We start from the raw sequence: 288358 nt of genomic DNA, 5'->3' as shown, positions 1-288358 counted from the left end.
GGTTGGTTGGTGTGAGTCACATGACAAACAGGAGAGCATGCTGTGGCAGCCCCCCCCCCCAAGTTACCTGATGGGCACAATAGTGACCAGTGGAAGGCTGGTTAAGCAGGGCAGGGACAAAGTACCCATTACATCTTTACTTTAACATCCTCTACATTTTTCGAAGGCTGCCTGAAATCTTTTGGCAGGCCGCAAGTGGCCAATGGGCCATATGTCATGCAGGCCTGCCTTAAAGCATGTCTTCCAAACTTTCTAGGATAGAATAAACTTGTGCCTCATTCCCCTAACCAAGTGATACAGAACAATGCTCTAGTTTATTTAAAGTATTTCTTTTGGAAAGACCCTTTTGAGCTAACAGTTTGGTTCTCTAAGCTTTTCTAGTTATGTGCCATGATAAGTATTTTATGTATTATTATATTGTATTATATATTATGTTATATATGAATATTTTGTATTGCAGTAATAGGGCTTGATCATACAGAGGGTACCAAAAGTAAGACTTTGAGTGTACTTTATATTAGCCTATACCATTTTTTTACTTGATAATATACTTTTGGAAGAACTTCATTATTACATGATTGTCTCTTATTCATTAATGTTAATCATCATATTATATCTTGCACAGAAAGAGGCATAAATTAATAGTTAATCTATTCTTGCAGCATAAACTTTAGTTTCTTGATATTGTTTAGAAATATGTACTTGAATTAATAGTCCTTGGTGATTAGCAGATATTTTTAATAGAGAAAATAATATAGAGCATTATAATTATAGAGCATTATAAGAACCTGTTTAATGAAGAAATAAAATAATTGAGTTAAAATATTTTCTTTTGATTTTCATTTAGTCTTATACAGATTAAGAGGTTCAAGCTACTTACCAAGCCATTTAACTATCTCTCTTTCTTTTCTTTGATATACGTACATGTGTATGCATATTACATATCTATATGTGTATATACATATATATATATATATAGAATTGTTTCCCTATGTAAATATTTTCTGACTGCCATTCCCTTCCATACAATTCTATTTATTCTTATGTATCTTTCTCCCTGACATCCTTTTTTCAGTTGCTTCCAGTTTCTTTTTTTTTTTTTAACATTCACCTATTTACTCTTTCTTCTTTCCATATAGTATTCAAATGAGATATATTTTTGGCTAAAATTTGTAGAAGCATGGCATAGTAGAAAGCCTTCTGTGGACTTCATGTCCTGCCACTGACACATACTAGCCCAGGAGTGAGTGGGGAACCTGTGGCCTCGAGGGCACATGTGGCCCTCTAAGTCCTCAAGTGCAGCCCTTTGACTGAATCCAAACTTCAAGGCCACATATGGCCCTCTAGGTCCTCAAGTGCAGCCTCAAGGCCGCAGGTTCCCTACTCCTGTGGGAACTAGCTTGTGACTTAATTTCTTAATGTCCCAGGCAGTTTTCTAAGACTACAAGTTACGCATGGTTGTTGATCAATATCAGCAGAAGCTTGCACACCTGTAATTCTCCACATTGATGAAGTCATAGGTCAATACTTAAAGCAAAACAAAATTGAAATTATGGAAGCATCTTCCAAAGCAACACATGATTTCTGTGCCAAAAAGATCCAAGAGCCCCCGAACTTTACATTGAACTTCATGACATTGAAGGTTGGGGAGGGGAGTGTTGCAAAAAGAGCCTTTCAGAATATATCAGTTGTTACTGAGTAAATATCTAGGTTTTGGAGCTATAGGTTCCATATACATGCAGCTTAAACAAATGGAAAAATTCTTCATTTGAGGCATTCTTGTGGTGTTTTGCATGCTTTCTATGAGGTCATATGTATATTTTAACTATTAAATTTGAACAAACCCAAAATAGTCAGCCAGCCATACAATGTTGTATGTACATACATTCCTCTTTAGTTCCAGATTTTCCCTGTAAACAGATTACAAATGCATCCCCAGTCTGTAGCCTAAGAACAGATGGTTTTACTCATAATTTCTACTAAGACAAAATCCAATGTCAGGTTTAATACCTGAGTGGAAGAGTTTACTTGCTACTCCTGAAGATTGCGTAGATCCCTCATGGAGTTATTCTGAACATGTAGGCTAAACTTGTAGGTGTCATCTTTGTTTAACAGGTCATGTATGTTGAAGGCACAGCAGTCGTTATGGGCTTTGAAGATCCTATGCTTCAGACAGATGACACACCAGTTAAACGCTGTCTCCAAACCAAATGGCCATATATAGAATTGCTCTGGACCACAGACCGTTCTCCCTCGCTAAACTGATTTACCCAAGTATTTATAAGGAAGATCGTACATGCAAATACTTAGAGAAGGGTTGAAAAAAATGGCAGTTAGATGTAAAATATTATACTTTGGCTAAATGAAGATATACACTGGTATCATTGATAAATTGTAAATAATTTTAAAACACTTTTTCAGTGTTTGGGATATATTTAATTTATATTTCTTTTTAAATGTCTTCTGTTAAAGTTTATCATTTGGGGCCATTGTGATATTGACAATAAAAATTAATTCTAAGCTTTAAATAGAGTATGTTTATTTGCAGGCTAGGATAATTTGCCATCTCTTACAGGCAGATTATAAATGTCCAGTACTGTAGCATCTGCATACTGGACATCAGAATTGAAAACTATATTATTACATTAAAGTACATTAAAAAGTTGAAAAACTTCACCTCTGCTTGCATTTTTAATTCATCCGAGCATGTTTTATTACTTAAATAATACTGGCTTACATCATATCATAGCTCAGCCTCAGCACTAAATTGCATACAAATTTGGGTTTTTGTTGTTTTCTTTTCTTAAATCCTTTTTCGACTAAGTAGCTTGTACAAATGTTGGTCAGATGGTACACCTCAGAAATATTCCTATGTAACATAAATCATCAGCTCTATCTTTTGACAGTTGTCTGTTGCTTTGGCTTAATTGCCTGGCATGTTGAAAGGCAGAAACTAAGGGGATGATGTATTAATTTATTCAGAGATGTATGAGAGGAATGTAAAAATAGGTTTACAAAGATTCTTTTCTATAATTGTAACTGTTCACTTTTATTGTATTGCCAAATACTCTTCTGAATTTGTCCCAACAACAATGTAAGCCAGCTTTCTTGTATATTTGTAACTGTGTTAACTGCATGAGAACATCTGTTATTACATTAGTATATTACATTATTTATTATGATCCTAGTTGATAGCTCTAAATAAACAAACTTTTTTCCTGAACTATAATCTAGAATTTCTTTTACATTAATTATCCAAAATGAATATCTCTTCCTACATTCAGATATGTTGATAATATCTGTCTAATTCAGTAGTAAATCTCATAACTCAACAAAAATGCTAAATGAACCAATTTAGGAGTTTCTAGACTACCCAGGTTCTGATCTTCCTCTAAGAAAATGCCCTTACTCTGCATAAAAGGACCCATAGCCATCAATATTTTAATTCAAGGCTAAGTAGCAATGACACAGCCGTGTTTGACCTCCCTGGTCAAGGGCCTAACAACCACAATAATAATAACAATAGCTAACATTTATATGGTGCTGTAAGGTTTGCAAAGCACTTTATAAAAGTTTCATCTGATTTTCACAACAACCTGGGAGGTAGATGCTATTGTTATCTCCATTTTACAGATGAGGAAGTTGAGGCAGACAAAAATTTTCTTGATCACACCTACTAAGTATGTAAGGCCAAATTTAAACTCTCTTCTGACTCCAGGCTCAGCATGCCACCTAGCTGGGTTCATAGGTTTACATAGCCTCATTCAAATTATCTTAATTTGCATATATGGCCTAAAGACAAAACTTATCATATGAATTGCTCAGGGCTTTGAAACGTAGTCAACCTATAAGCAGTAGTTTTTTTGTTGGGGTTTTTTTTTTCCCCATTACATTTGTTCAGTTAGGAATTATCAACATCCACTATTACCATTCCCTCTGTTATCATGTTATGCCAGGTCCCAATTACCTCTCACCTATATTGCCTCTAAACCAGTCCATTCTATATACACAATTTACCCCTCCTTATGTATAGGTCAGATCACTACAGTGCTTGAAAATCCCCAATGGCATTTCTCTATTGCCTTCAGTATAAAGTCCAAACACCTTAGCCTAGTAGTCAATTCACAGTACAATTTCAACTGACTTTCCAAGTCTACTACCATACTTCATTTAAAAAAAAAAAAAAGAAATCCTAATCCACTTGAACTAATGGTTTTCTAAAAACACTCCACACTTTCCCTTCTCCAAGATTTATGTTCACACCATTCCCTATACCTAGAATGTTCACTCTCCCCTCCCTTCTTCCCCACTTCTGCCTGTAGAAATCCTTTGCATCCTTGGAGACATATCTCTCAAAAGCCACTTCCTTCATTAACCCATCTCTAAGTTGCCCTAACAGAAATGACCTCCTTGCTCCATTTGGACACTTGTATCATCTTGTTCATACCTGTGTTTTGGGGGGGTTTTTAGTTTTCTAGATTCCAAAGGTGATAACAGTACTTGTATATAATGCCTGATTTCTTCTACTAGGTCAAAAGCCTCTTGAGGGCAGGGACTATACTTTATTTATCACTGCATTTCCCTCACTACTAAAAAAAAAAAAACAACTTAATTTTAGATGCATAAATGAATGAAACTTAAATTTGAAGTTTGGGTCCAGAGAAGGGTAAAGACTTTTGTTTGCCTTCAGAGCTATGAATAAGTCTGAAAAATAAAACCTGCATCTAGCAGATGCCTTGTCTGAGATTTTACTTGTTCGTTTCTAAGACACATTTTCATTGCAATGATTAAATAGCTGTTAACACAGAAAGAAGTGGTGCAAGTTTGTATAAACTTGGAAACATCTCCTATGCCTGAGTATAGAGCTAGCTACTAAAATTACAGCTGGAAAATGTCAAGTGTTCTAGTTTTGACTACGTTCTACCAAATATAATGGCAATATTTTGCTCTTAGAATAATTCTCTCAAGTAACCCAGTTCCAACTTGGACTTTAGTACCTGCCCGCATGGACACAGGGACTAAGAAAGGAATAACTGTGAAACTTTCAAGTATACTTATGGCAGATATACGTATTGAATATATATAAAAAGCAAGAAAGGAAAAGGAATTGAGATGAGCTGAGTTACCTTGCTCCCAATGGGAGACCTCCTTCACTCTGTATTGTCTGGTATATTTTCTCATATGTATCTTTTCTAATTTCTGTTTTGCTACCGAATTAGACAAACAGATTTCTTTGCTACTTCCTCTGTCCAATGTGGAACTGGTATTTGGTGGGAAGGGAGTCAAGCCTTGGCTGTAAAGTTTGGGGTTCTTCCCCCCAATAATGAAACAGTGGTCAGAAGTTAGCTTGAATCTGAAAACCCTAACAATATTTAAAGGAGAAGATATAATTCTTGCCTCATACTCCTGCTCTATGAGCAGAGTGGAGTGGCCAACCTTCTGTTGAACCTAACCTGCTTCCCCTCCTGGCAGGAATTAAAAGTCTCCCTTGGAGGAGGGAGTTATGGAAAAGAAATTAGAGATATCTATTCTGATTCCCTTCAAGCCACACAATTACACTCCCATGCTACATGAAGGGGATAGTCCCAAGCAATACATGGGCTCCAGCTTTAGGAGTATGGTATTAGTGAGAGCTCCCCCACTTAAAGTGTAACTGGCAAAATGAAAAGAAGCAATTTATTGCCTGCACAGAATTATGGTCTCAGAAAATAAAAAGGGATTCTTGAGGCTATGGGTCAAGTCTGACTCATACATAACAATCCTCTCTATACACGCCCAATCAGTGGTCATCTACCCTTTGCCTGAAGACTTCTACTGACAGTAAACCCATTATTTCCCAAGGAAGCCTTTTCTACATTTAGAGAGTTTTAATGGTTAGAAAGTTTTTCCTTATAATGAACCTAAATCTGCTGCCCTGCAACTTCTACCCATTTCTTCTACTTATGCCCTGGGGACCAAGCAAAATATTTTTCCCAGCAAAATATTTTTCCTTGTCCATGTGACAGTTCTTCAAATACTTTTAGACAGCTATCATGGCTTAAGGTCCTCCTTTGAAATACTGGTCTAAAAGTTCCTTGTGGATAAAGAATTTTGTAACTCCTATAGTAATTTGGATATGATAGGTGCAGAATTATATGCACTGAATTTGTAAAAAACTAGGGAAGTGATGGCTGTATTGTCCTCTGTCCTGATCAGACATGTGGAGAATTGTATTCTGTTCAGGAGGCCAAATTTTAGGAAGGACATGCTGGAAGATATCCAGATAAGGGCAGTGAGGACATTGAGGAAACTCAAGATCATGCCATACAAAGGAACTGGAAATATATAGCTTGAAGGAGAAGACTTTGGCAGGCCATTGGATTTCAGAGGAGGAACTGAGCTAGAGAAGAAAGAAGGAATTCTGAAGGTACTTTGGAAGGCTTTAGAATTGTAAATGAAGAAAGGCAGAAAATTGATTTTTGAGGATGGGAAGAAAAAACTGAGAGAACTTCAACTGAAGGAAGATAGATAAGGTTAGAAAAAGGGGGGTCTCACAAGCACGAACTAGAGGGGAAGGAGAAGAGGGGCAATTGCTAGGATAAAATGAAATGCCCAAAGAATTCAAAGAGGAGAAGGAAAGGGGAGGGGGTGGAGGAAACATTTTATAAGCACCCACTAAGTGCCATGCAGTATGTTAAGCATTTTACAAATTTTATTTGATCGTCACACCAGCCCTATGAGGTAGGTGCTATTATTGCCACTTTACAATCAAGGAAACTGAGGCACAGAAAGGTTAAGCAACTTGCACTGGGTCATACAGTGAGGAAGTGTGGGAGGTTGGATTTGAACACAAGTCTTCCTAATGTCAGACTTGGTGTTCTATCCATTACACCACCTAGCTGCCCTTGTACTAGTTGGTCAATAAACATTTGTTAAGCACCTTAGCATTATGCTAAGGATTGGAGATACATATAAAAATAAAGACAGTCCCTGCCCTCAAGAAGTTTACAATCTAATGGGGGAGATAACATATGAAAGGAAGTTAAAAGGGGGAAGGGGAAGAGAAGGTATCAGTACTGGGGTATGAGGGAGAGTTCCAAAGAAGTCCAAAAAAAGTGTAGCTGGTGAGAAAAGTGGAGGAAAACCATCATGAATTCCTCCTTAAATAGAGGCCCTGGAGTCCATGGCCCCACCCTCCTCTGGCCAGAGGCTTTAAGCTGGAGGGCAGATGTTACTTATGAGAAGGGCCAGGCAGACTCAGTATCTTGTAGGATAATAAGATTTCCCATTGATGCGTTTTCCGAGGAAGCGAGGCATGATGAAAAGTTCCCAAGTCCAAAAGCAGTATAGCTGGTGGGAAAAGTGGAGGAAAACTGAGTGCAGCCCCCTCCTCAAATAAAGGCTGTTATGAGGCCAGGGACCCCCAAGACACAAACCAAGAAGAAGAGAATAATTACCTAACATTTATACAGAGCTTGAAGTCAGGGTGGAAAAAAAAAGTGTTGAAATAAATGAGATTAATTTTTAAAATGGCTTTAAAATTATAAATGAAATGAGATCTCTATAGGAAAGAATTGGAAAAAGAAATCAAAGTTCTACAGAACTTAGAAGAATTCACAGCTTAGTAAAAAGAGGTTGCAAAACCTTACTCAAGTAACAGAATCTCTCAAAATTAGAATGAACCATAGAAGTTAATAACTATGATACAATGAATATTAAAATAAAGACTGAAGGCAGAACCAAGATGGCCGATTACAGACAGTAACGCAGCAGAATTCTTCCAACATTCCTCTCCAAACAACGTTAGCATAACTTCTCAAATCAAATTTCTGAGTGGCAGAGCCGCTAAAAGGTCGGTGTGAGATATCCCAGCCTAAAACAACTTACGAGGTCTGGAGGAGAGGTCTGGGACACCAGTGGTGCCTGCCCAGAGGGCAATGCAGCAACACCCCTGGTGGGCTATGAAGGTGGCCATAGCAGCAGCAGCAGCTTTGGGAGCTTTCAGTCCAGAGATGGTAAGAGGGCTCGACAACTGGTCAAAAAGAGATATAGAGGACACTTTGCTGGCACTGCGTGCACCTGGTACTGATTATCAACTCTGCTGCCCATATGGGCAATTCCAGGATGGAAAGCAGCGCTTCTGCTTGGTCACAAGGGATCAGGGGACCTGATCACAGTTCCAGGGCCAACAGGAGCCCTAGTGCTTGAGGCTGCAGGGGAGCAGGAGCCCTTCCTGTGTAAAAACCAGAACTCAGACAAGGAGAGCAGTGACTACACCTCTTCCTGGATCATACCACCTTAGAAGCACTAAAAACTTGCAAAGCCTCAGAGCTAGTTCTAAAAAAAAGCAGCACAAAAAAGCCTGAAGCATGAGACTTTGCCTTCCCACACACAGGTGACCAGAGCCCATTAACAGAAATTTCAAAGTCAAGAAACAGACTGGGAAAATGAGCAAACAACAAAAGAAAGAACTTGACCATAGAAAACTACTACAGTGGCAGGGAAAACCAGGACATAAATTCAAAAGAAGACAACAATGTGAAGATAGCTACAAACATAGTCTCAAAGAAAAATGCTAAATGAACCCAAGCCCAATAAGAATTCTGGAAGAGTTAGGGAGATGAGAGTGGTAGAGGAAAAACTGGGAAAAGAACTGAGAGTGATGCAAGAAAATTATAAGAAGAGAATTAACAGCTTGGCAAAAGAGACATAAAAAATACTGAGGAAAATAATACCTTAAAAAACAGCATCATTCTAATGGTAAAAGAAACACAAAAATTCACTGAAGAAAAGAACTCCTTAAAAAGCAAAATAGAACAAATGGAAAAGGAGGTACAAAAATTCACTGATGAGAAGAACTCCTTAAAAAGCAGAACTAGCCAAGTGAAAAAAAATACAGATTCTCACTGAAGAAAATAATTCCCTAAAAATTAGAATTAGGCAAGTGGAAGCTAATAAATTTGTGAAACTTCAAGAAACAATAAAGTCAAAAGAATGAAGAAATAGAAGAAAAATGTTAAATATCTCATTATAAAAACAACTGACCCGGAAAATAGATTGAAGAGAAATAATTTAAGAATTATTGGACTACCTGAAAGCTATGATTCAAAAAGGGGGGGGGGGAGATAAGACATCATATTTTAAGGAAATTATAAAGGAAAGCTGCCCTGATATCTTAGGTCTAGACAGTAAAATAAAAATGGAAAAAATCCACCAATCATCTTCTCAAAGAGACCCTAAAGTAAAAACTCCCAGGAATATTATAGTCAAATTCCAGAACTCCCAGGTCAAGGAGAAAATACTGAAAGAAGCCAGAAAGAAACAATTAAAATACTATGGATTCATAGTCAAGGTCTCACAAGATTTAGTAACTTCCAAGTTAAAAGAACAGATAGCTTGGATTATGATATTTGTAATATCATATATAGTCAAAGGAGCTAGGATTACAACAAAAAATTACCTATCCAGCAAACCTGAGTATAATCCTTGGTGAGGGTGGGGAAGTGGGAGGGAATGGATATTTAATGAAATAGAGGACTTTCAAGCATTCCTGATGAAAAGATCAGAGCTGAATAGAAAACATGGCATTCAAACACAAGACTCAAGAGAAGCATAAAAAGGTAAACATGACAGTAATCATAAGGGACTAATAAAGTTAAACTGTTTACATTCCTATATAGGAAGATGATACCTGTAACTCCTAAGAACTTTATCATCACTAGGATAGTTAGAAGGCATCTACATAGCCTTGTAGAGGCTTGAATATGAGTCAATTATGTTGGAATGATCTCAAAAAAATGAAGGGGTGAGAAAGAAGGATGTGCTGGGAGAAGGGGGAAGGGAGAGGTAGAATGGGGAAAATTTTCTTACATAAAAGAGGTATACAAGGAAGTGTTTTTATAAACGAGGGGAAAATTGCGGGTGGCAGGCAATGTTGGAATGTCACTCTTGGAACTGATTCAAAGAGGGAAGAAAATATATACATACTCAGTTGGGTATAGAAATCTATCTTACCCAATAGGGAAATAAGAGGAGAAGGGGATAAAAGATTTGGGAGGGAGGCAAAGATAATAGAATGGAAAATGGATTAAGGGAAGCAGTGGTTGAAGCAAAACATACTTTTGTGTAGAGATGGGATTAAAAAAGAAAGTTAAACAACAAAAAAAAGAGGGAAATACATAGTAATTATAACTATGAATGTGAATAGAATAAGCTCATTCATAAAAAAGAAGTGGATAGCAGAATGGATTAGAAACCAGAATCCAACAAGAGACACACTGGAAAGATAAAGACAGAGTTAAAATAAATGGCTAGCGCATAATCTATTATGTTTCAACTAAAGTAAAAAGGCAGTGGTAGCAATCATGATCTCAAACAAAGCAAAAGCAAAAACAGTCCTAATTAAAATAATCAGGGAAACTTCATTGTGCTAAAAGGTACAATAGACAGTTCTCTGATAAAGGCCTCATTTCTCAAATATATGGGGAACTGAGTCAAATTCATATAAATGAGAGCCACTCTTCAATTGATAAATCATCAAAGGATATGAATGGGCAGTTTGCAGAAGAAGAAATCAAAACTAGTTACAGTCATATGAAAAAATGCTCTAAATCAATATTGATTAGAGAAATGCAGATTAAAATAACTCTGAGGTACCTCCTCATACCCATCAGAAATGACAAATGCTGGAGGGGATGAGGAAAAACAGGCACACGATAAACTGTTGGTGTTGTTGTGAACTGATCCAACCATTTTGGAGAACAATTTGATATGCTCAAAGGGCTATAAAACTGTGCATATCTTTCTACCCAGCTATATCACTACTAGCTCTGTACCCCAAAGAGATTAAAATGAAAGAAAAAGTACAAAGAATTGAAAATTGAGTTGATACTCATCACTTGGGGAATAGCTGAACAAGTTGTGGAATATGATTGTGATCGAATACTACTATGCTATGAGGAAATGATGTTGGAGTGGTTTCAGGGAAAAACAACAAAAAACAAAAAACATGGAAGACTTATAAGAACTGATGCAAAGGAAATGAGAAGAACTAGGAATCATTGTGCACAGTAACAGCAGTATTGTAATGATGATCAACTGTGAAAGCTTTGGCTACCCTGATCAATAAAATGATTCAAGACAATTCCAAATGATGCATCATGGAAAACGTATCCACCTCCAGAGAGAGAACTGATGAACTCTGAATTTAAACTAAAGGATAATTTTCTCACTTTACTATTTTTTTTGAGATACAGCTAATATGGAAATATGTTTTGTATCATTTCATATGTATAATTAATTGATATTATTTTGCTTGCCTCCTCAGTGTGTGGGAGAAGGATGGGAGGGAAGGAAAGAATTTGGAACTCAAAATTTAAAAAGAAAAGAATATTAAATAAATAATAATTTTAAAAGGGAAAACAATGATTGTCGTTTATGTAGTTGGCTTCCAAATCTTATCCAGTGAGTAAACAATAAACTTAAAGCACTCATGATCACTACAATTGTATAAGTAGCCTTAGAAGGACTGTTCTGTTACGCCCAAAGGCCTATAAAGCTGTGCATACCCTTTGATTCAGCAATACCACTACTAGCTCTGTATCCCAAAGAGACTGAAAAAAAAAAAAAGGAAAAGAAAACCTCTTTGTACAAAAATATTTACAGCAGCTCTTTTTGTGGTGGCTAAGAATTGGAAATTAAAGAGATGCCTATCAATTGGGGAATAACTGAACAAGTTGTGGTATATGATTGTAATGTTATTATGCTGTAAGAAATGACAAGCAGGATGACTTCAGAAAAAAAATGGACTTACATGAACTGACACAAAGTGAAATGAGCAGAACTAGGAGAACATTGTACACAGTAACAGCAATATTGTACAATGAACAACTGTCAGTGACTTAGCTATTCTTAGCAATAAAATGGTCCAAGAAAATCCCAAAAGACTCATGATGAAAAGTGCTATTCACCTCCAGAGAAAGAACTGATGCCCTCTGAATATAGACTAAAGGATACTATTCTTTTCTTTCTTCCTTTCTTTTTCTTTCTTTTTTTCCTTCTCTTTTTTCTTTTTTCTTTCCTTTCAGTTTTCTTGCACAAAATGACTAATACGTAAATGTTTTGCATGTTCATACATATATAACCTACATCAGATAACTTACCATCTCGGGAAGGGGAAGGATAGAGAGGGAGGTATAGAATTTAGAACTCAAAATTTTAAAAAAAATGTTAAAAATTACTTTTACATGTAATTGGGGGAAAAAATAAAATATTATTTAAAACTTTTAAAAAGTTTTCTTGTTCTGTTATGCCTGTGGAAATAATAGCAAAAGGCCCAGGAAAGATGATAGTCTTAAATGATGCTATCATTTTATACTTGCTCATGGAGGTAATAGAGAACAAGACTGAAAAAGGTGGAACAGTAGTGAACCTCCTCCTGAAAATCTATTTGAATATCCCACAGATGATTTTCATTCAAATGCCTAAATACAAAAGCTTTGAATGTTTTTGTAATTAATTGTAAATTCTCAAGTTAGATTGAGCCTTTCACATACAGAATTGCTTTAATAACTGTAAAGAAATTTTTGAATCACATTTTTCCTGTTCGAGATCTCTTTCTTATAACCTCAAGCAACAAAAGGATTCATTTTCTGTGTCAGGGCATCAAGGATACTTTTTAAGATCCTTCCTCTAATCCACGAACGGCATTATCTCCATCACCTTCAGAATTCAGACAAGATGGAATGAATAAATGATATGTGAAAACTGAAGCTCTCAGAGCTTCCAGATGAGTCGTAGGTACATGGGTCTGATGTTCTTCATATGGCTGTGATGACTGTTAGGTAAACACCATCAGGTTTGATCCAGCTTTCATTAAGGGAGATAATTATTCAGCAGGCCATAGTAATTAGGTTTTGTCAGGTCCTGCTAAATAATTCTAAGTTTTATCACTAACAGATTTGAGTAGAATTACCTAAGAAACCAGTGCAAGGGGCATTGAATGACCTGGAACCTGGCAAGTAGATCTACTGGGAGAAATACCTGTACAAATCCATCCTAGAAACAAAGTGGAAAGTCCTGTTACTGATTGATGCCACAGTAAAAAAAAAAAAATCCAAGCTATTGATTCACAGATACATGTCTCTTGCTGCCAGTGTGCCAAGCTAGAGAATTTGTAGACAGTGGGATGTCTTTGACAAAGAATTCCAAGTAAAACACATTTCCCAGAAGCAGATGACTTCATGGAGTAGGCAGCTAAACCACCAAGTGACAAGACACTTGCTATCTAAAAGAACATTAAGATGCATTCCCTGTTCCTTTTTGTTTTACTAATCATAAAGTTATGTTTATCATCCACTGTCTCTCACAGTGTCCCAATTCTTTTGTAAAAGTACCTAGGGGGGCAGATTAGACAGAATTAGCCACTTAAATCCAGGTCCTCTTTGTTCCAGTTCCTTATAACATTACTAGGAATAATAGATCAGTAAGAGCCTTAGATCTCCCCAAAAATGCTACTCTGCTATAGATCTGTATATCCAAATAGCCACTTCTAAGTGAGGATAGTTTTGCCAAATAGTTATCCCTGTTAAAAACAACAGCTCCAGAAGCTGTGTGGATAAAAACTCCCCCCCCCCCATTGTGCCTCTCCATTCTTGCTGAGATTTGGTTTAAGCTGCCATCCTTATTCCCTCTCTGATTTATTGCAATGTGACTGATTGATATTGTTAGTCTTTAAGAGAATGTTTTGAACTATGTATTGTTATCCATATATTTTTTGTTTCACTGATGCCGTCATGGTCACCTCCTCCTCTTTCCTACACTTGAACAGGGTATGTTTCTCATTCTAATGACAAACTATGCCAGTTACTGGGCCATCTCCGGTCCTCCTGATCTACATCTGGCCACTAGACCCAGATGGCTCTGGAGGAGAAAGTGAGGCTGCTGACTTTGCACAGCCCTCCCTCGCTTAAATCCAATTCACTTGCATGTCATGGTATCACCTCCATGATGTCACAGTCTTCTCTGAACAAAGGACAAACAACAGTCCTGTGAGCTGCCCCACTGGGGATCCAACTGGAACCGGCCAGTTGAGCAATACAGCTCTTTCCCTTCCTCCTTTCTTTCTTTCCTTCCTTCCTTCCTTGCTTCTTTCCCTCCCCTCCTTCCCTCCTTCCTTCCTTCACTCCTTCCTTCCTTCCTTCCTTCCTTCCTTCCTTCCTTCCTTCCTTCCTTCCTTCCTTCCTTCCTTCCTTCCTTCCTTCCCCTTTGGAAACATCCAAAGATATCTTGGGATTTACTAGCTAGATTTCTTTCTTAAGGACCATGCCTTAAACCCAAATCACTCTGGCTCTCACCGATTGGCCAGCAATACAGGCCAAGCCCCACTTGGTCATTGTTTGGGCCCAGACTAACTCAGAGTGAATGCAAATAGGAATTGTTGCTGTTTGGAGCAGAAACCCTAAGGGCCTTCCCCTCTCTGTTCCATGTTTTTTTTCTGGACTAGGTTAAAGAGGTCCTTCTTTGCCTTATTTTTTTTTTTTACCTAACCTTAATCACTGAATGGGCATTGGCTCAGTCAAACTGAGACCTGCTAAAGACCTTAGCTTTAAAAGAATGTGTAGGGGGCAGCTAGGTGATGCAGTAGATAGAGTACCAGCCCTATCAGGAGGACCTGAGTTCAAGTGTGGCCTCAGATCAAACACCTGACACTTAACTAGCTATGTGACCTGGGCAAGTCACTTAACCCCAATTGCCTTTAAAAAAACAAAGAAAGAAAGAAAGAAAGAAAGCATATATATCCAGCCACTAGACCCAGATAGCTCCAGAGGAAAAAATGAGGCTGGTGACTTTGCACAGCCCTCCCTCACTTAAATCCAGTTCACCTGCATGTCATGGCATGACCTCCATGATGTCACAGTCCTCTTTGAGAATGAAGGACAAACAACAACATGCCAGTTGCATGACAAATATGCCCCCAGAAATCTCCTTTTTTCCCTTAGCTGATTTCCCCTTTCCCATTTTATGTAATGCTTTACTTATGTCTCCTAAGTTATTTTTTTTAAGGCAATTGGGGTTAAGTGACTTGCCCAGGGTCACACAGCTAGTACGTGTCAAGTGTTTGGTCTGAGGCTGGATTTGAACTCAGGTCCTCCTGACTTCAGGGCCAGTGCTCTATCCACTACTCCACCTAGCTGCCCCTCTCTCCTGAGTTATTACAGAATGCTGATGAATGGCTATACACCCTAAATGGGCCTGGAAAGGTAAGAAAACCAAACCTGAACCCTGCATAGCTGAAGCTGCTATCAGTAAGCAGGCTTCCTTAGCATACGAATAAATCTTTTTATTTTCAGGTTGGTTTCTTAAGTTATTTGACCACCAGTCAGCAGATCTAGCTCACGGGCAAGATTTTTTCCTGGGCTTTTCAGGCACCTACACAGACGTTACTCTCAACAGCTACTAAGGTGATTTTCCAAAATCACAAGTCTGACCAAGAATCGACCCTTTCGCCTACACACACCCAATTACCTCCCTATTACCTCCAAGATCAAACATAAAATCCCCTTTTTGGTATTTAAATTTCTTCATCACCCAACCCTCTCCAGTCTTCTTAGACTTTACTCACTTTGACCCACTCTATAATCTACATACACTTGTTTATTTGATGTTCTTCAAAGCACAAGACTCCATGTTTCATGTCCCTGCTTTTGTACTGCCCCCTTTCCTCTAACCTTTGGTTTCCTTAGCTTCTTTCAAGATTCAGTTCAAGATTCTGCAGGAGGCCTTTCCCACTTTCTTCCCCAGCTGCTAGTGCCTTACCCTTTCAAATTACCTTCTATCTGCTCTGCATATATCTTGTATGTGTATTGTTATTTTCATGTGGGTTCTCCCATTAGACTGTAACCTCCTTGAGGGCAGGAACCATGTTTTTGCCTTCCTTTGTATGTCTAGCACTTAACACCAAGCTTAACATATAATAAGCAATTAATGAACATTTGTTGACTTACTGCCTGGTATGACCATGAGGGGAGTATCAAGGTGAGAGCACCATGCCTCAACCTTGGGAGCTGCCCCAGAGCCATTGGAGGACATTTGGTACGCCTGCCCAAATCTGCAAAGAGCCAAGGTCCACAAGAATGGAAGAAAGTAGATATTGAAATGGGAATTGTAAACCTTATCACCATTATGCTGTTTCTTCAGGTTCACTACTTTGTAGCATTTATGAGACCAGATCTTCTAACATGGTCACAGAACCACAAGTTGGAAGGGATCTCCCAAGCCACCTGTACCTGAACAGGAATCTCTTCTACATTTGTGAAGATGGCTTACATCCACAGGATCAGAGGACTTTGGGCTGGAAAGGAGAGCATTTTTCATTGTGACCTACGTTAATTAGGGTGTGTGCTGACAACCCTCCCTGGATCACAGTCACTTATTAAAGCAACACACTGGCTAGATTAAGGAAGAATGGCTTGCTCCCTGTCAGTGGCAGTGATATTCTCATTCTCACTAACCCATGTTACGTATTAAATCATCTGAATAATCTCAAATACTTGGAGCAAGAAATAAAATGTGAGGGATTTCCAGCTGTTTTGTTAAGTATTGATAAATTAAAACATTTTGTCTGTAAACACACAATGAAATCTTGTTAAGAATTTAATAGAGGAAACACACTGTTCATACCTCTGTGGAGGGGAACAAAATGACTTTGCTTCTTTTCCCTCTATTTCATTTTTGTATAGAGCGGAAGATCATGACACAAAGTCAGGAGAGACTTGGACTTAGATCCTGCCTCTAACACCTGCTAGCTATGAGAGGGCATTACAGTTAACCTTCGAAGAGCCACCATTTCCTTATCTGCAGTCCAATAGTGATCTCGGGAACACAGGCATGAAATGATCAGGTCTCACACTAAGCTAACAGAACAGAGGGCCAGCAAGGAGGGGAGTGTGGACTTGAAATCAGTTAGAAGGCTGTTCAGTCATCTCAGTCGTGTCCAACTCTTCATGACCCCATTTGGAGTTTTGTTGGCAAAGATACTAGAGGAGTTTGCCCTTTCTTTCTCCAGCTTGTTTTACAGATGAGGAAACTAAGGCAAGCAGGGTTATGTGACTTGCTTAGGATCACACAGCTAGTAAATGTCTGAGCCTGGATTTGAATTCAGGTATTCCTGACTCCAGGCCCAGCGCTCTATCCACTGTGCCACCTGGCTGCCCTTAGGGAGAAGGACACATGTCCAAATCCCACTACAGATACTAGCTATTTGATCCTGGGCACCTAACCTCACTGAACTTGTTTTCTCTCCAGGAAAATGGGATCAGTAATAATATTTACCCAGTGGTGTGCTAACAAATATTTAACAAGTAGCTTTCTGGAAAAAAAAAACATGATGGCAGGTTAAACTTAGGTTTCATCTGAATGATGAACATTTTCTCCATCACTTTCTTAAGCCTAGATAATCAACAGAACAAAAATCAAATCCTGGTCTGTTGCTTTTGCCCATTTCTGAGGAGTAACGGCTCACGCTAAAAATTTAATGTTATTCGTGCAGGCTCCAGCAAATGCCTGCATTTACTCCCAAGGTTGTTGTAAAAATCAGTGAGTTAATATAAGCAGAAGCACCTCACAAACATAAAATGCCATCTAAATAAGAGTTATTTTTGAGGCAACTACACAGTGTAGTGGCTACAGGCCTAGACTTGGAGTCAGGAAGACATAAATTTGAATCCCACCTCCTACACATCCTAATTGTGAGACTCCAGGCAAGACATTTGGCTTTCTCAGCCTCAGTCTCCTCATTTACAAAATGGCAGAACAGGAGAATAGCATCTACCTTACTGAGTTGCTTTATATCAAATGAGATGCCATACATAAAATACTTCAGATCTTCAGGTTCTATATACATAATAGCTATCCATTTGGGACCATGGGAAGAATCAACAGGATGCGCAGAGGGACCAACTGGCTATGTGGGAGGAGAAGGATGAGTTAAAGATGGCTATTTAGGCTTAGAACAACCTGGGAGAAAGGATGTGGAAAGGAGAGCCAGCCTGAGAGAGAAAGGGAACTCCGTTTGGTTGTGTTCACATTAAATTTGAGATCATGGCATGACAGCAGAGATGTCTTGCAGGTAACTGGAAATATGAGTCTAGAGCTTGAGAGAAGCAGCTTGGGGGTGGTAGCACGAGGAAAGAGAAACAGCACCATTGCTAGGAGGTTTCCATTCTCTTTTGGTACAGGAGAAGAAGCCAGAAGAGGAGGGAAGCCTGAATTGACACTTTCACTAAAGCACTGGAAAAGTCTCATTTTACTTCCCACGGGTCTTGGAAGTTTCCATTCTCATTCTGCCATTTGAGCTGCCAAAACTTGATGTTTCCTATCTCTTCCTCGTCCCTCACTTCCGAAGCTTCATTTTTTAAAAATGTAATTCTTTCTAAGTCACTTATGTTTCTAAGGTATTTGGAGTAGATCATGAGCCCCTAAACCTTCAGCCAGTGTAGAGGAGGAGGGGTAGAAGGTCCTCATGTCTCACTTTGTTTGCTGTTTCTCTATGTCATTCCTAAAACACTTCTAATGCAGAAAAGCCCCTCAAGGGCTTGGCTCAGGAAAGAGTTTACCATGTTTATCAAATTCCCTGTAAACTTTTCAAATACTGTTGTGACAGTTTATAGTCAACATAGATCTGAAACACACCCACACGTACTTTTCTCAAGGATGGATCAACTTTTTAATAGTTGAAAGCAAAGAGATGTACACTCGCTCCTCAAGAAATTATAGCAAAATATTAGCATCCAATCATTTTTAACCTAAGTCCTTTTTAAAAAAAAAAAATTGAAATAGCTCCAAATCACTTTTTTTTTAAACAAAGAGAGCCAATTTAAAGGTGTCAAAAACAATTCTAACTTTCTGAAAGCATTCTTAGAACTGATAGGCAGGCTAAAGGTAATGGGAAAGATTAATGACCTTGGCTAAGTTTGAGTTCCAGCCCCACCATTTATTACAAATTACTTCACCTCTCCGGGTCTCAGTTTTCTCACTGGTTCAATGGAGATAAGAGTACTTGCATGATCTACCACATTTTTTTTTAAATAGAAAATTGCTTCATAATATATGAAGTATTATATAAACATGAACTTTTAAATTTAATAAAGCAGTAGGTAATGCCACTGTCTTAGCATTAGCTTTAAAGGGAATTCTAGGTTATATTTCAAGTAGGCAGCAATCTCAATATAAGGTACTACAAAAGTTGAACTTTTTTGGAGGCAGAGACAAGATGGCAGAGTAAAGGCAGGGCCCAGCCTAAGTTCTCTCCCAAATCCTTCCAAATACCTTTAAAAGATGACTCTAAACAAATTCTAGAGCAGTAGAACCCATACAAAGATGGAGTGAAACAAATTCCCAGCCCAAGACAACTTGGAAGGCCGGCAGGAAAGATTTGTTGCACCAGGGTGAGAGAGGAGTGCAATCCAACAAAGGCCACGCCAGCATAACCCTGGCCACAACAAACTAAGGAACAGGCCGTGGGAGTGACTGAATCAGCAGCAGCAGCAGCAGCAACTGCTTCCAGAGCTCTCAGCCCAGAGATGGTAATAGGGGTGCCACAACTGGTCAGAAGGAGATTACAGGGGCCTTTTTTGCTAGCACTTAAGGCAGGTCTCCATTGCTTTACCCATACTCATATCTGAATTGAACTCTTGGGTGACAGTCCTGGGGCAAGGAGGAGCACTAGCATAGTAGAGCTTATGGCCACAGTAAAGGGGAGACCCTCTTCACAGTTCCAGGGCAGAAAAGAGCGTTTGTGGTCACTCACAGAGCAGAGCACAGGCCAAGAGAGTAGTAAACACACTTTGGAAGAACTGAAAACTTTACAGGTCCCTAGAAGTATCTCTGAAAATAGCTATACAAAACCCCTGACGCTTGGGACAGTGTGCCCTCCATCCTGGAAGCAGAGCCCTATTTTAACAAACAGTAAAAAATCAAATAATAGGCTGGGAAAATGAGCCAATAACAGAAAAAAAACCCCTGACTACAGAAAGTTATTATGGTGACAAGGAAGATCAAACCATGCACTCAGAAGAAGACAGCAAAATCAAAACTCTTACATCCAAAGCCTCTAAGAAAAAGATGAATTGGTCTCAGGCCATGGAAGAGTTCAAAAAAGATTTTGAAAATTAAGTAAGAGAGGTAGAGGAAAAACTGGGAAGAGAAATGAGAGTGATGCAAGAAAATCATGAGGAAAAGAGTCAACAGCTTGATAAAGGACACACAAAAAATATTGAAGAAAATAACACCTTGAAAAACAGAACTAGGCCAAATGGCAAAAGAGGTCCAAAAAGCCAATGAGGAGAAGAATGTCTTAAAAAGCAGAATTGGTCAAGTGGAAAAGGAGGGCCAAAAGCTCACTGAAGAAAATAATTCCTTAAACAGTAGAACAGAGCAAATGGAAGCTAATGACTTTATGAGAAATCAAGAAGCAACAAAGCAAAACCAAAAGAATGAAAAAAATAGAAGACAATGTAAAATATCTCATTGAAAAAACAACTGACCTGGAAAATAGATCCAGGAGAAAGAATTTAAAAATTATTGTACTACATGAAAGGGCATGATCAAAAAAAGAGCCTAGACATAATCTTTGAAGAAATTATCAATGAAAATTGCCCTGATATTCTAGAGGGTAAAATAAAAATTGAAAGAATCCACCAATCGCCTCCTGAAAGAGATCCCAAAATGAAAATTCTCAGGAATGTTATAGTCAAATTCCAGAGCTCCCAGGTCAAGGATAAAATATTGCAAGCAGCCAGAAAGAAACAATTCAAGTATTGTGGAACTACGGTCAGGATAACACAAGATTTAGCAGCTTCCGCATTAAAGGATTGGAGGGCTTGGAATATATTTCAGGGGCCAAAGGAGTTAGGATTACAACCACCTACCCAGCAAAACTGAGTATAATCCTTCAGGAAGAAAAATAGACATTCTATGAGATAGAAGAATTTCAAGCATTCTTGATGAAAACACCAAAGCTAATTAGAAAATGTGACTTTCAAATGCAAGACTCAAGAGAAGCACAAAAAGGTAAACAGGAAAGAGAAATCATAAAGGACTTAATAAGGTTAAACTGTTTACATTCCTACATGGAAAGATGATATTTGTAGCTCATGAGACCTTTGTCAGCATTAGAATAGTTAGGAGTATATATACACAGAAATCATAGGTGTGAGTTGAATATGAGGTGATGAGATCTAAAAAGTAAAACTGAAGGGTAAGAGAGGAATGTACTGGGAGAAAGAGAAAGGGAGAGGTACAATGGGGTAAATTATCTCACATAAAAGAGGCCAGAAAAAGCTTTTACAGTGGAGGGGAAGAGGAGGGAGGTGAGAGGGAGTGAGTATAGAAATCCATCTTACCCTATAGGAAAGTAGGAGGGGAAGGGGATAAGAGAAGTGGTAGAGGTAATAGAAGGGAGGGCAGATTGAGGGAGACAGTAGTCAGAAGCAAAACACTTTTGAGGAGGGAGAGGGTGAAAGGAGAGAGAAAGAATAGAATAAATGGGGGTAGGGAGAACTAAGATGGAGGGAAATAAATTAGCAATAGCAACTGTGAAAAAAAAAACTTCGAAGCAAGTTTCTCTGATAAAGACCTCATTTCTCAAACATATAGAGAACTGAGACAAATTTATAAAAATAAGAGCCATTCCCCAATTGATAAGTGATCAAGAGATATGATCAGTTTTCAGACGAAGTAATCAAAGCTATCTATAGCCATATGAAAAATATTCTAATTCACTACTGATTGAGAAATACAAATTAAAACAATTCTGAGGTACTACCTCATACCTATTAGATTGTCTATTAGGACAGAAAAGGTACATAACAAATGTTGGAGGAGATGTGGGGAAAATGAGACATTAATGCACACTGGTGGAGTTGTGAACTGATTTAATCATTCTGTAAAGCAATTTGGAACTATGAACAAAGGTTTATAAAACCATGCATATCCTTTGACTTAGCAACACCACTACTAGGTCTGTATCCAAAAAAAAAAAAAAACCCAAAAAACAAAAAGGCAAGGGAGCTATATGTACAATAATATTCATACCAACTCTTTCCTGGGGGTAAAGAATTAGAAATTGAGTGGATGCCCATCAATTGGAGAATGGCTGAACAAGTTGTGGTATGTGATTATGATGGAATACTATTGTACTATAAGAAATGATGAGCAAGATGCTCTCAGAAAGACCTGGAAAGACTTGGATGTGCTGATGCAAAGTGTGTACAAAGTAATAGCAATACTGTAAGATGATCAGCTGTGAATGATTTAGCTATTCTCTCAATACAATGATCCATGACAACTCTGAAGGACTTATGATGAAAAATACTATCTATCCCCAGAGAAAGAACTGATGGTGTCTGAATACAGATTGAATGAAGCATGCTTTTTTCCTCTGTTTTTCTTGAGTTTTTTTGTCTGTGTCCTCTTTCACAACATGACTATTATGGATATGTTTTGCATGACTACATGTGTATAACCTGTATCGAACTGCTTGCCTTCTCAATGTGGGAGATTGGGGGGTGAGGAGGGAGGAAGGGAGAGAATTTGGAACTCAAATTTTGAAAACAAATGTTAAAAATTGTTTTTACATGTAACTGGGGTAAAATAAAATACTAAATAAATACAAAAAGTTAACTTTTAAGTTTACCTCTGGGAAAGTCATATTCACAATGTGTGAATAATTCACACAATGTGTGAATGTGTGTATTTAGTAAGAGGTAGGTGGGGGGAAGAGAGATCTCAAGCAAAATATTTCAATAATATTATTAGAAATAAATGAAAAGGGAAAGCTAGATACTTTATTACCATTCCAAAAGAGGAGTCCTGTCCCAGATGTTGATTAAAATCCCAGATGTTCATGCTACCCTCCTAATTATAGGTATCACTTTTCAGTTTTTATATCTGTTACTCCAGTTACTACATCATTCTATCAAAACTCTCTTCCTTAACCAGAAAACCAAAGGAATTGGACGAGACAGTGTGTTCAGCTCAGTATTCTGGTGAAGCAGTAGTATGGTGTAGTGGAGAGTACACTATGGATTTGAACTCAAAGGAACTGGGTTCAAATCACAGCTCTGCCATTTCCTCTCTTTGGAAGAATCATTTCCCTTCCCTCTGCCTCAGCTGCCTTGCCTGCACAGTGACAGCCTAGTGTTAGATAATCTCTAAATCCCCAATCGGCTCCAAATCTGATCCTCTGAACTCATTACTAGCACTAGAAACCTAGTGTAAAGTTCAAGGTGGTAAGCTACATCATCATATATTAAAAAAACCAATAAATATTATCAAATTGTGTGGTATGTATAGGGATGTTTCCAAAGTAGAGATTCTTAACTTGGGGTCCACAGATAATGAAGAGATGACAGATTTCAGAGATCCGTAAACCTGTGTGGGAAAAGAAATACATCTTTTTTTTTTCACTATTCCCTAATTGAAATTTATTATTCTGTCAACTAGGAATGTAGGCAACAAAACAGATGCTGAGAAGGGGTCCATAGGTTTGTCAGACTAGCAAAAAGGTCCCCGATGCAAAAAAGGTCAAGAACCCCTTGATTTAAAGGGAAATTGTTTCCTTTATGTCCATTCCCACTATTAGATTATTCTAATTGATCCACTAGGATGAATTAAATTCTCCATGAAAATTGCTGAATCCTTCAGTTAACAATATTAGAAAAAGGAAGAAATATTTCAGCCCTGGGATCCCTGGATAGAATCAATCATGGCATTTGCAGAAATATATCTAATTTACCCTGTTTCTTTCTTTCTTACACTTTCAGGTCTTGACAGTTTTCCTGGCTGACCTTAAACTTATAAGGTATCTAGTTGAAAGAAACAGACAGTTATGTTAATAAATAATATTTTAAGTGCCGTCAGTAAAGGTATTAAAATCAGCATGTGTTCATTCTATTTAGTATGAGAGTATATGAAATGATGCCATCAAGATAAAATACATGGCTTTCTTTTTTAAGATCAAATCCATCGATGCCTAGGGATTGTGTCATAATCATGGGAATATAATTATATGTTTTGGAGTTAGTGTTTAAATGAGAGTTGCTGATTTTTCTTTCCTTTAGCTAATTTCCTAAAAATCTTCTAGTGCTTCTAAATTTAAATACATGGTTTGAGGTTTGAGTTTTTTGGTTGGATTTGGGGACCAGAGGGATGATTTTGTGGGATTGGGGTCTGAGGGGTTTGGGCTTTTTTTTTTTTTTGGTCTTACAGTAAAAGAGGATTTCATTATTCCTTTAGTATGAAAGATCTTTGGGAATTTCTAGTTGCATGTAATACAGACCTTGGCAGAAGAGACCAAACTATGAAGCGCTTTAGTCTCATGACCAGGAAGGGCTTTAAGAGCCAATAATAGGAAGTCCCATCAGGGCTAGGACAGCTTCATATTGCCTTTCCTTATTCAGAAACAGCAAACAAACTATTAATGGCTTGACTAAATCTGTCCAGAATCTGCAGTCTTGAATCTTGCCACATGAGATTTAGAAGGTCTGGGGTGGGTGGCTTTTTTTCTCCCCAGAAAAATTTCAGAACAGGAAGGCCATGAGCCAAACTCTGATTCTTTGAGTCTCCTTCTTACCACCATTCTGAGGGAGGGAAGAGAGAAGGAGAGAGAGGGGGGGAGAGAGAAGGGGGGGAGGGGGGAGAGAGACAGAGACAGAGAGAGAGAGAGGAGAGAGAGAGAGAGAGAGAGAGAGAGAGAGAGAGAGAATGAGAATGGAGAACCATAGCGCCAAGCTCTCCTGCAGCTGTAACTTAGCACCATTTAGAAACAAAGGCACTTTGATTCCAGCTTGGTAACCTAAATTTTCAGGAGCCAACTTCACCTCCATCCAAAAGGTTAAGGAATCCTCCTTTCTGGGTTTGATACAGTTTTCAGTTTCTCATGTCTAACTGACAGGGCTTATCTGTCTCGATTATTGTCATCTCTCCAAACTGTTGGCCAGAACCAAAGACGCTAAATCTAATTACTAGGATTGTATTACAACTGTACAAAGGATCTCTGACTTCTTTGATAGACTCTCCTTTTAGTCAGTCCAGATAATCACAAAGTTGTGCCTATGTCTTGGTTATTTTAAAAGAAGGCGGGGGGGGGGACCAGAAAATCTTCCCCCTTTAAATAATTAAGGATTCATTTCCCAACCCCTCTCTCCACACGATGTACTTTCTCTCCCACGATGAATCAGCTTTTGCTTTCCACAAAAACCTAAGAAATCTACTTTTTATGTGTGAGACGTTTTGTGTGTATATTGTCCTGTGTAAGGTTCACTTTACAGTTTTCTTTTTTTAATTAGTTTTTATTGAATTCAGTGAACTGTGGTGATGCCCCTAATGAGTTGTTGCAGTTTGGAAATGTGCTCAAAAAATAACTGAACTGTGCATACCCTTCATTCACTTATCCCACTATGAGGTCCCGAAAAGATAAAAGAAAGATAAAAAAGACCCAAATCTAATAAAAACCAAGTCGAGTTGTGTATTTGCCTGGTAAAACATAAAATGGGTATCAAAACTACAGGTATCTATTGTGTCAGGCTGCCTTTCCTTAAGTATTTAATGAGATAAACCTGGAGCTTTAGAAGTTCTCCTGCATATCTAGCCCTCTTTTACTTTTTTCTTCTTTAAAATTTTTTCTATTTTTCTCATTTTTCTTTTTCCTTTTTATTTCCCCTGTTCCTATCCCTTTGCTTTTCTATGTCAACTTCTCCCTCCTACCCTTACCCACCCCCCAAAAAAAGAAAAAGAAAACTCTTGTAATAAATACAAATAGTCAAGCAAAGCAAATCCCCACATTGGTTGGATCTGAAAATGTGTCATTCTACATCTTGAATCCACCACCTTTCTGTCAAGAGGAGTATAGCAAGCTTCATCATCAGTCTTCTATAATTGTGGCCGGCCATTACCCTGATCAGAGTGACCACGTCTTTTAAAGTTGTTTTTCTTTATAAAGTTGTTGTTATTTTATAAAATGTTCTGCTCACTTCTCTCTGCAGCAGCTCATACAGTTCTTGCCATGTTTCTTTGAAACTTTCCATTTCATCATTTTTTTTTATAACACAATAGTATTCCATGATATTGACATACTATAATTTATTCATTCATTCTTCATTTGAAGGGAACCTTTCTCCCCTTTTAGTTCCATTTTTTTTTTTGCCACTACAGAAAGGAGCTGTTATAAATATTTTTGCACATATGGGTCTTTTTATCTTTCCTTTATCTTGTTGGGACCTAATAATGGGATAACTGAATGAGGGGTATGCACAGTTATTTTTTGAGCACATTTCCAAACTGCAACAACGCGTTAGGGGCATCACCACAGCTCCTCTAGGATTTGTCATTTTCCTTTTCTGTAATTTTGCTAATCTGATGGGCATAAGGTAGAGTATCAGGGTTGTTTAACTTATATTTCTCTAATGAGTGATTTAGAGGAATTTTTTTTCAGGTTTTTAATAGCTAGGATTTATTCCTTTGAAAACTCTATGTTCACATCCTTTGACATTTTGTCTATTGAGGAAAGCTCTTGTTCTTATAAATTTGAATCCATTCCTTATATATATTTTATATGAAACTTTTATCAGAGAAACTTATTGCAAAAACTTTTCTCCAGTTATTTTTCCTTTTGAATTTTAACTGCATTGGTTTCTTTTTAATTTTATATAATCATAATTGCCAATGTGATATTCTACAATCCTCTCTATCCTTTGTCTGGTCATGACCTCTTGCCCTATCCACAGAACTAAAAGATAATTTCTTCTTTGTTCCTCTAATTTGTTTATGATGTCACTCTTTATGTCTAAGACAGGAATCTACTTGGAAATTATCTGTGTGGGATCCTCGTTATACCTAGTTTTTGATAGAGTACTTTCCAGTTTTCTCAGCAGTTTTTGTTGAATAGTGAGTTTTCACCCCAGTAGTTTGGGTGTCTGAGTTTATCAAAGACTAAGCTATTGTATCTGCTTGTTTCTGTACATTTTTTCCTGTTATAGGACCTAATGCAGCTGGGGGAGGGGCGCATAAAAGGTGCCAGCCATGTGAAGTCTGAGCCTCTCAGACTTGGTAGGTGCCTAACCACACCACCAGTCACCATACCCTGATGACTGACTGACCAGACAAGTTTCCAGATGCACATGACAGGGTGTTGCATCCAGAGAAGACACTAAGTACCTCTGGGTTCTTGCAGAGTTAAGCAAATAAACTTCCTTTGTTAAATGTTCAGAGATTCAAGTCACACCTCATTTTGTCCCAACATCAAACCTGAACTAAGAGGGTGCTGACTTTACAGCCATGCCTATCACATGTACCTAATCTGTTCCACTGACTGACCATTTTATTTTTAAAATCATTGAAATGATTTTACTAAATTATTTCTATGATTAATGCTCTGAAGTATAGCATGAAATCTAGTATTACTAGGCCACTTTCTTCTCCACTACTATTCACTATTTTCCTCGAGATCATTGATCTTTCATGCTGTAGTTTTCAAAGCTACCAAAAATGAAAAAAAAATCATCTGCACAGTTCATGAGATCTGGAGACGAATGAAAAGCATTTTTAATCGTTTGCTATGTGCTGAGCACTATGCTAAGAACTGGGAATACAAATACAAAATCGAAGTAATTCTTGCCCTCAAAAAGCTTACATTCTTTTTAAAGATTTAATTTTATTGTATTTTCAGGTCTGAATTCTCTCCCTCTCACCTCTACCCCCATCACTGAGAAAGCAAGAAAAAAGCATTAAAAGCATGCAGAGTCAAGCAAAACAAATGCTCACTTTTGCCAAGTCTAAAATATATATATATATATATATATACATATATATATATGTATATATATATATATGTATATATATATATATAGCCATATTTACGTATCTATCTCTATCTCTATCTATGTATCTACCTATCTATCTATGTATCTATCTATCTATTGTCTATCCATCTATGTCTGTGTGTGTATAGGTGAGTGCATGTATATTTGCGTCTATATTTATATGCCTCAATCTGCACTGAGTCTCTTTCCTGAAGATGGGGAGCCTGCTTCATCAAGAGTCCTCCAGAATTGTGGTTGGTTATTGTGTTGAACAGAGTAAGGAGCTTGAATTTAGGTAAAGTAACAACAGCATGTATAGCAAACAGTGGCCAGAAAAAAATAGCTATGGTCTAGGAAGTCATAAAAATAGTGAGTGGAAAACAGAGTATTCCATTAAAGCATTCCATTTCCAAAGGCAAGATGGTGGTGATTTGATTGCAGCTCTCAGAAGTGGAAAGTGGAGGGGCTTGTTAGGGAGAGGTGATGGCAGGCCAGAAAATGTCTAGGGTGAAGATGAAGACACAAGATCTCAGGGTGTGCAAAGTTGAGTGCCTTATTTTCTCCCAGACATTGTCTAGTTTGAAGGGTGGTTGGGGGAAAGGAAGGCAGCTAGATGTCACAGTGGCAAGAGTGCCAGGCCTAGAGTCAGGAAGACTCATCTTCCTGAGTTCAAATCCAGCCTTAGACACTTACTAGCTGTGTGACCCTGAGCAAATCATTTAACCAATGTTTGCCTCAGTTTCCTCAACTGTAAAATGGGATAACATAGCACCCACATCACAGGGTTGTGAGGATCAAATTAAATAATATTTGTATAGCACTTGGCACAGTGCCTGCAGCACATACTAGGTACTTCACAAATGTTTGTTCTCTCCCTCCTCCTTATAAGAAATAAATATTGTTGACTATTCTTGTAGGTCTTAATGGATGCCTCCAATTCTGCTAGTGATCACAGGCTTAGAAAGCACCTGAAAAAGCCTATCCTGTTGACTAGAGATGGTGACATGTATAAGTCCTAAAATACTTGTTCCTTCCTGCCTCCCTTTTGTGTTTGAGTAATTGGGGAAAACTAGGTGTATCTACCCCCAAGAAATACACATGGTGATGATGGGTGGGCCTGGTAACACAGGAAGCGAAAAATCAAAGGAGAAGCAAGCAATGGCAACCAGAGCAGAATGGGGCTGTGGAAAGGGTTTTTTTTTTTTTCACTGCTATCATCTAGCACTATGGAAATGGCTTTCAAAGACTAGAGGACTTAGAGATTCAATTGCTTCACCTGAGAAAGGGAAGTCATTCCATTCCATTAGGAAAATCCTTATATTTGGGACTAAGTGATTAATGATTTACTTAAATGTTTGAGAGTAATGGCTGTTCATTTTAATAGTTCTATTTTGCATTCCTCCTTTATAATAATTTTCCTCTGTACTGTTATGAATCCTTGCAAGTGGAGACTTGGTGTTGATACACCATAATATACATTGCAGAGGCTTTCTCAGGGTTTCCAGATGTGATTTAAGAAGCAAGAAAGGGGGGAAAACCCCTTACCCTGATTCTATAGAAGAGGTCTATGGATAAATTTCAGGGAGTCTGTGAATTTGGATGGGGAAAAAATCACATCTTTATTTTCACTAACCACTAAGTAAAATTTAGTATTTCCTTCAGTTACAAATGTAGGCAACAAAACTTTTTTTTCTTAGAAGGGGTCCATAGACTTCACCAGACTGCTTAAGGGGTTTGATACAAAAAAGATTAAGAACCCTCAGCTTACATTGTACCTGTTTCCTTTGTGTCAAGAGAGAGTTTCATAACAAGAGTTACAGATTCTTGAAATATATTAATCTATGTACTTAAAAGGAGAGCACATGCTGCGTGTCATGTTCTTATGGTCCTAAGCAGGGTGGGTAAACTTCATTGGGGGTGGAGGGAGGGGACAGGAGGAGGCACATAGCTACAACCTTAGGCAAACAATCCTGCCAAATGTTTGCTTTGATAGCCATGCTTTGAAATGCTTTGAAAACTGAGCTCCAGGGTTAGCCATTTGTTTTTCCAGTGACTAAATTAAAATATCTCTGGAAAAGGACATGTTTGTTCTGATGGAGTATTATTTGCTTATGAGTGAAGTCCATACTTCTGAGTAGTTTCACAGCAGTAAACAGAAGTCAGACATAGCCTGTCTTGTAGATGAATTTGGCAACATAGCATTATTTCCACTCCATTCACAGCAGTTCAATTCATCTCTGCCTCCCTACTGAGACATTTTCCCCATGTAGCCAGGAAAGAGTGAGGGGCAGGAGATGGGCAAATGTGATTTCATACACTGAGTCACAGACTGTGTGGGACTCAGACCTCAGTTGTAGCCTGGAGACTCAGTGATAGAGAAATTCCCATTCTGGTTTCAACCCGAACATCAAAGAAATTCGAATGATTTGCAAAGAAATGAGTTCTATGGAAATGCTAATAGAAATCCAGAACTTTAGTTCCAGCAGTTCCATTGATACAATCCTAGAAAATTTTTATAGAAAATTTGGGACGTTTTTAGGCTCCTTCCTTATATTTACAATATATATAATCTGTCTATTCTTCTACCTCCTTTTCTATAAAGTGATGCTATTAGAATGGCATTCAGGCCTAAGTCAAGTCAACAAGCATTGTTATATACCTACTATGTGGCAGGCACTGTGCTAAGTGCTACAGATTTAAAAAAAAAAAGGCAAAAGATAGTCCCTGAGACTGCTTACAGTCTGACTTTGAGAAGCTTACAGGTAGCACCTTCCTGCCCTTGTTCCTTGCAGCCAATTACTTTACTTCTGATCTGAAGTTCAGTATTAAGGTTCTAGGACACTTGTCTACAACAAGCTAGGGCTTGATGCAACCATCAATGTCATCTACAAACAGGAACATCTGGAGAGCCTTATTATCTAGAGGGAATTTATTCCTCTTCCACTTGGAATCTGTATTGGAGAGTCTCTGTGACAAGCTTTGGCAAGCATAATTCCCTGCTTAATGCCTTGCTTGATATTACTACCAGAGGATCACAGAACAAAGTTACCTTCAGTATTGCTTCATTCAAGCAATCTTATATGGTTCTCATTATGTACAAGGGAGACATCTTGTTGTATGAGAGCTGTTAAAATAGCATTTTGCTCTACTGAATCAAATCACTTTTCTTTTTTTAGCAGTCATCCAAAAATAAGCACAGTGAGATTTTGTATTCTCTTCACCTTTCGGTCTCGTAATTGTAAAGATGCAGTCTGCTATACAATATTATTTGCAAAAGCCTGCCTGTTCCTTTTGTATATTTTCATTGAGAGTGCTCTTGTTAAATGTGTAGCTTGTTCACATACAGATTTCACAGAGATGGTCTTTGATATCTCTGACCACTGGGTTTCATTAATAATGAACTCCATGACTATATTTTCTATTACTTTGAATCATCTCTTCTTTCCAGTATCTTGAGAAATCTTGAGAAAAAAAAAAAGAGACCGTGGTACTTTCTTTCTACTTTCTTTTCTGTAGAAAAATACCCTTTTTGGAGAAATTTTGACAGTTATTTTCCATTTTTCCTCTGTCATTCCCCTTCCAAATTCATTCTTAAATGCTCTCAGGATGATCTGGCTTAGTTGAGTCTTATGCCAAGCTTTCTGTAAACTCACTTCCTTCCCCACTGCCTTACTGATGTTTTATGAAGCTGTATTTGTTACTCATAATCATCCACAATATTATTTAGGAATAATTTTATAAATGGGTTCCTCTAGCACTGCCCTTAGATGCCATAATTTCCTACCTAGCAAAAAGATCAGATGCATGCTGCCTGCAGTAGTTTCAAGGCTCTTTTGATTTATTCATAGTGATTCCTGCTTTAGGTAATTCAAATTTCACAGGAAATGGGAGTAATCTGTGTCAATATCTATTCCTTTATATATTTCCCATTTATTAGCATCAATACCTTATTTCAATAGATCAGGTTGGAGCTATTTTAACTGACCTCTATATCTTTTCTTTATCCTTTCTTTTAATTTATGTTTATTATATGAAATATATTAGTATACTTTGTTAATAAACTTTAATAAACAGTATACTTGATTAATAGATATTGATTTACTTTCTATTAACAAAATTTAAGATGATAAGTCAGTGTGAGTGAAGAGAGGCAGCATGGTATAACAGATAAAATGTCCTGAAACCAGAAAGATCTGAATTCAAATCCCACCTCTGATACAGACTGGTTGTGTGGCTCCAAGAAATTTAGAACAAGGCAGGGACCATACACGAAGAATAGCGATCTTTTGAAGGAACTGTCCAGCTACCATGTTCACCATTTTCTTCCTGGACATAGATTCCTGACTTTATGAAATTGATAGAAAACAAAACAAAACAAAACAAAAAAAGGCCCTGGGAGAGATGCCAGGGATTAAGATGATCTCCCCAACCAGATTGTACTTCCCCAGTGTTATAGAAATATTGTCTCCTCATCCTGTAATTTATCGGATTTTCTGATTAATTATGGTCTTCCTGCAAATCTTATGGTCCCCACAGATCATGAATCTAAATGTGATAGGCAACATGGGCAGTAGGTTTAGAGGCAGGAAGATACAAGTTCAAATCCTGACTCAGATATTAACCAGCTGTGTGAGCCTAGGTAAGTCACTTAACCTCTGTACCTCAGTTTCCTCATTTGTAAAGTGAGGGAGATGGATCCTATGGCCTTAAGTTTCCTTCCAGTTTTAAATCTCTGGTCCTGTCAGAAAGTGTTTAGATGTAGGTCCAAATACAAGTAAGAATACGGAGCACAGATGCATTAAGGAAGTATAGCATAGTGGGAAAAGTGCTTAATTTGGACTAAAAAGCAAGGTTGAAATCTAGATCCTGCTACTTATTATCTATATAACCACAAGTCATTCCCCCTCTGTGGGGCTCAATTTCCTCATTCAATCAATGAACATTTATTAAGCACATACTATATGCCAGGCACTATGCTAGAGATCCAAAGGAAAAAAATGAAACAACCCCTGCCCTCAAGGAATGCTGTTAAGGGAAACAACACACAAAACATGGAAATACACACATACAAAATTTACGAAAGAGAATTGGATACTTCCCCTCATCCCCAGTTGAGTCAGAGGAAAGAAGAGTAAGTGTTGAATCAGAGGGTCTTGATTGGGATCCCAATTTTGCTACTACAACCTATATGGTCTTGGGCCAGTTTACTTTCTCTCTCTGGGCCTCAGTTTCCTTATCTGTAAAATGAAGCCATTGCATCAGCTGGCCCCTGAGATCCCTTCCAGCCCCAAATCCTAGCATGTATTTTGAAATGTTAGTCATTACCGTCCTTTTCTTCAGCGTGAATATTTATGAAGGACAACATTGTGTTCTAAATTCTGTTCTGAAATGTGTGATAAGCCACATATTTGGGAACTGAGTCTTCCCTCACACCCCCAAGAGCACCAGTCCTCAGCTTGGCATGCTCTCTGTGTTTGGACTGGCCAGCTTCCAAAACAGTGCTGTTTGGGAAAAACATGAGTGTTTTTAGCAACAGAATTCAACTCATTTGTGTGCTATGGCCTGATACAGGCAGGTTGTGAGCCAATTAAGCGAGTGTATATCACAGCTGGTCCTAAATATGAACTCTGAATCCTGATCATCTTCATGTGTGAGGGCCACAGGTCATGTGGGCTACATGTGTTCTCAAAATTTCTCTCAGATCCTGAGAAGAAGCTTCATCTGGGGCCACTCTCTCCATGTGTGAAGTGTGAAACACCTGGGCTTGTACATCAATTGTGAAAATGATTAAACCTGAATAAATAATCATTGCAATGCTGCAGATAGCTAAAACACACTACACAAAACATTTTGATTTAAAATTACTCCTATATTAAATAGTCTGAAGTAGTTTGTGTTTTTTAAATTACCATCATAATTCAATTTAGCAAAGATATATTAAAGCATGTACTAAGTGAAGTCCTGGGAGAGATATTTTAGAAAAGATACAAGAAATAAAGTTTAAATAAGTGGGTCCTTGTTCACATGGAGCTTACAGTCTAGAGGGAGATAGGACATATAACCCCAAAACTACAATAGAAACAAGTCATCATAAATGTATGACAGAGTTTGTAACAGCCAGGTAGCTTTCTACTATATGAGATCTAAGAGGGAACATATAATTATCAAGGAGAGGGATCAAAGAATACTTTCAGAAAGAGGGGACATTTAGTTTGGGATTTAAAAGACAAGTGGGGAATTCACTGGGCATAAACAAGGGGGAAAGTTTTGGGGACAGAATTTTAAGGACAGGGAAAAGTATGAGCATAAAGCACTGGGGGCAATAAAGTTTGGACACATATGGTTTGACTTTAGTATACAGAGTACATGGAAAAGAGTGGTATAAGATCAGATTAGAAAGGTAGATTGGCACCATATCGGGGAGGGCCTTGAATGCTTGGCTAATGCATCTGAAACTTATTTGGCTTCCATTAGGAAGTCACTAAAAGCTTTTGAGCAGAAGAGTGACACAATCATGTCTATGCATAAAGAAGATAGGTCTGCAGTCAGTCAATAAACATTTACTAAACACCAAACATGAGCCAGGCATTGTACAAAGCACAGGGGATACAAAAAGAGGAAAAAGACAATCCCTGCCCTCAAGCTACTGACAATATAATGGGAGAGGTAAAAGACAGTTCCTCTTCTCAAGGGACTCACAGTGTAATAGTATCGTGAATGGTTTGGAGGAGGAGAGCATAGGGATGGAAGGACTTGTTGAGAGGATATGGCAGTAGTATGGGCAACAGAAAGAGGAATGAGATGACAGGAGAAATCGAGAGAAGAAGATGGATGCAAGAGATCTTTCAGAGGGAGAAGAGATGGAATCGGTTGCATATGATTGGATATGAAAGGTGAAAGAAATGTGAGATTCAAAGACAATGTCAAGATTTCAAACACAGGAGATTTGGTGAATGGTGGTGGGCCAGATGGACAGAAACAGTGAAGTTCAGAAGGAGCAGCAGATTTGGGGGAAGGGAATGAAAGAACTGGACCAGATGGCCTCTAAGAACCCTTTTGGCTCTAATAGATAGAATACCTTTGTTTGGGCCATGCTGAATTTGACATATCTGTAGGTCATTCTCTTAGTAGTTGTTAAAGAGACATACATGAGTGGTTGGACATGGACTAGAGATCTATTAGTCATCTTTAGAGAGGTGATATTTGAAGCCCCAGAATAACAAAAAATAACTTTACCAAGAAGAGGATGTAGAAGAGACTAGAAGAGGGCTGAGGACAAAACTCTGGGGAGTACTCTCCCTTAAGGAGTCAGGAAGGATACAAGGAATGAGCAAAGAGGACAGACAAGGGGATAGAGAAGAAATGTGACAAATGATTGTGAGCACTAAAGATACATTATCAGCCACCCCTAAAAACCACACCATGCCCACAGTGGAGGGAATTGGGGCACACAGATTGAGGCAAATGGTTTCTTGTCTGCTCTAATAAAGGATGCTATCAACCTCCTTGAGAGGCAACATAACAGCACAGAGTGAGCTCTGTTACACACTGGCTGTGTGACCCTAGGCAAGTCATTTAACTTGGTGCAACCTTCTAAGATTATTAGTTACAGAGGAGGTGCTAAGATGCAGTGGTGGAAGGAGGTTCTTTCATTTTTTTTTTTGGTAGGGGGAGGTGGGAGAGTTCTCTATACTAATGAAATCACAGGTCCAAATCGTTATCCCTATAAATCTCTTTGAGGGTCAAAACAAGACCTATTGGCCAAACAGGAAAGCGTTAAGGAAGTTGGAGGACCCAAGTAGTTGGATGCAGCTCTTGATCCAAGGCCAGCATTCAAATCCAGGAGGAGTGTGAGGGCTGTGAGCTTGCTCTGAACACTTTTGGAACTTTACAGCTGACAGGGTCTGGAGGGGAAGGTAGCTGGGTTTGTCAAAATCTGCAGCCCTGGCAGTGTTTTATTTTTAAGCCCGAGAAGGAAAAGATCAAGTTGGACCATCTGGTTTTGTAATGCAGTCTTAAAATAAGATGAAAACCCCGTGTTTTCCATGTTAGAAAAGAGACCAAGGGTGGGGGAATGAAGAAAAAAATAATAGATGCCTCAATTCAAAACATCTTTAAAGGAAAAGAGAAAGATTCTAGAATCCTAAAGAAGAAGAGAGCAAAATGGATGAAAATAGAGGGGAGAAAAACTATGGTGAAGCTGTCATACAGTCAAAAAATATTTTAGTACCTGGCACTGTGCTAAGTGTTGGGGGGTATGAAGAAAGGCAAAAAATAATGCCTGCCCTCAGAGAGCTTAACTTCTAATGGAGAAGACAACCATGTAAATAACTAAGTATATGCAAGATACATACAAAGTAATCTGAGAAAGGGAGACATCAGCAGCTGAAAAGCCTCTTGTGGTGCAGTGGATAGAGTGCCAAGCCTAGAGTTAGGAAGACCTGAGTTCAAATCTGAGCTCACATACTTACTAGCCGTTTGACCCTGGGCAAGTCACTTGCCTCAGTTTCCTCATCTGTAAAATGAACCAGAGAAGGAAATGGCAGACCACTCCAATATCTTCACCAAGAAAACCCCAAATGGGGTCGTGAAGAGTCAGTCATGCCTGAGCAACAACAATAACAAATCAAATGGGAATTTGAACCGAGTCTTGAGGGAAACCAGGTCTTATAAGAGGTAGGAGTAAGCAAAGGATCATGCACACCTTCTGAAAGGAAGGGGAGAAAAGGCCTTATTTACTCCTCAAGGTGGGTGTGCTCAAACTGCTGCTCTTTTCTTGCCAGACTCCTAAGGCTTCTGCCAGAAGATGACAAAAGGCTGACTTATGAGGCAGACCGTGCCTGAACGTTGCTGTGGAATCATCCTTGCTTGGCTTTCTCGTTAGGCTTTTCAGAGAGTACATAGAAACAGTCATCTGGGCACGTAGCAGAGGAAACCATTCCCTTATTTCAGGGAACTTCTTTACATTTAGCCCAGTTTTGCACACTCTTGAGTCTACAATCCTTCTTCTCCTCAGGCAACTTTCAGAAAAGCATCTTTTTAAAAAAAAATAATTCCTAATGATTAAATTCCTAATCACACCTAATCATAAAAGTGGCGCATCTTCCCATCAGAATCATAGAGATCCATGCCATTGTGAACTTTTCTTAATGACGTTTACTTGGGGAAATGCTTTGATTCACCTCTAAAAGCTAATAGCAGTGTCAGCTCACCTCTTTCCTGGAAGCTTCATCTCCAGCGGCTTTCTTGAGCATCTCCATCTGGATGTACTGTCAACACTTCAGACCAGACTCATCTTTCTCCCCAAAACCTTTCCCCCTGGGTTTCCCTAGTTCTGTTCCCATCATCCTTCTGGCACTCTGGTTAGAAATCATCTCAATTCCTTTTCCCCTCTAACCCTATACTCTCATGTCAGTTCCCAAGTCTTGCCCATTTTTCCTTTGTAATGGTTCTCAGATCTCTCCCTTTCTTCCCATTCCAACTTTGGCCACACAAGTCTAGCTACTACCTTGTCATTTCATGCCTGAACTATTATGCTAATCTCCCAGTTAGTCTTTCTTCCTCAAGTTTCTCTGACCTCTCGCAGAGCAGAGATTCAAATTCAGGTCCACTATTATTTAACTTTTAAAATATATCTTCTTGGGGCAGCTAGGTGGCGCAGTGGATAGAGCATTGGTCCTGAAGTCAGGAGGACCTGAGTTCAAATACAGCCTCAGACCAAACACTTGACACTTACTAGTGTCCCTGGTGTGTGACCCTGGGCAAGTCACTTAACCCAAATTGCCTAAAAAAAAATAAAATAAAATATATCTTCTTCTACCCAACTAGAAACACAATATCCTAGAAGGAAATGTCTTTAGATCCTCATAGAAGGTTCTCAAGAAATGTTTATTGGAGAGGGTGAAGAAGATAATGTCAGTTGGTTGCAGTATGCAGTACTAGCCTACTTACAGGTGACCCTAAAATCACATTTAGTCTCCTTTTGGTGGCTCCAAGGACAATTCAAAGTTTTCATTTTAATTTTGAAATCATTATATTCTTTGGCTATGGCAACTCATGAAAGGAAAATGTGAAATGTCTTTCAGTCCAGACTAATGATGGTGGCAGAAGAGCTTATACTATGTGACTTCCCTATTTAATAAACTCCAATGGCTCCCTATTACCTCTGGGATCAAATATAAAATCCTGTTTGGTTTTTTAGGCCATTTATAACCTGGTCCTCTAATCTTTCCAGTCTTCTTATACTTCATTCTTTTCCATGTGCTCTACAATTCAGGGACAATGGCTTCCTTTCTATTCCTCCCACAAAACACTCCATCTTCCAACTCCATCCATTTTCACTGGTGATATTCCCCATGTCCTGAATTCCCTTCTTCCTCATCTTTACTTCTGCCTCCTGGTTTTCAGGTCTCAGCTAAAATCCCACCTTTTGCAAGAAAGTTCCCATGTTTCCTTTAGTACAAATTCCTTCCTTTTGAGATCATCTCAAATTTACCCAACAAATATCTTGTTTGTACCTAGTTGTCTCATATTGTCTCCCTCATTAGATGGTAAGCTCGTTAAGGGTAGAGACTATTAATGCCTTTTTTTGGTACCACTAGTGCTTAGCAAAGTGCCTGGCTTATAGTAGACACAACCAACACCTATTGATTTGATTTTACTTGACTTGACAGTTGTCATCATCATCATTATTACTTTATACCCTTATATAATGTCCACTTCTTGGTCTTTGGACAAGGAGCTTACATGTAGACTACTAATGGTAACTTAATATTTATAGAACACCTAGAATTTTTTATTCTTAGCATCTTGGACAATCACTGAAGACAGGCAATGATTTGATCCTAGGACTGAACAGGAAGAGAACAGCAGGTTGGATTTTCTTGAGAAAATGCAAAGTTATTTTGGTGGCCTCAAGTTCCCTCTTGGAAAAAGGCCTATCTTTTAAATACTAATATTTCCCCAGAATTATATGACTATGAGTCATGGAACACCACATTCTTGGAAGAACCAAAATGGAAGACCAGATAACAATGGAGAGACAAAAGCTGGGCATGAGCAGGCTTCAATGCATTACAAAACAAGGAACTATTAACAGGAAGAGGAATAAAGGATGTCATCAAAGAAATGCATGTGTAAAAAACAAAATGGCCTAGTCACGTGGGTGAAAGCAAGTCATAATTAATGGATAGCCCACATTCTCCACTGGCATACTTGTGTCATTAAGAGAAAAAAAAGAATGCCCCCCCCAACAGGTTGTCATACTTATTGGAGTGCATTGCTGAAAGTCCCATAGAATGAGTCTGGAGTACATCAGTTGGGGCTGGCATTGTTGATGGGATCCCACATGGGATCAGAGAGCTTTGCAAGTATTTGATTATTTGATATCTAGATGTTACCCCAAGTACATAGTAAGTTATCTGAACAGACTGCTAAGAATTCTGTTATATTCTAGAGAGTATCTCTCATCATTCATTATTATGGAAATTAAGAATAAAGGTTTATAATTGCTATTAGTTTCCTAGATTGTAATCTGAAGGCAGAACTACTCAGCATTTTTTTTTTGGCTTCTGTTTTTTTCTATCAAGGAAAATGATACTCACACTGGGATGTATAGAACAAAAATGCTTAACAGGAAATTGGAGCCCTAGATAAGAGAATAAATGGTAAAAAAGCACTTAGCGGCTTTTAGTGAGTCCAAGTCCTGGATTAATTATATTCTGGGATACTAAAATAACTGGTAGATTGTTATTGGTGAGCTGGGCCAAGGGTCTTTGAAAAGTAGTCATTGCTAAGGGCCAGCATGAGTCTAATAAGAACAGGTCATTCCAGACTAACCACACCGCCAATTTTCTAGAGCACTAGAGTGTACTGGTGTATCAGTGGTATGGCTCAGACATAGTATCCTTAGACTTCAGCAAGGCATTTAACAAAGTGGCTCATGGTATTTGTGTGTGTGTGTGTGTGTGTAAAAGAGGAAGGAGGAGAAGGAGGAGTAGGGAGAGGAGGAGAATAGAGGAGGGAGAGATTGAGAGAGAGAAAACAGAAAGCGATGTGAGATGGTTTATAGTGTAAAATGGCAGATGTAGACTGGTTGAAGAACCAGATTCCAAAGAGCAGAAAACATATAAAAATCTCATATAAAAGGCTGGGCAGCTAGGTGGCGTGGTAGATAAAATCAAGGAGACTCATCTTCATGAATTCAATCTGGCCTCAGACACTTACTAGCTATGTGGCCCTGCGTAAGTCACTTTGCCCTGTTTGCCTCAGTGTCCCCATCAGTAAAATGAGCTGGAAAAGGAAATGGCAAATAACTCTATTATCTTTGCCAAGAAAACCCCAAAGGGAGCCATGAAGAGTCAGATACAATTGAAATGAATGAACAAAAATAGAAAATTCCTTAATTATAGCTGTTCAAAAGTAAATTAGCTACCTTAGAAGGCAATGAGTATCACTACAGATTTCATCTGATTTCTGGAACACTTTCTGTTAAGAATATTATAGAGGAATCCTGATCAGATGTGGATAGACTAGGGTGATAAGGGTAGAAATTCTGATTAAAATAGTCATTGGGGAGGGCAGCTAAGTTGCACAGTGGTTAGAGCACCAGCCCTGGAGTCAGGAGGACCTGGGTTCAAATCTGGCCTCAGACACTTACTAGCTAGCTGTGTGACCCTGGACAAGTCACTTAACCCCCATTGCCTCCAAAAAAAAAATAGTCAGAGAGGTCCTTTTCAGAGAAGGATACAACAACCCAGTGCTACATCTCCCTCTGGAAAAGTCCTTACTGCTGACCATTAGGAAGCCTAATCCTTTCAATTTACTTCTCTCCTTCTAGTAAGAGTTGTTTTGCCTGTTTTTTTCTTTTTATAGGAGAATGTTAACTTTCATCTGCTGGCTTTAATTTAACTTGTCATTTTTCTGTTTTTATACATATGCCTGCAGGCCTTTGGGAAATGGATACATTTTTTAATAAATCAAAATAATAAAAACCAGGAAGGTCAACCTAAGTCAAGCAGGCGCTTTGTAAGGAGTCAAAATAGAGGATGTACTTCAAACCAGTGATGACTACTAACGATGGAGAAGAGCCAGTGAATTACTACTAAGGGAACAAAAATGATCAGACTTTTAGGTATGTGACAGGAGTCCATGTTGCCTTGGGAGGCTGTCTGAAGATCAATAGCCATCCATCGCTTGGGTAAGTTATACAGCTGACCAAATATTCTGATATCAGGCATAAGGCATTTGGTTTAAAGAGTGAGTGCAGTTTAAAGGGCTGCTGAATTTCTCAACTTGGCCGGGCACCTCAAATGAATTGCCACAGGGCAAGTATCCACCAAGAATATACCAATGACTTACGTGCAAGCCAAAGACCCCTTCTTATCTTTTCAAGTCCAAAGATGATATAATGGTAATGCATCAGAAAGTCATATCACCTGAGCATCATTCCTTCTTCCCTAGGAAAGATGATATCAGTCAAGTCAATGAAGAAAGTGACAAAGAACTGATGATGGTTGATGTCACTTGTCTACATGTTTAAGAATTATCCATGTAAAAGGAAAGTGAAAGGAAGAAAGCATTTATTAGTGCCTACAGTGTGCTAGGCATTGTGCTAAGCAACTCTATGAAGTAAATGTTATTATTATTAGTAGTAGTAATAATAATAATAATAATAATAATTTAGTGCTTTCTATGTGTCAGATACCATAGTAAACACTTTACAATTATTATCTCATATCATCCTGAAAACAACCCTGGAAGGAAGTTGCTATTATTATGCCCATTTTCCAGATGAGGAAACTGAGGCAAACAGAGGATAACTGACTTGCCCAGAGTCACACAACTAATAAGTGTATGGGGTCAGATTTCAAGTCAGGTCTTCTTGACTCAAGGCCCAACACTAACCACCATACCACCTAGCATTCATGGCATTCTGGAACAAAATACTTTATTAGAGATAAGCCATAAAAAAATAATGGTCTATGTGGTCTGGTTTGATGAAAAAACTTACAGTCAATCCAACAGAAATACAATAAACTCTCTTTTTTAAAAATCCATTCATGGTTTGGTTTCCACAGTCAGCTGTTTGAGAGGCGCTATACTTGTGCTATGGGAGGACATTTACATTTTCTTTACCTTGAAATGGGACAATTAACATATGGATGATAAAACTCTTTCAGGGCAGGGGCTGTTTTACTAATCCCATGGAACCCAGCAGAGCACCTCACACAAAGTAGATATCTAGTAAAATGAAAAGGCGGCTAGATGGCATCATAGCGCATAGAGTGCCTAGAGTCAGAAGACTCATCTTTGTGAGTTCAAATCCAGCCTCATATACTTACTAGGCATGTGACCCTGGGCAAGTCACTTAATCCTGTTTCCTCATCTGTAAAAATGAGCTGGAAAAGGAAATGGCAAACCACTCCAGTACCTTTGCCAAGAAAACCCCAAATGGGGTCATGAAGAGTCAGACACAACTGAACAACGACAAAAGTGAAATGAGCTTGCTTCCCTCTGGAGTGAGGATATATTGAAGCTGTGAGATACATATCAGGAAAAGGTGTTTATTACTGAGAGTTTAGCAGGTCAGGAGAAGCTGTCCCAGGCCAGAGGCCATGATTTGACAAGAAAGTATTCCAAGACAAATGAATGTTGTGAAGGCTTGGATAAGAATAGGTGGATGGTTCCAGCCTAGGCACAACATTCTTTTACATATTGAAAGGCTAGATTTCAGAGGGCTGGGATGAGCAGCTCCAGCTAACCAAATCTGCAGTAGTTTTAGGCTGATAAATTGTTAACCTTTTGATTTGCTCCAAGAAGGGCCCCCTCCTCCACTCCCACCCCCAGGTTTACCTCTCCCTGAAATATTTCCTAGTGAATTCCCTTTAAATTATACACATAAATATCAGATTGAAAGGGGAAGTAGAAAGATAAGGAAGGGCACCAGCAGGCTGAGACACAGGCATGGTAGTGGAAGGAAATGGGGCTATACAGTATAGAAGACCTGTTGTACCTGTAGAATCAAGTTTTCCAATAAATATTATTTTAAATAAAATATTAAGTATTTTAAATAAAATATTACTTAAATTTCCTTCACCTAAGTTGAACTAAGTCAATGAAAGATTTAGATTATTCTTTAAAAGGGGAAGCTATTAACAAATGTGGTTAGAGTTAACATCGTTTTTACAGGTCAAGTAGAATTTGCTGTTAAGGTGTCAATAATTTTCCATCTTTTTTTTTTAAATCTAGCCTAAATCCTGGGTCATCACCTTTAAAAAATTATCTTTTGCAGTTAAGGAATTTTTTTTTTGATGGAATATTCCACCAAAGTTGAACATTGTTATCCCAGCTTTCCAAGCACAATCACAGCCACTAGAGGGCAGAGCTAGACACCCCAAAGTCCCCTTCCAGTGCCAATTGTTAACAAGCATTATGCCCTTACTTAAAACCCACAGATTATTTAAGACCCTGAGAATGCAGGTTTAACTCCCTAGAATGCCAAGTTCAGAATGGTCCCTAAATGTCAGTACCTCCTTTGCCAGTAACCTTCCCCCAAAGGAATTTTTCTTTTTTAGAGCGAGGGCTGAACATAACAAGCCCTCCCTAAAAAGAGAACAGATTTGAGTCTGGTTCTGACTAATGGGAACTTTCCTTTAGCTAAACCAACTGTTGGTAGTGCCTGAAAGTCTGCCAATAAAAGGCACCACTGCTGAAGCGCTTTTAACTTAAAAGTGGCTAATAAAATCATGAAGGGAAATCATAAAAGAGAATTATAAACAAAATCATCAAAAAGAAAAAAAATGAATTTACAATGATGAGAGACACCCTCCAGGGACCAGAAGGGCAAATGTACAGATGGGAGTCTGTGGTAACACAGGGGCCTTTGACTGATTGAAAAACTGTTCTCCAGAGAAGTTTAACTCATCAGTTTGAACTCATCAGTTATTACAAGGATTGCGGAGAAGGGGAGGGAGAAAAAAAAATTTGTGTTTAGTTTGAAAAGGCTGAAGTCATATCATATTACCTGGGGTTGGGACAAAAACAGGCTTTCAAACAGCCTTCCATTTTGCTGGGCGGTCCTTTTTTTTGAGGAACTCATTAGAATTTTTAAGAAGGGATTTTTCCCACCTTAGGGTAGTTTGTAAATGGTTTCAATAGCACTTTTGAAATATCGTTAATGTGACTTTCACCTTGTAATTCACAGGATCATAAATACACAACTAGAAAGGACCTTTGAGCTTACCCAAACCATCCCCCTCATTTTATAGTTGAAGAAACCAAGGTCGACAGATTAAATGACTTACCCAAGGTCACATCATTTGGAAACAACAGCCAGAATTCAAACCTAGGTCCTCTGATTCCCAAACTCCTACTGTTCTAGATTTTGAGGTCAAGTCACATTTGGTTACTTGAAGGGATGGACCGAAATATACTGCTGTTGTGCAGTCATGTTCAACTCTTCACGACCCTGTGAACCAAATTGTCCATTGGATTTTCTTAGCAAAGATAGTGGAATGGTTTGCAATTTCCTTCTCCAGGGGATTGAGACAGACAGAGGTTAAGTGACTTGCCCAGGGTCACAAAACTAGTAAGTGTCTGCTGCTGGATTTGAATTCAGGTCTTCCTGACTCCAGGCCCAATGCTCTGTCCATGGAATCACCTAGCTTCCTCTTAATACCCTGATTGAGCTATGCATTTGGTATCAGTATCATGGGATTTAGTTTGGGAAGGGACCTTAGAGATCTTCTAGCCCAGAAACTGTTAACCCTTTGCATCATGGACTCTTTTGTCAGTGTCTAGTAAAACCTGTACCCTCCTTCTAAGAATAATGTTTCTAAATGAATAAAGTAAAACATATAGGATTATGAAAGAAACTAATTATGTTGCTACAATTATCAAAATATATAGGAAAAAAATCATAGACCCCTGATCTAATCTAACCCTTGATTTTACAAATGACAAAACTGACGCCCACTGAAATGACGTGATTCCTCCCAAGGTCACATTGAAACTATGGCATAGCTGGGCACTGAATTCAGATTCTTTGACTCTGCCTCTACGCCCCACTGCTTCTATCAGTAAAGAGTTTCCTAACTGGTTAAATGTTGCTAAGCTCCTCTATTTTTAACTGCTTTGTACATGGCTGCAACCCAAAGGTGAAGTTTTTCTATTACATTATTTTACTTATTTATTTTTGGAAAGTTTAAGCCAAATCTGCTCAGTCTTTTGAGTTAGAGTTTTTTTTTCCTTTTTAGTGTGTATATTTTTACTGTGTGAGAAAGAGAGAAACAAATATACCTTTCCCAGTATCAAACACACAGTCTTTCCAAACAATCTGAAGACTTTTCTTTGTTGACAAGTAAATCAATTCTAGCTGAACTCTAATATGTTGGACTTCTTGATTGGCATGCTCTAAGCAAAGACTAGTCATGGTCTATCTGTCTATTCCATTTCCTAAGGGCTCAGAATGTCCTAGAACTCACTCACTGATTGGGTAAGCTCCAGACTATTAAAATGTTCCAAGTCACCTTACTCGGATTCAACTTTGCTTTGGAATCAGTGCTCCCTTTTTTTCTGGCCTCTATGAGAGTTTATGGCTCTCCTAGGTGTTTATGGTCTCCCAGAGAGGTCAAAGAGTGATTGTTCCTTTTATTTCCCTACCTGGGAGTACCAAGCTACCATGAAACCTCTTTTCCTAACTGGACCTGCTGGGAAAGTTCACCAAATTTTTGGACCTCCTGTTATGAATAAACTGATCAGCCAATAGACATTTATTTTTTCAGGCACTGTGCTAAGTGCTAGAGACACAAAGACAAAAATGAAAATAGTCCCTGCCCTCAAAGAGCTTAGGGTCCAGTCAGGGAAGATGACATGTGTGTGAGTACATACATACATATATACATACACACATATATACATATACACATACAAAATAGCTACACAATGATTAGTGGAGGCAGACACTAGTAGTTGGAGAGGGAAGAATCACAGGAAAGATAATGAGATTTTTTTTCTACATGTTGATTTTAAGACCCAAGGAGAGGTTTCCAGTAGATATTTGGTATAGTGGCTCCCAAAAGGCACAAAGGTAAATCCAAGGGGTGAAAAACTGATTTAATTTAACTCAATAACTCAACAATTATTTAATGAGCCCTGTGCTACTTACCGATGATTTTATAAAAGGGAAAAATACCTAATTTCAAGGAGCTTATAAACTAATAGGAGAGATAAGACTTGTAGACAAGTTAATATGATACAAGGTATACTATGTTAAGTTTGGAGGAGAGATTCAGATAAGGTCCTGGAAGAAAATGTGAAGGAGGAGATATTGTTTTGAGCTGGTGGATGGGGTAGGAGGAGGTAATATTGGAGAAGGATCAGGAAAGACTTCATGGCACCTCAGTAGGGCCAAAGGGAAGAGAAGGATTTTGATAGACATAGATGAGGAGGGAAACTCTTTTGGCCCTAAAGTGATCACATGGCTATGAGACAGTGCAGGATGAGATTGTTGGAATTGCTCCAAGTTTAGTTAATTCAGAATGTAGAATATGTGGAGGGCTGGAAAGGTATTGTGGAGCCTTAAATGTTAGACTGAAGAGTTTGCATTTCATCCTGTAGTAAGCTATGGGAGCCACTGAGGTTTTTTAGAGCGTGAGAGTGATGTGACCAAAACTGTCTACTAAGAAAATCATTTTGGTAGCTATGTGAAGAATACATTGAGACTGGAGGCAAGGCAGTCTCTAAGGTTATGGCAATGATTAAGAGACAATGAAGGGCTAGACCTGTTAGTGGCATCATCAATGAATAGGAAGGGACAGATGCAAAAGATATTGTGGCTGTGGGGAAAGAGTTGGCAATTATTTGGTTGTGAGCTATGATGGAGAAGAGAAGAACCAAAGATAATGCCAAGGTTTTGAGGTTGGGTGACTTGGAAGATGACAGAACCTTTGATGGAAATCAGAAAGTTACAAGGAAGGCCAGGGCAGGGAAGCTGATGGATTCAGTTTGTTCCCTTTTGGAACCTCTAGGTGGGGCTTTCCTGAGGGCAGCTGGAAATGAAGTCTAGCTATATAGACTCAGCATCAACTGCACAGAAATGATAACTAAAGCCACAGGAATGAACCATTTTCTCCCAAGGGAAAGAAGAGGGTCAAGTCCAAAGCCTTGGGAGACAACTACCCTTAGAAGATAAGGAGGAGGAGGATGAAGCAGTGAAAAAGCAGCAAATGGGCAGAAGTATAATCAAGAGATAACCAGTGTTTTATAAATTGATGGAGGAGAAGCAAGAAAGGGTCAGGGAGCAATAAGTTATTAAAAATGGCAGAATGTTCAAGGAGAACAAAAACTGAGGGGAAAAAAGCTGTAGGCTTTGGCAATGAAGAGTGCATTTGTAACTTGGGACAAAGCAGTTTCCATAGACTGGTAGACAAGAGAGCCAAAGGGTTGGTAAAAGAACATAGATTCTAGAGGAGGGTTGGGGAACCTGTGACATCGAGGCAAAGTGTGGCCTTCTAGGTCCTCAAGTGTGGCCCTTTGACTGAATCCAAAGGAGTCAGGGTTTGTTCTGTGAAGTTTGGATTCAGTCAAAGGGCCACACTTGAGGACATAGAGGGCCACACATAGCCTCGAGGCCACAGGTTCCCCACCCCTGCTAGAGTTTGAATGTTGCTTCTGCTGCTTTTTACATTTGGGACTGTGGCCTCAGTTTCCTCATCAGTGAAATGTGGGTTGGACCAGATAGCCTGGGAAGTTCCTTCTCAATTGCACTCTACCATCCTATGAAAGGATACTTGAGGAAGTAGAGGAGGTGAGTGCCAACTATTCTTCCTAGAACTTTACCAGTGGAGAAGGAGAGAGATAAGACTAGAGCTTGAGGAAGAAGCAAGGCAAAAGAAACCAAGAGCTGTTTGCAAGGTGGCCACCTCAGGAAATGTTACTCTTGTGTTATTATTATCAAAATGTTTGGGGTTTTTGAATTGAATGAAATGCCTCTGTAATTATTGTAAGAGCTGTGGTTTACAACTGACATTGAGAGTTCCCAGCTCACTTACTGAGTGTTCCCATCAAAGAAAAGGATAAGTACATACTAATTAAATGGAGCTGCCTAGAGTTCCTTCACAGGCCCCCAGAGAGTCACAACTAACCCCTGCAATGAAATGTGTCCAGGTGAAACAGGTAGAATGCCAGAGAGGTTCAAATCCTAGCTCTGCCACATACTATCTGTGTGATTTTGGACATGTCACTTGACCCGAGCCTCAGTTTTGTAAAATGACAGGATTGGAAAAAATGATCCCTAAAGTCCCTGCCCGGTCTAGGTCTTTACATTCCTATGATCCCAAGTCACCCAATCTTTCTGGGCCTCAGTTTCCCTGTCTATAAAATAAGAGGGCTGATCTCTGAGGTTCCTTCTAGTTCTAAGGTCCTTTGGTCTGATGTTCTTAATGTCTGGGTTGCTCTGATGCTGCAATGTGCAATGTGCAAACGCATCTAATGAGCGCACAATAAGAATCACTCTCATTGCCAAAAGTCTGTCTCTGGGTTATCAGATGCACCTGTTGTTTTGTGAAAGAAAAAGAAGACAGAGTTATTTTCTTTTACCTGGCTAGGAACCTCCCTTTCCAACCCTAAGATCTACCTGGAATAGGACTGATTTCAATTTTAGCATTCCAGAATCGGGGCCCATCAGATGAAAGATTCTCCTCCTAATTCTAGCTTTGTTATATGTAGGCTTCTAGCCAGTTGAGAGGCAGTCCAATATAAGAGGCAGAATGCTAGGTTTGCAATCAGGAGACCTGAGTTTTCTTCTTGCCTCCTCTGGTATCTATCTTTGTGTTCATGGACAAGTCCTATTCTAAGTCTCAAGGTAAATCTGTAAAATGGAGATAATGGTTGCACTACCTGCCTCATAGAATGGATTATTGGGAGAAGAATTCCTTGTAAATCTTGAAGTCTTACATACGCTTATTTGTTCAGGTTTTTCAATGTGTGTTCCATTAGGATTATTTGATTGAAGGTTGCTCTGGGAAACTCAAAACTAGTACCTATGGCAGTCTGACCTCTGGTAACAGCCACTGCATTTTTTTGAAACCCTAGACTTGGTAAAGGCTTATATGATCTGCTTTTTATTACCTAGTGAAGGACTGAACAGTTTGCAGATCATCACAGTCATCTATGACTTTTCCATGATCCTTCTGACCATTTTATTTCTATTTTAGCACCTCTACAGATGAACTTCTAAAGAGGAGGAAGGCAAAGGGCCAAAAATTTAACTTAGATCAAAACGATCAGCTCTTCTGAGAGATAACTGGGAGTAAGAATTTAAACTTCCTTTGGGAGAGTTAATTCATTTAGCATCAGCATGCAAATGACCAGCCAATCTAAAGCCAAAGTGATACAGTCATTCAGGAGTCTGACAATGTGGGTTCAAATCCTACCTCCCTGTGTGACTTTGAGCAAATCACTTCAACTCCCCGGGTCTGGGTTTCCTCATCTATGAGATGAGGGCATTGGATTAGATGACCTGAGCTCTAAATCTTCAATTCTGTGATCTGACCTCTCACCTACAGTGAGGTTGGGTTTGGTTTTTGTTGTTTTGGGTTATTTTTTTTTTATTTCAAACTGCCTACCAGATGTCCACCTGATATATCTATCATGCCAAGTTCAACATATTCAAAATTGAACTCATCATTATCCAGTCTCTCACACTTGTCTCTTTTACCAATCATTCCATTGTCATTAGTGATCTTTAATTCTCCAGATTAGAAGTCAGAGAATTATCTCTGACTCCCTGCCCTTTGGTCCTTAGATTTAACCTCTAGTCAAGACACATTTTTTCTCCTTTTGAAATATCTCTTGGGTTCATCCCTTTTTCTCCATTCCCAGGATCATTAATCTAATTCAGTCCATTATCTCACGCCTACAATATGGCAACCTCTCTGGCAGAACCCAGGAGCCTTCAATCCATTCCATGTACCATAGCCAACCCAGTTTCCTTAACACCCCACTTTTCTCATGTTTACAGCTGCTCAAGAACCTTCTAGAGCTCCCTGTTCCCTCAGGAAATCTTTGCTGATAGGAAAATAATAATCCTTTGCCAGACTTTTACAGTCCTGCACAATCTGGTCTCAGCATTTTGAGAGGGCATGATGTAGTAGAAGGCACACTGATCTTGGAAGTAGAAGATGTAGATGCCACTTACCTTCTGCCATGCTTTGTACCCATGGGCAGGACTATGAGACTCACTTTTCTCATCTGTAAAATGAGGACAAGAATATTTATGCTACCAACCCGACAAGGTTAGGGTTAGGAAAACAGTTTGCAAACCTTAAAGTACTGTATAAATGTGACCTGTTGCTGATGAAGAGAGGGAAGCAGTGCAGAGCTAGCTTAGGAGTTAGGAAGATCTCTATTCCCTGACCCACCCACCCAAATTTGTCAAATTAATTCCCACTCTTCCTCCACCAATCGTCTCCAGCCACATCCATATCCATTTTCTGGCATTTCGCTAAACAATTAGACTCAACATAGGCTCTGTCCTTTTTTACAATCTTGATCAACTCTTCCTATACCCAATCTACCTATCCAATTCCCAGAGGCCTAAAGCCCAGCAAATTTCCAACTTTCTCCATGAAGACTTCTCAGACTACTCCAGCTCTCAGCAATCTCTCCTTTCTCTGAACTTTTATCGGACCTCTCTGTCAGTAACCCCACTCTCTCTCTTAATTGGGTACTAATTATGAATAGTCTATCCTTTTTTTCTTGAAGGTAGGCATCACATACTTTTCCCCTGTCTCCCCTCACTCAAACACACAACATGCATAATGGGATCACAGATTACAGGGATCTTAAAGCCCTAGTCTAAACTATTCATTTTACAGAAGAGGAAATTGAGGCAGGATATGAAGTTACTTGACCAACGTCACAAAGGGCCTTACCCAGAACCTAAATCCCAGAGCAGGAATGGACTTCAGAGACCATCTACTCTTAGCAGTCCGTTACTTGACAAATTAAGAAACTGAGGCCTAGGGACACAGCTATTAAACATCAGAGTTGGGATTTGAAACCTGCCTCTCAGTTGCTGGTCCTTCCACTGTGGCAATTTGTCGGTCTCCTAACTCCCTGATGTAAACGTTAATCCACGATCCAGGGGGGCAATCAAAAGTACCCCACCCCCCACCCCGCTGGATTAATAGGCTGCAGAAAAGGAAAAATGGATCCTTTCACAGGGTAGGACCAGGCTTTCCAAATCCCTTGCACTTCGGGGAAACAAGCAAAATTGCTGCCGCAAGATATTTTTGGTGGAAAGTCTGAGCCGTGAACACAGCCCAGCATTAGGCAGAGGCCTCCAGCCAAGGAGATGCCCAGTAGCTCCAAACTCCCCTTGGACAGAAAGCCTTCCATGGGAGGAACACGTGGGTAACCAAAGGCTGCGGACTAGTGCCCGCCAGGTGGCATGGGGCACGGGCGGGCTCCCGCGCTGAGAGGGCAGCAGCCGCAGGCCAGGGAGCAGCGTGTCCAGAAGCCTCAGCGTTGAAGAAAAGCCATCTCGCTCCTGGGCCGGCTCATCTCCGGGCCCCCACGCGCCACGCCCACGCCCACGCCCGCGAGCTTCGTGCCGCGGAGTGCGGCCGCCAGGGGGTGACAAAGAGCACGGCGTGCTCTCCAGTCTCCGATGCCAGAACCCACTCTTCCCTCCCGATACCTTCCACCAGCCACCGCCGCTAAGAGGCAGCCGGGGGGAAGGGAAGGAAGGAGAAGGGGGGAGGAGAGAGAGGGAGGGGAGAGGAGCCCTGGACGGGATGCAGGCGCAGAACAGCCGCGCGCCTGTCACCGCTGGTCAGCCCCTGCCTGCCCAGCTCTCCTCGCCCGGCTGCCCTCCTCCGCCAGCCGGGCTTCAGCAGAGGCGCACGGGGCTGCTTGCGCCTTCCCCGCGGCACCTCGTCTCCTCCTCCTCCTTCTCCTCCTCCTGCACCCTCTCGGGGCTCGGGCAAAGTTTGCTGGAGGGCAGGACGCGGACGCGAGATGGCTCGGGGCCACCCCCGCTGCCCGGCCGCGGGGAGCCGGGAGCAGCTGCCGGCTCCCCTCTGGGGCTTCTGGGCAGCCCTGGGGATGCTCTGCTCACCCGCCTCCCAGGCGTTCAACCTGGACGTGAACAAGCTCACCGTGTACAGCGGGCCCGAGGGCAGCTACTTCGGCTATGCAGTGGACTTCCACATACCTGACCCGCGAACGTAAGTAGTCCCAGTCTCTCTCCCGGGACAGGTCTTCCAGACCCCGTCCACCGGAGATGGCCCTCCGCTTACCTCTCACCTTGAAGATGTCCACCTCTAGGAACCCCTAGTCTGAAGGAAGGCGATTGATCAGGGCCGTCACTGCCCCTATCCTTCCCTTGCCGTGCTCCGATACCCAAACTCTCTCATCTCTTCTTTTGCCGAACTGTAGGTACACCCGAAAGGAGAGAGGCAGCGCTGGTACAGCTAGCACTGGGAGAGGTCCGCGGACCCTGACTTGTCCGTCGCAGTAATGATATGACAACGCCCTGGACGAAACAAAGACAGACTAGCAAAAACTAAACAGAAACCTGTCCCATGAAAAGCTGCTTCTGCTGCCTGTTTACACATTGCTGGGAACTAGATTTAGGGAATGTTTGGGGGACCGAGAGCATGGGGCGACTCTGTGGATAAGCAGCTGCGCTTGTCCTTTGACTTTTCTCCTTCTTTCATCTCACCGTTGTGTATTTATATACAAACAGCTCCATCTGGAGGGACACCCTATACTCCCCCCCAAAAAAAAAACCCCAGTGTTTCTGATGCAGAGAGATTTCGGGCAAAGAATTGGTCGCTTAACAAGATTTACCCCCACAATAAGAACTTGTCTATCTCTAGGATCTTAGGAGTGTAGGCAAGTCATTTCTCGACATTCTTGTGCCCAAGATGTTAACTTTGGCCCAAATGTTTTGCAGAGTGAGTATCTTGGTGGGAGCTCCCAAAGCCAACACTAGTCAGCCGGATATAGTGGAGGGTGGCGCTGTCTATTACTGCCCCTGGCCGGCCACTGGAGATGTTCAATGCAAGCAGATTCCGTTTGACACTACTAGTAAGTGATTTTTTTTTAACATTAATTAACTAAACACTCATTTCAGATCACCATTTGCTACAGCCACCCCCCGAAATCAAAATCGGACTCTACTTACACTCTGGTCAACTTGTTTGATGTATTAGGATGTGCAGGTCCCAAGAGAAACCAGCTTTTCCAGGCATGCCTATCTGAGTGTGCGGCACGAGGGGTGTTTAATGGGCTCTAGAGAACTAATAATATCATGACCTTGAGGATTTGAACTTATCCAAGTAGTTGCAGTTTTCCTTAGTATCCTGGGACCAGCGAGGGCATACTCCAGAAAAAGCACAAATGTTATACAACAGCCTTGGCAGAGAACTTGGTTTATTCCTAACCGCAAATCTGGGAGCAGACGGATTCTGCAAGCCTCGAGTGTCCCAACTCCCAGGGCAAATCTTAGTTGCTACAAACTGAGTCTTTACTTCATGTTGCCATTTAATTCCTTACAGAAAGCAGGAATTTTCTTTCAAAATATTGGACATTGGATGCAAACTAGTACAGTCAGAGTGTGGATGGATTACATTCGTTTCCAAAATCCCCAGACAGCTGTTTCTTATTTAATTAAAAGGAAAATACATTTTAAACAACTCAGGCTGGTTCTGTTTTCTGTGGTGTTTTCCTCTTTATGTCCTGAGAAAATAATTTAAACCCAGTGCTTTTGAAAACATTAACACTGAATGTTTTAATTTATTCTGGCAAATCTTTATGAATACAGAAACTTTGCATCATTACACAGCACGCACCTATCTTTTTTCTCAAGCAAACGGAAATCTATCAACTATGATGGAAGCCCTGAGTTGAGAAGAGTATCATTTGAAATACCTTTCAAATCACTCACCTAATCCCTGAAATCAGCCTGTGAATTTGGTTCTATAACCGCTAACTCTTCATTGTTAAATACATGGGAAAACTGTGCAATAGTGGAGACTGCTTGCTGCCTTTAAAGTCAGAGTCCCTGGATTTGAATTCTGTCTGTTTCACTTCTTACTTGTTTGACCTTGGGCAAGTTATTCCCACTTTCTAGCCTTCTGTTTCCCTTAATGTAAAATCAAGGAGCTGGATGAAATGCCATTTGACACCCCTTGCAGCTCTAACTCCACAATCCTATGTGCATTTGCAATTTACACGTCACCCAGGTGAAATAACATGGGTAATTGATATTTTGTGCTTATAAATAATGTGTAGTTAGGACTTTAAGGAAATTAGTTATTTCTATTTTTTTCCAGGAGATAGTATCTCAAAAGATGAAATCACTCCTGTTAGAAATACCTTGAATTAGGGCCAAAAGAGAAAGTAAATGTATAAAGTATCATTTTTAAAGTTAAAATTCCCCCCCCATTAGGAAGGTGGGGGGGTAGGGTTTGGCTATGTAGATTGGGAAATGTAGGTGGTATAACTTTAAATTCTTGTCAATATGGTTTTTTAATGTCAATTCATTTAATTTGTTAAAATTGTGAATATGTTTCTTTTTAAATGCATTTATAATTTGTCCTTGACTTCTGCCCTTTCCCAATTGAAAAAACAACCCCCCAAAAAATAAAACCTTCATCATAAACATGTATAGTCTAGTAAAGCAAATTCCCCAAAATAGGCAATCTATAACTCTCTCTATTTTGAGTTAATCACATTTCTAGCAGAAAACGAACAGCTTATTTCATCTTTGTTCTTTTGGGTATCAGCTCCCTGATCAGAATTCTCAAGTCTTTCAAAGTTGTTTTTCTTTATAATGTCATTAAAAAAAATATCCTCCTAGTTCTACTGACTTTCCTCTGCATTAGTTCACAGAGGTCTTCCCAGTTTCCTCTGAAATGGTTTTATTTCATCATTTCTTATTGCACAATAATATCCCATTACATTTACATACTATAATCTGTTTATCCTTTTCCCAATAGGAAGACATTGCCTTGGTTTCCAATTTTGGGGCTACTAGGAAAAGAGTTGCTATAAATAGTTTGTGTAAATTGGTCTTTTTCCGAATTCTTTGAAAGTATTCATCTAGTAGTGTCACTTTCATTTACATATATGCACCCTCCCTACCCAACAAGCCATTCTTTATAACAAAGAATAAGAAAGAAAGAGGGGGGGGGAAAGAATTCAGCAAGGCTAACGAAGTCAGATCTGACAAGATACGGAATGTCACACACCATAGTCCCCTACTCCTTCAAAGAGAGGAGGGAGGATCATTTTCTTATTTCTTGAAGGATAAGCCTGATCATTATACTTGCCATTTACCATTAACAAAATCAGATTTGTTTGTTTGTTTTTGTCCTCTAGTTCCCATTCATTTGTTATTGTTGTGTGTCTTACTTACCAGGTTCTTTGCATCAGTTCATATGTCTTCCCAAGCTTCTCTGAATTCTTCATACTTATCATTTCTCTATAGTTATTTATCAGTGTTTTCATTGTTTTAAAAGATCTTTTGAATTATTTCTTTCAAGGCCTTCTTGTGAGCTCCTTATTTTTATCATAGGACTTCAATTGCCATTTTTGTTAAATGCTGCAGGTGTCTTCATGCCATTTGTTATAAGCTTTCACTTAAAAGATGGAAGTTGGGAAATTAAAATCTACTTACTGACTTTCATTTGTACAGGAAATGTTTCTACCACTGCAATCGTTTTAACAGGATTTTGAAAGCTTCCCCAGTTACTGACATCAGCTTTAGGAATGATCTTTCTAAATCAGCAAAGTGAAACATTTAAACGGAACAAAGTTGAAAGTCTCATCCGAAAAGCAATATAACAAAATTTATATTTTAACTAAAGCACTTTACACTTGGATCTCTTAATAGTGAAGATGCAATGATCAGTACCATCATAACTTTAGTCAAAGGAAAATAATCACATATAATTTGAGGAATGTATTTAGTTTTACTAAGAAGTAACATACATCACAGAAAATATTGAATCCAATTGTCAGCATAAAATGAGAATTAAAATGGAGAGTTACTTTTATATCCCAAGTCATACATCTGCCTTTAGCATGAACTTCTTTAGCTACAGAGACAATAAATATCTGTCACATGGAGAAGTTATAATTGAATCCATTTCTCATTAATCATTATAATAACAATCTTGCTTCAAAATGTGAACAGAGTACAGACTGAGAATGAGAAATGTGTATAATTACACATTTAACTTACGAAAGGGTTCTATTCCCAAAGTTCATTTGTGGGTTGGCTGTTTGGAACCAGAAACTCTTTTTTCCCATAGATAGATTATCATCAGTTATAGTTAGGGTCTTGGGCTATACTGCAAAAGCCTAATCAGGTCATAGTATGTAGATGAAATATGGCACATTTACAATGAAAAAAATGTTAGAAAACAATACTGTCTCAAGACTAGTTATTTGACAAAGAAACAATACAAATAAATGAGGTTTCTTGACCACTTGTCCTTGAGGAAAATGCAGTTTTAATGAGAGAAGGATGAGAAAGGAAGAGAGACCTCTATGAAGATTTAAAGAGGTATTTTGTGTACTTTCAAGGGCTTTTGTATTAATTTGTATTAATAAGGGTTATTGTATTGGCTCTTAACTATGGATAATTTAATTTCAAAATTGTGACTTTCTTTTTTTCTTGATAGATTTCATAGAGTTGTAGATTTAGAACTGGATGGGATCTTGGGGCTCATATAAGTCAGATATATGAGGAAACTGAGGCCTAGAAAAGTCAAGAGATTTTCAACATTCGCAAAAGCAATAAATGGCAGAGGTAGACTGGAAGCCACCAACTCACACTTCAACTCTAGTACCATACTCTGTTTTTATGCCTGTCATCCATGATCACATTCAGTTTTGGGTTCACGAGTGGAATGAAGATGGGGAAATAAAGAGAGCAAGAAATAAAAAGAAGAGAGTCAATTTCATAAGGACAAAGGTAGGAATTGAGGAGGGTAAAGTAGGTGTAAAAAAATTTCCTAGGATGCATCTTTATAGATTTCACAGAATATGAGATCTGGGTGGGAATTTAGAATCACCTAGTTTAATCCTTCAGAGTATAAAAGAAAAAGAAAAAACATCAATGGAAAATAGAGGTAGAGAGGAAAATGTTACTACCATCCTTCACCACTGCCCAAGAAGAAAGTGGTGGGAAAGAGAAAATTCCTTACATATGCCACCAGGGGGTACTGTTGACTAAAGACAACTTTGTTGCTTTTCAACATGGCCTCTGAGTAGGTAGGGGTGGGCCAGTGAAATACACCGGAAATTCATATCTTAGGTGTCTATGACTCAGGAGTACCTACATTGTTTGCCTAATGCATACCAGTTATCTTATTCACCTGGCCCTAGGAGATGGAACTCAAAAAAGCAGAATTGAACACAACAAGAATTTAATAAGCACATATTCTGTGCCAGGTGTTAGGGCAGCTAGGCATCATGGATGGTGAAATGACATTGTAGTTAGGAAGACCTGGGTTTAAAGTTTGCCTCTGACACATACTGACTGTGTGATCATGGGTAAACTACTCACCTCTCAGTAATCTGGGCAACTCTTAGACTTTAAGTCTTAGGTAAGTTGCTTATCTGCATTGCTGAAGGGAGTTTCCACATTAGGAAGTCTAAAATCTGATGAAATCACATCAGAATATGTCCCAGTACTGTAGATTCAAAGACAAAAATGAAACAGTCCCTGCTCTTACAGAGTTCACATGCTAATTGGAGGAGACAGCACATAAAAGCACATTCAGCTGCAGGGCAGATGGAAAGGCTCAGAAATCTGAAGGATTTGGTGGTGGGATAGATGGCAAGACCGAGGGGTCCTCAGGTCATGAAAATAGGTCAGATGACTGTGCTTGGGGATTTCAAGGCATAGAGGCTGGGCAGATGGTAAGGCATGATGGCCTTCCAAGTCATATGAAGGAATAGAGTTGGTGACTGACTTCTCATCCAAGTGGTGTGAGGAGCTAATCAGCAAGGGGCAGAGGGTGCTCCAAGGATGGCAGATGTTTCTGGTTGTCCCAGATGGATTCACACAGTAGGGACTTAATAAGTGTTTATTGATTGATTTTGTGTGTGAGAGAGAGAAAGATGAGGGCTGGATTTGCAGACTGGGAAATCATCTGTGTAGAGATGAAAATCAGACTCAGAGGATCTAATGAAGACGGAAGGAACTGAAAAAGAAGAGGTAGATGAAGCCATCACAAGGATTAAGAGTGAAACCAATTCTCAGTGGGATGTCTTAGAACAAAAGTAAATGGTGAAAATAATTTTGTTGCTGATTATGGACATTCTACAGTCAATTTTGCTAGAATGCATTTACTCCATAAAGGGAGAGCAGGGCTATCCTTGGGCAGGTGCAGTCCTAAGTGCCAGTGTTAGAAGTGTGGCATGGCCTGAACACGTCATGTAGTTGGGGGTCTTCAACTTCTCCCCACCCCTCAGGTTTTATAGGGGATCAGATTAAAATGCACTTAAGTACATCATCCTTATTGGCTGATTGTGTGTGTGTGTGTGTGTGTGTGTGTTCGTGTGTGTGTTCATCTCAAGTCTTATTTGGTACTACCTGACAGAGCTGCTCCTCTTCCTCCCCTCCTTTCTACATCCTACTTCCAATCACTGCCCAGCACAAAGCTTATTCTGAGGATCTCCAGAGAGACGGAGAGAGAGAAAGAGAAAGAGAAAGACAGAGAGTAAGTTTCTGAGAATTCACCTAGGTAAGTACAGAGAAACTCATTACCAGTAGGCTGGCCACTTGGGGATGAATTTTTTATCTAGGACAACCCATGAAATAAAGAAAAAATACATACACATAAATCCATATAATGTGGCATGCTGTTTTAAGTGATAATATACATATATGTATGTGTATGTGTATATACATTTATATGAAATATGTTAAAAAAACATACCTTTCTTGGGACTATTCAATTGAAATAATTTTTCATTCAAGACCTGTTGGGCCAGATGGCATACCAGCATCTTTGCTGATTCTTGAAAACAAACACCTTTAAAAACAGGATCACCAATTTTTCCATTGCCTTGGTTTCTGTTGGATCTGTGGCAGTAACTGACTAAAGCTGCTCAGCTTAGACACTAAGAAAAACTGGCTCATAACTCAGTTCAGTTCCTGACTCTGAAGTCTGATCCTCACTCTGTTCCAGTTTAGTTGCTTTTTCATTTTAGAAATGGCTTTCTCAAACGATCACCATTAGTTTTGCTTTCATGTTCAAGGCTGCTAGGCTTTATCCCCTGTACATCAGTGGTGTGACCTCAGTGCTCCAAGCTTGTATGTTATATCTTTTCTACTTCCCACAGGTAAAACCAAGCACAGAAGGCATGCAACATCTCAACTACTCTCCTTGAATACGTTTCAAGTCTGGAAAGAAGGGAACTTTGGGGAAGCATATGGTGCTGTGGGGGGTACAGAGGATGGTTCATTTTCCTGCCCTATTCCAGAATGCACTTCTCTCATTTTCCTTCTGCCTTTCCCCTTTTGTTTCAATCAAGCCAAATTCCCCTCCATCATTATGCCCTATTCTTGTACTCTCATCTAGGACTTCTATATTCTCTCAATACTTACTTTTTGTTAAACATCTACCAGTTCATTTCAAAATCCCCACCAAAGTTTACTTCTTCTTCTCCCTAACCACTTGAAACCAACCTGAGGTCAAAGAAGGATGGAGGCAACCAAAAGAAGGTGAAGAGAAGCAAAATCTCTCCCCTCTGGTTTCATAAGATCATATTCTTAGAGGAAGAAGAGGGGCCCATGTAGTCTAACTCATTTTACATATAAGGAAACGGAAGTCGATGGAAGGCAAATGGTGTACTCAAGGTCATGCAGGTAGCACCAAAGACCAAATTCCCACAATAATAAAAGGAAAAATGATGCTTGCCCGTCACATAAGCTTGGAGAACAAAGGTCATATCATTTATGTACTCTGAGTAAAGTATACCACATTGGAGACATTCCGTGGTGTTAAAAAATGCAAATCACAGAAACAATACTGATAAGAGAAATTCATTTCTGTCTTTTGTTGCATCCCCAGCTCTGTAATGCAGTACTTGGTATATAGTAAGTGCTCAATAAATGCTTGTAGGCTCACTAATATGAGAAATGAGTATTGGTACAATTGGGAACCACTCACAATTAAGGTCCCACATAAAAAATCAGTAGGAAGAAGTAGGGGGAACCATCAGGGTTTAAAATCCATCTAACTTAAAAAATCCTCCCCTAACCCCCATTTAGAAAAAATACTTAGAATTTGCCTGGCCTTAATTTATGGACTTTGGTTGGTTGTCTGTCTGTCTGTCTGTCTGTCTGTCTTTCTTTGGTCTTAAAATGGGAGACAGGTTGATTTTTTTCAAAGCTCTGGAAAGAGTGGAATTTTTGTTGGGATAGTGTTTTCCTTTGGAGACTAGAAGGCTTTGTTTTGAGGGGGTCTGTTTTATTTTGTGCTGGGTAAGACCACAATGAGAAGCAGCTTAAACCATCTGGTGTTGTGACTGGTACATGACTGGGGTCTGATAATGTTGGGTGTGCCCATGCTCTCTTGGGATGATGAGGGTGGGATTGGGGGGAACATAGTGGTCACAGAAGCCTTTTTTTGATTTCTTAACTCAGAAAGAAAGCAGTTTCTGTTCAGGACAATAAGAGGAAAGAAAAGAAGAAAATGTAGGTCAGAGCTTGTCTGTTGAACAATGGCAGAAATGTAAGAATTATGTTAATTGGGGCACAACTGAAGGGAAGAGAAAGATGTTTCAATCTAGAGCCCCAGTAGGAAGGAGAGGGGGAGGGAATTTTAAAGGTTCCTCAAAGTAGCATTCTTTTTGCTGCTAAGAGGTGCTTAAAAAAACAAAAGCCTATAGGAATTTACCATACCATCAAAAGAAGATTCTAGATATTCATAGGAAGTGTGAGGGCCAAGAGGTTTCCTTTTCCATATAGATTCCAGTGTTTCACCAAAATTAGCATGTGTGAATCAGAAGCAGGTCAGGATTGGCAAATTGAATAATAGACCAACAAATCATGATGTAGTGGAAAGAGAAATGGACATGGAGGCAAAGCCCATTTCATAGTATCACAATCTAAGAGGAGGAATGAATTGAAGAGGCCTTCTGGTCATTCAGCATGTAGCTATATGCTGGGCACTGTGCCAGGTGCTGGGACTACAAGTACCAAGAATTGATTTTTCTTTGTATCCTTAGTGCTTGGCACAATGCCCTGTACATAGTAGGCACTTAATAAATGCCTGTTGACTTGTTGACTTTACTTGACAGTCCTTATAAGGAACTTACGTTCTAATGAGGGAGGCAACAATTCTATATATAAATAAAGTATATGCTAGAGGTCATATAATATGATACATATATAAGATGTAATCTACTACATATAATACATGTAACATATATGTTGTGTTGTTCATATATGTTCAGCCATGTCCAACTCTTCCTTACCTCATTTGGGGTTTTCTTGGCAGAGATACTAGAGTAGTTTGCCATTTCCTTCTCCAGCTCATTTTATAGATGAGAAAACTGAGGCAACAATAGGGTTAAGTGACTTGCCCAGGGTCACACAGCTAGTAAGTGTCTGAGGCCATATTTGAACTCAAAAAAATGAGTCTTCCCTAGGTCCAATACTCTATCTACTGTGCCACCTAGCTTTTTGTATATATGTATGCGTGTGTGTGTATGTATATACACATACATATACATATATGTATGTATATATATGGGTGTGTGTATATATATATACATATACATATACGTATACGTATCCGTATGTGTATGTATATGGGTGTGTATATACATATTTGTATGTATATATACATACACACGTATGCCCATATACACACATTGACCTATAAATTCATAGACGTGTATATGTTTGTATATTATATATATGGGAGGGGAGTGTGCATGTATTGTTGTTTAGTTGTGTGCAACTCTTTGTGACCCCGTGGACCATAGCCCACCAGTATAGCCCAGGGGATTTTCTTGGCAAAGATACTGGAGTGGTTTGCCATTTCCTTCTCCAGTGGATTAAGGCAGAGGTCAAATTCATGGTCATACAACTAGTGAGTGTCTGAGGTCACATTTGAACTCGGGCCTTCTTGACTGCAGGTCCAGCACTCTATCCCCAGAGCCATCTAGCTGCCTCCAAGGTATATGGGGTATTCAAGGACGTTTCTCAGAATCCTCTGGTGTGAGGGCTTGCTGAGCCCTTTTCAGGGCTGCTTATCCACCTTTGGTGGCCCACCAGTCACTCAAACCTTACCTATGGCTCCAAGAAGCTATAGCATGTACAGCTGCCACACCCTGGTAAAACTGTCTCAGCAGAGGGGTTAAACCAAGTGGAAAGTAACCAACAGGCCTCAAACCCATTGGTGAGTTAGGGGTGAAGATTTCCTCTGGTGGAAGAGGTGGATGAGAACAATTTGTACCAACAGCCACGAAGGCAGCTGAAGCAGGTGCTGTGGAGAGCTTAGAGCTTGGTGAGACATCAAAGACACTAAGATTATCCACTGCATCCCAGGTCATTGCCAGTTGTCTTGACTTTTGTCTTGCCACTGGACTTCAATGACAAAGGTGAAGTTACTTGTCCAGGTCACATGGCTACTAAGTGTCTGAGGCTATATTTGAACTCATGTTTTCCTGACCCCAGGACCAGCTCTCTACCCATTACATAACCTAGCTGCTTCTAGTAGGGAGGGGGAGGACTGTCCAATAGAACTGGGAAGCAGGGTTGTGACTGAGATGTGTAGGGCTTTAAAAGCTAAAGAGAATACTTTATATTTGATTCCAGAGGCAAGAGAAAACTACTGGGATTTACTTATGGTCAGATCTTCACTTAAAGAAATTACTTTGGTAGTAACATGGAGGGTAGATTAGAGTGGTGAGACCCTTGAGACAGGAAGACCAGTTTGGAGGCTGTTGCATTAATCTAGGTGAGTGGTCAATAGGGACCTAATTAAGAATTTCACTCTGTGAGTGGAGGGTAAGAGTCAGATGAAAGATAGATTGTGGAGGAAGAAACAGGGAGAGTGAGGAGTCATCGATGATGCTGAGACTATGTACCCGAGACACTGGCAAGATGGCAGTGCCTGTGGCTTAGCTAGGGAAATTTAGAAGAGGTAAGGGGTTTTTTTTAGAGGGAGAGGAGCATAAGTTCAGGTTTGGTTATGTTGAACTTAAGATGTCAAACAAAACTTCAAAACTAAACCAAAATTCCCTTTGTAATACCCCTGATAAGTGGTCTTCAGTTTGGTTAGAGATACTAAGTGATAGCTAATGTGCTAGCTCCCAAGGCAACCCATTCTACTTTAGGGCCAGCTACTTGGCACAGTGGGTAGGGTGCTGGGCCTGGAGTCAAGAAGACTCATCTTCCTGAATTCAAATCAGATACCTACTAGCTGTATGACCCTAGGCAGGTCACTTAATTCTGTTTGCCTCAGTTTCCTCATCTATAAAATAAGCTAGAGAAGGAAATGGCAAACCACTCCAGCATCTTTGCCAAGAAAACCCCAAAAGGGATCACAAAGAGTCTGACACAATTGAAAATGACACTACAATTGTCAGAAAGTTTTCCTTTACATCGTATCTAAATATTAATCTTTGAAACTATCTCTGATTTCCCATAGTCCTATCCCAGGGAGGCCAATAGAACAAGTCTTGCCCATGAGTACTTTTCACATATTTTAAGACAGCTATTACATCTCCCATAATATGTCCGTCTTCCAGGCTTACCTCCAGTTTCTTTAACCTTTCTTCAAAAGACAAGATCTATGGACCCTTCAGCATCATCCTGTTTATTTCTTCTGCATACCCTCTAACTTATCAATTAATCCACAAGCATTTATTATGCACTTACTGTGTTCTAGGCGCAGTAATGTGTGTTAAGGATACAATGATTTTTTAAAAAAAAGCACCTGTCCTCAAGACATTTACATTCCATCAGGGGAAATAAAATATATTCAAATAAGTAAATGCAAAATGGATGCAGCAAATAGAAGGTAATTAGGGAGAGAGCTTGAGGTGGTGGGGTGTAAATTCAGATAGGACTGGCGTAGAAGGTGCCTCTTAAGTGGACCTTTGAAGGTCATTAGAGATTCTGAGAAACAAAAGTGAGGAGGGAGTGCATTCCAGGCATGAAGGAGAGCCCAGAGATGAGAGATGTGATGTCCTCATGCAAAAGCAACAGCAAATAGACCAATAGCTGGAGTCCAGAGTGCGTGGACAAGGATCACATACAGCAAACCGGGAAAGGTTGTTTGGAACCAAACTAAAAGACTTCAAATGCCAAAAATGGGAGTTTATGTTCTCTCCTAGAAGGTATAGGATGAATAATCATTAATAATTAATAAATGCTTATTGGATTGTAAGGAGCCACTGGGACTTTTTTAAGCAGAGAAGTGACATGGATGAACCTGTGATTTAGGAACATCTCACCAGAAGCTCTGAGGAGGACAGATTGGAGGGGCACAGATTTGAGGACTAATTAGGAAGTAATTCTAATACTTCAGGCAACAGCTGACCTGACTTTGGCTGCTAGCTTCATTAATGAAGAATAGAGGATGGGTGGGAGATGTTATAGAAATAGAATAAGCAAGACTTGGCAACCAATTGGATATAGGAACCCCAGGTTAAGAATCCCTTGCCTTAGAGGTTACCTAGTCTAACAACTGGACAGATGTGGAAATTGAAGTCCATATTAATGATAATAGCTGGTATATATAGTGCCTAGTATGTGCCAAGCATTTACAAACGTTATTTTGTTCATCTTCACAGCAGCTGTGGGAGGTGGGTGCTGTTATTATCCCGATCTTATGGTTGAGGAACCTGAAGCAGACAGCGGTTAAGTGACTTGCCCAGGGTCACATAGCTAGTGTGAACTGGATTTGAACTCAGGTTCGTCTGGACTCCCAGCCCAGCCCTCTATCTACTGAACCACCTAGGGGCCAGCGGGGGTTAAGTAGTTTGTCCAAGGCAGTGGGCAGTAGAACGTGATCATCTGACACGCTCTGCGCCCTTCGAGGTGTTTGTAACAAAGGAATGCTCCTTTGGAGACAGAGGAGACAGCGGTCACTCTAACATACACTGACTGAGGAAGCAGTTACGAGGAGGAAGTCCTTGAAACTCCAGACAGAAATGGGAAACAGACCCATCCGAGGCTGGTTGGGCAGTGTGAGCGTCAGGCGCCTGTTGCTTAATCTGCAAAATTCTTTCAAGGAGCTGAACGTCTGTGTGATGGAACAGGCTCCCAGGCACTTGGCAGAAACTTTCTGCGCCGCAGGTGCTGCGGCTTCCCGGGAGAAACGCACAAAGAAAGCTTGATGTGGTTCAGAACTCAGCTCTCGCTACTCATCTCCATGGGCAGGGATGAGATCGCTGAAACCTTACCTATTGGATGGAAAATATGAAGGTGTGGGCGCTGTGCTGGGCACTGACAAACCAACAAAAAATGAAACAGTCCCTGCGCTTGGGGGCCTCGCGGTCTGCCTCGAGCTCTATACAAGTGCACTCTGCTCTAGGTAAACCTGATGAGGGAAAGTCTGGATTTCAAAAATAGGTAAATGAGCTGGGCTGGGAGGAGTAATCCTGGTGTGGCCATTGGCTACCCATGTGATCCTTGGCAAATCACTTAACCTTCTTGGGACTCAGTTTCCTTACCTGTAAAATGACAGAACTGGACAACATAGCCTCTGAGGTGCCTTTGGGCTCTTTTCCCTATCGTCTTCCTCTCTGTCCCTATGATCTGTGACTTCAGAGGTCCCTTTCAGCTCTAAATCTGTGGTCCTACAATCCAGTCTAAAGGACAGCAGAGAGGCCAGTAATTTCTCTTAACACCTACATTTGTCCAGGGAAATTTGTAGCAGAAAAAATAAAGTTAGGTTAGCAAACCAAGAGAACGTTGTATATAGTAATAGCAATATTGTTTTAAGAACGACTTTGAGCAAATAAGTGATGTTGTCTATTATAAAAGCCTAATTAACTCCAAAGGACATATGGAGAAAGGTGCTATCTGCATCTAGAGAAAGAACTGATAAATAGAAGAATGTTTAGAATAATTTTTTATATATACTAATGGTAGCCATGGTGGGGGGTATAGTAGGGAGGAAAGAAAAAAATGAAATTTACATGATAATTTTGTTCTATATTTGAAAGGAATGGCAAGTTTTGCATAGAAAATTTGCAGTTTTGTGTACAATCATCTTTTTTATTGCACTGTTATGGAAATGCTTGTTTTATTCTATAAATTAAAAATAAAATTTAAAAAAGATATTAACAAAAGAAATATCCCTGGATTCATTTCTCAAAAAGTCATCAGGTGGCTATATGACTCCTCAGAGTTTCACATCAGATAAGCTCTTTTTAATTCTCTGATCCTCTAAAGGATTACAGAATTCACCTGTAATTTGTTGAAGTTAAAACAAGGGAGGAATTAAAAATAAGTTAGATGTAAACCTCAGAGTTTACATCGATAAGATAGCTGATCAAATACCATTAATTATGTTTGGTTGCTGGATGGCCCTATTTAATTTGTGTGTTCTTTAGAAAACTTTTATATCATATAATATGTAGGTATGAAAGGCTTTGCGGAATAGTGAATAGAGATCCCGCCTTAGGGACAGAAAGATCTGGGTTCAAATGTTGACCTCTAATTCCTTTCCAACACCAAGATTTTATGACTGTGAATTCAGTTTTGAAAATGTTGAGTATAAGGTGCCAGCAGGAATTCTAGGTGGGGATATCTGGAAGGCAAATGGAAATAGAACTCAGTGGAGGAACTTAGGGTACAGCATTATATTATTTATATAGATTTGGGAGTCATTTAGATGGAAGTGACAAATGAAGTCATGGAAGTCAATAAAATCACAAAGGGGGAGAGAGAGAAAACAGGCCAACATACAGGTTTGTGAGATACCCACTCCCAAGGATGGGAGAGATGATGGATGGGTGAAAAAGACTGAGAAGAAAAAGATCAGGAGACAAGCCTCGAAAGATAAGCATTAAGGGAGAAAAGGGGCTGTTCACGTACGTGTCAAGTGTTCTAGAATGGTCAAAGAGGCAATGGGCAGAGCATTGGACTTGGATGTTAAAATGTCACTGAGGCTCTCGTGAAGAGCAGTTTCAGCATGGTGGTGGGTGGGGAGAGGGACTAGGTTTCAGAATGCTGGAGAGTGAATAGGTACTGAGGAATTGGAGGCAGTAAGTAATGATGCCCCTTTCTACAAGTTCTTTAGTGAAAGAGAAGGGAGATAGAGAATGATAGCAGGAGAGGACAACAGGATCAAGAGAAAACCTTAATTTCTTTTGTGTTTTTTGTTTTTTAAATTTTATTTGTTTTATTTTTAATTTATGGATTGAAACAAGCATTTCCATACATAGGATAATAAAAAAGTATTAGTAATAATAATAACAATAAAAGTAGAACATAATTTTTAAAAAGATGATTGCGCATGAAACTGCAAATCTAGTGTGTACAACTTTCACAGGTAAAATCTGAGCCAAGAAAGGAACTAGTAGCTAGAGAGAGAATGAAAGTGAGAGACGGTCAATGACTGAAGCAACAGCCTGGAAGATATAGAAGGGGAGGGAATAAAGAATATAGTTGGAGGAGTTAACCTGGGTAATGATAAGGGCCACTTGATCCTCTGAGACAAGGAGGAGTTAGTGGGAAAGTAAGGACACAGAGACAGATGGCTACGGGGCGCCATAGTGCACAGAGTGCCCAGAAGACTTATCTTCCTGAGTTCAATCTGACCTCAGACACTTACTGGCTGTGTAACCCTGTACAAGTCATTTAACTCTATTTGCCTCAGTCTCTTCATCTGTAAAAATGAGCAGGAGAAAGAAATGGCAAACCTCTCCAGTATCTTTGCCAAGAAAACCCCAAATAGGGTCATAAAGAGTCAGACACAACTGAAAATGACTTGACCTACAAAGGACACAGAGAGGTTTACAGATGTGTGTGATCTCATGACCAGATGGCAACATGATGGATGGTGTCCAGTGTGTTGTAAGAAGGCAGTGAGGTATCGTGGAAAGAGGACATTGACTGCAGTTAGAGAACCTAGATTCTAATCTTAACGCTACTTTTTGACTTTGACCAAATCATGCAATCAATCTGGGCTTCAGTTTCCCTGCCTACAAGTTGCAGAGGTTAGAGTAGATGATATTTAATATCCTTTATCAATCCAAATCCTTCATTCTTGATTCCCTGAAAGAGGTGAGGTTGTCTGCTGAGAGAGAAGATTGTGTGGCTAGAGCTGTGAACTTGGGGAAGGAGGAAGATTGAAATATCCTCTGAGTGAAATGTGATAGGAAATGAATCAGAGATAAATAGATCATTGAGCAATGGCCAAGGACCCTGTTAATGTTAATTGGTAGTAGAAATTTGTAGTGGAACCAGAGAGCTTAGGCTTGTGACTTCCTTAGAAGTTGTAGCAGTTAAGGAGAAAGAGCAGAGAAGGTAAATGATGGGGAAGACCCAGGACTGGGGCTTAGCAGGGTTAGAGTGGGGGGAGGACAGAACATTATTGCTATTGCTTATGATAGGTCCAAGATGATGAAGTGTGGGAAATGAACACACATTCACAGTACCTTTGCATGAAATATGCCTACTGTAGTGGGGAAATTAATTATAAAGTGTGTTTGTATATCCTAAGGAGAGCTAAACAGCTTTGGCTAATGTTCCTAAAGAGCTGACAACTCTTAATTAGGACTCCATTTATAAATCCATCAAAAAGGATAATCATTTGTTCAATTGAGACTCTTGGCATCTCTCTTAAACTATTCTGAAAATATTTCATGTGAGACAGATCTTAATAAAGAATGCCAGACTTAAACAATTCACACATCCTTGGGAATTTCATGCACCAGATAGAGAGTGAGGAGACGTCCTTTCAAATAAACACATGGTCATAGAAAACAGTAGGAACATAAACATTACTCTAATCAATTTGCTAATGATGGTTCCCTGTTTATTGATATTAGCCCGAGTTCAGTCTTTAGCTATGATAACTGACATATGTTGGTTAAATGTATATCCATTTAGATGAATACTTCAGAAATGAATAATAATTTTTAAATAAAGAAATTGACTTCACCAAAGTGTTAATGAGGATTAATGACAAAAGGATCAATTTAACCCACCGGACAATGGCTTGCACATTCAATTATTTCCTACTCTATCTAAAGCATGGTGGATAGATCCTCATGTTTTTTCCCCCCTTGAAGTATCACTTCAAGCTGAGAGAAAGCTAGACTAAAGAATTTTCAAAAGCAGCAATTTTCCCAGGTTCCCTTGAAACTGTTACTTTGATCTTTCCATTTCTTAAAGCACAATAGCATTGCATTTTGTTCATATGCCATGATGTTTTTAGCCATTCCCCAAATGGTGGGCACCCCACTTAGTTTCCAGTTTTTCTCACATATGTTTCAAGGAATTTCTCTTCTTTTTGTGTTCAGTGGGGCTTCGGGGTGGGAAAAGGAAGGAAAAAATGCTTGTTCAGTGTTGTAGTGGATAAGAGCACTGAACCTGGAGTCAGAAAGAACAAAGTTCAAATCTGACCTCAGACACTTACTAGCTGTGTGACCCTGGGCGAATCATTTAACCCCTGTCTGCATAAAACTGAAGAAAGAAAAGGCAAACCACTCCAGCATCCTTGCCATGAAAACTCTATGGAAAGTTAGTTGGTCCACCGGGTAATGAAGTCGGATATGACCGAATGACTAAACAACTATAGCTACATCTGTCTCTCTATATAGCTATATCTATATTAAAAAGAGTAGTTTGGTTTACTGAAAACATTTCACCCTTGGATGTTGAAGAACGTCATAATTTACCCCAGGAACCAAGGTGCAATCAGAAAAATGCCCCATACAACAAAAGCCTCCCAGAATTATAAACCCACAGGTGTTGAGAGACCACACTACCCAGTACTAATAACTGGATCCAATTCCCTGGGCCCCAGGCCTTGGGTACCTTCTGCTGTTAGGGCAAGAACTAGGGATCTGGGCATTAACTCAGGCAGTTGGCAAAGGAGACAGGAGTATGTGCCAAATGGTGCTTCAAGATAAAAGACCTGTAGTTGTAGCTCCTGTAAAGAAAATCAGCTGCTGGCAAGTCCATACATCTCCCTCCCCAACCTACCCAACTGACACATGCATGGAATCTTTTGATATAGGCAAAGTCAAGAAGAAAATCAAGGAGAAAATAAATCACCAATGGGCAGTAAACAAGCCTCAATGTTGGGTCACATCTCACTGAAACCAGCTGGTGGTTTCCAGTGTTTCTAGACATGTATGTTTGCCTGCAAGCAGAAAGAAGATTATTGCACTGGGAATTAATAATCCCTGTAATAAGAAGGTGCAGCAGAAGGATTTATGAATTTCACTACCATCACTAGGGCCAAATGGGCCAATTAATGTTTTGGTTGTTCATCCTTTGTTCTTGAAGAGGACCAATGACATCACCTGTCATTGGTGATGTCTTGACTTGGGCATGAATTGGATGAGTCATCGGCCTTACCCCTTCCTCCAGAGCCTTCCAAAGTCTAGTGGCAAGACACAGGTCAAGATGACTGGTGATGGCCCAGGATGCAGTGGGTGATTGATAACCATGATGGTGTAGTTGCTGGTCTAGAGCCAGACATCCTGGAGAATAAAGTCAAGTGGGCCTTAGGAAGCATTGCTAACAGTAAGCCTAGTACAAGCCCAATTACTATTTCTATTCAGATGAGTCCCAAATCTATATACCCAACTCTAATCTTTCTTTTTAATTTAGTCCCCACACCATCAACTGCCTATTGTCTACTTTTGCTTGGATATCCTATAGATATCTCAAACTCTACATAGCTGAAACAGAACTTTCAGAAGCATTGGGTTTAAAATCAGAAGATCTGGGTCCAGATTTGAGTTCTGCTACTTACTACCTTGGTGACTTTGGGCAAGTCAGTTAACTTCCTTGGGCTTCAGCTTCCTCATGTGTAAAATGATAGGGTTGGCCTAAGAGGTGACTTCCAAGATCACTTCCAGCACTAAATCTATCATCCTGTGGCTCCCCATAACCTCTTCCCTACCTTCCAACTTTTCTGTTTCTGTTGAGGGAAACTCCGTTCTCTCTGCGCAGCTTCATAACCTCAGAACCATTCTTGACTCTTACCTATTCTTCATACTCTATAGCCAATTGATTACTAAGCCCTGCTCATTCCTACCTCTACAACATCTCTCTCATCTACCCTTTCTTCTCCATTCACAAGGTAACTAACCTAGTTCAGACTTTCATGATCTCATTCCTGGGATATTCAATTCAATAAGCATTTATATAATAACTGCTTAGCAAGGTTAAGTGCTAGGCACAGAGGATACAAAGGCAAAGATGGCAAAAACAATCTCTACCTTGAAGAAATTTACATTCTACCACTATAATTGCCTCCTAATTTGTCCCACTCCTTCCAGCTCTCCCCTCTCCAATTTTTTCTTCACACAGCTACCAAACTAATCTTCCAAAGACCCAGATTGGACCATGGCAATTTCTTGCTACAAAATTTTATTGCCAGGATAAAATACAAATTCTCCATCTTTTCATTTAAAGCCCTCAGCAATCTGGATCCAATCTTCCTTTATAGCCCTTTTCCCCCTTTCTCTTATTCCCCCTCACACATTCCTTGTTCCTGCAAACCACTCTACATGTTTCCTGAACTTGACTCTCTCTCTGGCTTCCATGCATCACTCAAGCTGTCTCCTGTGCCTGGAAATTGCTCCTCCCTCATCTCGGACTCTCAGAACTCTTATCTTACCTTAACGTTGTCACCCTGCTGCTGAAGTGGTCCCGATCCCCTCTCCTAAGTTAGGCATGTTCTCTCCTTGCTTCAATTCTGTTGTAATTACTGAGTTGTGTACACGTTGTAACTGTCGGGTAAAGTGGTAGCTCCTTGAGAGCAGGGATTGTTTTATCTTTGCATCCATAGTGCACAGCACAATGTCTTGAAGCTTCTGTTGTCTTGGTTTTTCTTGGTTGCACTTATGATTTTATTGGCATAGATAACTCCCTTGAAGGCAGATCAGCAACTTTCCTGCAACTTAAGAGTCTGAGAGGTTAAGGAAATTACCCTGGGTCACTCAGACAGGCTGTGTCAAAACCCAGGGTTTCTCAATTAATCAACAAAACATTTACTTAGCACCTACTATGTGCCAGGCACTGCTAGGAGCCAAGGATGTGAAGACAAATTTGAAACAGTCTCTGCCCTTAAGGAGTATACATACATTCTAATGTGGAATATAATATGCTGTTAAACAGACATACACAAATCAAGTGCAAGTTACTTTTGGGAAAAGAAGGAAAGAAGAAAGGAAAGAGGAAGAAACTGAGGAAGGAAAGAGGAAGGAAGGCAGGCAGGCATAAGAAAGGAAGATTTATTAAGAGCTTACCATGTGCCAAAATATCATCTCATTTAATCTTCACAGCAACCCTGGGAGGAAGGCAAAGAACTAGAGGGAATGGGACAGGTCTCATACTACCTTTAACTCTTCACATTTGTTGTTGTTCAGTTGTTTCAGTTGTGTCCCACTCTGGGTGACCCCCTTTGGGGTTTTATTGGCAGAAATACTGGAGTGGTTCATCATTTCCTTCTCTAGCTTATTTTACAGAAGAGGAAACTGAGACAAACAGAGTTAAGTGACTTCCCCAGGGTCACACAGATAGTGTCTGAGGCCAGATTTGAACTCAAGAAGATGAGTCTTCCTGACTCCAGACCCAGCACTCTATCTACTGCACCACCTGTCTGCCCCTGCTTTTCACATAATCTGTGCTTAATATAGGTTTATTGTTTTGTGGGACTTCCTACATCTCTTCCTTTTCATATGCTTCTTAGGTCATATGTTGTCCTTTGCATTGTCCTTTCCCCCATCAAGGCTTCTCTTGAATGTTAATTTTGACTTTATTTCACCCATATAAAAATGTTGTTTTTGTAGTGAGATGAGTGTACATGGTTGGGGTGAGTGAGGAAGGGAAGATTACTTTCCTCCTGCCCCCAACCAGTATGGCCTTGCCTATAGATGTCAGTCAAATACTGAATTGATTTGGTCTTTTTGTAAAGAAAAGCTTGAGCAGGATAAAGACTGGAGCATGGGATATCAGTTAGATATTAGCTATTACCTGAATCTAGGAAAGAGGTTATCAAGGTCTTCACTAGGCTAAAATCTATAGGGTTTGGTAATTACTTCAACATGGGGAGGAAGGAGAGGGCAGAGATAGTTCTAAGATTTTGAACCTAGGAGAGCAAGGATAGCAACACTATCAACACAAATAGGAAGTTAGGAGGAAGGATTCTGAGTTTAGTTGAAATTAGGCAGAGCTCAAAACATCACCAGAACAAGCAGGTAGTGATATCTAGCAGGCATTTGGAGATACACAATTGGAGTACTGGGGAGAGGTTACAGGTGGAGAGCTGACAGTAATAAGACAATGATGTTTTTACAAAGTACTTAAATAATACATGATCCTTTTTTTAGCTTCGAAATTTTGTGAGAGGCTGGAGACAATATCACCTCATTTTGCAAATGACGAAATTTAGACTGACAGGCTTTAAGTGACTTGTGTAAGGTCTCACAACTAGTAAATGGCAAAGTAGGGGCTTGAACCCAGGTCCTCTGACTCCTCATCCCATGAATCCTGACTTTGATCCTGACCAGCTGTATGGCCTGGGTCAAATTACTCTATATCTTTGAGCCTCAGTTACCACATCTGCAAAATGGATAAAATAATACTGGTGCTAGCTGTCACAGAGTTGTTGTGAGGAAAACCTTTGTCAACTTGCAATCAATGAATCAACAAACATTTCTTATGTGCCAACTCTGCACCAGGCACTGGTGCTAAGCTCTAGGGATAAAATAAAAGGCAAAGTGCAGTCCCTACTCACAAGAAGCTTATAGTCAAAATAAATCTAAATTATTAATATTACAAATCATCATAATATCTAGGGGGAAATAAATTTTATAGTACTAAAAAAGTAAAGTGTTCCTCAGCTTGGAGTTGTGAGATTTAATTTAGGGCTTCTTCTTATTCATTTATTCCAGTCTTGTCTGATTTTTCCTGATCCCATTTGGGGTTTTCTTGGCAAAGATACTGGAGTGGTTTGCCATTTCCTTCTCCAGCTCATTTTACAGATGAGAGAACCGAGGCAAACAAGGTTAAATGACTTGCCCAGGGTCACATAGCTAGTAAGTATCTGAGGCTGGATTTGACAGAAAGATGAGTCTTCCTGACTTCAGGTCCGGGGCTCTATGCCTTATGGCACACCTAGCTGCATTTAGTGTTTGTAGCTATATTGAGAAGAAGGTAGAGAAATGTACGTAAGCATCATGTACTACATGTCCCAAATATTATTTTTAATTATTGTGATACTGGCTACTGCATGGGGAGCGGTTTGAATGATGACGCAATGCCCTGGGATAAGTGAACAGGGTTGTGGCACAAAGGAAGGCAGCCATTGCCCCTTATCTGGCCCCTAGTCTGGACACTGAGAAAGGCGTTAGGATCATGCCCCCAGGCAGTGCTGGCTGAGATGTAGAACCGAAGATCATTCTGGGAGCAGTGAGGAGGAAGCTCTGCTCAGGAAAGACGTCAAGGAAGCCAACGTTGGCACAAAAGGCAAGGGTGATGATGCCCATCTGGGGCCTTAGGTGAAAGAGGTAATTTCAACACCAAAGGGAGATAGAACTGCAGCAATCCAACTAGGAAGATTTACTCCAGGGAGATCAGTTGGGAAAGGAGAAGATGGATTCAGGGTAAGAGAGGGGGAGATTTCCTAGGCACTAAGCCTCAAAATTTTTGGTTTATGCCTCCGATGGCATTCTATATCTAAGCAGGCACCAGACCCATGCTTCACTTTGGCTCCTTGCAGTCTCTCTGACAGATGCCTGGTGGCAAAGATCCCCTCCAGTAGCTCAGATCTCGCCCTTTCCTCATCTAGAACCAGACTCATCTCAGTACAGTGCAGTTGTTGATACCGGGAAGGGCGGTTCATCTGTTCCTCCATCATTTCACTCACTATTCCTCTAACTTTCAAAACCAAAACATTACTCTTCTGCCACCATTCCCCTATGGGAATTGTCTCTCCAATTGTGACGTAAGCCCCTTCAGTGCAGGGACTCAATTCACTTTTGTATCTGTTTCCCCATCCCTTAATATACTGTTTGACACATCTAAAGCACCTAGTAAATGTTTTTTATTATTCATTAATTAGGGATCACTAGAGGAGAATGAGGAAAGCAAAAGCTCCCAAACCCAGGGAGAAGCACAAGTTAGGCTCACACAAGCAATCTTTACAATTGGAGCCGCTTCTATGTTCTGTGTCCTGGGTTTTAGGGCAGCAGCTACAACGCCTCCTCATTCTCCTCTTTTTTGCCCTATTCTGGTCTCTCATCCTGACCACATCACCAGTCATCAGTCCTTAGCATGGTGCCACATCTCCTACCAAACATGAGTTTAGGAGGGAATAGGTCAGCTTTTATAACTTTCCTTAAAGAGGTATATTATCAGACTTTGTGCTCTTAGACCAGAGGCAGCATGATGCCATAGATAGTACACTGAACTTGGCATTAGGAGGGTCTGGATTCAAATCCTGCTTGGTCACTTAGTAGCTGTATGACTGAGCAAGTCGCTTAACCTTGTGTGCCTTAGTATTCTCATCTGTAAAGTGACAGGGTTGGACTCAGTAGTGTTTAAGTACCTTCCACGGCTAAGCCTGCAGGCCTCAGACCTAACCTGATTCTTGCTCAGGGTCATTCTCTCACTATTTTAGCCCCATGGGCACCATAACAATTCCCCTTTAGGTTCTTTACTAATTTATTAAGAGAACATGAGAGCAAAGGGAAAGTAATGATGTGCTTTGAGCCTTGTGACCCAAGTGTCTAATAATTATTTCAACTTCAGAGTTATAAACTGGGGCCTTAGATTTCATGGGCCACAGACAAGTGCTAGTTTCCTTTTCTTGGAGATTTATTTCTTAAGACCAGAGCATTGATTAAGTACATAGCACTCAATACTCACTGGACTCATTACTCACAGTACTCTATCAGTACTTGGATCACACCAAAAGGAAAGATTTTAATACTAGCAAAAAAGAAAAAGAAAAAAAAGCCCATGACAAGGTCTCATGAAGATGCCCGCCATTGGGTGATCTTCCCCAGTGGCAGGAAATTTCAATCAGTCATGGAAGTTTTGACATGTGGCTTTCAGGCCAGATATATAGATAGATCCATACTACTCAGACTCATTTAATTGTATTTTTGTCCAGTCTGGAGTTGCCCAGAACTTGACATAGGATCATAGATTTGGAGCTAGAAGCACTCTTAAAGGAAACCAGGTTCAACTTCTTTTTACAGATGAGGAAACTGAGGCACAGAGAAATTAAGTGACTTGTCCAAAGTTATACAACTAGTATGTGTCTGGAGGGAGGGGGAGAAATTTGAACCAAAATCTTCCTGATTCCAAGTTGTGTTCCTTATCAACTATGCCATACCCATGGGAAACAGAGATATACCTCACAAAATCTCAGATACACAGCATGCACAGCATCAAAGGGGACAGGAAGAGAAAAGCCAGATCAGCACAGATATGCCACTGCCAGTATTTCCCACCACTTACCTGATTTTACTTCCCCATCCTCCCACACAATGCACTGTTGTTCTCTCACAAGGACAGATGAACCAGGGTATACCAACAGGAAAGGCAGTAGAAAGTTAGCTTCAGTGCCTGCTTTCTTCCCTAAATTAGGTGTTGCTTGAGGCATCTCCCATGCCCAACCCCCAATAGCCAATAATGCGAGATTGGGTCCTACAGATCATTGAGTCCAGGCCCTTCCTTTTAGAGTTGAAGGTCCTGAGCCCCAGCCTAGGACAGTGACTTTCCCAAGAAGTTGTCATTGGCCCAAAGCCATACAACAATTTAGTATCAAAGCTAGAACTGGGACCCAGGCTTTCTGCCTCCTAGTGGAGGGCTTTTTCAGCTACAGTGGGCCACTTTTTGTAAAAATGGAAAGCACCATAATACCTATAAGCAGACTTTTAAGGTTATTTTTTTAAACGTATTTAGACAGTTCCCACAACATTTAAAGGTCATCTTTAAGTAATTTGCCAGAAGAGTACATTTAAACCGAGGACTTGGTATTATGGGGAAATTTGCTGATTTTTCAATGCAAGGCCCAGGGAATTATACACACTTTTCAAAAATCATTTAGTCTGCCAAATATCCCTGGTCTTGTTTACCTTTATGAACTTCACCTCTTCTCACTTCTCCATCATGAGCTATCTTCACTTCTTGGGCTGATTCTCAATTCATTGAGCTAAAAGAATAGAAGAAGCTGTCTGGAAACCATATGCTCAACGTGCTTTTTATGCTCCCATGGAAAAAAGCAAAACACAGATTCCCATGAAAATCAAACCAAAAAGAAGTAGGGTTGCCACCCAAGATTCTACCAGAGCCCAGAAATTGGAGCATCCATTGAGGACGGCTTTCTTTAAAGTCTAGCAATGAAGTCATGGTAGGTCCCCTTTCCCTGCCCCACATCAGAAGCTTCTTCAGGTTTTCATGGATAATGTGTGACAATAGAAAGAGTTCAATTGCTTAAGCTTTGCAGCTGTGGCTTAAAAATCTTAGTAGCCCCATAAGGTTAGCATCTATTTGGAATTCACCCAAATACCCCCAGAGAATGGCAGGGCAACTCCAAGTTCTGGAACAATCATGATGCTGTGTGCTTTGCCCTGAGTCAGCAGAAATGACATCTAATACAGGTGAACAACAAGAACAATTATGAATAACAATTGATTTTGCTGTTCTTGTTCAGTCATTTGAATTGTGTTCAACTTTTTGTGACCCCATTTGGAGTTTTCTTGACAAAGATACTGGGCTAGTTTGCCATTTCCTTCTCCAGCTCATTTTACAGATGAGGAAACTGAGGCAAACAGGGTTAAGGGGTTTGTCCAGGGTCACACAGCTAGGAAATGTCTGAGGCCAGATTTGAACTCCAGTCCCTGTACTTTATCCACTATGGCGCCACCAACAAAATAAAGTTTAGTCTTTTTTCTCTCAGGCAGTTTTGGAATTTGCTCTACATATGATCGGTCTAGCTTATTTTCACAATTGCTTTAAAAGTTTCTTAATACTTTTCACAGGGAGAGTATTAATATCTGGTGTCCATATATTTTTCCTGTTATCTGCATGTTTGCCTTTTCCTTTCCCAGATCAACTCCCACCAGCCTACCCCTTTCTACTGGTCCTTAACCAAAAAAATGTCATCAATCCTGTGAGAACTACTTTGAATGTAAGCTACCACTGTGGCAATGTTATTTGATTTGCATTAGAGGTTGTCCAATGGTTGACTCTGGGTTGGATTGTTTATGGTGTAAATTAATGAAAGAACATTTGAGAAAAGTTAAGTACCTTAAGGAATGGTTGCCAGATCTAGAAGATGTGTGTCAGTTCTGCTTGGTAATACATTTATTTTATCCTTATGCTCCATAGTAAGATAGAAGGTTAGGACAATGGGAATCTTGTTTGTCACTATTGTTGTTCAGTCATTTCTTTGCAGGACTTACTCAGGGTCGCACAGCTGATAAGTACCTGAGGCCAGATTTGAACCCAGGTCTTCTTGACTCCAGGCCTGGTACTCTATCCTCTGTGCCACCTGGCTGCTCATAACCTCCAGCATGTGCTACCAAATTGGAAAGGCTTTGAATATGGCCTCAGGGATAGTGCAAAGCCCAGCCTAGCTACCCTTGTGGAGAGTCATTGCTGGAAGTTTGGTGAGAAGGTGATGAATTTTTTTGTACTACAACTGATGAAGCCAAATCTAAGGATCTACTCTTTATCAGTGTGATATGTATGCATTGGTGAAGGGAGCACTTACATCACTCAAAGATCTTTTGAAGTGCTGATGTGTATAGCACTTGTTAAAACCTTCTAAAGGCAGGTCGGTGGTGCAGTGGATAGAGCACCTGGCTTGGAGTCAGGAGGACCTCAGTTCAAATCCGTCTCTGATGCTCACCAGCTGTGTGATCTTAGGCAAGTCATTTAACATCTACCTGCCTAGTTTCCTCAACTGTAAAATGAGAATAATAGTAGCACCTACCTCCCAGGGTTGTTGTGAGGATCAAAGGAGATAATATTTCTAAAGCACTTAGCATAGCACCTGGCACGTAGCAGACATTCTTATTCCAAAAATCTTCAGAACTTATGAATAAATACTATGGTTTTTTTTTTAAAAGAAACACATTTTTGTTTTGTGCTAATGAGCTGGAAAAGTATAAAAATATGGAAAAGGTAACTACTGGCTTTCTACTAATATGACAAAAATGTATGTTTTGTAAAATTTAATCTTTTAAGTTTAATCTGTTTATAGAACCTGTGAGATTAAAAAAAACATTTAAGTTAAAATCCAACAACGTGAATGTTTTTGCTTTGCCAAATAGGAGGTAAAAATTCATTTTAGGATGTATTTTTTTTTATAAAAATGAGAAACAAAAGTAAAAGAACATGAACATGAAAGGATAATCCCACAAGCAAGGTGCCATAGCACTGGAGTATTAAGAAATTCATTAGCTTTGACCAGTGAAGGAGGAGCTCAGCTTTGGTTAGAACCATGTGGGAAATCAGTTTACTTTAGGGAACTGAGGACGAAAGCAAGGGATATCTGCTTTTTATTAAAACCTGAAGTGTATTATAATTGGGCTGAGTTTCTCCCCAGATGGCCTCTCTTATGTTGACATCTGCAACATGTATATAGAGCAGTGTGAAAGGGCTGTCTCCTGTGCCAGGGTGGACACATGTAATTTAGTTAAAACCCAAGTCATTGGCTGTTCTTAGCCCTGGTTCTTCAATGATACACGCTGGAAAGGACTTCACTTGTCTGACCAAGACAGGATTGCCATGTGTTTAATCAGAAAAAGACCATCATAATAACATTTAAAAATGTTCAATCTTAGATAAATCAGAATATGTTAAGTTAAAAATTGAATGAACTAAGACTGGATGCAAATTGAGCTGTCTTTGTCTACAGTAAATGTTCACATGTTTATCACTTGAAATGAATATTGTCTTTTGGTTTCTTTGAAATTGAGTTAGAAAAATAATCTGTGGAAAGAGGTTTTCACCAAAGGATGGTCTTTCTTTTCTTTTCTTTTCTTTTCTTTTCTTTTCTTTTCTTTTCTTTCTTTTCTTTTCTTTTCTTTTCTTTTCTTTTCTTTTCTTTTCTTTTCTTTTCTTTTCTTTTTCCTTCCTTCCTTCCTTCCTTCCTTCCTTCCTTCCTTCCTTCCTTCCTTCCTTCCTTCCTCCCTCCCTCCCTCCCTCCCTCCCTCCCTTTCTCTCTCTTTCTTTCCTTTCTTCCATAACATATGCTTAGTAAAACTGAAATCCATAGTTCTGAAATTAACATTTGAGTAGTCATAGGCTTTGTCTTATTTACAAATGTATAAGAAGTCTGTTTTCTTTAGTGCATTAAAGATTGCTATGTTTCTGAAGCTAATAACCCTCTTTCTTTTATCAGACAACAGAAAAATTAGAGTTAATGGAACCAAGGAACCTATTGAGTTCAAATCGAATCAGTGGTTTGGAGCAACAATAAAAGCACATAAAGGGAAAGTAGTGGTAAGTCTTGATTCTACATTTGTTATGCTTTTTTTTATTCAGAAAATTAGCTACACATCTCTTCTCTGACATGTTTTAAAAGAAGATTTTAAGAAACAAAATCATATGCAAGTTGTATTCTAAAAAGTAAGATTCAAAAGCTTAAAGGAAAGTTTGTTGTCATTTTAGAAATGAAATTTGGTGCTTTTCTCACAAGCAAAGTAGTTTATTACTTAGAGATACAAGTCAACAAACATTTATTGAATGTTTACTATATTCCAGCCACTATTCTATAGGAAATAAAACTGCATTTCTAGGTATAACTTCATCAAATTGCTATTCCTCAACTAAAAAAATTTCAAAGTGATTAGAAAAGTAAGTAAACATTTTAGAATCAAAGATGGTCAAGATACTTAGGACTTCTGGTAAAAGGCCTATTACTCCACTGTTTGCTGTACTATTATTGAGATTCTATCAGTCTGATAGTTAAATAGTCTTATCAGAACTGGCCCATTTTGTTATAATTCAGATCTTAACAGTATTAGCAGTTGTTTTTTGTTAAGTTCAATGATCAGCACTATAGAAACCCAGTTCAGATGAATCATGCTTTCAAGACCTCTTGCCTCTCTGATATTTCATAGCTCAATGATTCCATTGCATTTTTATCCCAACTATGATGTATGTTTGATTATTTATTATTTACTGTCCATTCTTTCATAGAAATACTACTTAAAGATTTTCTGTTGAATTTTTTAAAAAGTTGGTTAGCTTTAATTTTCCTTTATGAGGATATAGAAATAACTTTGGCTTGGAGATTTATTTAAAGCTATTTCAATTATGATTTAATAGGAATAAGTGCCTAAAGGAAATGCCTTGCTTTATTTGGTCTTGTGGTTAACCCCAAAAAGGGATTTTGACATGAAACAGGTAATCTATAAACTGTTGCCCTCTCTGGTTACAAACTGAACATTTATAGTACACTCTCCCTCGTCTCACACTTGAGTTATTATAGTTCTCATATTCCAGAATCAGTACATTTCTTTCTTTCCTTTCGGGGCAGTATGACATAGTTATTTTAATTGAAAAGGTCATCCTATCTAATAATTCATTTAAAAAAATCTTACTCCCTTTACATAGCTTTTTTTTGTCTGTGTATATTGATTTTTTTAAGTGCTGAAAAAATGTCTGTAAAATTGTTAGCACTTATGAAATCTTAAATCCATATGTAATCATCTATGAAATATGCTCAGAAAACATGGAAGGAGATGCTTCAGCACAATGGGAAACAAAAAATAGCACATGTGATCCATTCTGACAAAGATAATTGTTGGTTAATCCCACATCATAGAGAAAAAGTGAAAGTGTATTTTCAAGAAAAACATGGCGTGGCTTTCTTAGTATATGAAGACTTTCCTATACAATGTTTTGAATTCAGCTCCACAAAATTTTACTAATCTAAACATTCAAAATGTTGCCTTGCACATACAAATGAGTGAGATGGATTATTGCTTGGGTACAGGGAAGCAGTTTAGTACACTGGCTAGGACACTGGTTTTAAAATCAAAGGACCTTCAGATTTGATCTGAGTTCAAATCCTGGATTCACCACTTCCCTTGGATGACCTTGGGTAAATCACCTAAGCTCCCTAGGCCTTTTTTTCATGTATAGACCTCATGAAGGGGCTGTACTAGATGGCCTCTGAGGTCTCTTCCAGCTCCAGATCAATGATCCTACTTAGTGAACCTGAAATGATATAGCAAGTGACGTTCTCTTCTAAATGGATTGGGGGGAAAAGCTGTTATAAGAGAATTTGGTCAATCATTGACATTTTTAGGGCTATTTCATAGAGTTTTAAGACCATAGGCTTGGAATTAGAGTGTGTGTTTGTGTGTGTGTGTGTGTGTGTGTGTGTGTGTGTGTGTGTGTAAAGCTGAGCCTTAGAGAGGTTCAGTAATTTGTCCAGGGTCACACAGACAGTAAGTAGCAGAGCTGAGTTTGAACCTCGGTCTTCTGAGCCCAAACCCAGGACATTTTCTGCTATGTTGTGCTGCCTCATATATCCTACATAAATCATAGAGCTATCTCGTTCAAATATCTTATTTTACAGATGAGGAAACTGAGGCCCACACAGATTAAGTGATTTGTGCAAGGTTGCATGATTGCTTGCTTGCTGTTTGTCCTTCATTCTTGAAAAGGACCATGACATCAGGAAGATGATGCCATGATGTACAAGTGAATTGGATTTAAGTGAGGGAGGGCTGTGCAAGGTCACCAGCCTCGCTCTCTCCTCTGGAGCCATCTGGGTCCAGTGGCCAGATATGGATCAGGACTTCTGGAAATGGCCCAGGATGCAGTGGGTCTTGGGTGAAAAGGCCCAAGTCTAAGGTCTTTAATAAGTCTCAATTTGACTGAGGCAGCACCCAATCAGTGATTAAGTCTTAAAAAATGAGGCAAAGAATGCCCTCTTTAAAAAATATCTAGGGGGGAATACCCTTGGGGTTTCTGGCCAAAACAGAGACAATTGTTATTTACACTCATTCTGAGACAATCTCGGTCCAAACAATGACCCAGTAGGGCTTGGTCTGGGACCAGAGTGATTTGGGGTTAAGGCTGGTCTTTAAGAGAAAAAAAGGTTTCAGAGATTACAATTTACATTCCCTTTGGGCACAAAGGGTGTGATACCCTATGTGGAAAAAGAAGAAAGAAAGGATATACATGCCTTAATGGAACCCAGTGTCATTTCTGGGTATGAAGAAATATGACTGTTAAAGCTAAACAGCCATGGGCAGTGTAACTACACTCTCATCTCCTTTCGGTAAGCAGAGTTAATACATTCTTGACCCTGGAACCTTCACAGATGTCATGGAATTGCTGTTTTAGAACCTACTGAAGTGTTTGTCAGTCAGGTCTGACAATTTCTCCTCTCCTACTTAGTAAACTCCAGTGACTGTCAATGATCTCTAGCCTCAAGCGTACATTCTCCTTGTTATTTAAATAATCTGGGCCCTTACTACCTGTCTAGTCTTCTTATACATTACTCCCCCTCTATGCAGTCTACAATCCAGCCATATGGCCTCCTTGCTGTTCCTTACTTACTACCCTCCATCTCCCATCGGCTTGCCTTTGCACTGTCTATCCCTGGAATCTACTCTCTACTCACCTCTGCTTCTTGGAATCCCCAATTTCCTTGAAAACTTTGCTCATGTACCACCTTCCCTATGAAGCTTTGGATAATCCCCACAGCTTCTAGTGCCTGCCTGCCCCAAACTACCTTGTGTTTCCTTTGCATGTATTCTATTATACAGGCAGTTAGGTGGTGCAGTGGATAGACTGCTGGGCCTAGGGTCAGGAAGATTCATCTTCGTGTGTTCAAATCCAGTAAGGTTACATAGATAGTAAGAAAAGAACTGAGATTCCAACCCAGGTCATAGAATCGTAAAGTCACTGATTTAAAGCTGGAAGGGACCTTAGAGACGAGAATACTAAAGCTCAAAGGAAAAGTGACTTGCCCAAAGTGTCTGAGCTGGAATTTGAACCCAAGTCCTCTGACTCCAAATGGAGCACATCTGTTGCATCACACTATCTTCACAGCCTGGAGGAGCCCTATAAGGTATCATTGAGAAGTGAGATTCAGATAAGAATGGGTCACTTCTCTATGGGTAAGCAGAGTAAGCAGTCACCTAACATGGTGAGATTCAAGAGTCAATGGAAGCCCTCCCACTTCCATAACCTCTACTTCTAAATTCTTTTAGAGGCCAGTCACATTTTAGAGTCCCTAGTTAATTCTTAGTATAATTTAATATGGTAAAAGACATGATATATTGACAAGTAATAAGGTGTAACAAAAAAAAAAACTCAAGCAAGGTTTGTCACCACTCTGATACTTCTTAGTATGTGTTCTTGGACAAGTTACTTTGAGACTCAGTGGCCTCATCTGCAAAATGGGGACAATTATAGTTTTGCTCTAGCTACTTTACAGGGTAGTTTTAAGGAGAGTGCTTTGTGAACTGTAACGTTACATAATTATGAAATATTATGGAAGTGTATGATGCTGTAATAGCACCAGCATGGCACTTGAAGTCAGGATGACCCTGAGTTCTGAATCTGTGTGTGTGTGTGTGTGTGTGTGTGTGTGTGTGTCTCCTAAGGGAGATGATAGATAGATATACAATACATATCTCTATATATTCTCTCTCCCTCTCCCTCTCCCCCCTCTAGGGGATAATGATTCTTCAAGTACCTACCTCGTAGGCCCCAAAGTACTTTATAAATTAGGAAGCCCTCTCTCAATAAAGGCTATCTTTAACATTGAGGTTTCCAGATAACATCAGTGTTTAAAGACTATAGCTATATCCAGTCCTCTAGTCTAGTCCCTTCATTTTAAAAATGAATAAATTGATGCCTAGAGAGGCTGTGACTTCTTCAAAATCCCACAAGTATTCATGGGCAGAGTTAGAATCTGAACCCGGGTTTGTTGATTCCAAACCCAGTATTCGTGACCTTACACCACATTGCCTCTCCAGTGACAACCTTAAGCTACTATCAGACATGGGTTTTTGAGTCTTCTTTCTGCTCTATGGATGACCCTGGGAAAGTCATTTCATCTCCTTGGGACTTATTTTCCTATATCCCTTTGGGAATTCCTAACTTCCTTTGAGACCACTGAATGAACTTCCAGGGTGAGATTGTTACTTCCCTGGTTAAGCTGAGATTTCATCTTGCTTCTCAGTAGCAGAGTCCTTAATGTTCATGTATTCTATCACCTAATTTGTATGGCTTCCCTGATTACTGCTTTACTGCTTAATTTGATACATAAAAGATAAATTATCTTTTATGCCTTTGGTGGGAGAAGAGCTAAGCTGGTCAAGATGTCACTGTTACCTTCCCACCAAATGTTTATTATACAAAAAATGATATGGAGAGTACGCAAGCGTATCTATCAAAGTAAGCAATAAACCATTAATTGGGGAAGTCACATGGGTTAGTTTAGGTGATAGAATACAAACGAATTCAGGGCTTTGTGACTCAAGAGCTGTATGAAATCTCAGCTCAACCTTGGAGAAAATGATCACCCAAGAAGTACACTACCACCAGTCTCTGAGGGCTCAAGCCCTGGAAATCAAGGGACAAGTTGGGGGGTTGGCATCTCCCTGAATGTCCACAGCTTTGGAGGTCTCCCATTCATTATTCAAAGTCTGTGCCTTTCCTTCGTCTCCACACCGCCCCCCAATACATTCTATACTTTTCTCTCAGACTCTCTTCCAGTCAAGAGTCCTATCTCCCTACATGCTCAGCATCCCAGGACTGCTGTTCAAAGGATTGCCAAGCCCACCTGACAAGGGCAGGGTTACAGAATGACCTATCTCACAGATGTGAGCAAGGTGTTTTATAAACCCTAACACCATCTATAAATATGTTACAAAGACCAAGGCAGGATTGTCCCTGACTTCAAAGAGTTAACATTCTACTGAGAGAATGCAGTGTGTCTTCAGACAAGGAAGCCATATCCCAAGCTTGAGAAGCTAGGGACAAATGAGGAAAGGATTTGTGAAGGAGTGACAACTGAGCAGGGTCTGAGAGGAAAATAAAGTCCTAAGAAGAAGAGGTTAAGGAAGGATTATATTCTGGGAATGAAAGACAGAGACAGAAGGGGACATGCTTGGGATGGGGAACAGCTAGCTGGCTAGTTTAGCTGGAACACCGCATGCATCAAATAAATTAATGTGAAGAAGGATTGGAAAGGCAAGTTGAAATCAGACTGGGTAGATTCTTTAAAGTCAAGTAGGAGAGTTGGCTTTTTATCCTAGAGATGATAAGAATTCACTAAAGGTTTTTGAAGAAGAGAGTGATGTCTCCAGACCTTTTGCATAGGCATATTAGTTGGTCAGCTGTGTAGACAGGATGGATAGATGAAGAGGGGAGAGACTAAGATAGAGGGCATGAGGACCCCAGTTAGGGTAGTGGCTGTGTGAGTGGAGAGAATGGGGCAGATCAAAAGGTGTCCTAGATGAAGAACCAATAAGATTTGGGTGGAGAAACAAGAGCCCAGAATGACTTGGATATTGTGAACCTGGATGATAAGAAACTGAAATAGGGAAGTCTGGAGGATGAAGAGGAAGATAATAAGTCCCTTTTAGGACACTTTGTGTTTACAGTGTGGCCCAGAGGGTTGGTGAGAGGGCCTGGAGTTCAGAAGGGAGACCAGGGCTCGATAGGGGTAATTGAACCCTTGACTCACCAAGGCAGAAAGGGAAAGGAATAATCATTTATTAAGTATCCACTATGTGCCAGGATTTGTGCTTTATGAATATTATCTCATTTCATCCTCACAACAATCCTGGAGCATAGGTGCTGTTATTATCCAGATTTTACAGTTGAGGAAACAGAGGCAGACAGAGATGAAGTGATTTGCCCAGTGTCACACAGTGTCTGAGGCTGGATTTGAATTCAGGTCTTCATGACTCCAGGCCCAGCACTCTATCTACTATTCCACTTACCTGCCAAGGTAGAAAAGGTTAAAAAAAAAAGGGAAGAGAAGAGGGATCAAGGAAAGAGCTTTGGGGTCAGCAATACTTATTATATTATGATATCTGTCTATCTAGCCATCTATTTCTCTATCTAATTTTATATTTTATTTAATTATAGTTTATAATTTATCCCTATTTGATTATAAGCTCTCTGTGGAGATAGAGTCTATTTTATGTTGTATTTGTAATTACCAGTACTGATACAGTGTCTTGAACACAATGGACACTTAACATTTTTGCTGGATTCAATTGAAAGCAGGAATAGAAGTACTGTGGTCAGCACTTTGGATGGCAGAATTCAGTGTGACCCTGGTAAGCTAGTGATGTGCAAGGTTCATGATATCCGTGTTTGGAGAGGTCTTACCTAGAATATAACAAATAAGGGATTCTTAGTCTATGGAGGACTTGCCCTATGGCCTAATTGACTGAGGCTAGAATATAAAAGTTTTCTATGATGAGGTTGGTTAAATGCTGGAATGAATTACCAAGACTTTGTGGACACTATGTCTTTAAAATTAGGCTCTGTCCTCACCCATCTGGAATCATTTTAAGTGTTAGCCTGCCCAAAGTGGGAAGATGAATTCGATAACTTCTCAAGCTCACTCCCAGGCCTGCAGTTTCAGGATTTTGTGTTCTTAGAAATAAATGCTTGGCTAAGTAAGGTAGAATGCACTCGTCCAGGATTAGGTCTAGCAAGTGGGAATAAAAAAAACAAAGAGTCTATGGAATAGGGAGATAGATACATACATATCTATGTATGTATTTTATTAGGTATACATTTCCTAGAAAAATTTTACTTTATTAAATTTACTGAAATCTAGATTAAAAATAAACATTTTCAATATTTTTCTGTAATTTAAAATGTTTTTGGAGAACCAATTAAAATAGTTTGAGCAAACATTCCTTATCCCTGCTCTGATGTATATTATTTTGTCTAGAGAAATTCCTCATATTGGCCAAAATAATCCGTAGGGAATGGCTACTCTTCCTCAGAATGCATTTCTGGAAACCATGGAATAAAGTAGGTCATTTGCAAATGGACCAGATTTTCCCATTGAAAAAGTGCCATTATTGCATTGTTGACTGAGAATCTGGTCTCAAAGAAATTATGGGTGTGGTCAGCAATGTCATAAAACAAAAGTATAACAATTATAAACTCTTTGATCACTTAATATAGTAAAATTTTATTCTTATTCCTATAAAATGGAAAGAAATGTTCTACACTCAGAGAACATACAAGGATCCCCAGTGTCCCATAAATTTTACAAGTAGCTCATAGAGATATAAGTATCATAAATTTGACTTAAAAATGAATGGAATTGCTATAAAGATGTTCAAATATTTAATTAAGAGTAATTTTGTTGGACTTCTTAGAATTAGAAAGGTTTTAGAGGTATAATTTTGATGTCACAAACTTCAAAAAATCTCTCCTAGAAACTTTGAGTTAAGCCTTTTCTTTATATAAATATCCCTCAAGCAAATAAAAACCTCCCAAAATCATTCCTTTGACCTTGGAATCTCCACTGAAACACAAGATTGACCCTGTACCTACAGGAGGATTTGTTGGATGCTTCTGACACAGTCTCACATTTCTTTGAAAAGTCGCTTAAATCCAACAATTATTAGGCACTTACTACATGTGAAGCACTGTGAGAAATATTACAATGGTAATTACCAAGCTTTTAAAAGAGAGTTTCAAACAGTTTCTTACTAAACTACTAATGGCATAGTATCCTTTGCATGTTCAACAGCCTTACATAGCATTGAGATAAGAATGTTAAAGTCATTTTTAAAAAGCCATAAAAATGTATTTTCAATATTCAAAGATGCATCTTTTTGACTCAGTTCCCTGGCCTGAGATAATCCTAACTCTAATTAGCTTAGCATAATTTTGATGACCTTCTAGATTCTTTCCAGCACTAACTCTCAGGTCCCGAGTATTTGGAAACCAAGACAGGAGAGAAGAGGGTATGGACTTGAATCCCATAGTAAGACATCAGACTGATGTATTCTAAGCCATCATAGGGACCCAGTATAGGTAAATATGTTCATTTTATAGACGAGAAAACTGATGAGAGTAAAGTGAGTTGCCCAAGTTCACACAGGTAGAAAATGGGAGAGTTCAGCCTCAGAACCCAAGATCAGCTACATCAACTCAACTACATCAAATTCTTTTTATTGTGTCACACTTATACAAATGCGTTGAGACAATATAAGCTATTTCTGCTTTAGGGAACACTTTTTATCTGTGTAAGTATTTTTTTCTTTAATAATGAAAAGATTTGTTTAAATTTATTTCAATAGATGTATAGTTTATTGTTTATTTTATCCTAACCCTTGGGTTAAATCAAATCAGTGGGATTTGCAGTGTGCTAACTCCTAAAGCTGCGCCAAAGTGTAATGTGTTACCCTACCAAAGATTTTTCAGGTAGAAGCCAGATAATCATTTGTGTGAGCTTCCTGAGTCTCTTTTCTCTGTATACCCAGTGTTAACACAGTGCCTGGTACATAGTAGGTGCTTAATAGATGTGTATTGATTGACTAATTACTTACAGGTTAGACTATATAACCTCTGAGATGATCAGAAATTCCAAAAGTCAAGGATTCTACAATAAATCGGCAAGGTAGCCACTAAAGACAATCTCAAATCAGTTAATTCTACTGATACTGTGACTATTTTCTCATTTGTTGTGGTTTGCCATAAATTCCAGTCCCTTCCAGATGTAGCAAAACAAGGTAGCTAACTACTCATCCGAGTACACTTGCTGTCTTTGCTATTTTAACAGGCCTGTGCTCCATTGTATCACTGGAGAACCCTCAAAGCTACCCGGGAAAAGGATCCCGTTGGTACTTGCTACGTTGCAATTCAGAACTTCAGTGCGTATGCAGAATACTCTCCTTGTCGGAACAGTAAGTTGTGTTTATAACGTCGACTTGTTGAAAGTAATGTTTGGGTCAAGAGATTCTTCCCTGTACGTATAAAAACAGACCCAAACAACAGTGTTGAATGACCTCACCGAAAGAGCCACTACCAGGATCATCTTGCTCTAAAAATGCTGGAACAAATTAGAGATAGCTAGGTGGTGCAGGGGATAGAGTGCTGGGCCTGGACTCAGGAAAACCTGAGTTCAGATCCAGCCTCAGCAACTAGCAGTGTGATCCTGGGCAAGTCATTTAACCTCTCTTAGCCTCTGTTTCCGCATCTGTAAAATGAGAGTTATAATAATGACAACAGCAGCAGCATCACAGGGGTATTGTGAGAAGCAGATAAACTAACAGGTAAATCCCTTTGCCAGCTTTAAAGCACTATATAAATATGAGCTATTATTATCATCTGTTTTAAGTAGGATTCTTATCCTCACATACGTATGTGCACACACAAATATATGTGTATGTGTATATGTGTGTGTGTGTGTATGTGTGTGTATTCTTTTTCAAAATATTCCCTAGCAGAAGTGCATGGTTGTCTGTATAGTCCTTTGTTTTTATATGGAAAAGGAAAAATAGATGAGAGTTGAACTAGATGACACCATATAAATGTGACTTAAGATTAGCAAAACTCTTTCTACCCAACAGCTCTATAAGGTCAGTGGTTTGGAGTTTGCTCTGTCTAAGTAAATGATTTCAACTCCCAGTGTGTAAGTGATTTCCACTGACAGGAGGCAGGTCAGGGTAACTTAAGAGTTTTTGAAAGCTGCCTGAGGGCACTGAGATATGAAGGGGCTTGCCTCTGGTCCCACAGCTAGTTAGGCATCAGAGGCAGGTCTTCAACTGAGGGCATGCTGCTTCCAAAGCTATCCTTCTCCCCACTAGGCCATGCTATCTCTAGAGATAGGGAACACAAATATTATCTCCCTTTTACCCATGAGGAAACTGTAGCTCAGAGAAAGCTATTGACTAATCCAAAGCCATTTGTGTCAGGGTAAGATGTGGACTCAGGTTTCCTGACTCCAGCTCCAGTACACAGCCCCTTTATCCAAGCTAAGTTTTTCTCTAGCTCTAAAAATGCTTTGATCTTAAATTTAACTACCTTATTAAAAGTTATACCTCAAAGAAATGTGCCATTGAATAACAAGTTACGAGAAGAAGCATTTCAGATTTAAGCATTTTTAATTGGAACAATAGAGGATTTTTGCTTTCTCAACTATGCATTTTCCCTGTATCCTAACTGATTGTCATTTGCTGAGATTCTTCTTCAGAAGGTCAGGAAACCAGATACAGCATGTCAGGAAGAAAGTGAGTCAAACTTTGTGAAAATCAATGGAGATATGTTATTTATTGCTAATTGCCGATGTTAATAAGTACTCTGGGTCTTGTTTCAGATGAATTCATGCTCATGTTTATTTGTATTAAACTTTAATGCTGATGAGCTCTACCGCTATAATGTACATTAGCCTCAGTAGGTTCCCAGAACTGGACATGGCTAGTCAACCCTCCCTTCCATTGAGTAATATATCTTTTTATTTACTCCATTCTTCTTGACTGACTTCTTTGTCTACTAAGTCTTGAGTTAGCTACATGTTTCTTGATGGGACTCTGAAGTGAAAAGAACACACAGGAAAAGGGCTCATAATGGTGAGGGATCATTCTCATTATGACCGTTGGCCAAATGATAGTGGAAAGAATGTCATGTTTTGGTTATGGCTTTGGTCCAACAGACCTTTCATAGCACTGCTTGGATCAGATCTACAGCCACTTCTGGCCTTTAAAGTCACCTTCTGGACCATGTCATTACAAAAAGCAGGGCTGTTTGTCATTAGCATATATGAAATTACCCAGTTATGTAGAATCAATTCTATAAGGGCTGTTGAACTCCTTTTCTCTCAATTTAAATTAACCTGATATTACTACCACTGGGGTATATCTACCTTTGTTTTTGTCATTGTTCAGTCATTTCAATCATGTGTGACTCTTTGTGACCCCATTTGAGGTTTTCTTGGCAAAGATACTGGAACAGATAGCCATTTCCTTCTCTAGCTCATTTTACAGATGAAGAAACAGGCAAGTAGGGTTAAGTGACTTGCCCAAGGTCCCACAGCTAGTGTCTGAGGCCAGATTTGAAGTCAGGTCTTCCTGATTCCAGGCCTGGCACTCTTTCCACTGCAGCACCTAGCTGCCCCTACATCTAGCTTTAGACTGTGTCTATTGTCAACAAGCAACCTGAACTAGAGGCATAAGAACAAGTTAGACCTGGTCTGGTGCATTTAATTGACATATTAGATCTTTGAGGCACAGAAAAAGAAGCATAGATTTCCTTGGGTACATGGCTATACATCTCTGGATGCTGAATTCTTATAGTACCCTGATTGAGGGGTACTATAAAGTATATGAATTCTACTGTATGAACTTTGTGGCATTTATTTTGACAGTTAAAAGGACTGAGATGGGGCAGCTAGGTGGCACAGTGGACAGAGCCCTGGCCCTGAAGTCAGGAGGACCTGAGTTCAAATCCGGACTCTGACTAAACACTTGATACTTACTAGCTGTGTGACCCTGGGCAAGTCACTTAACCCCAATTGCCTAAAATAAATAAATAGAAATTTTAACAAAAGGATTGAGATGAAGAACAATTACTAAGCAAGCATTCATTAAGTGCTTACTGTCAGGCACTGTGCTAGGTGCTTGAGATATAAATACAAACAATGAAACAACATCTGTCTGTCCTGAGTGAGCTTACATTCTAGCAGACGAAACAACTTCATGAATAAATACATAAAGAATAGTTAGTTCTCAAAGTAGTTTAGTATAAGGTAGTTTGGAAAGGAGGACAGTAGCAGTTGAGGGGATTAGCAAAAGCTCCGTGTAGAAGATCACGTTTGAGTTGTATCTTCAAGGAACAGAGGCATTCTCTGGAATGGAAGGGAGGAAGGCATGCATTCCAGAAATGGTGGATGGCCAGTACAAAGTACAGAGATGGAAGATGGAAAGTTCTTTCTGTGTGAGGCCCAGACGAGTCAGTATGAATAGAGGAGGGGGGACCAATATCTAGTGATATTGGATCAGGGCCAGATTTGTATGGGACTTTAAAAAGGAAACAAGAAAATTTATAATTTACCCTAGAGATAATAGAGAGACACTTGAATATGTCAGGTAAAGAAATTATATGCATGGGCAGATCAACATTTCAGGAAATCACTTTCATGGCACTAGGGAGATAGCCAGATGTTAATAGACTAAAAGAGATTATAATTAATATTAAGCAAATTATAAGATTATAATGATTTATTCCTTTTAAAAATATTATTTATATTAGATATTATTTCTTTTTAATTTTGAGTTCCAAGTTCTCTTCTTCCCTCTCACCCCTCCCCCACTTACTGAGAAGGCAACCAAAACCTCATCAATTATTTATGCATGTGAAATCATGCAAAACACATTTCCATATTAGCGTATCACAAATAAATAAAAACAAAAACTGAAAATAAAGAGAGAAAATCATGCTTCATTTTGTACTCAAAGTTCATCAGTTCTGTTTTTGGAGATGGATAGCATTTTTTCATCAGGAGTCCTTTGGAATTATCTTGGATCATTGTATTGATCAAAGTAGCCCAGTCTTTCACAGTTGATCATCATCACAACATTGTTATTACTGTGAACAGTGATCTCCGGGTTCTTCCCACTTCACTTTGCACCAATTCACATGGGTCTTGCCATGTTTTTTCTGAAACCACCCCCTTATTATTTCTTATAGCATGATGGTACCAACACAATCATATACCACAACCTGTTCAGCCATTCTCCAATTGATGAGCATATGCTCAATTTCCAATTCTTTGCTACCAAAGAATTGAGCTGCTATAGTTTTGTATCTATGTCCTTTTTTTTATCTTTTGGGGTATAGACTCAGTAGTGGTATTGCTGGATCAAAAATATATGCACAGTTTTATAGCCCTTTGGCCGTAGTTCCCAGTTTTTCTATAGAATGGTTAGACCAATTCATGCTCCATTAACAGTCTATTAGTGTATCTTCCAGCATTTGTCATTTCTGACAGAGTTGTTTAAATTTGTGTTTCTCTAATGAATAGTGTTCATATGACTATTGATAGCTTTGATTTCTTCTTAAAGCTGCCTGATTATATCCTTTGACCCTTTATCAATTGGGAAATGGATCTTATTTTTATAAATTTGACTCCATTCCTTATATATTGGAGAAATAAGGCCTTTCTCCAAGAAATTTCCCTTTAAATTTTTTTTTGATATTACTTCATTGTCTATGGTACCTTTTAACAAAATGTAGTTTCTCTGATTATCTCTTTTAATCAGGTCTATTTTTGCTTTTGCTTTGTCTGAGATCATGCTTGTCACCCCTGCCTTTTTTTTTTTTTTACTTCAGCTGAAGCATAATAGATCCTGTGTGTCTTTCTGTTTCAAGTATGTCTCTTGTAAACAATATATTGTTGGATTCTGGTTTCTAATCCATTTTGCTATCTACCTCTGTTTTCTGGATTAGCTCATTCTATCCACATATACAGTTATGATAACTGTGTATGTCCTGCCATCCCATTTTCGTTCTGTTCTTCTGTTTTCTTTTTCTTTCTTTCTCTCTCTCTTTATCCTATCCCTCCTCAAAAGTCTATTTTGCTTCTGACCACTGCCTCCCTTAATCTGCCCTTCGTTTTATCATCTCCTCTATCATGTTTCTTATTCCCTCCCCTCCTATCTCCATATTGGGTATGATAGATTTCTATACCCAACTGAATATTTGTATGTATTATTCCCTCTTTAAACCAGTTCTGATGAGAGTGAGGTTTAAACATTGCCCACCATTCCCCAATTTTCTCCTCCACTATAAATGATCTTCCTTGAACACCTCTTTTATGTAAGAAACTTTCCCCCATTCTACCTTTCCCTTCTCCTTTCTCCTAGTACATCCCTCTTTTTCACCTCTTCATTTTTTTTGAGATCATCTGAACATAATAGACTCACATTCATGCCCTCCTTCTATATAGACTCCTTCTAACTTCCCTAATGATAATAACTAATAATAATTCTTAGGAGTTACATGTTTCATATCCCATATAGGAATGTAAACAGTTTAATTTTATTGAGTTCCTTATGATTACTCTTTCATGTTCACCTTTGTATGCTTCTCTTAAATTTTGTGTTTGAATATCAAATTTTCTACTCAGCTTTGGTCTTTTCATCAGGAATGCTCAAAAGTACTCTCTTTCATTAAATATCCACACCCCTCCAACCCCCCCCCCGAAGGATTATACTCATTTTTGCTGGGCAGATTATCCTTGCTTGTAATCCTAGCTCCTTCACCTTCCAGAACATCATTTTCCAAGTCTTCTTCTCTTTTAATTGTGTGATCCTGCCTGTGGTTCCATGATATTTGAATTGTTTCTTTCTGGCTAAGATTTTTTTTTCTATTTTTTCATTCTTTTGAATTTTATTATTTCTTAAAGTTTTATGGAGTCATTACCTCCTACTTGCCCAATTCTAATTTTTAAGGAATTACATTCTTCAGTGACCTTTTGTATTTCCTTTTCGATTTGCCCTACTACGTTTTTAAAGGCATTTTTCTTCACTGAATTGTTTGTGCCTATTCTCATAATTTCTTCCATCACTCTCATTTCTTTTCCCAACTTTTCATCTACTGGTCATATCTTTCTTTATTTCAAGAATTCTTGTTGGGCTTGGGTCCAATTAGCATTTGTCTTTGAGGCTTTGCTTATAGCTATTTTCACATTGTCTTCTTCCGAGTTTATGTCTTAGTCTTCCCTGCCACCACAGTAGCTTTGGATGGCCAAGCTCTTTGTTGTTGTTGTTTGGTCATTTTCCCAACCTATTTCTTCACTTTAAACTTTATGTTAAAGTTGACTCTGCTCATCTGAGGGATGCTGTGTGCCAAGCTTCAGGCTTTTCATGTTACTGTTTTCAGAGTTAGTTCTGGGGGACCTGCAAGTTTTTGGTGCTTCCAAAGTGGTATTGTCCTGGGGTAGATGTGGTCACTGCTCTTCTGGTCTGAGCTCTGGTCTTTCCATGAGAAGGGCCCCTGCTCCCTTGCAGTTACTAGTACTAGTGCTCCTCTCCACCCTGTAACTTTATTTCACAACTGTTTGTGGACAATGGAGTTGATAATCAGCACCAGCTGCACTCAGGGCCAGCAAAGCGCCCCCTGTAATCCCCTTTTGACCAGTTGTCTGACTCCCTTACACTTTCTGGGCTGAGAACTCCCAAAGCTGCTGCTGCTGCTGCTGTTGTGTCCACCTCCAAGGCCGAGCACTGGTGCTCCTACCATGCTCTGGGCCTGCCCCACCCCCCACCCCCTTGAGCTACAGACCTCTCCTGTGGATCTCCTAAGTTAGGCTGGGAAAAGTCTCTCTCTGACCTCTTTTTTTTTTTGGCTCTGCTCCTTCAACATTTGATTTCGGGGATTCTTTTAAAGTTGTTTGGGAGGGAATGTTGAGAATTCAGCTTAGTCTCTGCCTGTACTTCACCATCTTGGCTCTTCCAGAAGCTGATTCCCAAGAGCTGAATTTTTTTAAAAGGAAAATGGAGTTGATGTTGAACTGATGAACTAATAGAAGGGCGCTTTGAGCCATAGAGTGTAACCTTCCGCTTCCATACCTCTGGAGCTTCTCCTCAGTTAATGGTAGTCCTACTGTCCTACAAAAGCCCAGAAAAAAATTCCTCTTGGTTCCTAATGTGCTCCCAGCTCACTAACATGAAACAACTACTTTTCATGGTCATCTGGTCACAGAGCCAAAACATCTGCAGTGACATTTTTCAAACAGGAGTCAGAGAAGTCGGTCTTGTTAACTTCCTCAAGACTGTCTTCAATAACGTCCTCACCACATTGATCAGTATGGAGTTTACTTTCCCCTTCACATGGAAGTTGTTAATGACTTACACATACAGGCCTTCAGTGCAGTCATGGTGAAGGAACAAAATGGCTCGTATACTCTTTGCTTCCTGTTTTGCTTGGGTATGAGGCTGCTGCTTGTAGCCTGGGGTGTAGAATAGTAGAGTGGAAAGGACTCTGAATTGGGAGTGAGAGGACATAAGTCCCGATCCGAACCCTGTCAGTTACTACTTGTATGACCTTGAACAAGTCACTTAACCACCTCTCTGGACCTCAATTTTTCCATCTGTAAAATGAAGAGGCTCATCTGGATAACTGATACAGTCACTTCTGGCCTCTAAGTCTGTGATCTTCATACACAGCTGCAGAACGCACTGGTGTTTTGGGAGAAGGGATATTTCCTTTTATGGAACCCATCCAATATTTTTGTCGTTGTTGAGTCATTTTTCAGTTGTATCCAACTCTTTCTGACCCTATTTGTTGTTTTCTTGGCAAAGATACTAAAGTAGCTTACCATTTCCTTCTCCAGCTCATTTTACAGATGAAGAAACTGAGACAAACAGGGTTAAGTGGCTTGCCCAGGGTCACATAGCTACTAAGTGTCTGAGGCTGGATTTGAACTCAAGGAGTATTCCTGACTTTAGGCCTGCTGCTCTATCCGTTTGCCACCCAGCTGCCCCTCAATATAGAGTGTCCCAAAAGTCTTAGTGCAGTTTTAAGCTATGAATACTTAAAGCTGCATTAAGTTGTTTAGGGCACCCTGTCTAAATGTTAGCTAATCCTTTCTGCAAAGGAAAGAATTTATATTTATTATCTAACATCCAGAGAAAACTTTTTTTCCATGGGACTTTTCCTTTATATACTATTTGAAGTACGGTTTTTATATACACACACACACAATCTCACACACACTCATACTTACACTCATACATACTCCCACACTCACACTCACATACTCCCACTCATACATATAGTCACACTCACACTCAGAGTCACACTCACATACACTCACACACAAATGCTCTCCTACTTTCTCTCTCTCTCTCTCTCTCTCTCTCTCTCTCTCTCTCTCTCTCTCTCTCTTTCACACACACACACACACACACACACACACACCACACACACACTCATGAACTTCAAGAAAAAATGGCACCCAGAAGTCAGAGGCCACCCATTTGTTGTGCTTCACACACATATGCCATAAACGTCAGTCTAGGGGAAAGATGAAAAGTGGTAAATATAGTCCACAAGATAGGAAATTATGGAAAGAAATCGGAGGAACATCTGGAAAGAATGGGAGATGAGTGAATGCCAGAAGTAGTTCTAGAGCACCAAACAAATGGAGAAAGAGCAGAGTCTATCCTCAGAAAGGATGGGAAGACCAAGCCCACTCGAAAAATCTGGGAATGGCCCACATGCCCAACCGATAAATTTTTTTCTTGATGATGTGTACTTCCTTCCTGGCCCTCTTATTTCCATTTGTCTCCTGACAAAAAAAAAAAGAGTAATTATTTACATATTTGCCACACGCTCTCTAAAGAATTCAGTTTTTGCCCGTGCCGAAGCTACTTTCTGGTTACAATTTAGACACCTTCCGAAGCTGTGGTGACTCTTTCAAGTTACAATTTATGAGTAGTCAGAGTTTGGGAGGAGGGGCTCTGATTCCACATCCTCTGAAGCCTTGCAATAAGGCTGGCTTTGGGTTCCATGTGTGAGGCTGCCTGCTTGGGGGAAGGACCTTGTAGGCAGAGGACTTGAGTTCAAATATTACCTCAAGCTCTCACTTAATAGCCAAGTCACTTATCCTCCTCAGTTTCAACTTCCTCATTTTAAAAATGAAGTGTTGGACCACATGGCTTCTGAGGGCCCTTTAAGCCCTTGACCTATGATCCTGCAAGTTGGCCTTGTTGGTAATTCACCCCCATTTGCAAGATGTTGCCAAGGCCTGCTGATTTCATCTTTGCAGCATCTCCCGAATATGCCCCCTTCTCTCCTCTGGCACTGCCACCACCCTGGTACAGGCCCCCAACACCTCATATCTGGACTATTGCAATAGCTACTGATGGGTCTGCCTGCCTCAAATCTCTCCCAACTCCAATCCATCATCCACTCAAGAGATTTTCCGAAAACTCAGGTCTGATCATGTTACTTGCATAGGAGCTCAGTAAACTCCAATGGCTTTGTAATGCCTCTAGGAGCAACTACAAAATGCTGTTTGGCATTCAAAGCCTTTCCTAACCTAGCCCCCTCCTATCTTTTCAGTCTTCTTATACCTTACTCTCCAATGTATACTCTTTAATCTAGTGACACACCTTGCTACTCCACAAACAAGACCCTACATGTCTCAACTCCCAGCATTCTCTCTGGCTATCTTCCATGCCTGGAATGCTCTCCTTCCTCCTCGCTGGCTTCTTTTATGTCCCAACTCCCTTTACGTCCCAACTGAAATCCTAAAAGCCTTCCCCAGCCCCTCTTCATTCCAGTACTTTTCCTCTGTCAATTATTTTCTATTTATCCTGTATATAGCTTGTTTCGTATATATCTGCTTGCCCACTGTCTTCCTCCATTAGATTGTAAGCTCCTTGAGGGCAGGACTTTCTTTTGCCTCTTTTAGTATTGTCAGCACTTAGCACAGCGCCTCTGAATAAATATTCATCGTGTTGTGTTGTAATTCATTAGTTAAATCATCTCTTAAAGGAGCAAAGTCAGACCCTACATAGTGAATTTTACTTGAGTATGTAAAATGTGTTACATTATGGCATGAGCCTTATGACCTGAAATGTCACATCCCAGAGTGCCTAAATCACAAGGCCATAGAATCACCACAGTTAAACTTCTTGTGAGCATTATGATTTCCTCATAACATGGACACTGAAACATGTAATTGTGCCCCTATTGCCATTGGTTGTGCATTCATGGTGATTGTCAAATTATTCTGTTCCTTCTTTATAATAAGACATTTCCTGCTAGGTTTCACACGTGAGCCTTCCCTGAGAGTGAGCAGTTCAATGCACTTCAATTCCAGGATGCCTATTCTGATTGAATTACATAATAACTAGTAAATTTTTACATGATGACATAAGGTTTCCAAAGCACTTGGCATGCCTTATCCCATTTGGGAATTTGGAGGCACTGTGGGTATACGGAAATGCATGCTGGCTTGGGACTCAAAGGACCTGGATTTAAATCCTGACTCTGCTACTTACTACCTGGGTCACATTGGACACTTTCAACATCCCTGGAATCTAATTTCCTCTTCTATAAAATCCAAAGGTTGAACTAGCTGCCCCTTAAGGGCTTCCCCCAACTCCAAGTCTTTGATCCTGTAACCTTTACAACAATACTGTGAGGGAGGTGATAGTATTAACTCCATTTTGCACCTAAGTTATATGACTTATCCAGGGTCACACAACTAGTAAGGAAGCCTCTGAAGCTGGACCAGAGCACAGGCAATTCCAGCATTTTACCAAAGGACCATAGCTTTATTTAGAGGACTTGCTATAATCCTGCAAGGGGGGAAAAAAACCACAAAACTGCCTTTTATTCCCATAAGTATGATTTGTGAAGCCCAAGATAATGACCTGTCTGGATGACATACTCAATTACCCACAGCAGCTCACTGATATTTAGACAAACAAATCCATTCAGAAGTGCTAAGAGACTATTAATAGTGAATGAAAAGAAAACTACAAAGTCAAACATGTAGATTGGGTTGCTTGTAGTCTCTGGTAAAAAGCTATGGGGACATTCTAACATGGGCAGAAAGAAGACATCCTTTGGGGTCCATATTCTAACAGTTCCCTGTTTTGATCTTTGCAGGCAATGCTGACCCCGAAGGCCAAGGTTACTGTCAAGCAGGCTTTAGTTTGGATTTTTACAAGGTGAGATTTGCTTCACTTGTGGCTTTCAGGCAACACTTAATTTATCTGTTTGTTTTGGAAACTCCCCGAATCAGTTACCTTTCCTGCTAGCTTGTTCAGATGCCATTTACGTTTCTAATAGAAAAAAAAATCATCGTATGTTTATACTAACTCATAAATCAGTATTTTGAAAAGATAACTATCTTTGTCTCTAAAACCTTCTCTGTGCTGCCTCTAATAAATATTAAATATATTATGTATGAGTAGCCAAATCCATAATCTCTTTGATAAGTGTTAGATCAAAGTAAAATGCAGCTGGAATGGGGGTGGGGAGGGAATATCTATGTGAGCCTCGCAGATAATATTGAGAATACTAGCAGCCTACAGACTGTTTTCCTATAGATCTTTTCCCATTGAATTTGGGGGTGATTGTGATTAGAGTCAGGAGGGGCTGAGGGCCTGAGAATGGTTGTCACTCTGGAGAGCCAGAACTTCGTGGTACAGTGATTGCAGACATCAAGAAAAGAAGAAAAAAGTAGACTTCATTCTCATCACACAAACCTGAGATTAATTTGAGCCTCATTTTTGAGATTCAAAAGATCATGTGCATTATTATATAGAGTTAAAAAGTAGTTTGTTTTTGTGACTCAGTCCCAGGGAGATGAATTCACTCATTCCTAAGAAAGAATCCTATTTGCCTCATTAATTCAAATTGCTTTAAAATATAAAACTTAGCTGTGTTCTTAATGATAGCTTAATTTTAAATCTGTGATATGGATCTGTCTTCTGAATAAATCAGAGCCAAAGAAAAGAAAGAAAATTAACCTAGATATCTGCAGTGAGGCCAAGACAAACCTGAGTTTGAATTCTGCCTTTGAAATTTATTAGCCATGTGACCAGAGGCAAGTCATTTACCTTTTCAAACCTCAGTTTTCTCATATAAAATGGAGACAATACAATCTACACAACCTACATCATAGGGTTGTTATGGGACTCAAGGGAAATAATGTCTGGAAAATGCCTTGAAAACTTTAAAGCACAAAATACACATCAGCTATTACTCTTAACTTCATGCTAATATGATTGGCAAAGAAGTTCCTTTTGCTGATAAATTTTCACACACATACACACACACATACAGAGTCAAGTGTTTGAATACCTACTATGTACCAGACACTGTACTGAGAAAGACTTTTAAATATTTTACATAATTTACTATGCATTAATAATTTTAAAAAATTAATGTCCATACTGTTTGTTTCTTTTTTATAGAATGGAGACCTTATAGTGGGAGGACCTGGCAGTTTTTACTGGCAAGGTAGGTTTTGTTGGCATAGAGGAAATCCATATTTGGTGGAGGCTAATAAAATACGATTATGAGGCACAAATGACACCACAAGCTGTACTTTAATTACATTTAGTTTTTATCTGCATGCATGGAGTCTGTACTTGACTATGCAAATGATGTTTTGAAATCGTGTTGCAATTAAATGAACCTCCCCTTATGACCATCCCCGGAGGATTACTAAGACCAAACAAATTGACATCTTGTATTTTTTATTAAATTTTTTAAACAAACAATCAAAATATTTGAGGCAGCAAAAGGATTGGAAAACTAAAGAAATAGAATTATATTCTGAGATCTTTTCCCAATCATTATTTTCCCTCAATCAACACCACATTTTCCTTTATTTTCATTAAGCAGAGCCAGAGCCAATAGAGGTAGGTGCTTTAAGGAAATATTGCCTTAGTGAGTGCAATCAAGGTAATGTGGCATCTCATCTGGGGGAGTAAGCCTCTAAAGACCTGAGTTCATGTCCTGTCTCTACTAACGACATAACCAAAGAGAAGGTTCTCAACCTCTCAGGGCTCCTAAAAGCTCTTTCAGACTACAACGTGCAGACAATGGCCAATCTGTGTCTGAGGAGAGAGTTTCTATACCATGAGTTCTCTGCGCACCAATGAAAGCATTTGTTTTTTTCCTGAGAAAATTTACAGCTTTGAGATGGTTTCATGAGTGCATCCAAGTTTAATGTGGGAATTATTAGGAATATCTAAAAGCAAGCTCTCCTCCAACACATACACAGCCTCCAAGGCCTGGGAAACTTGGCAAATGCTATAGCATTGTTCTCCCTGGACAAGACATGAGTAATCACCATTGTCTGACTCAGAGCAGTCCTTTAAATCATAGCCATTGAATCAGGTTTATGGCCCTGTTTCCTTGTTTCACTTGCTCTGGTCCCAACTAGTGTGGGAACCATGTGTTAATTCACTGGGGGAGAAATTTGGCTTTTAAATTAATGATTACATGTTGGCCTTTAAAGAGCATATCCCCAAACTGACAGATTTAATATCTTCCCTCTGAAGGACAGGAAATTACCAGATCACATTCGTACTTTAGATGCTCATCCTAAACTCAGTGTGGCCAAACAGCAGGCTCTCCCCACTCAGTCAGAAGAGCATGGTGAAGTTCAGCGGGTACTGCCCTGGAATAGAAGCTTCTCAAGAGCAGAGGTTCTCTCTCTCTCTCTCTCTCTCTCTCTCTCTCTCTCTCTCTCTCTCTCTCTCTCTCTCTCTCTCTCTCTCTCTCTCTCTATCTCTCTCTCTCTCTCCCTCTCCCTCTCTCTCCCTCTCTCCCCCTCCCTCTCTCCCCCTCTCTCCCCCTCCCTTCCTCTCCCTCCTTCCCTCTCTCTCTCTCTTCCATTCTTTCTTCTTTTCATTCTTCCTTTCCTTCCTCTCCTCTTTTCTCCCTTTTCCCCCTCCTCCTGTTTTTCCCTTCTTCCTTCCTTCCTCCCTTCCTTCCTCTTTTTCTCCCTCCCTCCCTTCTTCCCTTTTATCTTCTTCCCTCCTTCTCTCCTTCCCTTCCTTCATTACTTCCATTCTTTCCTCCCCACTTTCTTTCTTTCTTCTTCCTTCTTTCTTTCTCTATGTATCCCCAATGGTCAGCACAAATGCTTGTCGATAAACTGATTGATGCTGACTTTACTAGCTTTGTAATCTTAAGCAAGTCAAATCCCTGAGCATCAGTTTCCTCCTCAGATAATAACTACTATTTCTATAGAGCTTTAGGTTTGCAAAGCACTTTACAAATATGATCTAATTTCATCTTCATAATAACCCTGAGAGATAGATGCTATTTTTGTCTACATTTTGAAGTTGAAGAAACTGAGACAGAACAGGTTGAATGACTTTTCCAGGGTCACAAAGCTAGTTAGTGTCTGAGACTGGATTTGAAACCAAGTTGTTCTTGACTATGGGTCCAGCACTCTTTAAAAAAGTAGGAGGGAGAATTGTTCATAATAGTTGTGCAATCTGTCACATAGGACTATTATGCGGTTTAAAGGAAAATAGTAGGCTCTATAAAGGCAAATGAACAGTAATACAGTAGTTGTATTGAAATGGGTAAAAAAAAAAAGCCATGGTGGGGAACTGCTGGATGTCTGAGATGTATTTCCAAATATGATGGTACTTGTTATACCTGGTAGCCCAAGGTGGCTCGAGTTGATTTAGCAGATTCAGAATTAGAATAATCTGAAACAGACTGATTTACTCTATGGTGATTTATTCCGATCAGAATTCCTGCTGTGTGTATTCTGTTGTAGTTGTTTTTCTTGTAACTGCAGGGATCATCAGTACTTCCCTCCATGTATGCAGAGTACCAAGTATTTCAGCAGACTGCATGGCTTTTTCTCGGATGGGGTTATAGAAAACATAGTTCCTCCTTGCTTTCTTTTAACATGTGAAGTTATTTGACCCCAGGCCAGGTGATTACAGCCAACATTGCCGACATCATTGCCAATTACTCATTCAAGGATATTCTAAGGAAACTAACTCGAGAAAAACAAACTGAAGTTGCTCCAGCATCCTATGACGACAGCTACCTTGGTAAGATCCATTGACTCTTAGAGGGTTTTGCAGTTGCTCTTGGCTAGAGATGTAAGTCTCATCAGTGACCAATGTGCAATCTTTTGACTTTATGGTCATGTCAGGGAGAGGTACCTTCTTTTCCTATTAGATCTATCGACTTGCCTTTTCCAAAAAGCATTCCTAAATCACTTGGGTCAGCCACACTAGGTAACATGTACACATTCTGATGTAATGGAAAGTCAGTAGCATGGTAAATGGAAAAGACATTAAGAGGCCCTGAGATTAAATCTCAGCTCTGATGCTTCCTACTGCTATAACCCTGAGGAATTTCCTTAATCTCTCTGAGCCTCAATTTTCTTATCTGTAAGATGAGAGGATTGGACTAGAGGACCTCTCAGGTTCCTTTTGTCATCATTAATTTCAAAGATTTGACACTATTGATTACACGCGACATCCCATCTTTTCCTCTCTGTCTTTGTCCACATTCTCCCTCATGTAGGGAACGCTATCCCTGCGCACCTCTTGGAGTCTTTAGCTTCCTTCAAGACTCAGCTCAAGTGCTAAGTATGGAAGGTCTTTCCTGATCTTCCGTTCTCGCTTCTGAAGTTGCTAGTGCTCTCCCCCAACCCTGAAGTTACTTTGGATCTATTTGGTATTTATTTATATGTATATATGTTGTTCCCCCATTCCCATAGAATGGAAATTCCTTGGGGGCATAAATGGTTTTATTTTTGTACTTGTATACTGGTACCTAGCAGAGGGCTTAGCAAACGACTTAATACATGCTTGCTAAACTGTATTGAACTGAATTAATTGAAGGGCTGTTGCCCAAATATTTCTAAACGTAAGACAGAATTAGAGTTCTGGAGATTCCTATAGGTTTTGAGAATCCTGTCATTGGCTACATGAAGCCGTGTTGAGATCAGTAAAAATGTGGCCAAATATTTCACATGTGCGCTGTCCTGTGATTGAGCAGCTAGGTAGCACAGTGGATAGAGTGCTGGGCCTGGAGTTAGGAAGATTCATCTTCCTGAGTTCAAATCTGGCCTTAGACACTTACTAGCTGTGTGATCGTGAGCAAGTCACTTAACCCTGTTTGCCTCAGTTTCCTCATCTGTAAAATAAACTGGAGAAGAAAATGGCAAAGCACTCTAATATCTTTGCCAAGAAAACCCCAAATAGGGTTTGAAAGAGTTGGACATGACTGAAAATGACTGAAAACCATCCTGTAATTGTGTTTCTTTTCTGCTTCCACATAAGAGTAGCCTTTCGCTGTGAATTTTTGTGACAGAAGACATGAAACAAACGCGACAGGTCTTAATGGTACATGTTCCTCTCGAGAAATCAAGAACTCTGGCTGCGTCTTATCAGCAGATACATCACTGAATTTTTCACTTTGCTTTTTTAGTGAAGGGAAGGTTGGGAAAAGTCACCTTTACACTAAGCCCCCTGCTGACTACCTACAATGGAAAAACCTAAGCACCTATATATGGCGTCAGAGAGAGGAGTTGCTAGCACCTAGATATTAACAATCATGATACAACTGTAATTAAAAACATATCTGCTATTTCAGGTTGGATTTTGAAGCATCTCTGCTCTGAGCATCGTGGACCTTAGGAGCTGTGATGTAGCTGTGCTCCTCACAGTGATCTGTAGCCTAGCTTTATTGCTTTTTATAAAGGGAACACACACATGTTAACTTGACTAATGCTTTTCTTTCTCCAGTCTCAGACTTCCTCTTTTGTGACGTTTCTAGAGCTCTCCAAATAGAGGAGGAGCCTGGAAGTGCTTAACGCTGCACATTTCTCTCTAAATAGTTTATTTGTTGGTCTTCCCAGCTGAGACTTGTTCATTCATTCATTTTGTATTTGTTTGTTTATTTACAGGATATTCAGTTGCTGCTGGAGAATTTACTGGAGATTCTCAGCAAGGTAGGAAATATTCCCTGGGTTGCTGTAAGGATGACAGAGAACTTTCTTCCCCTCAATGTTGATAGGATGTGTTAGTTTCATTATGCACATTTTGCAAATGAAAAAAACTGAAGCCCAAAGGGGCTGAAGGAGTTAGGATCATCAGAACATAGATCAAGAGGTAGAAGGGACCCAACCTCCTCATTTTACATATAAGGAAACTGAGTCCTGGAGAGGAAAAGTACTGAAAGTTGCACAGGTTCAGTTCACACAGCTGGTAAATGCTAGCGCTTAGAGTCAAATTTAGGTCTCCTGACCCCAAAACCAAAACTCTTTCCCCTATATTGATGAAAGAGCTGGGAAGAGAGGGCATCTTTCTTGGGTTCTGGATAGAGGATTTGACAAATGTTTAATGACTTGGACAGCATTATGTATTTAGTAACAGATCTAGGATGAGAGACCAAGTGTTCTCTATCCAGTCCAGGTCACTAATAGTTATGTCTCTGGTGTACTAGTAACTGCTGTCCATCTACCTGCTCTAATTCATATTCTTTGAAGAATAAAATTTAGAACATGTTAAATACAGTTATCTGTAGGAAGACAGATAGTCCTTTTATCAGTCATATGTTGATATTGCACATAATGCAGAAACATAAAAAAGCATACAGTAATTAGCTAGACTTTAGTTGGGGCGAATTGTTTATTTTCTCAAAGATATCTGCTTAATTCAAGCCAGTTCTTATATTGGAATTTTTTGATGGTTTGTTTTGTGGCCAAGAAGAGACGAAGCTGGTAATGGCAGAGATTGTAAAGGGGACTAAATCTCTAGTACTATTGGAGGGCGGGGCGGGGGGGAATCTCAGTCGTGTAGTAAATCAGGGATTTTGCAAAGGAAACTATAAAAAGTGCCAGACAATCTGTGAGCACAACAGTTTTAGAATGTTGGTTTCAGCACTTGTGGGAAAGAAATCAGGAACAGCCTTACTCTTGGGCTGTTGTTCAATTCTGACCCAGGAGAAGGCATTGGTGATCCACAGCCATAGATCTTAGAGGAAGGGATTGGGAAAGAGCATCTACCTTCCAATCTCACAAATGCTGTTAAAATAAAGACTACTCAGACAACAGATCCAAGTTTTTAGTGATTTCCAGAAACCTTGGTAGACTGCCTTTGAAATTCCAGTATCTGAGAACATCCTCATCAGTTCAAAAGAAAACATAAACCTTCCAGGCAGGCCACGACTCGATAGGCCACCCGCCTTCAGTATTTACTCAATGAGACTGTCCCACACAAGGGGTGAAGAGAGAAGCCTGTCAAACAGAATGAGTAATTCCACATCCTCAGTAATCCAGTCAGATGCATCAAAGCCAAGCTCAAGCAAATAATTTGGCTCCTGTGGGTTCCCCCTCTCTTTCACTGAAGCCAGACCCTGTCACTGTCTGAGTAGGGAATGGCATTTGAGGGAAGGTTCCACCAAATCATTGGAGTCAAATACAGGTCTCCTGACCCCAAGATCAAATATCTTTGCCCTACATGATGAAAGGGCTGGGAAGTGAGGGCATCTTCTTAGGTAATAGTGTGAGAGAGAGAGAGAGAGAGAGAGAGAGAGAGAGAGAGAGAGAGAGAGAGAGAGAGGAGAGAGAGAGAGAGAGAGAGAATGAGCGAGCAGCTAGATGACACAGTGGATAGAGGAGTGACAGGCCTGGATTCAGGAAGAATTCTGAAGTTCTAATCTGACCTCAGACACTTACTAGCTGTGTGACCCTAGGCAAGTCACTTACCCCTATTTGCCTCAATTTCCTCATCCATAAAATCACCTGAAGAAGAAAATGGCAAACCACTCCAACTGGGGTCATGAAGAGTAAGACACTACTGAAGAATAACTCAAAAGTGATGTGAACAAAATAGGAGGAATCTGAATGTCCTGACTTCCAAATGAGAGTACTCCCAGTTGGCTAACAGTGTTACTCCTCACAAGAGTTAGGCTCCCAGCAATGAAAACTGTCCAAGATGGTGTTCATATTTCCTCTAAAGCAAAAGCAAAATAAAATTAAGGGATTTTAAAGTTCTGAAAGAGTCCGCGATTTAGGCTGAGAACTTAGGTGCTTACTCTGGCTCTGCCCCTTATTAGTTGTGTGATCTTAAGCAGATGACTTTGTGTGTCTTGGCTTCAGTTTCCTCATCTGTAAAATGAGAGTCGGACTAAATAAACGCAGCATCCTGAGTTGGAACAGACCTCTGAGTCCACTGAGTCTAACCCAGCCCTGACCAGGAATCCCTACTATAGTCCCTCCCACCAAAATAATGGATAATGAGTGGACCTCAAAGGCAAGAGGACCTGAGTTCAAGTTCCATCATTGACACATACTGGCTTTATGACTGGGCAAGCCACTTAATTTCTGTGTCTTGGGCAACTCTTCAAGACTATAAATTGCAGAGGAAGTGTTGACTTGCATCACTAGAGAGGTCCCTCACTTAGGGTTCCCTGTACAAATGAAATCTCCAGTCTCCTCCTTGTCATTATATTTTCTTCCTGGTTGGCAGACCCCTTCCTGAGTTCTCACAGCTTCCTAACACTTCCCTGTGCTTGAAAGTCTTGCAGGCGCCAGCTGAATTTAGTTGCTTCTCATCAAATAAGGATGATTGCAGTCAGGGCCAAGTGTTGCCAATGTAGACAACTCACCCACGAATGCATGCACATGGCTTAATTTTCCTGAAAGCTCTTTTTTTACCTCAAGTAGATGGATTTACTACTGAAAATTCCAACACCCCCCCCCAAAATGAATGACTTTGTTCCTAATTCTAATCCTGTTAGCCCAAGCCAGTCAAGATAAATTTGATAAGGTCCAAATTGTTCTGTGCAAGGTTAGGGTTACCTTTTTGATTTGAGAGGGGAGAGTGGGCAAAGAAGCAAAGGAGAGGCTGTTGTCCTTAGAGATTAAACTTAACAAGTTTTTGAATGAAAAGAAGACCCTCACCCACATGTCAAGCTTAAGTTATTAGTGCCATGCTTTATTACATTCATCCCCTTATTTCAATTAACTCCCCAATTTCCATTACTGTACTGATTTCCTTCTGAGTTGCATCATGGTTGGCCCTAAAGGCCACAGCCAGTTCTGAGAAGAATGTTTTAAATGAGAGTCCTCCAGAACTGCGCATCTGAATCTTACAAATAATCTTATGAATATAAGCATATACTTATATTTAATATATCATTATACTTGTAATCACAAATATAATTTATTATAGTATTATGTTAATTATATTTTATATCAGAAAATCATAAATAATACATTAAAATATATTTTCTAGTATGTTGATAATCAAATTTATTGATTCAATTTATATATTAATATGTTGTATTAATGTTTGATATAGTATATTATATTATTAGAAATATAAAATATTATGCATATTAAACTTATATTTATAAATATACTTATAAATAGTACCTATGGTAGGAGGATGCCAGCATCACCCATTCTTTCACATTTGTCTAAGTAGCCTGCAGTCACTGGAGGTTAAGGATATGAATCCCTCAAGCAGTTAACGAGATAGCTGAACCTCCTTTGAAGTAGGGAAGGAGCAGGAGTTGGCCTCTCCTCTCTAGAGCCTATGCAGGGAGGGCAGCTGGCATCAGGTTCAAAAGAAGTAGCCTAAAGAATATACCTGAAGCAACTGGTCAGAAAGAAGTTTAAAAATTTAGAGACACACAGCTCTGAGAAGCACGCTAAAGGAAAGGGCCCCAAATAGAGGAGAGAGCAGACTTTTTATACTCTAAGAAAAGCAGTTGGTTATTTTGAAAGCTGCCTTTCACTGTTCTGGGAGGTGCTTGTTAAAGTTAGTGTTTGCTAGGACGGGCAAAACAGCTAATTTCTCCTATTTGGGACAGCACATCTTTCCATATGTAGCCTTCCAGAGCACGTGGGGATGGGCAGTAAAGGGAACCAGAGAGACTTGACTGATCTTCACTGCCATGGCACCTGGTACTAAAATGGAGTCACTTGTGTCAAGAGAGTGAATGTCTCGGATCTCTCTGTCTGTACCCTGGGGCTGCTGGCTGTGGCTACACCTCTCTCCCTTCTATTATCTGTCAACTTGAAAGCAGCACGAATGAGACTAGGGTTAAGGTATAAAAGCATGCATATAAACCAGGCTTCAGGTTGCACTTCATACTTCAAGGGGGTGTTTAGTTCGTATCTAAACTCTGCTCTGCCTTGAGCAGCACATACCTGGTAATATGAAATAAGCATGTCCACTTTCTAACCACCCATTCTTCCTTTCAGAAATCCTGGCTGGTGTTCCAAGAGGTGCACAGAATTTTGGATACGTAAGTACCATGACTGCATCTCTAGGTTCATCAAAGAGATATCTTTGTCTGTCTCTGTCTCATTCTCTAGCTCTAGCTCTGTCTCTCTCTATTTCTCTGTGTATATACACATATGCCATATATTTTATACACATACACCTACACATATATGCCTACATATACCCACATATATGTATAAAATCTTTCTTGTCTGGACCTATGATTGCATTAGTGTAGGAAGTTTCTCATGAAGAAATTTCTTCTACCAGTGTAGATGAATGAAAATTATAACAACCACAACAATAAGAATGTTTATTAGAATTTTAAGGTTTACAAAAGGCTTTACATAGGTTATCTCATTTGATCCTCACAACAACCCTGGGAAGTAGGACTGTTATTATCTCCGTTTTACAAATGCCCTGTTTGGGGTAAACAGAGGTTAAGTGACTTGCCCAGGGTCATACAGTGACAAGTGTCTGAGGCTGCATTTGAACTCAAATCATCCTGATCCCAAGTGCAGCACTTTATCCAATGGGCCACCTCACTGCTTGAGGCAGAGGCCATTTCTCATTTTCACTTTACATTTTGCCTGTTACCTTGTATAGTGCTATGTACACAGTAGGTGGTTAATAAATGTTTATTGAATAAGTGAAGAAGGAATTGGAAATCAGAAGAACTGTTCAGTGGGTTCCTTCAATCTAAATACATCGAAGATACCAAGACAAAAATAAAAGAGTTTCTTACCTTTTAGGAGCTAACCCCCCTCTAGAAGGGAGTACCTGGCAATTTGAGGAAGCGGAAGACTGTTTTTTTCCATTGCAGGGAAGTTGGCAAAACTTTTGCCTGGAAAGAACCCTCCTGTTGGGATAAAAAGCCTTCATTGACTTTTAGAATTTGTGGTCTCTGCATCCACTTTGCCCATTCAAGACCTCAGCTTATGTCCTCCTATCACATGTAGAAATGAGGGGATGGTGGAAGAAAGAAATGACCTTGAAAGTTACCTATTGTTCTATTGCTTCTCGGTGATACAGCATCTAATTTCTATGATTTTAGGTTTCAATTATTAATTCAACGGACATGACCTTTATTCAGAATTTCACTGGTGAACAGGTAATTTCCATTTTCAACATTTCAACACTTATTGGGGATGCATACTATACTGTGTTGACCTTACTATTTGATCTTTACTATCAACTTTTCGTTAGAAGAGAAAACCAATGAGTACTGGTACCAAAAATGTCAGTGAGTTTCATATAGTCTTCTACACTTTGGGTTTATATTTTAGTAGATGTAACAATAGCTCACAAAAAAAAATAATTATGCCTTGATTATCCCTCTAATAAGAAGGATCTAAGGCTCAAAAATCTGAAATGATGACTAGTCCAAAGAAACATTTTCTTTTTGGCTTTGAAATTCTTTTTTTTTATGCTAGCATTTGAAAATAGATGCATCTGGCAGTCAACTCCTCTTTGTTCTCCATTTCATGCTGGATATTGACCACTTGACCTTTAACACAAAGGTCAGCAGCCTAAATTGAATTTCCTGATTGCTGTCTTTCGCTCCCTCATCTCTTCCCTGTCTTGAGGGAGAGAATTAAGTATGTTAGTTACAAATGGCCCTTGTGCTACAGAAAGTAGGGACAAACCAAGGCAGACTAATGATAAAAATGAAAAGATGATGAGAGGAAATAGTCATTCAAAAATTATTTTTGTGGTTAACTTGCATTAGAGGTGTATTTTTATTGCAATGAATAAGAGGTGATTTTGTAAAATATATATAAAAATAGTTTGGGGATACAAAGCATGTAATAGTGTCTGGTTTTCATTTGCAGATGGCATCTTATTTTGGATATGCTATTTCAGTATCAGATGTCAACAATGATGGGTAAGTGACTACATGCAATATTATTTTTCTTTCCTAACTTACAACTCTTATGCAAAAATACTGAATTTTTCCTACGTGAAAGTTACTTATGACTCCTCAACAAGAAAGAAGAGGCCATCTTCATAACGTGATGGAATTTGAGCTGGAAGTGAGTCACTCAGTCAACGAGCATTTATTAAGCACCTACGATGTGCCAGGCACTGTGCTAAGCACTGGAATGAATTTCAGAGATAATTTTTTTGAAGTCCCTTATTTTACAGATGTAATAATCAGAGGCATGACAAGCATTGGTCAAATTGGGCTTAGCCCCGGAAAACAACGACCAAGGGGACACCCTTCCTACTAGGCAGCTACCATCTGAAGGCCTTACCTCATGGTCCTCTGCCAACCATGCCATGGCACAGCTGCCATTTCCCAGGGTCCCATCTCTGAGATGCTACTTACTTTCTCCCTGAATTCCCAGAGAAATGAAAACCAGACCATCCATCCCAACATGACTATATGTGTCATTAGGCTGTCCTCAGCATTGTTAACTCCAGGGTTTATGCCCCAGATGAAAAATACTTTCTTGCTCTGGAGGCATCCAAGGCCTAGAGATATGAAATGACTTGTTCAAGGTTTTACAATTGATAAAGTTGAGACTCAGAATTTGAACACAGAACATCTGTTGTCAAATCCACTGATCATCCTACTTTAGGGCAAGGTGGTATGCCTGTCAGATAGCTGTTCCCATCCTCTTTAATTCGTCACCTCCAAGTTTCTGAACTGTCATCCCGAAGGAGGTTATTTTATTTTGATTTGAACTTCACCTTTACAAAAATGATTATTCCTTCATTAAACCGCCCACCAAAACTCATCTCGTACATTAAGTTTTGAAGGACTTTTTCATCTGGCTCCCCACACTGGCTCTCTCCAGTAATCCCTCTTTGCATGCCTGTCCACACCCATCAACAATCCACAAATTAGTAAATTATGCTTCTAATGGTCTATTAATTTGGTAATGGGTGCTCTGTTGTTAGGGGTCAGTAGTTAAAGCAAATAACGTGAGCTTGGCCAAGAGCTAAGTTGTGGTTTTTGGTTACTCTTTCTAAAGAGAGCAGTTGATTTTTTAAAATGCACCTTTATGATATTAAGAGCCCCTAATAGGAGCGGTTAAATTGCTAGGCCATTGGAATGACCATTAGCTGTGCCATCTTTGTGCAGCCGGGATTGATTGTGTTTTATGTGTTTCCGTTTTGTATGTTTCTTTATTTGTGTCCGTCCAGTCAGTGGTCCTCTAACAGAATGTAAGTTTCTCCAGACTCCTTTATGTCTCCTTGTGTGTCTCCAAGGCCCCTCTTGCAGGGCTCTGTATACAGTGAGTGCTCATTACAAGCTCATGGTGTAATAGTGGCTGTGGTGAAGAACCATTTTAAAGTTAACTCTGCATAGCTAGGATACATAATCACTTAAGCATTCAACGAGCTATCACATGGAAGGGGGATGAGACCTATCAATTATTCAGCAAGCATTTAATAAGTGCTTGCCTTGTGCTAGGCATTGTACTAAGCTTAAACAATCCAAAAAAATGCAAAACCAGTCCCTGCCCTCAGGGAGCTTACTTTCTAGTGCCGGACCAGGAGCAATGAGTTAATGACACTGCAAAGAAGCCAATTTTAGTCTAGTGGTAGGACAAATGAACTCTGGCAAAAAGAGCTATGCAAAAACGTAATGGCCTCAAGAGGTCAGTCAGTAAGCATTTATCAAGTGCCAGGCACTGTGGGAAGCCAGGCCAAAGACAGTCCCTGCTGTCATGGAGTTCACAGTCTTATAGGAGAGACAACATGCAAACAACTGGAGGTATCCAGGGTAAATTAGAGATCATCAGCAAAGGAGAGGCATAAACTTTAGGAGTGTGGAGAGGATCAGAGAAGTCTTCCTACAGAAGGTGGGAGTTTAGCTGGGACTTGAAGGAAGCCAGGAGGTAGATATGAGGAAAGGAGGGATTCCAGGAGTGGGAGGATAGCCGGTGAAAATTCTCCAAGCATTGTTTGTTACATATCACTCCTCCCCCAGGATTCTCCAGTATCCTTAAGGGGGTTAGGGAGTATCTAGCACTGGCCATTGGTTCAATTTTCCCCTCATCAATTGTGTTCCCCCAACTTTAGGGGGTCCAAGTATTCCAGTTCCATTTAACCACTTAACAGGAAGATTCGCTTTTACAACGTTACATTTTCTTTAAAGAGTAACAAGAATAAACATTCAAAATATATTACTACCTTAGTCTCTGGAGAGGAGAGGGGAATTCAATCCAGAGCTTAACTCAGTTCTTACAGAACATTAGTCCTACCAAGTTCCAAGTCAAAAGCCCCTCTGGTCTTCAATCCGCAAGCTGGCTTCTTGGGGCTTACCTGCTGGGCTGGTAGCAACACTGGGCCTGAGATCTAGGCTCCAAGGTCAACTAGCTGGAGCTCCCAGGTCTGGAGACTTCTCCCCTCCTCCCCCTTCCCCCTTAGAATTGAAAAGAACAAATAAAACAGACCAAAACTCCAATTTCCCAGTGCTATAGGGCATAAAGAAAGAGAGAGAAGGGTAGCTCTTCCCACTACTCAGCTTAGTATGTGGTGCCCATGGTTTAAGTGAATAAGACTTTAACCCCTTAATGCCACAGGAAAAGGGGGGGGGAGGAAGGGAGGGAGGTAAGGTGAGAGGGGGATGAGGAAGAAAGGGGGGGGACGGAGGGAGGGAGAGAGAGAGAGAGAGAGAGAGAGAGAGAGAGAGAGAGAGAGAGAGAGAGAGAGAATGTAACTGTACTTCAGTCAGGTAGATTTAAAGATGAAGCCAATGGAAAGAGAGTGCTCCCACCCATGTGATAGGAAAGTAGGTTGCTAGTGTCTATCACATGGAAAACCTCCATCTCAGTTGATTTGGGCATGTTACAATAGGATCAAAGATGTTGAATGGGAAGGGGCTACAACAGTCTTCTGGTTCAGCGGTGTTTCAAATAAAAACGTGTTGATTTAGAAAACCCCAAATCAACATTATCTATGTTGTATTGTATTTTTGTTTATTTTGTTAAACATTTCCCAATTGCATCAGTTTATCATCTGCTTGCTATAGAGAGCTCTGAGTTTGACACCTCTGATTCTAGTCCAACTTCCTCATTTTATTTATGAGGAAACTGAGGCACAGAGTCATTAAGTGACTCACCTAAGGACACACAGACAGTGTCTAAGCTGAGATCGAAACCTGAGTCTTCTGACTTAAATTCAGCAGTCTTTCCACAATACCAAGTTTCCTATCACTGGAGGTAACCCAGGTAACCACATGTCAAGTATATCTTAGAAAGGATTTCTGCTCAGGTATCAGATGGACTAGATCATCTCTGAAGTATCCTCCAGCTCTGGGATTCTGGGAATCTGTGATTCCACAAGATCAGAAATTTAAAATGTAAGACTGACCAAGAAGTGATCCTTTTAAAATTCAGTCATTTATATATCAATGTTCTTATACTGTAAGCACAAATTGACATATCTACTTACACAAAAAATTCTAACGTGGAAGAGCATATTGGCTAAAGAATGGATTTCCCTGGCATTGGGTAGGAGGAAGCATCTGGAGAATAAATTAAGAACAAAAATGGCATAACGTCCCAATTTCTTTAATGAAAATGCATTTGCATGGTGGCCTACCATGCGTCAAATGGTGCTGCAAAAGCACAGGGATGCCTTCCTGCTGGGGCTTGCACATAGTGTTTTATAGGGTACAAATTGGCTCAATGTGTTCCTTGCCATGGGTCAGCCACTTTTTTTCATTCCTTTCAACTTCCCTCCCTATTTCACAATATACCCTGTAGGACATTATATCCACAGACTCATTCTAGTCTGCAGCAAAAGTTCTGAGGCATTGTATAGTTTTCAGTGTTTAAAGAACAAGAAAAAGCAAACCCTTGTGAGAAAAACCATGTTGGTACCCCCTGATCAAAACAACATGGTTGTAAGTAACTAACACAGGCCTTTCTGCAGTGATAATCAGGCCATTCTTTCTTGTCCTTAAAACCTGCTCCTCTGGCTCATCCACTGTATACTCAATTTCCCTGAAATGTGTTGGTTATTAGGCTGTTCATTCTGAATGCTTTCAAGTGCCTGGAATAATGTCTCCAATAATTTAATATTGTCCCTTTAAAGATAATCTGGAGAACCTGGAGATGGGTGTACTCTGGGATTTTGAAATGCAAAGGTGCCATGTGAATTGGTCAGTATGCACACAGTTAAAATGCTCTTTGGGCATGGATTAAGAATGGCTCATAAAGAAAATACTCAAGTTCATCTCCAACTGAGATAGAAAGCCAGTGGCCTTATTTATGACAATTATATGATCAGTCTCTGCGCCTGTGTTTTTAGGAGATGTATGCTTGGCTTTGCAGTAGACTAAAACAGGAAAAGTGTGACCTCTTTTTGTGTCCCAGTGTTCAAATTTTAAAGTCGACTGGTAAGACTGCCCATAAAGACATAGGCACCGGCCCAAGGCTGTCACGAATCTTCCTGGAAGAGCTCTCAGTACTGGAACAAACACCTTCTATACATTCTAGAACCTTCAGAGTCCAGTTTCAAGTACATGATACATGAAAAACATGAGCGCAAGTGGGGGCAGATCTTGACTCATGCTTTGACCTCTGTTAAACTCTTGGGGCTGGCAGAAGTTTGCTATGATTTCAGGTGGCGGAAGACGTGCAAGCTTCTTTTTAAGAGAAGGGTGCTTTCATTGTTCTGGTCTCCTGGTGGGATTCCAAGTGGAGATTTTTAGGTTGTGTGGTCCAAGTGTCTTAATGAAACTTTTTTTGGATGAGTTATATTAAATGTCCTCAAATTGTTCCAGCATTTTCCATTTACTCTTCAGCTTAAACTTGGCATCATTTGTTGCTATTACATGCTATGTGTAGAGAGGTAGAAACTGTCATGGGGTGAGCCTGGGACTGTGAGGGAAGAGATCTGGGTACTGGTCCCAGGTGTGTCCCTAACTTGCTATGTGACCTTAGTCCAGCTCCAGTTTCCTCATCTGTAAAACAAGAGTTTGACCTAGATAAATACTAAGGTTCTTAAGATCCTGTGATTTTTAAGGGATTGTCTTAATTGAACAGGTAAGCCAGACAGATGAATAAACACATTTATTTCTATGATCTCTCCCCCTACCCTCTCCAAAGTATATAAAAAGTATATAATCCAAACTGTATAATCTTTTATTTAATTTTCACAATCATTCTGTTAAAACCAATCTGTAGACAAAGGAATGGTGACTGAGAGATTAGATGAATTGACCAAGGTTGCAAATGGGATTAGGTGCCTGATTTTGCCTGATATTTGCCTGTTCTTTTCACTACGCTAGCCTGGTCCCATGTTTTAGTCCTTACAGAGTATATGGCAGTATATTAAGCCCTTGCAAGTCTGTAGTTAACAATAGACACAATCTCAGCTTGCCAGGGCCTTACTGTCTACCAGTTATAGGCATTTATAACCTAAAATGTAGAGAACAATCATAGATCTGTATTGACTTTATTTATCTTAAATAACTGGGGAGTGTAGGTCACAAAAGGCCATCCTGTTTAGTGTTTATCCATGATAAAATGGATTCCAATAAGCACTGGCTATCTGGAGTAGTTGACTAACTAGAGTTCATTCTTATTTTCAGGGATAGTTAATGACCATCTCAAAAGACAGGTGGTGATCACCGAGAGTCATCATGGCTTCATCAAAACAAGACATGCCAAGCTACTCTTGATATTTTTTTAGTTATTATACCATTAGATGAGGCTAGTGCTGTAAATATAGTTTACTTCCATTTTACTAAAGCATTTGATAAAGTTGTGCTTGCTTTCCTTGTAAGACACTACACAGAGAAATATGGCCTAAATTATAATACATTTAGGTGAATTCAGAATTGTTGAATGGGTAGACCCCAATGAGTATTCATTAATGAGTCAATGCTATTTTTGAAAGTGGTCTTCAGCAGAATGCATTAAGAATCTTTGCTGGCCCTGGCCTATAAGGGATTTTTATTACTGAGCTTGTACACAGCAGACACTTTGTAAGTGTTCCTTGAATTAAATTGAATTTTGTTGGTCTGGATGCACTTTAAACAATTTATCAACAAGTGTTTATTAAGAACCTACTTTGTTAGGCTAATCTGTGTCCTAAATAAAGTCATAGCTTGCATACTTATCAGATTTTCAGATGACACAAAGCTGAGAAAGATCATTAAAATGTTAGATGACAGAATCAATATCTATGGAGACGTTGCTAGGCTAGAACATTGGGTCAAATATAATTAGATGAAATGCAATCGAGGTAAATGTGAAATCCTACACTTGAGATCAAAAAGCCAACTTCACATATATAAGATGGAGGAGGCTTAGCACACCAAGTGTAGACGTTGTATTAGACTTGTTTTACTTGATCCCAGAAGGCTGATACGGAAGCAACAGACTGATGATATGGAGTCAAATTTAGGTCTGATGCAATGAAAAACTTGTCCGTTTTTTTCTCCTGAAGGATTATGCTCAGTTTTGCTCGGTGAGTGATTCTTGGTTGTAATGCTAGTTCCTTTATCTTTTGGAATATCATATTCCAAGCCCTCTTCTCCTTTAATGTGAAAGCTGCTAAATCTTGTATGATCCTGACTGTGGCTCTATGATGTTTGAATTGCTTCTTTCTGGCTGCTTGTAATATTTTCTCTTTGTCCTGGGAGCTCTGGAATTTGGCTATAATATTCCTAGGGGTTTTCATTTTGGGATCTGTTTCAGAGGTGATTGGTGGGTTTTTTTTATTTACCTTCTGGTTCTAGAATATCAGGGCAGTTTTCCTTTATAATTTTCTTAAAATATGATATCTAGTCTTTTTCTTTGATTATGACTTTTAGCTAGTCAAATAATTCCTAAATTATTGCTCCTTGATCTATTTTCCAGATCAGTTGTTTTTCTGATGTGATATTTCACATTTTATTCTATTTTTTAAATTGTTTTGACCTTGTTTTATTGTTTTTTTTCATGTCTCATGGAGTCATTAGCTCCCACTTCCCCAATTCTAATTTTTAAGGAATTATTTTCTTCAGTGAGTTTTTATGCCTCTTTTACCAAGCTGTTAACTCTCTTTTCACAGTTTTCTAGTGTCACTTTCATTTGTTTTCCTATTTTTCCCTCTACTACTAATCTCTGTTTTCAGTTCTTCCAGAAATTCTTTTTGGGTTTAGGTCCAATTAGTATTTTTTTTTGTACCTTTGCTGATAGCTGTTTTCCACATTGTTTTCTTCTTCTGAGTTTATGTGTTGGTCTTCCCTGCTATGGGTAGCTTTTCTGGTCAAATTCTTTGTTGTTGTTGTTTTCTCATTTTACAACCTATTTCCTGACTTTCAACTTTATGTTAAAGTTGGGCTCTGCTCACCCAGGGGTGAGGAAGCACCATGCCAAGCTTCATTCTTTTTCATGCCGCTATTTTCTTGCTTACATTTATATAGCACTTAAAGGTTTGCAAAGCTCTTTAACATATATTAACTCATTTGGTATGAGTGTAGATCAGTGGAACCAGCTAGAAACCAGGATCAGCTACAATTAAACTTAATAAATCAAAACAAGAGCATAAACTACTTGGGAAAAACTCCATATCTGATAAGAATTGCTGGGAAAACTTGAGAGCCATTTGACGGTAATAAGGCTTAGAGCAATAAATAGCACCATATACCACAATAAGCTCAAAATGAACATATGACCAAACTAGAAAGGTTATGGCATTAACACATACATATATATGTATGTGTGTATATACATACATATATATGTATATTTATATATATTCACAGATATTGCTTGGAGAAAATTCTTAATCAAACAAGATATAGAGAACATTTAAAAAAAATAGATTCTTTCAGTTGCATGAAATAAAAAGTTTTGTCATGCTGCTATTTTCAAAGCTAGTTCTGGACTTCTGAAAGTTTTTGGTGTTTCCAAGATGGAATAATCCTGGGAGGTGTATGGTGACTGCTTTTCTGGTCTGAGCTCTGGTCTTTATCCTGGTCCCCTGCAGCTGAAAGCATTAGCACTCCTCTTTGCTTTGGAACTGTGACCAGGTCCCCTGCTCCCTTGTGCCCAACCCCCAGTACTCCTCTCCACCCTAGAACTGTGACTCAGAACTGCATATGGTCAATAGAGTTGCCAGTCAATGCCAGCTTTACCCAGTGCTAGCAATGGGTCTCCTGTAATCTCTTTCTGACCATTTGTCTAGCCTCCTTACCCTCTCTGGTCTAAGAGCTCCTAAAGCTGCTGCTGCCACCAGGCTTCCACCCCAATGTCACAGACTTCTCCTGCCAACCTCCTAAGTTTTCTCTGGCCAGAAAAATGTCTCACCTTGCTCTTTTGTGGGATCTGCCCTCCAAAATTTGATTTGAAGCATTATTTGAAAATTGTTGAGAGGGTATTGTTAGGAGAGCTCGGGTGGACGATTGCCCTTAATCTGCCATCTTGGCTCCACCCCCATGACAGTTAGACTTCTTTAAGGGTGATTTTCCATGGCCTTCCCCCAGTCATTCCAAATTATACTAATAATGGCGACTCGCATTTATATGGCACTTTAAGGTTTATAAAATGCTCTTTAAGTATTTAAGTCTTTGTACTTAATGCAAGCCTAGAAGTTAATCAAAAAAAGATTCAGAGTATGAGTTGAATGTTTCTTCTTTGTGCAGTACTTTGTAGTCCTAAGGGTTGTGGGAAAGATCAGCCCTGCAGGTCACCAACCAAGAGATAGGGAGGTAAATAAAGCATTGTACATTAGAATATTTAAATCCACTTTCCATTTGTATATTATGTATAACTCCCCTACTTAGGGCTTTGTACTCTAACCGTTAGGGGAACCGCGCCCTCTAATGCCTTCCAAGATCTTACATTCCCAAAGCTCAGACACAAGAGGGAAAATTGATTAGTCATATTGGGTAATACAGTCTAATGAGTAAATTAAGGGATGTTTTCTCAGAATCCCCAACTCCCCTCCTCCACTTTAAACTAACTCAATACAATCTTGTGATAGTCATTTGGGTGAATTCTAAACAATTTGGATTAAATTGTTTAGTGAATGCTGATTGCTGATTGATGAATGAACTTTCAAGGACTCCAGATATTTGGGAAACATAAACAGGCAGGGGAAGTTAACTTGAGACTGTAGATGCACTCCTGAAAAGAAGCCAGTTGATTCTTCTGAAGCCATCTATGGTTGGTTATGAATCTTTGGACAAGTTTTTCAACAATAAAAGATTTTGGTGCTTTTCATCTTCTGCCTGAAACAAACAAACCAACCTGTGTCCAGAACTTCAATCCCACTACCTCAGTGTATTTGTACTGTATCAGGGTTTCACAAAATTACATTCTAACCCATTGACACTTCCCAAACTCCAGCTGTTTATGGTCCCTGCAGGACACAAAGAAGAAACCCAGCAGGAGGCTAACTTGACCATTCTAGGGCCATTTTATTGGAAAGGAAGTAACATTGGATACTTGTGTTGATGTGGAGGACTCAGTATAAATAAATCTATTTGTTGACTTACCCTGAGGAACCCATCCTGGCTCAAGTTCTGGTAGTCAGACTTAAAAAGATTCAAATTAAAAGAAAAACACGGCAAATATCTTCATCTACATTTATCCACCAATATCTGCCTACCTACATCTATATAGATATATTATGTATGTATATATGTATATCTCACACAGAGACATCAATAAAATAGCTGGCTGGTTTCTGAAATGCAATCTTCTAATAATTAAATTTGACTTCATTATCTTATCATGCAATTAGAGTAATTGATTGGATCCTGCTTTAACCCTTTTAAACAAATGCTCTGTTATTCATTGCTTCATTTATTCATTCCACCAACAGCCTTTGCACACCAACTATGAGCCTAGTGTGAATTAGGGGCACTAGATAATAGAGGAGAAGTGGAACACACCGTTATTGTTGAAGGGAAAGTTCAAGCCCAATTTTGGAGCCCAGTTTATGCATGAAACACCTAATTACAATGTGTGAGCAAGTTAATGAGATACATGTGTATCGTGCCTTGGTGCTGGATAAAAATAATGAATGATCACTCTAAAGTGGGTTTAGTCAGAGAAGCAATGGTAGAAAAGATATGGAAAGCTAAATCAGATATTCTATTATTAGTATTTGAAGAAGAACTGTAGCATAATTTTTCTGAGTTTTGTTTGGTTAGATGAATAGCATTTTATTTTTTTAATAGAACATTATTAAATATATGGAGTAAAACAATAAAAATGAGAGGTGAACAGACCATTAGACACCATCAAGTTAAATGAAGGCCTAGCAAAGTGAAGTGATTAGCCCAAGGCCATGCAGCTAATAAATAGCAGAAGAGTCTGTATAATTAGCTCCATGTAGAATGTGGAAAAGCAGCTGTATATGCTTTATGCCTATGTTGTCCATTTACAGAGTTTATTTAACACAAAGTTTTTGCTTGTTTTTTTGACATTTGTCATATTTCTAAAAGATGCAGAATTTAATCCTGAATGAATGTGGGCCTTTTTAGCACTAGGGAGTGAGAGAAGATTTATGAATCGATGGGGATGGAAGATCAAATTGTAATTGAGCAAAAATGTCTTTGGGATGATCACCACAAAGATTCCCTAGAAAATAATACAGAACAACTGGAAAGTCATTGGCGATGAGAGAAAGGACCCAGTATATTGGACACAAGTATACTCTAGTCCTGATTTTGTGAAACTTAACACTGTAGTAACTTCTATGGACTCTTCCATGCTATCCAAACTGCAGACGTGTCCCATAAATAAAGTGCTTTTTAAAATGATATTTCCTTATAAACTTCTTTATTCTTTATTCTCTTCTGAAATATCTTTAAAATCTGGCATGCTGTATGGCATTTTTTTTTCTTTTTTAATTTATTTAATTAATTAATTTTTTTTGCATGAGGCAATTGGGGTTAAGTGACTTGCCTAGAGTCACACAGCTAGTAAGTGTTATGTGTCTGAGGCTGGATTTGAACTCAGGTCCTCCTGACTTCAGGGCCAGTGCTCTATCCACTGTGCCACCTAGGTGCCCCTTATTTTTTTTTTAAATTAGCAGCTAGTGCATCGAAAATGTTTTTTTCTTAATAAATAAAATATACTTTTTTACAAAATCATTTAAAACCTCAGGGTGTATTTAGATAGGAACATGACTTTCCCCATTAGGAAATTTTACAGTCATAAAATAATTGATGTGATTTTATAATAGCCCATTTTTTGGCAGTATATTACTATCGAGGTGTGATACAGTTATACAGGATACATCATATTTGCAAAACATTTTAAGAGCATGATGAATACAAGCGATGCTTCTGACTTTTTAAAAATATTTCAAGCCTGTAAGAATACTGATTCTCCTTATCTCTCTCACCACCTCTGCTTCCTCTTTTCTTTTGTATCTGCCTGCCTCTCTCTCTCTCTCCTTCTCTCTTTCCTCCTTCCCCTCTCCCTCTTTTTTCTTCCTCTCCCTCTCCTTTTTCCCTCTTCTCCCTCTCTCCTTCCTCTCCCTTTCCTTCTTTCTCTCCCCCTCTCCCTCTTCCTCTTTCCCTCTATCCCTCTCCCCCTTCTTTCTCTTTCAGCCTGGATGATGTATTGGTTGGAGCACCCCTCTTCATGGAGCGTGAATTTGAGAGCAGCCCTAAAGAAATAGGGCAGGTTTACCTTTACTTGCAAGAAAGTCCTTTGCTCTTTAGCAATGCCCAAGTCTTCTCAGGAACTGAAGTGTTTGGAAGATTTGGAAGTGCTATCACCCATCTGGGAGATCTGAACCAAGATGGATACAATGGTGAGTTTAGTTTAATCTCACAATAGTTCGAAATTGTCACAATTTTCATGTCACTGTTGGGTGTGGGGAAAGAATGCCATTTCATACCAGTCTTTTTGGTGTACATGAGGCAGAGACATTAAAATGTGGGTAGTTTCAAGGCGATTGTTTGGGACTTTATGGAAGAAAATCCAAATCTACATTTTATGTGATGTCTTGAGGATCATTTAAAAGTTCTGTGATTTCAATCAGTCAATCAAAAATCATTTACAATGCTTGAAATATGTTGGCCATTAAACTAAGCACTGTGGCCGTAAAGAAGGAGACAAGCAATTCTTGATCTCAAAGAGCTCACACTGTAATGTGGGAGAAAACGTGAAAATAAGTACAGACAGGAGGAGATGGAAGGTAATTTTGGAAGGTAAGGCACTAGCAGCTTGGTGGACAAAGGCCTCCTACAGAAGTGGCATTTGATGGAGTATTGAAAGAATCTAGGGCAACTAAGACAAAGTAAAGTGGGGGAGGGAGAACATTCCAGGCAAGGGGGACATCTATCATCAAAGCATCATGGAGGTAGAAGATGGAGTCTTGTACAGGAGCTGCAGTGAATTGACCAGTGTAGCTGCAACAGAAATTGCATGGAGGGCAGTAAAACACGAGAAGACTAGAAAGGTAGGAAGGTCATGGCGTATAGGCTCCCTCCACCAACGAAAATAGCTACCACTCCAGATTCCATCAGTTGCTGAGGCAGAAAAACTCATTACGTAGTGATGAACCTTTCCAACTTTACGAAGCTAAGGTTCTTCCTATAACAACTCTCCAGCATTTTACTGAGTCTTCATTTGAAGCACTTTAAGCTTCCTTAGAAGCTACCTACCTCCAAAATTGAAGGCCATTCCAGGAGAGGGTTTACAAAATATTTTATATGCATTATCTAGTTCAATATTCAAAATGATCTTGGGAGGTAAGTAACATTTTTAAACACATTTTATAGGTAAGTCACCATGGAAGTTAATTGACTTACTCAAGGCTACACAGTAAAGCCTAAGAAAATGGAGTTAAAATCAATTCAGTAATTCAATGGTTAGAGCACTGGGTATGTGGAATCAGGAAGATCTGAATTCAAATTCAATACCATACATTTTCTAGCTGGGTGATCTTGGGCAAGTAACTTAACTGCTGTCTGCCTCAGTTTCTTTCTCTATAAAATGAGCACCTACCTCTCAGGGTTGTTGTGAGAATCAAACAAGATATTTGTGAAGTGCTTAGCAAAACTTAGGGCACTATATAAATGCTATGTTACAATAATAATAATAATAATAACAACTACTGTTGTTATTATCATTATTAGGTAAAAATGGGACTTGAACCCAGGTCTTCTAAGTCCAAGTTCACTCTTCTTTCTATGACATCATATTGCCCTCCAGATAGTGACTTATGAAGTATCAAAGAGTCTAGCAAAATGATATCCTATTTCTGCCTGACTTAAAGCAAATAAGCAAGTGATATTTTACTGATAAGATTATCTCTCTGGGATTAATCCACCTAGCTATCAGAATGGAAAAAAAAAGAACAAGTTGTCAGAAATCATCCCTTCTGAATTAACTGTTAAATATGACTGCTCGGAAAAACTCAGTTTAAACAAGCAATTAGCTGTGTGACTGTGACAGGTTTCTTTTTGCCTGTGGAGTTCTGTTAAGGCCTCAATTCAGAGATCTAAGGAGAAAAGATGCCAAGAAGATGTTGGATAATGCCATCTAAAGCATTCAGTGATATCCTGACCCCTATGTAGCCAGGTTGCTACACGGTAATTACTTAGTTAATGGTTTTTATTCTCTTTCCTTGATGTTTTAGTCATTGAGGTCTACTAAAGAAACTCTGCATCTATAGAGCACATGGCCCTCTGGGGAAAATTAAATTTTATACTGATTTGTGACTTGCAGCTTTCCAATGCTACTTTTTTTCATCTCAATTTGTGACTTCCAAAGACTCCCTTAAGTGAATTATAGTTCTACATTCCCTTGGGGAATTGTCTTTTATTATTTATTTATTTCCTTACCCAAGTCCCTAATAAAATACTTGGAAGATGATAGAAGTGCTTTATTAGTTTGTTAAAAAGGATAGTTCCTTTCTATCAATACTCAGTAAGCTAGTCTTAAATGATTCTTCCAGATCATTTTAAGTCTTCTTTTATGAGCTTTAAAGTGAGCTTCAGCAATAGTATACTTACTATCTATTAGGAGCTGATCTTTTGAGAGCATTGCAGTTAATTGAATATGTGGCAGAGGAAATAAAAAAGTCTAAGAAAATGGAGTTGAAATCAAATCAATAGTTCAACAAACATTTACCAAGCACTTCCTATGTGCAAGTGCAATGTTAGGAGTCAGTTACAAAGACAGAAGGGACCCAGTCCTCACCTTTAGTGAACTTGCATCCTACCTGGGAGCCCTGGGAAGAGGGAAGACAATATTACCAGGGCACTCTTTTGCCTTTATCCACTCTCCTGGCCTAGGGTCATCCAGAACTCGTCTGGGATAGCAGAGAGGGGTGGAAATTGGGATACCATGGGGCACAAATCCTTCCTCTTCACTCTGCTCCGGGCTAACCAGAACCCACTGGGGCTGCTTGATTGTTCATACAACTTGAGTGAGATGGAAGTCACCAATTTTATCACATCCAGTGATGTGGAAGCCCACAGACTCTGCCATTTGCCCTTCCACTGTTTCCAAAAGTCCTCCAGGCCATCACATCTCTCATTTCCAGATCCCCATCACTATCATCTGACCCACTAATATGACCTAAGGACTCTGCAATTCACCTGGCCACCACACTCTTACACTGCCATATCTCTCCATTTGCTCTGCACCTGAAGTTTCTTTTATATGTCAGCTCCATTAATTACAGCATGAGGTCCTGGAGAACAGGGACTGGCTTGCTTTTTCTTTTTGTATCCTCAGCATTTGGCACATAGTAAGCATTAAATAAATGTTGTTTCATTCATTCATTAATTCAATCATCTATCAAGGAACTAGCATTTGAAAGAGGAAGAATCAACATGTGACCATAGAAGTGAATGCAAAATAAAATTAAATGCAAGGTAACTTTAGCATGGTATAGAATGCACCATGAGCTGGAGGGATCAGGAAAGGCATCATCTAGAAGACGGTGCTTGAGGTAAACTTGAAAGGGAGCTTAGGATTCTACAGGATAGCGATGAGGAGAGAAATGATTCCAGATACGAGTGAAAGTCTCTACAAATACAGTGAAGATGGGAGATGAAATGTCTCTTTCAAGAAACAGCAAGTAGTCCCTTTTGACTGAAATGTAGCTGTGTACACAAAGGGGAGTAATAGTCCATTTGCCTAAAAAGGTGGGATTGTGCAGGGCTCTAAATGTCACCCAGAGGCTTTATATATTGTCCAAAGGCAAGAGAGAGCTTCTTGCACAGAGGAGTAATATGATCCAGGCTGGACCAATATCACTCGCTCATGTGTATGGAGGGTGGGTTAGAAAAGGGAGGCGGAAAGACTAGGTTAGGAAGTCATTGCTGTAGTCCAAGAAATGATAAAGGCCTGGGATACAGTGGTTAGCTCTGTAAGGAGAGAGAAGAAGAGAGATTTAAGAACTGTTTTAGCAGAAGAATAAACAAATCTGAACTACTGATGGGATATGTGGGTGGGTGAAAGAGTATGAAGAGTCAAAATTGATTCTTTTGTTGTTGTTGTTCATCCTTCTTTTTGGAAGAGGACCGATGACATCACGGGTGATGTCTTGACTTGTACATGAATTGGACAGCTATAAGCCTGGGTGACTGGAAGCATGGTAAAAGTTTAGCTGTGAAAAAGAGGAAAAACACTGAACATATAGTTTGAGTGGATGGTCAATATAGACCACAGGAAGAATCCACTAGAGAGATTAAAAATAGGGAGTAGAGAATGATCATGGGGACTCTGTCAGAGGAGATTGGCAAGGGGATGAGGTCTAAGGTACAAGCAAATGGGCTGATCTTGCCTAGAAGGTCACCTCTTCATCAGAGACTGAAGTAAAGGAAGTTAGGAGATTGTGTCAGTGAATTTTTAGAGGTACAGTAGAGGGCAAAAAGGAGCCTATAGTGCAATAGGAACATGGTGCAGTAATGGGAAGACTCCTGGACTTGGAGTCAAAAAACTCGTGTTTAAATTCTGGCCCTACCCCTTACTATGTAAGGAGGTGGTGCGTGGGATGGGAAGAGCACTAATTCTGAAGTCAGATGATCTGGGTTCAAATCCTGCCTCTGATACTTACTAGTTGTTTGACCTTGGACAAATCTCCCTTAGGTTTCAGTTTCCTCCCCCCTAAACCAAGAAGGTTGAACTAGGGGGCTTCTGAACTTTAGTTTTATCAGCCCAGAAAGCCTCTTAACCTCTCTGGATCCCATTTTTCTCAACAATAAAATGAGGGGGAGTTTGTAAATCTGTGATATCATGATCTTATAAATTCTAATTTCAAATGGTCCCCTTTTAAGAAATAAATATTTATGTCTTGTAGACATTGCAGTTGGTGCACCGTTTGCCGGAGAAGATGGAAGAGGCAAAGTGTTCATTTACAATGGGAATGCAGAAGGATTAAACCAGAAACCATCCCAGATTCTGAATGGTGCCTGGGCCTCCCAGGCCATGCCGTCGGGATTTGGCTTTACTTTGAGAGGCGATTCAGACGTAGACAAGAATGATTACCCAGGTAAGTCTTTCCACAGGAGAATTCATTTCATCCCTTCCTTCTCTGGAAAATGTATCAGGCTTCAGCAACTCTTTCATAAAGGCCAAGGTCAAGCTCAAATATAGTCACAGGGGCTCCTTGTGTATGACTCCTACGTGGCTTTCCTGCACATTTAGTCAGACAAAACAAATACTCCCTTTCCTGTCAAGAGACAGCATCAGAGATGCAAGGAAGATTTAAATAGTTACATTAAGCATAAAACCTATCAGCTTTGGAACAAAATGATTAAGCCCCCCCTTTCCCTTCAAAATCTCAATAAAGTAGATGTGCCAGAAATGGGGACAGTTTCTTTAGTATGTGCAAGGAGTTCTTAAAGCATGCAATCCTTCAGAATTTCTACTGATCTCACAAGCCCCCTCGGAGTTTAGCCAAGCTGCTTGGGGGGTGGGGAGTGGTGGGGTTAGCACTTCTTTTAAGTAAGAATTGTTTTCTAAAATAGGTTGTATAATTTGGCTTAGGCAACTAGGTGACATAGTAAGTAGAGCTTTGGACTTGGAGACAAGATGACCTGAGTTTCAATCCTACCTCAGACTCACACACTACTTATTGGTTGTGTAACCCTGGGCAAGTCACCTAGCCTCTGTGAGCCTCAGTTTCCTCATCTGTAAAATTAGGGGGTCAGACTGCCTGGCCTCAAAATTCCCTTCCAACTCAAAATCTGCGATGCTTTGAAGAACAAAGCAAGACCTCCCACCCTTCTTTTCAGAGGAGGGGGAAACATTTCTATACTGTCAGATTGAGTAGATAGATTGATTTGCCTTGCTGAACAGCTTCTTTCTCTATGTCTTTCTCTCCCTCATACCTCTCTCTTTTTTCCCCCTTTGTTACAAGGAGTGACTCTCTGATAAGAGGTGGTATGAGTATTTTCTAAAATGATACAAAAACAAAAGCTATCCCTATAAATATTTTTAAAAACAATAACAGAGCAAAGGGGAATTATGAAAGACGAGACAGTAAAGTACCCTTTCATTGTTTCATTTTGATCGTAGAGTTATGGAAACTCTCCATAGGGCATAAATTAATTGTTGTTTGGAAGAATCTTACTGGGCCACGTGGAAGTTTTCTATACCTCCCCACAAAGACTTGCTTCAAACACTGCAGTCTCTAGCCAAGAACAAGTCTTGGTTTTAAGTTGCTGGTTTTTCATTCATTTCGATTACCAGCCTAGTCCAAGATGATTTTGACTCCAATCACTAATGATTTACTGACAACCACTGCCCCTTGGTTGGTGTTTTCCATGTCTAAGTCTTGCTATGGTTCAGGGCAGCTTTCCAACAAGTCAGCTGCTTAAATATACATTACTCGAATCCTCCTCCTTTCACTTTCTCTCTTTCCTTTGTAATGGAGCAAAAAAGGGCTCCCACGGCGTTTGTTTTCCCCAACCCCCACCCCCATTTTCAGTCTTGGCAGAAGACTTTCATTTTATTAACCTAGACATTGTGGCAAGCCTTGGGATTGTATTCATACCTACACTAATGCCCAAGTAATTCCTTGACAACTCAAGACTGTAGCTTTATCCTTCTCTGAGATTGTATCATGCCAACCAAAAGCTTGATCAATAACTGTAACTAGGATCAGCTATGTGGGAAGGCAGTGAGCTATTTATAAGGTATCCCTCTTAAGATTTATTTATCATTTGATCTTTTAAGATCCAAGACAGAAAACTTGTTCTTTCCCCCCATGGTGCTCTTATCTGATTCCTAGCCCTGGAATGTCTGAGTGGGTAGTTAAACTAAACTACTGCAATGTAATTTTAGATAAATAGTTGCCTTAGAAAGTTTTTTTCTTCTTCCTTGTGTTTGGCTCAGCCTTCCTTTCTCCTGTCCTTGCAACTTGGAGATTTTGACAGATAGAGTGATTCCTGGGTCTGCCAGGATTTAAAGGAGGCAAAGGAAGTATCCCTTGAAAAGCCAGCCCATCTACTTCTTTAGAGTGAAGGGGCAGAAAACATTGAGAAATGGAACAACTTATTCTTAGAGGAATTTTTCCTTGGAGAAGGGAGAAAAGAAGGATGGAGGCAGAGAGAGGTTCTTGTAAACATTGTTCCAGGGAGTACTTATCAGCCATCATATATCTCCTTTCACCCCAACCCCCCACTCCACCCCCAACAATCCAGAAAACCTGACAGCGGATGTGGCTGCTCAGAGAAAAAAGAAAAAAAAACAAGGGAAGTAAGTCTGCTTATCTTGGGAGTGGTCACTGCCCTCAAGTTGTATCTGCAGGAGTTGACATGTCCAATTTATAGTAAGGCACGTGGAGGGTCCCAGGTGGTAGCTTTAAAAAATAAAGCAGCTGATATCTCTTCCCCTTGTCCTGAATAATAAACCTCTCTCTAGTGCAAGGATTTTATGAACTTGGGATTCGTGGACTTGGGATTAACCAGGGGTCCAGGAACCTATTTTTAAAAATATTTTGATGACTTCAGTAGTCAGTTTCCATTGTAATTCTATGTATTTTATGCATTTAAAACATTTTCAGGGGATGGGGTGGTCCATAGGGTTCATCAAAGACTGCTAAAGGGTCCATGATCTCCCCCTTCTCTATTTAAGGCTCCCTCCTCTAGTTCAATACTATTTTTTTTTGCTCCTGTTATGGATTTCATTCATGTAAAGGCTTTACCCCTTCCTCCTCCTATTAATACAGGTCAGCAACTTTTGTGCAAGTTAAAAGTCTCAAGGAGATGCCTATGGCACCTATTTACCAAAGTCATACAGGATGTGTCAGAGCAGGATGTGGGCCTAGGTTAACCTGACTCCAAGACAGGCTCTCTGTCCTTCATGTCCCAGTCAGAGCCCATTTTGAGTATAATGGATCCCTCAGAGCCTGAGAGTTCAAAGAAATAGCCTTTGTGCCAAAAATACATTACAGTACCCCAAAACAGACACAGTTCCCAAGACAGCAGTTAAAAACCATCCAGGAAGATAAAAGCTGCAGCAAGAAGGTGACCATAAGAGAGCAAGAAGTTTCCTGGAGGTCTGAGGAGTTCCCCTGCTGAGCTCCTAAAAACTGCTTCTATACTTCTCCTGCCCAAGGGGCCCACAGCTGAGTCCCAACCCAATCTACCTTGTGGCAAAGTCAGCTTGACCTGCCTCAAGTCTATACAACTTCCTTTCTTACAACAGTCCTGGCTGGTGTTATGGGATCATTCTCCCTAATTCTACCAATATTTTAGTCCACAACAGAGTACAACAAAATGCCTTATTTCAATATTTGAAGGGGCCATTATTTCATCACCCTGGGTATTCTTTCTACCAATGGAGATAGCAACCCCTCTGAGCTTAAGTAAATGGTCTTCATGCATTGCTGTGTCTGAAGAGACTGAATAGTCTGGTGGCTAATCTGAGAGTGAGCCCCTCCCAGTGGTCCTGGGGCAACACACATAGATTCTGTCACCAGATCGTGCTTCAAACCTTTTTGGTTTGGTGAGGTCCAGAGCTCAAACATGTCCTTCAGCCTTCTGGAATCCAAGGTCATTGCCAGACCCTGATGAGACAACAGAATAGGACTTTAACCGAGGCTCTTTAGAATAAAGACTTTTAATTAATTGAAAACTCCAAATAATACAACCCCACATTTTGACAGCGTCATTGTTGCCCTTATCCACCATACTGTAGATATTTCTGAGGCTTTCAGTCCTTTCTTGTTATCTTAGAAATAGATAAATGATACCTTTGCCTTCTGGAGATCTCACACTATCCATTTGAATTCTCCATCAAACATTTTGCTGAGAATCAAAATCAAGTTTACCATCCTAAACTTTAAAGAAGCCATCTTTTTTTTTTTTAATTGGAAGACATTCGCTTGTCTCTGGTCCTGCAACTCGTTTCTTTTTCCCTCTGATTTTTCAGAGGTTAAAGAAGCAGGTGGTCCAACAGATAGAGAGCTGGCCTTGGAGTCAGCCCTGAAGACCTGAGTTCAAATCCTACCTCTCATCCAAGGGGGGCCGAGGAACTCTAAGCAGGCCTTTTGACTTCTCAGGGCTCTAGGCCATTCTCTACGCTATAAATTGAAGACAATGTGTCAGCTGCACTGTTAAAGGGAGGTTTTTTTTTTCCCTCCTGGGTGTTCCCTGTGCCAATGGAATTACAGATTTAGTCCCTATATTTGTCCTTATCTTCTGAGGATTACCAAAAAATAGCTCATCAATCTCATCCTCAAATCTTTTCAGTCCTTGAAATATTGTTGTTGTTGTTGTTGTTGAATCCGTTCAGGAGTATCCAATTATTTGTAACTCCATTTGGGGTTTTCTTGGCAAAGATACTAGAATGTTTTGCCATTTCCTTCTCCAGTTCATTTTACAGATGAGGAAACTGAGGCAAACAGGGTTAAGTGACTTGCCTAGGGTCACACAGCTAGTGTCTGAGGTCAGATTAAAACTCAGGTCTCTCTGATTCCAAGGCAGCCCTGTGCTCTATCTATGGTTCCTCCTAGCTACCCCCACTGGAATGGTCCATGCCATCCTCGTGACTTGAACTCCTTGAGAGTTGCTTGGTGTTCCTTTACAATTATCTGCCACATTTGGATGATCACTTATGGAAAATACTGTAGAAAGAATCCTTGTTCAGTTAGGAGCTAGGTTAGTTGGCCACTGAGGGCCCTGTCATCTTGTGATCTTTCGAAGAAAAGTCTTTAGCATCACATCTTTAGTTGTGGCAAATACTGACTTCAGGCCTGGAAGACAAGACGAGGGAGTCTATAAAGGAGAAACATTCTGTGTATCAAGGTTAATGAGACTTAACATAGTAAGAAAAATTGGCATGGCCACCTGTGAGTTCCAAAGATTGAGATATGTTGATCGAAAGTTGGGAGAACACCCAGCCTGAAAGTTGTCTGTTATCTTCACTTGTAGCAGGGGTGGGTAACGTGTGGCTTTGAGGCTACATGTGGTCTTCTAAGTCCTTGAGTATGCCCCATTAGCTGAATCCAAACTTCACAGAACAAATCCCCTTAAGGGGATTTATGAGGGTCCACACTTGAGGACCTAGAGGGCCACGTGTGGCCTCAAGGCCACAGTTCCCTGCACCTGCCATAGAGTAACAGGCTTTGTCTAGAAGGGACTCGGAGAGTCCCTTCAAGCTCTAGAGTAACAATCCCATGGCCTTCTGTTTATATTTTGTGGATGGTCTAGAGTTCCAAGAAACTTTTGCAGAAAGAAAGGAAAAGAATGAGGCAGTGTTTTGTGCCTGCATTAAACATTTGGCCAATTCCATTATTTCTGCTAAAAATGTAGATAATCTAAGGAGGGAGATCAAACTAGCCAGTATGCTGGTTTAAAAGAGTACTGAACAAGGGTTCAAATCCCAAATGAGACACTTATTTATATGAATGACTTTTCACCTCAGTTTCCTTATTTTACTGGGAGATGGTGATGATGCTATCTTTTCCTCAAGATTGTTGTCAGGAAACTGCTTTGTAAACCTAGAAGCACTTTATAAATCTAAGTTGTTGTTTTGAGTCATAGCTGGGAACATGTTGCTTGGATAGACATTAATTTAATAAATTATCTAGTAAAATGCCTGCTAAGAACTGTCTAGAGAAGTCTATTTCCTTTGATGGAACAGGAAAAGAAAGAGACCTTTCCATTGGTAGTCTGACTTTGAAAGTTATTGCTTATCCTTTGGTACTAAAATTATTTGAGAAGCCGGTATGTATCCTTAGTTCTTTTCATGATGGCCAAACCCACATCAGATTTGGACTGAGGGCCCTTGTCAACCACTTCCTTGTATATGATGAGCACAGCAGCCATTGTGGTCATTTGCTATCCCTTATAAATATTAGCTGTTGGATCATTCACGAAAATGGATACAAGTTCACAGAATGTGTGCATCAGAATCTGTGTCTCTATGTATATGTTGTACACAGTATATACATATATTGCCTGATGAATATATCTGTAGACATATTGCCTTAAAAGCCTTTTTTGCACATTTAAATCTGATTTCCCCAATGATTTTTACTATAAATTTTGTTCTGTGTTTCTCTGGGAGGTGGGGCAAAATTGTTGACCCTAGGTCATACCAAAAACAAAATCAAATTTGTTAATACAGAGAACCAAATTTCAAGAGAAACAGCCATTTCTAAAAGTAAAACACATTTTTTTAAATTACAATATAAGAATGCAAGATAATTGGGGCTATTTTTATATTTGGAACAATAAATTCAGTGTCTAAAGGAAAAGGAAATAATTCCAGCATAGTTGAACAGGTCACATTAGGCTGAAGAGTCACTCTGATTACTTAAGATTTCCCAAAGGATGTTCTAATTCAGTTCAGTAAACATTTATCAAATATCTGAGATCTGGGGTCTCTTCTGATTGGGGGAACCTCTCTGAAGATGTGGGAGAGCTCTAATAATATCTCTGTGCTACGGGGGCCCATTCTGAATAGTCCTCATGGAAAATACAGGCAATCAGTGCTTCCTCAGCCTTTATCCTGATTGATGATTCTCTTTGTATTTTGATTATGAAGTAGGTGTATTCCAGGATGTCCTCTGAAGACAGAAATGTGGCATCTTTCCCCACACAATTTGTATGATAACTGATGAAGTCGATAACTGATAAAGTCTTTGACTGAAGGTCATTTGAGAATAGAAATATGCAAACATGTTTGTGAGAAAAAAAAAATGGGTGACTAGTTTACTTTCTCCTGACCTAGCTGTTGATAAGTATGATGCTGGTGCCTTGGTCCGTATTTGTATGTTTGTTAGTCACTTAAAAATAATTCAACCAATGTTATTGCTATTTTTTTTCAATCCTGAAGTTATTGCTATAATTTATGTCTGTCTAATCCGGATAATTTAGCATAAGGAACTCTCAGTGAGGAAATTCTCCCTACCAATGCAGATTTGTGATTTATAGCCTTAAAGAATTGACTGGGGTCACTGACACATTAAGGTCCTTGCCCAGGGACATCCGGTCAGTATTTGTCAGAGAAATGACTTGAACCCAGATCTCCAAGCCTTTGTTTTCTCCACAATGTCATGATATTTCTCTTAATATAGTTGCCTGAAGGAAATGTCCAGTCAATAGGAGGTACTGCGTGACCTCATGAAGAAGTTACTCAATTATTTGCCCATTCTTCAGATCACCAACCCCAGGGGTATAGATCCCAAGTCTCCAGAGCCTGGTATAGTTTCAGGCCCCACCCTGTTCCTACCCTCCATTAAATTAGAGTCCCTGAATCAACTGGGCCTTGGAAAGCCAAGAGAAAACACAAAAGAGTCATTTTTAAGAATTAAATTTGTCAATTTGTAATTCATATTAAGGTAATTTGAGTTGGTTGGGTTTGCTGTAGGGCATGATTTCCTTAAATACGATGACTAGATTTGGAAATCTCTTATAAGTAGTTAACTTCTGATGAAATAAAGACAGGATGCTTTCACAATCATGGTATCTCAGCTATCCCACTCCAACTCAGTTAAGGAGAGTTTTGCTGCTGCACGTAGTATGGTGAGAAGTGTACTAGACTTGAAGACATGATGCTTCCACCCGTAAGATCCTAAGGTCCTAGAATCATTTTACCTTGGAGAGCCTCAGTGTCCTCATGTGTAAAATTGGGAGGAAAGGAATTGGACTAGATGGGCTTTAAGGTTCTCTTCATATCTAATATTCCATAATCCTGTTTCTCACCCTCCACCCATCTTCCCACCATTAGTTGTGCTTCCTCCCCCATCATGAGATCCAGCAACACATTGATGCAGAGCCATCTTTGATCTTTAATGGTGCTTCCCCCATTCATGGGGAAGGAAGTCTTCCTTGATCTTTATGTGTAGAGGAGACCATGAGGCTGATTTTCCTGTATTATTGACATATGCTTGAGATGCTGAAGGCCTCTAGCACATTGGGTGGAGCCGTGTTGGAATTTATTTTCAAATGTTGTGCAGGAGGGTGGGCAGGCATGGATTGGTTGTCATCTGTATCACTGAAGAGATTATCCCAACTGTTGAGATCACAGGTGTTTGAAGATGTCTATATTACCAATTATGAAATAATTATTCACTCCTAAACTCCTACATGGCACAAAACCATCCACACACATCATCTATGAAGGACCTAGGCAATTCATCCACAGAGTAACATTAAGAACAGGCCAAAACAAGTGCATACAAAGGCTAAGATGTTTCCAAGCACTGAAACATGGAAGTGTTGTGGCCTTTTAAGGAGAACTTGTTATTACTCTAGACCTGGAGCCAAACTCATGGTGTCCTCCCAGTTCGAACAGTGGGAAACAGGAAGGAAGGATGGTAGAAAAACTAAGACTCCAGGCACAATTTGTTACTGCTCTGTTAAATATGTATTTGTTTGTTTGATATTTGAGTGTTCACAATGTACTAAAGACTCATCAGAGCCTCACCATAAATGCCTCACAGGTAGAATACGGCCAGTGCTAGAGGTAGGCGGGGTGTAGAATGAGGTGTGGTTATACCCCACACTTCCACCTCTCTTCTTTTCTCTATTGGTATATGCCCTTGCTCCTAATGACAACCATTAGCAACTTAATTCTGAATATGGAAAAAATCTTTTCACGTTCTTGTTCCACTGGAAATAATAATCATGATATTTATATAGTGCTTTATAGCTTGTAAGGTACTTCACAAATATTATCTCATTTGATCCTCACATCAACCCGGGGAGGTAGGTGCTATGATTATCCCCATTTTACAGATGAGAAAACTGAGGCAGACAGAGGTTACAGGATTTGTTCAGGGCCACACAGCGAGTGGTGTCTAAGGCCAGATTTGAACTCAGGTCTTTCCGACGCCAGAACCAGCGCTCCACCCACCTAGCTGCCTCCTAGAATGATACACCAATCCATTCCCCTTCACTTCTTATGTCTTTGTAAGCATTACACCTGTGTGTACACCCAATGCATAGATGTATGTGTATACCTATTGTATGTATCTGTATACATGTGTAATACATGCATATATAAATTATATTTGGAAATACAAATGCATGTATATTGTATCTTGGGGATTCTGATTTCATTGGTGTGGGTACAACTTCCATTGATGCAGATCACATAACTCCTTCATCATGTGAAATTCTTTCCATGTTTTCCTATCAATCATTTAGCATACATATGTATATGTACATATAGTATATGTACATGTGTATCTTATATAACTACATATAATATAAATGCTATGTGTGTGTATGTACACACATAGGTATATACACACACACATATATATATGTATATATATTTTTTCAGCCAACATTTATTAAGCACCTAATATATGAAGAAACATGTGCTAGGTGATGGAAAAGATACAAAATTTATATAAACCTGGTGCACTGGTTTCATGGAACTTATATCTGAGTAGGCAAAATAAGACCCAAACACAGATAACTATAGTGCACATTATGTGATGATTTATTGAGAAAGGTGCAAAAACAAATCACTTCAAGAGATTTAAATGAGAAGGCTCATTATTACCTAGGAAAAACTTTATGGAGAAGGCAGCATCTGAATCAGTTTTTAGAGGATGATGAATAGTCCCACCTGTCAGCAGAGAGGTGATAAACTGCAAGTGTGAAATGAGGCATACACTTTCAAAATTGGCCAATGTGTTGGTTTGTTTTGCTTGAATGTATTTATTTGTTACAAATGAGGGTTTTCATGGAGGCGGGAAGTCATTGGTAAGTAAATGGTATTGAAAAGAGCATCAATAAAACCTTTATTAAAAAAATACAAAGAATGACTCAGGGGTGGGAAACCTACGGCCTCAAGGCCACACGTGGCCCTCTAGGTCCTCAAGTGCGGCCCTTTGACTGAATCCAAAAATCTAAACAAATGCAAATGAACCCTGATTTGTTCTGTGAAGTTTGGATTCAGTCAAAGGGCCACACTTGAGGACCTAGAGGGCCACGTGTGGCCTTGAGGCCACAGGTTCCCCACCCCTGGCTGGGAGTTCAGCAAATGAAAGAGGAAATAGGGCATATAAGTCATAAGGATTCCCTCTTTATGTAGATACATATTTATTCATATTAGGTGACATACCTACTGCTACCTAATGGACACACACTTCGTTTACACGCATTTCCAAGATCACGAGTGCAGAATCTTTTGGTTTCAGTGAGAGTACATCTTGGTAGGTTGTGCCCCCAAAGGCACACTTCTCACAGGACTTTCTTTGAAAACAAGAGCATAAATTCATTAAAGACATGGAATTAAAATATACACTAACCATATTGTGAAGTTTTAGTTTACAAATATTCAAATCAATATTCATCAAAATGGCATTATAGCTCAAACAGATAACCACTTTTGCATTAGGAAATTCAGTTTTACCACTTTTGTTTTTGTTTTTTTGGTGAGGCGGTTGGGTTTAAGTGACTTGCCCAGGGTCACACAGCTAATAAGTGTTATGTGTCTGAAGCCAGATTTGAACTCAGGTCCTCTTGACTCCAAGGCCAGTGCTCTATCCACTGTGCCACCTAGCTGCCCCATACCACTTTTAATAGTAAACATACCACAGTCAGGTAAGGAAAGCATTGCCTGAAGATAGAGGAACATAGTCAGAAGAAACAATGATAACAATAAAACCAAGGGGTTCTGAACCTTCCTGCCCCTCAGAGAGGGACAGAAAGAAGGGATGGAAGTGCTCACTGACCTCTTTTCTGAGCCAGACAGGAAAAAAAAACCCTACAAAATCTCACTGGCCTCAACAAGAGGTAGCAGAGGAAGAACGAGAAATGAGCCCTTTTGCCTACAAAAAGGCTCCTTTCTTCAGTGTTAATGTAAATATATGTATGTATAAATGCACTAATGTATAGATGCATCATATGTATATATATATAACACATACACATATATAACACATATATTATGTATGATATATCACACATGTGATATAATACATATATACATGTATGAATATAATGCATATATAACAAATACAAATATATGTATAATAATATATATTTCAAATTGCAGAGCATAGAGCAATCATTGGAATATCCTATTTTCAATGGCAGTGATTTTTTTAAAAATCCATGTCTTTGATCTTATTGGTATAGGGATTTCCCCCTACAAATCTGTATCATAACCTTTTCTGTACATATGGTCTTAAGAGTAATATCTACAACACTGAGAGACCGTGATTTGCACAGTCATGAAACGTGTTATAAACAGGATTTGAACCCTGATTTACCTGACTCTAAGCCCAGATGGAAGGAATAAGTGAGTGAATGACTGAAGCTGATGAATGAATGCTGGAGATACAAATAGAAAAGAAACATTAGTCCTTGGTTTTAAGGAGCTCACATTCTGTTGGGGGTATACAATACATAAAGAAGGTATCAGAAGCAAGACAGATGGAAAGGACCCGTGATCCTTAGGGGATGGCTGCCAAACAGATTACAATGCATCTTCTTTAATGTCAATTCCGCTGATAAAGTCATACTAGTTTCTGATGCTGTACCATTGAAAGAGTGCCAAGGATTTTGAAGGCAAGAACTTTCTTTTCTGAATCTTCTTTCTATCTGCTGTCTTAGAAGTGTTTTTTTTCACATAGATCTCTTTCCCTTTCAGTCTGTCCTTGCAAACATTTGTTCCTTTTTTTATAAGGACCATTTAGCTGGCTGCATAAAATATTATACAGTCCTCAGATATCTTCTGCCAGGACTAGCCTAATTTACTAGGGGGAATAGTGCCAAGGCATTAACATACATAAAACAGATTACTAGATTAGTACTACCACCCCCAAATCAAACATTAAATGTCAGGTAAATGGTACAAAATGTATTGTAGAGGGGAGGGAAGGGGGGGGAGAGAGAGAGAGAGAGAGAGAGAGAGAGAGAGAGAGAGAGAGAGAGAGAGAGAGAGAGAGAGAGAGAGATCACAGTCATGATCACAATCACAATTACTTCTAGCTAGGGTAATAAAGGAAGACTTTTTAGACAAGCTAGAATCTTGAACTGGGTCTTGACTGATATGATAAAGAAGAGAATTCCAGGTGGCAGTACCAGTGTGAATAAAGGTGACAAGGCAAAATATTATATAAACATGGAGGTAAAACAGTATGGGTAGAATGGAGAGTTTGCGTAGGAAATAGCTAGGGATAAGGTAAGAAAAGTAGGTTGGGACCAGACTGTAGAAAGTCTTGTATAGCCTAAGTGTGATTTAGACCCCTAATTTCACTATTTGAGCTGTTTTTCTCATCCAAGCTTCACTAACACTGGCAATTCTGGGTTTCTTAGAGAGTAGGATTGGTCCAGTCATTTTTCAGTCATGTCCAACTTTTCATGATCCCATTTGGGGTTTTCTTGGCAAAGATAATGGAGTGGTTTGCCATTTCTTTCTCCAGCTCATTTTACAGATAAGGAAACTGAGGTAAACAGTGTTGAGTGACTTGCCCAGGTTTATATAGCAAGTATTTGTCTAAAGCCAGATTTGAACTCAGGAAGATGAGTCTTGTGACTCCAGGTCTGGCACTCGATCCACTACACCACCTAGCTGCCCTAGAGTAAAATACCACACGTGTAGGATCCAAAATGTCTCTGAGTCATAAGAAAACTATGTATGTCAGAGAGATATGTTCCTAAAACTTGGCACTGTAATTCCTTCGTCCTCACTAGTGTGCTTCCATTTACATAAAATCAATCACAATGATATTAATTCTTACACACAGAACATGTACTTAATAATAAGCCAGAAGCAGGAATGATCATAACATTTATTCGTTAAAAGGCAAAAGCAAAAATATTCCAATTTTTTACTCAGTAGAAAGCAAAAGCAGGGATAATCAAAGGGTCATAATCCACCCACAAAATTAGATCACGGTCTCCCACTAATGCACTCAGGAACCATAGGGGAGAGTGGATACACAATTATAGAAACCTAACAAGGAGGCACAAAAGTGAGGAAATCCCTGTGGCCAAAGCAACCCATCATTCTGGACTGTGGCCCTTGGTGTTTTTGATCCCACATGAAGTTACTTCTTTCCTTGTGGTTCTCACTATTCTCTTGATAGGCAAAACTGCTCCTTTTTTGTTTATGTGTGTATATAAACGTGTGTGTGTGTGTGTGCGCGCGCGCGTGTGTGTGTGTATTTAGATATGGTGAAAGTGTGGTATAATTAATAGAAAGCTGTTCTTAAAGTCTGGAATGCCCTGGGTTCAAGTACTACCATAATGACTGGGAGAGCCTGGGTAAATAACTTGCCACTAGCCAACTCTGCATTAGTCAAGACAATTCTTCACTTGGAGATCCCTATACCAATGGAATCACAGGAGTGGTCAAAAGTAAAAATAAAAAATACATATATGATATATATATTCCCTAGACATTTAACTTGCAAATGGAAAAATTGGTTACTTACTGAAAAGATGAGGTTACATGGGAATGAGTTTCCAAATGTGGCTATTTATGTGCTTTGAAAAGCTTAAAGGACAGATTCACTAGTAATACCTTGAATACATTGATCAAATGGAAACATTTCAGAAAAGAAACAGCTGGGGTAGTCAGGCAAGAGTCCCTAACATTTAATAATCTAGTCTAATCCTATTAAAACATTACTCTCTAACAACCCCATCTGCTGCAGGCATTAACCCAAACAGCAGAGAGAAGTGCATATTTGTTGTAGAAGCAGAAATTTCAGGCTATAGAAACTGTACGGAAAAAATGGCACCATGCCAAGGTTATCATTGTCTTGTTCAAACTCATAATATATGATGATTATGTCATGAAGGCAATTTAGACAGTTATACTGGGGGCTGGGGGGAGGACTGTGAAATGGTGCATCTGTTTTGATGAGTAGAACATTGTACAATGAATGTGTGTACACGTGCATGAGCAAGAGACAACACATAAGAGGAAATGGATGGATAGATTCACCCAAATAGGGTAAAAATTGAAGCCAGAGCATAATGTATTTTGTCAAGCTTTGAGCTCACTTAAAATCAGTAGTTTGACATTTGGAACCAACTTCTCAAGCCATATAGTCTAAGTTTATTTTTTTTCCTGGCAAACTCCTACTCATATTTTTAAGAAAAGCAGAACACCAAGCTGCTTTCATGTAGCCGTATTTTGATAATTTCAGTATAAACAAATTAGAAATGAGTGGATTACTTTTCTACTAAGATGCTTTGTGAAGTTAGAGGAAATTAAAATTTTAATGGAAAGACTAGAAGATGGCAGTGTCAAGTAGTAGAAAGGGTACTGGGAGCCAAGAAACTAGACCTCAAATCAGAAATTTGCTAGTAATTAGTTGTGTAACTTTATGCACATCACTTCAACTTTCTGGGCCGCATTTACTCATCTGCACAATTAAAAGGTTAGACACAACCCAAAATTCTGATTTTAAATTAGGACTTTAGTTGACCTAACATCTCACTGCTCTTCCTCATTAGTGATGCTAGAATGATACATCAAATGAGTTGATCAAAGCATTGAACTCCTTGGCTTATGAAGTTATGAGTGAACTTGAGGAAGATTGATATTAAACATGTTAAAGCCAAAATCCAAATGTTCACTAGTATTGAAATCAATTATATTCATTGACTAATGTCCAATGTCTATTCAGGAATTCAGCATTTCCATGATTAAATATATAGTGTCAACATCAGCCTCTTGAGTTATGCTAACAATATCTAGCTAATGTTCCAAATGTATATTTTCCCAATGACATTTTGGTGACTTCCTCCATCAGCACTGAATAGCATTTAGAGTAAGGAAGGTGGATAGTGAGGGTAATACAGAAGGGAGTTTGGAAAGGCATGAGATAGGATGGGGCAAGAGGGCAAGGAATTCCAGAACAGAACACAGCAGATTCATTTGAAATTATTTATTAGGTCAAGACTGAGTAAGGGACAGAATGAGGGGAGGAATATAAGAGCAAAGAACAGGACCAAGTGAAGTTTGTTGGTTTTTTTGTTTTTTTGTTTTTTTAGGATGGAGGAGACAAGGGTGTCTTTATAGACAGTAGGGAAGGAGCTATTAGATAGGAAGAGATAAGAGAGAAAGAGTGTGTTGAGGTGGGGGGGGAAGAGTTGGGGCAATTTACTGGAGAAGAAGAGAGGAGATGAGATCAAAGCAGTGTGGTGATATGGGTTGGCCTTGGAAAGGAGAAGAGCCACTTCTTCATTTGAGTCCGGGGTAAAGGAAGAGAGAATGACAGAAGATGGCTGCATTCACATGTCAGTAAGGGTGTCACACATATATGGGCTATAATCAGCCTAGTAGAGGGAATACTCAAATCAGTGGGACTGCAAATCCATGGAAGTGCTTTAGTATAAGTAGTAACTGCAACAGTGATGTTAGTCAATAAACATTTATTAAGCATCTGCTATGTGCCAGGCAGATGTTAAGTGCTAGAGACACAAAGGAAGGCAAAGATAGTCCCCATCCAATGGGAGACACAATGTGCCAACAACTATGTATAAACTAGCCATATACAAGATTAGGTAGAGATAATCAAAAGAGGGAGGGCAAAGGGGGATCAGAAAAGGTTAGGGATAAATGAACAAATAAATACATGGATATGTATTAAGTGCTTATGATGAGAAAAGCATTGTGTTAAGCACTGAAGATACACATAGGAAAGTAAAACATTCTGATGGGAAGGTTTCAGCTGCAAGTCATGACAAAAGGGTGCAGCAGCAAAGCAGATGGCAATGCCTTTTCTTTGATGTCCTTTTCACTAAGACGGTCATGTCAATTTCCTATGTTTTTGACAAATGTCAAGGATTTTGGTGGCAAGAATTTTCTTTTCTAGGTCTTTAATGTCTGAGCCCATAGCATCTACAGAAAAAAAAACCCACTAAGCTACATCTCCACAGATCTGGCTTCCCAGGATGACAGTTGAGGGCACTGAGCTGATATTCCCAAGGTTCATAGTGTCTGAGTCCTGGGCTATTTCTCTCAGGGTTTGAAGAGAGATGGGGATTAAGGTGGTGGTGATGGTGTTAGCTAACCTTGATGTAATGCTGCGGAGTTACAAAGAATTTATCTGCTTCATCTCACTTGCTCATCACAACATTCCTGTAATGTACATTGTGGGAAAAATAGGATTCCCCCCTCCACTTTTAAAGGTTAGAGACTCAGGGAGATAAATTGACTTGGTCAACATTACACAGCTTATAAAAGACAGGATTAAAACAGAGATCCCCTGCCTCTAAAATCTATGAACTAGACCAGAGCCTTTTGGTCCATATGTTGACAATATTTTAAGAATTCTATCATCTAGAAATTATTCCTTCAACTTTTATTTAAGGTATAAGATGTATCCTAAATTGAACTTTGGGGTGGGGCAAGCTGCCTGAACCCTGAACAAGGTTCAGTAGTGAAGTAGCTAACATCTGTCTTCAGAAACCCGAGCTACCCATGTTCTACCTACCTTTTCTGCACTGCCTCATCATGGCATCTCTTACCAGACTCCACAGGCACTGCTTCTTCCTCCTCTTATGAAAACACTCTCAACTAAGGATCTATAAGCCCATTAAGGTATAAGTGACTGATAACTGTTTAAAAATGGGATCTGCATTGAAATAGACTGACAGATTCCTAAGCCAAAGGAATAAAGCCTAGTGGAAGGACTTCAGGTATCAGTCTTCAGTGGGCAAAATGCTGGGGAGTGAAGAGTAAAAGCACCTTGTGTAGGTCTAGTGGCCGACTTTAGCTTTATGAAATCAGCCCTGCTTAGCAGACACCTGGCACCAAACAACCTATTATTCACGGTGTTTGTAAATGATATAATGATGCTTGAGTCTAACATATGGCAAGCTGAATTGGGTCTACCACCAGTGAGGTGCACAGGAGAAATGCTGTGAGGGCAGAGCTAAATGCTCTCTAAGCCATGGGACAGACCTTGAACTGTAGCTTTCTGGCCCAGCAACTGTAGCCTCTGAGGGCTGGTGAGTGGACAACAATCAGCAGAACAGGGGTATGTTGTTTTCTTCAGCCACACACTGGTAATGACATGAGGGCAGTTATTTTCGTAAGGTTGGGTCATAGTTAGACATTCACATTCTGGGCTTTTGTCAGCTATTAAACAAACAACCCCCCCCCCCAAACCTTTAGTAAACTAGAATGCTGCAGCCCCATAGCTCATGAATGTTTTCCTTCAGAGCTCATTTGGAAGCTATTCACGCAGATTGTTAGGGGCGAATGCTTTCTGCTATAGGAATTATGAATGCTTTTTAAAGCATTTCTTCTTTAACTAGTCACCCATCCTCTCCGTGATGTTGTATGGGGCACAACATAAAGGCAACGAAGAAAAGCTGCTTCTGTCTATTTTTAGAGGACCATGCTTGCCAGACTTTAGGAGACTTATCTAAATGCTTGCTTTCCACCCAAATGAGTTATGTTTATACAGTGCCAAACATCCACAGAGCTTTCATAATCCTCTGTTCACAAACGAACATTGTTGTATTTACTGACGTGGTTTTCCTTCATTTTTTTTTCTTGCATGTAATTATCCCTCTAAGGAGGGGTAGTAGGAATCAAGGGAGAATGTCGTGTTCACTCTCCATACTTGACAACCTTGGTTACGATTCGAGGTTCTTAGCTCCATTTACCAAAGAACAGTGACTCCTCTAAAGTTACACGGCAGCTAGAAGCAAAGTAATTGAAATCTAGAACTCAAAACAGGCAGGTTCCTGAGTTCAAATGTGGCCTCAGACACCTACTAGGGCAAGTCACTAACCCTGTTTGCCTCAGTTTCCTCATCTGTAAAATGAGCTGGAGAAGGAAATGGCAAGCCATCCCAGTACCTTTGCCAACAACACCCCAAAATTGGGTCACAAAGAGTTGGACATGAGTGAAAAACAACTGAACAACAACAGGGTTAGGAAAGAAGGATCAGAGAAGGCTTCACAGAGGAGGTGGCAGCAACATCTTTGAGGAAAGACAGGAGGTGGCTTTTCTAGGCAGTCCAAACCACTGCCAGCACTTCAGCCACAATCCTCCCTCAAACCAAGAGAGGCAAAGTTGGCCCAGGATTCTACCTCCAAGAACTTTGGGAATAGCAGCCCATCACAGGGCACTGGCCCTGCCTTTCTTTCAGCTCTCCCAGAACTCAGCCAGGGGATCAGCTCCTTTGGAGACAACTCCCTCTACAAGTGATGCTGCCCCTACCTCCTTAGCAACTACTCTCACTGAAAACCCAGAAAAGATAATCCTCACCACCCTAGTCCTTGGCACTCTTAAATGCATCAACGTCAAAATTAGATATGATTTTAGCGATGGAAATAACACTAAAGAAGTTGCTTTGCTATTTGCCTTGCTACTGCACCCTGACGACCACTGAACTTTTCCTTCAGTCCTGCAGGTGAATACTTCAATATGTATCCTCTTTCCCTATTACACTGTGAGCTCCTTTTTCAGTAGATACTATCTTACCTCACAAGCTGCATCACCAGAGCTTAAAAGTGCTTAAAACATAGTAACTTAATATGTTTGTATTCATTTATTTCTTTACTCAGTCATCTGAATTGGGAAGTTCAAGGGCCAGGAGCACAGAAGGGGCATAGAGGTGGAATGGTGCAGAGTATATACAGAGGAACAGTAAATAACTGATGTTGGCCAAAGCATTGTAGGTATAGAGGGAAAGAAGTTTATTATTTTCTTGTTGTTCAGTCATTTCAGTTGTGTCCAGCTCTTCGAGACCCTTTACCATCTCAGGGATGGGGGTGGAGGAGGGAGGGAGGAATAGAATCTGGAACTCAAAACTTTAAAAACAATGTTAAAATTGTTTCAATGTGTAATTGGGGAAAATATTTTTTTAAAAGAAGATACTTGAGATAAGTCCAAAAAGATAGGCTGGTACCAGATTTTTGAAGAGTCATGAATGCAAGACTAAGGATTTTGAACTTCTGAAATGACCCATGGGTTTGGATTCCAGATAAGTAGCACTAGTGGAGAGGTAATTTGGTGTAATAACTAAAGCCAACCTTGAAATCAGAAAGATTTGGGGTTAAGACCTGCTTCTGATGAATACTAGCTGTGTGATCTAAGGCAAGTCACTTAACTCTCATTGCTCTAACTATGCTGACGTGCGTTGGCCAAGGGAGCTTCCTCACATCAGTGAAATGAGAGGTCATCTCCATCCCTGTCCTGATCTGTAATGTGGTCCCCATATATTACCATATTCCCCCATGTGTAGGAGGACTAGACCTCTCATAGGAAAAGATAAAGGCTTATGGATGGCCACCAGCGTTCCAAGAACCTCATTCCCCTCCATGCAGCAATTTTAGTTGATTGTTTAGTATCTCTTCCTGTGGCCTCCAACTCCTGCTACCCACTCTCTCAGGCCTCCTAATCTCCATGTTCTCCTTACCTGTCCGCTTGAAACAGAGCTGGTCTTTTCTAGTTGGAGAACCTCCAGCTTTAACAATTCCCTTGGTGGATTAGTGAAACCTCAGACTTTAAGTTCTCCATTTCAAGCAACAGTTCCAAAGCTTGGCTTCTTTCTTCATGAAAACAGAAAAATGCAAATTTGGAGGAGATTGACACAAAACATGCGGGTAATACATTTCTCCTGTGATCTCACATTTTCAAAGTTATTTTTTCTTGCTGACCAAATCTGCATCCCCTTTTGGTTTCAGCAAAAATCTTCACTGGATCCAAGAAAAGTCAAAAGGAAAATAAACATTTTAAGCAATGAGATAGGTCACCAAAAACCTAGCAGTTTAGAGCTCCATTTCATTTTCTTTTATTTTTCTGTTGAGGGAAGAGAACAAAGGTAATTTGCCAGACTCAGCTTTTTTTCCCCCAGAAAAGAAACAGGAAAGTGTAAAGGTTTTTTGTTGTTGTTGTTGTTTTTAAAAACCTGCCTGTGGATAATTCTTTCCAAAAAAAGGAAGAAAGGAAAGGAAAGGAAAGAAAACAGACAGTTGATAAAAATCTGAGACCTGTTATCTCATGGTGATAAAGAAAGTATGCGGAGTTATGAATCTAAATGTTAGCACCACAATTGATCAGCCTCCAAATCATCATTTAAGCCCCAAGACATTGAAATATGTGCCCTGCTTGCCAAAAACAAAAAGTTAAGATCATTTGAAAAATACATATGTGAACCACAACATGGCTATCATAGCCAGTCTCCCAGTTGGGGGAAGAAAATCGATTGGGCAGAAATGCAAGTCAACAAATCAGTTCTCCTCTGCTCTCGAGTCTGAGGGTCTGAGCACAAACAATGCCTAACCCCTTCCAGCAGGCACAATACCAAGGTGGTGTCTCAGAAGACAAGCATTTTTCCAGGGTTAATAACTAACTGGGTTTTTGGACCCTAGATAACCATAGCACATTTCCATATAGAAAATTGTGTTGTAATGTGGCCAGGACTCTGATTTTCCACCATAGAAAAATTCCCATTCTGGAGTGCTGAGATGAAAGATTCCTGAAAAAATAAACCCTCTTTATTTACTGTCCTAAGGATCAAGCCTGGGCTCTTTTTGCACAGAACAGGCACGTTCTTAAATTGAGTTTAGTTTGTTCTGAGTGTTCTGGTGGAATCAAAGTCCTGCTGTTTGTGTCTTACCCCTTAGATGTGGTATCTTCTTTCAAAGCACACCTCAAAGTAACACATAGATTTTCTTCCTGAAAAATTTCTGTTTCGAATATGCAAATTCACTAGAATTTACCCAGGTTTCACACCACACATTCTCAACAAATGGGTCTTTTCTTTGTTGCTTTCATCAGCAGAATCAGATTTCACTTGTTCTCTTGTTTATTTTTTTCCCCTAGAGATTCTATGCTCACAGTTGATTTTCAAATCTTTAAACACTCGATATATGTTTCTAAATAGCTCACCTTATTGGGGGAGGGGGAGAGATGAAGGGAAAAAGAGAGCAAGAAAAGATAGGAAAGAGTAAGAGAAGAAGGAAAAAAGACCAAAAGCGAAAGAATTAGTAGAGCAGGAGAAGAAAGAAAATAGGCATAATAAAAAAGGAAAAAGAGAGAGAAGGAAAGTGGAAAGAACAAAATGAATTTTTCTAGCAGATTTTTCTCCAGCAGATTGTAGCCTCAATCACCACCCCACATTAATCTCCAGTCTCTCCCTATTCATTTCTCTACTGCCTTCAAACATGCCTAAATGTCCCCCATCTTTATAAAACCTTCCCTAGACCTCACCAGCCCCAGGATGCTGTCATATATATGGCTTTTCTTTCTCAGACAAACTTCTAGAAAAAAAGCTGCCTACTCCAGCTGTCTCCACCACTCTTTTCTCAGCCCCCAACCCTTAGCCATTTGTCTTCCAACCCCATCACTGAACTGAAACTGCTCTTTTCAAAGTTATAAGCTATCTCTCAGTTGCCAAATCTGGTGGGGTTTTTTTGGAGGTGGTTTGTTTTGTTTTTTTTTCCACTTCTCATCCTTCTAGAACTCTTTCTCTAATGATGGTGACCACCCTCTTCTGAATAATCTCTCTTCTCTGGTCTTCCATGACACTATCTTAGAGGTTCTCCTCCTGCCTGTCTGACCTCCCCTTCCCAGTCTCCTTTGATGGTTCATTATCCATATCACGTCCCTTCCTGCCTCCCCCACCAATGGTGGGTGTTCCTCAAGGCTCTGACCTAGGCCTCCTACTCTTCTTTGACTCCAATCTTTCCCACCATATCTCTCTAGCCTCATTAGGTATTCCCACTCCTTCACTCTGCTTCCAGCCCAACTAGCCTTTTTCTCTGCTTTCTACTCGTGAGACTCCATCACTTCTCAGTTTCTTTGCACGGGCCGACTTCCTTGCCTCAAATATATTCCCTCCTCACCTTTGCCTCAAAGAACCCCCTCTATCTTCAAGATGTGTCTGAAATACCAACTTCCACATGAAGCCTTTCCTGGTCCCCTCCATCCCAAGTGCTCTTGTCCTCCATCTGAAAATCACCTCCTTTAATTATTCCCTATGTATGTGTGTTTATTCTCTTTGTATGTCCTCCTCTGTCCCCTTAGACTATAAGCACTTGCCAGTGAGGATTATTCCATCAGTTGTCTTTGTAGTCTCAGTATCTAGCACAGGGCCTGGCACAAAGTAAGAACTTCATAAATGCTTGACTGATTATGTAAGGTAGAGCTATCTAGATTATCATTCCGTAGAAAGATCGGGGTCTGTAGTTTCTGAGATTGAGCACTTTCTTCAAGTTAGTTTAGTATCTTCCTTTGGTGTGAAAGGAAATTATTGTTCTCCTGGAAGAGCTAGGAAAAGAAAAGTAAAGAAATTAAATAATTGTGAAAGTATTTTGAATTAAAACTATACAAGAACAAGGTGAGATTAATATGCAATTTTTAAATTAGACATGTTTTGGGAAGGCAAAATAGATTAATCTAGAAACTTGTGACCTTAATTATTATGATTGGGTACCATGGCTAGAGTGCTGAGTTTGGGGTATAGGGACAATTTGATTTGAGCCTGGAGGCAGGAAGCCATGAAGTTAAAAAGCGGCCTCCTATTCTTGCCAGGTTGTTGTGAGGGTGAAATGAGACAGTATTCATAAAGTGTTTAGCTTAGTGCCCAGCACATAATGGGCACCTTATAAATGCTGATTCCCTTCATTTTCTCCTCACTTTTTCTCAAGGCTTCTTTAACAGAATTGATAGAATGAGTTAAACTAATGATTGTTTTCCTCATTTGAATTGTTAACAGTTTTTCTCCTTGCAGAAAACCTCCCAATAATGCTGTCTTTGAGGGGTATATTAAACTATTGGATGAAAAGCAAAACAATATTACAGTGAGATCCTTCCACTACCTATGTTCAATCAATAGTAGGATCTTCTTGAATGGGCCTCCAAATGGAACACTGTTCTACTGAATTGGGTGACTGTGGAGTCAATTGCATTATGATCCAGAATGTTTTAGAAACATTCTGCTCTTATTTTACTAATTTATTAGCAAATTAGTGATATTGTTCATCATATTCAATTGCCCCAGGCAGCTCTCTTAGACCATAAGTTGCAGTAGAGTCACCAATGTGCATATAGGAAGGAAGTGTCAATTCTTAGAGTTCCCTACACTGATGAAGTAGCAGTTCTACCAAAGGCGGTGGGGAGGGAGAGAGAGAGAGGGAGAGAGGGAGAGTGAGAGAGGGAGAGAGAGGGGATAGAGAGAGAGGGGGGAGAGAGGAGAGAGAGAGAGAGAGAGAGAGAAGAGAGAGAGAGAGAGAGAGAGAGAGAAGAGAGAGAGAGAGGAGGGAGGGAGGAGGGAGGGAGAGAGAGAGAGAGAGAGAGAGGAAGAGAGAGAGAGAGAGAGAGAGAGAGAGAGAGAGAGAGAGAGAGGGAGGAGAGAGAGAGAGAGAGGGAGAGAGAGAGAGAGAGAGGGAGAGAGAGAGAGAGAGAGAGAGATCATTTCAGCATGTTACATACACAAGTGATAAGTAAGATTTTGAAGCATGGCTACTATACAAATTGTTATATGTTTTTTTTCCAGATTTGATTGTGGGTGCCTTTGGAGCTGGAAAAGTGGTTGTTTATAGGTATGTGGTCATGGTATGCAAATATTCATGTGATTTCAAATTTGTTTAATTTTCTGTGTTACATTAGACTAAAAAAGCATTTGGGGAAGTGCTAGTTTAGAGATTTCCAAATATTTAGAATGTTTATTTTGGAAACTCCTTTATTTTTTTAAGACTAGGGTTGTATGGTTTTAGCTTGCTTGTTTGTTTGCTTTAGATCTCTGCATTCATGACTTAGTATTCTCAATGAGTTGTGAATGTAGCAAATTGTTACAATGCACCTACTTTGTGAAACAGAAAAATGGAACCATCCCTGTCCTCAAGGAGCTTATTTTCTACTTAGGAAGGAAGTTATAAAATATATAGAGATAAAATGTGAAAGGACTTACAGCAACTAAGGAGTGAAGTAGGAGAACTAACTTGGAATTAGGAAGAATTGATGTATGCAAACCTGGGCAAGTCACTAGCTGTGTGACCCTGGGCAAGTCACTTAACCTGTTTACCTCGGTTTCCTCATCTGCAAAACGGAGATAACAATAGCACCTACTTCCCGGGGTGGTTGCGAGGGCCAAATGAAATAGTATTCATTAAGTGCTTTATAAACCTTAAAGAATTATATAAATGCTAGCTATTCTATTATTATCTGAAAGGAGAAAGAGCACTGATAACTAGGAGGGAGGGATGAATCATGGAAGGCTTCACACAGGAGGTGGCCCCTGAAATAGTCATAACAGTAGTAATGGTAGTAGTGGTGTTGAGTGGTGGTGGGAATTGTATCAGCACCAGAAGTAATGTTGGTAGGAATGAGTAATATCCTACTATATGACCCCACCCCCAATTCATTATCATCTATGGCCAAACAAAACATGAACCTTAGAAGACCATTAAGTGATCCACGTTAGATTTCACTCATTCAGTTCTCTCCTCCTGCCTCTGCCATATTTCCATGTGCATTTACAGAATAGCAAAGAGGGGGAAAGACATTTCTAGAAATACGTCTTGGGTCCTTTCCTCTCATCAATAGTAGGCCACAGGGATAGAGTAATGATCTTCGGGGTATGTCCAGAAGTGACAAGTCAGGCTCACAGAGCCTAAACCAATTATATAATCAGTAAGTCCTGAGTAGTTCCTTATTTCTGTGGAGGTACCAGCTGCTTTCAGGTCATTGGTATTGGCCACCTCAATCACCACCAATATTTCACTCTCCCTCACTATGTCCCACGACCCAAGTCTTGTTAATCCTTTGCCCAAACCATCTCTCACCTGTGTCCACTCTGCTCTACTGCCCAAGTTCAGACCCTGATCCCTTCTAGCCTGGACAATCACAGGAAGCTTCCTTGGTCTCCCCACCTCTAGCCTCTCCCATCTTGAATCCATATTCTTCAGAGCTGCCAAGTCATAATGCTAAAGCATTGGTCTCATCATCTCACTTTTCCACTTAACAAATGTCAGTGGTTCCTGGAATACAGTACAAACTCATCTTTTTGACATTTAAAGCCCTTCAGAATCTGGCTTCAATCTACTACCATAAATTACTCCCCTTCATACGCTCCACATTCCAGCCAAATTGACTTACCTTCCGTTTTCATTTCCACCCTTTCTGTGTTCCCCCATGCCTACAAGTTTTCGCCCTCCTCCCTTTCTTCTCTCAAAATGGCTAGCTTTCTTCAAGATTCAGCTCGAAGGCACTTTTTCTATGAGGCCTTTCCTGACACTGCAAGTTTGTAATCTCCCCTCAACACACAGCACTTCGCATTATCTTAGAACCTACCCACCCCCTACTACATGCCCACAATTTTGGATGCATTTTGTATTTTGCAGGTAGGTGTTGATAGATAGTGGATAGAGCTCTGGGCCTGGAGTTAAGAAGACTCATCTTCCTGAGTTAAAATCCAGCTTCGGACACTTACTAGCTGGGTGATCCTGGGCAAGTCACTTCACCCTATTTGCCTCAGTTTCCTCATCTGTAAAATAAACTGGAAAAGGAAAGGGCAAAACACTTCAGTCTCTTTGCCAAGAAAACCTCCAAAGGGGTCATGAAAAGCCAAACACAACTGAACAAGACAACAATATTTTATATTTACTAATCTGTGTGCACACTTGGACAGGGAGTCACTTTTGGAAGCAAAGCATTGGTTTTCAGGGATGTGATCATCAATCTGGCTTTCCTTCAGTGTGTTAAGCATCTGTTTCTCTCTCTCTCTCCCCATATTCTCCCACAGAGCAAGACCAGTTGTGACAGTGGATGCCCAGCTTCTGCTGCACCCCGTGATTATAAACCTTGAAAATAAAACCTGCCAGATCCCCGGCCTTGCAGCACTGGTGCCTTGGTGAGTTTGCATACAGACATTTTTGTGGCTGCTGGCTCCTTTGCATATCGGCTTGTTGGAAGGCCAGTCCCCCAACCTGCAGGGTCTCTGCAGAACTGTAGGCCCGCAAAAGTTGGGGACCGTCCCAGTGAAAGTCTCTGCTGGACACAGTGACTATTGATTGGTTCTTTGCTCCAGCAGAATTAGGCTATCTCCGCAGCATTCTAGGGTTGCTGTACTGAAGTACTCAGACCACTTTTCAGGCAAAGAAAGTATTTTTTTCTCTTTTTGTTAAGGCTGAGTTAAATGGTTGCATTTCCTGTGTTGAAAACTGTCATCAGTTAATGACCTCCCATAGAAGTGGGATGATACGTGAGAAATTTTTTTTTCCCTTATACTATGTTTTTGTAACCATTACCACTGAATAACAGAGATTTAGCGTTAGGAGAGATGAACTGGCCCAGTGGGGTCACAATCAAAAAGAAGTGGATCCCTGCCCGCACATATTAGCTTAGAAAACTACAGATTCACATTATCGAGGTTGTATTGTGTTTTTGTTTAGTGTCACTCGGGAGTTTTGTGGGCAGCGTGCCACAGGCTTTGCGTTTTTCAACTCTGACTACGCTGGCCTCTTATTAAAGTTTGGGAAAGAGGCCCAGAGAGAAGAGCTGACTTCCCCAAAGTCACACCAATTGTTAATGGCGGCAGAGTGATGTCCCCCATGTCTAGGTTGCAGGAGAGTATTCTTTGCGGCTTATAAAATATTTTCCTTCCCTGTCTTTGGAAGTCATATAATTGGTTGAAAATGAATCAGTGTAGGAAAACGTATCATTGCTTCTAATGCTGGAGTTGGAGTCATGAAGACCTGGGTTTGAATCCTGCCTTTAATATTTACCAGCCTACATAGCCCTGAGCAAGTTATGTTACCCTTCTGAGACTCAGTTTCCTCAACAGGAAAATGGGGTGATAAAACCACTTACCTCAGAGTGTTGTGGTGAGGGAGCAGATGTGTCTGCAAGTGCTTTGCAAACTTTAATGCATTTTATAAATGTGAGTTGTTATTATTTAGTTCTTTTCATCTTTATGTTTAGTGAAGTTCAGATAAATCTCCTGCTTAACACAACGACTGGCACACAGTAGGCAATTCATGAATGCTTATTGACTAACTGACCAAATGTCACGTGCTCGTTAGGCAGGCTGGTGAGGCTTGTGGGTCCTTTCTCAGAAAAAAGGTCTTAAGTAATTGACAGAAAAAATGCTAAATTTCACTTAAATGTTAGTGAAAATAAAGATGAATTTTTTCCTCATCCATGTTCATTGGTCCAATGAAATCCATCCATGGGCCAAGGCTAAGAATCCCTGATATAAAGGGTCAGATAGAGTACAAGGGGCTATGCCACTATTGTTCTATAACTACCACCACAATAAGAATAATAATCTTTTGTTATTGTTGTTCGATCGTTTTCAATTGTGTCTGACTCTTCTTGTCCCCGTTTGGGATTTTCTTGGCAAAGTTACTAGAGTGGATGGCTTTTCCTTCTCCAGCTCATTTTATAGATGAGGAAAAACTGAGGCAGATGGGGTGAAGTGACTTGCCCAGGGTCACACAGCTAGCAAGTGTCTGAGGCCAGATTTGAACGCTGGTCTTCTCAACTCCAGTTCCGGCATGCTATCTTCACTGTGCCACCTTGCTGCCCCAATGATAATGAAAGCTAGCATTTACTTTAAGATTTGCAAAACACTTTATAAATATTATATAGTTCAATCTTTACAATAATCCTGGGAGGTGGGTGCTATTATAGCCCTCGTTCTACAGGTGAGAGAATTGAAGCAGACATGGTCATAGAGCTAAGAATTCTGAAGTCAGGTTTGAACTCAGTTCTTCCTGATTCTGTATCTCGCATCATCCACCGTATCACCTAGCTGCCAAACCTTATGTTTGATGGTCGGCAAGCAATAGCTTGCACGGGTAGCTACAATGACTTCTTTTTGTGACTGAATGAAGGTGTTACGATGCATCATCATCATTATCATTGCTGTTGTCATAATTACTGCTAGCAAACCCCAAAAGTGGTCAGGACGTGGCACAGGGCTAGCGTGTTGAACATGTCAGAAAGATCTGAGTTTGAATCCTGCCGTAGACATTCCCTAGCTGTGTAAACATGGGCAAATCATTTAGACTCTCTGAGCCTCTGTTTCCTCATCTGCAAAATGGGAATAATAATGCATAATAATAATAATCACAATGTTGGTGTGAGGAACAAATGAAATAACACAAGAAAAGTCCTTTGCAAACCCCAAAGAAGCATACAGGTGGGACACTGAATAGAGTACTGGACCTGGAGTCTGAAAGGCCTGAGTTCAAATCCAACCTCAGACAATACTTTTGTAGTCCTGAGCAAGTCACTTAATCTCTATCTGCCTCAGTTTCCTCATCCCTAAAATAGGGATACCTCATAGAGTTGTGAGGATAACTTGAGATAATATTTGTAAAGCATTATTTAAATGAACTATTATTAGTGGTAGTCTCATTATTATTAGGATACCTAGAAAAGCCAACAAAAACTAGAGTATTCAAATTTTGCCGCCCCTTTGCCTCCTGGAATGATGTGTGAAGCTCTGAAAAGGGGCAGGATGCAGGACAGTCCAGCCTGAGCTAGAGCAGTTATTTCTGGCCGATGTTTGAGTGTTATTGATGGCCTTTGGACAGGAGTCTGTGCTGGAGGCAAAGCCTTGAAGGGTGGAGGGCAGGCAGGAAGGAGGACCCTGAAGGAATCTTTCCAAAACATCCTGTTACTGTTGAGCCACCCCCCAGGAGAGGCTGATCCTCTCTTCTCCTTCTCTACCAGCATTTGGAAATATGTGGGAGCAGCCCTGAGCCCATAAGAAAATGAGAGGGGTTATAAACCACCAACTATTATGACTAAAACATGAGCTGGGAAACTGGGGACATTAATGAAAAGTGTTCACATTGATCCTTTTCCTGTTCATGGTGAAACGAACATGAAATGGACTGTGAGGACAACCTGAGTAGGAATCTTAACCCTTTAAAGGTCACCCTGAGGCACCTGGCTGCTCACATCCCTTCTGAAAACTCAGGGAGGTGAAGTTTCACTAGCTGTAGACAGCACATTTGGGAAGAAAATGGCAGTGCCCTGGAAAAGGATTCTTTTAAAAGCATCTCTCATTTTTTATATATTTTTATAAGGTTTAAGTGGGTTTAACAGATTCCACGAACTGTTTTGGTTTGTGGAAAGAATATTACTTTTTAACAAGAAAAGTTCCTACATGAGTCAGCTTCCTGCTGTGATAGATAATATTATTTTTAGAAAATATCATTTATTACATGAATAAATATATTATGTCACAGTTATTGATTCAACAGCTTTATTGAATGACTACAGTACAATGAAAGACATTTTCTTTCAAGTGCACAAGGGTTTGGTTTTGTTTTTTTATGTTAGCCCTGTGTCTTACAAGAAGGGAAATTACCATTTCATCCAGTCTAGCATAGACTGAGTTCCCTGAAGATTTTTTTTTCCTGGTTCTTCTACAATTTTAACTCAGTTTCCCCTTAAGATTGAAGAACAGCTGTTGGTTTTCTTTTCTGTAATATTTCTCTGTCTTTGACATAACCTTGTATCATGCTTCTGAAAACAATTAGGTAAATTCTAACAGGCAAATAGGGGCAATCTAGAAAACTCCAAATGGGGTTACAAAGAATTGGACGTGACTGAAAATCACTGAACAACAAACAGCAAAGATGGCACAGTGAAGAGAGTACTAGCCCTGGAGTCAGGAAGACTCCTCTTTCTGAGTTCAAATGCAGCCTGAGACACTTACTAGCTGTGTGACCTTGGGCAAGTCATTTTACCTTGTTTGCCTCAGTTTCCTCATCTGTAAAATGAGCTGAAAAAGGAAATGGCAACCAAGAAAATCCCAAATGGGGTCACAAAGAATCGGACACAACTGACAACAAGTAAACAACAACAACCACGGGCAAGTGATTCCTCAGTCCCACTGGGGGAGATTTCTGTGTCTCTGAGCCAGCTGTGCAGCTTGTATGAAATGCCTGCTGAGCGATATTTGGAAATTAGTAGAAGAGAAAGGAAATATCGAGATGTATATCCAATATTCATATAATATTTCTTAATCTGTCAGAGCGAGACCACGTGGTACAGCAAAAAGAACACTGGATCTGGAGGAAGAGGACCTGGGTTCCAATTCCATCTCCAGTGTGTATTACCTGTGTCACCTTGGACAAGTCTCTTAACCTTCTGAGCCCTCATTTTCCTCATTTGTAAAATGAGGAAGTTTGACTCCTAAATAATCCCTGAGAGTCCCTTCCAACTTTAGCTGAATGATCCAGAGAATGGGAGGAAACGATCAGTTACAAACTCTTTGGTGTAGTGGAAAAAGCGTTGAATTTGGAAGTGAGGACATAGATTGGAAATGCACCTCTACCACATGCAGCTGTACAGCCTTGGGCAATCTCTGTGGGCCACAGTGTACTCATCTGTAAAACAAGAAGACTGTGCTGACAGCTACGTGTCCTCAAAGATCACTTTCAGTTCTGCTTCTGTGACATTTTTAATGTAAAAAAAAATCCAGTGGTTCAAATTACAGCTCACATTTATATAACACTTGACTTAGTTTACCAAGTGATTTCCTCACAACATCTCTCTAAGGGTGGTCGTGTATCATTATATCCATTTTACAGACAAAGAAACCAAGATTCACAGAGATTAAATGACTTGACCAAGATCACATAGCTAGTAAGTAGCAGAGCCAGACCCGAGGCCCTACCCTCTACTGACTCCAAGCCTGTGTCATTGAAATAGTGGAAAGAATGCAAGTCTCAATTGTTTTTATATTCTCTTTCCATTTTAAATTAACTACTCCTCTGTCACACATCACTAATCCTTGCAGATATGCTGAAGGATTCCTTCTTCCAAATATCACTAGGTTGAGGTCTTTAGTAATCACGGAGCTAGAAGGTCATATAATGTATTGCCCTACCTCCAGGCAAGACCACATGGAAACCATCATGGACATATGGTTTTCTGTCTCCTATTCTTAAAGGTCTCCATGGAAGGAGAGTCTTTGGCAGGGTCTTCACAAAGAGACTGGATTGAATCAGAATTACCAATCAGACTGCCTGCCTACTTTGAATCAGAGGCTTCAGTTCCAGTTGGAACTTTTAGCTCCCCATCAGTGCAGGGGTCCTGTGCAGAAATAACCCATATCTTCCCCTGGTGGCCCCTCCAAGTGTCTCTTGCAATCAGGGGATTGGCCTGAAAGGAGACAAAATTCTGTGGTATGTTTTTAAGTCACCCTGGGGCACCATAAAATTAAACCAAATATGTTTGCCTTTGAGAAACTTAATTCATGAAGGGTTTAATCCATTCCATTTTTTTTAACTGGGAGACTTTCAGGTCTGCTTTCTGGGTCATAGAAGCCAACCCAATGTCATTTTCTATAGCTGGGCAAATACCCTTCCCAAAGGTTTCACCTGATGGGGCAGGTTTAGGTGGTAGTCCTGCGCTTTATAATTAGTAATTAGCTGTAGTTGAGTCAAATTTGGGTGAAGCAAATTAAAATGCTTTCGAATCAAGAGCCAAGAATAGTATACCTGCTTGTAATCTCAGCTCCGAGGGAGACTGAGGCTGGTAGATCTCTTGAGCTAAAAGTCAGGTGACTCGTCAAAGCCCCACAGGTACTAAGTGACAGAAGTGATATTTGGACACAAGGTTCTCTAGCTCTGAATCTAGGGTGCTTTCTGTTGTACCATACCTCCCATGAGTAATTAAACAGCTTCTACAAAGAGTAATGTCATCAGTGATATAATTTATCACAAGAAGAGGTCTCAAACTCATCACTTTAATGTAGCATTTTCAAGTGGGTGGTATTAGCCAAAAACACCATACCAAAAAAAATTATCACAGTAATTTAGCCTTGACAAGATTTTTACTACTAAGTAGAATTGTCTATTTTTAAGCCACTTAGCAATGTCCAGAGTATAATACTTAGATCCACCTTTGAGTGGAATGTTTCTAATGAGTAGCTGAGCAATTCAAAAAGGACAGATAGCAAAAGGAAATTTTCCACTTAGGGTCTAGCTTGGGTCTGAAATTTCAAGCTACAATCAATTATTCATCTCACTTGAGTAATTCTAATTGAAACAGAAGTGGGGCCCAAGTTTGTGATTTGTCTTGGGAAATGGAATAAACTCTTGTAATAGCAGCGAGGCCTCAGGCAAAAAAAAAAAATTTCTTAATGGTATGTGGCAAATTATTTACCCTGAAGGAAATCATTGGCTGAGGTCACAGAAGATATATGAATCCCAGATGTGACACATTTTCATTATATTTGACACAAGAAACTGACACAATTATAATAAGTTTAGATATAATTTGCTGTTTTTGAATTTGGTAAATACTTGAGGTAATACTGCTATTTCATTATTGTTATTATCTAGTTTTTGTATAGTATTTTAAGGCCTGCAAAGCTCTTTACATTTTGTCTTATTTGATCCTTCCAACAATCCTACTAGCTCAAGTCAGCAAATATTCTGGAATTTACAACATTAGAGATTTGCGGGGGGAGACTTTGATGTTAAATGACTTGCCTTGGGTCCTACTACCCATATGTTTCAGGACACAGATATGAACCAGAGGCTTCCTGATTCCTTCTTATTGCTGAGAATGTTAGGCCTTCCCAAAACAATGGCTTAATCATTAAGGAATAAATCCGTTATTGTATGTGTGTATGTCTATTATGGATCTGCCCCTTTTATTTATTTATAATTATTTTTATTTTCATTCCAAATTCCCTTCCTCCCTTTACCTTGCTCTTCCACTCATTGAGAAGCCAAGAAATGTGATACCCATTACACATATGAAGTCATATAAAACACGTCCATGTTAACAGCTCATTTTTATATAGCCATTTGCACATATAAAAGTTTATAATTATGAAAGGCTTATAAAATCATATGTAATATGTAAAAGACTTAAAATTATAAAATGAGTATAATGATAATATGAAAATTATAATTATAAATTTATAAAAGGCATTATAAACTATATTCCCTGTTTGAGGGAAATAGTGCAAGTGTTATCCTTATTTTTTAAGATGAGGGAAGTGAAACTCAAAAAAGTCAGTTATACTAATATACTTTTATTGTCCTTATTTTTATATTAAAACTATTATGATCCTTATTTTTTCAGTTGAGGAAGGTGAAAAGAGAAGGGACTTGACCAAGATCATACGGTCAGTGAGTGCAGTCTGTGGACTAGAATCCAGATCTCTTGACCCCTAATGACCCTAATACGGGGACAGAATAGTGATGGAGCTATATTTTGTTTCATTGTCATATTGAAGGACAGTATAAAGACACATTAAGGCGTCTCCTTTCATTTCTTTTATTTGGGGAGGAGGAAACTCTATTTTCAGAATTTGGTATTTGTAAGACTAACAATCTTTTTTTTTTAAATAGTTTTATTTTGAGAGTGTGTGCATCTGTAGAAGGTCAGAGCATTTCAAATACAGTAGGTAAGCATGTTTTCATATTCCTATATATATATATATGTATATATGTATACATGTATACAAATGATAAATTAATGAAATTCTATTTCCTGCCACCTCACTCCACCATTTGCTTTGTCAAAAACCAGTCCAGAAACTGAAGAATTCTTGATTCCAATTGAGTTCTCTGAGTATTATTTAAGATGAACAGATAGAATTATGACAAATTCACAGTTTGCACAAATATATCTGGGGTAATTAGATTGCTAGTCAATGGAATGCTATAGATATAGCTTACTTTGATTTTAGGAGAAATTTTTTTAAATTTTCTTTTCTAAATATTTTCTTTTTTTCCAATTACAGGTAAAAACAATTTTTAACCTTCATTTTTTTTTTTTAATTTTGAGTTCCAAATTCTCTCCCACTCCATTCCCCACCCCCTCCTCACTGAGAAGGCCAATGATCTGATAAAGGTTATACTCATGCAGTCAGGCTAAACATATTTTCATATTAGTTATGATGTGAAAGAAAACATAGACCCAAAAACCCCCAAGAAAAATAGTACAAAAAACTGTATGGATCAATCTGCTTTCAGATTCCATCAGTTCTTTCTCTGGGGGTTGGATAGCAGTTTTCAGCATAGATACTTCAAAATTGTTTTGCGTCTTTGTATTGCTGATAATAGCTAAGTCATTCACAGTTGATCATCATACAATATTGCTGTTACTGTGTACAATGTTCTCCTGGATCTGCTCACTTTACTTTGCATCAGTTCATGTGAGTCTTTCCAGGTTTTTCTGAAAACATGCTGTTCATCATTTCTTATAGCACAGTAGTATTCCATCACAATCATATACCACAACTTGTTCAGCCATTCCCCAATTGATGGGTATCCCCTAAATTACAATTCTTTGCCACCACAAAAGGAGCTACTATAAATATTTTTGTACAAACAAGTCCTTTTACTTTTTTGTTTGTTTGTTTCTTTGGGATACAGACTCAGTAATGGTATTGCTGGGTCAAAGGATACACTCAGTTTTATAGCTTTTTGGGCGTAGTTCCAAACTGCTCTCCAGAACGGTTGGATTGGTTCACAACTCCACCAACAATGCATTAGTGTCCCAATAAGGAAAAATACTTTTGGCAAAGTTTCTCTAATTATACTTGTCGAAAAGAGAGAGAGGCAGACTGGCCAACATAATAATTGGGTAGATCTGAAACTAGTTGAATGACTGGGCTGGGGAATCTCTAATTGAGTATGTTATAGCTAAGTGTGTTTCTAAATTTTCAAGAAAAAAAACCACACTTTTGTAAGTGTTTTCTTTTAAATAATATTGATATATGGTTAAAAATATAGATGGCATATATATGAAATCTGAAAATGATATAAATCTAGGAGGGAGAACCAGCACCCCATATGACAGAATAAGGATTCAAAAAAAAAATTCTGACTAGCTAGACTATTGGGCTTAATCCAGTAAACATAAAAGTGAATTCTGACATAGGCTCAAAAAACAGCTTCATAAATGCAAATTGAGGAAGACTTAGCCAGGTAGGCATTTAACAGAATATAGATAGATAGATAGACAGACAGACAGACAGACAGACAGACAGACAGACAGATAGATAGATAGATAGATAGTAGATAGATAGATAGATAGATAGATAGATGGATGGATGGATGGATGGATGTGTATGTGTGTGTTATGTATGTGTCTGGGGAGCTTAATAAACTGCCAGCTTTATAGAAATCAGTAGTGTAATATGATGCCAAACAGCTAATTTGATCTTGGGCTGCATTAATGTAGAGTATTCAGCACGAGGAAAATCAAAGTATCACTGCCTATACCCTTGTTAAATTATATCAAGATGATTGTTTCAAATGTGGGGTGCCATAATTTATGAAGAATGCTGAAAAGCTGAGAGCATTCAGAAGAAGCCTACCTAGCAGGATTGGGAAGGGCTCTGGGATCATGCTATCTAAGCATCAGTGGAAGGAATTGAGGCTGGTTAGTGTTCAGAAGACAAAGCGGATGGTGTGCACAAAAGCTGTTATCAGGTATTTGAAGGGCTGCCATTTGGAAGATGAATGAGACTTGATCCATCAGGTCTCCAAAGACACAATTAAGAACAGTAGAAAGAAGGTACACAGAGGCAGATTTACTCTTGATGTCAGAGAAAGCTTCCTAAGAATTAGACCTTCCCAAAGGAAAATGGGTTTCCTCAGAAGGTTTGGGTTTCCCACTCACTAGAAATCTGCAAGTGAACATTACTTCACAGGTGGCAAGAGGAATTCTTGTTCAACTTCAAGTGGGATTAGCGCATCTGTGATCTCCCTTCAGAATTTGAGTTTTTGTGATTTTGTATCACCAAAATCAGCTGGCATTATATGTCTATTTATTAAATCCCAGAAATGTCTTATAAATTCCATCAACTTTTGTTTCTAAAATATTCTTCCCCAAAGCACCAACTTGGAGTAATAATTCCCTTTGTGTGTGTAGTAAAGCATGTTGTTCATTAAAGGTTTTTGTTCTGTGTTAAATGTTTAATTTACTTTTGTCCTATAGCTCTGATAGCTGACGTGCAGTTAGATTCACTGAAACAGAAGGGAGCCATTAAGAGGACCCTCTTCAGGGATAATCATCAGTCACAGCTTGTCTTCTCTCTAGTGATAAACCAGCATCAATCCCTCCAGTGCCAGGACTTCATTATTTACCTCCGAGTAAGCCTCTCCAAAATAATTTTTTCTGGCCTCTACTCCCAGTAGGGGTTTTTTTTTTCTTACTTGTGATTAGGAAACTCCTATCAATAAAGATTTGTAAGTCACATTCCTAAAAGTGGCTGGGGCACTAGCCACTGGGAGATTGAGTCCTTTGCTCAGAGTCACAAAGCCAGTATGCATCAGAAGAGGGGCTTGAACCCTTGACTTGAAGGCTATCCACTATTCTGTTGCCTCTCAATACCCAGAGTACCACTGTGAAATCCCAGTAAAACTTCCAATCATTCTTTGCAGCTTAACCATCATTGGTTCAAAGAGCTGCCTTCATCTCTGTTAGCTTTTGTGAATCAAGGAGTCTTTAGCACCTTCTATCTGCCAGGCTTGGGGGATTGGCTGCTTGGCTGGTTGGAGGCTGTCCTTTGTTCTCAAAGAGGACCAATATGATGAATGAAACAGTCCCAGCCTGCAAGGATTGTACGTTTTAATATAAGAGAGATACCATTTTAAAGTTCCACAAACTACTCCTGATAATTTATGAACATACCGTAATGGAGCTTGAAGTTCATCCATTCCCAGATCTCCTTTGTTCTGAAAAATCTTACTCATGGGATTCAGCCCATGCCTTCAAAACCAGAAATCATGGATGAACTGATATAATAATCTGACATTTTTTGAGCACTTACAAGTTAAAAGGGGGCATGGCAAAGTTGAGAGGCCTGGGTCTATTGCTTATTGACTCTGTTAATCACTTCTCCCTGGGCCTAATTTCCTCATCTGTAAAGTGGGGCTATCCCCAAATTAACCCTCCAAGTAACTTTGGAAAGAAGAGCTACTGGAAGCATTTTCTAAACATAAAACGTAGAAGCTTAGCTCAATGGAAACAATGCTGAATGTGGAGTCAGACGACCTAAGTTAATGACCTAACTCTGATACTTATTACTGGTGTGACCTTGGGCAAGTCACTCAAATCACAGAGCCTCACTTTCCTCATCTGTAAAATGAGGGAGTTGTACTAAATGACCTCGATGAGTCCTTTCTGCTCCAAAGCTGTGATTGTGTAAATTATAATGTTCATCATTAATCCTATTATTACTAAATACTCAACAAGCATTCAGTAAGTCTCTACTATGTGTCTGATCTCAAGGAAACTCATAAATTATGTACTCTTTATGAATCCTGTCCATGGTACTTTTAATTACATTGTTAAAGATTGTTCTCATTCTATGCTATGCACATTGCATACACGTGCAAATTTGGGAGCTTAGCTCTTTGTAAGGAGAGGAGAGCAAGTCTGTGTAGAGGGCTGATGGTCTGGGTAACTGAGAAGAGTGTGTGTGTTCCTGTAGGATTGCAGTTTCTTGCCCTCCTGGCTTCCTTCAACTCCCAGCAAAAATCCTGCCTTCTACCAGAAGCTTCATCCAATCCCTCTTAATTCTAGTGTCTTCCTTCCCTCTTTTGATTATCTCCAGTTTATCCTGTTATATGTCATGTTTGCACAGAGTAGTTTCTATGTGTCATCCCATTAGATGGAGATGTCCTAGAGAGTGTGGACTTGCTTTCCCCCCACCCCCCTTCTTTGTATACCCAGACACAGTGCCTGGCACATAGTAGGTGTGTCAACACTAAGCACATAAGTGCTCATTGACTGATACAATGATTTTTCCAGTGACTTCACCTCTGGAAGATTCTAAATTTTGCTAGCCACTATAGCCCATATAAATCAGCAAATTTCTCAGCCTGTTGCTGTGATAATTTTTTTATTCACCCAGTGTTGTTTATTAAAAAAAAAAAGTCATGCTGCTATCATAGATTAGCATCTTGTAGCTATTTCATGGAGCCTTCTTTAATTTTGTGATTATTTCTCCCAGGATGAAACTGAATTCCGAGATAAATTATCTCCAATCAACATTAGCTTGAATTACAGTTTGGATCAACCTACTTTTGAGGAAGGCCTCGCTGTCAAACCAGTACTAAACTTCTACCGGGAAAGCATTGTTAATGAGCAGGTATGATCGGGGACCCTTTCGAGTAGCCTGTGTTCAACCAGTCCGTGGAGGTTGTTTATGTGACCTTGAAACAGATCCCAGCTCTTTGTATTTAATTCCTGCATGCAAACGTGTAAACAGTTTGGAATTTTTTTCTGACATGTTTCTTGAAACACTGCATCATTGTGTTTTCGGAAGCCCTTCCCTTTGTGAAACCCAGATTTAATTCATTCAGAATGTGGATGTAATGGAAGCAGTACAGCCTGTAATCTTCCTGACGTTGTTGCCAGGGCTACATTCCGTATGAAAATTGTAGATTGAATTGGGATGGGGGATAGGGTGGGAGGAGATAGGATGTCAACCATACTCCTCTGGTAGGGCTGGTGAACTTGTAGCCATGTGGAGATTTGTGTAGTGTAAGATGCACCTTTGTTTAATTTGTGGCCTTTCTAGTTGTTTTTGAAAGAAGGCAGTGATTCAGGTTTTCCAAGTGACCACTGATGCTTGTTTTGAACAAATGTAGGCTCACATCCTGGTGGACTGTGGAGATGACAATATGTGCATTCCTGACTTGAAACTTTCAGCTAGACCGTAAGTTTAAATAAATAAACTTGTGTGTTATACCTAATGGAATATAGATGCTTACTTAAAGCTGCTCTAGGGAAAGTATATACTTCCAATTGCTAAAAAAAAAAAAATCCCTGCATGTAATTTTTGAGCTGGTTTAGGTCAGTTCTTTGTCACTTATGTCAGGAAATACACCCTGAGATTTTGTCTGAGTTGTTTCATTCTTCAAATAAAGGAAAAAATATGTATGTGTTTTTATATATGCATACATACACACATACACACATATGTACACATTGATATATGTTGTCTGTATAATACCTATATATAATACCTATCAATATATATATATAAAATGTGTATATGTGTGTGTATATATATATCTAAAACATATTTTTAAACAATTTTATAAATATAGGGGCTGATTTATATACATATATATTTAAATTAATGAAGATATACATATTTAAAATACAATGAAGATAGATAGGCCTTAAGACTCAGTAGGTGTTTAATAAGTCCTTGATGATAGATTGATTAATGAAAAGAACCTAATTTATTTGGTGGCTCAAATGGAAAAGGCATAATAAGAAAAGGCTCAGTCATGCTCACACCCTGCATATACTTAAGTGAGCAATCCCTGATCCTGCTCTTGTAACACCCCAACTGCAGCTCCAGTTATCTCAAGAGATATTTGGAGATTAATTATAAAATTCAGATTTATCTATATAGACATATAAATACATGCAATTATGTGTGTGTGTGTGTGTGTGTGTGTGTGTGTGTGTGTGTGTGTGTATTTTAAGGCTCTCTGACAAAATCAAATGATCATAGCGCCTAAAAGCTGAACTCACTGATCTAGGCATTTATAAGTTGCACTGTATTTTGTTACCAGGAGAGAAAATGGAACACATGGTCTAAATATCCAGTTGTGTGTCTGTGCATGCATGCATATGACTGTGTGTTTGTGTGTGTGTGTGCGTGTGTGTATGTGTGTTTGTGTAAGGGATGGAGAGGGAGGTAGATTTCCACACCCACCACCCTCAGAAAGGCTGTCAACAGCTTCGTGAGAATCATTCTGCTGCAGTCAGCATCCTGATGTCTTCCTTGTGAACTGTAAAAGGCCAGCTTCTTAGGCTGTGAGGTCATTCTCCCATGCTGGGAGATTAGGAAGATGGTAGTTTTGAACAATCCTCAAATACGAAAGGGCCATTCTTAAGTGATAGTTTTCCAGGTCCCTTAGCTTGAGTTATTAGCTAAGGAGCTTCTTCCATTGGTTTCATGTTGAGATGAGAAAGCCAGGACCCTTGGTTTCAGTTACTTTGGGGCTCATTGTATTGACTGCTTTCCTTCCCTTGAGTACTTTTCCCCACATCCTAGCATCAGGGTCTTTGTTTTAGCTTTTTTCTTCACCTTTTCCTCTTTGACTCTTCCAGATTCCTCTTTTCCTGTCTCTCATTTTCAGGGCTGGTTCGTTGTAATGGCTCTTTTTCAATGGCGGCTTCTTTTCCCCTCCCCCTCACCCCACCCCAATCAGCCTTCTGTCATTCTTAACCTGTCACAATTCCAATGGCCCATCCTTCCTGTGCAGTCCCAGGCAAGTCATTAGTAGGAACAGCAGCCTTCAGTAGGGCACCCTGCTCCACCATTGTAGACCTGCCATAGCTAATTAGTCCTTTAACTCTCTCTTTGTAGAGATAAGCACCAGCTGATCATTGGAGATGAAAACCAACTAATGCTCTTAGTAAATGCAAGGAATGGAGGGGAAGGGGCCTATGAAGCTGAGCTCTTTGTGATGATACCTAAAGAAGCAGATTACATTGGTATTGAACGCAACAACAAGGTAATCTTTAAAATCACTTACGATATTGACGGTGAATGGTGCAAGGGGTGGAGTGCTGGTACTGGAATCAGGAAGACCTGAGTTCAAATCAAGCCAAAGAGACTTATCAGTTTCTTTATTTTTAACATGGTGATATTACCCCCTAGGTCACAGGGGTTCATTCATTCAGCAAGCATTTATAAGATATGTCAGGTATTGTGCTAAGCACTGGGGATACAAAAGTAAAAACGAAACACTTCTTGACCTCAAGAAGCCAACATTCTACTGGAATGTAGGGTTGTTCTGGTGACCAGCATAACATGGGTAGACCAGTTAGAAAACTCCAAAATACTAAATACATATGAGAATATTTTTGTAGTCAGCTCGATTTAGAGAGGGCCCTGTCTGTTGCTCTTTTCCTGGCTAATAGGGCAGGAGAATTTTACCTCATGGTAGTAATTATAAGAGAAATAAACCAGGAAGACGAAAAGATCTGGGCTCAGATTGTTAAGACAGAATTAAGGTCCTTACAGGCCCAAGGCACTTCTGTTTCCAGGCCCTGTGGTAGGTGCATTTTTTTAAAAGCATATCTGATTTTGCAATGAAAAAAGAGAAATCTCCAAAAGTGCATATCCACTGGTAATTTTTCACTTTATGAAAAAAAAATTGGTTTTGACATGACTCTGACATGTCTACTCTTTCTAGTCTTGCTAGATTTTTTTTAAGGATAAAAAAAAAATCTAAGCCCTTTATGTTATGTTACTTTATTTTAGAACTAGGCCCAGAGCCTGCTATGCTTATTGTATAATGTGGCCCTGCAGGTAATATCATCACCCACATATTGAAAGGGCAACTTGAGCAGTCATAGTTACTTGAGTTGACCTGAGGAAGAGAAGAAATAAGTAACTGTCCAACTGAAGTAACAAGAGACAAACCCCTCTTCTCCACCTGCCCCTGACTCTCCATCCCTCCTTTTTTTTTAAAGCCTGTTTATGAGCCCTTTACATTTCAAACAGGTCATAGGAGGCCTGGTTTTTATTATTGCTTGTGGAACCAGGCCCAAGCCTGCTGTGGACTGATAACAGGCTACATCAGCCCTGCAAAAGGAATACGTCCATTTTTCTTGCCTCTTGGCTTACTCTTTCACTGCCTTGACCAAAAAAACTGACGTTCTCCCTTCCCACTCGATCAGTCCCACCCTTTATTAAGCTCAGGCAGATCCTGTTTCTTCTCATTACTTTTATTATCAGAACATTACTCTTCCCGCACTGAGTGGTCTTGTGCCCTTCTCTGAAGTCACTCCGTCTACATTGTCCTTGAAAATGTCTTACAAAAGCTTTAAGAGAACTGGGATATCAGAATCACAAGAATTCACACACACTGGAGGACAGGAACTTTGTCTTCTACTCCTAAACTCCATAGCATCTAATAGAACTGAGAGGAAATATGGCGAAGTCTGAAGAGCTCTGGCATCCTTGTTAGGTGATCTGGGTTCCAGTTCCAGTTCTGATATTTGGCACCTATGTGACCATGAGCAAAGTCAATTAATTTTTCTGAGCCTCGGTTTCTTTATCTACCAATACACTATTGACCTCATGGTATTGTTGTGAGGAAAGTGTTAGTAAACCTTAAGGCACTATACAACTTTTGCTTTTCATCATAGTAAGAATTAATTCAATAAATGCTTAATTGATTGACTTGATGGAAAGAACCGCATAAAAATGATTATCAAAGCACTGTGATTTGCTATGAAGGAATGAACAAATCATATTAGAAATAAACTGTTCTGTGGTCCTTGCTGGGCCTATTCTCCCCCATGTCTTACACATAGTTAGTGTGTAATAAATATTCATTAGATAAAGTTGAATTCTTTATGAAATAATAAGTTGACAACGTCTCAACTGGCAAACACACAAAAAAGAAAAACAGGAGAAAATAATTTTGTTTCCAAGCAAATTATTTGTAAAACAGTCTTTATCTAAGCACACAACCAGGTATGTGGCTCTATGGAACAAATCAGAAATAGAAGAGTCTATGCCTGATCCCTATTATTTGTCAATCAATCAATAATTAATAAACATTTGTTTAAGCAGCTACTATGTGCCAGACACTGTGCTATAAGCACTGGGGATACAAAATGAGGCAAGTCACTAAAATCCCCTAGGCCTCAGTTTCCTCATTTATAAAATGAGAGGGTTGAAGTAGACCTCTGGCAATCTGTTCTGCATTGAGAGCTATGATGATAGAGTGATAGAGGGATAGATGGATGGATAGATGGATGGATATATGCATACACATACACATACATGCATGCACATATCTAGAGCTGTGATTATACATATATATATGCACATAAAAGTATATAGATGTATATGTGTATATATAGGTGTATATATACATATGTGGTATGCATGTACCTATATACATATATGTATAGGTCAAGAGCTATGATTATATGAGCATATACACAAATGTGTGAATATAATATGTACATATACATGTGTGTTTGTATGTTTGTACCAACCTTGCCAGCCAGCAGTGTACCATTCCCATGGTGGATGCTGGATACCATTTGCCGATGACAATGAAGAAAGACAGTTTTCAAGATCACAGGATTCAAGATCATACCCTCAGAGCATTCTTTTCGCCATTTACATGGGAATCTAGAATTGATCCCAAAATTATGCACAAAACAAAGAAAAACAAGCCCAGCGATGTGATTTTAAGAAATAACCCTGAGATTCCACACATACTTGGGATTGAATTCCCTCCATGTTGTCCACCTCTCAATTAAACAAAGAAACATGTTTCAGAAATTTCTCTTGTTTTAGCATAAAAACAACTTTGTTCTTTGGTTGGCTTCGTGAAGAGCAGTTGTTGTTCTGACTTTCTGGCTGTAAATTCAGCTCTGAAGCGTTCAACAAGCCCTGATCCAGATAAAATGGTGGCCACAGTCAAAGTACATCTGGTCCTAATTATTTGGTTCTGCCATCAATTCTGCTTGAGCCACTTTTCCCAGTCTTTATTTTTCACTTTGACATGGCTTCTTCTTTTCCATGTCCCATTTGTTCCTAAAATTCATGTTCAGGTGTGTCCCTATAGACTTAGAGGCCATTCACATTATATGCGCTTCTATATTTTTGTTCAACTGCAATTGTTGGTAGCTTCTCTAATGCAAAGATAAGAAAGGGAAAATCATTTTCACCCGATGCTGAGATTTTACTTGTCTGTTGTTCAAAAATACATCTCAAACGACATAAAGTCTGTTGTGTGATTTCAGAGGCATTAATTAAGAGTCATTTAAAAAAAGAAACCTCCTTTTGATAGCATTTCCCTCTAATTTTTGCCAGCAGTGAAGATACTATGTTCTTATTTGAGCTGTTATAGTATAATCACAATAATGAGAACAGATCATAAGGAATTTCAGGGGCCATCTACTCTAACCCCTTCATGTCAGAGATGAAAAAACAGCCTCAGGAAAATTTTAGTGACTCGCCCAAGGTCACAATGATAAACATCAGAGGCAAGATTTTGAACCCAGGTCCTCTGCCTTCAGTGTCAGTGTCTATCATATGTTTCTTTGTTTTACAAAAAGGACAATAAAAGAAAAAAAAGAATAAATCTAGTGCACTTATAAAGTTGGAAGGAATAAACACATACGAACAGATATGAAGTTATGGTAGCAACAGTATGGTAGAAGATGAAGGATGTTATTTGACATGCTGTTGAGTGCTAGTATCTGGTTCCCTAGTTAGATTATTAATTCCTTGAGGGCAGGTACTATGCCTTAAATACTCCTCTGAATCTTACTTAGTGTCTATCTGCAAGGGGAGGGCACGGTGGGTTCTCAAAGCCCATGTATGCTAACCAAGGGCAAACTCCGGTAGTCTGGTAGGGGCTTGGCGAATGATTGTATAGTAACTGGATTACAGCCTAGCTAAATTCAAGGAGGCTCATTACTAGGAGGAGAGCAGAATAATGAATGGTTCAGCCATGACAACTCTTAAGAAGTATCTTCTAAGTTGTAAGGAGGCTGCAATCTACCTATGGAAAGAGTAGCCACACCAATAAAATGATAGATTATTGAAGTATTGAATTATTGATTAGTTTCAAACATTTATTTACTCATTTCAACCGGAATGTATTAAGTACCTACCATTAGCCCCAGTGCATGGGGGAGGAAGTGGAGAAAGAAAGTTGTATAAAAGATGAGATGAGCTCTCTACCCTGAGGGAACTTATCATCAAGCAGGGAGAGGTAAGGTATACACAGATTAATGGTTTAAAAGCTAGAATGTAATAACAAACGTTAAGTGCCTACTATGTGCAAAAAACTTGGGGATACAATTTTTAATGGCTCAATCCCTGTCCTCGAGGAGTTTGGAGGATACCAAATGGAAGAAGACATGTTCTCAGGTAAGCATAATGCAAGCAGGTACTATGGGAACAAAGAAGAAATTCATACCAAGTATCCTGAGAAAATCTTAATATGGAGGGTACAAAATTCAAGGAGACTAGATGAGAGAAAACTACATTACCTTTTGTGGGAATCAGTGAAGACTTCATTGAGATGATGTCATTTGAGCTGGGCCTTGATGGTGGAATGGGAGATCGGCAGGATGAAGACAAAAGTCAATCAATCATAAAGTATTAAGAGCTCACTCTGTGCCGGGGGTCTGCTAGGTGCAGGAGATAAGATGACAATAAATGAAACGATCTCAATTTCCAAACAGCATCAAGTGAGACACAGATGAGGAATGACTAGTTGATGAGATGGAAGAGTGCCATTATTTTGAGGCATCTCAAATTTCTTTCTTTTTTTGCTGCTTATTAAAAAAAAAATTGCCTACCTCATCACACTATCGCAAAGTCCTCCACGAGTTAGAGTTCTCACACTAATGACTTGATTATTGCTACAAATGGAAGAATGAACAAGGGTCCTTGGAACAATGGAGGAAAACAAAACTGCTATCTATAAAAACAAGAATTGTTTTTTCTAAACCATAGTTCAACAATTCTAAGCCATTGAAAAAAAATAAATGTAAAAAAATAGGAAGGGAGAAAAAAGATCTTTGATTGATGTAGGTGCCAAAAAGCTCGAGTTCTGTTTCTAGCAAGAATGAAAAATGTATTGTTTGTTTTTTGGCCGCTGGACAGAATCAAAATGTTTACCAAAGAAGATAAGAGTTTCATGAGAAATGGAAAATCCTGATGAAGTCTTACAGGACAACACAGAAATAACTTTGTTAATGCTTTTGTTATTTTCTTAGCAAGTGGATAAATTTTCTTTTTCTTTGTTTTCTTTATTCAATAAATTCCCCTGATACTCTAGTCAGCCAAAAATCATTTATTAAGCACTTATTAAGTGCCAGGCACTGTGCTAAATTCTCAGGATATAAAGAAAGGCAAAAACAATCTCTGTCCTCAAGGAGCTCACAGTCATTTGGGAAGAGATAACATGCAATCAACTACATATAAGATATATACAGAATAAATTGGGGCTAACCTCAGAGGGAAGACACTAACATTAAAGAGGACTGAGAAGGGCTTCTTGCAGAAGGTAGAATTTTAGCTGAGAATTGAAGGAAGAAAAAAGGTGAGAATTCCAAGAATGGGGAATAGACAATGAAAATGCATAGAGTAAGAGATAATGTCTTATGTGAGGGACAGCAATAAGGCCAGTGTGACTGTATCATAGAGTACATGGAATAGAGGAAAGTGTAAGAACCCTGGAAAGATAGGAAGCAGGAAAGGTGTGGAGGTCTTTAAAAGCCAAACCAAGGATTTTATATTTGATACTGGAAGCAATAGGGAGTTCCTGGTCTTATTGAGTGGGGGGAGGAGGAGTGCCATGGTTAAACATGAACTTTGTGGTGTTCAATAATTTCAGCAGTGTCCAATTCTTCATGACCCCCTTTGGGGTTTTCTTGACAAAGAACACTGGAGTGGTTTGCCATTTCCTTCTTCAGCTCATTTTACATATGAGGAAACTGAGGCAAACAGGATTAAGTGGCTTGCCCAGGGTCACACAGCTAGTAAGTATCTGATGGGGAAACTGAGGCTCAGAGAAGTATAACTAGTAGAGCCAGGATCTGAACCTAAGCTCTCAGACTCCAATTTCAGTGCTATTTTAACTGTTTCACAGGGATGGGTAAGATACTAGTGTGTCAGGCTCTTAGTAGCCAGAGGAAACCTGATGATCCATATCACTTATTAACAATAATAACATGTGAATGAACATAAGCATCTTACAGATGATGAAACTGAGGCCCACAGAGTGACTTGCCCAAGGTCATACGTATAGTGGGCAGTCCTAGGATCTAAATCCAGGTCCTCTGACTCTGTCCATACTCAGCCCTCTTTCTTCTGGACCAGTATGTTTACTTGCCATTTGTAGAGAGTGATCTTGACTATAGAACAGTTTACAATGTGAATCTACTTTGACGTTTGCTCAACCAATTGTTCAGTTTTTCAAATATTTAGTAGTAGAGGAATGTATACTCTTGTATCCCCAGTGACTTCTACCACCACCCTGGAGTTGGGTTAGGCACTGGAACTCTTCAAACTTACCTTCACTTTGGCATTGACATCTTTGAAAGCCCCTTTGAAAAGTACATATGTCATAGGCCCATGGTATTCATTCATAGAGAATATTCACTTTGAACTACCTGTCAGTTACCTATCTGACAGCAATGTTGTGATGAAAGGACTTTGTTAACCTCAAACCCCAAATGAATAAGAGTTGCCATCATCACTGTCATCATCATCATCATCACCATTATTATTATTGTTATAACATAGTATTTAAGATTTTATTTATTCTTTGAATCTGCATATTGGGAGATGGGAGATCTATTTTGAAACATTTGAGTAAATACCATACCACTTGTTTCTTCTCACCCAAACACAGCAGATATATTCCTCTATCTCATTTATTTCTATAATTATGCTTTCCCCCCTCCACATCCTTTTCAGGTTCCCCATTTCTTCCTTGTAGGTTGACAGTCAGAAATTACGTCTTTGTGCAAAAATGCCCACACAGGTGTTTAAAATCAAAGGAATATCACAACCACAAAGTTTTCCTTGCTTCCAGGGTATAATTTCTTCTGACCCCCGAATTCAATATTGGCATTCTCCCTTGTTGCAGGTTCTGCACCCACTGAGCTGTGAGTACAAGATGGACAACGTAACCAGAATGGTGGTGTGTGACCTGGGGAACCCTATGGTGGCTGGAACAAATGTAAGAGAAAACCAGATGCAGGAGCTGATTTTTATCTAATTGAATTTTAAGGGAAGTTAGTGGAAAAGTACTCAATTAGCACTCAGCTACTTAACAACCAGTGGCTAAAACAAATTGCTCATTTAGATGGGAAATTATTGGACTAATGAGATCTAGCATCGTCTTCCACAGAGAATAAAGACACTGGGGTCAAAAACATAAAAGGAAAATGCCTTTATATGCTTTCTTCTTGACATTGAGAACCAATTTTCTGATTCAGATTTATCTTTGAATTAGTTCTACTTGCAAAACTTATGTTAGAAACTCAATTTTTAAAAAAATCCAGAAATCTCTGAGTTCCTTTCTTGGATTACCTCCAATTAAAAAAAAAAAAAGATACACCCACACTCACCCACACCCACACACCCCCACACACACACACACACACAAATGGAGGCAGAGAAATTGGATGATCAGAATAAGAGATCAAATACTGCTGAGCCACAGCAAACTAGAGAACTTCTCTTTCCTCAATTCTTATTATGAATTTTCAGAGGAGCCTCCTCTGTATGCAAACTAATAAATGTGCTATATTTATTGTGCTAATTTCCATGTGCTATATTATTTTTTTTCATCTTAGAAAAAAAGAAGGTCCTAAGTCTCCTTCATTATTCATTGTCTTCTGAGAATGAAGTCAACAATAATAGGACAGACAGCAAGCTTGTCTTTCTGGAGATTTCAAATGTCATTTAAAAAATGAAAAATTTTAAGTAAATAATAATTATTCAAGTAAGTTCTTAAATTGTGAAGGCAACACACATGTTCAATATTATATGAAGCCATGGTTTTAAAGGTAAATAATCAGAGTAGGATATTTGAACTACAGCATAGAAAACTATATAGCGGCATGTGTTTATGAGCCAATTAATCAGTCTACCTACTATTTCAAGAAAAATTCAGCCACCTAGTTTGAATGAGAAGACCTACCTAAGACCAAACAGGAAAGAAATAAAGTCACTGCTATTCAGCATCTGCAGGTCATTAGTTTCTAATTCCTGTGTTAGTATTAAAGCCAGACTGAGAATAATGTGAGAGCTTTAAAACTTAGGGAAATTCTTTACTTGAAGTAGAGAAATGAGGATTAAAAATTGTCTTACCACCATCACATAAAGGGAAGCATAGATGGGACGGAATATGTTCCCAAAGCTAAATTTTGAAGTTAAAATGACTTCAAGTAAAGGGAAAAAAAGGAAGCCAATCCATTTGGCCACCCAAATAATCTTAAGAAACCAAGGAATAGAATTGTTTGTATCGGTTTATCTCTGAGGATTACTGCCCCAGAAAACTACTGGCTTTCTTATCTTACCCTTATAATAGTCCTCACCATATCCAATTTCATTGCATTGTTTTCTCATGTGACACTTAGGTATATTTACTTGCCTATTTTGTGTTTTTAAAAGATCATATGAGCATGTAGTGCAATTCTATGGGTAAAGACATTATTAAAGGCATGAAGCATTATTCAAATATAAAGGAGTATTATTTCAAACACCAGTATTTTAAAAGTTGTTTCATAAGGGCGGGAGCTATGTTATGTTAATCTCTGTACTGCCCTTAATGCCTGCTATGGGACCTTGTACATTTTAGATGTTAAACAGATTTAGTAATACACACATACATACACATATATATGTGTGAATATATACACATAGATGTGTGTATAAAATCTCATTTGATTCTTGCAGCAAATAATACCCATAATAAGCCTAAATACATTACAGGTTTATCAAGTTGTTAGAAATGTTAAGCAATTTTTTCCTAGCAAAACAAACAAACAAAAAAGAATGCCAAGTAGGGTCATTTTTGAAAGCTAGTGTTTGACTCTAGTTATGAACATAATATTCCATGAACCCCATATTGTCAATCATTCATGGTTTTCCCATTACTTAGTCTTGTTTTTAATTCTTGACAACAATGGAATAGGCTACCTTTCAAAGTAGAGAACTCACCGTCACTAGAAGTGTTTATGAAGAAGCTGGATAGCAGACCATCTGCCAGGGATGTGTAATACATCCCTAAATTGGGAGCAAAGATGATTTTTCCAGTTCTAGGATCCTATCGCGGCTGAGTCTCATGTCTGATTCTTTCCTAGTACTCCCTGGGCCTCCGATTTGCTGTTCCCCGTCTTGAAAATACCAATACGAGCCTTGACTTTGATCTCCAAATCAGAAGGTAAGTTAAAGGACTATGAACTTTTGGACTAAGGGCTCCTCTTCCCTTGTTGTTTTATTTTATTCATCTTTTAAAAACTCTTCTGAAACAGCTGTCAAAGCTTTCTTTACCTGTCCAAGATGGGAGTTCTTAATCTGGAGTCCATGGGACTCTGTGAATTTGGATCCTTTAATATTTTGATAAGGGTATTTCAAAATAATTGGTTTCCTTTGTAACCTTACACATTTTATTTTCTGCTTTTAAACACATTATTCTAAGAAGGGTTCCATAGGCTTCACCATACTGTCAAAAGGGTCTACGATCTTTAAAAAAAGGCTAAGGACCCCTGGGTCTCTAGGAATTTCCCCACTGTGATGACTGTTTCAATAAAGGCATTTTTTCCAGTATTTATCTGTAGTGGTTGAATTGACTTAGGGGACCATCCCATGGATCACTCTAACAGTTACCATTCCTAGCCACAGTCAGCTATTACATTTATCTCAGGGGAAGAAAGGAGTCTCGTTGTCAGGACCAGTCTTTCACCGGATTATGAAGTAGACAGAGTCTGCCTCTCTCTTTCTCCCTTCATTCCCTATTTTCCTATCCTGGCACCCCAACCTTCCTTCCAAGCATCTACCTTGAACCCAGCCAATTAGTCAATCTTCAATACATGGTATCTGATGGAATGACCTTTTCCCAGGTAGCATTTTCATTTTGATAGGAGATTGAAATCAGGTAAAGCCTCTAAGACATGAAAGAATGAATACTTGATGGCAGAGTTTTGGATAGCATGACAAATGTGGGAAGGAAAAAAGTTGAGAGGCTTCCCTGACCACCCGCCAGATCTCAACATGTAGACAGCCAGATATCTATACTTCTTACTGCTGAGACTGGTCCTTTTCATGTCTCTGAGTTTATTTGAATTTATTCCTTTTCCCTCTAACCTGTTCTTTCATCCTGAAAACTGGAATGAACACCATGCTAGAATGTACACCCAAGAGGTTGTTGAGGTGTAACATCTCAACAGGGCCATTCACTGGATCAGTATTTACTGATGATGAGTAAAGGCCAGTCCCTTTTCCCTGCATGCCCCAGATTATGCAGCTAATAGAGTGGCCTAGAACTTTCATTTAGCTTTAAACAAAACTATGGAGCCAGGATTTTCAACTTGGATCCCATATAGGGAATTATGTGACGATATATAATGAATTTTCTTAGACTCAGCACCCTTCTTCAAAGAAAATTCATGGTATAATGGATAGAGAGCCAGCCTCAAAGCCAGAAAGATTTCAGTTCAAGGGTACATTCTGACAAATCATGGCTATGTGACCCTGGGCAAGTGACTTCAACTCTCAATGTTCTAGGCATATCTCTGAGCTAGCCTTAGAGAAGGTGTAGACCTCCATTGGCAGGGACTTTCCTCACCTGGGTGTTCCCTTTACTAATAAAATCACAGTTTTTGTTCCTATTGCTTAAGAAATAATATAGGGGCAGCTAGGAGGTGCAATGGATAGAGCACTGGCCCTGAAGTCAGGAGGACCTGAGTTCAAATCTGACCTCAGACCAAACAGTTGACACTTACTAGCTGTATGACCCTGTGCAATTTTAACAAAAGTAGCTTCATGAGGTTCTGCTTCCCTGAATAGACACTACTGGATTCTATTCTCCTATTCATCAGTAGTGTTTCCCCAAAAAAAAAAACAAAGCAGAGCCTCCATTTAGTAAGGAAGAAAGAAAAAAAAAGAAAATTAAGTTTTCCTTTTTTCTCACTTGTAATTGCAGCACTATGCATATAATAAGCAGTGCTGTTGATAGGGTTGATTGAGTGATCATTCATTCTAGGAGCATTCCCCAATGCCTTTCTGTAGAAAGTTGTCCTTTTTGATCATTGTTGCTCTCACCTAGTGGCAAATTAAAAACTGAAAACAGAATAGATTTTTTTTCACATTCACGTTCACCTAAGAGAATTTATCTTGATTTTCTTTTCTTATTTAAACACTATAGCAATGTGCCGCTGTCTAAGAATTTTCTTGAAAAATGAGGGGAAAAAACCATGATATTGACAACCACGGAATTATCAAAAAAGGACTGGACTCCTGGTCAGGAAGTCTGAATTCTAGTACCTCTTCACTCTGTTCCTAGATATTGGTCCCTCAGTTTCTTCATCTGTGAAATGGAGGTTGGATGAGGTGACTTTCCAAGTCCCTTCCTGGCTCCTATTCTGTAATTTGGTTAATTAGCCCTAGGAAACACATAAGGCTCATTTTGAATCCAGGAAATCACTTATGGACTTAATTGTTATGAGAGAAATGAACTCTCACCAACCTACTGTTCTGATAGATCCCAAAGAGGCAAATAAGACTGTAGTAAAATGGTTTGATTTTAGCTTAAACAAGTTCAACCAAACGCAAAGTAAAGTAAATTCTCAAAATCAAATTTTGACTCTCAAGGGGGCACTCCTGGATGCTGATCCCCACATATGGAATCCTAGTTTCCAACAAGAGGAAAACTGGCTTTCAGAGTTATTAACTTGGAGCATTTTTGAGTTACCAAATGTTTAAGTTAAAAGGCCTTACCACTGCTTTTGCTCTTTGATACATGAAAGCATTTGCTTCTCTGCATAAGGATGGTCTCCTATGTATATAACAGGCCCAGATGATCACCTTATCCATTTTTTTTTCCCCAGAAAAGAAGCTATACATTGAATGCTCATTCTATGGACTGATATAATCAAAATGTCAAGAATCTTAGAAGGCTGAATGGTATCTTTAGGAGGGAGGGAAGGAAAAAGGGGAGAGAAGGAGACAGAGATAGTCTGAGACAGAGAGAGACAAAGAGAGAGACAGAGGAACAGAGAGGAAATGGTGAGTGGTGAGGAAATGTGCTAGCATTAGAAGAAGAATAACTGAAAAACACATTTACCCTTGGCATACATCAGGATGTATTCCTATAGAGGAAGTACACCATTAATTTGCTTAGAAATAGAGTGGAAAGTATAAATAGCAGTATATCATAGACAATGATGGATTACTTGTTTAATATAGCAGCAGTATTAGCGAGGGAGGCTTGCTGTTCAGAGAACCGTCAAAAAAGCATGCAAACTGTACATGTTAATTGTGGTCCCTTTCTTATGAGGAGGTTTTGTTAAACACTACTGGATTCAGTTACAAACTTCCCTAGGAAATCCATACTGCAGAATAACACTGAATTGCTGTGGGACTTGCTGTGAATTGGATAGAGAATCAGAAATTTTAGTTTCCTGGCTTTGATTGACTTTGCTGTATTTCTAGAAAGCCAATATATACTTCATGTGAAAAAATGGATTCCATACCTGATACCCGTTTACACTGCCTTATATTATGAAGAATATAGCATTGTCAATTAAAAGAGTTGGAAACAAGACTCAGTTGAAATACACACTTATGCACGTAGGCATTGCCCTTATAATTCAGTCTCCGTGTTTTCCACTACCATGGAAATAGAAGAAAGGGTAGCTGTTCCTTAGAAGACTCAGGTTTGCCAACTAAAGCATTGCCCACGACTTAGAAGAAACTCAGAGCCACAAAGCCTGCATCCAGCAAAATTGCTAATTGTTTCTCAGTGGTTAGTCATTCCCAATGATGTCCTTGAAAAATTGACCTTTCTAGCTGAGTGATGCTCCCCAGATGTGATCATAATACGCTACTATGGTAACAGGGGTTCAGACAGTGGTGAGCAAGTTCCTCTAGGCTTATACTAGTGTTAGCCCATTACAGAAACTGAGCCCACCATCTGCCCATTTCTGTTTTGCCCGTGTGTTTGTAGTTTAGGTTGCCTTATCAGTACATGTGATCAACCAGGATGTTAAAAAAAAAAAAGCACATTTTAATGACTTTTTCCCCCATTTAAGAGTTTCTATTGAACTTTATCCTATTCTTCCCATCTTCTAAATTTAGAGAGCTTTAAAAAGCCAACCAGAGGAAACCCTGTTCATTGGGAGTTCAATCCTATACTACTTTTCACTAAATCACTCTTTCTAATCTTGGAATCCCAAACAAAAACCCAAGTAGTTCTCCCTGGGAGGCAGCCAGACTGTGAGACATTCTCAATCTGCCCATGCAGTTGCAGGATGTAGATAATGTGCTAACTTTAATGTATGGTAGAAAATAAATTAGGGCAGCTAGATTGACACAGTGGATAGAGTGCCGGGCCCTAGAGTCAGGAAGACCTAAGTTCAAATGTGGCCTCAGACACTTAGCAGCCGTGCGACCTTCGGAAAGTCACTTAACCCTGTTTGCCTCACTTTCCTCATCTGCAAAGTGAGCTGGAGAAGGAAATGAAAAAACCACTCCAGTACCTTTTCCAAGAAAACCTCAAATGGGGTTCACAAAAAGTCAGACACAACTTAACAACAACAATAGGAAATAAATACATTTGGTTCAATAAATGCTCTAATTTCTTCTACCTGTCTTCTTTGTAGCTTTGATGCTTATTTTATTAAACAGTGTGTGTGGTTGGGAGGGGGGGTTGAGAAGGGAATGTTTTTCCCAAGGTCAATTTGCTTGAGAAAATATCAACAAATATAAGAATGATTTTACTATAATTTTTAATTACAAAAAGTATGGTTTTCACCTGAGATCCTCGAAGCACTTCATGGACAATTCATTGCTTTATTATTGGGGCATAGATGATGTGGTTTTTCAACCCAACCTGGCTTCTGTTTATAAACTAATATACTTGTAAGCCCACATTTCCCATGTACCCAGAGAGTGGATATGGAGATAATATTAACTCAAGACATAGGATCCAGATATGAAACTGAAACTGACCTCAGTAACCATATTGTCCAAGCCCCTTATTTTACAGATGAGGAAACTGAGGCCAGGAAGTTTATGTGACTTACTGAAAGTCACACAGGGAATGAGAATCAGGGATGGGATATAACAACAACAATAATAGCTAGCATTTTTTGTATAGCATTGTAAAGTTTGCCCAGTGCTTTAAACATATCTCATTTTATCCTGATGACCACTATGAAAGGTGGGTGCTATTATTATCAGAACCTAGGTACTCTGACTTCAGAGCCAAGGATCTTCCTACTGGACCATGGAAGTAAATTTACCATTAGAAGAGTCGATAATATCATGTTTTTCAGGATCCCTATATAAATGCTTTTTTAAATTGTACTTCTTTGGGGATATCTATACTATTGGCATGAAAACCAAGTGTTGACTGGGCAATCTCTTATATAACAGACAATGGAAATAACGTGGAGATTTATGAAAGTATCTGCCTAGTAGATCCTGGAAGGCAAACTCTATCTAGTCATTTTCCTATCAAAATTCCAAAGACTAATTCAATTCCTGACATTTACAATGCTTTCAGATAAGTCATTTTTTTGGTGTGTGTTAAGTACTAAAATGCCTTGACCTTTAAAAGATAATTTCATTTTCAAATAAGATTTTTTAGAATGCTCAAGCCACTTGTCACTGTTGATTTTTTTAAAATATGGACTGTATTATATAGTTACTATTCTTTAGGATAGTAATTAACTTCAGTGTTATTATATTTTAGTTCCAACAAAGATAATCCAGACAGCAATTCTGTGAGCCTGCAAATCAACGTCAGCACTATGGCTCAAGTAGAGATAAGAGGGTAAGTAATAAATTGAAGTTATATAATACCATGGTCACATATCTGGGCATAAGAAGAGACAAAATACTGGAAAAAAATAGCATAGACACTCTGCAAGATCTAGGTAGAGTGGGATAGAGCCCTAGGCTTAGAGTCAGGAAGTCCTGGGTTTCAATACCACCCCTAACATTTAATAACGATGTGACCCTAGTCTGACCGCACAGTTTTATGGACCTAGCCAACTCACTAAGATACACATATATACACACGTGTGTTCATATATATATGTGTGTGTGTGTGTGTGTGTGTGTGTGTGTGTGTGTGTGTGTGTGTATCTTTCAATCTCTGTATTTATATAATATGTATAACATATACATATATAGGTGTGTATATAAATATGGATATGTACATATATATGTATACACACATATATAGATATCTATCTGTCTCTATTTTTGTATACACACATCTGCACTGGGGAAGTGAGTTGCCATAACAGGAGGTTCTCATATAGTTCCTTTGTGTGTTCACATATTCTGCTAGCGCTAGTGAAAGAGAAGAGACTTTTAATTGTTTATTTTCAACTGTAGCTACATAGAGAAATAGAAACAACAAAAACACTTCCTAAAAATAAAGCCTTCAAAAATGGAATGAACTTTCTTGGGGATGACAATTTTCCTGGTCTTGGACATCTTTAAGCAAAGGCTGGATACATACACAAGTTTCATGTTTTGGTTAGGGATTGAACTAAATGATCTCTAAGATCTCTTCCAAATCTAAATCTAAATATTAGACTTCAAGTGTCAGTGCTTTGATCTCTGTAGGAATTCCCTTCACTGTAGACCCAAGTCTTCCAATGATTTCATTGACACTGGTCAGGAGTTGTCATGGCCAAAAAGAATTTCATCTGTTAAGTTGCTTTCTGATGATGATTCCATCTGTATTTAGTTCAGGTTCTCTTTGATTATGGACGTTGGAATAAGAATCTACAATTTCCTATTTACCATGATATCCTAGTGGGTGATTGCTTATATTTCTGTCATCCAAGGATCAGTTTGGCTAAGTTTGAGAAACTCCGAATCAAGATTTAGGGCAACAGGGGGTCAATTTTTGGGTTACAACAATTTATTAAGCCATCTATTAAGGCATGGGCAACTAAGTGGTGCAGCGGATAGAGTACGGAAGACTCATCTTCCTGAGTTCAGATCTGGCTTCAGACACTTACTAGCTGTGTGACTCTAGGCAAGTCACTTAACCCTGTTTGCCTCAGTTTGAGCCTGAGAAGGAAATGGCAAACCATTCAATATCTTTGCCAAAAAATCCCAAATGGGGTCACAAAGAGTCGAACCCAACTGAAGCAACCGAACAACAACAAAAATTTAGAAGTAGACCTTATTTGTGACAATTTTGGCATAGCTGAAATTACAATATGGTCTTTTATTGATTGAGCAATGAAATAGGAGATATGGGCTAGAGGAACTAGATTGCTAGATTTTGATTTAAACATTCTAAATCTATACCACATGCCAGGCAAAACTAGGCAAAACAAAAAGAAAAGAAAATGAATTTTAAGTGGATACGTTTTATTCTCCATTGAAAATGGCAAATCACAGTAACTTAATAAATGTTGTTTACGACACAACCCTTACATACCACTAATTTCCATTTTCATTTCATTTTAAAGCTAGCTTTAGACATTTAATAATTTCTTAGATTCATGTTGATGAGAAGAACAGATAGCAAGGCATTATTCTTTGCTACCTTATTATTCATCCTTCTGTACTTTTCATACATAGAAAATGTATTTAAAAGTTGGGATTCTTAAAGTACAGTCATTTCAGTTTCCCAACTTGACATAAAATAAAATCATTTTCTTATTGCAAATAAAATGTCAAATTGGAGAGACATTCCTTGAGTGAAGCAAACCAAGGGCAATTAAGTTAAGGCTTAATGTAAAATGTTCCCTTTTTTATATTGAACTTCTGGGGTAAATGTATTTAATCATTTCCTTGTCACCACCATGACTCCTTTCTTGGTAGGGGGCAGGCCTTTTGTGCTGATAACTGTGATATGTCATCCCACATAATCTTCACTATGAGGATTGAAATTGCTGCTCTAACTTCCTAAATCTGATTCCCTAAAATGATGTTGAAGTTCTTTTTGGCCATTTCTAAAATAAAATTCTTCCCTCCCAATATCAACATGGGTGGAGGAAGCATTTGCCAAATGTTGGGTTCTTCTAGGAATGAAAAGGTAAAGTACTGAGAATCTTCCCTTTTTGGCCAGCAGCAAGTTTGTTGGATTTGTTGCTGTTCTTTAAGTCAGGCACTATCTTAAACAATAAATGTGAAGCTTTCTTCATGTGTGTGTGTTTTTCTGAGCCGAACATGCATTCTAGCTTTGAAGGAAAACACACAGGAACTCATCAGCCTAGTTCACAACTAGATAATCTCGGCTTGTTTTTTTAAACACAGCTACATACCGACTTGTTGACATTGTGAGCCATTTAGAAGTACTGGCAAATACTACAGTAGATTACAGGCAAGAAACCAGGAGGAGAAAGCAATTCACATGAAAAAAGGCCTAAGGGTAGTAGTAGGCTACAACATGAGTCACCAGTATGAAGAAGCAGGCAGGCAAAAAGCTTTGGCTTGATGCACAGGGCCAGAGTGTGCAGAATGTGATCATCTGGCCTTCTCAACCCCCCTTTGGAATGATATGTCCAGTTTGGGGTGCTACATTTTTCAAGTGGCATTGACCGGCCGGACTGTGTCTAGGGGAAGGTGGCCTGGAAGAAAATGATAAGAGGCCTTAAACTCATGCCACCACTCAAAAAAACTGAGGAGTAGACAGTTTGGAAGGGACATGAGAGTCTTCAGATTTAAGGAGAGCTGCCACATGGAAGAGGTAATAGACTTCTCTTCATGGCCCTGGATGGAAGTTACAAAGATTTCAGCTCAATAAAGAGAAGAAAAAAATCTTCCTAAAAATAGAGCTCTCTAAAAATGGAACAAATCTTCTTGGAAGTGATGACTTTCCTGGCCATGGATGTCTGGGTGACAATTTTCCTGGCCATGGATGCCTATAAGCAAAGGCTGGATGTGTAAACAAGATTTATATTTTGATTAGGGATTAAACTAAATGATCTCTAAGACCCTTGCCAAATCTAACTCTAAATATTAGACTTCAAGTATCGGTGCTTTGATCTGTGTAGGAACTCCCTCCATTAGAGATCCAAGTTTTCCAGTGACTTCACTGACATTGGTTATAAGATGTCACAGCCAAAAAGAATTTCATCTGTTAGGATGATGATCCCATCTATATTTAGCTCAGTATGCAATGATGATTCTTCCATGGGCCCATTAGAATTATTGGAAGTGAATCTGGTCCATATAATCATTTATGTGCCTCCTTCTTAAAATGGTCAGTTGATGTGGGATAATCTTTGGAAAACCACACCTCGCCCCCTCAGCAACTTCCTCTAATCTAGGAAAAGGAAGCATTCTTTGTTCAACAGAGAAGCCAACTCAACAAACACGTATTAAATACTTGCTATAATCAAGATATATAATCAAGATGTGACCCAGACCCTGCTCCTAGATAGCTTTGATTTAATGGAGAGGGAGAGAGAGAGAGAAGGAGGGAGACAGAGAGACAGAATGAGAGAGAGAGAGAGAGAGAGAGAGAGAGAGAGAGAGAGAGAGAGAGAGAGAGAGAGAGAGAGAGAGAAGAGAAGTGTACCTTGGAAGAGGTTTAAAGGGTAGGAGGAGCATGAAGAACCAATAAAGGAGGCTAGGAAGGGGCAATTAGAGAGATAGGAATGAGAACTATAATAATGTAACCTCATGGAACCAAAGGAGGAGAGGGAGGGTGGGACTATCAGTTCCAAAACGCTTCAGAGAGGTCAAGGAAAATAAAGATGGAGGTGGGGGGAAAGTGTTTTTATTTAGTGATAAGGTGGTCATTAGTAATGCTGGATATAGTTCATTGAGTAGAGTGGTGAGAACAGAGAACAGATTATAAGAGGTTTAGGAGTGAAACTCTAATTGCTGATAAGCAAAGAAAACAAAGGCATACTGATCCATCTAGGTAATTGGGCAATAAATGGGAGGAGAGACAAAGGGTACCTGAGAAGAGACTGAGAATAGGGATGATTGATGGAGCAGGTTCACAAAGATAAGAGGAGAGGTTGAGATTGAAAGTACAGGTGGAGAGGTTGACGTCTCCCAAAAGAAGGGTCCTATGTTCCTCTGAAACTGTAAGTAGGAAGGGAGAGACGAACATTCAAAGGCACAGACAGAAACTTCACTTGTTTCGTGAGAGAGGTGGATATAACTAGGAACTTGAGTAGAGAAAGGCGAATTTAGAATAGCTATTATGGACAATGTGATAGAGTGAGACATTTATAGAGATAAGAGATCACCATATAGCAGTGAAAACCTACTTAAGGGTAGATGGTAGTAGACATTTATAGTGAGCCCCATCATTTGTGCGCACAGGTCCGGATTTACTCCTTCCAATGCAAGTTTGTCAGAGACTCTGTAATAAAAATTGGCATTAGCATCTGGCTTAAACTTTCTGCTGCCAATCTGGCCATATCACATAGGTGCTAGTGGTGAGGCCATTAAAATCCCCGCAGTGGCAGTGGTCCATGATCTCAAGGACTTTGCCTCTTCCTAAAAGAACAGGTTATCATCACTTTTCTGAACCTCAGCTTCTCTTTCAGGCTAAAGTAAACCATTTCTAAAGACCTTTCTTGTCCTAAAATTCAAAGGTCTTCTATAAAGTTCTTAGACATGTAATCTAAATGTTTTGTAACATCACTGCAATGAGGAAAGGGACCGTTTCTGAATGGTCCTTCTTTATTTTGATGGGTTCATAAGCTTAAAATATCAAATGACTTCAGATGTGACCTATTTCAATCCCTTCAGTTTATAGATAAGGAATCTCAGGCAAAGAGTAGTAAGGTGACTTACCTGAAATCATGCAGGTAGAAAGTAGGAAAGCCAGGATTTGAACTCACATCTTTTGACTCAACATCTAGCACCTGAAATGGAAACTGTATATTATTGGCAGAGATAAAGCTATACCCTGAAATAGTTCTCACTTAGCATTTGCACATTGCCTTTTTGTGAAAATTTCTTTGTAACTTAACATCTCTGTGGGATGTTAGGAAAAAACTATATGTGACCCCACACCTCAAGAAAACAACTTTGCTTAATTACTTTCAACTAAAAGAATTTGAGATCCTCCCCCCACAATCTCTGTGATATATAACATAGAAAACTTGATAGGTATTTTAATTGTAATTTTGCAGGAAAGGAAATGATGCTATGAGAGCACAGCATCACAGATTTAGAGCTGGAAGGAACATTATAGGACATTAAGTCCAATTTCCCCATTTTGTAGATGAGGAAACTGAGGTGCAGAGTGATTAAATGACTTGCCCAGTGTTACCCAGCCAGTAAGTATTGTAGATAGGATTCTAGGTCTTTCTGACTCCAAGTCTGCAACCCTCTCAACTACACCATGAGGCTTTTATTAAGTGGTTTGCCTGAGGGGCGGAATTCAGTTTAAAATACTTTTTGTTCTTTCTTTGGACATGGATTATCCAGAAGAGAGAATAAGATTTGAACTTTTGGGGGGGGCTGAGTTGATTACTATCTCCTCTTAAGAGGCTGAAGTGATTGCTGGCCAAAAGAGATCATTTCCATTGAAACTGCATCTAGCTGAAGATCTGTGAATTCTTCCTTTCATAGTTTGTTTAACACCAGCACTGCTTGCTGGAAGAAAAAGCACCAGTTTATTGATGATGTCTTCTGTTGAGGCTTCAATTTGCCATGGGCTCTGACGAAAACAACCATCCTTCACTTGTCCTGAGTAACCAATACTTCCACATCTAATCAGTGATAAACAGCTGATGATATGAAGTAATAGAACTACCTTCCATTCCCATTCACTCCATGCTCACACTCCATGTTGTGGGTAAATATATGACATATGAAAATACCACAGTACCAAACCACCACCCAGCTTATGTTCTTAGATAGCGTTGATTCCTGTCTCATTCTTCCAAACTGTTTGCAAGACACTTTTGGAATATTCAACCAGGTTTTATCCAGAGCTTCCTCACTCTGGCTCTGGCCCTGGCGCAGGTCTTGTGACATGAAGTGAGATATGGCAGGAAGAGCCACTGAAAATTCAGGAATGGAAAGTTGAGAAGGGGCCACTTCTCTGGTCTTGCCCCACCTTTCTGTCTTCACCTCAGGACACATGCACCTTTCAAATTACCTGGATGTCGTTCCCTACTCAGCATTAGCTAAACTTCTGCTAGTGAAGCCCTTTTCCAGCGTCACATTCTAGTGTAAAAGTGACCTTAATTTCTCAAGGGCGACACCAGCAGAATGCAAGCTCTAACAGGCCATGGAAATGCTTCTGAAGTGGACTCAAAAACAGGCTTTATGGTCTTTCATTGGAGAACCAGCCTAGCTAACTTATGAGAACTCCTACCACTATATGAGGACCATAGCAACTCATTAAACCATCTACTAATGTGTCAAGGGGTTATGATCCAGGTCATGGAGGAAAAATTGACCCAAACAGTCAAAATCTCAGATGCTGGAGATTTTGAAGCACGCATGCTTGAGATATTAAAAATTTGCAAACTTACACACACACACACACACACACACACACACACACAAATATGTATGTACATATACTATATTGCCATCTTAAATACACCCACATATATTGGTGTGTGTGTATTTAGGAGAGGGATAGGGACTCATGATTTGTTGATAATGAGTGCTGAATAAACTCTAACAATGTAGAGTGGAACCTCTTCAACTTATAGCCTTAGAGACTGGCCAGAACATTAAGATGTTAAGAGCCTCCTAGGGTTATATGGCCTCTAGGTGTAAAAGGTGGGCCTTGAACCTAGTTCTTCCTGGCTTTGAGGCCAACTTTCTGTCCACCATGCTATTTTATTGTTAACTGTTGAGTCATTTCATTCGTGTCCAACTCTTTGTGACTCCAATTGGGGTTTTCTTAGCAAAGATACTGGAGTAGTTTACCATATTCTTCTCCAGCTCGTTTTATACATGAAGAAGCTGAGGCAAACAGGATTAAGTGACTTGCCTAGGGTCACACAGCTAGGAGGTATCTGAGGCCAGATTTGAATTCAGGAAGATGAAGTCTTCTGATTCCAGGCCTGTCACTCTGTCCTGTGTACCGCCTAATATATATATATATATATATATATTTAGCTATATATCATTTGGGCCTCAGACTTCATGAATGTGGGAACTCCTGGTATGGAAACTCCTTCTACTTATGCAGATTATGAACTCATCTGTTAAGTTATAGTTCTAAAGAGCTGTCTAGAGTACTGGACAGCTGGGTGGTGCAGTGGATAGAGCACCAGGCCTGAAATCAGGAGGACCTAAGCTTAAATCTGATCTTAGATACTTACTAGCTGTGTGATCTTGGGCAAGCCACTTAACACTTTTTGCCTCAGTTTCCTCATCTGTAAAATGAGCTGGACAAGGAAATGGCAGACCACTCCAGTATCTTTGCCAAGAAAACCCCAAATGGGGTCACAAACAGTGGAACAGGAATGAATCTACTGAACGACAATAAAATAGCACCAGGGTTGTTGTGAGGATCAAATGAGGTAATATTTGTAAAGCACTCAGCAAAGTGCCTGGCACGTGGTAGGCACTTAATTAATGCTTCTTTTCTTCCTTCCATTCTTCCCAACTCCAGTTGTATGTTTGAAACTTGGGAATTATGCTTAACTTTTCCCTCTCTCTCATATCCAGTCCATTATGAAATCCTGTTTCTTCTACTTTCACCATCTCACAGCCACATGTCCTCTTTGTCCCCACTGCCACCACTAGTGTCCACCCAGCTGGGCGATGGTCTCTTCTCAAGTCTGCTGGTCCTCCATGTTCTCCATCTTTCACCCAGCTGCCCAACTAATTTATCTTCCTTCTATGGCGAGCTGTTTGTAGTCTTCTACACTCAAAACCTTTCAGTGGCCACCGTTGCCTATGAAGTTTAGACTCCTTATCATATCATTCAAGGCTTTCTCCAAATTAGTGCCACCTTTGTTCAACTGATCCCCTCTATCTTGCAGGAAAATTGGGCTGCTTTGCTCTCACTGGTCCCTGTGCCTAGAATGTCTCCTCCCCCCTCCCCCCGGCCTCCATTGGTTAGGTTCCTACTCATCTTTTCAAATGTTAACTAACCTGTCCAGGAAGCCTTCCCAAACCCCTCTATTTAGTAAAGACTTTTCCTTTCTTTGACTCCACTTAACACTTTGTTGTTGTCTTTCAATCCTGTCCTACTCTTCATGACCCCATTTGGGGTTGTCTTGGCTGAGATACTGGAGGGGTTTGCCATTTCTTCTCCAGCCCATTTTACAGATGAGGAACCGAGTCAAACAGGGTTTATTGGCTTGGCCAAAGTCACTCAGCTAGTAAGTGAGGTGGAATTTGAGCTCAGGAGTCTTCGTAACTTTATGCCCAGTACTCTATCCACTGTGACATCTAGATGCCATAACACTTTGTTTATATCTCTGTTAATCATATGTATGACCTACAAGAATGAACTGGTCAGGCTTCCAGACCCTATTTTCTTGCTGCTTGTTATTTTATAACTATTTGTGTATAATATACCCTGTCCTATCCTCCTACGGGACTATAAGCACCATGAGGGCAGGGACTGTAGTTTTTCTAAATTTTTTTTTATCTGCCTCAGTTCTCGGTGTAGGTCACTGCACAGGTAGGTACTTAATACATTAGTCAATCAAGAGGCCTTTATTAAGTGCCTGCTGTGTACCAGATACTGTGCCAGGTGCTGGGGATATTAAGAAAGGCAAAAGATGGTCCCTGCCCTTGAGGAGCTCCCAACCCAACAGATTAGATGAATGGATGTATATTCCTTGTTCATATGACTGAGATATAATTTCCCTGAGGGAACTCAAGATATTACCAATTTTGGTATAGCTCGTAGCTTGACTCACTGCCCTGTATTTGTTAAGTTTTCAGTGAATGTTTGTTGAACAAATGGCCAGATGATGATGGTGATGGCAATAACAGTAATGATGATCATTCAGTCCTTTGCAATGCTTACCTTACAGAGTGTCCCATCCACCACAGATTGTTCTGCCCATTCATAACTGGGAACCTGAAGAGGAGCCCCACAAAGAGGAAGAAGTTGGACCTTTAGTACAACATATTTATGAGGTAACTTCAACATTCATTTCTCCCTGGTGATGTTGCCTTAAATTCTCTTGTTTAAAAAACACCGCCTCTGATGGAAGTTTAAAATGTCACCAGTCCAAATTGCGGGCTTTGTAAAATATTCTGTTGCTAGGTGGTACAGTGGATAGAGCACTGGGTTTGCAATTAAGAAGACTCCTCTTCCTGAGTTCAAATTTGGCCTTAGATCTTACTAGCTGCGTGACCCTGGCCAACTCATTTCACCCTGTTTGCCTCAGTTTCCTCATCTGTAAAATGAGCTAGAGAAGGAAATGGCAAACTACTCTGGGATCTTTGCCAAGAAAACCCAAATAGGGTCACCAAGAGTCTGACACGACTGAAAATGACTGAACGAAAAGTTCCTAGTGTGGTTTTATGTCCTACAGATTAAAATAGTCATAGATCAGACTTACCTGCTTGCCTGTAGTAAAGGCTGTCAACGCGGCAGGCAAACTTTTTTTATAGTCCTTCCTTTTTTTGTGTGGAGCCTGGGAAATATAATAAGATGACTAGGCTCTGGTCCATATTCCCTGGCACTGAGGCATTTTTTTCACATCTGTCCAATCCCTCACTCCTCAGTCCAGCTATGAGCAAACAAGTGTCCTCAAAATGTTTGCAAACTATTCATAATTGGATTAAAACCGTGTATCTATGAAGGTTGAATTTTCTGACAAGAACTTTAGAGAACCAAGTCCAATATAGTCATTTTAAAGGAAAGGAAATTGCACTGGTCCTCATCTCCTGTGCCTGGAATGCCCTCCCTCCTTACCTCTACCTCCTAACAGTCCCTCTTTACCTTCAAGACACAGCTAAAGGGCCACTTTCTCCAAAATCTTTGCTCATCTCTCCAGCTACGAGGGGCATCCTTCCCAAATTATCTTAGTGCCTGTGGTTGTTGTGAAGATCATAATTGTAAAGCACTTAACACAGTGCCTGGCATAGAGTAAGTGCTATGTAAATGTTAGTATTATCATTAGCTATTATAATCAAGTGGCAGTCTGCATTGATGGAAAGAGATCCCAAACTAGGAGTTCCCCATACTAAGGAAATCCTAGCTGTTTTACGTATTCAAGTAAAATCACACAGCACAGCTTGATAATGAGGCTGCCATCACAGTGGGGATTTGTGCTTCAGGTGAGGATAGAATAGACAGCTTCTGAAATCACATCTCTGAGATCTTGTAATTTTATTATCTATTCTTATGCCATTAAAAATAAAGAAAAAAATCTAATTTCAGATTCGAAGCTTTTTAATGTAGAAACACCTAAAATTAAATGATTTCTTTATTGAAACTGAGAATGCCAAAACTGAAACAAGATGATGGTTTCATTTATCAGTTTTTATTATGTTAAGCCATAACCCTGGAAAGGAGTAGCTATTGCCATTTATTGGAAGGTTTTGAGACTTTTCTTCTTGGAAAAGCTATTAAGAACTAAGGTTCTGGGGCAGCTAGGTGGCTCAGTGGATAGAGCACCAGCCCTGAAGTCAGAAGGACCTGAGTTCAAATCCAGCCTCAGAGGAAACACTTGCCACTTACTAGCTGTGTGACCCTGGGCAAGTCACTTAACCCCAATTGCCTTGCAAAAAAAAAAAAAGAACTAAGGTTCTGTGGTACCTTCACAATTAATTTCTCTTGGCCCTTTCCCCTAGAGCTTATAACCACTTATATTTTCCAATACTGCTGAATGAAGCCCTTATCTTCTACCTTTAAGAGGGCACTTGAAGGTAACATTGACCAGATTTAACAACGCATTGACTGTTTATGCCACTGAGAAAGAACAAATCCAGCTCTGCCCAGTGTCAGAGGGAAGAGTTCTGCATGTGCCAAACCACATGGTTTAAAATCATATGGTAGCTCTGTGACCCTGGGGAAGTCACTAAACCTCGATTCCCTGGCAAAAAAATTTTTTTAAAAATCATATGGCTCTGTCCAATCATGGATCAAAGGATCACCTAAAGCTCTTCTCCTGATAAAAGGCTATTTGGACCAAGGTACTGTGTGAGAAAAGCATTGTAAGATAAATTATGCAAATATCTCCACATTGTTTCAGCCTTGGGGAGTACCTGAGTTAGAGTCTGCCCCCATGTTCTACTGAAACCATCACAAGAATCCAGCTTCCAAACGACTTGACCAGTCTGGGTATAACAAGAATTACGTTGTTTGGACTACATCAAGATCATCGGATGTTCATTTAATTTCTCAGGATATATTTTTTAAAACACCATATCCATGAACATCGTGAAGTTTTGATCATGTGCATTCAATGGGTTCCTTAATAAGCAGAAAGCAGGAATGTATTTTGGAGTTGACCGGGGATGTTTAAGATCTATGGGGGGGGGGGAAGATGAAAGTTTCCTGTTAATGTTCAATGATTAAAAAAAAAAACTGAGTTCAAGTGTAGCAAACATTCTTTGTGAGCTTTTTTGCAGCCACTGAATGGAGAGGCTTCATATTTTCAAAATGCATATCTCTTTCTGAGACGGGGGTTTTTCCTAAAGATTTACTGATTAAAACAAAGGGAGCCCAGCTTTGGAACAAGCCCTTTAAGTGAACTGTAGTGAGGCCAGACTATCTTCAGCATTTGATAGATGACCATTCTTCCAGGGGGTGAAAGAGAGTATGTCACATATGGTTGCAATTCACAAGTCAGTAGGCAGGAAAGAGTAGACAGCTCTAACTAGGAAAAGCAACAACTGAGTTTAAAAATGATACACTTAATGTCCCAAGCCTATCTCTAAAATTAAAGTAATAAAAACAATCAAGGTAAACACCATAATTTTAGGACATGGCTAAGCCCTTGCGGACAGCATTGAGAAAATCCATGCATGGAGTTTCACTGATTTAAACAAGCTCTTATGATAGCCATCAGGTCGCACTATCTATGGTACTTGGCCCCGTCCAAACTGTTTACGTGATTTTTTTTCTGTAGTCATATTCCAGCTGATTTTAAAAGAATGATATATACATTAAATCATGGTAGTCACCGTCAGCATTCCTTTGGCAGCTGCACAACATCGGACCCAGTACTATCAGTGAAACGCTTCTGACTGTGGGATGGCCACATGCCGCAAAAGAGGAGTCTCTTCTATATATTTTCCATATTCAGACCCTTGGGCCATTGCAATGTCGAACAAACCCTGCTATCAACTCGCTCGGAATAAAGGTAGGAAACTATTCCTATATTGATGATGATTTCATTATGAGGAAGAGTAAATTCTGGCAAGAAGGTATAGCATAATGGTTAGATCTTAAAGATAAAAACATTTGGAATCAATTGTGGGAAGTCAAAAGCTTCTCCACAAAAGGACAGCTCCCAAGAACTTGCCTACTTAGGTTGTAGACTGGCTTTGATCTGTGTCAATGGAAGGACTTCCAGCTCACTGACTGACAGATCATCCTTCACCTTCATTTGTGTAAAAAGCCAAGGGATGAAAAGAAGCTGACTGGCTTCAATGATAACAGATTCATTGTTGTTACCAAAAAAATGACTAAATTCTTTAATAGTATCAGGCCAAAGCAAATGGGATTCTCTACCCTTTTCTCGTGCTTTGGGTAGAGTTTGGACATCTCATCCTCTTAGGTCCCTTCCACAACTTAAGATTCTATAATTTCTTATTCCCCTGATATCTTTTCTAGACTATTAAAATATATCACTTTTATCTGGCTGTATGTAATGCCGAGTTGTCTGTAAACGTGCAAGCCAAAATAAGACATATCCAAATCTGTCGTCGGGGGAATCAGCATGGAATGCTAGTTGTGAAATGCATTTGACAAGGTTCCTAGTTCATTACTTGGAGGGCGGAATGACGGGCCCTTCCCACTGGCTTCAAGTGCTACTGGTGACATTAGATAATCCCCCAAAAGGCTGTCTCCATGTCACACAAGCCAAAGGATTAGTGTTTTCACGTTTCCACTCCCTTGACAGCCTTAAGGAGAAGCCACAAGAGGGAGTGCTTGTAGTGAAAGGAACACCAGATTTGAACACAGAAAACACCTGAGTTTGAATCTTGCCTTATTAGCTGGCTCAGAGTCTCAGTTTCCTTAGGGATAATCCTACTGGTTGGACCAATATTACAGGGGTTGCTGGGTGGAAGACACTCTATGAGCCTTAAAGCACTATGGAAACTTGCATCTTTGTTGATGTGGTTGGAACTGACAGTTTTCTCCATCACAAACTTGATTCTGTCAAACTTCAGGGCTTGTCCTGGCTTCTCAAGGGAAAGGGAAAAATTCTGTGCAAATGCTTGAGAAGCTCATGCTTATCTGAGAGTCTTCCTAATTATGGATATTTCTTTAAAAAGAAAAAGGAACTTCCTGTTGGGAAAAAAGGATATGCCCCTAGTAACTAGGGGACACAGGGGCTCTGTTTGAGGGGAACACCAGGAAGGGCTCATAAAATACTGCCTCCCAGTCTGGGATCCAGGTTTGCCCCTTCTCAATGGATGGCACAATGTCATTACTCCTTACAAAAGAGGTTTTTATTTTTCCAGCTCAGCCTGGCTTGGTTTCTATTTTAAAAAGAACAGAAAGCAGGAAGGCGAAAAGAGGGGTTCAGTGTTAAAGGGCTAGATGGGCTATGGAGCTGCCTCTCTCTGGAGGAATGATAAAAAAGGAACATTTGTAGTCCACTTAATTATTAAAAGTTCTTCTTCCCTAGAAATGGAAAAAATAAAATCTCCATTTCATCTTCCTTGACCCTCCTCACTTTAACCTCTTCGGGGATAATGACTTACTGTAAAACAGCTCCTCTTCCAATGCCAGCTTGTTGTTCTGTCTTAAATGATTGGCCTCTTAAAGATGCCTCATTTCAGTTCTGGGTTTTCAGTCTACATGGTCGAGAGTCCATGAACATGAAGAAGGCAGCTTCTCACCCATACTTAGCTTCATTTTAAGCTTAAGGCTGACGCATTTGTATGTGTCACGTTAACTTGTTTAACACGTACCTTATTGGCCTTGACATGTGCACTTCATTGCTGTTTAATGATGCTTTATCATTGTTGGGACAGGGCCTGGAGCTAACCGGCTTATTATCAAGTCTGTTTATTTCATTTGGCATCATAAGTGATTACTCAGCCCCTGGCATCTTGGTGCCACTTTGGGACTAAGCCTGCATTGCCTGTCCTTTTCTTCAGATTCTGAAGGGCTGCAATTACCACCAGACTTCCTCCATATATATGCATTGGACATTAGACCCCAGAATAATCTCAGTATTTCTTGAGATATAGTTAACATTTTAATTCTTTTTCCACAAGTACTTATTAAGTCCTTGCACTTTGTGTGCCACTGGGAATGAAAGTGAAAAAGAAACAGTCCCTACCCTAAAGGAAATTAGTCAATTAGGGGAAGATAAAGCGTATGCCAGTGTTTATAGTATAGGTTAAACTGTGCTGAGTGTATAGGGAGATAAGATCACAGAATCACGGATAGACATAGAACAGAATTTCAGAGTCAGAAAGGAGCTAGCACCATTGCTTGTTCAACTTTCTGCTAGTACAACATCTAGTGGAGAAGAATCCTCTCTGCAACGTACAAAACCAGTGTCCATCCAGCTATCTCTTGATGGAGAACTCAGATTCGCCCATTCTTCTGCTGGCTATCTCCATCTGGAAAGGTATTTTCTTTTTGTTTTTCCTTATATCAAGCTGGAATATTCCTCTTCACAACTTCCCCATGTCCACTGGTCCTAGTTCTGCCCATTGGAGGCCAATCAGAACAAGTCTAACCCAGACAATCCTTCAAACACTTGAAGACACTTTTCATGGCTCCTCAAATCTTCTGCAAGCTGTGCATTCTCACTTCTTTTAATGCATCCTCATAGAGCGTGACCTAGATTTGGAGGATGAGTGAAGGCTTCATGGAGAAAATGGTTTTATAGTCAGAGGATATGGAGGGAGTGGATACCAGATACCGGGTAGCCCTGTACAAATACAGGAAGGCAAAATGGGGCAGAAGATGTTTGGGGAAGAGTTAGTAGTTAACCTGAAACACAGAATAAAGCAAGGGGATTAGGGTGAAATGAGTCTGAAAAGGTGGTAGAAAGGTAGGGAGCCAAGTGGGAAGTAGGGAGAGAGAGCTATGTATGTTAAATATCAGAATAAAGTGTGTTCATGTGATTTCTCAGACAGTGGGGAGCTACAGAAAATCTTGTAGCAAAGGAATGATGTGATCTGACAGGAGCACTAAAAATATCACTTGGCCGGGTAGGTTAGAGTGTAAAGGGGAGAAATCAGAGGCAAAGAGACTGTTTATGAGACTAATTATTGTTCACCCATTTTTCAGTCACGTCCAACTCTTCATGTTCCCATTTGGGGTTTGTTTGTTTTTTTGGCAAAGCTACTGGAGTGGTTTGCCTTTTTTTTTCTCCAGCTCATTTTATAGATGAAGAAACTGAAGCAGACAGGCTGAAGTGACTTGCTAGTTAGTGTCTGAGGCCAGATCTGAACTTACAAAGATGGTTCTTTCTGACTTTAGGCCCAGGATTCCATCCACTGCACCACCTAGGTGCCCTTAGGAGACTAATGCAATATTTTAAATAAGAAGTATTGAGGCTCTAAATTAGACTAGTAATAGTGGGAGCAGAAGGAAAAGAAATGAAAGCCATCATAGAGATAGAATGCACAGGAGTTGGTAACTAATTGGATAAGATATTAGGGATAGAGGTAAGAGCTGTTATCCTCTTTTTACAGATGAGGAAACTGAGGCTCCAAATGGATAAGTGACTTGCCCACAGTCTCTCACAATAGGAGAAATGAGTGAGTAGCACCTACCTTTCCAGCCTGAGTGAAATAGGGAGACCAATTCTTTTAAGAAAGAGAAAGGAGAAAGAAGATGAGGAGGAAGAAGAGGAGGAAGTGGAGGACGAGAGACTTCTCTTATTTGTACTTCAGTCTCTTTATTGATAGAATGGCAGAATAATTTCCCTTTATGTGAACTTTTCATTTTACAAAGAAATTTTCTTACAACAAACTCTGTGAAGTAGGCAGTACAAGTATTATCCCCATTTTACAGATGGAAAAATTGAGACTCAGAGAAGTTAAATGACTTGTACATAATTACATAGCTATTAAGTGTCTAGATATTCAACTAGAATTCAAACCCAGTCTCCTGACTTTGAAACCAACATTCTGTAAAGATATAGATTCACATGCTATAGATGGCTATTTTAAATAAATACCTCTTATCTAATTGACAGTAATAGAATGCCGATTAATGAGATCAAGTCTAGAATGTATTTGGTTTCAGGGCAGGGGAAGAAAGATAATATGTAATTGATTGGTGGGCATTTGGTAGAATGAGAAGAGGGTTGGCTTTGGAGTAAGAGGACCTTAACAAAGATCCGACACTTGACTCTGTTACCTTGGGCAAATCATCGAAGCAATGTAAGTCTGCTTCCTAATCTGTACGATGAGGATGCTAAACTAGATGACCTCCAGCTTCTGACTGTGCTTCTATGGATTGCATCATCTAGCATGTCCAGCTAAGAAAGTTTAAAACTGCACTAAGACTTAAGCTTTCATAGCTTAAAAGTATACTAAGACTTTTGGAATAATGAAATTATTATATGATTATTATACGATTATATTGTTATATTGTTCTATTATGTCACCAAATAATGAGAAGTAACAGGTTTCCTTAGAAAGCAAATTGAGATTTGGTGCAAGGAAGAACCAGCCACCAGTTAGAGCCAGATTAGCTGGAATGTGGTCTCTGGGAGGCAGCCCTGTTTGAAGGTCAGGTCTCCATAGACAGGGCAGGCTACCTTTTATTTGCACGGTATGGAGGGGACTCTTTGTATAGGTATGAGTTAAGCTAGGTGCCTTCCACACTGAGATTCTGTGACGTTGTCTGAAATAGCCACATGAGGCACATAGATAAAAATGCCACTTTCTTTCTTGAACATTTCAGTCCATCTGAATGAATTTGTCTTGCTTTTGTGGCAGCTGCATGGAGCACAAAGTCCATTGTGACAGGAATAGGAAATTCCATGTATGGTTGCCTTATGGAAAGATTTGCATTGATCTCCATAGTCTCACATAAATCCCAAAAGCCTTTTTCATCATCTAGAGCATAATTACTTCTAGTCAAAGCCATCCTGGAGTCAGAGATTTATAACTGAAAAGCTGATCCAGAGAGCAACTGGCCCAATCTCCTCGTTGTACATCTGGGGAAACTGAGATCCAGAGAAGAGAAATGATCATCCCAACATCATAAAGTAGTAGATAGTAGAGGCAGATTGTAATCTAAACCTTCTGACTCAAGATACAGTGTTATTTTTTCCACTACAGATTCTTTTTAGGAATTTTTACACTTTACTGAATTCTATAAAAAGAGAAAGAAGCTTAAATTGGACAGTCATCCTTTGCCCTAGAAAAATATAACACAAGTAAGTCATTTTTAGACATATGATTACAATGAAATCCCCTTTACTTATACAACAGGATGTTGTATCTAGCCCCTCTTCTAGTTGCAAATATTTGAAATGTGAACATCTGTATACATGAATAGTAGACATGGTTAGAAATTGTCCTTCCTCGCTGCTTACATACGCATGCACACACACACACACACACACACACACACACACACACACACACACCCCTTGTAGCTACTGGCATTGTAATCAAAATGTCCCCAACTGGCAGCACCACCTGGTGTTTGGCACAGGGAAGTGTCTGGTCCTGCATCCCTGCCAGTTATCATTTATTTACCTGGTAAGAGATAGTTATATACAGGCTCTCCAACAGCTTTTGCTCTTTTTCATTCCTCAAAGCTCAGGTAATACCTCAAATTTCTCTTTGTCTCATTTACACACACATCATGGAACTCTTCCCTACTCACCCCTTTCTTATTCCATCTCGCTTCCAACTTTTGCTCTTTTCCATCAGGAAGTTTCTTTCTTTCCTTCTGTCTCACTCTTCTGTCTCTCTCTCCCTCCCCCTTCTTCCTTTTTTCCTCTCTCTCTCCCTCCCTCATCTCTCTCTCTCTCTCTCTCTCTCTCTCTCTCTCTCTCTCTCTCTCTCTCTCTCTCTCTCTCTCTCTCTCTCTCTCCCACCTTTCTTTTCTCTCCCCCTTCTTCTCAAAGGGAAGTTAACAATGACGAGAAAGCAAAAAACTATATATACTTTCCTAAAGGCATTTGTTCAAGGATGTTATGTCAAGGAAACCAACCTCTGAAACCTTTGAAAAAGTATTCATGTTTCTCATAATTCTTACAAGTTCTTTGCTTTTCTCTAATTTAATCTGCTTTCCTCAAGCATCAACATTTGAAATACATTTTTACAAACAAATCCTTACACAACCTTATTGTTTTGTGTTTTACTTAATTATTAGCATTAAAAGAGAACTGTTCTCTATGATTTTTGTTGCAAATATATGGCATTTTAACTCCATTGTGGATTAAATAGGTTTATGTGGCATAGCCTGGAAAGCATTCATAATAACCATGATTTATACTATTATTTCTGAGGAAAACTCCTCTCTGAGCTCCAAATAACTGACTTAGAAACAAACATTTGCAAGTTGGAAGCTATGTTCTAACTGTTACTGTTATACTTATCTAAGGAACAGAGTCAAGCCAGGTCAAGACAAGGGTCCTGTTGCTAAAATGCTTGTTATAGACTTTTTTCCTGGAAAGATAGTTCAGCCAACATGCTAACTGACCCCATTGTCACTAAAGCGTAAGGGGAAATATTTTAGTTGTTTTGTCGGCCATATATTCTTGACCACTACCAAGTACCCTTCCCACAGAAATCATTGTGTATGTATTTATATAATTAAATATATACATGTGGTCTCCCCCAATAAAATGTAAGCTAATTGAGGACAGTTTCGTTTTGTCTTTGTATGCCCAGGATCTAGCTTAGATCTTGGCACATAGTAGGTGCTTAATAAATGATTGATTGATTATCATCTTCTACACAAAGACCCAGTTGTTAATTAGAGAGACAAAGGGTAAAAAAGCATCACTAGTGTCATTATGCCCATTTGCCCAGTGAAGCAGTATGATTAGCAAATATATGTACAGTGAAAATGCCCTAAGAAAGCTCATGAAACATTTGCCCAATGGCCAGTATGATGATTATTCTTTGCAGTTTGGAAGTGGAAACTCCCTTTGATTACTAGGCATCATGGGAATTTGTTTAGCCTGTTTTGTGGTTACAGTCCAACCCTCTCTTTCTGGACAATGAGATGGAGAGGTAAGAAATGACTAGATGATGGCAGACAACAGTGGCAGTAACTACAAACAGAGGGGATGATGACCCTGCCTCAGGTTTACCCTACTCCTGTTTTCGTGGCTTTCTCCCACAGAATATTCTATTTCACTGCTATTTCAACTTTTCTTTCCTTCCTTTTATCAGGCTCCTGGTTTTGTTTGGTTGGGTTTTGTCTTCTACACCTGGTGTAGTGAGCAAATTTCTTTACAAATGTAGAGGCCAAGGATAAAGAACTTGAGGAGACGAGGTCTTCAAATTCTACTGTCTTAGACTTTTGTAAATATTCCATTGTGTACAACATTAAGGCCAATTTATTAAATCCAATTAGCTCCAAAATGTTCTTGGCATAAAATTTTAGAATTGAGCCAACTCTATCTCAAAATAGGCTAAACTGGGCTTAAAAAGGAAATTTTGCAAGTACTGTGTTTTCTCCTTTGGGTTGTCTTTAATCTTAGTTTTCAAGAGTCATTCAAACATGTTGAGATTTTCAAGTAAGAAAATAGTAGAAAAATATAGCCCTATTAAGAAACAGAAAGAACAAAGAGAATAATGGATAAAGAGTTTGTAAAGAGGGATGCTCAATGGCCAAAAACGAGATGCAGCAGAAAAAACGATTTGGAAAGTGACACTTTGTAAACAAGAGAAGACAAATGGTGAACCAGAATTTAAACCTTGTGATCACAAAATCAAATTCCCATCCCAAACATTTCAGATGAAAAACATCCTGAGTTAAAGTTCTCTGTAAGTGACTCGACCAAGAAAAAGAAAAGGAAATAAAGGACTTGTGGTAGATTCATAAAAAAAGAGCCTCTTAACAAGACCAATCTTAGTAGAGGACAGCCATAGCCCACAGAGAGGGCTAATTAAACATATGATTGTAGATTTAAAGCTGGAAGAGACATTAGAGGTCATGGAGTTTACCCCTGCCCCCTCATTTTTCATATGAGGAAACTGAGGCACAGAGCAGTTAAGTGACTTTCCCAGTACCACATAGCTGGTAAGTGTCTAAGGTTGGATTTGAACCCCAGTCTTCCTATCTCCAAGTCTAGCTCCTTTTCCATTCTTCTATGCTGCCTTGCAAATAACTACAAATATGGAAGGGAGAGGCCCAAGTAAACATATCCCATGTTGAGAAGCATGATTTTTCTTGAAAACGTATTTTGGTACTGTATTCAATTTGTGCTTTCGTTGATGTGCACACGTTGCCACCCTCACTAATTGTAGTACAGTCAAATCAGTTCAATTCTGACACTTCATAAGGCACTAGAGATGCGAAGACAGAAAGTTTCTGCCCTCAAGGAACTTACATTCCCTGGGGGTGGGGCAGGGTACAACCTGTACACTGATAATTGCGAAATAATTTGAGTAGGAAGAAAGCTACTGAAAACCAGATAAATCAAGAAGAGCCTCTCACATCCATAGTTTCTCCTGCTGTCTGATTTACTTCCATCCATGGAGGATATCAGCAAACATGTGGTGTTTCATAGATACCAGCGTAGCAGGTAGCCTTTTCATAGGTTGTACCTGGTTCGTTCCATTACTGCCTTATCTCTTTTTATGGTCATGCATGACCAATGACTATTCCTGTTGCATTTTTTATAGATCATTGCTTGTAACATGCTGTTGCTTGCTTGCACCTGCCATGCATCTTTCCATTACCCTTTCTCTCACTGGCGATTTTGATTCTTCTGAGATCATTGGATTCTATTATTTATAGCCATATGGAATCACTGAGAGAATATTGGTAATTTAAAAGGGAGGTTTTATAATAAGAAGTAACTTGGGATTGTTGACAGTGCTAAACATTTTCTCAGATGTGATCTAATCTGTTCTCCTATTTGATACCCAGCTTACCTCATCATTCATCAGTGGTGCCTATGTAAGATGTGACTATTGATGGACAGCTTCAGTAGGCTTCCTACATTATGTCATGTCACAATCTAGACAATAGGGACTTTTCATCCATCTGGTTTTGCCTACATGGATTGCCAAGCTGTCTCTTTGGAAAGATTAGATCTCATCTAGGGAGCCCTTAATGTTACAGGGCTTTGTGCAGTCAGCACAATGGCATTTATAAGAAAGAGAACTAGAGACCCTTACCATCTAGAAAGAACCTTGCAACAGGGCATACTCAATGACACTAGTGATCACAAAGTGATCTAGTAGTCCTCTAGTGACACTAGTGATCTTCTGAGGTCTCATTGTGGTCTGGAGTTGATCTTGGGCTCTTTAAGGCTATGTCAGAAGACAGCACTTTTTGGCTGGTTCCACCAATCCAGAAAAGCTTTAAGTGCAGTATTTGTGATAGACTGTATCTACTGCCCAAGGGACAGCCTAGCTGCAGAGAGAGGCTTTCCTCCAGAAGACTGGCTGCTAGGAGATGGATTCTTTGGCCATGAAGACTAATGAAATGGATTATAGGGCCCAAACTGGTACTCATTCATTAGCAGCCCCCCTTCTTCTCCTGCAGAAATGGTGGCTTGGCAATGGAAGAGACCATCTATAATATTATTACTGGACTAATATAACCACATCTGTATTGAATATTGAATAGATGTGTATGTGTTCAAGAAGCCAGAAGCTATAAAAAATTGACAGCCAAATGGAAGAATAGTTTACAGATTCTCTTTAGAAAGATGATTAAAGAAAGGAATTTGTAGCACCACAGGCATTGATCTAGAGCTGGGAAGGACCTCAGAGGCCCATCTAGTTCGGCTCTTTTATTTTACAGTTCAGGAAACTGAGGCCAGAGGTAACGCTGACAGAATTGGCTTTTTTCCTGATCCCCAAGCAAAACCAAAAACAAACCAACAAAAATTAGAATAATGGTAAACAAACATTGCACCCTGAAGAAATTGTTGTTTATATAGTGACATCTGTTACAAGCATTTGAGGAAGCAAAAAAATTTATGAAGAACTTGATGCGATCTTCTAAACCAAGTCATTGTATACTTTGGTGCTTGATTCATTGAATTCAGTTGTTTCAGTCATTTCCTACTCTTCCTGTCCCCATTTCAGGTTTACTTGGCAAAGATATTGGAATGGTTTGCCATTTCCTTTTCCAGCTCATTTTACAGCTGAGGAAATTGAGGCAAACAATGTTAAGTGACTTGCCCAGGGTCACACGGCTAGTAAGTGTCTGAGGCCAGATTTGAACTCAGGAAGATGAGTCTTCCCGGCACTCTGTCCACTACGCCACCTGGCCCTGATACTTGATTACTTTAATGTAAAAAATGGGCATAAAAGAGGGCAGCAAATTGTATCTGAAAATATGGTTTGGGCTTAAGAAAGAGAAGACTCTCAAACCTTATATTGTGAACACTTCCTGGAAGAAGATGGCTAGATGGTTTTGCCTATGATAGTCACCAAAATAAGCCTTTTTTAGAAAAAAAAATTCAGCATATCATAGGAAGAAATCAATGGCTACCAGCCTCGACATCATTTCACAGTCACATGTCTGTATATAATTAGGCCATTAACTACTTAGACCCAAGGTCAGAATCAAGATCAAATAAGAAGAAAGGATAAGAATAAGAAGACTTTCAGTGAAACTGATATATAGAAATAATTCTGTCTTAGTTAAATAAGCTCTTTACTCAGAAAAAGTTGGAAATTGATTTTTTTTAAAAAGGCATTGATTGTGATGATCAACTTGAAGTTTAACCAGTAAAAAAACAACTGTCAGAATAAAGAGGCCAACAGAACTCAGAAACCACTTCAGCTAGCAAACACTTGCTCTCAATGCCAAAATAAAACATATCGCTGCCAAAAATAAACACCAGTTTAGAGTGCAAGCTCATTTGCCAGGCGTTACAGAGGGTGCTTAGGCAATTACTAAGGGCATTGTTTCACGTAATTGTGAAAAGCAGTAGAAGTGAAAATGAGCCTGCAGAAAGTTTGACATGAAACTCAACTTAGATCATCTCAGGAACATTTATAGACGGAAATAGAAACCAAACAATAAGTAGCTATGGAGTAGAACAGATTATTGACATTTCTATAGGGATTATTATCTTCATAGATAACTATGGGATTCAGTTCAATTCAATAAATATGTATTAAGAACCTACTATGCGAAAGACCCTATTATTTCTGGTGCTAGAGATCCAAAGGAAAATTAAACAATCTGCCCTCAAGGGGGCTCATATTATATTGCAGGGAGGCAGAAGGGAGGTGTTGCAACCTGTATATTAATATAATGTAAAGTAATTTGAGAAGAGAAAAAGCAATAGCAACTTGGCGGGAGGAGTGCAGGGAAGAAGTCTGGGAAAGTTTGAGAAAGAAGGAAATGTCCAAGCAGACCCTTGAAGACAAGAATTCTGGGATCCAGCAACTTCAAGATTAGGAGGGAGTGAATACATTCCAGGCAGAAGGAGCTGTCTTTGTGAACACGCAATGGCAGGAGATGGCATGTTGCAAATAAGTCACTGTCTACCCAAATGCCTACTTTCTCTATAAAACCATTATGAAAATGATCTATGAATACATTAAAGGTACCATTGATGAAAATACAAAAAGGTAACAAGTAGACTTTCTTGGATGATTTTCCACAGCAGATAGAACACATCTTCCCACTCCCTTAACTGAAAGGCATAGAAAATACAGGATCCCATTATGTTTATTGTTTGTTGATTACCCCAACCAAAAACAAAAAAGAAACACCTGACTTTGTAGGATAAGATGCAGCCTTAAGACTCTCCTCAAACAAAGAGTTTCTCCTGTGTGTTAAGACGATACATGATCTCTTGGTAGTTGCGACCCTAACAATAGCCTTGCCTAATAGTCTTCTATTGGTATTTCTTAATTTCTCACAAATGACTTTCAACAACATTTAAGAAGACCTTGAAGGAGTTAGCAAATTTGTACTAATTTGGCTCATGCTTGTGAATGCTATTTCCTCTCTGATAGCTCTTTTACTCATGGATTTGTGATTTATTTTAATATCTGTAACAGCCTTGGCAGAGAGTTCATTTACAGCTTGTTCAATTTACTTTTTCCAAGATTGGGTTATTTAGAGTCTCTATTTCTTATAATAATGTCAATCTGGCTATGTTATACTTTTTATGTATTCATCCATTTCATTCAAAGTGTCAGTTTTATTGGACTATAATTAGGCAAAAGAATTTATAATGAGTTCCTTTATTTTCCCTTTTTAACTCTTGGTGCTAGAAATTTGGTTTTCTCACTATTTTGTACTCTCAAATAGTCAAATATATCTATCCAGTCCATGCCTGCTCTTCCTTTGTGACTCTTGTCCATATTCTCCAAAAGTTCATCACAGAGGATCAGCCCAATGATAGAGGACTTTCTCAGTTTTCCCTGATATACAGAGGGTAGCAAGACAACACTCCAGCCAGCCCTCTATTCTTCCTTGCTCTAACCATATGACTAGACCATCTCTTTGTGTCATACAGTTCCTTTACTCCTTCAGAATTCCTTGTTGGTTATATGCTACAGGTTGTTTACACCCACCATGTTCTGTGTGTAATGCACATGTTCATTCTTCAAGGACAGTGGTATTCCATATTTCCCTGATATGTAGCAACATTATTAAAATGATAGTATTGAAAATGTGGATCTTTGCTTTCATGGGAAATTTGCAGTCAGTAAAAAAGAAATTTGTAATTTCAAAAACAAAGAATCCCTTTTCAATTCTAAGCCTATCCCATTGTCCATCTATACTGTTTGTCCCAAATATGCAGTAGCCAAAATCCATAGCATATCCATTCCAATGTATATTGAAATCTGGGCAGAAGACATTCTTCCTCTACTTGGCATTTCCTGTGTGGATAGACCCATCAAACTCTTTTGAGTGATTGTAGATCTCTTCCCAGGAAGCTCGCAACACAATGCTGTCTGAACATAGAAACATCCAAAGGACCTCACCATCAATAGAGTGTTATTCTCAGAGAGTTATTGAATAGGGTTTTGTTGTTGTTTTGTTGTTAACATTTTTCAAGGAGCCCAGAGTGTTCCTGGTATATGAATGAGAAATACCTTTCTTTAAAAGTGCCTGCAAGGCAGCTTTCTGCTTTTAATATATGCTGTAGTGCCCCGATGATGCTCATGCCCCTTTTGCACGATCTTTTTTTTTATTTGAACTTAATGAACACTAAAAAGAAAACATTTACGCATATAAAGTAGAACAGAAAAAGAGAATTACATGTGAAACTATTAATCTCGATTATGACCATCTTTAAATATATGTAATAAACTCAACATGTTACTTTCAAAATTGTCATGTTTGTATTTCCTTCTGAATTTCCTTCTCTTCTCGCGTTTTAAAAATGCTCTAATGACCTCTTTTCTTTCTTATTTTTTTATAATCCTGTAGAAAATTGCCCCCTGCAAAAACAAACCCAGAGTACTTATAACAAGCGTTGTTAAGCAACACAAATCCACACATTTGCCATATATAAAAATCATGTATGTCTCATTCTGCACCTTGAGCCTCTCACTTCACTGGCAGGATGTAGGTAGCATCTTTCATCATTGGTCCTCTGGAGCCATAGTCGGACATTTCATTGTCCAGAATTCTTAAGTCTTTCCAAGTTACTTTCCTTTATTTTTTTTTACCTTTCCATCTTTAAAAAGGAGCATCAACCACCCAGTCTTTCATATAACTTTGTTGAGAGGCTAGTAGGCAGCTTTGAATGTTTTCTATTTGTGATTCTTTGGTGACAATTGTTGCTTGCCACAGAATAGATGATCCTCCCTTCATGCTGTTCTTTATCAATATCTTAATGTGTCATGAGAACAAACCTACGTATGCCTACATCTTGTTTGTGGTCTTTTCCTAATACTCAGTATTCTCTCTTTAATACATTCTCTAATGAGAAGTATCCTGACATAGGAATCTCATTCTCCTTCCATTGTAGATATCTTCCTGGATCCAGTTCTAAGAAACTTTGTGTTTTTATCATAACTACAGACAAGTTTTTACAAAAAAGATACATTCACTGTGGCAGTGGTCCTGTTTCTTTGACATTTGGGGGGAGTGGGGAGAGTTTCCAGGTTTCCTATTTTTGATTACACTTCAGCACAGAACCCAGATTTTAAAATATAGACAAAGCAAAAAAGAAAGTTAAGGAAACATTTAAATTTTGAGAATTCTATTCTCTGACAATCACTAGTGGGTTGAACTGGCTTCTTCAACTAGCATTAAAAAGAAATTTCAGAGAAAAGCTTTCTTTTTATCATTCTAAGCATTTCTGTCTTTATAAAAGAAAATTATATGGTAGACTAAGCCCCCTGGACCTTTTTCCACATTGACTTAATTACAGATGAAGGGATGCATAAGCATTTCTCAGCCTTTCTGGTATGCACTAGTAATACCTAGAAGCCAAAAAAATAAAAATGAAATGCATTCAAGAGATGATGGGCATTACTTTTCATTGTATTTCCAATGCCTTTGACCATATTTTACAAAAAAAAACTTGTAAAGAATTCTTCAAAAGTTGCATTTCCAAGTACATTGGATCTTCCTTTTTTAATTTTTATTTGTTTGTTTGTTTGTTTGTTTGTTTGTTTTTTGGTGAGGCAGTTGGGGTTAAGTGACTTGCCCAGGGTCACACAGCTAGTGTCAGGTGTCTGAGACCGAATTTGAACTCACGTCCTCCTGATTCCAAGTCTGGTGTTCTATCCACTGCGCCATCTAGCTGCGCTGGATCTTCCTTTTCATTCAGCATTTTGAATTTGCACCTGAATGTATTGATGAAAATAGAACACCCTTGTTGGTAACCAAATTTAGAACAACACATAGAAAAAGAAGTACAATTACCAGTGACTAATTAATTACTTCCATCAGTAGAGAGGAGTAATTTTCATTTCCTTTCTGAAGGATTTGATTTTATTTCTGATTGCCAGATTCTCTCCTAATGACCGAGATAAACTCTTTGTTTGCTGAGATTGACCATGCAATTAGTGCGTTAATCAAGTTTGTTTCAGAATCTTCCATTCACTCTGCTGATGATTTCAGACAGTAAAACAGTAGTAGGTAATCACTAGGTACAGTATTTCATTTGGGGAAACAAAATCCCGTGATTAATCTTAAGAATAAGAATTTGTAATCTGGGATCCATGAACTCATCTTTTTTTAAAATTTGTTAACTATATTTCAACATGACTGATTTCCTTTGTAATCCTATGCATTGTTTTATGCATTTAAAAACGTTGTCCTGAGAGGGGAACCATAGACTTCAGTAGATTGCCGGAAAGTTCCATGATATAAACGTGGTTGAGAATTTCTAATCTAGAAAGTAGTCTGCAAATAATAAGTAAATTTCTTTAACAAATTTTTCAGGGCTAATGTTGCTTATTTTGAAGTAATTTCTTGTAATAATTATAGCTAGCATTTGTACAACACTTTGAAGTTTGTAAAGCACTTTATATATGTCACCTCATTTAATGCTCACAAACACCCTGGGAGGGAGATGCTATTATTATCCCAATTTTATAGATGAGAAAACTGAGGGAGGCAGGAATTTTGCCCAGGGTCACACAGCTAGTAAAAGTTTGAGGCTGGATTTAAACTCAGATCTTCCTGCTGCCAAACCCAGTGCTCTAAAGATTTAAAGTTTCAGATCACTTGTAAGACAATGGAAGTATCTGATGGGCTGAAATAGGCTAAAACCTAGATCTTCCAGATTCAAAAGTCCAGTACTCTATTCATTACCCCATATACCATTTCTATCATTTTTAGTTCCTCAGAGATGAGAACCCCATAGGGCTACTTTTCCATGATAAAAAAAAAGAGGTAGATGTAGAAGAAAACACACACACATACCCCAAGTTCCTAGATGCTAATCTTTTGTGAATTTTATTTTTATAGACTGCATAATAATAGTAGTAAATGTGAATGGGGTGTGTTGAAAGATTTTTTTTTTAATTTCAAAACATGTCGAGAAATAAGATGTCCTTTGTGTGAAGACCAGAGTAAAATCACAAATTCCAGAGCACAAGCACAGCGATGAAAATAAACCCCACCCCAGGAGTGTTGGCTTGTTACTGTTGATACTATTGAGCTGGGTTCCTTCTTTGGGGGATCTTCTTATCAAAGGAATGCAGCTATTCTGTACAACAGGCAAAGAGGCCCCTGCCCCCATCCAGTGGCTTCTGAGCAGTTTGTGTTTTCTCCAGCCAGATCAGAAGGCAGCTCAGAATCCCAGAATCCCAGAGCCACTATCTACTCCAACCCACTCAGAATGTTGCCACTCTCCATTACGTGACATTGAACGGCTCCTCCAGTGCCAAATGATTTTCATCACACTTTGACAAGAAGCTTCCTGATCTACAATAGGGGAGTGGGGGAGGAGAGAGTAGCCAAAGAGGGATGATTCTAGCCCCAAAGATTCCACTCATCTTTTACTTTAGTGCTTCTAGGGGTAATTACTTTGGCTTAAAGTATTTATTCTGAGGGGCGCCTTGTCAAAATGAAGACCTCCTAATTTATGAGAACTTACTTTCATTGGATAATGGGAAAATTCCTTTTCCATACAGTTTATTAATTCATTTATTCAGTAAGGAAGTACTTTATAGTTCTTTACTAAGCACATATGGGATGCAGAACGCTGTGCTAACTGCAAGTGGATATGGCAAATTGAGATCAGACCCTGGCCTAGTATTCACTAAGCTATCATCATTACATTGCTGCTAGTAGAACAGAACTCAGGGGTAGCTAGATGGTGCAGTGGATAGAGTACTGGCCCTGAAGCTAGGAGGACCTGAGTTCAAATCCAGCCTCAGACCAAATACTTGACACTTACTGGCTGTGTGACCCTGGGCAAGTCACTTAACCCCAATTGCCTAAAAAAAAACCCCAGAAGTCAGCTGGAATCAGTAAACATTAAGTACCTACTGCATACAGACCACTAGACAAAGTAGACTGTGAGTTCCTTGGGAGCAGGAGCTGTTTGTTTTTTTTTTTTTTTTGCCTTTCTTTGTGTCCCTAGCATGGTGCCTGGCACATAGTAGGCACTTAATAAATGTTAGTTAAATGACGGACTCCTCCACTCATGGAGTTTATAATCTAGTAGGCAATATGCAGCATTTAGATACAGGAGTAAAATAAAAAGCAGAGATGCGCCATTTAAATGCACCAAAGTGCCATGCAAGGGTCTAGAGTCTGAAAAAGAAAGATCATTTTCAGTTTGGGAAAATGTAGGTGCCATCATTTGATCCAGAACTTGAGAAATGAGTAAGATGCAACAGGAAGAAAAACCATTTTAAGCATAGGGAATGAGGTAAACAAAGTCAGAATCAAGAGTGTATGGAAAGTTCAAGGGGAATAGGAAATAGTCCAGTTTGACTAGAATACAAGATATTAGAATAATGTTGTCGTTGAGTCATTTTAATCGTGCTCGACTCTGTGATCCCATTTGGGATTTTCTTGGCAAAGATACTGGAGTGATTTACCATTTCCTTCTCCAGCTCATTTTACCGATGGGGAAACTGAAGTAAACAAGGCTAAGTAACTTGTGCACAGTGACACAGCTAATAAGTGTCTGAGACAATATTTGAACTCCTAACATCAGGCACAGTGCTCTGTCCACTGCACCACCTATGTGCCCATGAGAATAGCACATAATAATAATAATTAGCATTGATAGAGATTTTAATCTTTGCAAAGCACTTTATATATGTTAGCTCATTTGAAGATGAGAAGTATGGATGAGACCAGAAAATAAACCATGTGATACCAGGTTGTATAGGGCCTTGAATGACAGACCAAGCAGTCTGGACCCTATCAAGTAGGCAATAGGGAGCCACTGAAAAGTTTTAAGCTAAGGGCTCACATGTTCAAATCTCTGCATAAAGAAGATTAATCTGGCAGTAGTGTGAAGGATGGATTTGAGAGGGAATTCTCCTAGGAGTCTTATTCAGTTGGAAAAAAAAGATTAAGTCAGCATACAGATCAAGGCCAAGGAAGAGGGAGCAAACATTCATGTAACTGTATACAGTATCATTGCTGTTTCCCTTCTCTCTCTCTCTCTCTCCCTCTTTGTAGCCCGCAGCCTCCCAGGAGGACATCCCTGCCCTCAGTGCCTTTCTGCGTAATTCTAGCATTCCTCATCTTGTCAGGAAGAGACGTGTCCCAGTGGTAGAAATTCACAGACAAAGTCCTGCAAAAATACTGGTGAGTTCACAGAAACCTACTTAGGGCTGTTTTCATGGTTTGGACAGAATTCTTAAATACAGATGGTTTTAACTTCATGAGTATTTTTTCTTTTCAGTTTTTCCAGTACATTGGTGTGCCTAACATATTCGTTAGAAATGCAAGATGAGAAAAATCTAAGTATCTTCTCAGTGCGAGAGTGTGTGCCTCATTCAGATAAATCCTGTCTGAGAAGTTATGTAAGGAAAAGTATGTGGCAACCTTAAACAGATGGAAATGAGGATAGAAAGTAGTCATTTTAATAACCTAGAGATCTCATCTTTATAAGACATCAATTCAATAAAGATTCCACAAAGTACATTAGACCCTGGGTAGAAAAGACAGAGAGAGAGAGAGAGAGAGAGAGAGAGAGAGAGAGAGAGAGAGAGAGAGAGAGAGAAGAAGAAGAAGAAGAAGAAGAAGAAGAAGAAGAAGAAGAAGAAGAAGAAGAAGATGATGATGATGATGATGATGATGATGATGATGATGAAGAAGAAGAGGAAGAGGAGGGGAAGGAGGAAGAGAAGGAAGAAGGAGGGGGAGGAGGAGGAAGGAAGGAAGGAAAAGAAAAGAGGGAGGAGGGAAGAAAGGCAGAGAACAAGAGGGGGGAAGAAAAATCTACCCTCAAGAAGCTTACATTCTATTGGGGAAATGACATGTTATATATTTTAATATATTAAATATCTATAATGTTACATAATATACATTTTATAATCTATTAATATATTGAATATATATCTTCTAAAAGCAAGACGATTTGGTGAGAGAGAGAACACTAACATGTCAGGGAGCGAGAAGAGCTTCTGTCAGGCCCTTGAGCAGAGCCTTGAAGGGAACTGAAGATCCAAAGATGGAAGAGTTGAGGAGGAAGTCTATTCCAGAAGTGACTGGCCTGTTTGAAGGCACGAGGATGGGCCACGAAATGTCAGGACCCATAAACACAAATGGGCCGGTTTGCCTGGCCTCCAGGAAGTCAAGTATGTGAGTGGGAGTACTGTGAAATACACCCAGGGAGGCGTATTGTTAAGGGCTATACATGTAAAGAAGGAGAGATTATATTCGGTCCTAAAGACAAGAGGTGGCCGGTTAAGCTTATTAAGCAGAGGGGTAACATGATTAGACTTGCGCTCTAGGAAGATAATTTTGGCAGGTTTTGGAGGATAGATGAGCTAGGGGAAGCCTATTTATTTAGAAAGATATTTATCTTCTATTAGGAGATATTAGAAGGCTATTGAAATAATCTAGCCATGAGATGGTAAGGGCCTGAATTAGAGTGGGGGTCATGCAAGCGAAGAGAAGGGGAACAAATGCAAGAAATGTCATGGAGGCAGAAGCTCAAGATTTGGAAACTGATTGGATAAATAGTGAAGGGAAAGTGAAGAGCTGAGGTTTACTCTACAATGGCAGACATAGGTGCCTGAAAGGGTCCTGGTGTCCGTGCTAAAAACAGGGCAGTTAGGAGGAAGGACAAGTTTGGGAGAAAAGATAATGATTTCTTTTTTGATGTGCTTTGGACGTGAGATGTCCTAAAAGACATCCAATTGGAGATATACATTTGGCATTTGGCAATGTGGAGCTGGATCTCATTTGAGATTCCAGTAGGATATATAAATTTGGAAGCCATCTGCAGAGAAATGATCAGTAAAACAACAAGAGCTGGTGAAATCCCTAAGAGAGATGTTATAGGAGAAGTTAGGTAGCACCTAGAGTTGGGGACATAGATAAGATTCAGCAAAGAAGACTGAGGACTGGTTAGAGAGTTTAAAAAAAAAAAAAAGAACCACCAAGAAAAATCGGCGTCCTGAAAAATGAAAAAAGCAGGAGGTGCCAAAGAAAAAATTTCCTTTCTACTCAGTTTTGCAGGGTCCAGCTCTGTTGGCTCAGTTTTGGCTAAGACCAGAGGGTACAGGACCAAGGCAAGCCATGGGAGATCAAGGTCAGGCTGGAATGCACTTTGAAAATCTTACCTAGTCTGGAAGATGCAAAGAGATCCTAACTAATTCTGGTGTGGCCAGTCAGATTGCATCCATTCCAAAATCAACATTCATCCCCATCCCTGCACCCTCAGTCCCTCTTGTTATCTAACCTCTCACTGCCTAGCTGGTCCCTGAATCGTGTCGTTGGCCTCACACACCACCCATCCCTCCCACTGATAGCCACCTTATTTGGAGCCAGTCCCCAAGCCTCTAGATGTAGACAGAAACCACCCACGAAAAGTTCTACCTGTTTATCAGCTCCAGGTCCCCTATGTAAATACCATATACTTTAGAATTTCTGCCATTCCTTTGTCCCCATTTCCCTTGCTAGGATGCAATATTTCTAAAACTTAAGTTGTGTAAATTTGAATTACAATCCCAAGATCAAATTCTTTCCCTCCATCGATTTTCCTTTTTGACTTTTCAGTGGAAGAGGGTTTTTTTGCTTCTGCAAACCACCCAGAAACTTACAAGTTGCAGAGAGCATAAAAATCCAACCATCTGCTTCCACATTAATTACTTGATTGCAGTCATTAGCATTCTGGAATCTCTTTGTTTCTTATTGTTTACAAAATTACAGATCACTTTCCCCACTCTTTGTCCTCAAGTCAAACTGCTAAATAACTCTAGAAAAAGAGTGATTATGCAAAGCTGATTCAGAAATCAAAAGTTAAATAAAACCTCCTATAGTTTTTTGTTTTGTTAACAAGACTTGTTCAATCACATTTCTGATGAGGAATTTAAAAGGACAGATTTCCAGCATCTGTTTAGGGGGATCATAATATCAAATTTGCATTAAGAAACATCTATCAATTACAATCAAATGTCATTTTTGGACTAAAACTTCCAAAACTTTGGGATAGTCCATTTTACACAACTCCTACGAGAGAACCAGGGATTTGGTGGGCCAGAGAGATTCTAAAAGCAGGCATTGCCCCAAAGAGACAATGTCTATGGCTTACATCTTTCTAAAAGAGAACAAAGTCACTCTCTATTCCTGGTCCACTTCCTTCATTTCCAAGGCAAGAGACTGAAGAGAATATGGCCAGTTTAATTACTCTCCCAACCTCCCCAAGGGTAGTGTATGACCCTACCTTATACTGTTGGTCTGGGGAAGCTGACATTTATGAGACATGAGTAATCATGAGAAATGCCACTTAATAATTTTTTGTCAAAGTTGATCCACAGCCTAAAGTTTTTTGAGACTATGTATTGTTATCATTCTCAACTAACGTGTTGTTAATACATATGTACTATGTACTGATGCATTAAAGTTTGTGAATCAAATTCTCTTGGCACCTAAATGTCTATGTAGTACAAGTAACCTTTACCACCACTATATGTACAAAGCATCTATGGAATTTTGATTGAATTAGCTGGTGGAGACTTTAGCGATCATTTTTCCAATGGGTCTGTGAATTTACTTCCTATTTTTATAACTGTATTTCAACGGATCTGGGTTTCTTGGGGGTCATCCTATGTATTTTATGCATTAAAAAACATTATTCTGAGAAGGAGCCATGGACTTCACTAGACTGCCTTTACACAAAAGGTTGAGTCGCCAATCTAGCCCAACTCTTTAATCTTACAGATGAGGAAATGGAGACCCCAAAACTCTAAGTAACTTAAATTGCTTTAAGTCACACCCCTAAGCAGTGACACAGCTGGGCTAAGTCTCCTGACTCTCAGGCCAGTGTTCCTTCTCCTAGACTTTGCCCTAATACTCACTTTTGCAGAACTACCCAACGAGCCTTAAAGGAGAATGCACCAAAATAATTGCCTTATTTTATCAATTCCATTCAGGTCAAATTTTCCTGGCTCAAAAACTGATAGCTCATAACATTCTGCTCACTCTCCCTATCCAGAATGTAAGTACTATTCAGTGATACAATCCAAAAGGAAAAATGGAATTCATCCTCCAAAATTTCATATTAAAGGCAACTTTTCAAGAACTTAGGTACTTCATCCAATGAGGAACACTTATAAGAAACTGGGCATCTTTGGGATCTGGATTCAATTTGTCAGATTTTTTTTGGGGGGGGTAGGGGGAACTATCTAGTAAGTTGTGACTCTGATGTAATCCATATGGCCCTTAGTGGGCAGAGGGATTAATGGGACCAAAGAAGTATTTGATTTATAATCAGAGTCGTTCAGACACAGAGACAAACAAATTTCCAAGCACCAGTCACTTAATCATCTGAATTAGGTTTCCTTAATTTACTTGATCTACTGGCGTTATCACAAAATAGCCGTAAGAAGCAGGCTGCTGTAGCAATGGCCTCGAGTCAGAGGATATGGGTTTCATTCTCATCCCTAACAATTCCTACATGTGTAGGACGGTACGCTTGTACTGCATGGACACACAGGGCTCGTCACTCGACTTGCCTGTGTCTTAGTTTTGCTACCAGTGTAATGGGGATGATCATTTTTGTATGACCCACTTCAAAGGGACATGGTGAGGAAAATGTCCTATAAACCTTAAAAATTTATATAAATATGAGTTTTTATCATGAATCCTTCTTTAGTGGTTTGATTCAGTCTTGCAGTATACACGTCATATAAAGGATAATTTTAAAAATGAACTGAGATGAAAGAAAGAAGGACATTCAAGTAGAACAGAAGGCTTAAGGTACATTGTAAGTGCTGTTTATTCATTCCTTCATTCATCTAGGTGGTACAGTGGACAGAGCACTGAACTTACAGTCAGAAAGACCTGAGTTCAAATCCAACCTCAGACCCTTGTTAGCTGTGTGACCTTGAACAAATCACTTCACCTCACTCAGGCTCATTTTCCTCTTCTGTAAAATGGGGCCAGTAATAACACATTACTCCTAAATGTATTGTGAGGATAAAATGAGACAGTATTTGTAAAGCTCTTTTCAAACTTTAAAATACTATACAAATGCTAGCTATCATTATTATTATTATTATTATTATTATTTTCATCCTCCTCATCATTATTATCATTATAGTCTAAACAGAGCAAGAGCATTTTGTAAAATGTATACACTACTGTTCTGGTTAGCAGAAAAAAATAAGAGCAAAGGACAATACAGTCTTTACCATGACTGTAGTCTATTACTGCAGTAAATTCTCTATGTGAAACCTCATCCTGAAATTACTATGATATACACCTATGAGGATTCCATGGATACCAAATAGTAAGGGAAAGCCAAGGGAATAAAATCACAACATTGTACCACAGTTCCCCCATCTTAGAAGTCCAGTGAAAGTTTCGGAATCTCACATTTGGTAAACAAAGAACTCTTGTGCTTCTGCTAAATTAGGACTTAGTTTATCGTTAAGTGATACCTGTGGATAAGGAAATGTGAATAATCCCCATGTCCCAGCTGAGCCATGTCATTACTGCAATCTATAAAGGCACCTCTCTAAACCTCTTTTTTACAGAATTGTACAAACATTGAGTGCTTGAGCATCTCTTGTGTGGTTGGAAGATTAGAAGGAGGTGAGAGCGCAGTACTGAAAGTCAGAGCACGCTTATGGGCCCAAACTTTTCTCCAGGTAATGAAAATGCAAAATGAATTTCAAATAGATTCTATTTGGGGTTTTTTTCGCTTTTTTTAATTTTAATTTTTCCCCAGTTACATGTAAAAACAATCTCTAACATTCATTTTTAAAACTTTGACTTCCAAAGTCTCTCCCTTCCTCCCTCCCCACCCCACCCCCATTGAGATGACAAGCAATTTACATAGGTTGTACACGTATAGTCATGCAAAACATATCCATAGTAGTCATGTTGTGAAAGAAAACAGACAAAAGAACTCAAGAAAACTGAAGTTTTTAAAAAAAAGCATGCTTCAATCTGTATTCAGATACTATCAGTTCTTTCTCTGGGGATGGATAGCATTTTTCATCATAAGTCCTTCATAGTTGTCTTGGATCATTATATTGCTGAGAATAGCTAAGTCATAGAATTTATTTTCAAAACCAAAGCAGACAACTACTTTTAAAAGAAATTTCATTTGAAGAGTTGATCCGAGTTCAGTTGGCCCTAGCCCGGTTGGGCATAATTGGATTTAAAGTGTTGTTATATCTTAGAACTTCATGTGCACCATGTTCCAAGGTAAATGAAAAGCCTTGCATAACACACTTTGAAAAAGCATTCCCTATGAGGTGGGTCTTTCCTGGTCTCTATCCAAGAAAATGTGGTCACTCTAGTACCAAAAAACCTAACATAAAGTGGTTTTACCTGTCATATGTTCAGTAACATAGACTTTAAGAATGGTATTAGAATACGGTTCCCGTGTATATATGATTTTTAGCTGACCCATTGCTTTAGATTATCTGTGAGACAGTGAATAATCAAGCAGGGAAAATGAATGGACTATTTAATGGTTTTGTTCCTTTCTTGTGTTAATAACAAAAGATTTTCCTTTAAAAAGAAATCTGATTATTTGACTATTTGTTCTGAGGTTTCTTCAACTATTTCAATGGGTATACTCTCAATCTCATTTTTTAAAAATACGTGCTGTGAATTAAATTGTACGTTCCCATGGAAATATACTTTATTTGGCTTAGTTCAAAATGCCATGTAAGATCAAATGGAAATTGTATAGGACTTAACCATGTAAATATTGTTTTGGTGCTCCCTTTCCCAGTAGTCACATTTTTTGCTTCTCCCAAAGTTCTCCTGTATCTTAATTTTCTTCAACAGATTGGGATCATAACAGCTTCTATAAATGTTTGATCTCCTGGAAATTAGTATTCCTTCCATTGGTATGAATCACAGCCTACCCATGCTTTCTCATCTAGTGTTACTCTTTCTCATGCTCTCTCATCAGCCCCTCTATAAGAGGTCCACCAAGTGATCTGGAGGTCTTCTTACTCGGGGGTATGTGAACTTATATTTTTAGGTGTTCTAGTAACCACCTGTCCGTGTAATTGGTTCCTTTTATAATACTATATTTTTATTTTATGCATATTTAAGCATCAATCTGAGAAGTCCATAAGCCTCACAAGACTGCCAAAAGGGTCAATGACACAAGAAAAAGATGACAACCCCTGTTCTAGATCATGTGCATGGATACCAACAAACCACCGGGGCTGTCCACTGGTTTTCTTGCACCACTCAGCCCATCAGGGGCTTTTATTGCCTTCTAATCTCAATGATAATCTTTATATGGTTTTTGGTGTGCAGTTCTTTGCTAGAAATATGCTACAGCCTGTTCATGCATCACTTCTTTGCCCTTTGAGTGACCTACAACTTGAATTCTTTGGAGACTCTGGTATTCTATGACTCAAAGCCATATAGCATTAACAGAAGAGTATTGGTATTTTGTTAAGGGGATCATAGATGAATGAAAGTAAAGAAAGAATATAGATAAGGGTGCATACGTTTTCCAAGCCTGAGCTGACAGGTTCCACCCTGTACCCATTTTTTTTAATTTGTGTTTTAACTAAATGCATACTTTAATTACCCACTATTCAATCAGATGCATCACAAACCACAAGCCCTTCTCTTTTCTCTGTCCAGAGGGAGTCTGGAAATGAGTTATATTATCATCAGCTCCAATCTTATATCCTGTAACACATGATTCTCTACCTCATTCCAGCATAGTCATGGAATCACTTCTACAATCTAAAAGATAAATTTCTAACAATGGATTCCTACCTTTGATCATGTTTTTGAGGTGATTCATGATGTCTTAAACTATTTTCAGTGAAATTCCTTAAAGGGCTCTAAAATTCCTAAAGTTTTGGTTTTTTATCTAAACTTACACTTGAAGTTAAATTTCTTTTTCTTTTTCATCCAAATTTGAGGATAGCATTGATTAATCTTGGATAAGATGGTTAACCAGAGAAAGAGTATTATAGATGACACTGGAATTTTGACAAATTTTAATGAATATTCACAAAAAAGTAGTATGCTATGATGGGCAAATCACTGGATTATAACAATAAATTCTGTAATAACTCATTTTTATATAGTGCTTCAAAGTACCTTCCCCCACAGTCAGCTGATAGTGGTATTAGCACCTTTTTGCAAATGAACAGACTGAGATTCAAAGAGGAAAGTAAGTTGTCCAAGGTCTTACAACTCTTAAATGATAGTTTTAATTTGAAACCTCCTCTATGTTGTTTGTTTTTCTTTGCAAAATTGCACCAACTCACCTTGTTCTCACATCATATATTTTGTCATTCTTGAGTTGACCAACACTTGCAGGAGGGAGCAGGGGCAAGGGGTGGGGAGGACATTATCAAACTGAAACCCAATCAATTGATCAACAAGCATTTATTAAACACTTACCATGTACCAGGCACTGCTAAACATTGCAAGGTCATGGAAATGACATGGAAAGATGAGATGAATGACAAGTAGGCCAGTATCACTACACTATAGAGTACGTGGAGGTGAGTAATGTGAAAAAAAAAAATACTAGAAAGAGAGGAAAGGACCAGATTGTGAAGAGCTGTAGACACCAATGTGAAAATATCCAAGCCATTTCCAAACCCTGCCAGCTGCATTCTAGATATCCTCTTCATCCCCCACCCCCTGTAACTCAGACTCTGCCCCTGGGATGCTGGTAGATGAGCCTTTGCTTTATCTTGCCCGGAAGCTGGGCACCACTACACTTTCTAGGTACTTCCAAGCTACATACCATGTGTGCCCAGCCCTTTTCTGGTTCTTCCCCTTTATGTATTGGTGTCTCCATTAAAATGGAAAAAAATCCTTTGAGGCCAGGGACAGTGTTGCTACTTGTATTACTAGAATACTTGATTATTCACTCACTCATATATTGATTTATTCATGCACAAGTCGTCACCCTCATGATGTCACATTGGTTCTCTTCAGGAATGAACACCTCTGTAACTAGATAACAAAGAAGAGAGGATAGGCTTGCCTGTGAGCCATATGTTGAAAATACTGACACTACAAATTAAAGGAATTTTTATTATAGCTTTGTAATGAGCCAGGTCAGAAAATCCAGGCATTTCACTTAGTTATAAATAGCTGTTGTATTCCTTCTATTTAATATGATTATTTCCCTGACCTACATTTATTATTAGATCTTAAATTTCTTAGATATCCTCAACATAAAAACCAGGCAACATTTAATGTTTCTTCTAAAGAATGATATAAAATAGAGAATTTTTAGTTGTTTTCACAAGAATACACTCTTCCTCATATAAATATGACCTCAATAATATCCTGGTTTTCTGGCTCCATAGCTTTTTTAATGGGATATTAAAAGACTGAATCACTCACATTCTATGGATTTGCTAAGGATTACCCTATTTTGGGGGCTGTTAGGTGGGTATAGTAGATAGAGTTCCAACCCTGGAGTCAGGAAGACTCATCTTCCTGAGTTCAAATCCAACCTCAGACACTTACTAGCTATGTGACCCTGGGTAAGTCACTTTACCCTGTTTACCTCAGTTTCCCTCATCTGTAAAATGACTTGGAAAATAAAATGGGAAACCACTGCAGTATCTTTGCCAAGAAAACCTCAAATGAGGAGTTTCCTCATCAGGGATTTCCCTATAGCAATGAAACTACAAGTCCAGGCCCAATCTCTGTCCCTGTAGATAAGCCAAGTAGTACAGAAAAGAGCAACCAGAATGATGAAGGGTTTTGAGTCCATATCATATAAGGAGCACTTGAAGGATCTGAGAATGTTTAACCTGGAGAGGAAAAAAAAACTCAACAAGGATATGATGCCCCCATTATCTTGTGGTGGAAGGATTAGATTTTTTTTTTGTTTAATCCCAAAGGCCAGAATCAGGATCCATAGGTGGGAGTTGCAAAGGTGTAAATGTAAGCTTGATGTCAGGGAAAATTCCCTTTGAGTTGTAGTTATCTATAAGTAAAACAGGCTGCCTCAGGAAATAGTGGTTCCCACTCATTGAAAGTCATCAAAGAGAGGCTGGATAGCCATTTGTCAGATATATCATAATGGGGATTCTTTTGTTGAACTAGATGGCTATTGATGTATCTTTTTTAAATCAAATTCCATAAAGCCAGCTCCTAGATGTATTTATTAACTCAATTATTTGCTTGTTTGTTTGGTTGGGTTTTTTTTACTTTCAATCTTATCAGTCTCATCTTTGATTTTCAGGTTTTCCAATTTGATGCTCAATTGGGGACTTTTAATTTGTTCTTTTTCTAGTTTTTTTTTTAGTTGTACACCTAATTCATTGATCTGTTCTGTTTCTATTTTGTTGATGTAAGAATTTTGAAAAATAAATTTTCCCCTAAGTACTACTTTGGCTGCATCCCATAAATTTTGGTATGTTGTCTCATTGTCGTCATTCTCTTTAATGAAATTATTGATTGTTTCTATGATTTGTTCTTTCACCAACTTATTTTTTAGGGTTAGTTTATTTAGTTTCTAATTAATTTTAATCTGTCTTTCCACTGCCCTTTGTTAAATGTAATTTTTATTGCATTTAGATCCAAAAAGAGTACATTTAACATTTCTGTCTTTCAACATTTGATTTTGAGGTTTTTATGCCATAATACATGGTCAGTTTTTGTGTAGGTACCATTGCTGCTGAGAAAAAGGTATATTCCCTTCTGTTCCCATTCAGTTTTCTCTAAAGATCTGTCATATCTAACTTTTCTAATATTCTATTTACCTCCTTAGTTTCTTTTTTGTTTCTTTTTGATTAATTTATCAAGTTCTGAGAGGAGACTGTTGAGGTTGATGTACCTTCTAACTCACAAATTCTATGATTTTAAAATCATTACTTGAGTACTAAAGCCCCACATTCCAAGTTCCTGCTTATTTCATACATAGGAACCTAATGCCAAAGAAGATAGATTTATGTGCTTTCCTTTAAATATGTGTACTTTCTAATTCTGTAATTTAATAGTTTTGTCATACAGCCTTCTTTCCCCATCCTTATGTTTGGTATCCCATTGGAAATCTGTGGACCACCATTTTGGCATAAATGTTCCCCTAAGTGCTCCTTTGTCCACGGGCCATCCAGAAAATATTTTCTTTCAGTTTAGTCCAGACTATCTTGGGATCTATGACTGCTGCATGAAACATAAAGTCTAGTTGAAGGTTTAAAGTTTTGCCAGTAATTGCTTAAGCTTTTTATTTCAGACCACAAGGCTTTTGTTTCCAGTAAATGGTGAATATTTAAGCACAGGCTCCATAAATTGTCCGTGTGGTCAAAAATAAAGTACTCCTTGAAAATGAGTTAGGAAGCAGGAGAGTGGGAGTGGGGAAGAACACTCAGCTGCCAGCACATACTAGCTGTTTGCCCAACTCAAAAGCCTCCATCTCTATTAGTTGCCAACCCCATAGTTTTTATATGTACCATTACAGAAAGCAAATTGTTCTACAAAAGTACATAACAGAGGCAGCCAGTGGTCTCCTAACCTCAGTTTAAATGAAGCAGTTATGGAAGAGGTGCAGGGCATTTCCGGAGTATTAATGGCTATTTGGGGCAAGTGGATGGGCCAAGATACTGTCAAAGGATATTAACCCCAGCTGGTTTTTCAGTTTTTGAAACCCTTCAATATGGCAGTGATTGGTGTTATTAGAATAAATTACTATATGGGAGAATAAATCCCCTAATCCTTACCCCACTCCAGTATGATAGTCGTTAAATAAAGAGTGTGATTAAGAGAGCACCACTCACTTGGATCTACCCAGCCAACATAATTTATTCAATAACCCATGTATTTACCAGAGACATGGCTATGACATTATAGAAAAGAGATCCTAAAACAAAGAACCAGGTGATTTTGAAGGCCTATCCATTCAGCTGCCAGTTAACTTCTGCCTAGATGGCCCTGGCCTGTGGCTTGCGATCATTTCAAGGAAGAGACAAGTAGATCCCTTTCTAAAAATGTTGGGAACCTTTGGCATATGAGTACAGAACTAGGAGAGTAAATTGTATTTTCCATTTTCCTTTAGCTCCCTCCCCCTCCACTTGCCCACAGCCTAATTTCTTTTAGATCCAAGGACTATATGCCCATATGTCTGAAATAAGATCAGAGTATGTGAATTTCCACTTTTTCTTTTCCAAAGTACCTTTTCGTGAATTTTCATGATGTCTTTGTGTCATTTCCCCGATTTCCCCATATGTCCACTCCCTGATTTGGTAGAGAACTCTGATCTAAAGTAATAAGTAAGCCCAATCCCCTATACACTCCAGGGAAAATAAATCATCTGAAACATTTATTGCATGGGCCCTTCCACATCAGGCAGGTGCTGGAACCATTACAGGAGGGTTTCCTCCATGCAGGATTCAAAGCCATGGATCACTGGTACAGGTCAGACAAGGCTTTGAGTGGAGAAAATGTAAACACTTCACCTTGATGGTAATTTTCTTGGTGAGACAGTTCAGCAAATTAAAGATGAATTCATTTGTAAAGGCAGAAAGGGGAAGAATAGGACATGTTGAGGAAGAGAAATGGGATGATGCCTTAGAAAAGTTAGGTGAAATTGAGCAGTTGAAATGGCCCACACACTTTTTCTAAAATAAAAATAAAAATCCATCTTGCACCTCAAAGTGAGATTTATCTTAAAACAGTTTTTATCTACTCCTTATTCAAAAATTTTCAGTGCATTTCATTACCAGACTCCTTTGTCTGACCTTGAAAGCCACCCACAGGCTAGAACCCAGCTATCTTTCCACTTCTTTGTTTCTTGCTGCCTGGGACCCCTCCATACCATGCAAGTCAGGAGTTGAGAACCTTCCCATTTCCAAGTTGTCTAACTGACCCAAAGTGTCTTCCTTGCAAACTTTTTTTTTTGGCAAAGGACTTGCTATTCCCTTTCCTGAAATGCCAATAAAGTTACAGGGTCTGGTCTGTTTCAGCAGCTGCCAGGTAGCAATTTGATCCAATTCAATGAGCATTTATTATGTACCTACTGTGTACTAATGTATTGCAGCAGAAAGAGAAGTTCATTTTGAAGAGGTCACTTTGAGGAGACCTAGAGTCAGGAAACCCTGAGATGTAATTTGGGCTCTGACAACTACCAGCTGTGCTATCAGGAGAAAGTCACTTGACTTCACTTGGCCTCAGTTTTCTCATCTATAAAATGGTGATGATAATAATGCAGAAACTACCTATCTCACAAGGTTGTTTTGAAAGAAGGTGTTTTGACGGATCCAAGCCCTAATTCATTTGTGGCAAACATTTACCAAGCAGCTGCTCATCCAGGGCACTGTACTCCCAACCTGGGAAGATGCAAAGTTGAGCAGTACTTGGTCTCAACCATCAGGAAGCTTGTAATTTGTTCAGAAGATGATAAACTTTAAGGAGGTGGCAGTGTGTGCCCAAAGCATTTGGGAACACAGTTCTCAGTAGTAGTGAATTACTTACCACTTAAGACCATCAGGACGTTCTTTTGAGAGTATCAATCGACAGAGTAAGTTTGTTTGTGATGATGTGTATGTATATTGAGAGTAGTGTCAGTGATCCCCTGGGAGACTTAGTGTTTGGTGTGATTGAGTGAGTGGAAGCAGTCTGAGTGATCTGTCAGGAGTAGCTTAGAAGTGAAGAGAGTGATTAGTTACAAGTCAATACGGAAGCAGAGAAAGTATTCCTTGTCTTCAGTGGGAGCTATGGGATCCCCGGAGAGTTCTAGATGCTGCCTCTGGTTAATCTCCATATAAGGAACATGAGGATAATAGACGTGACTCTCTTCTCCACTCTAATGGAAGGTCTTGAGAACTGGGAGTACTTTGCTTTTATTTTGTATCCCTAGTACTTGACACAGTGTTGAACTCAGAGTAAGTAAGAGATAGATAGATAGATAGATAGATAGATAGATAGATAGATAGATAGATAGATAGATAGACAGATAGATAGATATAGATATAGTTATGTATAGTTATGTATACATAGTATATGTATATATATATATATAATAAACATTTAAATTTTTTTTAAAATTGTTGATTTTTTGATTGCTTTAATTGTGAATCAGGTATCAGGGGTGGGATGGGGGATGGTGGGGTTGAGATTAGGATGATGCGTGTTCACGACTGAGTGGGATTGATTCCCAGCCAGGAGTCTGGTCTGACTGCACCATAGAGAAAAGGGGAAATAGTGGGTGATAAAGCTAGAAACATAAACTGGAGATAGACTGTGAAGGAATTTGAATGCCAAAAGAACTTCAGATTTTATACCATAAGCCAATGGAAGCCATCAAAGGATTTTGAATAGGCAAGTGACAAAATCAGACCATGAATGAGATGGCATTATATAATGCAATTCACATGTTAAAAAAGACTATGAAATTACAATCCATAGCTTCTCCACTGTGTCTGTCAGAGTGGTTTATAAGATAATTATGTATCTATTAGAAAATGGATTGCAACCACCAGGTTTATGTGAGGTAAAAATCATGGGTAAAGTTGTTCAAACTCTTATAGATTAATAAGATCATGATTGAGTAACCCAATAAGATCAGCCTTGGCCAGACAGCAAAAAGTCAAGAAACTGGAGATAAATCACCAAAATGGTACTAGACCCAAAGCAATGGTATAGTGGAAATAGCATAGAATTGGGAATTAGAATCTGGTTTTGAATGTAGATTTGTTCACCTATGCAATATTAATCTAGTCACTGTCTTTCTCTGGCCTCATTTTCTTCCTTTTTCAAATATTGTGTGAGATTAGACATCTTTGAGGTCATTTCCAGCTCATGAATAGGGTTAATTATCCTATAAAGATAAAGGGTTTAATTAACTATTCTTAACCTGGGGTGATATTTTAAATATTTAAAATATTTGTTTTCAAGCAATTTAAAATTTTTGTTTTTAACATTTTGATAATATATTTCAATATGATTGGTTTCTTTTGTAATGCTGCATGTTTTATTTCATGCACTTATCATTATTCTGAAGAAAGTTTCCATTGGCTTCTTCAGGACTGCCACAAAATTAATAAATTAATAACCTCCAGGCTAAACTAGCATGAAGGTTTGGACAAAGAGCATTATAATCTAGCCTCATGTCACAAGGCAATAAAAGAAGAAATGAGCTTAAATTATAGGGATGTTGGGGGGAATCATTAGTTAGATACTAGGAGGATGTTATGAATTATGGGTCTGATTAAAGATTTAAAAAACTGTCTACATAAAAATAATCTGGGATTTCCACTCCTAGGAGTGGTTTACATAGATGGATGGATGGGTGGATGGATTGATAGGTGGATGAATAGATCCATAGATGGATAGCTTTTTCAAAAAGTCTGAGCTCTTCCCATTTGCCAGGAATTCAGTAAGTTCCTTCTACATTTATTCTTAAAATAATAAACACTTGTAACAATTTTATGAGGCTCAATAGTAGCTTATCTGTATCTACTAGGAGGCTTTCATCTAAACAGATGGAAATGGGTCATTGTTTACCTACTTAAGATAACAAGCAAATTCAAGCATTTTCAAAGTTTTATTTAAATACAAAAAAACAAAATTGTACTGTAGCCAAGCAGACATTAAAGTTTCAGTTCTGGAAGCCTTTGTCCCTTACTGTATTTATTTGAAAATAATAAATTCTGTATATCTTTTTAACCCATTTGTAACTCAAACTGATGCATTCTGACTTTTCCTCACTTCCAATTGGTCTTTGTAAAGAGACTTTTGGATTTGTTTAAAAATTTATCAAAGCAGCTGTTATTTGGAATCAAGAAATGAACCACTCCAGATAAGAGAATTTTTTGAATTGCTGAAAACTACTGCAAACCTTTTCATTTTAAATCTTAGCTATTTTTAATGAAACATTTTCTTAGATAGTTTCCTGTGTCCTTATTGTACTGTTTCATAGATGTAACCAGAGGGGCATTGCTTAAGCTAGTGACAGTCACTGCCATGCCATATTCAACTCTACTTGCAACTAATTCAACAAGCTTAGTCAATTATTTTTCTTCATCCCAAAGTCTTTGCTATTTACATCTAATCCTTCTTGCCATTTCTATGCTATTTACATCTAATCCTTCTTGCCATTTCTAATCTCTGAATTCCTGCTAGGTACCATTCTGAATTCTCACTCCTTTCCCTGAGTTTTACATTTTCTTTATTTGTTTTCCTTTTTGCCTTTTGGTTTTTTCCTGCCCATGCAGCTGGAACACTGACAATGAATGTTCTTGCAGAGGCCTGAGAAGAAGCATCCTGAGTAGTCTTTCCAAGTCACATCTTAACAGTTACATTCTTGGCAAGCCTAAGTTCAAGAGTTCCCAAGTATGAAAATTGGGCATCAACTTCATAGAGAGAAATTCCCTTAATAACAAAATTTCTTGAAGAATAAGGAATTGCCCATGTGACCCTTGCAGGTGGACAACTGGGCCCATCTTTCCTTTCCAGTTTCCCAACAGATCCTAAGCTTTTTTCCTCATACCACCAGCTAATCAGGGCACTCCTTTGCTGATTGGAGAACCAACCAATCTATGTATAAACTGTCTATGGAGCTGAGCTCTTCTTATCCCTGTTCACCATTGAGAGATTTTTAGCCCCTAGAAGTATGTTTTTTTAACTACTTTTTACTTCTTACTTTAGAGCCATACTGAATGTTTGAGATTGCTTAAAAACAACATACTTAGAAAGAAGCTTAAAGACAGCAGATGATTTACTCAAAAAAAAAAAAAGCATTTGTCCTACTATTTAAAAGTACAAAGCACTAATGAGCTCTATTTCCAGATGATTATTAAAAAGGACTGTCAGCATGTCAAAACACCCTAATTGTGAGGAGGAGGTATTTTGGGAGCACCTAACAGGACAGAACCAGAGCTTGGTGAAATTATTTCACTGATACTTACGCCATCTTTATTATGGCCATCATTTCCCATTAGAGCATGCCATATCCAAAAGAGCATAGGACTCTGGGTTGGAAGACCTGAGTTCAAATTCTCATTCGGCCACTTTACTCGCCATGTAATTTTGGGTAAATCACATTACCTTTCTGATTCTCAGTTTCCTGGTCTAGAAGTGGGGTTAATATAATACCACCTCCCTCATGGGGTGGTTGTGATTACATATCTTGTAAATCCACAAACACTACATAAATGTTAAGTTAACATTATTATTAACATCTTGAAAAGCATAAGCAGCTGGGTGAATGCCAGTTTATACTCTGTGATTTTCATATTTTAATGCAATCTAATCCTCTTTTTGTGTTTCCAGAGAAAAAATGACCCCTATTCACTTGCTTCCATTGTGTCCTTTGAAGTTAAGAGGATGCCGTATAATGACCAGCCAGCACAACTCCCAGAAGGAAAAGTAGCAGTAAGTGTCATCCTGCAATATTGGCTTCCAACATTGAGTGAATTCAATGGCGGGTTTGGTTACTCTTCTTCATGTGGTCATGATTATATGCAAGGGTCTCTTTGGATCAATCACCACTTTCTTATTTAAGTAGAGAAATAACTTAATTACTTTTTATCTGATTTTATGAAATGTCATGTAAACCTCTTCTAAAATTAATTTTCCTGGAATCCCTTTCCTAACCTCGGTATGGGAAAGACACAATTAGTATCTCCTTACAGGCTGTCTGCATTTTATTAGCCCTTTGAGGCAGTTACTGACTGTTTATTAAGTAGCTAGCCGGTGAATGGGTATTTGAAGTTGGGAAACCTTGAGTCTTGCCTTGGGCACTTTCTAGCTATGTGTCCTTAAGCAAAAATCATTTAATCTGCTTCAGCCTCAGAAGAGCAATGATAATAGCTCCTTTCTCACAGAATTGTTGTGAAGACCATGTGAGATAATATATGTAATAAATTTTGCAAAACGTGAAGCACAATATAGCTATGATTATTTTCCTAGCACCCTGCATGTGGTAAATCCTTAATAGGCAGTTACTGGAGTTGGAGTCAGAGGGTCTGGATTCAAAGTCTGACACTGAGGGGCAACTAGAGCACTAGCCCTGGAGTCAGGAGGACCTGAGTTCAAATCTGCCCTCAGACACTTGACATTTAGTAGCTGTGGTTTGCCCAAAAAACAAACAAATTCTGGCACTGACACTCCCTGTGTAATCTTGGCCCAAGTCTTTTTCCCTTTTTGGCCATCTGACTTCTCTTTGATAAAATGAGAGAACTGTACTGGATAATTCCTTAGATCCTCTTCAGCTCTAAAAGCTTGACCTTATGAAATAAGCTTTTCTGTACGTTATGGTTTTCTTTTAGGAAATGAGTTGGGTGTGTAGTATGGATGATCAGATAACAATCCATAGTATTCCTGTAATAGTGGAATTATTCTATTACAAAGGCAGCAATGATAGAATTGAAATAAACTACCAAGGGAGGATCCAGAGAGCTGAATTCTGGTCCAATCAAGGCCATGGTTTGGATGCATTACTTAGCCTTGGGATTCTTCCTTTCTGCCCTCTACCCACCCAAAGAGCTTTCTTCTTCTCTTAAGCAAGTATAGTGCTGCTAGGCGAAGCCAGCTTTGGCATGGTGGAGGGGTCACCATTGCCAGGTCTTTTTTTTTCCCCCACAGCTGTATGAGAATGATCAGAGACAGGGAACAGGAAAACACGGTAAGGTCCAAAAGCTCATTCCGTGGTTATCCAACAAATAAATACTTGTGACCTTTGACAGGAGCTCTTACTCTTGAGCTACTGTTGTTTTTGAAGGAAGAAGATCTTAAATAGATGTAGTGTCTTACTGGTGGTGTGCTAGAGCTGGCGCCTTCTGGCTCAGGAGAGCCAACTGTTACATTTGCAGTGTGTAGTGTGAGCATTTATGCCTCGGAAATCAGCAAACACTACAAATCATGGCTTGATTTTGTTGTGATTGTCAAGACTTAAGAAAGGGATACAGACAATGTTAATAATCCAGATTAAACATAACAGTGTGCCCTGCATATATTTATTTTTTTTTCTAGAGAACATGTTGTTAAACATTAACAAGCACACCCTTCTTAGCCCAATTCTGGTCTAAGGCAAGGCAGAGTGGTTTGGTGGAAAGTTGAGTGGATTTAAGCCTTAGAGGCCCCAAATTCAAATCCTGTCTCTGCCATTTACTTACCTGTGTGATCTCAAATCAGTTATCTGAAGTTGATGCCCATTTTTCATACTTGGGAACTCTTGAACTTGGGGTTGCCAACGATTAGAAAGACTGCTCTTGGGATGCCTCTTCTCAGGTCTCTGCAAGAGCACTATCAATGGGCAGAATGGGCAGAAAAAAACATTCTTCAGGAAATCTAGTCTCTTGCTAGTGTCCACAAAGGAAACAAAAAGGCAAAAGACAGTAGGAATTTGACAAGCCTTGGGCCACCTGAGAAAACACAGCAGGCTTGCCATGTGTTTCTTCTCGAAGTGGCCATTAATTGCGCCTCAGAGGGAAGAGAAGAGAAATTCTCCCTGATAATGAAGGTCCAGTCTGCTGAACAGAGTGAGGCAGGCAAATAGCTTACTTTTATAGACCATGGGAAAGATAGCTTTCTGAAAAGATTTTATTCTCCTGCCTCTCAAGTTGCCAGTGGGACCTAACTACTGGGAATCCATCAAAGGTGTACCCCTTGTTTTCTCAGCAAGTTGTCAGTACCCATGCCTATCTCTGTGGGTAGATGCCTCCATACAAATGTCCCTGCCCTGTAATGTCATCAAGTTGATTAGGAAACTCATAGAATTAATCAAAGGCTCTTCAATCAACCTCATACCACCACACCACCCCTTACATGAGAGAGAAATCCAGAGACAAAGGAGAATGCATTTTTCTATATGTTTTATGGATAAGTCAACTAAAGCTTGTCTAGACATATCATTTTAGATTTTTACAAGCTAATAAAAAAATTTTCATAGTGGTATTTTGGGGCAAATGCCCTGCTCTTCATTTAGCTTACTTTTTTTTTCTTTTGCTCACAGATGCCTAGTGTCTTTTAATTTATGATCAGACTAGAAAACAGAGGTGGTTTTGATTTTTAATATTGAGTATTCGTTCAGAGGCTTTCAAAGCCTGCAAGCTCCAAAAGACAGAAATTGGAACTCCTTTGTTTTCGATCAGCATGTGCCCAATAACGGAAACACATGTTGCAGCAATCACTGGCAATAATACTACAGCATCCGGTGGAATGGGGCACAAGTGATTGCCTGCTGTTCTCACAAGTCTCAGATGGGCTCCACAATGATCAGATCAGCATCCTTCTCCCAGTCACAATAGAGAAACAGAGAAAAAGAAAAGGAGTTTATTATTTGATGGTAGTGATTTACTGCCCACAATATCTTCAAAGGTTATTGGGGAAACATTGAGGAATAGTAGTGATTTCTGGTTCCCCAATATCTGGATGGTCCATGAAGCTGTTTCCAGGCTCAAGCTGAATGTGGGACATGTGAGAACATCCCTTCGGTGTTATGAGGTGAAAGAATTCTGCTTTGAGATAACAAAAAAAAAAAGATCTGTGCTGCCTCTGAAAGACATTGTCATTCTGATTTTCCAAACATACCAGATTTCCAAAATTTGGTGAGTGAGTGAGAAAGAATCATTTGCTCTCAAGTGTAACATGCACTCGAGTTGATAGGTTGAAGGCAAGAGCTCCAATTCACATTCTGCCAAATGCCCTTTGGTTTGTACCCTCAGGCAAGACACTTGACCTCTTGGTCTCCTCCTTTCTAACATGTAACACTAATATTTGCTTGTCTCCCAACCCTCTGGCAAGGGTTGATTGGTTAGTCTGCACTCCTTTTCAACATGGTCATAATTTATATATTTCCTGTGTGTTAAATAGGCTTTATAGCTGAAGAAAATGACCCTTCGTTTGCAACCATCCACTCTCTGTTTTTAGCCACTGAATCGCTCATGCAGTCTAACATTTGTTATGATGAGGGCTGAGAAAAGGGGAAGCATCATGCAAAGGGATTAAGTCTGAAAACTGAGTCATCACAACTGACAGTAGACATTATTCAGCACTCCCTTTAGTGCCATGATCTCTGCGCTTCTGTGATGTTATCACCTGTCACCAAAGTAGAATTCATCTGGTGCTTCAGGGAGAAAGGTCTATGTCTTGGGTAGAGTTCAAACGCAGTTACTTATACAAAAGAAATTCTTCTCTTCAAAAACTATAAAGTTATAATATGGTCCCCATTGTGGATCTAAAATTCTAAGCTAACCATTTTCCCCCCAAATAGACTTGGGACAGAGAGCAAATAAACACATAGGCTGGTGTCAGAAGACCAAGGTTCAGATATCACATCTGATCCTTACTTATCTCTGACATTTCACAATTCACATAGCCATGCTCATCAAGTGAGGCACTTGACCTTGATTCTCTCTGAGGTCATTTTGAACCTCAATATCTATGTTCCTCTGTGTGTGTATGTGTGTACACATATGTATATATGAATATATGTGTATATGTATATATTGTGTGTGCTCATACACATAAAAACACGGGACACATGAGTCTATTACATTTGGAGATACCCTAGAAAAGTGAAAAAAGAAAAAAAAACATTCATCTAACAATGCCCTTCATATTCATGATACCTTATTTTTTGTTTTGTTTTACTTTCCTAACAACAAAAGGGGAGATTTAGGCCCATTAGGCTGTATATGTACATATGTATATGCACCGATATGTTATACACACATATACATGCATATTTTATATAAGCTTTTATATTATGTCTGTGTATATATACATAAATATTTTATATACATATGTACATATGTATGTATGTATGTATCTATGCATGTATGTATGTATGTATGTATGTATGTATGTATGTATAGATAGATAGCTGTAACTCCCTGACCCCTACTCTTATTCCTCACCACTAGAGAAAGCAGTAGAAAACTAAATCTGAAATATGGTATAGTGGATAGAACACTGTGTAGAAGAAGACCCAAGTTCCTATTCCCCTCACTAACATTTGCCAGATTTGTGGCCATAGCCAAATCACATATCATCTCTGAACCTCAATTTCCTCATCTATAAAATGGGAATGGTAATATCTATGGTACTTACCCTACAGGGTTGTTGTGAGACTCAGAAGTTGTTGAGTTGTGATATAGATATAGATATAGATATAGATATAGATATAGATATAGATATAGATATAGATATATAGATATATAGATATAGATATACACACATATATATGTTTATGTATGTATTTAAAATCATGTATAAAAATATGGGTATATTTGTATATATGTACATTCACATACATTAATACATACATACATGCAAATATGTATACCCATATAATACTTTTAAAACATTAGAGCTTTATCTAAATCAATATCCATTGCAATTAATATGTATGATCGTTATCATCTTCAGGGGTGGTGGTAGAAGGCCAGAGATTCCAACTAAGAGGGCTCTATAATCTTCAATTTTTACGTGGACAAAGTCTCCTAATCAGTCCTCCTAAATGTCTCATAAGCATCTAAGGCTCAACATGTCCATAATAGAATGTATTTTTCCCCTTTGACCTCATCCCTTTTCCTGATGTCCCTGCCTTAGCAGAGATCACCATCGTTCTTCCAGTCATCTAACTCCATGACCGTAGAGTCATTCATCTTTAATTTTTCACTCTCTCACATCCTTCTATCCAATTAGTTGTCAGGTCTTTTTGATTCTACATCAACAACATATCTTCACTCCATTTCTTCACTCACATGACTGCAAGGGCTACTGCCCTCATGACTTTTCCTCTAGTCTGTTGCAAAAGCCTCTTCATCGCTCTTCTTGCCTCTAGCCTCTTTGCTCTTCAAATCATTCTCCACATAGATCCAAAATGCATACTCCTGAAGCAGAGGCCTGAGTGTGTCACTGTGGCTCCCTATTGCCTCTAGGATCAAATACAAATTCCTTAGTTTGCTATTTACAGCCCTTCACAATCTGACTCCAACCTTTCTTTCATTGTTGATGATGCATTACTCCTCCTCAGATACTCTGCATTTCACTTATCTTTAAGCAGACTGTCCATCATGCCTGGAATTCTCTCCTTCCTTCCTACCATCCCTTGGAACTTCCATTCCACGGTGGTGCCTTTATATTCTCCTCTCCTCTCCTCTCCTCTTCTCTTTCCATATACATATATCTACACACACATACATACATGTATGCATATATACATATACACACACATGTATATACACAAACACATCCATATATACACATACATATATGTATATATACAAACACACATACATTTATATACATTATATATATATGTATATATATATGTGTGTTTATATTAAGTATTTACTTAATAGTATACATGTTGTATCGCTCCCTTAGAATGTAAGCTTCTTGAGAAAACTATTTCGGTTTGGTCTGTTTATCCCTATGGCCCAGAATAGTCCCTGGCCCAGCATAGGTCCTTAATATGATTGTTGAAGGGAGCCAAATTGAAGTAGGATAGGGAAATAAGGGGAAGGAAGGATAAAGAGGGAGAGAAAGAGACAGAGAGAGAGAAAGTACAAATCCTCTAGTATACAGGCTAGGGAACTGAATATTTTGAAATGTGATCATTAAGGTGTTTTTCATTGTTCATCTTTTTTTTTTTTGTGAGAACAACCCCAATTTGCTTTATATCAAGTGGCTGCTAAAATCATCATCCTACCTAATGTTACAGGTTGTGCTCTTGGTGCTGTAACCATGATGCCTTGGCACACTTTTTTTTAAACATCCATGTAACTCCCAATGAAGTCTGTTTATACAAGGCTTTTGTAGCACATAAATACAAATGTCACTATTAATTATGGCTACAAACACAAGGAAGCTTTTTACCTTCTATGTCGGTATTTTGTCGAAATATACAAAAACATATCGTAAATGTCTAACAATAAAATGAGATCATAATAAAGTTTATTTATGATCTTTTTTTAACCCTATTTGTTAAAAAAAAAAAAGACTTAAGGTTTGATGAAGGGGAGATTAAATGTTCATGATTTAGTAGCCTTAGGAGAAAGTCTAAGCTACTTGTGGCTGTACATTTTTAAGGGGCAAGTAAAAAGGTTAAGTGAATTGTTTACGTCCCATGCGGATTTTTTTAAATGCCCAATTTCCAGATAAAGTTAAAATAGAAAATCCCACTAGCCACTTAGCTGGCAGAGTGTTTAATTCTTTTTTTCCTTAAATTTTCAACTACATCCCTTCATTGAACTTTAATTTGCCTTCTTGGAACAGTTTTAACAACACATCACCCCAGCTGAAAGTTGGCAGGTCTAGCGTGGAGGAGTAGTATTTGTGATGATGATGATGATGATGATGATGATTCAGAGAAGCCTTACTAGCAGTCTGTCCTTTGAATCTTTTTTAGCACCAACATTATTGACGAGTCTGTCCTGTAATTATGTTCCTTTGTCACTGCAGCTAATAAATCCCATTGGGTAGGATCCAAGAAAAACCTGCCTTGAATCTAATTATACTTCATGGTGTTCTACAGCAAGGTTGCAAGATAATTATAATCAAAACAACAAGAATCAGAAAAAGCATCAGGAAGGGCTGAGTGCTCAAAGTGAATTTTTATGAAGATGATAAAACTGACTGAAGAATATCTTTGTCAGTCTGCGAGCATTTATTAACTTGCTGTTGAGTCATGTCCAACTCTTCGTGACCCCATTTGGGGTTTTCTCAGCACAGATTGGAGTGGTTTGCCATTTCCTTCTCCTGCTCATTTTACAGATAAAGAAACTGAGGCAAACAGAGTTAAGTGACTTGTCTGGGGTCATATAGCTAGTAAGTGTCTGAAGCCAGCTTTGAACTCATGAAGATGAGTCTTCCTGATTCCAAGCCCTGCTCTCTATCTACTGCACCAGTTCTGGAGACAGCAGGAAGGACAAAAATAGCCCTGCCCTCAAGGAGCTCACATTCTAATGGGGAGACAACATGTAAATAGTGAGGTACATGCAAAAGCAGAAGGACCATAATCTGCAGGCACTAAGTCACTTCTCAGAATTACTGATCAAACCTCCAGCATTACTTCCCCATTGGTCATCCCAATTAATTTCTGATGTTCTTGTCATATATCGGGAGGGGACAAACTCTTGGTGTAGAAATCCTCTCCACTGGGACAGAGCAACAACTTACCTATATCTCATGGCCTTAGAGAGTTGGATGGGACACTGAAAGGGTAAATAATTCGCTTAGGGTCACATGTCCTGACTCTAAAGTTGGCCATTTCTCTTCTTCCCTATGCTGTCACGCTGTGTTATATTGTCTAAGCTTTAGAAATGATACTCCTGCAGGTAGGGCATTGTCCTGTTGGAACAGGTCATGAGGGGCTGGGGTGCCGGACTCACCATGCACTTTCTACAGTTTCCCCGATGTCCCTAACTTTAAAAAAGCTCTTCTTTGGGGTCTTCTGTCTTTATAGCCAGAGTAAATAGCAGACCTTGCTCTTACCATAATGATTGCTTGAGCTCTTTTCCTTTCAACGTGCATGTAGACTTCAAGGCCATATTTCATTCGGACAATAGAGCTTAATTTCACTAAGTGCTAAACTTAATCAGCTTCCATCTGCAGATGGACTGGCAGGGTTCCACCTACTGGCCTGCCATGTGCCTCCCTCATAGTCCCAGAAAGTAAGTACTCTTTCTCCAAAATTTGTCTCTGACTTCCCTAGTCAATCACTGGAGGGAAGGGGAAGGGCATGACCCTGTATATCATGCCTAGTTTGAGCCTCACAGTAACCCTGAGAGGTGCTGTCATTTTCCCATTTTACAGTCAAGGAAATTTAGGCAAACAGAGGTCGAGGGTCTCGTCCAAGGTCACTCAGCCAGTAAGTACCTTAGGCCAGAGTCGAATTCAGCCCACTCTTTTACTCCCTTTAGTGAGAATGAAAGAAAAATTCAATATTAAGTAACTTTTTCTTTCCACAGAGAATGATTGCATGTATTAATGAATAAAGTCAACAGACTAGCGACTACACCAAATATACAAATGAGCACGCAGGCAAGTCCAGAAGCAGGTGAGGGCCCCAGGCTCCCTCGCAATTGTACTGTAGCTCAGAAGGAATATAAAAAGCCTTTCATCTCCTGCACGGATGGTATGTGGATTACCTCAGACTTCAGAAGGCCTGAGCTGAGGCCTGGGATGAGGGCGCTTGAGGAAGGAAGGGTAAGGAAGAGTAGTAAGTAACAGAATGAGCTCACTCCTAGTCATCTCATTAAGACTGGGCAGATCTGGATCTTGGCAATGGCAGGTGGAGACATTCAGAGAACCTGGCTCCCTAAATGATTCTATATTAGAATGCTCTCATCTACTTCGTCTTCTCTTAAGACTCTCACCTCAGCACTAGGACACAAAGAACTTGACCAAAATATTTGCTTTTCCTCAACAGACCTGCAGTTTCCTTGGTATCAGAAGGGATAGGTATCCCTTGAGGAAATGTCCTCTACCCATAAGCTTCCTCTCCCTGCTTTGCAAAGTACAGTCTTTAAGAGTTTCCTGGGGCACCAAGATGTTAAGTACCTTGTTCAGGGTCACATGGCCAGATTGTGTCATCTGTAGGACTAGAACCCAGGTCTTCCTGAGTCCAAAGACAGTTTTCTATGAGGACGTATATTCTCTCTCAAAATATTTATTGGCCTTTTTCAAAAGTGTTGCTTTTTCTTGTCGTTTTAGAAACACTACATCAAACTCTATATAGTCACCAAGTTGCAACGAATCCCATCAAAGTATCCAATGTTGTTTTTGTTCAGTCATTTTTGAGCCATGTCTAGCTCTTTGTGACTTCATGTGAGGTTTTCTTGGCAAGGATTCTGGAGTGGTTTGCCATTTCCTTCTCCAACTCATTTTACAGATGAGGAAACTAAGACAAACAGGGTTAAGTGACTGGCCCAGGGTCATACAGCTAGTAAGCATCTGAAACCAGATTTGAACAGAAGAAGATGAATCTTTCCTTACTCCAGATCCAGCACTTTATCAACTGTTCCACCTAGCTGCCCAAAGTATGTGATAGACTCCACTGATTTTATTCTTTCACCTTTTATTAAGCAAAATAGCAGTTTTTTAATTTTAATTCCTTGTGAATGAATATCTGCTTGCTTACTTAATGATGACTTGAATAAGAAACAATTGGATTTTTCCATGAGATAATTAATTAGGTAAAAATCAAAGAATAATAATCAGTTCCCAGTCTCACCATAGAGCTCTTATTAATAAATGCTTGGTGAATTGTGCCAGGAATTACACAGAACATAGAATTAGGCACGAGCTTGGCCTTTAGAAACATTTGCAAGAATCCTTGGGGTTTTCCATTGCAATTTTACTTCTATGGTAGGTCACAACAATTGGAATAGAAGATCTTTAAACTCCATTCTGGCTCTGAAAACCTACTAAAGTAAATTCAGCACATTTACAGAGCACAGTGCTAGGGCCCGAGGAAAATATGACACTGAGATTTTGCTTTGCTGCCATGATGGAGTACACAGAATGCTGGATCTGTAAGCAGAAGCCCTGAGCTCAGCTCCCACCTCTGACTTTGCTACCTGTCTGACTTTGGGTGGGTCTCTTTATTTCTCAGGGCCTCAGTTTCCTTATCTAGAAAATGACAGTATTGGAGGAGATGACCTCACTAAGGTCGCCGTCATCTCAAAATTTATGGTCTCACCTGGGAGAAGGCAAGAATACTCATTTGAAGGGGCAGCTAGATGGCACAGTGGATAGAGCACCAGCCCTGAAGTCAGGAGGACCTGAGTTCAAATGTGGCCTCAGACCAAACATTTGACACTTACTAGCTGTGTGACCCTGGGCAAGTCATTTAAGCCCAATTGCCTAAAAAAAAAAAAAAGGAAAGAAAGAAGAATACTCATTCAATAATATTCTAACACAAGTTACTCACAGGCAAGAGCTCTTTTTCCCCCCTTTATATCACCACTGCTTGATATATATTAGGCATTAAATAAATGCTTGTTGAGTGGAATTGAATTAAGTTCATTCCATTAGGACCTGACACATATGTTGAGGGAAAAAAAGTGATACAAATGAATACAAAAATGATTTAAAGAGATGTGAAGTACCATCAGAAGTCTGCAAGACAAATGGAAGGGGAGCAGATAAGACTTGATGGAGAAAGTGAGGTTTGAGCTGGGTTTTAAAGGATGGGTAGCACGTTTCAGGCAAAAGAAAAGTGTCATCAAAGGCAGAGAAGTAATCAAGAATGGATGATGGAAAGCAGTCCAATTTGCTTGTTGTGTATAGCCTACATAAAGAGTAGGATCTTAAATCTAGAACCAGAAAGGATTTCAAAGGCTTCTTGTCCAACACCTTTACTTTACACATGAGTAAACTGAGGCCCAGAGAGTTGAAGTGACTATATGAGATGAGGCTTGAAGGATAGGGTGGTACCAGATTGTAAGGGTGTAGCATGCCCACTATGATTGTATGTCAAAACAATTGATAGATTGAGGCCAAAATGTATCAGGAGTAAGACTAGAACCCAGGTCTACCCAGAACCCTGGTGACTTTAGGTGTCTTTAAAAATACTACCTAGTACCTTTTCTTGGGAGTGTTTAAGAATGTAACAATTATAAGCCTGTGTCATGAGTCATAGTCACCTAGAGACATAAGAGAAAAATAATTTTGTTAATTTCTCACACACATTCAAATTAATGACCCTGGGCTATAGAGCCTAGCTTCTTAGCAGACAACATTTTGGTTCCAAGTATCTATTTTAAGATACTTAGGTATTTTGACATATAATCAGCCTTCACTTGACTGATGGCTACTTTCCCAGGAGTACAAATGCTTTGCATTAAGACAAGTGGCTGATATGCAAGTTTCATTTCCAAAGGCCATTGTAAAAGTGATGTAATTACAAAGGAAAATTAATAGGAAAAGTAAAAAACAAAACAAAACAATGAATAGATTAATAATAAAAAACACACCTTTCAATTTGCAAAGTACTTCACTTACATTATTATCTTATTATAGCCTCACAACAATTCTGCAAGGTAGAAACTTGTTTTCTTTTTTTCTATCTAAGACATATGATTTCATTGATATAGGGAAATACCAATGAGGAAGCTTCCTGTAAGAACGCAGATCCTCAACTGCTCTGCACTTTGGAATCTTGGAAAGTTATCTGAGGCACTGAAAGTTCAAGTGAGAACCAGTCTGTCTTACGGATTATAAGACTGGCCTTCCATCCACTGGTGGGGCACCTGTGGCCTCGAGGCTATATGTGGTGCTCCAGGTCCTCAAGTGCGGCTTTGAATCCAAACTTTACAGAACAAATCCTTTTATTAAGGGGATTCTGGAGGACCTAGAGAGCCACATGTAACCTCGAAGCCGCAGGCTCCCCACCCCTGCCCTACACCATATGTAAGGGGATCATTATCACAAAACCACAGAATTTAAGAGTTGGAAGGGATCGATCATCCATGGCCATTTAGTCTAACCCATGCACAAAAGGAATCCTTGCTATGACATACCTGTCCCTGAAAGCTTTGCTAAAACCTAGGTAAACTATCTCCATCGTATTCCCCTCATCTACTATTTTAATAAATCTGTCCAAAAAAAAAAGTTGAGGTTATTGTGGCATGAAATATTACAGCCTCTACTTGGAGAAAGACCTCCAAGGAGGGAGAATCCACCTCCTCTTGGCGAAGCCCATTCCAAATGAGGACACCTCAAGCAGATAAGAAGTTTTATTTTGTTTCCGGGGTGGGGCGGGGAGTTCAATTTTCTTCTTTGCAATGTCTCTTCATTTCCCCTGGTCCTTTGGCCAAAAAGAACAAATCACATATGTCTTCCACATAAAAGCACTTCAAAGAATTGAACATAATTACTATGTTCCCTTCCTCCAGTCTTTTTTATTCCTCCAGGTTAAATATCCCTAATTTTTTTAACTGATCCTCATGTGGCATGGTCTCAAGGCCTTTTACAATCCTGGAGGTCCTCCTCTGGACACTTGCCGGTCTATCAATGTCTTTATTCACTGAACACAATACTTCAGATTAGACGTGATGATGACAAAGTATGGTGGAACCATCACCTCCCAATTTCTGGAATCTATGCTTCTCTTAACACAGCTCAAGATGGCACTGATTTTGGGGCAGCCAGGTGGTACAGTGAATACAGCACCAGCCCTGGAGTCAGGAGGACCTGAGTTCAAATATGACCTCGGACATTTGACACCTACTAGCTGTGTGACCCTGGGCAAGTCATTTAACCCCATTGCCTAGCCAATAAATAAATAATAAATAAAAAAGATGGCATTGGTGTTTTTTTGGCTGCCATAACCATACTGCTAAATCATACTGAGTTTACAGTCAGATCTTTTTCAGAAAAGCTGCCTCAACCATGCCTATACTCGTGAAATTGGTTGTTTTGTACCTAAGAGCAAGACTTTACGTTCATCCCTAATGAATTTCATGTACTTAGAGCTATCCCAGTATAAAGACCTTTCTTAATCCTGATCTTGTTATCCAGTATAGTGGTGTTTAACTCAAATAACGTTGCGGGGGGTGGGGGTGGTACTAAACCATACATAAGGATCCTTTCAGGCTGCATATTGACTTAGAAAACTATATATTAACATTATCTATATTCTGTTTTTTAATTTTGTTAAATATCTCTTAATTACATGTCTATCTAATGTGGGTCACACTCAATATTGTGATGGGCTGTAAATGGAGCCCATGGGTCACATGTATGACACCTCTGGTCTAGTGTGTTAGCTATCCCTCCCAGCTTTGTGCCATCTGAAAATTTGTCCATGGCATCTATGATTTTATCCAGGTCACTGATAAAATGTTAAAGAGCATAGGGAGAAATATATAGTCCACTGAAGACCTCAGTGGAGGCCTCCCTGGAGGCGGCATGACCCATTAGGAGCTACCCTTTGATCCCAGGCATCTAACCCCTTCTGATTATATTAATCATCTTATCTAAATCTCTTCATCTTCTTGACCAGAATAATATGAGAGACTTCATGAAAGGCTTTGTGAAAATAAAAGTCAGTGGTTCTTGACCGTTTAGCAAGCTGGTAAAACCTATGGGATGCCTTCTCAGAATAATTTGCATAAAATATGTAGGGTCTCAAAGGGAAACAATTATATGGAAATACAGTTAACAAAATACTTTTTTTTTAAAGTTCATAGACACCCAGAGATCTATCCACAGACCACAGGCTAAGAACCCTTGTTCTAGGTAAATTATATCCCAAGCATTTTCCCTTTCTACTTGTTTAGCAGTCCAATCAAAAAAAGAAAACAATATGAGTCTGGCAAAATCTAATCTTGATGACACAAGACTGGCTCTTTATAATCCCTACTTCCCTATCTAGCTGTTATCAAACATCCTTTTAACCGTCTTCTGTTCTAGAATTTTCCCAGGAATTGAAATCAAATTCACAGCTACTAAATGTGAGAGGCCAGACTTTGACCCAGTTCTATCTGACTCAGTGTTCAGCACTCCATTCCTTTATTGTAGGACACATTGAAGGAACCCAGATGTTTTCCCAAGAAAGGCCTTTAGTCTATGTAGGATAAACCCCTTGTCATCGCAAATGTGGAACTGGGCCCTGGTAGTTCCATTGTTTCATGAAGTGTTTGGTCCAGTTCAGAAAGAAGTGATGCTTAAAAGTGAATTGGACAGTCAGTTTCTCCTCTGTAGCCTAGTTGATTGTTCAATAGTCCCAGAGACATGGCTCCACTCTAATGCTTCAGTGATGAGCTTACACTTTCCCCTAATGGGGATAACAAGGTAACCACCGTAATTCCTGAGCTGGCTTTTTACACTTTATGTTTTTGGAAAGAACCCAGTGACCAACTCACTTGAAGTGTATCCAGTTATCCTAATGTTTCGTTTGGGTCCATGATCTTTCCCTGACATTTTTGGCTGATCGCTGCTTCCTTGTGTGAATTAATTTTCAAATTAAAGTTTATTTGTCTCACTTTTCATTTCAGATTAGAACATCAGTCATCTGGGCAACTCCAAATGTCTCCTTCTCAATCCCATTATGGGTTATCATATTAGCCATACTTCTTGGATTACTGGTCCTCACCCTTCTGACCTTAGCCTTATGGAAAGTAAGTCTTTGGTTGTTTTTTTTTAATCATTTTCCTTCTTCCTTTGGTCTATAGAGTGGTGAAACTTGTCAAAAGAATTTAGAAAGACAGTGACTGTTTAACATTGAACTGCTGTGATCCTTAACTCTTCAGAGGAGCATAAAAGGAGCGTTTATCACGTATCTTGTTAGCTTTGGCAAATTTAATATGCTTGTGGAACTGATATTTAAGGAGACTGCTGTGGTTTAGTGCCTGCTTTCACATTGGGAATTTAGTTGTAAATGAATTGTGAGGGATCTTGGCTTTGTTATCCAAGACCAGGCATCTCCTTTCTGGAGCGCTGAGAATGATGATGTCCTAACAAAGACATTTTCTTGTGTAATTTACCTGGGTCCTTGGTTTTTTGTTGACATGATCCTGTCCCTAATGTTTTGAAGGTTTTAAAGCCAATTAAATAATTGCCTTCAGTACAGGCCAATTTGGATGTGATCCTTTGAATGTCAGTTAGGCCAACAAGGTTACAAATTTAGTAACAACTCTTCGAACGGCAATGATGTTTTTACAAAAATGTAGATGCTTTTAGCCTGTGTCACTATTAAGCAATCTCAGATTTCCCTTATGTGTGTTTTATCGTGATTTACTCCAGTGGTCTACAATAGGAACTAATTTTTGGCAGGACATCCTACAGCCATGCCAAGTTCTGTCTCGATTTACTTTCCAAAATAGAAACCCCATCACAAACACCACTACTATGGTAATAACTAATGCAAAGCACATCCCAGCCGATTTCTGTCTGTTCTAGGTGTCTTACAAATACAATACATTCTCTTTTAAAAACAACAAACAATACGTCAGTGGGGGTCTTGGCTTTATTTAGACCTAGCCAGAGGGGACATCATCCATGTTTGATCTCCATCTGAATAATGGGCTTCTCTCCAGCCTGTAAAAGATTGATAGGATGACTAGATTCTTCACCACTGCTACCCTCTAACTTCTATGCCCCCTAACAAATATCTTGTGTTGACTGTCTATGGGCATTTCACTTCTTGTTTACTGTGAACATTTGAGTTTGTCAGAAAGGGAATCCCCCCAAAATAAAATTCCACCAAGATTATAAAAAAGAGCAAAGCAATTCATTGTCTTGATGAATAATATTTGCTTATGTCTTATGCCATCCTGTAACATAAGCTATTTTCAAACCTATAGAAATTGTCCTTCCTATTGTGTTATATACTTAATGACAACAATATTTTCAGAGACTGAGCATTAGTTAAGGTCCTGTATCAACAACCAGATAATTGACAGGAGTGACATTTAAATTTACACGAGAAGAAAGGAAAAAAGAAAAAGAAGGCTTTAGTTACAAGCTAAACCTAGCAAACTGAATGGAGAAACAACAAAATATAATCCTGTCATTAAAAATTTGGACTCACTTGAACCTTCCTATAGAAGTGCATATAGTCTCCTGGAAAAGGCACTGTTTGGAAATTCAATGGATATAGCTGCAAACCATCTCTTACCACTAAATTGCTGTGTGATTTATAGTGGGAAAGGTCTAAGAGGTACGCAGATCTGAGTTCAAATCCTACCTGGCTACTTACCATAAGTAGTGTGAGCTTGGGCAACTTGTTTTCTGTTTCCTTGCTTCACTTCCCTGAAAAAAGAAAGGAGGAGCTTGGGCTAGCTGATCCCAAAGATCTCTTCCAACACTTAAAGTCTATGGGTAAGATAACAAGCCTAATCCTTTCCTTCATACCTTGAAATTTATGTGAATATATTTCATATATGTTGAATATATTTCAAATACGCTGAAATGTGGAGGCGAGAGCCTACAGCCAAGCCAACAGTTTATTCCAAGGGAGAATTCATAGGGCGCAGCTAGATGGCGCAATGAATAGAGCACCGGCCCTGGATTCAGGAGGACCTGAGTTCAAATCCGGCCTCAGACACATAACTCTTACTAGCTGTGTGACCCTGGGCAAGTCACTTAACCCCATTGCCTAGCCAAACCAAAAAACAAAAATTAAAAAACAAACAAAAAAAAACCAAGGGAGATTCATTCTCTCTAAGCAAACAGTCAATAAGCAATCATTTTTGCTCACCTTCAAGACAAGAAGAAAATAACATTAGTGGAGGTTTTGCATTTTTCCCATAAAAATATGTGGAGGTCTACATGGAACTGAAGTAGACCTCAAAATCTAGGAGAAGAAATGAAAAACAAAGGACCCTCTACTGCTACATATCAGTCAAAAGTAGGGGAGGGTTAGATGAAGAAGAAAGAAGTTATCTTTTCCACTGTACTGAAAATCTAAATCTAAGAATGGGCTTCCCCTCTGTTGGGAGATGGCATACAGCTCTCCAACTGACAGCCTAGAACACTGGAGGAAGGAAGAGAGAAAAGAGAAGATAGGAGGGGATGAGTGGAGAGGAGAGAAGAGTAGAGATATATACATATATGGAAGAGTGGATGGAGAACTGGCCTAATAGTCAGGATGGTTGATTCAAGTTGTAGCTCTGACCCATACTGACTGTGTGACCCTGGGCAAGTCACTACCTCTTCGGGCCCCCAAGCAATCTCTAAAACAAAGGTTATTTACAAAGGGTCTCTCAACCCCTAACCACAGGTGACTTTCAAGGGTTCCATGAACTTGGATAGGAAAAAAAATTACAACTTTAATTTCACTAACCTCTAATTGATGTTTAGCATTTCCTTCAATTATTTAAAAACATTATACAAAAAAGATGGGTCCAGGTCCAGACTGCCAGAGGGTTCCAGGGAACATAAAAATGTGAGGAACCCTGTCCAAGACTAAGAGTTGCAGAAAAGGTATTGATCAGGGGCAGCTAGGTGATGCAGTTGATAAGAGCACTGGTTCTTAATAAATGGTTATTATGGATATATCTCTTTGTCTACATTGGTAAAGAGAGTAACTCCCTGATGAAATCACAGGCCTGGTCTAATGTTTATACCCATGTATATGTGCATATCTGTATATACATGTTTTCATTAACTAGCTTAAATGCAAAGGTGGTTTTTTTTTTTATAAATATTAAAGGCACTACCAGGTAGGGCTATGCTAGTAAATATTTAACAATCAGCTCTCAAAAAAGCAAGACACACTTTTAAATTTAATCTGTATTTTAATACTGTTCTATCCCTTTTTTTAAGCCTAGATAATCAAGAAAACAATAAATCAAGCCCTGATTTGTAGCATTTGCTGATTTCCAAGGTGGAAATTTAACAATTAACAATACTAAAAATTTAACAATGACTCTTACAGTTTGGTAGTAGCTGACTCCTGTAGATCCCTGCTACCAGATATTCTTTGGCATGTAGGACTCCACTTCCAATGGAGAATGCATTCTTTTTTTTTCAATTCAGCAAAGCCTTTGTGTATATATCCAATTGTCTTTTTTTTTTTTTTGGTAGTGTGGATTCTTTGACCGAGCAAGACCTCCTCAGGATGATATGGCTGATAGAGAGCAATTAACAAATGACAAGGTTCCTGATGCATGAAAAAAAAAACCACCAATTCAGTTTGAAAGAAAGAGACTGAACCCAGCCGCCATGGAACCAGCAGGCACCATGTTGATGCCATTTGAATTTTCTAGTACTTTGGGAACTCACCATGTGATGGGCATGATCCCTTTGAGAAAAGACCTTCATCAAAATAGACCCATGAATGGGGAGAGTTTTGTTGTTGTTTTGCTCCCAATGTTCTAGATTTGTTAGATACTTAGGACTGTGTGGGATGGCTTTAATTGCTTTCTAGAATTGCAAGGATGAAATTCCTGAGTTGCTGTGGAATCTAGAAGGTGAACGAGTGCACAAGCCTTCGAACACTACTGTATCAAGCAGATTATTCAACACCTCCCTATGGAAAAGAAACATTGCTTCTGAAACTGTGACTCAGGGAGACAAGCAATATGTTGTTGGTACTGTGAAAGTACTTTTTAAAGCTACAAAGATAAACTTATAAGTGGGGGTAGCGAGTTATTTATTTTTCCCACCTCTGTAGTTTGACATCTGGGATGTCAAAGGACCCAGATATCAGGATGTCATTATCCACTTTTGAAAATCATTTGCTCAGTTCACAAAGAAGAAAAGTACATTGTGCAAAGATGTCATCCCACAAAAATGCTTCTTTAGAGGAGTAACAGAATGTATACAATATTTTAGAGAGAAGAGAATCAGTTCTAAGACTCAGCCGCACATAGTACTGTATCTTCTCGTACCTGTCGGCATTAGCTTTATACCCACCATCCAAAGATTCATGGCTGCCTTAATGCTGCATATTCTTTTGGATTTTTTTCCCTTGTACTTTCAGTTATATCAGTTCACAATATGTCATGATACTTCAAAACACTCTCTTCATGGTGTGAGCGTGTGCTTAAGTTATAGTAATACATCAACATTTCAAAAATCTTTTCTTTTGGTGTGGGAACTGCCTCCAGCTCCTTGAATCACAACTCTGCTTTCATATACTGCTTTCTTGAGTTGCTAAGGTGAAAATGTTCCTCACTTGATGGCCACCATCCCAATAATGAGCCTTTCCATGCTTAGTTAGGCTAGCCCTAGGAAGACATCAGCACCATCCATGTCTAGGCCTGTGAACAAAGCCTTTTTAGCTTGGCTAAACCTGTCACATCTTGAATTCTACTACTGTATTCTTTGAGAAACCCAGTTCACCTTCAAGCCAGAAAGAGGCATCATAAGTACGACTTCAGTGAAGGATTTTTTACTTTTTTTTTTTTATCTTCACTAACTTACTTAACAGTAAGTATTTTTAAAATCCCACAATGCTACTTCAGTAGTAAAGTGGATTTCATCATTGTGGGTTTTCTACCACTTGTAAGAAATAGTAAATTAATGGAGGGAAAATGAACAGCCCTCTTAGACTATTTCAGTATGTTTAAGGAAGGTTTGGAAGCTACAACAATACTTTTTAATTTAAATATCTACTTTTACTACCAGCTTGTATCATCAACACATAGAAAACATGTATCAACCATGAATAGAAGGGAAGCATAAAATAATACAGACCTGGTATAGACATTGGAAGAAAAGTGTCTCTTAAAAAAATTTGTAAGTTATAACTTTCTCAGTTAGCTCTCCAAATTCTATGTGCTTTTTGCTGTTCACTTTTGAGGTTAGCCTGGAGAGCTTCTAGTACTGAAGTTTTATTAAACTGTTTTTCTGTATTCATTTTGAATTGAATGCCCACAAAAAACCTGATTTTTAAAAACCTACATATAAATATTCTATCATTATGTATAATACTGTCATTGATAAACTAGGATTAACCAGCCAAATTAATTCACATCATCTGCACAATTTTGTATTATTTTTATTATTCCGAAATATCACTTTTAAGAAATACAAATTTTACGTGCAATACTTTGTATACATATGTATCTCTAGCATGTTTACACTGGCATTAATTTTTGTTTGTTTTCTAAGAAGAAAAAACCTTTTGAAATATACTGATGGAACAAGTAAAACAGACAAGGTTGACAGAAAGCCTTGAGTCTGCAATACAGTTGGAAAATTTGTATCACGGTTTGAACAATCACACTTTATTTGAAAGACGAGCCAAAGTTGCAGATACTCAATTAAAAAAAAAAGTCATTCCTCAGCCTGGCAGGGAGCCGTTTGGCTACAGCTGTAAAATTTCATTAGAAACCAAATGAGAGGAACGTGGAGTAACCCACTGTTGCTTTGAGCAAAAGGTTTATTTCCTATTTCTCCTGACTCTCCCACGGTAGTGGGCTGGAGAGCTCTGCTGTCAAGAAGTCAAGTTTAGTTTCTAGTGTCGGTGGATTAAAATCACAATGGTGTTAAGGAGTTTTAGGGTTTCAACCCATCCCCTAAGGGGTTTTAAGTGTCAGTTATAGTCTCAGAGCCTTTATTTAAGGATTCTGCTCTGATGAAATGCCTTCTAGAAACAGGGATTCCTGATCTTGGGCCACCTATGTCATGTGAATGCAAAGGTACACTAGTTCTGCTTTCTTTCAAGTACAGAAAGCTTTTATGTCTCCAAGGACCCTTAGGAAAATGTAGATGCTGGGATGAATAACACCTTGGAAGATATTTCAGATATCTAAGAGTAAGGGCTTGGCCCAGGATGGCCCTGGCCATTCATTCAGCCTCTTTGGGATTCATTTTGACTAAACAACAATAATAACAGATTCAAAGTTGCAAATTGCAATACCCTATCTCATTCGACCCTCACAACTACTCCGGTTTTTGTATTTTTTTTTCCTTTTTAGGCAATTGGGGTTAAGTGACTTGCCCAGGGTCACACAGCTAGTTAAGTGTCAAGTGTTTGGTCTGAGGTTGGATTTGAACTCAGGTCCTTCTGACTTCAGGGCCGGTGCTCCATCCACTGCGCCACCTAGCTGCCCCTCACAACTACTGTTTTACTGAAGAAGAAACTAGCTCAGAAAAGTCGCCCTGGATCGTACATAATAAGTGGTAGAGCAAGGGCTAAGCCTGGCTCTTGTGATTTTCATTCTAACTCTGTGGTGCCCCCCCAGGCCTAACAATCTATGATTTTGTGTTTGAAGATAGCCTGGGCAATGGTAGAACTATCAAGAGAGGAGAAAAGTGCTTGGAAAGAGAGGCATGAGGACATTGACTTTGCTGTGGACTATGACTATTCAGAGAAAATTGAAGGCCTCTTCCTGGCAGATGAACATTGCTGTTGAAATGTTCTGTCTCCTGAGGAATAGGCCGCAGAATGGCGTCATAGATGTACATGATCCCCATCTGCCACTTCCAGAAATGGAAGTGAGTGAAACCAGCATAGAAAAAGAGGATCACATGAAATGAAGTAAGGTGAATCAGCCCAGAATAGCGTTTACTGGGCATCCATTCCCTGCACAAAACAATAGACTGAATGATGAATAATTTTTTCCCTTTATAGCAATGTCAATGGCTTGAAAATCTGTAACATGCTTGCATATTACAATTTTCATACCTTTTTCATTCTTGCAGCTAATTTGAAGACACAAAAAATGGGCCAATTAAGTTTTATAAACTTTGGAAAGCCCGTAAGCATGAAAATTGGATAGTCTGCAAAACAGTAAAGCAAATGCTAGGATGCCATTGAAACCCCATTCTAAGAATGCAATCACTGTTAAATAGATATGTGTATATTGGCTAAGCTTTCCATGTACCTATTTACCTTGTCACAAATAAAATACCAGGTGAAAGACAGATGGCATGTTTGATGTGCTTTGTTTCATATGCAACAAACAACTTTATGTTAACACATATTTCATATTCTGTTTTTGTACTTTCAATGGGGAGATTTCATGTTTATAAGCATGCAATATAGACCAACATATTATGCACCACCCCTACCCTCACCTCTAGGAGATAGGACAATGGTCCATCAACTTGCACACAAACTTAACACAACAAAATGCACCAAGATGCTTATTGAGCTCCCTGGAAGCCAATGAAAACAAAGTTGGATGCACACTGGGCTTTAGGCTGGGTTTAACCTATAGTCTCCAACCTTTGGGGAGTTCCTTTGCTCGGTAACAGTCCAAGCGAGTGCATGTCAATTAAGACAGTTCTAGAAGGACTCTTCACCCAGACCATCATGTCCAAGAATAGACTAATTGTCTACAACTTGGCTTTCTTGAAACCCTCAGAGACCTACTAAAATGGCAAACAACTGAGTATTCATGTGTACTAATCATTGTACATAATCCATACCACATTATTACTACCTTCTGGGGGCTAATCTTCTGTTCCAAAATGTCCTTCTCAATGCCAATTACAATTGAAATACTGGTTTCTTTGCATGAGGTGTTATAATGCATTATTTTGTATGGGATCCCATTTGGGAATAGAGCAAAATCATAAGCCCTATACATGCTTAAGACAGCAGTGAGTTCAGAACAGCAGGAGTACACAAGGTATGACTATGCTTAGTACTTTTAATTTTCCTCCCCTAAAATACCATCTGCCTGACACACTGCCTTTTGGAATTGTTTATGAGTTCTTTGTTATTTATGATGGTTGGCAAAAATCCATATGGAAATGTAACCATGTACTTGTGCCTCTTGACAATAAAAAATGTCTTGAATTTAGCTTATGTAGGCACTTTGATGCAACACATTAGGAATGTTCTTAATATCTCTAGGCTGTTGCTCATTCTGATTATGTGCTCTGTTGTACTGGCAGTTAAGCCTTCAGCAAATTGCTCTTTTTAAAGTTTGGTGGTGATGTTTTTCTAAATTACAGAAATTAACCATCTCAGTTTTAGACTTTGACATCAGCATTTACGTAATGTAACATGAAATGTGGAACTATTCCTGCTAGCTACCAGCATCTCATACCAAATCCTTGAGAAAGCCATTCTGTGCCTCCATTTCTCTTCTCACACATATCTCCATCCTCTGAAATCTGACTTTTGACTTTATCATTCAACTGAAGCTGTTCTCTTTAAAGTTACCAAGTATTTCCTAATCGCCAAGTTTAATAATAGGCTTTTTAGGAGTCTACATCCTATTTGAACTTTCCAGCCTTTGACACTTTTGATTACCTTCTTCTCCTACATAAGTCAATAAGTGTGTCAACAAGTCAGCAGCATTCCCTATGTGCCGGGCACTGTCCTAAGTGCTGGGGATGCAAAGAAAAGTCAAAAACAAAAATACTGCAGTCTTTGATATCAAGAGCTCACATTCTAATGGGAAGAGACTAGGTTTTCCTGATACTGTTCTCTCCTGAATCTCCTTCTACATGTCTGGGTGTTCCTTCATGGTCTCCTTTGTTGAATCTAGACTATCCTCACTACTTGTGTCTCCCAAGACATTTTTGCTGGGGCTTCTCTTTTTACTTAGCAATGATCTCATCAGGTCCTATGTGTCCACATAGATGATTCCCAGATCTAGCTGTAATCTTTTTCCTGAGTTCCAGTCTCACATCACTAACTGATTCTTAGTCATCTCAAATTCCATGTCCCATCAACATCTTTAAATCAGTATATCCATTAACAAAATTCATTATCTTGCCACTCCAAACCCCACTCCACTTCTGAATTTCCCTATTACTATTGAGGCCACCACTGTCTTCCCAACCTTGGTGTCATCTTCAGCTCTACACTCTCTCTCTCTCTAAATATACATATATATATATATATATATATATATATATATATATATATACACACACACATATATACGTATATATGTATATATATGTATATATGTATATATATATACACACATGTATGTATTATGTGTGTATATATACACATATGTGTGTATTATATATGTATATGTATGTATGTGTGTATATATGTATCACCAATCTGTTGCCAAGTCTTATCATTTCTACTTTCACAGCATCTTTTGTATGTATCCCTTTCTCTCTGCTCACATAAGCCACACCCTTGATGCATGTCTTTATCACTCATGTGTAGACTATTACACAAATAGCCTATTGCCTATAATCTCCCTATCTCAATTCTCTCCTCGCTCTCATCCATCCTCCATTCAGCTGTCAGTGATTTGCCTAAAGCACAGGTCTGACTATGTTGCTACCTTCCCCTACTTAAACTCCAGTGGCTCACTATTACCACCTTCTCCCTCCTCTTCCCACATCAAATAGAACATGGTCTGTTTGGCATTTGAAGCCCTTCCCAACCTGACCTGTAATATCTTTCCTATCTTCTTATACTTTTCTCTCCTTCATTTATTTTATGGTTCAGCCATGCTGACCTTCTTGCTGTTCCTCACAAGCAATACTCCACCTCCTGACCCCAAGTAATTGCATTGACTGTCTCACATGCCTGGAAAGCTCTTCCTCTTCACTCCTAGATTCCTTGGATTCCATCAGGACTTAGCTCAAATTCCACCTACTGCAAGAGGCCTCCATCATCGCCACTTAGTGCCTCCAAGATTACATTCTATCGCCCCTGTTTTTATCTTGTATATACACTGTTATTTGCATCTATCCTCCATCAGAATGCAAACTCTTTGAGGGCAAGAGCTGCTTTTGTCTCACTATGTATCACCAGCATTATAACAGTACCTGGCATATAGTAAGCACTTAATAAATGCTTGCTGACTGACAATGCTGGAGGCAAGGTCCAGGGATCTACAAAGTGTGGTAGCACACCATCCACCAGAGTAGCTGGTCACAGTTATAGAAGGAGGAGAAGTATGTTAGAGAGAGCAGCTACTGGAAAGATAATCAAGCTTGACTGTTTAATTGGACGGTGTCCAAATGAGATGAAATGTAAATTGCCCAAGTATCCATATTTCAAAACTGCTTTATGTTCTCATGAGGTTTAAATAAGGCTCCCAACTCGCTGTAACCATATTTATAAAGTGTTATTAATGTTCTCATCATTCTATTAATGCACACTTTGATTCTTTTTTTCCTTTGCCTATTGGGGTTAAGTGACTTGCCCAGGGTCACACAGCTAGTACGTGTCAAATGTTTGGTCTGAGGCCGGATTTGAACTCAGGTACTCCTGACTTCAGGGCCGGTGCTCTATCCACTGTGCCACCTAGCTGCCCTGTGATTCTTTTATTCTTAGATTCCTTTTCATAAGTAGGAGAAAAGTATTTGTCCCATACCTAATTCATATTGTATATTGAGTACTTCTCTTATTCCTCACTTTGGGAATGAGTTATAGCCTATAACTCTTAATTGAAAAGCTATGACATAACTTTTACTTTAAGTAACATTTTTGAGGTGCTGGAGTGAAAGTTTATTAATCAGCCAATGCATGTAAACTAAATGGAACTATTATTAGTGGCCAGACTCTAAACTTGGTCCACAAACCACAATGGCCAGATACAGGGTAGGGAGGGGTATATGCCCTAACTGCTGTGGGCTCAGCCAACTGGTCTCTAAATATATGACCATGCTGTAACCTGCTTCTCTCAGATACTAATGCAAATTGAAACTAAAATTGTTGACTCTTCTGTGTCGTTCATTACCAGCGATGGACCAGTCTCTAACTTAGTACCTAAGTGATGTTCTAGAAATAAGCTGGATACTTCTGCAGGCACTTTACCTCTTTCAGGGCAATAGAAAAAATTCAGGCATAAATATAAATGAGGAAAAAAGAATTTCAAATTGCCAAACTGGAGGCAAGAAAACAATTGAAGGGCAATCTAGGAGTTAGACAAAACCCCCAAAAAGCCAGTTTCTTCATTAGATTTACCATGGACAAGTGCAAATGGATATCCATTTATGAAATATATAATAGTGACTAATTCTTTCAAATAAAGGATGAACTGCTGTTCATCCTTCATTTTCAAGAGGACCAATGACATCACAGGGTGATGTCTTGATTTGTACATGAGTTGGGTTTAAGTGAGGCAGAATTGTGCAAAGTTGTCAGCCTCACTCTCTCCCAGTCATTGAAGTTGATTGGCAAGACAAAAGTCTTGGACAATTGGTGATGGCCTGGGATGCAGTGGATGACCTACAGTGCCTTCTCCAGCCATCTTCGTGACCAGTGGAATATATTGTTCTCATCTGCCCATTCTATGGGGCAACATCTTCACATGCATGGTACACATCCCCCTAACTCACTGGGTTTGAGAACTGTTGGTTACCCTTTACCTGGTTTAGCCTCTCTGCAGACACAGGTTTACCAGGTATGCCAACTGTGCATACTACAGCTTCTTGGAGCCCCAGGTGAGAATTGGGTGAGTCAGGTAGATACCAAAAGTGGGTGAGAAGTCCTGAAAAAGAGAACTAGAAAGTTATTGAAGTCTCTTACAACTCTGAAATTCTGTGACTTAGGACCTGAATTCATCCTGGATCTCTTACCATGTAATTTCTGTTGAGGTCTGTGGAAATGCTGTTTTGATTTCTTCTGTTTTTGCCAATTGAAAAATGAGGACAAAGCTATTCATCTAAGTTATTTTAATCACTCAAAATAGTTGACTCTGGTAGTTCAATCTTGTAGTCATTTCCCTTGATCAGAGATGAGTCTCAAAGCCTCAGGATTTCAGATCTGTGGGAGTCCAATTGCCTTCACAATGGAGTTTTAAGGATTAATGGAACAGCATGTAAAGTGGTTTTCCTCTCCCCTCTCCTCAACCCACTGGACTGAATCCCAGAGGCCAAACAGAGAATTTTAAAATTGTCGAATCATAAAATTTAAAAGGATTCTCTTTCACTTAGGGCAGTAACCTTCCCCTCCTCCTGCTCTGCCATGTCTCCAAGTAATTACCTTTTAATGACCTTATTGCTGAATAGACTAATGCTATCTTTCATTATTTCACCTCTTGGAAACCTTAGGTAATGAAAGATTAACACTAGGAAATCAAATTCCAATTTAATTCTAGACTTGATAACTTGGTCTGCTGGTTGTATTACCATCAATGAGTATATGTGAATAATTCAAGCTCTAGGTCGAAATACAAATTATTCTCTCAAACCATCAAAAATAATAGCCTCTATGTATACAGTGCTTTAAGATTACAGTATATTTTACACTCATTTATCTCACTTGAGCCTCAAAGCAATCCTGGGAAGTAAGAAATTTTCCCATGATTTGATGGACCCAAGATTTCATTGATGTGGGCCCTCCATCCAACAGTGATCCATCCACATGCCTATGTGACTCTTGTCCCCTTGTCAGTCCTCTGTAAGGAGTTCTGGGAGCCTTCCTCTAAATTTTGACATTCCTTAGGTAGCAACATAACACAGAGACTATCCATCTGTTATACTTCACAGACTTCATGCGGGAATAGCCAAATATATTTTTGACTATATCTTATCCTGCTTTTCATATTTAATTAATCATGGGTGATGTTACAGCCTGTTTATTCCCTCCATGCATCTGTGCATTGACCTTAGGATGAGGTAAGTACTCCATTTTACATGTGGGACAACAAGGGCTCCAAGAAGTTGTGCTTTCCCCATAGTCACAAGGTTAATAAGTAGCCAACAGGATTTGAATCCAAGCCCATAGCTTTTTCCAGAATGTCACACACCATAGTTCTTATATTCCAATTTAATTATGATCACATATGGCTTAGTGCAATGGGAAGAATGATGAACTTATGGTTGTAGGACCTGAACTTTGAATCCTAGTTCTGCCACTTAATGCCTATGAGACCTTGGATGAATCACATCTCTAGACCTTGGTTTCTCCATCTGTACAATGAGGTTGGACTAACTTCTGGACTAACAGCTACAGATAGATGATTGTATGGTCCTATTCCCTAACTAGTACTGTACATATCTACAAAAATGTAATTTCCCGCCCCACCCCCATCCACACTACCCAGAGTTGGTTGTTTTTAACTTCATATCCCCAAGAATAATAATAGCTTGCATGTATATGGTACAGTAGGGTTTGCAAAGCATATTACAAATATTAGCTGGTTTCATTCTCACAACAACCCAGGGAGTGAGGTGCTGTTATTACCCCCATTTTACAGTTGAAGAAACTAAGGCAGACAGAGGTGAAGTGATTTGCCTGGGTTCACACAGCTAATAAGTGTCTGAAGTCAAATTTGAACTCAGGACTTCCCATCTCCAGGTCCAATGCTTTATCCATTGTACATCTAGCTTTCAGTACCCAGGACAGTACTCTGGGCACAGGAGACATTTTTTGGCTTGCATTACATTAACGTATATCTGTATGTAATATATATGCACATGTATATTGAAAGCTAAAGAGTTGTGTGTATGTATCTATTATATAGATATACATAAGGCATGTTTCTGTCTGTCTATATATGCATAAATAGGATAAATAACAAAAAAAGTAATGCAACTAAAAACACCAATTTTTAAAAAATTATATCCAAATGAATGTTATCTCCTTAAAACAATCACTTTGGGAATCTCTACATTAATTCTGATGGCAATGTCATTGATCAAATAATGCTGGGAATTAGTCTTTTGGAACTGCTATCAGGACCTTATAATAAATTATAATAATTTATATAATTTATAATAATAGTTTATATTATATATCATTATATGCTGATAATATAAATAATAATTTATATATTAATTTGTGTGATTTGTATAATAATTTATAACTCTCTTATAATAAATTATGTCTACATATATACACATGCATACACATAAGTTATAAATTTCCCAAACATGTTTCATTTGTACCTCTTTAATGTAATCATTGATATGGTATGGTAGAAAGCTTATAGGATTGGGAGTTAAAAGGTCTAAGATCAAACCCTGGCTTTGCCAGCTTATGACCTTTATGACCTTGGGCAAGTCATTTAATCTCTATTTTCTTATTTTTAAATGAGAGGGTTGAATTAGATGATCTCTGTGGCTCCTTCCCATTCTAAATCTTTGATCCTATGTATATACCATTCAAACCATTTGCCTTTATTTAATGTTTCAAGGTTTACAAAATAGTTTCTTCAAAACAAACCTGTTGTCCCCTTTTAAAAAGACAGAAGAAAAATAAATTCAGTAAAACCAACTGATACATTGACCATACCTGAGAGTATATGCTATATTCTACCCCCCTTAGTTCCCACCTCTGGCAAGAGGGGAGGAGGAAGCATTTCATCAGATCCTCTCAAAGGCCACACTTGGGCATTATAATTGCTATCTATAGGAGCATTTATTATACTGAACTATGAAGTTCAATTTATTCTCAACTGGGATGAAAACTTAGAGTTTAGAAACCAAAATTCATTTAGAAATGATTTGTTATCTGACCTTAGCCAAGTCAGTTGCCCTCATAGGGCTCATGTTTCTTTATTAGGAAAATGAGGAAGATAATGGTTTGCTTCATAGAAATATTGAATTGTTGTGGTTCAGCCATTTGCCTCATGTCCAACTTTTCATGATCCCATTTGGGGTTTTCTTTGCAAATATACTGGAGTGGTTTGCCAGTTTCTTCTCCAGATCATTTTATGGATGAAAAAATTGAGGCAAAAGGGATTAAGTGACTTGCCCAGGGTCACACAACTAGTAAGTGTATAGGTCAGATTTGAATTCAGGACAATGAGTCTTCCTGACTCCAACCCCAGCTCTCTATCGACCGCACCACCTAGCTGCCATAGGAATTATTGGGAAGACTAACAGTGAATTGAAAAAATCAGCCGTCTTTTATTAATGTCTTCTATCATTGATTCATTCATTTAACAACTTTATTTGTTGTTTATAGGATCACAAAATCAGAGCTAGAGTGGACAAGATCTTCTAATGCCAACTCCTTCTTTTACAATGAAAAATGTAAGGTTCAGAGAATTTTGACCAGGGTCACACTGGTAATAATTAGCAGAGCTGAGATTCAGACCCAACTCCTCCAACCCCCAGTGATATCATGATAATCTGAGAAATGTTGGCATTTGACAATATACTTTCCCACACACACACTATATGCTCACTAGATAAACACTCTTAGGTGTAATATATCATGTGTTGTGACCATTCAGGTGAAAGATTCAAAAAAATCAAATGGGAAGCATCTGTGATATAATTCACTCATGACATCTGGAGAGCCATTGAAAAAGACTGGAATTTCTGTGATGAACTCTTTGTAGAGGGACCAGAGTTAACAGGAAAGAATAGTGGTCTCTCTCTTGATAATCCTCTGGTCTACAAATTCCAGAAGTAGGGTCTTGACACACGCCCATTTCCAAAACTTCGTAGGCTACAAGAGGCTGTTTTCTGATTATATACACATACTATTGAATTGTGAAGGGATGATCCTAAGATTTCTTTATCCTTCTCTTTCCATCTGCTCTACTGTCCCCAGCCTTCTACCCTGACTTCCACCAGGTTTGTTGAGGCAGTAAGTACAGTTAAATTGATCTTTCTTCCTTCCAAAACAAGGTTTTCCTTTTGTTCTGGGCTAGCAAAGATTCCAAATAAGGAAATAACCAGACCTGTAAGTGATAGAAGAAACAAGCCTTGCTGTCTTTAATACTATAGGTTTCTCAAAGGTTTTTCTCTATTAAACATATTCAAAGAGGAAAACATTCACACTTTGCTTATTATATAGTATTAATGTAGCAGTTCAAAGCATTTGCCTTCCTGCCTTTGCCTTTACACAGGATAAAAAAAAAACCTCCCCCTCAGTTTTTTTTTTTACTCCAAGACAAAAATTATTAAGAGGGAGGAGGAGTGAAGGGTTACATCTGGAGAGAGTTAAGTACTGTGGCTACAAGGAACAGCTGGAATGTGAGTAATGTGGCAGCTTCTCCTGAGCAGCCATTTTGTTTTTGCTCAAGAATGCCCTCAGATGGTGGTGGTTCAAGTTTGGAAAGGGAGACATGTTTCCAGAAAAGAAAATTAATGAGTTACTCATGCCCTTAAACCACTTTCTGACCTAAATATGCTTCTTAAATCCATCCTATAAGAAGATATTAATGAAAGGGTAGAAGAGCCTAGTGGGATTCCAGGTTATGTTTTATACCTCATTTTTAAAGTTTTATGAGAAATGTTCAGATAGCCCACTGTGGGATTCCATGTTCTGCACACTGGGCAGAAATGTTCACTTTGGCTAAAGTATAGGTGGGCTTAGCCCATCCCGTCTTTGCTTTGATTGGACAGATATCTAGCCAGTCAGTCTCGTAAGTCAGTGTGAACTCATCCCAAGCTGGTGGGACTCGCCAGTGTTGGTAGCTCTGTAATCACTTGGCTCACTCCTTTCAACTGTCTTCAAATTTGCATTCTTTGCTTTTCTGCCCTTTCACGTTTCCCTGTATCACATGAAGATGTGAAAGGAAAATTCCAACACACAAAATTTCTCTTCAAATGCAAAGAGTTTCTATTTAAATGTAAGACAGAATTCCATTTCTTCTGAAAGGTGAGTGAATGAATCAGCGTCTGAAAGTTACTCTAGCTAAAAAGATGCCCGCAAACTTTTCTTCAGGTACTTCTCTAGAGCTGATGGTAAAGAACAATTTCTAATTAAATTAGAGAGAAAGTTCTCATTTCAGTAGTCAAATAATCCAGCAGATAACAGAAGTACAAGGGTATATAGTATTAGTGGCAAACAAGTTCCTACTGTATTTTAGAAATAGATCATTGAAGTGGGATTAGGCCGTAAGAAACAAAAAGAAAAGTTTTGCAATAAAAAATCAGAGCTAAAGTATTTATTGGACTTTAGATCTGGCCTCACAATAATATTGAAAACCTTTAATGTTACTGTTTTCAAATGATGAAGAGAGTCATTTCAACTCAATTTTTCATTAATAGAGTTGGCTTAACACTAAGGAGTAACAGGGTATAACAAATGAGCTAGTGGACTTAGTTTACTCATCTGTAAAATGGATATAATTAGAGTAACTACTTCACAGAGTTCTTATGAAACTGAAATGAGATGATATATGTAAAGTCCTTTACAATCCTCAAAGTGCTGTGTAAATTCAGCTATTTCTTTAAGTCAGCAAAAAAAAAACCTTTTTCCCTAAAGTATTAGTTATACTTTTGAAGGAGAGACAAGAATTTTTTTTAAAAATGCTTCATATGTAAAAATTTATGTATGAATGGATGAATAAGCATTTATTAAGCACTTACTATATGCCAACTACTGTGCTAAGCACTGGGAATACAAATAGATAAAGGAAGCTAGAAGCAATTCCAGAAGTTCACACTGTAATTGAGGGAGGCCATTCCTATAAGAAAGCTCATTTGCTAGTGTAGAGAAAGACCTAAGGTCCTAAGAGTTCAGCAGGAGGGTGGATGGTTATATCAGTGGGTCAGATGACAGTACTGGGGATCTGAAGGGCGTAGAGACAGAGCAGATGGTAAGGCCTAGAAAACCTAGAAGAGGCAGCTACTTTTTTTTTTACACACATTCCTTTTTTCCTAATGTGTGACCTTGACCAGTGTCTGCCTTAGCTCTCTCTCGTCTACAGGACATGAATGAGCAAATGGAAAAGGGTGCTCAAAGACATAGCTAATGAGTATAAAGTTTCCTGAAGAATCATGGGATTGAGGCAGTGGCAGGGGGTGTCTACAATTCCTGGTGATTTCTCCCATTGCTTTAGGTGGTTAAGGCTGCAGTGCGGTACGGACAAATAAGTGGTACAGTGGATAGAGCACAGGCCATGAAGTCAGGAGGACCTGAGTTCAAATCTGACCTCAGACACATAACACTCACTAGCTGTGTGACTCTGGGCAAGTCACTTAACCCCAACTGCCTCATATAAAAAAAAAAAAAGAATCAGTGCAGTGGTCCTTGAAAAAAACAGCCTTGAAAACAGTCTTATTCTGAGTAGGCACACGGAGGTAAGAGCTGGGTTGTCACATATAGCGAACAGCAATCATTCTAGTTTTACTGGAACATAAATTGTGGAAAGGCAAGTGATATACAAATCTAGAAAATTAGGCTAGAAACTGGTCATCGGTGTTGTTCTTGAGGCCTCACTCTCTTCTTTGACCACATCTCATCAGTTGCCACATCTCCTATATAGACTCCCTTCTCTTATCTGACCCTGCCTTCACCCCGGGGCAGTACCTCACCACCCCACTCTAGACTGTTGCACAGCCTGGTCTCCCTGACTCTCCTCTCCTCATTCTAGTCAGTCCTCCATTCAACTGCCAAAGTGATTTTCTTGAAGTCCAGGTTTGATCATGTCACCCCTCCTATTCAATCAACTCCAGTGGAACCTTATTACCTCTAGGATCAAATATAAAAGCCTCTCTTTGATTTTGTTTTTTGTTTTTTGTTTTTTGCAAGGCAATTGGGATTAAGTGACTTGCCCAGGGCCACACAGCTAGTAAGTGTCAAGTGTCTGGTCTGAGACTGGATTTGAACTCAGGTCCTCCTGACTCCAAGGCCAGTGCTCTATTCCCTATGCCACCTAGCTGCCTCTCTCTTTGGTTTTTAAAGCCCTCCATAACCTGGCTCCTTCCTACCTTTCTAGTCTTCTTACAACATCCTCCCTCCCCCAGGTAATCTGAGATCTAGGGACACTGACCTCCTTGCTGTTCCTCAAACAAGATACTCTTTCCTGACTCTGCATTTTTTACTGGCTGTCTACCTTGCCTGGAATACTCTCCCTCCTTACATTAGCCTCCTGGCTTCCTGTAAGTCTCAGCCAAAATCCCACCTTTTGCAAGAAGAGTTTCCCAGCATCCCTCTGAAATGTTAGTGCCCCTTCTCTCTCCAATTATATAGGTGTATATATATATATATATATAAATGCATTTTTAATTGTGTGTATATGTATATATACATACATATTTAACAATATCTATATATCTACACAAGACTGGCTTAGGATATATACACATTGCCTGTTTATACTTTGTCTCCCCCATTAGATCGTGAACTCTTTAAAGGTAAGTACAACGGTTCCCTCTCCACATTTTTTGGTATCCCCAGCACAGCACAGTAACTGTCCCATCCATGCCACGTGCTTAATAAATACTAGTTGACTTGACTTAACTTGACTTGCAGACTTACCACAAAACTAGGTTGCTGGTCTCTAATAGGCAACATCTTGTTATGAAAAACCAAAATCAGGGTGGCAAATCATGAATCATAGAAGAATGAATCTATGGGTGAGAGCCAGGAGAACAGTAAGCACACTCTCTTTGAAGAAGGGCAGGAACTGGGCCCATGTAAGGCCCTCTGGTAAAATGACTTTCCTCTTGACCCTGCAAATATTGGAAGAATTTGGTATGAGTAAACAGCATTCTTCTTCTTTCTGTCAATGAGCATTTCAAACTGTTTTAGATACCAGTGATTATGTCTGTAATTTGTCATATCTCACTTTCTTATTTTAAGAAAAATGAATAAGCCCAAATATCCCATTTTTTATGAATGTTGCAGTTTTTAACTTTTCTTCCTGGAATGCTCACAAATACACCAAGTAAGGAATGCAAGAAAGAAGGCTAGGCACATGCTCGTTTATCACAGGGAACAAAATGGCATCTTCCCTTGGCCTACCTCATTATCACCAGGAAGCAGGCATTTCACACCTACTCACTATTGCTCTTCTTGAAAAATGAGTTTGGAATCTTCAGGACCACCAAGATGACTCTAGGGAGTTGCTTCAGGAATGAGGCAAGCCCAAAGGGTCTCCTATTTCATGGAGGACAGGAAAAAAAATTCTCCTAAAATATCAAACTAGCTCCTATTTTAGAAGAACACGGCAATTTTGGAGCAGTTCCAAACAGCTTAGGGGCCATCAATGGTACCCAACTTCATTCTCCTCATGACTAGCTTAGAATTAATAGAAAATAACAGGAAACCAACTCCCAGAACCACCTTCTCCTTCCCCTAACGCTTCCCAACTGCATACTTCAAGGAGGAATTCTAGACCTCCAAGGTTGGTGTATTCTAGAAGCATCAACTTCTCCAAACTACTTTGTTGTTGAGGAGGAAATCATCCATCCACAAGTTCCCTGGAAATCTTTTCCATTCTTTGCTTCATCTATCAGTTCCCTAGAGATGTTCTATAGGGAATCAGCACTTTTGATAAACGCCCAACCAGGCATGATATGATTTTATGCTGGAGTACTAAAGAATTCCTAGAAGATGAAGGTATATATATATGTCATTTTACCAAAAGAAGAAAAGTCCAGAACATCGTAAAATTATTTAGGATCTCAAAGATTAGCTAGTCCAGCCTGTGTCTTGAACAGAAATCCCCTTTGCCACATCCTTGACAAATGGCCATCCAATTCATCCCTGATGAGCAATTGTCCAACCTCAGCTTGGATATTCCAATGAACAGGAACCTCTTGCCTCTGCAGGTGCCCGTTCTGGTGTTGGATAGCTCCCATTGTCAGGAGTGTTATTATCTCTCCTATGACATGAAGGACTTACGTACTTGTTTGGGGCTTTCTTATTTCCCTGGTTCATTGCTCTCACTTCAAAAATCTGGAAACCTCATTGCATAATACTATCCTGAGTGTTGTCACCATTTCCCCCTTGAAAGCACAGTTTGCAGTACTCTAAGAAGGGGAAATGTTTTCAAGTAATGTAAATAGACTCACAACAGAATTCATTAGGAGTTTATTCAGAGTTCGTTAGGATTAACAGTGCCCAACTATTAGCAAGCTTTATCCAGAAAGCCTTAATTACAGGAAAGGTCCCCAAGAGGTGTTGCCCTTAGAGGAACAGGTATGCTCCTTCCATGCCTGTCATCCCTCACCACCACCTCCCATCATGATTCTTCTACCATCTTCCACAGCATCTCTCTGGCTTCAGTTCTGGGATTGTACCTCCTCCATCCTCTTCTATGGCTCTTAGGTCTATGACCACTCCTCTTGTAACTCCCCACTTTTACCAGCAGATGATGGAGACATCATGTATAGGGGCGATATTAGATGAAGCTTCCCCTCAGTAGCATATCTTCTCAGTGCTGTAGATGCTACAGGACTACCTTGTCTTGGCCATGGACATTTGGCCTACCTCTCTACATCAGTTAAACTGCTCCAAACATGAGACTGTGCTTTAGATCGCTCCTTTGCACTAAAGTTCTTGTTACCCCCTGTAACCTTGCCCATCTGTCAGGAAGCCTGCCCCTTTGGCAATCTTGGTGTCCCCATCACCAGGTTTGGTCAGGTTGAATTTCAGTCTAAAGTTATCTCTCCCAAGGTGCTTGGGTGGAATGTCTCCTCCCAGGTTGAGAGGGTCAGGAGAGCCCTCCATTGCTCCCACATGTTCTTTCAGACTCTGGACGGGATTATTAAAATATTCAGGGCCATTTTTTGCAAGATATGTGGTTAAAAGATGATATCATGGCAGGTCACAGTGTCAGGAAATCAAGTATGTCCTCAGCATTACTGTGCCCAAGAGAGAAGAAAATCTCCCTATTACATTTTATTTTTTGCTATATGTAGCCAAAATCTGACTCTTTCTTGCTTCCAACCATGACTCTATGCTTTTCCCAATTAAATTTCATCTTCTTGGATTTGTCCCATCACTCTAGACTATGAAGATCTTTCAAGTCTTGAGCATGTTATTTACCTTGCTGATTGGGACTCCCAGTTTTCTTTCATCCAAAACTTTGGTCAACATGTTATCTATTCTTCTATTGATGCTATTGATAAAAATATTGAAAAGCAAAGCATTCTGATAGAAACGTCTTCTTCAAGATTCCCAGGACTTTATTTATAGCTTGTTTTGAGATGACACCAACCAATTAATGATAACTCTTTGGGTCCAATCATCCAATCAGTTCTGAATCAACCTAACTATGCTATTATCCAGCCCACATCTTAACCTCATCTAAGGGATAGTAAGATAGATTTTTGCCAAAATCAGAAAAATAGATATTCCAAGAGCCCTTCATTCTTATATTTTATTTAATGATTCAGAAATCTAAATCCCATTCCCACTCATCACCTTCCCAAATCTGTTTTTCTCTTCTGAATCGATTCCCTGTAATCAACAAGCGATGAAAATGCCACCGGTGCCCCTAAGATCAGCAGTTTCTGGCCAAGAACTTTATATTCTTTAGCAACACATTCTACCCTTCTTTTGCCTCATTGTTTGTCCTCACATAAATCGCCAAGAGTGACTAGTGGTCTTTAGGGTAGGAAAGCCTCAGGAAGCATTCAGGGCATAGATACAAGCCCTAGAAAGACAACAGAACTCTCTGTTGTTCATGGAGGATAACAACAGTAATATTTCTCTGTCAGCCTCAAACCTTATTGTGAGAAAAGCACCTTGTAAATCTCAAAGGGCTACATGATTGTGAGCTATTATTAATTATTATTAATCATGGTAGATTGACAAATGGTTTCTCCAGTACTCCTCAGGGGTCACCAATGACTCTTACTCATTTCTTCTTCCTTCAGCCATTACTAGATGACCTCCCATGGTGGCTACTGTGGTGCAGGAAGCCAGAAAGAAGCTGAATCCTTGTCTTTGGAAAAAGACAAGGGAATAGACTCAGATTTCTTTCATTGCTCCAGATGTTGGTGTACTAGAAAGAACTGGATTTATCAGAGCACCTGGGTTTGACTCCCACCAACTACCGGTAAAACCTAGGGCAAGTCACTTCTCTGAAAATCAGAAGGAATTAGACTGGATGACCTTTAATATCCATTTTAACTTTAAGTCTATTGTCCTGATAGGGGCAAGCTGGTTGGCAAGATAAATAGAGCCCTGAACTTGGAGTCAGGAAGACCTGAGTTCACATTTGACCCCTGACACTTCCTAGCTGTGTGAACCTCTTCTGCCTCAGTTTCATCAGTTGTAAAATGGGGATAATAATAGCATCTACCTCCCAGGGTTGTTGTGAGGATCAAATGCCAGTACCTGGCACATAGTAAACATTATATAAATGTTAGCTATCATTATTTTTATTATTATCCTAAGATCACTTTTCCACCCTTTCTTATATAAAACCTCTGATCTTTGAAACATGTTAGGATTCCCCTGTGCCTCTGTGGATAATCTTTCTTCTTGTTTATCTTTAATGGACTTTTTCCAATGCCATGTTAGAGTTGTATAGGAATAGGGACTAGATAGGGGCAGCTAGGTGGCTCAGTAGATAGACAGCCACACCTGAAATCAGGAAGTCTCATCTCCTGAGTTAAAATATGTCCTCAGACTCTAGCTATGTGACCCTGGACAAGTCACTTAACCCTGTTTGCCTCAGTTTCTTTATCTGTAAAATGAGCTAGAGCAGGAAATGGCAAACCGCTCCAGTATCTTTGCCAAGAAAACCCCAAATGGAGTCATGAAGAGTCAGACACAACTAAATGGCAACAACAATATTGAGAGGTTAAGTGACTTTCCTAGGTCACACAGCCAGTACCTGTAAGAGGGAGGGACTTGAACTCAGGTCTTTCTGACTCTAAGAACAGCTCTCCATCCAATATAACATGCTGCCTCTAGAATGTAGGACAACGTAGGACAAATCCACAGGGCCCATGCAAGCATCTAGTATTCAGTATCACATTAAAATTGGATAAAGAGGATCAAAAATAGGGTCAATGGTCTATGTGCATATGCTTCTTCTCTCTCTCTCTCTCTCTCTCTCTCTCTCTCTCTCTCTCTCTCTCTGTATATATAGATATATAGATATAGGTATATGTGTGTGTATGTGCATACATTCCCCTGCCACCCACCAAAAATAGCCTTACTTGTCCATCCAGTAGCGTTCTCCCCCCTAACTATACTAGCAGCTTGGCCCACAGTCCAAGCCTATACCTCTATTATAGATTTATCACAGGCCAAAGAGCATGACAACCCCTCAACGTCATCCTTAGTCAACCTTTCCTTTGCTACAATGGTGGCTACTCATCGCCAACATACAATTATACAATAATTCCATGAATCAAATTTGTCTAATGTATTAGTAGTCTACTAAAACAATAGCAACTCATCAGCCTAAATGGTAAAAATACTCACTATGACTTAGACCCCAAATCTCCAAAGTAGCCAACCCCACTCTCTTTATACTTATCCAAGCCTTTTCTACCATATCTAGTCATCTTTCTCCCTGCTCCTAAAGTTCTATGGGGGACGGATTGAGGCGGAGGGAGTCTTCCCAGATTAATTAGATAAAAGCCAATGACTTCCCTGACCCCACATTCCCTGAAAGTGGGACTAATCAGATGGCCACACCATCCTATTCTACAGCTAACATTGTTCTCTACCCCTCAGGCTTTGTCAGTGCTCCTCTTTAACCTAGTAGAGCAGAGAAAAGACCCAAGACCCATTGTTTTCATTAGTCTAACTCCAAAAGTTAATCATATTGAGGTATAATCCACCTACCTCATTAAGAAATGCTTCCTGGCATTTGATAGTTCACCCCGTCTTGTTGCGTTTTATAAATAACCCAGCTCCTTTCAAAAAGGGAAGTTTTAAATGCCACCCCATACTGAGTCATTCATCTATAGACTGAGACCTGAAGGAGTTAATTATGAATAGCTGGGGCAAACAATGACATTGCAAGATTCCGGTAGAAAAGAAAGATCAGACATACATCAATAAAAACTAGTGAGGAAAGAGGTCACTGCAGGAGACAAGGCAGGGCTCTAAGAGAGAAGAAACAATCCCAACCCATTGACGTGTTATTGTTCGTAGTAAGTAGCAAAATAGCATTTGGAGTCTTAAAACAGCAGAGAATAAACTAAGATTAACGGGGTCAATTCTTCGAAAGTTTCATAGGCAGACAGAGTATTAATCCAGATGATAATTTAGGACCATTCAATTAAGCTTAATAACAAATCCTTTGTACTTGGGGATGGGAGGGCTCAGTTCTTATTTGCTCTTTATACTTTTATCTTTTGTTTCTCTAAACACAACACCTGTACCTACAGATATGTATATGTATAAGAAATACAGTCTAATGCGGGACATGGTAGAGCACGCTTTCTCTTAGTTTTTCTATGCCTGAAAAACATTTCAAATAACCTATAGATTGCCTGATCATAACAGCTAGAAGGAAAATGAAGGGGGAAAAAACAAAAACAAAAAAATTGGCTGCTCTTTTAGTATATACGCAGTAGGATATAAGCACTCAAAGCCAGGTACTGTTTTCTTTGTGTGTGTGTGTTTTTGTCTTTGTATCTCAGGGCCTGGCATGGTGCTTTTCATGAACTTTTGTTGATCAGTTGTTCCAGGTGTGCCTGACTTTTCGTGACCCCATTTTGGGGTTTTCTTAGCAGAGATACTGGAGTGGTTTGCCATTTCCTTCTCCAGCTCATTTTCCAGATGAGGAAACTGAGGCAAATAAGGTTTCATATGTCACTGCCACCTATCTTTCAAGTCAAACCAGTCTACTTGCTATTGCCCATTTGAGGGGTGAAAGATGAAATGACTAAGGAAACAAAGATTCAAAGTTTCTGAGCATATTGATTTATTAAGCAATGCATGCCAATTGCATAATGAATCAGGACCAGACTTCAGCTTGGGTTGGACCTTGAATGCAGGGGGGAGATAGACTTTTATATGTTAAAAACAATCAAATAAGGCCAATTAATTAAAAGGAAACAATACAACATTAGTTAATCTGATTTCTAATTAGAGGGAAGATTAGGGACTTGGTTAGTTGGGAGGGGAGAGCAAATAGGTACAGTTCCCTGAAATCATTTTGTGTCTTTGTGCCTTTACTCATGTTGGCTGCAACCACCCTTGTTTCTTGAAATGTTCTCTTTCCTCACCCATTATACATTCAAACCCCATGATTCCCCTTAAGCTCTGTCTCCAGGATGCTTTCCTGATTCCCCTGTTGTTAGCATTCTTCCCCTAAAATTACTTATCTGTTTTGTACATGAGAAGAAGCTTGACATGTGGATAGAGACCTTGCTGACCTCCAAGTCAGGAACATCCAGGTTCAGGTCTCACTTGAAGTATACTGGCTGTGTGATTCTTTGCTAGTAATGTAACTCATCAGTGTTCTTGGCGACTCTAACGCTACAGGACAAAGGGAATGAACTGGCCTGCCCTTGTAGAATGGGGACTCAGAGATAGGAAAAGGAAATACTTGATGAGGAGCTTTGTGACTAGAGAGAAAGAAAAGAGAAAGGCTAGTGACATGGAGAAGTTTTTTTGAAACGAAAGAAGGCAGATGAAGTAGTTTAGATTTGATGTGTTGACTCTTCTCAGTGAAATAGGTCTGTCATCTATTGGAAGTATCGGTTCAGTGGAGATTTGAAAAGAGAGAAAATAGTTTGGAACCATCTCCGTAGGGAATAAGAAAGAAAATCAAGGGTGGCAGAGAACATCGGAATGCTGCACCTCAAACTGATAGTGAGTAAAATCAGCTGGGTTATGATTTTGTCCAGATACACTCAGCAGCCTATGAATGGAGTCATCAGGTGGTGGGTTTACCCAGTCACCTGGAGGATGGAAGATGATAACAAGGATGGAGACAAATGCCGATGATAACTCATGTATTTCAAATGAATGACTTTGAACTTTAGAAAACTCCATGCCAATTTTTTCCCATTAGATTACCAACAAATATGTTAAGGGATGGGGGAGATGTAGTCCCTTTAAAGTAGATAACTTTGCTTATAGGGGTGAGGAACCTTTAGCCTCGAGGCCACTCTGGTCTCCAGGCTGCAGGTTTCGCACCCCAGCTAGCACATACCGGGACAAATTCTCCAGACACAGAACTATCCCTTTTTTTTTAATCCCTTTAAAGCCAATGCCTTAGCATATACCAGGAAACATTCCCCAGAAGTGGAATTATCCAACTTCTATGCTGGTAGTGCGATGATCCCTGCCCTGCTCCTTTTCTTAGATTATTCCCTTCTCAAACACGGACAGAAATGCCTGATGGGTTGCATGCCCCAGATGGCGTTGCATGATTTGGATGGGAAAAAGTTCTGGGAACATTGGTAGGAGGTTTCCTCAAACTTTAACTGGCTATTAGAACCACAGGAAACTATTCTAAAGAAAACATAATGTCGAACAATGGAATTCTGTTACCACTTCCTTGCGATCCCCAGTAGATACATTTTGAAAGCAATTTTCAATGGCATGTCTTCCAAATGTATATAAATAGTTGTGGCTGCCATGGGGAAAGTGTGTTTCCAAGTCAAGCTGATAAACTAAGCAAGATAAAGGAGGTCAAAGGAACAGAAAGGAGTACATGGCTCTGAGTGGAATTTTTGTACATTTGGCTTACGTTTGCAAGATTGCAATCAGTCTAAAATCCTGCCTTATTTTAAGGAAACTCAGTATTTAAAATTCTAAATTAAAAAGTAAATTAGGAGTGATTTATTAATATTACAGAAGGATCCCTAGCTCTGCAAGGCTCAATGCTTTCTTAGGCATGTGTGGAAGAGAAAAGATTAGACCTTGGCAGAATGAAGTGGAGGGGTCAGCCTTTGCCCTTCATCATTCCCTACGCTGACCTGACTTGGGCAGGGGACCAGGAATCAAATACTGCCTCACAGTCTTTCGAGTTATGGGATCATGGTCAATTCACTTCACATTTCAGAATCTCCATTTTTCATCTTTACAATGGTGATGAACATGCTACATTCTGAGTGTCATTCTGAAGAACGAATTTTGTAAGGAGTTACATGTGTAAATTTATTATATGATGTCTCTAAAATTTTCTCTCGTGACATGAAGGCACCCCATAAGCTTTGGGAATTTCTTCTTCCTCTTGGCTTTTAAATCCTACTCTAGAAATGTAGATCAATGTGCTCCTGCTCTGAGACCAGTTCCCCATTTGCAAATACACAGTTTACAAAATTAAGTATTCCCGCTACTGGTACAGATTGTAACCCATTTACAGCTCCTTGATCTATGTAATTCTTTTTTATGGTTTCTCATAAATCCTCTAGAAAGGGGGCAACTAGGTGGCACAGTGGACAGAGCACCGGCCCTGGATTCAGGAGGACCTGAGTTCAAATCCGGCCTCAGACATATAAAACTTACTAGCTGTGTGACCCTGGGCAAGTCACTTAACCCCATTGCCTAGCCAAAAAAAAAATTTTTTTTAAAGTAAAAAAAAAGATAAATCCTCTAGAAAGGATGTATCAAACATGGGGGAGGAAAGGAGAAGAGAACGGAACATTTATTAAGCACCTACTATGTGCCAGGAGGTTGCTAACTGTGTTACAAATAATAGCTCATTTGATCCTCACAACAATCCTGAGAGTTAGGTGCAAGCAGGCAGACAATAGTTATGTGACTTGCCCAGGGTCATACAGCTGGTAAGTGTTTGAAGCTAGATTTGAACTCATTTATTCCTGACTTTAGGTCCAGGGTGCTCTATTCACTGTGCTACTTAGCTAGTAGAGACCTTATTCAAAATCTTTTAATGTTTTGTGGGTGTCAGTGCTTCAATTGTGACATCCATATGGCATCTTTTACTCTTGATATATGACTTTTCAATACCCCTTTTCTTGTTTATACATATATATATATATATATACACACATATGTATACACACACATACACACACACACACACACACACACACACACACACGTGTGTGTATGAGGCTGGGTGACCCTTATTGACAATATGAATTTCTTTTTGGTATGGGCTGAACTGGATGGCCACTGAAGCTTATTACAACTGTCAGATTCTGTGATTCTGTCAATTCAGGCCATGGGAGACAATTTTTTCTTCCACATTATGAAAAGGGCTAGCCTCTACCCCCATAGAGGAACAGGCCCAGAAATCAGAATTAGAAAACATCCTTCCTCTCTCTAATCTCCATGAGCACTACCACCACCATAACAGAGAAGCAGCAAAATATCATCTAGGGCTCTATTCTGACCCTCTTGTTCTGACTCCCAAGGGAGTGTGGGTATAGGTTAGGTCAGTGGCCAAAGGGTGGCAGGGATGGTGCCAGATGGCCATGGACAACTAGACATTTCCCAGCTCTGAGCCCCTCCTGAATAGCAGCTTCCCATTTCAGCTTTGGATGTGGCATCCAAGTAGGAGTGGTGGTCACCATTACCAGGTACATGTGCTAGACAGATTGAGAGAGGACATTAGGAAGAAGAAGGAGGAGAGGGCTTCCCCCTAACCCTTACTTGCAGGAACAGTGTTCTTGAGCTAAGTAGCTAGATCTTTAGAAATAGGGATGGAGAGAGAAAATAAGGTACATGTCTGAGTTAGGGACAACTCAGAAGCAACTCTTCCTTTGGCCCCTCTGACCCAACAATCCAACAAAGATTCCATCTTTGCATTTTCCAACTGAAGATGACAAATGCAATCCTGTTCCTCTTAAGATGGAATATGCTCAGTAGATTAGTATCACTTTCCTCCCAAAGCACTAAGGACCTGCAGTAAGGCTGTTTCCTATTATAGGCTAGCTGATTGAATGGATGCCTTCCTGCTAAATATCTTTGGAGGCCCTTGTACAAGCAAGGAAAGAGTCAGGGACCTGGGTGCAAGGGGAGGCAAAGAGGAGGAAAGACGGGGCTGTGCAGCTCTGGCTGATCTCCTGTCGGTGAAATGGCACCATCTGCATTCTATCTGAGCTTCCCAAGGACTTGCCTGTCTAACTCCAGAATGAGCAAATTAAAGTTGATAAACTGTAAAGTCCTTTCTGGTATTAAAGATCCCAGATGCTCAGCTGCATGAATGGGTACTTTATCTCCACTCAAATCTGCTAACACCGAAACAGGACCTGGAAAGAGATACCAGACTCCAGGGCACCATTTCTCTCCTTGGCCTGGCGTGCAGCATGTGTACTGATACACTCCACGGTTATGGTTGTGTTTGTAAATGCTTTGTCAAGACCTAGTCTCCATGGGGAGGCATGTAAATTCATATCATTTGTCTTGACCAAAAATACTCCTTTGCACAAACAAAATGCTTAATCTACCAAATGCCTCGTTTCTTAAACATTGAGTTACCCACAGCAGGGTTATTCCAAAGATGTCCAAACTTCCTGGTATTGTTTGTTTTTATTCTCTAGCATCAAACTCAGAAATCTAGTTCCCAAGAGATTTGCCTGTCTGCTATGTTTATCTTACCTCTAACCAAGTAATAAATAGAGCTATCAGAGAGGGCATTTGATTGCGGGTATGATGCTGAGGACCATTTGTCTTTGCAGGGTGATCTGTTTGGGCCTCCTTTTTTACATGGAATAGTACTGCTACTCTGAATGCTGCCTCAGCAGAGGCATCCCTTGGGGCCACACTTCTGCTGGAAAGCAATTGACTGACTTCCAGTGAAGTATGAACCAACCAGAATGAACAAACATGAAAAAAAACCCTCCATATTAATGAGAGATTCTCTCCCCCTCTCCACCCCAGGGTCCAGTAAATGATTATACTGGCCATTTTGATCACTGTAAGTGATCAACATACAACATACACCATATGCCATCGGCATATGTTATCATTTTATTAGCATATTCTGCTTCTGCTTCTCTTAGGAAACTTCAAATACAACTATTTCAAACCGTATTTGAGAAGATGCTGTCCTGCCTGAAATTCACACTAGTAGAATGATAGTGGACTCTTGAGAGCAGGGAGTTTCATTCTTTACATTTGTATCACCAGCACCTAGAACAGTACCTGGTACATAGTAGGTGCTTAATAGATGCTTGTTCAATCCTCCAATTTTACAAAATTCTTTATACTACATCACATAGTGGCTATCACTGTCTGCTTTCTTGTGCAAAGTTTAACAGACTTTGCCAGCTTATAACAGGAGGCTTTTTTAGAACATGGAAAGAAGGAAATGGAACCGTGTCCCTAAAAGTCCAGATAAATCTGAAAATTATGGTTCACTTATCTCTTTCTGTGCAGATGACTGTCACATCTATATATCCAGTCCCAGTGTCTCTCCTGAGATTGAGGCTTGCCTCTCCAACTGCCTATTGGACATACCAACCTGAATGTCTCATAGACATCTCAAACTCAGTGTTTCCAAATGGAACTCTCCTCCCTTTCCTATTTTTAGTTTCGCCATCTTTTTGTACCTTCCACATTCAGTCAGTTACCAAGTCTTCTCAATCATACCATCAAATACCTCTCAGATCTTTCTTGGCATTCATACTGTTATCATCCCAGACTAGCTCCTCATCGCTACCCGTCGGACCTTTTACCATAGATTACCAGTTTCCAGTCTTTCTCTTCTCCATTTTATCCTCCACAGAGCTGACAAAATATCTTCCTAAAGTACAGGTCTAAAAAGATCACTCCCCTGTAAAAAACCATCAGTTACTCCCTATTAGCTCTAAACAAACTCCTCCATTTGAGATTCCAAGTCTTCCCAAACCAATCTTTCAGTATTTATTTCATGTTAATGTTCACTACACACTTAATAGAGACAACTAGACGATGCAGTAGATAGAGCACTGAGCTTGGAATCAAGAAGACTCATCTTCCTGAGTTCAAATATAGTCTCAGATACTTCCTAGCTGTGTGACCCTGGGCAAGTCACTTAACCTTGTTTGCCTCCATTTCCTCATCTGTCAAATGAGTTAGAGAAGGAAATGGAGAAGGAAAAGTATCTTTGCCAAGATACCCCAAATGGGGTCATGAAGAAGCAGATACAACTGAAATGGCACAATAACAACAACAAGCATACTCGATATTGCAGCTAATAAATGTCTGAGTTTGGATTTGAACTCAGGTCTTCTCAACTCTAGGTCCATTGCTATATCAACTATGCCACTTAGACGCCTCTGAAAAATGAAGGGAGAGGGAGGTACCTACTTGTTCACAAACTGATGTGTGAAACAATGGGCAGGAATGCTAGAAGGGAAGGCAAGGGAAGGCAAGGCAAGGGAAAGGAAGGGAGGGGAGGGGAGGGAAGGGAAGGGAGGGGAGGGGAGGGGAGGGAAGGGAAGGGAAGGCAAGGGAAGGGAAGGGAAGGGAGGGGAGGGGAGGGAAGGGAAAGCAAGGGAAGGCAAGGGAAGGGGAGGGGAGGAGGAGGGGAGGGAGGGGAGGGGGGGGAGGGAAGGGGAGGGGAGGGGGAGGGGAGAGGAGGGAGGGGGGAGGGAGGGAGGGGAAGGGGGAGGGGAGGGAAGGGGGAGGGGGAGGGGAGGGGAGGGAAGGGGGGAGGGGAGGGGAGGGGAGGGGAAGGGGGAGGGGAGGAGGGGAGGGGAGGGAAGGGAAGGGAGGGGAGGGAGGGGAGGGGAGGGGAGGAGAGAAAGGGAAAGGAGGGGGGAAAGGGGATAGCTTTGTGTTGTGGTTGCTTCAGCCTATTCATGTTACATGGTCACTCCAAAGTAGGAAAGTTTTAATGAGGATGGCCCAAATACCATGAATTAGTCACACTCAGTGTCAGAGAATTGACTCAACCCTTGGGTTTTAAGTACAAATGTATATGCCACTGTTGCTATGTCCAATATGGGACAGTTTTCTTGATGGCAGACCCAAAAGCTCTGCCTACTGATTTATATGCCCTTTTCGTGAGAGGGGAGAGGTAGACCAGGGGAGAAGGAAGTGAAGAAATGCCAACTGGAGACTTAAAACTTCTAAGTCAAGAGAAAGAGAAAACAGGGGCTGCCAACATATGTGTGACCTTCCTCAGGGTGCTATCACCTTCCAAAACTGTTGTAGAAGCAGAGGGAAGTAAAAGCTGTTTTATATTGAAAGATTGCTCAAAAGAGGAAACTGAGACAGATGAGCTAAAGGTTCAGCCCTTTCCTTATTCAGGGGCTGGTTTCAGGGGCTTTCTCTTAGTGCACATGTATGAAGATGGCAAAATCCTATTGAGGCAGCATGGTATGGTATAGTTGTCAAACCTTTTTGGTTTCAGGACCCCTTTGCACTCTTAAAAATTATTGAGACCCCAGTGGTCTTTTGTTTATGTGGAAAATAACATCTTTGTATTATTATGAAGACAGTTTTGACTTTGAAAATCCCGTGAAAGGATCTCACAGACCTCTAAGGGTTTGCAGGCCACACTTAGAGAACCTTTAGTGTATGGCTGAAGGTTCTGGATTTGAAGTTGAAAAGACCTAGATTCAAATCCTGCATCAAATATTTCCTGACTGTATGACCAGGGGCAAGTCTTAATTTCTCTTGGCCTCAGTTCTTCGTCTGTAAAATGGGGGAGTTTGGCTAATTGGACTAAATGACCTCTACAATCCCCTATTCTAAATCTATGACTGTATGGCCACAGGTTTCAATATCTCCAAAAAGTGATGCTTCTGCAGCCCATTCCAGTACTAACCATGAATCAATACAGGGCAAACAGTATACCTGCTTAACTTGCACTTTCAGGCCACCTTTCTTGAGACAATTAATATACCCAAACAATGTTGCTCATGCTCTAAATCTCTGAGAGACTTTTTGTTTTTTTTTTAGATGTGCTCCCAAAATGGCTCTCTTCTCTTCTCTCCCCTATTTTTTCAAAGTGGACTTTAGTCCTAATTTGATTTTTCAAATTTACAAAAAGCCCTTATAGCTAACTGTATCCAATGGGCAAACTTCTTGACCCTTCCCTTTTGGTGAAAAATCCATCCCTCTAGGATTTTCATAACCCCCTTAACTAATTGATTGCTTTAAATTCTCTTTCCACTCAAAAAAGCAAAGCCCAAACCCACTGCATGGATTTTCTATGGGCTGGCAGGCCACCAGTGTTCCATCTGGGTAATTCGGATCATCCATTTATCATCACATGAATGTTTAGCCTAATTGGCATTTAACCCAAAGCAGTCTTTGCAGTAGCAAATTCAATTTCCTGACATAATTCCACATTGTTGCCTATTTTACATTGCTTCTCTCTCTGTTCTCAGGTAAAAGTCTTGCTTGCATTCTTGGAGTGTAAGTTTAAACTCTGGTTGGATTTCCCAAGTTATTGACTCACTTTTTAAAAACTTTTCTCACAATTAAGAATAGGCTAAAAATTTGGTATAAATACTCACAGAATATAACAACTCAAATACTTGCATTTTAGAGATAGTGTTGGTAAAAAGTTTTGCAAAATTAAAGTGCCACATAAGAGTTATTATTATTATTATTATTAGAGATAAGGACTATTATAAGGAAGTCTTGAATGAAGAAACTCCCTCAAATATACTTTCTCTGCAATTTATCATCTTGGGGAGTTTCCTAGAGCTCTGAAAAGATAAATAACTTACTGAGGGTCACACAAGCCAATAGGTGTAATAGGCAAGACTTGAACCCCATGGCTTCCCATCTTAAATGCCATAACTCTGGCCATTATGTCATAATGCCTATGGTTATTATTATTATTATTATTGGAGGAGGAAGAGGAGGAAGAGGAGAAGAAGGAAAAGAAGGAGGAAAAAGAGAAGGAGCTAGAGCAGTGGTTCGGTGAGTAAGGTAAGGTGCCATATGGTAGGATACAAGTTCCTGGAAGGCAAAGAATTGTTTTGTTTTCCAGTTTGTCTCTGTATCCGGGGATTTTAATCTTCTTTTTTTAACAGTTTCTTCATCACCTTCTTAATCCTACACGGTCAACAAAATAATAAACCAAGCCATGATTTGTAAGGTTTATAGATTTCTGAGAAGTAAACGCTCACACTGAAAATTTAAGCCCATATGAGCTGACTCCAGCATACCCCCAACTACATCGCTAGGTCCATGCATATTTGTGTTTGTGAGTTTGGAGGAGTGGGAGGAAGATTGTTTGGAACTTCAGGGGTCTAGACCTGTGATTTTGTTGTCAGAGATAGTGCCCAGGGAAGAAATGCCACCTAACCAATATAGATACGTGAATGCTCCACAGCATAACCATTGTGGAGAATTTTCTGGGGACATTAGAAGTATAAGTAACTTCACACCATTATAATGGCAAAGCAGGCCTTGAACCCAGGCCTCCCAACTCTGAGGCCAAATCTCTATCTTCCCTACAGTATACTACCTCTCAGCCTGTACACTGTAGGTACTTTAAAAATGCTTGTTCGATTGGAAAGGATTGACTTGCCCACAGTCAGTCACATGACAAGACCATGGTAATAGGTCCCTGTAACCAGAATGAAGGCCTCCTAACTCCATTTTCCATTACTAGCTAACAACTAGCAGACCCTACAAATTCCTCATAGCCCATGAACACTCTAAGTAAATATTTAAGCAGCTCCAGCCTAGCTTTATTGCCCTCTGGGGGATATGGTAAAGGGAAGCATTCTCTACAATCGGCTCCATCGTTATGACTTTCCTCATCTAGTCCCTTGGTTTCCTATATCATCTCCCATTACATCCATTTTCACCATAGAACCTGGGCTGTCTACAAACAATAGCAGGATTCTCCCACCTGGTGTTTCTCACACTGCCGAAAAATTCCAGCTGAGCTCTAGCCTCTGGCTCTGAATCAATTGGGCAGCCTCCCTTGGTCGGAGTTTATTAACTCACTCCAGGAAGAGGGAAGATGAACAATGAGGCTCTCTTCTTCAGTGTCTGATGCTCAGCTGTGATACAAAGGGGACAATTCCATTGCTTCTATTCAACTGGGAGCACTTTCCTTAATACATGTCATTACAAATAACACTCACTGTATTTAATGTTGGGAAGGATTTAGAAATACTCTCTGAAAGCCCAGGACACTAACAACCTCTCTGGGGCTTAGAAGACCTGAGTTTTATTTTTTCCCCCAATTCTACCACTGACTTTTTGCTTGACTTAGAGATGAGGTACTTGGAAGATTAGCCAAATGATGCCAATCAAGTCACTTTATTTAGTGTTAGGGGGTCAAGAGGAAGATGACCCAAGACTTAGTATTAAAATGCAATCCTCATGGCAACCAGAAGGAGTACTCAGAAGAGGGATGGAGAGGGACAGGCACAAGGAAAGGACCTTAAGGCATTAGGAAAAGATAAAGGGACTGGACAGAAGAAGGAAAAAGACAATTTGGTAGGGAAAAGGAGGTATGGAGACAAAGGGGAAAAAGATAAAACCTGTTGGGGGGCTACCCCCACTGTTTCCCATCCACAGGCTTCCTTTGTATTCTCTTCCATATCCTGATGATCTGTTTCAAGTCATGGAGAGGACCTGAAGCTATTGTTCTTTGAAAGGGAAGAGAAAGGTGATCATGGAAGGAATGAGTCCACTTCCTATCTGCTGCCTCCATAACTCCAGTCCAGTCTCCATCCTTCACTCCTGCAAACCATTCATCTCCATGTGTCAATGGAAAGGTATTTGGGCCAAAATTGCAAATACCACCTCCAAAACCCAGCTGAAGGACTGACTCCTGGCTATTGTTCTATGAACCTGACTCTTTAAGTAAGGGGAACCTAGAATAGGATTGGTCAGGAGGGAAGAGAAACAAGAAAGGCTTACCTGCCTATCTTTGCTAAGAAATTCAGAATCAACTGTAACCTATAGATGTAACCTAGAGATACATCAGTTCTGCCTAGTGGGAAGATAGGGTTTTTTGCTAATATTATTATTAAGAATCATGGAATTTCAGAATTGGAAGGGACCTCAAGGGCTACCTATTCCATCCCATGGATGAAAGGAATCTCCACTATGACATGCCAAGTGAGTGACTGTCCAGCCTCTGCTTGGATACCTCAAAGGAGAAGAAACCCCTTATCTCTTGCACCAGCCTATTCCTCTTTTGGACAGCTTGGATTGTTAGGAATATTTCTTTGACCTCAAGCCTCAATTTGCTACCTTGTAGGTTCCATTCATTGCTTTTGGGGTAGCCATCAGGGAGTCAAAGGGAAAAGGTCTAGTCCTCCCTCCATGATAGCACTTCAAATACATGAGGGCAGCTATTGTGCCCTCTCCTCCCACCCCAACTCTTCTCTTCTCCAGGCTCCACATGCCAAGTTCCTTCAACCAATATTCATGACATGAAGACCCTTCAGCGTCTTGGTTTCCCACCTCTCGTACACTCTCCAGCTTCTTAGTGATTTTTGATCTCGGTGGTACCCAGAACTGGACAGGGTACTCCAGTGATCAGTATTACATTATGTATTAGGTTTTGCATGATGCTTTACATGCCTTACCCCCATTTGAATTCCTTAACCTGTAGAAGATGGTTTTTCACCTGTGCTTTGAAGAAACCTAGGGCTTTTAAGAAATGGAGATGTGGAAGGAGAGCAGGTACAAAGGTCTGGAGATGTGAGATGGTGTGTCATATCCGGGAAACAAAAAGCAGGCCAGGAAATCATAAAAATACTTTTCTCTTGGATTCACTTCTTTATAATTTCACTTACTAAAAATTTGACATAAAAATACAATTTTCTGGAACATATCACATGTTTATGTTCCATACAACACACCTGTTCAGAATCAGGGATTCTTAACCTTGGTTCCATGAACTCATTTTTTAAGTATTTTCATAACTGTGTCTCAATATAATCAGTTTCCTTTGTAATCCTATATAAAATCCTATTTTATCTAATGTATTTAAAAACGTCATTCTGAGAAGGTCCATAAGCTTCACCAGATACCGCCAAAGGGGTCCAAGGAAGAACTCCTGCTTTAGATCGTCAGAAACAATTATTAAGAACAGACAGTATTGCCTAAGGTTGCTCATACCTGGTTTGCATTTGTCTTGTCTCATTAGTCAGCTCAATTCTTTCATCTGTTTCATACGCATAAGCTTTGTTACAAGGTGGCCAGACTTTGGAGGACAAACCTCTGAGTCCTTCACTTGGCTAGGTTCCCAGAGAACTAGCCAATCTAGTACCAATCCTCATCCTCAAAGCCTGTCCAGTTGCATCAAATTGACCAGTATTTATACCCCCTTTGAGTAGTCTTCAAGAACCCTGGGTCACCTCTGTGCCAAATGAGGACTCGGAGCAAAGCTGTGACTACAGCAGAGAGCAAAATATCCCAGAAGCTCCCTCAGTCAACAAACATTTGTCTCTTCCCTCTTCAAGGGGAGAGACGTGACAGCCAAGGGTAATTCCAGTTTAGAGTACATGCTCATTGATAAAACATTATGGAGGCGGTTGATAGAGGCTTGTGCACAGTATCACCTTACAAAACACCAAAAAAGCATTTCAAAGGAAAACAAGCTCCAGGGAGCTTACCATGAGGCCCAGAAAAGTCAGATCAGTTTAAGAACATTTGCAATTGAAACTGGAAAGAGCTCGAGTTGATATACAATGAAATGGATTTGCCACCACGACTTTTTTTTAAATTAATTTTGATTGTCTTTTGTTTTTAACAAAAGGAGAAACAGAATGGCAGCCTGAATAGTGACCCTAGAAGAAGTTTATTCAAGACCTGCCTCTGAAACATACTGGCTATGTGACCCTGGACAGGTCTCTTGCCTTCTCAGTGCTCTGGGCTCTATAAGGTGCAAAGAAGGAACCAACCTGAAGGAATTTCCTCCCCCCAGGCAGTTCCCTAAATGACTGCAATTACAAATCCAGTCTCTATCTCTTTGTTTCTAAATCACCCTCATTTCTGACTTTTTCCTTCTGTCCTCTCCTACTCAGAAAGATATCCCTTAAAGCAAAGAATAAAAAAGGCAGGTGGAATGTGAATAGGAAATGCTGTTCATCAAAACTACCCGATATGTCAATTAAATCTTCCTGAAATGAAATTCAACATTCCCAGCATGACCCCTTCTGCTGGCTGCGGATCCCTCACTAACTTGTCGATCATCATGGCTCCCTCCCTGTCTCTTTTCTTCGGGCATTATGAGTTTTGAAGGGCACCTCCATCAGTTTGCTTTTCTCAGCTCCTCAATGCCACTTGTGTTTTTGGAGGGAGGCAGCTCCCAACCCTCCAGCCCATCAGAATCGGGTAGCCCCTCCTCCTTTGCCAGCTTTTCATAGTTACTGATTCTTTATCATTCATCTATTTAGCAGCTCTTTCATAAATGTCACCAGCTGTGACCGTTCTGTTTCTTTCTGCCCTTCTGTCCCTGACTGGAGGACATTATTAGCATCGAATGGTCTGCCACTTGCTGTATCTCATCTTGCTGTTAAATGAGTGTGATTCGAAATGAAAATGGCATTGCTTAAGCCCAATAAACTCTCCTCACCTACCCAAAGCAAGCATTTCAGAAAGTGCCCCTTTACCCTTCAGTAAATAAAAAACTAAACAGGTCTCCAAGGAAAGGGGTCCTTCATTTTGTGAGCTTAGAGAAATGCAGCCACTACTACTTGGGTGACATTTCCTACTCTATAGGAAGGGCCCTGGGAAAGGACATCACTCAGCCTGTCAGCAAGCCAACATCACCTTCTTTTCCAGGGGGGAAGAGTCCCAGAGTCGTATGCCATGTGGAGTGAGTTTTTCATCTTCTCAATGACGTAAAACTTTTGGCCCTAGAGCACTGATTCCTGTGGCGGCTACTGGGGCCTTGCCAAAACCCGTAGAAGATGATGTTGACAGAGATTAGGAAGAGCAAACCCAGCCCCAAATTTATCTATTCCAGAAATCCTGAGGCCTCACTATAGGGAAATATTTTAAAGACTTTATATGTCCCCCACAGAATAGGACCGCTCCTACCAAAGAAAGGGCTTGTCCAGCCTTCACATAGTTTGTATGGGTTTTACTCTTGCTGTTACCCCATCTCTCTGTTCTGATTTCCAGCTGCTCTAAGGCCCCAAATCAGTTTAGGTATGAATGTCCTGTTAGACTCTTGGACTAAGTTAACGAAAGCCAAAGGCCCCACTTAGTGACCAAATGGTCGCTTTCCTCCTCTACCGACATCTTGTTCCTGTTTCTTTTTTATTTCATTTTCCTGAGGGAAGGCAGAAAAAGCAAATATTATCTACAGTGATTTCCTCTTATCAGAGGCCACTTGCCGCTGTGTTTTACCACCCCAGAGGATGTGCTGCCCTCCCAAGGAGGCCCTCTTTAAAATCCTCTCTCTGGTTATTTATTGTTGATTTTTCCAAAACAAACACAACTGGAGAACCACAGCAGTCTTGCTGGTAAGGCCTAGGAGCTCAGAGTGGATTGGTTTTATGTAATGGGTGGGTAGGTGGGTACATGTGGGACTTTGAAGCTGGAGCGCCTTAGCCTGCTGAACTCTGTTCTATCTCTCTAGTGACCCATGAATGTTCCAACAATAGTCTGGGCCTCGTTATCTTCCCTGCTAAGAGGAGGCCGCTTTTAAGCAGAAGAACTCAGATTCCTGAGGAGCAAAGGAAGCGCTAGTCTACTCCTGTAAATCCAGGACTAATACCCGCATTCCACATGCAACCGCTTAAACAGGGTTTGGAGTTTTCTTAGTAAATTTACACTGAAACTGCAATGATCACTGTTCATCAGCTTTAATCCCCCATTACAAATAGACTAGCTAAGAAGCCTAGAACTCCTACTCCCTGAGTATGGAATTACCTTCTTTTCAAAGAGTCTTCTCTGTTGAAATCTAAATGCTGTTGTGGATTTCCAAAAATGGAATAAACTGAGTGAAAATGAAAAGGATTCAAAACACATACACACACACACACACACACACACAATCCTGAGAGATTAGTGACTGAAAGCACAATGAGTCAGACAATGGCCTCTACAGTTTTCATGAGAGTTCCCAGAATCCTGGGATAAGAATCTGACCTGATGCAAAAGAAGAAAGGTACTTTCTCATCAAGGACAGAGATTTTGGATACATCCCACATACCATCCTACTGTTCCTCCCTTCAGCAGAAATCACTTCCAATCAGTGTAAGTCTCATTCAGTTTTATCCTTGAGGAATAAAAATGATCAGCAAAATATGACTTGCCATCATGGATCACATGACTTTGAAAGCCCTCGTTTGATGAATTCATTTCAGAAAAGATTTGCTACTTTACAGCTAAAGTGAGAGTAACGCCCAACACTGAGAAATCAACATGGAGAGAAATTCTTTAATGTCCAGAGGACAATGGAATCAGGCGTTCCAACTGCATGGGGCCCTACAAGAAGAAATCTCCGTCACAATAACTCAATCTTGTCATCTTTTAATCTGTTAAGTGACGGACAAATGAGGGAGAAAGAACATCATGCAGTTTTACTGAAAAATGGGGCCAGTGAAAAACGACAATGAAGTCCCAAAATCTGAA

At 39.4% G+C, this 288358-nt stretch overlaps 2 protein-coding genes across 2 annotated transcripts in view; both read left to right on the top strand.

The window, feature by feature from the left end:
* MINDY3 (MINDY lysine 48 deubiquitinase 3) overlaps positions 1–3223 on the top strand; it is a 91084-nt gene extending 87861 nt beyond the window's left edge. The window contains exon 15 of the mRNA XM_078149674.1: positions 2116–3223. Within this exon, the coding sequence (XP_078005800.1) occupies positions 2116–2265 (150 nt within the window). The 3' untranslated portion in view covers positions 2266–3223. The remainder of the gene's footprint in view (positions 1–2115) is intronic.
* A 48386-nt stretch (positions 3224–51609) lies between these two features.
* ITGA8 (integrin subunit alpha 8) lies at positions 51610–254325 on the top strand. The gene is made up of 30 exons (XM_020987504.2): positions 51610–52066; positions 52798–52931; positions 80435–80535; positions 89828–89951; positions 100669–100730; positions 101982–102027; positions 104469–104594; positions 106463–106507; positions 110771–110814; positions 111847–111903; positions 112625–112677; positions 124309–124514; positions 129021–129212; positions 152613–152658; positions 154860–154967; positions 162445–162500; positions 165044–165198; positions 167064–167201; positions 167704–167771; positions 169443–169590; positions 176716–176808; positions 178940–179019; positions 184552–184632; positions 193757–193862; positions 196883–197041; positions 215098–215226; positions 220629–220742; positions 232324–232425; positions 247005–247127; positions 250537–254325. Exons 1-30 carry the CDS (start codon positions 51858–51860, stop codon positions 250621–250623), a joined length of 3192 nt encoding a protein of 1063 aa, XP_020843163.1. The 5' UTR covers positions 51610–51857; the 3' UTR covers positions 250624–254325.
* The last annotated feature ends 34033 nt before the right edge of the window (positions 254326–288358 follow it).

The sequence above is a fragment of the Phascolarctos cinereus genome, unplaced genomic scaffold, assembly GCF_003287225.1.
Source record: "Phascolarctos cinereus isolate Bilbo 61053 unplaced genomic scaffold, phaCin_HiC Scaffold_1;HRSCAF=81, whole genome shotgun sequence".
NCBI lineage: Eukaryota > Metazoa > Chordata > Mammalia > Diprotodontia > Phascolarctidae > Phascolarctos > Phascolarctos cinereus.
This window is presented reverse-complemented; position numbering and strand designations above follow the sequence as displayed.

Bases quoted from the DNA above. Each gene is read 5' to 3' on its own strand.
- ITGA8 (XM_020987504.2), top strand. From the start codon at position 51,858: ATGGCTCGGGGCCACCCCCGCTGCCCGGCCGCGGGGAGCCGGGAGCAG. The intron at 179,020-184,551 runs GTAAGTTAAAGG...ATTATATTTTAG, and splicing joins TTTGATCTCCAAATCAGAAG to TTCCAACAAAGATAATCCAG. The intron at 193,863-196,882 runs GTAACTTCAACA...TTCCTTTGGCAG, and splicing joins TAGTACAACATATTTATGAG to CTGCACAACATCGGACCCAG.